The sequence below is a fragment of the Balaenoptera acutorostrata genome, chromosome 9 (assembly GCF_949987535.1).
Source record: "Balaenoptera acutorostrata chromosome 9, mBalAcu1.1, whole genome shotgun sequence".
NCBI classification, from domain to species: Eukaryota; Metazoa; Chordata; class Mammalia; order Artiodactyla; family Balaenopteridae; genus Balaenoptera; species Balaenoptera acutorostrata.
Genome location: NC_080072.1, coordinates 54,356,311 through 54,644,668, shown reverse-complemented (window position 1 = coordinate 54,644,668; position 288,358 = coordinate 54,356,311). Strand labels below are relative to the sequence as shown.

Here is a 288,358-nt window from a genome sequence, read left to right as displayed (position 1 = left end):
ATTCTCAACCACTGCGCCACCAGGGAAGCCCCCAGCACAGTTTTTATAAAGCCTTTTCTTTATCTATTAAATTGCCTTTGCACTTTTGTCAAATATCAATTGACTATAGTTGTGTCTATTTCTGGGCTTTCTATTCTGTTCCATTGGTATATATGTCTGTCCTTTCACCAATACCACACTGTCTTGATTACTATTATTTTACACTTAGTGTTGAAATTACGTAGTGTGAATCCTCCAACTTTGTTATTCTCTTTTAGAATTGTTTTGGCTATTCTAGCTCCTTTGTTTTTTGATATAAATTTTGGAACCAATTTGCTGGGTTTTGACTGGAATTGTGTTGAATCTACATATCAAATTTGGGACATTTGACATTTTAACAATATTAAGTCTTCCAATTCATCAACATGGATATCTCTTCATTTATTTAGCTCTCCTTTGATTTTATTCATCAGTGTTTTGTAGTTTCTAGCCTATGGATCATGCACATATTTTGTTAGATTTATATTTAAGTACATTCTTCTGTTAGTCTGTTAATATTGCGGGCTTTTTTTTTAATAAACACAACACTGTGGCATCGAATTATTTTTTTAATATTTATTTATTTATTTGGTTTTTTTGGCTGCGTCGGGTCTTAGTTGAAGCACGCAGGATCTTTTTTTCTTCATTGCGGTGCGTGGGCTTCTCTCTAGTTGTGGTGCGAGGGCTGAGTAGTTGTGGTGCACAGGTTTAGTTGCTCCATGGCATGTAGGATCTTCCCAGACCAGGGCTCGAACCCGTGTTCCCTGCATTGGCAGGTGGATTCTTAACCACTGTGCCACCAGGAAAGCCCTCTATACAACTTTATAAACAATGATTAAAGGCTTTGCTAGGATATAAAGGAACTTAGGACGAGATAAGAGGATTGATGAAGAGAAGGTCTGGAGAAGAGTTAAGGTGATAGACTTCTCAGAATGGCCAGATTGTGAAGATATTTGTGTCCCATGTGACAATTTACCAAAGGGTATCCATGGTAAAAAAGCTCTCCAAAATCAGCAAGAGTAGGCGAAATCAAGTAGACTAGATGATCCATCCATGGATCTCAGTCAGCTTCATAATGAGAATGAAGGCTACACCACTGGCATAAAGTTCTAGGCCCCTGAGAACTCTTCTCATTATCAGCAAAGCCTAGGAACAAATCCTACCCTCACTCCTCATATATGCTTTAGGAGATGCCAGGGAGTTGATCCCTGAGGGATGGTGGGTCCTCAAGGGAGCACCATCTTGAGGAAAATTACCCCAGGAGGCCTGCCTAAAAGGCAGGAGCTGAGGGTTTAATAGGTCATGGCTCAACCTCTAACAAGTCTTTGCGTGGAGACACCACAGGAAAGACCAGTATGGACCAGGCTTCACAGGTGAGCAGGACTAGGGATGGAGTGCCCAGAGATAGGTAGAGAAAACTGGGGCAGGGAGACAGGGGCAGAGAAGCCAGGGCCTATAAGCTTGGGCCAGGGGTCAGGAGGACTGATTGGGTGTGCATAAGAGGCAGGTGCCCAGAATCCAGGTCGGCTGTGTGTATGTGGGCTGTGGGACCTTGAACCACATATCCTGGCAGGTCCAGGCAAAGGGGTTTACTCACAGGTGGGATTCAAACCATATCCTCATCAAATCATTTCCTCTCACAGGAAAGCAAGGCTGATGACAGCAGTAACCACTGGAAACACTAGCACACTTTGAGCGCTTACCTGTTCCAGGCTCTTGTGTAGTGTTGTCTAAGCATTTTCTCCGCAAGGACTCACAAGAACCCCAGGAGGTCACAGATGAGGGAAATGAGCTCAGAGATGGGAAAGTGACTTGCCCAAGGTCACACAACTGCAGGTAGGAGCTGCAATTGGAATCCAGTCCTTTCTGACTCACAAGTGCACACACTGGACCACTAAGGCCCACGGGACATGATGAAGGTAAAGCCCCTGGCTGGCAGCAGGTTCTGACTAAGTGAGAGAACGCTCGCCCTCTCCTTTTGGGGCATGGACCATGTGACATGTGCTCTGCCAGACACAGAGGGGACACTCAGAAAAGAGTTCATCGGATTGGAAACCCCTCAGAGAACTTTTCCTCCAAACCTCTCCCTACACAGAGGAGGAAACCAAGGCTCAGGGGCCCAAAGTCACAGCAAGCAAGTGGCAGAGCTGGCCCAGGAGCCAGGACTCTTGGTTGCCACACAGGGTTCCTTTAGAGCAGGCTGGCTCCTAACCACCTCTGCGATCACCCCTCACCAGCTGTGGCCTTGAACAAGGGCCTGTCCTTTTCCAACCCTCAGTTTCTCATGCGTTGAAGGGCATAACCCCTCCCTGGCAGGGTTGGATGCTGGGAAGAGATGATGTACATGAAATGCAGCATCAGGTTGGACACTCAGTGATTGGTTTTTCTGTCCTTGCCTGTCCCCACCTGCACTGTAAATGTCTCATAAACAATCCCAACAGGGAGGACCTGCTGGGGCAAGTTCTGTGCCCTGGGAAACAGCACCCATTAGGCCCTAAGCACAGGACTGCCTCACTCAGATGTAGTGTGTAATCCAAAGCAAAACAAGAGCCTTAACCTGTAAAATAAGTGTAAGAAAGTCCAACTAAATTTGAATATTTCCTATGATAGGCTAGTTGAATGATGCTTTGAAAGATCAAATATTAGATTCTTTCATAAAGTACTTTTGGTTCCCCTGATTGGCTGGTGGCCCAGTATGCCTGATGGATGGTCTACTACCACCTGGCAATGAAAAGCCACGTGCCACCCCTCCACCGCAGTCTCAGCATCCCTACCTCCGCCTGCAAAGCAGTGGGACAGAAGAGGCGGGAGAGGGGTAGCAAGGTTGATGGCCTCTTAGGGCCCCTCTGGCTTCACCACTCTGCTTTTCTGCCCCTTAAATCCCCGGCTCTGCCTCACCTGGGACTGGCAGCCATGACCGCGTGTCTGAGAGCAAAACTGTCCAGGGCAGTGCAGAGCAGGTTCACTCTTTTGCTAGGTCCTGGGTTCTGACTTCTGGAACATTATTTCAAAGGAAGATTTGCATTGCCAGATGCCAGTTCTTAGTACTTACCATATAGTGACTCAGATAAAAACCTGAAATATAAATTTGTCTGACGTTATCAGTGGAAAAGCAGAAAACCTTGGTCTTAAAATTTTCTCCCCTGGAAAGCTGAACTTCTGGATTCTCCAGGAAACATGGCATAGAAGAAAGAGTCCTGTGCTGGGAGTCAAAGACCTGAGTTCTGGTGCTGGCTCTGCATCCAGTGCCAGTGGCACCTGGGAAAGCTCCTGCCCTTTCTGTGCTCAGTCTCTGGCCTTCAGGAGGAAAATTGGTTAGACTTGAAAATAAAAAAGTTTTTTCCAGCTTTTACATTGGTGGTTTTATGCATAAGAGGTGTTTTGAGAAGAGAGAGAAGTTAGAGGTGACTGTAGGAAAAGCGTGGGGACACTGCTCGATGGAATCATCAGCATCAACATGGACTTGCCTGGGGGGTTGCTTAGTCCAAGGGACAAGTACAAAGTAGAGGGTGAATCAGTATTTCTCTCAGTTCAAACACTCAGATCTGTGGGTTGAAAACACTACCTCCTGATTTCTCTGGGAGGGGTTCTTTTGCCTTGGAGCAGCTATTACAAGCAAATCTCCAGTTCCTTTCCATCCGAAATGCTTCTCAAGCAATGACCAGGGACTAGGGAAGCCTGCTGGGTAGTGGGCAAGCAAAACAGGACCATCTACTGAGCCGCAGCAGCCTGTAGGGAGGCAAGTTCAGCTGAGTAACATAAATACTGTCTTAGATTCTCTGCTGCTGCCCCATTGTGGGAGAATCCATGATCAGTTCTGACTCCAATCAGGCATGACTCTTCTCTCCAAGAGCATTTTCAAAGTCACTGTCTTCACTGTAACATGACAAACAGCCGCACACCCAGAGACAGGTTAGGGAGTACTCAACTTAGACACTGACAGGCAGAACCACTGCACCATGCAAACAAGGGAGAAGGAGCCATTCCCTGGTTAATAATTATGATAGGAAGACAGCCTCTTGGTGTAAACCTTAGAGAAATCAGCCCTCACTAGCAATGTGGTGACAAAGATGTCACTTTTTAAAAACTTAAAACAAATGCCAAAAAAGAAAGGAGCTTAGGGGCCTGGTTTAAGAGACCTGATATTCCCCAAAGGACCATATGGGACATGGAAAAGGGAACCAGCAGAAGGTCTTCCATAACACTTAACGGAACTGAAATTAGATAATGATGTGATTCTTTGCTTAATGTCTTTCTCTACCACTAAAATTTCAGCTCCATGAAGTTAGAGACCTTCTTTGTTTTGTTCAACTTGTTAAATACCTGGCATATAACACATGGTTTTGTATATTGTAGGTATTTTTTCCATACTTAATTTAAAAAAGGAAAACGGAGTTCTGGGAGAGGATGAAGACAGAGCTCATCATCTCTCTTCTAGCGTTGATTGTAACTAAATGTGGTTACATTATACAGTGATCACTATGTAATCTGCATTCCAGAATCACTGATGGTTCTGGTTTCCAGATGTTCCCACTGCTCACTTCCTGGGCATCCAGCTTAACCCATCATGGCGACTAGAGCCTGTAATGGATCAGAGGACTCATCGACCATCTTCTACCTATGGGCATCCCTTCTCTGCTCAAATACCTCTTCCTTCCTATCTTCTTCATTGTTCTCCTCTTCTACCTGCTCATCCTGCTGGAAAATGCCCTGATCCTGGTGTCTGTGGTGGCAGAGCCCAGCCTCCACAAACCCATGTACTTCTTCCTGATCAACCTCTCAGCCCCGGACATACTTTTCACCACAACCACCATCCCCAGGATGCTGTCCCTATTCTTGCTTGGGGACTACAGTCTCAGCTTCCCTGCCTGCTTCCTGCAGATGTACCTTTTCCACAGCTTCTCCTGCTCTGAAGCCTTCGTCCTGGTGGTCATGGCCTGTGACCGCTAAATGGCTATCTGCTGCCCACTGCACTACCCTGTCCTCATGACCCCACAGACCAATGCTGCACTGGCAGCCAGTGCCTGGCTCACTGCCCTCCTTCTGCCCATACCAGCAGTGGTGCAGACATTACACATGGCTTTTGACAACACTGCTCACATCTACCACTGCTTCTGTGACCACTTGGCTGCGGTCCAGGCCTCCTGCTTTGACACCACACCCCAGACCTTCATGGGCTTCTGCATCGCCATGGTGGTGTCCTTTCTTCCCCTTTTCCTGGTGCTTCTCTGCTATGCCTACATCCTGGCCTCAGTGCTTTGCATCAGCTCCCGGAAAGGACGCTCGAAAGCCTTCTCCACCTGCAGCTCCCACCTCCTGGTTGGCACCTACTACTCATCCATTGCCATAGCCTACGTGGCCTACAGGGCTGACCTACCCCTCGACTTCCACATCATGGGCAACGTGGTGCATGCTATTCTCTCACCTGTCCTCAGCCCTCTCATCTACACGCTGAGGAACAAGGATGTCAAAGCAGCAATCACAAAAACGGCATGTCCCCAGGACACAAAGAAACCTGGGAAAACCTGATTCATAGGTGAACTTTATTTTCTCACCAGCACCAATAACAATAGAGGGAAAGTGGATAATTCAGATAGCCAAATAGTTAGAAAAATAATTCTCAAAATATAGTCCTAGGTATTCTTCCATCATAATAAAATAATGATTGGACTTCTCTGGTGGCGCAGTGGTTAAGAATCAGCCTGCTAATGCAGGGGACGTGGGTTTGAGCCCTGGTCTGGGAAGATCCCACATGCCACGGAGCAACTAAGCCCGTGCAACACAACTACTGAGCCTGAGCTCTAGAGCCCGCGACCCACAACTACTGAGCCCACGCACCTAGAGCCCGTGCTCTGCAACAAAGAGAAGCCACCGCAACGAGAAGCCTGTGCACCGCAATGAAGTGTAGCCCCTGCTCGCTGCAACTAGAGAAAGCCCACGTGCAGCAACGAAGACCCAATGCAGCCAAAAATAAACAAATAAATTAATTAATTTATTAAAAATTTATAAAATGATTTTCTTTCCTTAATTCACACACAAAATGGATTGGAGTTTTCTATTCAATTTTTAAGCTGTGAATCCCAAATTTCACAAGACTGTGAGTACTTCCTACCCATTGTGGTCACATTTCCATTAATTCAAACAATTTTGATTCTCAGAGACTTAAGTATTTGATTAGAAAGAAATTCAGTCTTTCCCTTGTATCTCTTCTTCTAATATTTCTAAATGTCCCCAGGATTGCTGACACACAGATATGAATCAGCTTTGCCCTTTTTGCTGGAGTAGTAACTTAGAAACCCCCTTCAAGGAAAAAGTCCGAAACTGCTACCATCTCAATCATTGTTGCTTGAAAATTCACTGCCACTACCAATATGTCAATACCAGTTATACAGGAAAGTTACCTCTGGTGTCTAGGCCTTCATAGTGTCCTAAAAGTAGAGCATGCCCTTCTTCTAGTGTATGCTTAGGCAAGAAGTGCTCCGTATCAAAACTGTGTGGGCACAAAAACATTACAATTCTTTTAATTCTAAGCCACACCATAGTTTTTCCATCCATGACAATGGGGAGCTAAGTAGAAAAGTTTCCCCTTATTAGTAGTATGCTGTGTCCAAGACCTGCACTCTTTCTCAAAATACAGCCCTAGGTATTCTTCCTGGCCTTAGAAGCCAGCCCAAGCTCTTTATCCCCTTCTCTTATGCCAAATTTCCTCTTGAAGGATGTTTTCACCTACAGCCTCACCTGCTAATTGACACAGTCTCTCTGTATTTTCCAATTTAAAAAAGTAGTTTCAACTTTTGTGCATCAAATGACACTATCAAGAGAGTAAAGAGACAACCCACAATGGGGGAAAATATTTGCAAATTAAGGGATTACTATCCAGAATATATAAAGAACTCCTACCACTCAAAGCAGCAACAACAAAAAAACACAATTTAGAAAATGAGCAAAAGATTTGAATAGACATTTATCTGAAGAAGATATACAAATGGCAAATAAGCCCATGAAAAGATGCTCAACGCTACCAGCCATCAGGCAAATCAAAACCATAATGAGATAGCACTTCTGACCCATTAGGATGGTTATTATCAAAAAATGGAAAATAACAATTGTTAGTGAGGATGTGGAGCAGTTGAAAACCCTGAAAAAATGGTGCAGACACTGTGGAAAACAATATGGTTGTTCCTCAAAAAATTAAGTATAGAATTACCAAATGATCCATCAATTCCACTTCTGGGTATATATCCAAAAGAATTGAAAGCAGAGTCCTAAGAGACATTTGTTCGCCTATGTTCATAGCAGCGTTATTCACAGTAGCCAAAAGATGGAAACAACCCAAATGTCCATTGACAGATGAACGGATAAACATATACATGTAGTGGAATATAATTCAGCCTTAAAAAGGAATGAAATTCTGATTCATGCTACAACATGGATAAACCTTGAAGACATTATACTAAGTGAAGTAAGCCAAACACAAAAGGACAAATATTGTGTGATTCCACTTATATGAGGTACTTGGCAGAGTCAAATCATAGAAATGGAAAGTAAAAAAAAAAAAAAAAAAAAAAGTTACCAGGTGAGGAGGGGAAAGGGAGAGCTATTGTTTTCTGCATATGTAGTTCTGTCTGGGATGATGAAAAAGTTCTGGAAATGTACAGTGGTGATGGTTGCACAACATTGTGAATGGACCGAATGTCACTCTATTGTACATTTTAAAATGGTTTAAAACATAAATTTTATGTTATGTGTATTTTACCACAATAAAAAATATTTTAACAAATAGCTTCAAATCAGGCCATAGGTCACAGGTCCCTGAGCAGCCTAGGGGCTGGCTGCCATTTTGTCAGATGCCCGCCTCTGGACTGATGGATTAACTGTGGCCAGAGGAAGCTGGATGGAGTTCAATCACATGGTTAGACAGGGACACAAGAATTAGTGGAGCAGTTTGCCTTAAAAAGTGGGGTGGGGGGAGGCGGAGTAAAGATGGTGGTGTGGGAAGACGTGGAGTTAGCGTCTCCTAACTAGGGCACCTGCCGGCTGCTGGTGGGGGACTCTGATGCCCAAGGAGATGGAAGGAACCCCAAGGTGAACTGGTAGGATGTAGGGGGACTGAGGGGGGAGGAGAACTGGAGGTCAGACAGGATTGGCACCCCTGAGGCCGGGGAGATCAGGAGAGGCAGGCGGGAGGGCCCCTCCCACTCAAGCCCAGGAAGCTTGCTGGGCTCCCAGGTGAGGTCCCCTGCCCTCTGAGACCACAGGTGGGGGGCACACCTGGGCCCCTTCTGTTCCTTGAGCCTAAGCCCCACCCCCCACAGCCCCCTTTTCCAGCCCAGTGGGTCTTGAGCATTGACCCCACCCACCACCCAAATCTCGCCTTTGCTTAGGCCCTGCCCTCCACAGCCAAAGCCTTCTCCCCCCCACCCTTTTTTTCCCTCCTCCTCTTTTTTACTATTGTGGTACTGATGTACATTTCAGTTGTTGATTCATCTATATTTTTATATTCTTCCTAACATATTTGTTAGTTTCCTAGTCTAATTTTATTTTTTCCTTTTTTCCTTTTTTTTTTTTTTTGCCGCCCCAGGCAGCTTGTGGGATCTTGGTTCACAAGTCCGGGGTTGGGCCAAAGCTCCTGCAGTGGCAGCTCCAAGTCCGAACCACTGGACTAACAGAGAACCACAGACCCCAGGGAATATTCATCGGAGTGAGGTCTCATGGAGTTCCTCATCTCAGCACCAAGATCCAGCTCTACCCAATAGCCTACAAACCCCAGTGTTGGAAGACTCAGGTCTTTCTTGTGTAAAACAGGAACACAATCCCAATCAATATAAAAAAAAGAGACGACAAAAAAATATGTCATACATGAAGGAGCAAGATAAAAACCTAAAAGACTGAATAAATGAAGATGAAATAGGCAATCTACCTGAAAAGGAATTCAGAGTAATGATAGTAAAGATGATCCAGAGTCTTGGAAATAGAATGGAGGCATGGATTGAGAAAATACAAGAAATGTTTAACAAAGATCTAGAAGAAATCAAGAACAAACAAACAGAGATGAACAACACAATAACTGAAATGAAAAATACACTAGAAGGAATCAATAACAGAATAACTGAGGTAGAAGAAGGAATAAATGGGCTGGAAGACAAAATGTTGGAAATAACTGCCAAGGAGCAGAATAAAGAAAAAAGAGTGAAAAGAATTGAAGACAATCTCAGAGACCTCTGGGACAACTCTAAATGCACCAACATTCGAATTATAGGGGTCCCAGAAGAAGAATAGAAAAAGAAAGGGTCTGAGAAAATATTTGAAGAGATTATAGTTAAAAAATTCCCAGGGCTTCCCTGGTGGCGCAGTGGTTGAGAATCTGCCTGCCAATGCAGGGGACACGGGTTCGAGCCCTGGTCTGGGAAAATCCCACATGCCACGGAGCAACTAGGCCCGTGAGCCACAATTACTGAGCCTGCGCGTCTGGAGCCTGTGCTCCGCAACAAGAGAGGCCGCGATAATGAGAGGCCCGCGCACCGCGATGAAGAGTGGACCCCACTTGCCACAACTAGAGAAAGCCCTCACACAGAAACAAAGACCCAACACAGCCATAAATAAAATAAAAAATAAAAAATAAAAATTCCCTAACATGGGAAGGGAAATAGCCACCCAAGTCCAGGAAGCACAGAGAGTCTCATACAGGATAAACCCTAGGAAAAACACACCAAGACACATATTAATCAAACTAACAAAAATTAAATTCAAAGAAAAAAAATTAAAAGCAGCAAGGGAAAAACAAAAAATAACATACAAAGGAATCCCCGTAAGGTTATCAGCTGATTTTTCAGTGGAAACTCTGCAGGCCAGAAGGGAGTGGCAGGGTATACTTAAAGTGTTGAAAGAAAAAAACCTACAACCAAGATTACCCTACCCAGAAAGGATCTCATTCAGATTAGATGGAGAAGGCAAAAGCTTTTCAGACAAGCAAAAGCTAAGAGAATTCAGCATCACCAAACCAGCTTTACAACAAATGCTAAAGAAACTTCTCTAAGTGGGAAACACAAGAGAAGAAAAAGACCCACAAAAACAAACCCCAAACAATTAAGAAAATGGTAATAGGAACATGCATATCGATAATAACCTTGAATATAAATGGATTAAATGCTCCAACCAAAAGACACAGACTGGCTGAATGGATACAAAAACAAGACCCATATATATGCTGTCTACAAGAGATCCACTTCAGACCTAGGGACACATACAGATTGAAAGTGAAGGGATGGAAAAAGATATTCCATGAAAATGGAAATCAAAAGAAAGCTGGAGTAACAATACCTGTATCAGATAAAATAGACTTTAAAATAAAGACTGGTGCAAGAGATAAGGAGGGACTCTACATAATGATCAAGGGATCAATCCAAGAAGAAGATATAACAATTATAAATGTTTATGCACCCAACATAGGAGCACCTCAATATATAAGGCAAATGCTAACAGCCATGAAAGGAGAAATCGACAGTAACACAATAATAATAGGGGACTTTAACACCCCACTTACACCAATGGACAGATCACCCAAACAGAAAATAAATATGGAAACACAAACTTTAAATGACACAATAGACCAGATAGATTTAATTGATATTTATAGAACATTCCACCCAAAAGTGGCAGAATACACTTTCTTCTTAAGTGCACATGGAACATTCTCCAGGATAGATCACATCTTGGGTCACAAATCGAGCCTCAGAAAATTTAATAAAATTGAAATCATATCAAGCATCTTTTCTGACCACAACACTACGAGACTGGAAATCAATTACAGGGAAAAAAACTGTAAAAACCACAACTACATGGAGACTAAACAGTGCGCTACTAAATAACCAAGAGATCACTGAAGAAATCGAAGAAATTTTAAAAATACATAGAAGCAAATGACAGTGAAAACATGACGACCCAAAACCTACGGGATGCAGCAAAAGCAGTTCTAAGAGGGAAGTTTATAGCAATACAATCTCACCTCAAGAAACAAGAAAAATCTCAAATAAACAATCTAACCCTACACTTAAAACAACTAGAGAAAGAAGAACAAAGAAAACCCAAAGTCAGTAGAAGGAAAGAAATCATAAAGATCAGAGCAGAAATAAATGAAATAGAAACAAAGAAAACAATAGCAAAGATCAATAAGACTAAAAGCTGGTTCTTTGAGAAGATAAACAAAATTGATAAACCCTTAGCCAGACTCATCAAGAAAAAAATGGAGAGGACGTAAATCAATAAAATTAGAAACGAAAAAGGAGAAATCACAACTGACACTGAAGAAATACAAAGGATTATAAGAGACTACTACAAACAACTATATGCCAATAAAATGGGCAACCACGAAGAAAAGGACAAATTCTTGGAAAGGTACAATTTTCAAGACTGAACCAGGAAGAATTAGAAAATATAAACAAACCTATCACAAGTAATGAAATTGAAACCGTAGTTAAAAATCTTTCAACAAACAAAAGTCCAGGACCAGATGGCTTCACAGGCAAATTCTATCAAACATTTAGAGAAGAGCTAACACCAATCCTTCTCAAACTCCTCCAAAAAATTGCAGAGGGAGAAACACTGCCAAATTCATTCTATGAAGCCACCATCACCCGATACCAAAACCAGAAAAAGATATCACAAAAAAAGAAAATTATAGACCAATATCACTGATGAACATAGATGCAAAAATCCTGAACAGGGCTTCCCTGGTGGCGCAGTGGTTGAGAATCTGCCTGCTAATGCAGGGGACACGGGTTCGAGCCCTGGTCTGGGAAGATCCCACATGCCACGGAGCAGCTGGGCCCGTGAGCCACAACTACTGAGCCTGCGCGTCTGGAGCCTGTGCCCCGCAACGGGAGGGGCCGCGATAGTGAAAGGCCCGCGCACCGCGATGAAGAGCGGTCCCCGCACCGCGATGAAGAGTGGCCCCCGCTTGCCGTAACCAGAGAAAGCCCTCGCACGAACCGAAGACCCAACACAGCCAAAAATAAATAAATAAATAAATAAAGTAGCTATAAAATTTAAAAAAAAAAAAGGAAAAAAAAAAAATCCTGAACAAAATACTTGCAAACAGAATCCAACAGCACATTAAAAGGATCATACACCATGATCAAGTGGGATTTATCCCAGGGATGCAAGGATTCTTCAATATATGCAAATCAATCAATGTGATACACCACATTAAAAAATTAAGGAATAAAAACCATATGATCTTCTCAACAGATGGAGAAAAAGCTTTTGACAAAATTCAACACCCATTTATGATAAAAACTCTCCAGAAAGTGGGCATAGATGGAACCTACCTCAACATAATAAAGGCCATATATGACAAACCCACAGCAAGCATCATACTCAATGGTGAAAAACTGAAAGCATTTCCATTAAGATCAGGAACAAGACAAAGATGTCCACTCTCACCACTCTTATTCAACATAGTTTTGGAAATCCTAGCCACAGCAGTCAGAGAAGAAAAGGAAATAAAAGGAATACAAATTGGAAAAGAAGAAGTAAAACTGTCACTGTTTGCAGATGACATGATACTATACATAGAGAATCCTAAAGATGCCACTAGAAAACTACTAGAGCTAATCAATGAATTTGGTAAAGTTGCAGGATACAAAATTAATGCACAGAAATCTCTGGCATTCCTATACACCAACAATGAAAAATCTGAAAGAGAAATTAAGGAAACACTCCCATTTACCACTGCAACAAAAAGAATAAAATACCCAGGAATAAACCTGCCTAAGGAGGTGAAAGACTTGTACTCAGAAAACTATAAAATACTGATGAGAGAAGTCAAAGATGACATAAACAGATGGAGAAATATACCATGTTCTTGATTGGAAGAATCAATATTGAGAAAATGACTAAACTACCCAAAGCAATCTACAGATTCAGTGCAAACCCTATCAAACTACCAATGGCATTCTTCACAGAATTAGAACAAAAAATTTTACAATTCGTATGTAAACACAAAAGACCCCAAATAGCCAAAACAGTGTTGAGAAAGAAAAACGGAGTTGGAGGAATCAGGCTCCCTGACTTAAAACTATACCACAAAGCTACAGTAATCAAGACAGTATGGTACTGGCACAAAAACAGAAATATAGATCAGTGGTACAAGATAGAATGACTGGAGATAAACCCACACACATATGGGCACCTAATTTATGACAAAGGAAGCAAGAACATACAATGGAGAAAAGACAGCCTCTTCAATAAGTGGTGCTTGGAAAACTGGACAGCTACATGTAAAAGAATGAAATCAGAACACTACCTAACACCATACACAAAAATAAACTGAAAATGGATTAAAGACCTAAATTAAGACCAGGCACTATAAAACTCTTAGAGGAACAACTTAGGAAAAACAATTTTTGACATAAATCACAGCAACATCTTTTTTGACCCACCTCCTAGAGTAACAGAAATAAAAACAAAAATAAACAAATGGGACTTAATTAAACTTAAAAGCTTTTGCACAACAAAGGAAACCATAAACAAGACAAAAAGACAACCCTCAGAATGGGAGAAAATATTTGCGAATGAAACAACAGACGAAGGATTAATCTCCAAAATATATAAGCAGTTCATGGAGCTCAATATCAAAAAAACAAACAATCCAGTTAAAAAATGGGTGGAAGACCTAAATAGACATTTCACCAAGGAAGACATACAGATGGCCAAGGGGCACATGAAAAGATGCTCAACATCACTAATTATTAGAGAAATGCAAATCAAAACTACAATGAGGTATCACCTCACACTGGTCAGAATGGCCATTATCAAAAAATCCAGAAACAGTAAATGCTGGAAAGGGTGTGGTGAAAAGGGAACTCTCCTGCACTGTTGGTGGGAATGTAAATTGATACAACCACTATGGAAAACAGTATGGAGGTTCCTTAAAAAACTAAAAATGGAACTACCATATGACCCAGCAATCCCACTACTGGGCATATACCCTGAGAAAACCATAATTCAAAAAGAGACATGTACCACAATGTTCATTGCAGCACTATTTACAATAGCCAGGACATGGAAACAACCTAAATGTCCATCGACAGATGAATGGATAAAGAAGATGTGGCACATATATACAATGGAATATTACTCAGCCATAAAAAGAAATGAAATTGAGTTATTTGTAGTGAGGTGGGTGGACCTAGAGTCTGCCATACAGAGTGAAGTAAGTCAGAAAGAGAAAAACAAATACCATATGCTAATGCATATATATGGAATCTAAAAAAAAGGTACTGATGAAACTAGTTGCAGGGCAGGAATAAAGAGATAGACATAGAAAATGGACTTGAGGACATGGGGTGGGAGGGTGAAGCTGGGGCAAAGTGAGAGTAGCATCGACACACATATACTACCAAATGTAAAATTATTGGCTGGTGGGAAGCAGCAGCATAGCACAGGGAGATTGGCTTGGTGCTTTGCGATGACCTAGAGGGGTGGGATAGGGAGAGTGGGAGGGAGGCTCAGGAGGGAGGGGTTATGGGGACATGTGTATGCATATGGCTGATTCGCTTTGTTGTGCAATAGAAACTAACAGTACTGTGAGGCCATTATACTCCAATAAAGATCTATCTAAAAAAAAAGTGGGGTGGGAAAGCAGGCATTTGAAACCTGGTACACTTAGGGAAGTCGTGGCCCTATCTGTGTCAGGTAGTTGTTGTGAAGATTTGAGTGAGACTGGGAAATTTCATCTCAAATATCTGTAGACTGTGTCCACTCCTCTCCATTACACTTCATCCACCCTGGTGCACATGTTACCACCTTCTGTCTCCTGAATGAGCACAACAGTCTCTCCCCTTGTCCCTCTGCCTGTGTGCCCACCCTCCATTTCATAAATGGCCAGAATGGGCTTTCTGACATACAAACCTGGTCACCTTACCACCCTCAATATAACTTAAAGGCTCTCAATGATCTGGCCCTAAATGACTTCTCTGACCTCACATCTCACCATTGCTACCCTCATGGCAATTCTGAACTTTCTTCAGTTTCCCAAACACACCAACTTCTTATTCTCACCAATAACTCACTCTTCTCTCTTCCTGAAGCCCTCTTCCTCTTTGTCCATTTCAGCTGAAATCTTAGTCAGGCTTCTCCTGAAACATCACTTTTTCAGGGGAGCTTGCCCTGGTAACTCACCCTGAAAAGTGAGGTAGATGCCCTTTGTACGTGCCCCCTTAGCACTTTATAATTCCCCCATCATGGAACTTTTTAAATTTTTGAACCTTAGGAGAAAAGAGTTCTGAGCTCATTATATCTATTAGTCTGTGTAGGCTCCTTGCTTGTTTTACCTTCCCCTTTAGCTCCAACCTCCCAATTCCCATTCCATTCCCCTTTCCCACTTAAGCACCCACTCTGATGTGTTTGCTGTATGTCCTTAAGTATAAGCATATCTTTGAAAAGTAGGTAGTGTTGTTGTGTGCATGTATGTACACATTTAATTGACATAAAAAGAGTTATGTTACATGTTTATTTCTTACATTTTATTTATTTATTTATTTACATTTTATCTGTTTATTTCTTATATTTTCACTCAGTTCTGTTTTTTAGATCTGTCTGTGTTGCTATTTATAGATCTAGTTTCATTGGTTCCTACTGATATTCCATAGTATGATTTCATTACATTTCACTTTTCTAGTGGAGGACACCTAATTGCCTCCAACTCTTTGCTATCACTGTTTCTTGATAAATGTCCTTGTGTATGTCCTTGTATGAATCCATGGAGGATTCTCCCTGAAATATAGAACAAGGAGTCAAACAGGTTAGTCATGGGTGTGCATTAACTTTAGCTAAACATAGTCCCTCTTCATTATCTGCAGATTCTGTATTTGTAAATTCGCTTACTCACTAACCCTAAAACCAATACTCATGATACTTTCAGGATCACTCAGGGACACGCCCAGAGCAGCAAAATATCTGAGTCACCATGTGCATGTTCCCAATTGAGGTCTAACAAGGCAACACTCTGCCCTCTTGTTTCAACTCATACTGTGGACAGGTGTCCTTTCCATGGTCTATTTTTGCCATGTTTTTAGCATTTTTGTTAGTTTTTGGTAATTTCCCTGTTTAAATTGGTACCCAAGCATAGAGCTCAAGTGGTGTCTAGGGCTCCTAAGCATGAAAAGTCTCTGATGTGCCTTCTGGAGAAAATACATGTGTTAGATAAGCTTCATTCAGGCATGAGTCACAGTGCTGTTGGCCATGAGTTCAATGTTAATGAATCAACAATATACACTAAATGAGGTTTTTTTAAATTAATTTTTATTGGAGCATAGTTGATTTACAATGTTATATTAGTTTCTGCTGTACAGCAAAGTGAATCAGTTATACATATACATATATCCACTCTTTTTTAGATTCTTTTCCCATATAGGTCATTACAGCGTATTGAGTAGAGTTCCCTGTGCTATACAGTAGGTCCTTATTAGTTATCTATTTTATATATAGTAATGTGTATATGTCAATCAGAAACACCCATAAAACAAGGTTATGTATTTGATCACATTAGTTGACGAAAATGTTATGACCAGAGGCTCACAGAAAATTAATCTTGTACTCCCCCTAGAAGAATGAGTGTATTCACAGGGACTTGATAGAACATAACTACCACAAATAATGAGAACTGACTGTATGTACTTCGTTACTGTTTCCTAGAATGTCTGTGCTTTGTATACCCCCAGCAGTAATGGATTATAGACTATAGTTCCCATCTCCCCACATCCTCACCAAAATTGGTATTACCCAACTTTCTAATTTTTTCCATCTTTATCAGGCTAAAGTGGTAACTCATTGTTTCATTTGCATCTCTCTGATTACTAATGAAGCATCTCTGTAAATACTTGGTAACAACTCACATTTCCCCTTATTGCTTATCGAGAAACTTTGCTCATTTTCTTTGGATTTCCTGTATTATTTCATTGCTTTTAGGACTTCTGTATGTTTGTTCCTTGTCAACTTTAATTTATTTATTTATTTTTGGCTGTGTTGGGTCTTCGTTTCTGTGCGAGGGCTTTCTCTAGTTGCGGCGAGAGGGGGCCACTCTTCATCGCGGTGCGCGGGCCTCTCACTATCGCGGCCTCTCTTGTTGCGGAGCACAGGCTCCAGACGCGCAGGCTCAGTAATTGTGGCTCACGGGCCCAGTTGCTCTGCGGCATGTGGGATCTTCCCAGACCAGGGCTCGAACCCGTGTCCCCTGCATTGGCAGGCGGATTCTCAACCACTGCGCCACCAGGGAAGCCCTGTTCCTTGTCAACTTTAAATATTGCAATTATGTTTTTCAAGTTTGTAATCTGTCCTGCATTGAGCAGAAATTCTTCATTTTGATATACTTAAATCCATCACATTTTCTAACCTTTTGATATGTGGGGTTTTAGCCTTTCCTCATCACTATATCACAACTATTCCCCAACATTTTCTTTCATTAGCTTCCTAGTTTTTTTATACGTATATCTTGAATTCATATGGAGTTCCTCTCTAAGTTGTAAGGTAGGAATTCTGCTTTATTTTTCTTCATATTTGAAGCCATTTTTTCACCAATCTCTCTCTCTCTCTCTCTCTCTCTCTCTTTTTTTTTTTTTGGCTGCACCTGCATGGCATGTGGGATCTTAGTTCCTCAACCAGGGATGGAACCCGAGCTCCGTGCAGTGGAAGCACAGTTTTAACCACTGTACCGCCAGGGAAGTCCCACCAATTGCTTTTTAAAAAACCTGTCCTTCCTCATTGTTTTACAGTGCCATTTTTATCAATATCAAGTTCCCATACACCTTGTCTACTTCTGAGCTATTTATTTTGTTCTATTGTCTACTTGCATACTGGCATGTCAGTACCATATTATTATACTATTATAGCTTTGTAGTATCTCTTTTTACATATCTGATTCAGGAAGCCCCTTCTCACCGTTCATATTTTTTTAAATTGACTTACCTGTTTGTCTTTAGTCTCTCATTTAAATTTTGGAATATGTTTGTAAGCTCCCTCAAAAATGCAGTGATAGTTTTTTAAGACTGCATTAAGCTACTGCTCCCACTTATTTGATATAGCTCCCCATTTATTCAAATCTTCTTTTATGTCTTTATTTCAAATTTTTAATTTTTTCAACAAACATGGTAGTCATTTTTGATAGTATAAACTTCATCATTTGTGTTACTATTGTAAAAAGCATTTAAACTTTTTTTTCTAGTTGTTATGCGAGAAAAAGAAGACCAGTTTCTAGCTAGTATAGAGGTTCCCAATCATAGCCCTTATCACACTGAGTTATAATTACATTGTCGTTACTTGTATGTATTCTCCACTAGACTCCAAGCTATATGAGTATAGGCACTGCCTCTGCCTTTTCCATCTCTACACGCCCAGCACCTCTCATAGGGCCTGGCACACAGTAGTTGCTTAATAAGTAATTCAGCCCTTGGCACGTGGTGTCATTCGACATTAGTTCCCTCCCACACTCTGAACAATCACCACATCAGACTCCATGTTTGTAGATGGATATACTCACGCCCAAAGAGAGAGAAGATGTGTTTCCCATGGACCCAGAGTAAAGTAAAGAAAAAGCTGGAGCCATAGCCCAGGTCTCCTGGCTGAGATCCATTTCATTTCCATTAAGCTGTCTCTGCACCTTAAGTGTCCCTTCTCTTAATCTCACCAGAAGAACAGATGGCAGATTCTTTAGTTGAGTAAAACCAGAGTCAAAGGTCAGTTTTCCTCGAGAGGGTCAAAGGTCCCAGAGGACGATTCCTGGTGGCACAGAATCCCGAGCTGCTCCTCCCCTTGTTCTCCAATCCTCCGTACCTGTGGTTCTCGAACTTCAGTGCGCTTTGATATCACACTGAGGGCTGTTCAAACACAGGTTGCTGGGCCTCCTGCTCAGAATATTTTTATTCAGTTTGTCTTGAGTGGGGCCCAAGAACCTGCATTTCTAACACAAGTGGGCACACAGTAGGCACTCAGTAAGCATTATGTTGTAAATATCATCCTGCAGAACCAACGAGTTGATTACAGTACCCATTATATTGCTCAGCACTGCCCTATAACTTTCTCTTTAATTGCAGTGGGAGAAAAAATGTTTTCTCGAAAGTCCACTATGTTCTCTCCTTTTTCCTTTTTTTTTTTTTCTTCTCTGCCTTCAATTTCATCACTATGTTGCTGGAGTGGACACCAATTACTTTTTGTGTGCCCAGCATCTCTTCCTTTTAGAAACTGCAACTCCCCACTCCATACAATTCTGACGGGATCATCAGCCACACACGGAATCTCCTCCCCCACCTCAAGGGTGGGCACATGACTCTGTCCGACTAGAAAACTCCCATACCCTGAACACAGCAATCCTTCCACACATGAGCAGAGGGACTCTTCAAGCAGTAATGTATACAATGGGAGAAAGAGCATTGTGCACTCTCATCACCTGGGATTATGACAGGTGCTGTAAGGACAGTATAAACTGTAAAGACAGTATAAGTGCTGTGAGTCAAGATTTGCTCCTGGTCAACTTTTCCATGAGGTGGAAAGAGCCAGGGCTGGCTTATCCATGGGCACAGTAGCTGCAGTGCCTAAGGCTCACCATATTTTTAGGAACCCAGGAAAATGTTTTAATTTCTTTTAAAATCAGAAGAAGAAAAGGAATACAATCCAGCCTGGGTTATATTCATCTTCATAACAATGTAATTGTAAAATATAATCTTTTATATTTTCCTGTAGAAGAAGGAACTCAAAAAGCAAAAATACTGAGGATCCATAAAAGTTGTAATGTAGCTTTGGAAAGAACCTGAGAATGAAACCAGCATGGGAAAAATACCTTTGAGAGATGGAGCAAGGAGAGCAAAGTTATCACGTGAATCTCTGGATCGGCTGTGTCAGAAACCTAACTATCCCCTTGGACTCCCCAGTTAAGTGAACAATGGATTCTGCGTTTTACGCAAGCTGGTGACTTGGATGCTTGTTATTCTGTTGGCTTCCCAGAAGCTTTCTATGTTTGTGGAGTTCCCCATCTTCTCCCACTAGCGCTGCCTTTGCTTGCTTTCCCACTTCCCTTGCAAGTAGGGCCCAGGCATGTGACCTAAATTTTCTGGCCCAACAGAGATTTTTGTGAGCTACCTAATATCCTTTAGTAAAATTGTTTGCTGATTAAGCCAGCCACAGTTGGTTTCTGCTATTTGCAAGACTCTACAAGGTACAGCTAGTTTGAGCTGGGCTCTGTCCCTTACAACCAAAAGTGTTCTAATACACAGCAGAGCCCTCTTCTGCCCCTGCCCCTTCCTCAGGGGACAGAGCCAATCATTGGTGGTATCTTCCCAGCAGTCAAAGCTCATTTGTCCCTGGAGAGAGAATGGATCAGACTGAGTTCTAGCCAGGGCAGGACAACAGGGACCAGGAAAGCTATAGAGTGCAGCTTGAAAAGTCAGTGTGATTTCAGGACTCTCTCTTTTCTCCCTGACCCCAGCCTCTTGTTTACCCAGGACCTTCCCTCTGACACCATTTTTAGGAGGTGGGGTGTAAGAAAAAGCAGTTTGTTTGTTACTTTCTCCCACCCACAAACACCACAAATATTCTCCCACGGAGAAGTGTAAGAGAGGTGCCTCTCCCTCTTTCCAATGCCTAAATGGAGAGAGTAGGCAAGTAGGGAAGAAAAAATTTTTATCTATTTGGTGTCCTTGAAGTAGAGAACCCAATGACTGTGACAGAAAGAGTATCCCAAGAAAAACAGCAGGAAAGTTCAATGAAATAAAGAACTAATTCTGCAGCACTAAATGGTGCAGCATATTTCAAGAAAACTTGGTGCAGGAAGATTGATACCTATACATATCTTGATTAAGTTATCAAACACCAAGGATAAAGGAAAACTATTTCGAGCACTTAGGAAGAAAAAAGAATTCTTGTATTTCTCCTCAGCATCATTCAATGTTCCAAATAGAGAAACAATGTCTCTGAAGTCATTCAAGCCTAAAGGCAGCAGGCAAATATTCTGAAACATGAAGGAACTCAGGAAGTATGGCATCTATGTGCTCTTCATTGAAAACCTACTTCATAAAGAAATCCAGACAACCAAGAGATAAGTCAAAATAAAGAATTCTGGAATAGAGAAGCATGATAAAAGGGTAATGGTGAGTACTAAATAATCCACTTAAATACAGAACTAAGACTTAAGAACTCTGGGGATTATAACTGCAGAATAGAAATGAATGTTATAAACCTTGACAAAGTAAAATTACTAACATTTTTGAGAATCCAAAGGAAGTGTGAACAAGTGTACAAAGTTAATACTTTGAAATGAGAGATTAAAAATGACTCCAATCTCTTAATGTTTTTATAACCTTTTAATTTTTTAATCATTGTGTTGTTTTTAAGAATTAGTATCTCTTGAGCTGAATATACATTCAGCTGACCTTCATTGGTTTCTCCAGTTTCACTTCAGTTTCTTTTCCTTCTATTAAATTTAACTAAAATAAAATTTAACTATTTATAAATGTATATATATATATTTTTTCAGATTATTTTCCACTATAGGTTATTGCAAGATATTGAATATGGGGAGAAATAAATTAGGAGTATGGGATTAACAGATACAAACTACTACACATAAAAATAGATAAGCAACAAGGATTTACTATATAGCACAGGGAACTATTTATATTTTTAGTGGGACATGTAATAATAAAAAATAAAAGAAGCTTCATTTCGAAAATAAATAAAGAAGTTCTGTCCCAGCCATCGAACTAGCAAAACTGCTGTCTTCCTTCCACAGTCTCAACCTCAAAGAGCCAAAGAGGAAAAACACCAGGATGCTGAGAAAACTGTACAAAATCTGTGGTGTGACAGGGCCTTTTTAGAAGGCCTTATATTGGAGAGTGGAAGTATTGGTTTGAGCAGGAGGCAACCTTGAAAAGTTGCAGGAGAAAACAAAAGGGGGGCTATTGGAGTTCTGCTTTGCCTTCTCTCTCATCACTGTCTTGGGACAGAAACTGCCTGCCCCCCACACCAGCAGCAAATCAGAACTCCATTCCAAGTGGCCTCAGCAAAATCAGGGCAGTACAGAAGCACTTCTGAGGAACTGAGAAACATAGGTGTGAATAACTGATTTTGGCATTTTCCCAGGCACTGTTCACCTCCAAAACCCCAGAACTAAGTATAGTCTAATTACAGTCTGACCTTAATACTGCTTCTGCCTGTGGGACAAGGGGATGACTTGACCTCCTGAGGACTGTCTTGTTGGGGAGGGAGGGATCGATTGTGGTTTTCTCCAACTGGGGGTTCAGCTGCTCTGCACATCCTGAGCTAATTGGGACTGACAGAGTTTGGGTCTGGCCTTCCTTCATATGCATTGCCTGATAGTGCTAAACCAATACCAACAGGGGAAAATGAATTAGTAGACTAAAATAACAAGGCATTTGAGGTGCACAACCATTTTTAAGGAAAAACAATATACTGGGTTACATATTTCAACAATATCAGAAATATTAAAGAAGAGAGACCAAGAATTATAGTTAGCTTATTAAATATACGTATAAGACACAATAAGACATGTATAACACAAACAAAGAAACAGAAAAGATCCATACAGAAACAAAGATGAAAAGTATAATAGTGGAAATAAAGAATACTATCTATGAAGTTAACAAAAGAATAGATATAACTGAGAAACCATCAGGAAATTGAAGGACTACATTGAAAAAAAGTGCCCAGAATTAAGAAGGAAAGAACAAAGAGGAAGAAATATTTAATATTAGATATTTTTCTAAAACCCACTAAGAGATATGGAGAATTTCAACAAAGAACAGGAAACTAGGGTAAAGAATCAGTTAATAATTCTAAAATTGAAAAATATAATAACTGAAATTAAAATTCAATGGATGAGTTTAACAGAAAATTTGACTGCTGAATGAAAAAATGAGCTGGAACCTATGTCAGAATAAAATATCCAGAATTAGGCATGAGGCAACAAAAGCATGACAAATACAGAAGAGAATATAAGAGATTTATGGAATGAAGAAAGAAGGTCTAACAGGGAGCCCCAGAGGCAATGGGGAGACAAAATGGGGAAGAAGCAATATATGATCTAATGACCAAGAATTTTTCAAAACTGACTGAAGACATCAATCTATATATACTCAAGTAATCTTACAAACCCTAATCAGGATAAACAGGCATATCATAGTAAAGTTGCTAAAAACCAAAGACTGATAAAAATTCTTAAAGCAGCCAGAGAAAAAAGACAAATTTCCTTCAAGGAACAACCTTTATACACTGACAGCAGATTTTTCAACAGAAGCAAAGGAAATAGAAGATAATGTAATAATATTTTTAAAGTGATGTTAGAAAATAATTGTCAACCAAAAATTCTCTACCCAGTAAAAGTATCCTTTAAAAAAGAAAACCAAATAAAGTCATTTTATGACCAAAAAAAGCTGAAAGAATTCATCATCATCAAGTTCACAATAAAGGGTGTTTCAAGCAAAAGGAAACCAAATCCTGATGATAGATGGGCAGAAACAGAGTGAGATTACCCACACACCCACCCACACACACAGTGTTACTTAGCAACAACTAACTCACTCCATGGTCCTTATAATGACCATCTCAAATGCTAGAGATATTAAGCCAGTGCTAATTCAATATTCCATCCCAATTCACTACACCTGTAAGACCTTTGCACAGGAAACTCGAGACATTGTTGAGAGAAACTAAAAAGACCTAAAGAAATAGAGGGATATACCATGCTCATATATTGGAAGACTCAATGCTGTAAAAATGTCAAAATTTCCCAAACTGATGTATATATACAATGAAATTCCAATAAAAATCCAAGCAGAGTTTTGTGCATGTATGTGTGGAAATTAACAAACTGATTCTAAAATTTAAATGTAAATGTAGAGAGCCAAGAATAGAAAAGATAATCTTGAGCAGAAGGTGGAGAGAAGGATGAGAAGGAAGGAGAAAGAAGAAGGAGGTGGAGAAGAAATAGGGAAAAGAAGAAGAATTTGAAGAAGAAAGGGGATTAGAAGGAGGTGGGGAAGAGAAAGGAAGAAGGGGAGGAGAAGTAAGGGTGAAGGATGAGAGGGATTTGAGGAGAGTGAAGAAGATCTGACGTACCAAATAGTGCAGTAGAGAATGGGAGAGTGAGCTGACACTAAGATTTCTGGGTGATGCTGAAGATCCAGTTAAGACGGGTGAGGATTTGGGGTTAAGGAGACTCAAGTCCCCAGCATAACAGAGTTCTCTGAAGAATTCTCCAGACATGTTGTTTCATCTGATGTTCACAACATGCCTGTGTGGAAGAGATTATTCTCCCCATTGTATAAGTGGACCAAGCAGGGGGATGACCAGCCCGTGTCACACTATGAGTTGGTGGTGGATCCCCAACCATAGAGCCTGTGGCAGAGCTGGGTGCCTGGGAAAGGGGGCCAAAATCTGCTCACCTGGGCTTCCTCCGCAGGAGCCTGGGCAGCTGAGCCAGGGTGTGGAGCTCGTTTGTGTGTCTTGAACAAGTCCCTGGCTCCTTCCGGGCCTCAATATCCCTATCTGGACAGATGGAGGGTAGGGTTCTATGGTACAGGTCTATGGTTCTGGAACCCCGTCTTCTGTCCATCCCCTCTCCGCAATGGGAGGGTGGCACAGAGCTCTGCCTGCATTCAAGGCAGTGGAGGGGCCCCCACAGGGAGGGAGATCAGAACACAGGGAGCTCAGGAAGCAGTCAGTGATATATGAGGACAAGGCACTCTGAGAACAAAGCCCTCCCCTAGGCCTTTCTTCTCATATTCCTGAGGTAAACAACCTGCCCCTGGGGCAGGGTCGGGGAAGAAAACAAGACTAGGCTGGGCAGCGGGAGACCAGGGTTCCAGTTAGGCTTTGTCACTGCCTTGCAATGTGTCCCTCACCACCATCTCTGAGCCTCACTCCTCTCCCTGTAAGATGAGGGGCTTGGACAAAGGTGTCTTTAAAGGCCCATCTGAATCTGACCCTTTGGAATGTTAAAAGTTGCTTATAGATTTGGGGATCTCAATGTTCTTCTTTTTTTTTTTTAATATTTATTTATTTATTTATTTATTACCTCTTTATTGGAGTATAATTGCTTGATCTCAGTATTCTTAAAAAGGGGCTGCCTTCAATGGATACTCTGAATTAACTACTCCTCACTGCATTTTCCTTTGAATCAAATTGGTAACACTTATTCATTCAACGAGCATCTATGAAGAAAACACTATAAGCTAGGCACAGGAAATAGAGAGATGAACTAGACAAAATTCCTATCCTCATGGAGTCTACATTCAAGTGAGAACACAGACAACAAGTAAAGAAATAAACAAGATAATTACAGTTTATATAGCACTATTAATGAAATAAACCATCTCCAAAATACATAAATAAATAAACCATCAGGTACATGGATGGCAGACCTAGGTAATAAGTGTGACTTCAAATAGGTCACTTTTCCATCATGGGTCTCATTTCTTTCTCTAGAAGAATAACAATCCCAGGCTGGGGGAGGGGATGAGCACGGGGTGATTTTCTTGCTGCACTGCCATCAAAGTGAGAGAACTGGAGTTCTTTGGGGGGAAACAGTTCATCCGTGATCCAGGTGAGAAGAGCAGACTCACCCTCAGGTCACAGGGGGAAGGGGAGAACAGATGGGGGAAGGGAGAGAGAACCCACAACCAATATCACTGAGTACTTGCTCTGGGTGGTGCACTGTGTCAGGGGATTTAGGTCACTGTTTCAAAGTCTCACAACAAACCAGCCATGTGCGCATCTGTGTCCCCATTTTTTTAGAGGAGGAAACAGGTTTTGAGAGAGATGATGTGACTTTATACAGTGGCAGAAAGAGGATTCAAGATCAGTTTCTCTGACTCCAAATCTGATGTTGATTCAGGTATTAGAAAGATTTTAATGAGATAAAAATAAGTATAATACTGAGACTTTGCATTCTTTGGAAAGGGGAAGGAAGAGATGTGTGAGGGCTGAGAGGTTAGGAGAGTCTTCCTGGAGCAGGTGGGTTGTCAGCTGGGCTTTTGAGTGTAAGTGGGTTTGAGTCAAAGAAGAAGAGAGAAATAGAGAGCACGGGGCATTGGACTGAGACCTGGTCACTGGCTCAAGTGAGAGGTACCTAAGGGTGGCTCAGGAAAGATGAGGCTGGAAGTGTAGGCTGGCCCAATTAAGAGTCCAGGGTGCCTCACTGGGGATTATGGTCTTGGTTTCTGGACATTCAGGAGCTGTAGAAGGTGTGCAAACAGGGGAGGGATATAGTACAGGAGAGTAGAATTGAAGTCACAAGACCTAAGTGGTGTCATGCTTCCCCCACTTATTAGTCTCTTGACCCTAGACAGTTTACTTAATTTCTCTGAAGCTCAAATACTTCACCTATGACATGCCTGACTTAAGAGTTGTGTTCATCATTTTTACCCTCAAGGACCTGGTCCAGGATCCATCATTTAGCAAGTGTTCAATAGATGTCTATTAAATGAATTAAGATTAAAAACTGCCTATCCCAAAGACCTAAACATAAGAGCTAAAAGTATAAAACTCTTAGAACAAAACAGAGGAAAAGCTTCATGACACTGGATTTGCAAATGATTTTTTGGATATGACAACAAAAGCATAGGCAACAAAAGAAAAAAAAGATAAATTTTTATCCTTTTCTTTGTCAAAGGATACTATCAAAAAGAGTAAAAAGGCAACCCACAAAATGGGAGAAAATATTTGCAAAGCATATATCTGATAAGAGATTAACATCCTGAATACATAAAGAATGCCTACAACCCAACAACAACAAAAACCCCGAAACGATCCAATTTAAAAATGGGCAAGGACTTCCCCGGTGGCACAGTGGTTAAGAATCCGCCTGTCAATGCACGGGACACGGGTTCGAGGCCTGGTCCGGGAAGATCCCACATGCCGCGGAGTAACCAAGCCCGTGCGCCACAACTACTGAGCCTGTGCTCTAAAGCCTGCGAGCCACAACTACTGAGCCCATGCACCACAACTACTGAAGCCCGCGCACCTAGAGCCCGTGCTCCGTAACAAGAGAAGCCACCGCAATGAGAAGCCTGTGCACCTCAATGAAGAGTAGCCCCCGCTCTCCGCAACTAGAGAAAAGTCCGCATGCAGCAACGAAGACCCAACACAGCCAAATAAATAAATAAAATTTAAAAACTATATATATTTAAAAAAATAAAAATGGGCCAAAGACTTGAATAGACATCTCTCCAAAGAAGATATACAAATGGCCTAAAGCACATGAAATGATGTTCAACATCACTGTTAGGGAAATGCAAATCAAAACCACAGTGAAATACCACTTCACCCATCAGAATGACTATCATCAAAACAAACTAACAAACAAATAAAAACAAGTGTTGGCAAGGATGTGGGAAAACTGGAACCCTTGTGTTGGATCATGAATGTAAAGGCCTGGCCTAGGGCCTGGCCCCTAGTGAGTGCTCAGTACAGGACAATGCTACAGAGGTGATGGTGATAATGCACTTCATACAGTGCAACACTAAAGTTCTATTCTTAGATGATGAAAACAGTTCTGTGATTATCTTTGCACTTGTACTTTTCCTGTAAGTGAACAGGGTACCCCTGAGGTCTACTCTCCCCTCAGAGGGACCAAGCACAGGACGGATGGGCCTGCCTCAGCCACACACACACATACCTATCTCCCTTCTCCCCACCTCCCAAGCTCCCAGATGCCCTAATTGGCCTCCAGAGGGGAAATAGATCTCATCGAAGGGCCCTAATTAATCCCTAGAAATCTGGGTCCCCACATTCTCCTCTCACTCCACACCAACTCCCCAGTTACTTGTTCCAGACAAGAAAGGAACTTTGCAGACTCCCTGAGGAAAGAGAGGCCTTGTGAGGAGGTCACATGTGTGCTTTGTGCTGACAGTCATAATGAGGCCCAGGAGATCCTGCCTCATCAAAGCAGACCTGGAACTTGGAAAATGAATGCTAAGTACCTTTCCCTGCACCTGTTCTGGCTGGACACCCGCACCCAGCTTTGCCCCAGGCTATAGGCATTTGTGTTCTCACCTGGCTTCCCATGGGCATCTAATTTTGGTGGCTCTGTTCATACAGCTCAGGCTGTCCCACGGTTCTGGAGGCATGGTCTGTGTCACTGCCCTGGCAGGGCGTCACTGCTGGAGGTCCTGCTCTCACAAGAGGTACTTCCATCACACACTTCTGCTCAGCCTTCAAGGCCCAGAGCAAACACTCCTCTGTAAGTCTTAGCCGAATGCCAGAGAGGCCACCTTGCCCTTCCTGGGGCACCCATGGTTTGTGGCTCCTGGCCACAGTCTTAGGATTGTCAGCCCTGGAGCAGAACTGGTCATGTGCATCTCACTCTTCCTGGCCAGACCCCAGATCCACAAGCACGTAGAAGCTGAGGCAGAGGAGTCCTCTGTCTTGGTTCTATTCTGCTGTCATCTTTACTCCAAAGTGGATGCTCTGCACTGCATTCATAGTTATCATTTAACAACAGGTTCTATAGTGAAATAGAAAAAAATACACAAAAATTTCCTTACCGCAGGACTCCTCTGAGCCTTCATTATGTTCATGACCTTTGTGAGTGTCTAAAAGGTTATTGAGATGCAACAGTTCCTAGCCTTTTTTGACTACATATCTTTTTGACTGCCTCCCGAGCATCTTATGGGACCAGTACTCTATAGCATCGCTCTGGAAAATTCTGACCTGGATTACAACTCACATGTACCCAGTCCAATTGGGGGAAAGATCATTTTACAGCTTCATCTTATACCACATGTCCAAATAAACCCTGAGTTAAAGAATGAAATGTGGAAAATGAAACTATAAAAACTAAAGGAGGGCTTCCCTGGTGGTGCAGTGGTTAAGAATCCGCCTGCCAATGCAGGGGATTGGCAGGGACACGGGTTCGAGCCCTGGTCCAGGAGAATCCCACATGCCGCGGAGCAACTAAGCCCGAGCACCACAACTACTGAGCCCACGTGCTACAACTACTGAAGCCTGCGCTCCTAGAGCCTGTGCTCCTCAACAAGAGAAGCCACTGCAATGAGAAGCCCGCGCACCGCAGCAAAGAGTAGCTTCCGCTCACCACAACTAGAGAAAGCCCGTGCACAGAACGAAGACCCAACACAGCCTAAAATAAATAAATTAAATTAAAAAAAAAAAAAAACTAAAGGAAAAGTAGTTCTGGGCTATGGATTCCCCAAGCCTGGCACTGAGCCTAGTTCACAGTGTTCTGTCATTATTTGCAGAATGAACACAGGATGTATGATGTCACTGACAGACAAGCTATGTAGGTACCTCGATTTTGCATCTTGAATAGGCTGCTTCAGCTGTTAGACTGACATGCTTCCATTTTGACCATATTCCTCCTATGAAATTACATCTAGGAAACTAATAACCTGACCCTTGAAAAAGCTCCCTAATGGTGCCAGCTAACGTGACATCACGTTGGGCCTGCATAAAATAGCCTTTCGTCCAAAGTCACTTTCCCATGGCCCTCTTTCTGGACTCTGAGCTCCTGCAGGGCAGGCTGTGCCCATCCCTCTTCAGTGAGCACGAGCCCGACTCAGCAGTCTCTGCAAAACCTCTGGGCAAGTTTCTGGCTCACCATCCCATGTCATGGGTTGGAATGTGGTATGCTGGGCGGGCTCCTGGCTGGGGACCTGGGGCCTTGGATTTTGGTCTCAGGTCTGGTCCTAACATTCTAGGACAACTGGGGAAATCCTACCCCACCCGGAACCTCAGTCAGGTAAAGTTCAGAGACCTGCAAACCCTGACAGAATAGAACCAGCAATGAGGGTGGGAGCTCAGTCAGCAGAAGCCCCTGCCCCTCCCTAAGCCTGTCCTGCTAGGCTCTCTCACCCTGAGGTGCGGGATAGTCCAGATGCCCCTCCTGCCCACACCTCTGGAGCGTTCCGTTTCTTTCACAGTCCTACTCCAGCCCATGTCCCCACCCCAGACAGTGGGTGCAGAAGCCCCGGCTCTGGCTCTGCACTGACTTGCTAGGTGGCCACTGTCCCCTCTGGACCTCAGTTTCTCCATCTGTACAATGGGGGATTATAGGAGATCACCTCTGGGCCCCCTGTGGCTCAGACATTCTCTGGTCATCAGCAGCAGGAGGGAGAACAGGCTGCATCCTTCCCACCTGAAGCTGTGGGGACTCCACGGAACAGGCACCCTTTGGGGCTCAGATCTCCAGAAGCTTCTGAAGGGGCTGGAGCAGGGGCCTAGGCAAAACGCTGACCCCACCCCGTGCTGTCTTCAGGGCTCCGGTGCCTCCAGTGGCCAGTTTGGGAAGCCCAGGCCTCGTGTCAGAGCTGAAGAGAGGGCAGGGGGAGGGCCTGGGAGAACAGCTTGAGCAAAGGCACGGAGGAGGGGAGCAAGGAGGCCAGCCTGCGGGTGCAGACAGCTGGGGGACAGGTGGACAAGGCAGGGCCAGGTCATGCAGGGTCTTCAATGCCAAGCTGAGGAGCTCAACTGAGGGCGAGCTGAGGGAGGGTTTGGCACAGGGAGGGGCAGGCGTGGTCAGATATATGCTTTAGAAGGGTCACTCTGACTGGAGATTAGGGAGCGGGTGGCGGAGGCTGGGAGACCAGCGAAGAGGCTACAGCACTGATCTTGGAAGAAAAGATGGGTACTGAGGTAAAAGCAGTGGCCCTAATGGAGGGGGACAGATGGACTTGGGGGACACTTAGAAGGGGAGCTGCAGATCTTAGCCTCTGACTGGCTCTGGGCTTGGGGCCCTACTTGCCTCCGCGAACAGGGACAGAAATGTTACAGGTAGGGACTCTGACACCTGAAGATGTCAAAGCCCTGCCCAGGTCACACAGCAGGAGAGGGGGGACACACTGGTCCAGAACCCAGGCCCCTGGCTACCAGCCCCGACCCCTCTCCCACAGCAGCACAAACTATAGAGCTGAGACTACACAGTTTCCACGGGCCTCGGACGCCAAGCCCGGGAATGCAGAGCATGAGGGGCCGTAGCAGTTTCTTCATATTTGGCAGCATTTCTGAATTTTCTTTTTGCCTTCCCACAACAGGGAGCCTTCCAGCGCTGATGCTAAAACACATAGCCTGGATGCTTGTGGGCCAACTCAACCCCCTCAGTCTTTTACAATGAGAAAGCACAAAGCTCAGAGAAGGAAAGAGAATCACCTAAAGCCACACAGCAAGTTAGTAGCCCAGATTTTCCCAAATCCCAGAACAGCTCTCCCATACCCTGGTAATAAAACACAGAAGCCCGAAACAATAGGCCTAGAGAAGGAAGGGTCTGACCTAAGATCATCACAAGTGGGTGGCAGAAGCAGGACCTTGGGCCTGGGTCAGACCTCTGGGGCCAGTGCAGTAGCCAACTAGTTGTCTCCCCTTCTGTGGCCTCCCCTCCGTGGCTGCAGCCCTGTGAGGAAGTCTGTGTCCTGACTCCTTCCCTGAGCCATCCTTGTGTCCCATCTGTCTTGCTGGGGCTGGTGCTGGGACATCTCCAGGCTGTCTTCAGTTATGAGCCAATAAATATGAGATGTGCTAGGCGAGGAGAGGCTGCTGGGGCCAGCCTCACCACCACCGCACTCCTGCCAGCCTCTGCGCCAAGGAAGATTGGATTTTGTGTTGTTCATTTGTTATCTCCAGTCCATGTCGGATGGGGAGATACAGGGCGTGGGCAGTGGATGATTTTATCCTTCCCCCACTATCGGGCGCAGCACTGAGACGGGGTATGTGATGTCCTCAGGCAGCCTGCTGCCCTCACGTGGGGAGGTCCCCCACCCCAAGCCACCAGCCCTGGGCTCCTGCTCTCTGCTGGGTCAAAATGACATGCAAAGAAGAAAGAGTCCTGGGTAGGAAGACAAGGGACCTGGGTTCAAGCCTTGGCCCTGCTGCTGATGCACTCTGCGACCTTGGGCAAGTGTCTGAAGACATTGTGTGTCCCTTCTCTATACCAAGCCCTGTTCAGGGAGGCAGGGGCCACAAAGAAACATCAGACCTGCTCCCTGCCGTCAAGGAGCTGGCAGTCAACTCCCAGTAAACAGACATCCATGGAGGGGTGGCAGACACTGGCGATGGTGTGAAGGATGAGGATTTGCCAGGAAGGGAGTGAGGGAAGGGGGAGAAAGGAGACGTTCAGGCAGAGGCAGAGGCGATTGCTTGAATGAAGCATGGCAGAACGCAGTGAGTGACCAACGTGTGCTTAGAAACCCACCAGTATGGCTGGGGCATAGGGTAGAGGGAACCGGGGGAGAAGAGTTTTTCTGTTTTTATAAATTTATATATTTTATTTTATTTATTTTATTTTTGGCTGCGTTGGGTCTTCATTGCTGCACGTGGGCTTTTCTCTGGTTGTGGCGAGCAGGGGCTACTCTTCGTTGTGGTGCGCAGTCTTCTCATTGAGGTGGCTTCTCTTGTTGCGGAGCACAGGCTCTAGGTGCGCGGGCTTCAGTAGTTGTGGCACGCGGGCTCAGTAGTTGTGGTTCATGGGCTCTAGAGCGCAGGCTCAGTAGTTGTGGCGCATGGGCTTAGTTGCTCCACGGCATGTGGGATCTTCCTGGACCAGGTATCGAACCTGTGACCCCTGCATTGGCAGGTGGATTCTTAACCACCACGCCACCAGGGAAGCCCAAGGGAGAAGAGTTTTAAGCAGGTAAGTATCATGATCAGATTTGCATTTTAGAAAAATCTCTCCAACTGTGAAAAGCAGATTTCAGGGGGCTGTGATGAAGTATGAAGGCAGGGAGTTCAGTGAGGAGGCTGATGCAATGGTCCAGGAGAGAGAAGATGATGTCCTAGATTAGAGCAATAACAGTGAATCCAGAAATAATCATCATCATCATTATCATCATTATGATGAATATTACCATTAAGTGTTACCATGGGACAAGCACAGTGCTAGGTATTTACATCATTGTTTCTAATCCTCACAACAACTCTTCAAAGTAGGCTATTATCCCCATTTTGTAGATAAATTAAGGAAATTAAGCCTTGGGTGAATTAAAAGAGTTGCCCAAAGTCACATAGCCAATAAGTGGCAGAGGCAGGATTTCCACCCAGGTCTGTCCAACCCTAAAGCTCACGTTCTTTCTACTATGTTCTACTTCCTGGAAAGGAAGGCACAGCTTCCAGAGAGTCTAAGAGGGCATAGAATCCATCTGACTTTTGTGATTGTTTAGTTGTGGAAAGCAAAGGACAGAGAGGATTCAAGGAAGCTGTGCAGGCTTCTGGCCAGGGAAGCTGCATGAATAGAGGGAGCACGGGAGGAGGAACGGGTTTGGGAGCAGTGGATGGGTTTGGTGGTTGAATCAGAGGTCAGTTGGATATCTGGGTGTGGAGCCAAGCCCTAGCCTGGAGACAGAGATTTGGGAATCATTGACAAACAGGTGGTCGCAGTTGTGTGAGTAGATTAGGTCATTAGAGGGAAATGTATAGCAAATGGAAGATTGAAGTTGCAACTTTGGAGAATTCCAACCCTTAGAGGATGAGAAGCAGGAAGATTTATAGGGAGAGTGGTGCAATGTGACGTCAGCCCAGGAGGAATGGAATTGCTACAGGAAGGTCAAGGAGTAAGTGGTTCCTGATGCTGCTGAGCGGTCAGAAAGGTGAAAGCCAAAAACTGGGTTTAGGGACCAGCAGGCAGCAGGCACTGGGAACCTTGCAAAGTAGTCTTCATGGGCACAGTGTTACCAAATGGTTGGAAGGGCCTATACACACCCTACCCATGGCCCTGGGGGCATTTTTGACCCTGGCATACTGGTGAATCCTACCCACCCTCTCCCAGAAATCCTGAGTTGGGTGAGGAAGGTAGCGGTGTTAGGAAGGGATGTAGAGATGTGAAGGGAAGAAAAAAGAAGACTGAGGGAAGGAGAGAGAAAGGTTGGGAAATGCATAAAGACTGTTAGGGAGGTATGATAACTGAGAAACCCCCAAGAAGAAAAGGACACTTTAGTTTAATGCTGTTTTCTAATAAAATTGTAGTTAGCAAGGAAGAAGCCATAGCCCACTGTGGCTGAATGTTAAATGAGTGAAGAAGAGCAAGAACTATGTGTAGGGGCTTGCCTGGTGGCGCAGTGGTTAAGAATCCGCCTGCCAATGTAGGGGACATGGGTTCGAGCCCTGGTCCAGGAAGATCCCACATGCCACGGAGCAACTAAGCCCATGTGCCACAACTACTGAGCCTGCACTCTAGAGCCCGTGTGCCACAACTATTGAAGCCAGCGTGCCTAGAGCCTATGCTCTGCAACAGGAGAAGCCACCACAGTGAGAAGCCTGTGCACCACAATGAAGAGTAGCCCCTGCTCGCCGCAACTAGAGAAAGCCCACACACAGCAACGAAGACCCAGTGCAGCCAAAAATAAATAAAATAATTTTCCCCAGAGTGGGTGCCAGGTCTACATAAGGCCCAATAATCTCCTTGGAACCTCATGTCTTCCTAGTAAAGTCAGCACCGTCATCCCCAATTTACAGCTGGGGAAACTGAGGCTCAGAGACATTAAGTCCTTCCCAGGACTACATAACCAGTAAGCGACAAAGCTGGGATTTCCCCTCTGGCCTCATGAGTCCAAGTCCAGGCACCTCCTGCTGCTGCAGCTGCCTGTCTTCCCCAGGAATCAGCTTCATTCAGAGAAGAGCTCTCGCCCAGCGCTGCTGTGGAACAGCTGTGGCTCTGGGCCAGTTGCCTCCCTCCCTGGGTCTCAGTTGAGTGGGGAGGGGTCCACTGGATTTCTAAGGTCCGCCCGCCTGCTCTTCCAGTGGGTTACAATCTCCACCGCCCCGGGGCATCATCCAGGCCGCTCCCCCTCCTCCCTAATAATTAATCTCCAGCCAACAGTCCCAGCTGCAGTGCTTTCATCATCCAATTACTGGAGTTGCTGGCACAATAAATCTTGGTCACACAAATGCAGGCAAATCTGCAGCTATTTTCATGGCCATTACTGTGCATAGGACATTGGGACTCAGGTCATTTGCCTTTCTGACGCGGAGAGCTGCCCCCATCCCCCCCTCAGCATCTTTCCTGTCTCTTTCATTTCTCATTGGTAGCTGCCCCACCCCTCCCCTGTCCCCTTTCACTCATCATCCCCCTAAGCACACACTCCTCCTGTCCCCTCTCCTATCAGTAGGCAGTGGGGTCAAGATCAGAAGACTCTGTGTGACCTTGGCCAAGTCAATTCGCCTCTCTGAGCTTCTATTTCTTCACCTGTAAAACCTCATAGGGTTTTGCGAAAATGAAATAACCCAAGTGTGGCACACACCTGACGGGTGGTACATAGGATGTCCGTTGGTGGTCTCTGCTATTTGTTTTAATGGCTACATATTTATTGTGTATTAGGAAAAATATAATTAACATATCAAACTTGTCATCTCCTGAGTATTATTACTTAGGAGACAGTGAAATTAGGTATATACATAAAATGTGCTAAAGAAAAATATTAAGAGTAATACATGGATTTAGCAAAAAATCATGGAGGAGACATGAGACTGAGAGAAGCTTGGAAACCCTGAAATGATAAATATTTGTTCTGCTCTCCACCCCGCCTTCCTGTGGAAGGGAGTGTGGGGAGCTACAGAGCGGGGGAGGACTTGTCCTGCTCTGAAAAGTGACCCGATCTAATCTCAGAGCCATTCATTCGTGTGAGAAACCTTTCCCGATGCCTGTTCTCTGCAGGCCTGTGATGGGTGCTGGGGATACAGCTCAAATGGCAGGTCCCTGCCCCACTGAGGTGCTCCCGGTCTCCCTCACTTCTGAGTGAACCCCTTTCAGGATCTGCCAACGTTGCTGTCATGACCTTTACCTGACAGGATGTCGAGTAGGCCCTCCCCTGAGCCTTGCATTTGTGGAACTGCCTTGCAGGCCCCAAGCTGAGGACCAGAGGCTCTAAGACCACATACACTCTGTCAAGAGAGACATGAAGGAGCGTGTAGGACACATGACAGGACGTAGGAGGCAAAAGGGCAGAAGTCAGCAGCAGCCTTACGAGGAATGCTCTGTTCATGCTGAGAAGTTACTGCCATGACGGAGGTGGAGAGGGTTCCAGAGCTCCTCAGAGAGATGGGCGTGCCTGATCGTGCGCAGAAAGCTGGGGGCAGCTGGGAAGCCCCAGGCCCACCCTGGGGTGGCCCCTGAGCAGCACAGGGACTGGGACGAAGTTTCTGGTAGAGCTGTCCAGTGGCAGGGCTCCCACGGAGGGCGTCCGTCCCAGCCAGCCGTGATGAAAGGAACCCAGAGCGGTATTCCAGGAAGGACTCAGAGGACTCCGTCCCAGTTCTTCTTGGCCATAGGCAGGCATGGAAGGCGATCACAGCAGTTCCCACGCTCCACGCAGGTTACAACAGGGGAGGGATCCGTGGACCGTTCAGATGACCTCCGACCACATAAAGGTGACAGCATCCGTAGAAGGGGCTGCGCCTTGGACCTCTGACAGAGTTAAAGGAAAGCTCAGCTGCCATCTCTGAGTGAGGTCTTGGCAGCAGAGGGGGCGGGGGGGAAAGAACACTGTGCCAAGAAAACCGTGCCCACCGGCTCTCAACTGACGACGGGTCTGCGGTCTCAAACAGAACAGGACTGAAGCAGATTCTTTGCTCATGCACACCCAGAACTTCCTCCTCTGGAAAGCCACCGCCCATCTCAGGGCATCTCAGTTTCTCCTTGGGGGCAACAGAGTTAATAAGTGATGCCTCAGGACAGTTTTGAAAGACTGGCAGAGACTGCTGTCCTGCCACCACCCCCAGGCACGGCTGTTTAAGATTCCAGGTTGTCTGTGGCCAGCAGGGAGTTGGGGGAGATTGCCACCTAGTGGTCAGTGTTGGCAGTGCCATGGAGCTACAGGCAAAATTCTGCTCTGGGAGACCCCACTCTTAGATACAGGCTTGACTTTAACTGTATGACCTTGGGCAAGTCACTGATACCCTCTGTGCCTCACTTTTCTCATCTAAAATATGGGATAATGATGCCAACCTCACAGAGCCATAGTGAGCATTAAACTAAACAACTGTGCTGATGTACCTCTCTTGGGCAGGCCCCTCAGTAAAGGTTTGATACACTTGGATCTTGTCCTAGCCGGACTCAGAGCAAGGGTCAGCCCCAGGAGACAGAAGAGGAGGTGAGTTCCCCATATTTAGATGCAAGGCAGGCATATCCTAGGCCCAGGTCAACCTCTCTCAGTCATGGCAAGGAGGAGAGCCTACCCTTGGCCCCAGCATCCCCCAGAGAAGCCAGGCATGGGCTTCCCAGCCCAGAGCCCTCACGCAGCCATGCTCAGCCCAGCCTCAGACACCCAAACCCAGGGTTTCCCAGGACCACCCTGTACTAATTAGAAGAAGGTGCACCCTCTGGGCAATTGCAGCCTTACATGTACGTGGCTTGGTGAGCTCTGCACTGACCGGATTTCAGGCCCCACTTGCCCCTCGGCAAGGCACTTTTGTATGATACACCGAAAGCAGCAGTGCTGCCCAAACACATCACTAACCTGAGCCCCTGACTCTGAGACCCAGATGTCCCTAGCTGGCAGGATCAGCCTCACCTCCCCAGCAAGTCTAAGTGTGTCTACAGCTGTGGACCCTAGTCAGGCCCCATTTGGCTCAGGGAGGTCTGATGAGGACCTGAGCTCAGTATGAGGCTTCTGCCCTCCGTCTGCAATTCCTGAAGGATTGGGATACTCACTGGCCTGAAAAGCAAACATGGAACCCTACCCCCAAGCCCGATCGCACCCTCCTGAGAGTTGTAAGAAAGTTGTTACTCTCATGTAAAGAGAATCTTCACATAAGGGGTGGAAGGCAAGTGACACATCAGACTTTGGCCTCAAGATTCAGCTTCCCCTTTGGGTCTTTTCTCACTGATTCCTGCAGCCACCACCACGCTGGCCTTTGGGAGCCTCGCTCTCCACTTCCAAGGCTCCAGGTCAAGTGTGCTCACCCAACCATCCTTCAGTACCAACAACCCAGTGGAAGCCAGGCTGCAGTGTTAGATCAGGCTTTAGGAAAGGTTTTTGAGTAACAGCACAAAACGTGGCATGAACCTGGATTGCTGGAATGGCAAAGAAGCTGTTCCTCAGCTCTAGCCTGGGAGCCACTTAATGGCCCCTCCCTGAATCCAGGGTTCACTTTAACCTGGGCTACCAGGGATCATCGTCTGGGTCATTTAGATGCCATGAAGTCTTTTTTTTTTTTTTAATTTATTTATTTGTGGCTGCATTGGGTCTTTGTTGCTGTGCGCAGGCTTGCTCTAGTTGCGGTGAGCAGGGGCTGCTCTTCATTGCGGTGCCCGGGCTTCTCTTGTTGTGGAGCATGGGCTCTAGGTGTGCGGGCTTCAGTAGTTGTGGCCCACGGGCTTCAGTAGTTGTGGCTCATGGGCTCTAGAGCGCAGGCTCAGTAGTTGTGGTGCACGGGTTTAGTTGCTCCGCGGCATGTGGGATCTTCCCGGACCAGGACTCGAACCCGTGTCCCCTGCATTGGCAGGCGGATTCTTAACCACTGTGCTACCAGGGAAGCCCTGCCATGAAGTTTTGACCAAAGGAATGAGGTCAGGAAAGGCAGAAGTGTCCTATCCTGCCTAAGCCCCACCTTTGAGTTCCCAATTTTGGAGAATCTCTACTTCTCCAAATAATTGAAACTGGAATGGCCATTAATTCATTCATTGAACAAGTATTTATTGAGTACCTACTAAGCTAGGGGATGGAATAATATTGTGAACAAATGGGCGTGTCACCTTCCCCTTAAAGCTCGTACCTGTCCATAGGACTTGCCCTTAACGTGAACTCCATGGCCTAGAACCATCATTCAACTTCAGTAACAGGAACTTGAGCTTTTAAGCCAGGCACATAGAGTAGCAGGATGGGTGCTGCTGCTTCCTGACCATTTTCCAATGTCTTGACCCCAAAGAAACCTGGGCCTGGGGCCCCTGAGAGGGAGTTAAAGAGAGGGGCATCGGGAAACAGTAAGGAGGAACTTTGCCTTGTGGCCACAGTGTGACCACCAAAGGCAGAACATGACAATTCCGACCAGACACAGGATCAGATTACTGTCTGACTGATGGGTACTACACGAACATTAGTGCTAGCAGTCTCGGTTCCTCCCACCCCATGGGCCTGGCGAGAGTGTGAGTACGAGGGGGGTGAGTGATAGATGAAGAGGTAAGTACCGTAACATAGTACTACACAGAGTAGTCCATGGACCTCCAGCATCACATTATTTGGGGGCTTGTTAGAAATGCAAATTCTCAGGCCTTACCCCACACCTACCGAATTAGATTCCTGGGGTGGGGCGGGGAGCAGGAAACTATTAAGAAAAACTCTCCAGATGATCCATATGCACACATAAGCTTGAAAAGTACTACTACACACTGTGTGCATGTGATGAGCTAACATAATTACTACAGGGGAAGATCATAATTATGGCAGTTCCCATTTTTTTAATATCTGCTATGTGCCAGGCACTTTTATCTAAGTTTAAATACCTTATCTTACATAACCTTCACAGCAACCCCTTGAGACACTTTTATTATCCTAGTTTTTGCAGGTGAAGAAATTATAGTTAAGATAACTGCCTGAGTCATTTAACCTTTATGAGACTCGGTTTCCTTGCCTGTGGGTAGGAGACAATGTCTTGCCTCCCTGGTTGCTGTGAGGATTAGAGACAATGTATGGAGGTCCACCCACATGGTGTGATGGGCTCAGACCTGGCACTGGTGCAGCCCCAGGGACTGGCCCACAGTGGGGAAAGGCAGAGGCAGTGTTGCTATCTCCAACTTGTGGCTCAGTTGGAGACATGCCCAGAGCGCCTGCAAGCCCTGACCTCACATGGCACTAAGTCAGCTTCACCTGCTATCAAGTTCTGTTTACCCGTCAAGGGAACCTATGCTCTCATTTCTGATTCTATTCCTAGTTGATGACAACAAAATCTATGTTTAGGATGATGCTGGGTCTTGGAAGGCAGCTGCTCTGAAGGTTGAGGGTACTGGAAAGTAATTTCCAGCTAGATCTAGGCTCCCAAGGAGAGAAATTAATGCATTTCTCTTGGATGAAATAGAAGGGGAAGACCTTTGGTTTGAGAGGCCACTGTAGCGACCTTATTACTACAGGGATCATCACAACCAGCCTCTTACTAACTGCTGAATACCCACCATGTTCCAGGGTCTTAAGAGGCACTATCTCTGCTTCACATCAACGTGCAAGGTAAGCATCACCCACAGTTCTGCCTCTTTGCCACATGACAAAAATATAGGTTTGGAATCAGATCTGACTTCATCACCTAAGTTGTGTGACATTGGAATATCTCATGTAATTGTTGAATTAAAGGAGAGAATGTATGTATAACTCAAAACACACAGTAGGCACTTTATAAGTGTTACTCCCCTCACATCTTCTTTCCTGTACTGTGCTATGCCTGACCCTATGGTGGGCACAGGAGAACAGCAATGACTCAGACCAAGTCCCTTCCTACTTGGGGTTGAGATTTCCCTCTTCTGTATACAGACTGGGACATTCCTTAGTAAGGGAGCAAAAGGTCTGGGGCAAAGTCAGAAGGTTGGGCAAAATTATGCGGCCTGTGGTTTGCTAAGGATGTGACAGAGATGAAGCAAGACGGCTGTGCAGCCTTGGAGTGCCCTCCTCAGTGGGCCCTGCCTTCCTCCCCTCCATCTATCACCCTCATTTTCGGCATTCTACTGTCCAGTGTTGCCAATGAAGAACAATGGGTGAAAGGTCATTTATCCCCTATTTACATGAAATTGCACTATTTCCTCAAACGCTTTTGAGGACTCACTAGGTCATCAGATCCACACAACTCCCTGGTGGCAGGGCTAGAAGCATGCTCCTGCTGTAGCTGAATAAATGGGTTCCCAAAGAGGGCCAGTGGCTGACACAAAATCACCCATCAAGTCAGTGTCAACCCAAAGACAAAGACCCTGGACTCCTGACTCCTCCTAGTCCAGTCTTTTCTCCATTCTATCCCAATGTCTCTCCTGGTAATGTACCCTTTTGGTAATACTGTCAATCAAACGTTAGTAGACTACACTGAAAGTTAATTTCTCATGGCTTGTACTTCTGCTCCAGGTAGTGACTAACAGGTTGTAGTAACAACTAATCAAATTTTCTCTGAGTATGGGTATATTCTTTTGGCTGCAAGCTGTATACATCCAGCCCAAACTGGCTTAAGAAATAAAATAATAATCAAACAATGGTTGGGGGTTATAGGTTCCCATAACAGGGAGGACCCTAGTGGATATCATCGGGACCGTTGCAGCCTGGCTCCAATCCTTTCAGGCTTCTGCCGCATCATCCGCCGGCCAAGGAGAAGGTGGCTATCTGTGTTTCCAAGCCTCCAACCTCTCAGTTTAATGCTTCCGGTAGAAAAGAGAGCTTATCTGAAATGGTATTCTTTTTCCTTTGGATCTGCTATTACTAAATCCCTAAGAAGGTAGGGGAAAAAATCTTAAAGATACTAAAACTCTAGAGAGGTTTGAACGTTAGAATTCCCAAAAGGTGTAATAACAATACGTACCAAAGTTAAAACCATGGTATCAGCTTTTTTTTTTTAATTAATTAATTAATTTATTTATTTATTTATTTTTGGCTGTGTTGGGTCTTCGTTTCTGTGCGAGGGCTTTCTTTAGTTGCGGCGAGCAGGGGCCACTCTTCATCGCGGTGCGTGGGCCTCTCACTATCGCGGCCTCTCTTGTTGCAGAGCACAGGCTTCAGACGCGCAGGCTCAGTAGCTGTGGCTCACGGGCCTAGTTGCTCCGCGGCATGTGGGATCTTCCCAGACCAGGGCTCGAACCCGTGTCCCTGCATTAGCAGGCAGATTCTCAACCACTGCGCCACCAGGGAAGCCCCGGCATCAGCTCTTTTGTACTCTGTTTTGGTATAAGGATATGTTTTATACTCATTGGATTTGTGTATGTTTTAGCTATTATTTGGAATGTTCAAAAGGATCAGCTACACTAAATTTGTAACTGGTATTTATGTTTAAGCCAGTTTAATCAAATTTGCCATTGTTTCAATATTCAAGAGGTTTCCAATGTTTTATTGAATATGAATTTAATAAATTGAACACTAAAGTTTATGTAGTAGTGCATATTCCTCTCAAGCTCAGAGGTCCTTCAGACATTAAGCAATCGAAAAGAACACACAAAAATAAAATAGATCACTGGATTTTAAAAAAATGATTATATAAATAATTTTTGTAGAACAATTTTAAGAGGTAAATTAGCAGTTCTCTGAACTTCATTTATTCTTTCATCTTTATATAACTCAGTGTTATGACGAAAGGTAGGCCCATTTGAAAGTTTGTCAGTAGTCAGTTTGTTTTAAGAGGAGCAGACTGACCTACTGATAGAACTTGAGTTATGTGGAAACATTTGTCGAAATTCAGCCAGTGCATTGAGCATTTCAATGGAACAAACAGTCAAGTAAAAATCATGAGTTAAGTTAAAGCTACCACCCCACTTCACTGAGGTAAACATTTGTGGACTCTCCAGCTTCAATTTGAGAACCTCAAGGTTATTTTCAAAATAGAAAAAGATGTGCAGTGACAGCACGGGGCTGGTGTCAGACAGGGGTGATTCTGTGCAGCCCAGTTCCTCCACTTAATAGCTAGCATGTAATATGCAACCAAACCAGTCATGCTAATCTCTGCCCTGCTTCCCTCGGTAGGTAACTATGTTCAAATGACAATGTGTAAAAATGCGAAGGATTATGATTAATAAGATTTTCTGAAAGTAAAAGTTCTTATGAAAAGCAAGAAAGTGCTTCAAAATCCATTTTTTGAAAGAAGCTGGCTACACACTAGACATAAGTATTAGGATGATAATCATCTCAGTTTCTTTAACAAAAGCAACAAAAATCAAAAACAGTAGCCATCAGAATAAAGCTCTTTATTCACCTTCCTTGTTTCAAAGAGTCATGGTAGTTCTTACAGTAGAGAGAGCATTTCTAGCACGTGGTAGCACAGAACCAAGCCACGCTCAAACACGCTGAGCCCCAGCATCTCCCTGGAGGAGTGACAGCTGCAGAAAACCCAGTCAGGGACAGAGGGGAAATGCCAGTGAAATGAGAACCCCAGGTCAAGGCTTGGCTTTAGACTTGGGCTGTGATCCTGGGACATCCAGGCAGGACCAAGCTCAAGCCAGAGAGCAGCTCATTCCCAGGAAGTACTGTGACTGGCCTGGATACAGGCCCCCACAGAGAAGACTCATTTAGGACAAGTGTTCAGCAGGCTGAGAGTGCAAGCCACAGAGGGACACAACATGCTTCTCCCATGGGGAGACTTGCCCTGGCCTCTCAATTAGCTCCAGAAGGCCAAGGGCCTTTGACTTCTTTGTTCATTCAGCGTAACTTTACTGCTGTCTATTCTGTGCCAGGCCCTGTGCCGGCTGCAGAGAACAAAGAGAGGAATCAGACACAGTCCTTACTTTCAGGGAATTCCGAATATGAAAGAAAAATCATAGATTTATAAATAAGTCATTGTGACTCAAGGTAAAAAGGATGCAGAAAGGAGTCAGACAAACTTGGCCCTTGAGGAGTTCACAGCCTAGCAGAGGCCTAGGCTAGGTTGCAACACAGATAATAACACAGGGCAGCCTGTGATAAGGACCAAAGAGAGGCTCAGGCCGTGTGCTCTGGCAGCACAGGGAAGGATGACACAACAGCCACTGGATGACGCATTGGGGAAAATTCACAGCTTATCAGAGAAAACTGAGCAGCCTAATCTGGCCACAGTGGAAGTAATGAATCCTACCGCCTCAGGGAGGGGATTGTGCAGCCTCCGGCTGACCTCTGTGAGTCCCCTGGGCTACCCAACGGGCAGGGTGCAAGGTCTCTTATCTATGGATGCAGCTGCATGATATCCTGTGGATATCTGAGGGGAGACTGGTGACCAGGAGGAACAGGTCCAAATAACAAGGGCCCATGGTAAAGGTTAGGAGCCTAGGAGTGAGTGAACCAGGAGGGCCTCTGGGGTCAAAGGACCACAGCCTACACAGTCCTCTCTTCATGCGCTAGATTAGAGACCTCCAGTCTGCTTTCCTCTTTTCTTCACAGCTGCCATCACCTGCCCTATCTTTTCCATTCTCCGAACCTGACAGTGGCTGAAATGGGCTCAGTTAGGGGACCAGTATCATGGTATAGGTCCCAGGGCCCTGAAGACCTTGGGTAACTGACACTAACAGAGTTGGAGTGCCTACAGCTGTTTCTGTTGGTCACCTGGCACAGAAACAGCTTAAAGTTACAGGGTTGGGTCGGAACTTGTCTGCAGCCTAACCTGTGCGGGCCTCTTTCCCTTCCCACACATTTCGGGGACGAGCTCCAGCCTGTTGTCATTTCTTCTTCACAGCGGCCACCACCTACACCAGCTCTCCAGCCTGGGCTTCATGTCTGCACCCCTTTCTCTCCCTTCCTAAAGGTGTCAGGACTCCTACCTGTTGTTCTTTTCCTCCACAGCTGCCATCACCCCTCTGTTCCTCTCTCTAATCCTCATTCTGGATTACCCCTGTCCCCAATCCTCTTTTCTGGCTATTCCTGAAATATGCACATAGCCCCTGCACCTATTAAGAGTTTCATTGCTAGTCACCAAGGAGAAGCAAACATGAAGCAAAGGGGAAGGAGAAAGGGGAGGGCAATTTAGAGATGGACGGACTTCTTATGAGATCTGGACATCTATGGTCCACACTGGCATGTGACTGAGCTCCCTTCTTTGACTCCCTTCTTGGATGGCCCCAAATAAGTCTTCGTATTCTCATTTTCTCCATCCTTTAACTCTGGTTTTAGAACTTAGCCACCTTCCCTATTCCTGTCTATTTGGGGTATGGTGCCCATGACAGCTTTGCTGAACGAGGTTTCTACTAGTCAGGAGGGGACTGCCCTTTCAGTCCTCTCCCCTCCCCAGTTCCTCCCTGTACCACCGACTCTGCCCACTCCCAAACCCCCATCCCCTCCACTTGCCAACTTGACAGAGGCCTTCTCTGATAGTGGCTTCAATATAAAGAAGTAGAGATGAGTATTCATTATTTTGCCCAACAACTGAAGGTCCTACATGCCAGGCTAAATGTAAACTCCTTTAGTAGGCAATTAGGAGCCACAAATGAGTTTCAACCAGGGAATGGCAATAGAAAGTATCTCACATTATGCCTAGACACTCAATTATAGAAATATTTAGATAAATGTATAAATGAGTGAATGAATGATCATAACTGTGTATTGGGAAGATAACTTTAGCAAATGTATGAGAGGCTAAGGGGATTTTTAAAAGCCCCTCTAAGCCCTTGGCTTAAGCCATACGCTAAAGTAGGTGAAGTTAATCTCTACTTTCATCCTGTAGGACTCTCTACCATCTGACTGGTATAACTGCAACCCCCAGCCTCCTAGGCTGTGTTCCATGACTAAGACTTGCTCTCCAGGGTCATTACTCAGCACGAAATATATTTACCTGATGCCTGTTTAAGGCATTATCCGCCCAAAATAGGGACAAAAAAGATATCTCTCATGATAGAATATCTGTCACAGTAACAGGCTTATGGGGGAAACAATCAAAAGTAAGAGTGACCATCTGCTTTCGTCTGAGAGAACCAGCACTGGCAAAGTGCAGCCCAAATCTGTTAGACAAAGAGGCATCCCTACTTCCTCAACAGTGATTTCAGTAGGTCCGAACAAATACGCCTGATTCAGACCTTTGGGAGACCTTCCTAATGGTGAAGACCTTCTCCATGGGTAAAGGAGTGGCTGGGCCAGGACAACATTCTGAGAAAAACAAACTGAGAAACCCAGCAGCCTGGGCAAGCTCTGGGGCAGATGACTCCAGGCACAATGAAGACACAACTGAGATAATGACATCAGGAGCTACCATCACCCCAAGTTAGAGCCCAACATCTACAAACTACCCTACCAGCTGCATTTATTTTCTTGACTTTTCTCCCTCTTCTAGCCCCATAAACTGTGAACTCCTTGAGGGCAGAGACTGTGGGAAGTTTTGTCCAATGCTTTAAAGTCCTAACCCATGTCCATTTCCCATTAAGAACTATCCTAATAAATGAACTTCAAGTTGATCTTTCATAGGAGTCATGCCATCAGAAACAATAAGTACCATCATCAAGGACCACTGACATTGAGCTTCTCATTTTCTCCCTAGGAGATAATGCTTTCTGGATAAGGGAAGGTTGAGCAGAGCTGCAAAGCTGGAGAAGGTAAGTGACCTCATGATTCTACTATTTTGCCCAATTCCTCTCGAACAGTGAGCCTGTAGAGCTCTGAGCATGATTAGAAGGATGTGTGTGTTTTTGTTATTAAAAACAAAACAATCCACCCACATCTTCCTTTGTGCCATGCCACCTGCTTGTAACCTCATACTTGGATGAGTGGCGAGTCATTTGAAAAGCTGAGTCCTCTGACTTCCATTTTGAGACAAGAGTCCTATATGCAGCCAGGACTTGCTGATCAGGGAGCATGCAGGCACTCTGCCTTTCCTAGGGATGGGAAGAAGAGAAATCACAGACCCAATCCTCTCATTTTACCGATGGAGACCTGAGGCCCAGAGAGTACAGGTGACATGCCCAAGGTTCCAAAGCAAGCCAGTGGAAAAGCCAGGACTACTCTCAACTCACACTTCAGTGCCCTTTCGACTGCAGTAGCTATGGCAAAATTTTCATTTTGCTCTTTGGAGAAGTGAAAAAAGGTAGGGAGCAGAATATTACGTTTTTGGATTCTCTGCAGACTTCAGTAACCTCTGTTATCCTGGCCTCCACTGTCCTGGCTGTGGTTGCCTCCTATGGTAGCCCTTCTATGGAAAGTTGGGTCCTAAGCCAATTAGTTTTGAGTTGGCTCAGAGTTCCTACCAGGGCTGGTGCAGTCCCCTTGCACGTGGCTCAGGATCTCTCGGTCTGTAAACAGGCGGAAGGCAATCTGCTCGCACTCCCGCTTGGTCCCACATTCAAACAAACACCCAAACAAGGCCTCCTTCTCCAGAACAGCCAAATCAGAGTAGCCACAGGGCCCGCAGTGCAAGATCCAGGGGCGGGACCAGCAGGCAGCCTCCAACGGGCTCTGGTTGAGGTAGATGCCTAGGTCGACCCTCCGTTTCTTACTGGTTGGGTGTGAGTACAAGAGCCATGATTCTGACAGGGTTCCAGCTTCTGGCTCCAGCCTCAGTGAGCCGTCCAGCAGATGGCTCTGCTGAATGGTAGGAGCATCTTTGCCAGCAGGGTGCTGGCACCCATCTGGGATCTCCAGGGACCGGAAACTCACCACACTGCCTTGGCAGCCACGAGGGGGCTCACAGAGCTGTTGGCTCAGAGCTGGTTTCTGAAAGCATTCACCATGGTCGGTGCTGAGAGCCTCTGCCCGGCACCTGTTTGGTGTCCGGGCACTGCAATACAGCACAGCGTGGCCAGCCTTCCCAGTTACCTCTGCCACTTCGCACTCCACTGTCACCATGGGCTTAATAAGCCTGCCATGGTGCCATGTGGCTCCTAGGTCATCACTATAGATCATCAGGGAATGAGGCCTGGCTTTATATGGTAGCCGAAAGCAAAAGAACCGGTAAGGGATGTAGTAGGCGTATGCAGGGATGATCAGCCTCCCCGACTGCAGCTGGATGCCATGACCTGGGCCCACAGCAAACGTGGCCCAATGCTCCACCTCTGGGCCAATGACCTCCTCGGTCAGGTCCCTCACCTCGCTCCATGAATAGCCAGCATCCTGACTGCAGATGAAGCAGAGGCGGGTAGCATTCCTGCCTGACACAATCTGTTGACGCTCAGTGACACGGCCCCGCACACAGATGAAGAATAGGTACACACGGCCACTCTTCTGCTCCCACACAGGACAGGGGTTCATGGTCCGATGCCCAGGTAATGTGGCTTCCATCAGTGGCTTCAGGGGTTCCCACTAGACAAAGGGAAGGAAGAAAGAACAGGAGTGAAAGACTAATAGGAGGACATGAGGTTCATTAAAAGCATAATACTGGGGACTTCTCTGATGGTCCAGTGGTTGAGAATCCGCCTTCCAATGCAGGAGACACGGGTTCAATCCCTGGTCGGGGAACTAAGATCCCACATGCCGCATGGCAACTAAGCCCGTGTGCCACAACAAAAGATGCCGCATGGAAAGATCCCGCAACAAAAGATCCTGCATGCCTCAACTAAGACCCGATGCAGCCATAAATAAATAAATAAATATTTTTTAAAAAAGCATGAATACTTCTCAGAGATAAGACATAAATGGTACTGAAATCTATAAAATCACGAAGGCCCAAGTGTTCACTGAATTCTCAAATATTATAGGCTAACTTATCAGCTGCAAAGAGGCAATGCTAGGTATTGTACATGTTATCTTCTCTGTCTGGAACACTCTTCTGCACTTTGTGTACATGCCCAATTCATCGTCCAAAACTCAACTCAAAGTCACCTCCTTTATGAAGCCTTGCATGAGGCTCCCTCCCCCCCCCCCCATTACCAAAGACAATCGGTGGCTTCCTCTCTTTTATTTTTATTTATTTATTTATTTTTGGCTGTGTTGGGTCTTCGTTTCTGTGCGAGGGCTTTCTCTAGTTGCCGGGGGCCACTCTTCATCGCGGTGCGCGGACCTCTCGCTATCGCGGCCTCTCTTGTTGCGGAGCACAGGCTCCAGACGCGCAGGCTCAGTAGTTGTGGCTCACGGGCCCAGCCACTCCGCGGCATGTGGGATCTCCCCAGACCAGGGCTCGAACCCGTGTCCCCTGCATTGGCAGGTGGATTCTCAACCACTGCACCACCAGGGAAGCCCTGTCCCTCCCTGTACACACAGAAGAGTCATAGCACATATTATATACCGTGCAGGCACACCTCGGAGATACTTGAGGTACTTGAGATACTTGAGGCTCAGTTCCAGATCACCGCAATGTCACCATAAAGTGAGTCACACGGATTTTTCTGGTAAATTTATATTTACACTAGGCTGTAGTCTATTAAGTGTGCAATAGCATTATGTCAAAAAAAAATAAACAATGTACATACCTTAATTTAAAAATACTTTATTGCTAAAAAAATGCTAACCACCATTCAGCAAGTTACAATCTTTCTGCTGGTGGAGGGTTTGAAATACCGCAAGAATTACCAATATGTGACACAGAGACTCAAAGTGAGCAAACGCTGTTGGAAAATGGTGCCGACCTGCTTGATGCAAAGTTGCCACAAACCTTCAATTTGTGAAAAACGCATTATCTGTGAAGCACAGTAAAGCGAAGTGCAATAAAATGAGGTATGTCTGTAATTTTTTATGTGACTGGCTCCCTTCCTAGATTATCAGTCTTTTGAAGGTAAAAACCAAATTATTCTGATTTTGTGTTGCCAGTGCCTAGCACAGGACAGGAGCAAAATAAATATTTTTAAAAAGAAAGGACACCTCCCCCCCCAAAAAAAAGAAGAAAAGAAAGAGAAAAGAAAAGAAAGGCCAACACATAGGGAAGTTTTAGGCAAATAAAGGGAAATTTAAGACAAAGATTTTTTTTTTCCTTCCTCTACTACCCCAGGAGGCAATTCATAACGACGTCATTAAAAACTCAAGCATGGAGTCAGAGACACCTAGTTCAAACCCTGCCTTCACCACTCATCATGTGATCTTGGGCAAGTTACTCAATCTCACTTTACCTCCATTTCCTCATCAATTAAATGGAGGATGTAATAACATGCTCACAGAGGGGATGTAAGGATAAAATGAAATAATGCCTAATCAGACATACCACAAAGACCTAATTTCCTTAATATATTTTTAAAACAATATTAGAAATTGGTAAGAAAATTTCCAAAAACCCCAACAGAACTGGGCAAAGAGCAAGATCAGACAACCCAACAGAAAGAGAAAAAAAAAATGAAAATGTGAAGGAAAAGGACTTGCAATTACAACAAACTAGGTAATTTGAACCAAACTTTCTACTGAGAACTAGGATAGATAAAAAAAAATTAAGACAAAAACATCATCTGAAAGCACCAGAAAGGGCTTCCCTGGTGGCGCAGTGGTTGAGAGTCTGCCTGCCAATGCAGGGGACACGGGTTCGAGCCCTGGTCTGGGAAGATCCCACATGCCGCGGAGCAGCTGGGCCCGTGAGCCACAACTGCTGAGCCTGCGTGTCTGGAGCCTGTTCTCCGCAACAACAGAGGCCGCGATAGTGAGAGTCTCACGCACCGCGATGAAGAGTGGCCCCCGCTCGCCGCGACTAGAGAAAGCCCTCGCACAGAAACGAAGACCCAACACAGCAAAAATAAATAAATAAATAAATTTATAAAAAAAAAAAAAAAAAAAAAAAAAAAGCACCAGAAAGCAAACAAGGCCATGAAGAATTATAGGCCAAGAACTGAAAGTTCATTCAGAGCAGCTGACTTGGTATTTTGAGTACCTTTTCCCCTCAGGTATCTCTACTAATTCTCAAAGAGGTAACTGAAAAGCTGAGAAACCAAGCAACTCATTTGACAGCCCTATGGGGCTAGTAGGACAAAAATTAGAGGCCCTGGTAAACCCACCAGGCTTTGAGTTGGAACCTTAAAGGGCTAAGTCCCAGAAGTGCAGGTGAAACTGGATAGACCAGCCCTCACAACCACCACTCTAGAAAACTGGTTGGCATTACCTACAAAAGTAGAATATAAACATACCCTATAATCTAGTAACGCCATTTCTAGATATTAACCCAGCAAAAAGCACGCACATAGTACTGAAAAACACGTGCAGAATATTCAGAGCTGCAGTGTCTATACACATACTCACTAACCTGAATCGCCAACAGCAGTAGAACGGATCAATTCATTGTGTATAGTCATACAATGGAAAATTATGTAACAATGAAAATGAACAAATAAAGCTGTATACAACAATCTGGATAAACCTCAAGAATACTGAACAAAAGAAGCCAAGCATAAAGAATCCATAGATTAAAACCAAGCGAAACTCTAGAGCTATAAATCGGGCTAGTAATTACCTTTGGGGAAGAAGAGAGGGGGCATAAGAGAAGCTTCTAAGGTGCTGGCAATATTCTATTTCTTGAGCTGAGTGTGAGTCCGCAAGTGTTGGCTTTGTCAATTCACAGAGCTGACATTTATGTTTTGTGCACTTGACAATTATGTTGTTTTATGTTTTCTGTATCTGTTATCACTTTACATGAAAAACATTTTTAAGGTAGTATTAAGACTATAAACTTGGACTTCTCTGGTGGCGCAATGGTTAAGAATCCGCCTGCCACCACAATGTAATAACTCTAATAGTTACATAACTGTGGAGTTAGAGTTCACTGAGATTGGTCATGCTGTTTGACTTCACTCATTTATTTATATAAAAAACATATATTGTGCACCTTTAACATAAAAGGCACTGTGAAGGCTTCTCAAGATGTAATATTTAGAATATATTAAAGTTACTCCATCTTTAGTTTCAATGTTATAAATTAACACAGGAAGTACAGTGTTATGATCAGTTGCCTCATATCCTGTCTGGAAAGGGGTTAAAAAAAAAAAAAAAAGAATCCGCCTGCCAACACAGGGGACATGGGTTTGAGCCCTGGGCCAGGAAGATACCACATGTCGCGGAGCAACTAAGCCCGTGTGCCACAACTACTGAGCTTGCATGCCACAACTACTGAAGCCTGCGCGCCTAAAGCCTGTGCTCTACAACAAGAAGCCACCGCAATGAGAAGCCTGCGCACCGCAACAAGAGTAGCCCCCGCTTGTTGCAACTAGAGAAAGCCTGCACGCAGCAACAAAGACCCAATGCAGCCAAAAATAAATTAAATTTTTTTAAAAAATTAAAAAAAAAAAGACTATATACTTGTACTTCGTTTCTGTATGAAGAAGCACTAGAAGGATACATAAGAAACAAGTGACTGCCTATAAGAGGCAGAGGACTGGGAATCGGATGTATATACCTTTTTACACTGTTTTTATTCTTCAGCAATATGAAAGTATTAACCACCCTAAACAAAAAATAAGATTTTAAAAAATTAACTCCTGCATGAATGAGCAAAGCATATTATTAAGCAAAGCTCAGATCACAGAATCTGAGTTATAAGGACCTTGTGCTAACTCACATCCTACAGAAGATTCTCCTCTAAGTCTTGTGGATAAAGGCCATTCAGTCTCTCCTTCAACTGGTCTAGGGACAGGGAACTCACTATCTCTGGGGCAGCCCATTCTATACCAGAGTGCCTTGTACATTGTAAACACTTCAAACATTATGTGCCAAAGTCAACTTAATTATTGGGCAGAAGCCCACCTTCCTCCACGAAGCTCTCCCAGATTGGCTAACTGATCAAGGATTGCTTCCTAAGTCCTCTCAAATGGTTTTCTTCCTCGCTGGAAACTATATGCATGAGAAGTCCACATCGCTGTCTGATCTGATTGCATTTTAAACCAATGGAGGCAGGGTCCTCAGTTCCTTGTGACTCTTGGGTAATCAAAACTCAGAAGGCCACCAGCAGGAAGGGGCGGCCAGGCCTGCCTCGAGAGGGAGAGAAAAGGCACCCACAGAGCTGACTCCAGAGCCTTGAAGACACCACCAGAGAGAGGAGATAAAGAAAGCACTGTGGATGTCAGAGAAGGAAAAGACCGTGTCTGGATATGGGAAATCCAGGGAGAAATCACCTTCTATTCTGCTCATTTTTAACACACCCACTTCAAGTATCAGCTTAGATGCCATGCCCTGCACGACAGCTTCTCTGATCCCAGCTGCATTTGAACTCCTAAGGAAACACCTCACTCTGCATAAACCTGCCTTGTGACAATTTGTGGATTCTGGGTGGGAGTTTTGGACAGTTACATCTGTGCACAGCTTTGTTTTCTCTCTATAATTTGGTTGTGCAAATTCTTCCCAAAGAGGGGTCAGAGTCTATCAATTTTTGCATCCCCCTCCCTTCACAACATCCCCTGACTTAATGCCTGGTACTTGGTAGGTGCTCAATAAATGTTGAAGGGAAGAAAAAAGGAAGGGAAAGAGAAAGGAAGAAAGATGACAGAGGGAGAGAGGAACGGAGGAAAGTGGGAGGAAGGAAGAAGGGATGGAAGGAAGAAGGATCACAGAAGTGCTCTCAGATGGAAACAATAATCTATAAACAATGTATGGAGGCTCTTCTCCACGTTCCTCCAGTACGTGTCTCCTCTCCCTTCCAAGTGCCAACAAGAGGGTCTGGGGAGCAGATTTAATTTTCTATTGTCACCTTGGGGATAGTACCCCTGTGTCCTTAGCACCCTGTGGGAAACCAACACTTCAGGGATAGCACTGAATATGTGATCTGATGAGAAGTAACAGCTGCAAACTCATTTGGATGGTTAAAATTGCTCAGATCAACAACCTTGAGCAGGATCCAGGAAGATATAAGAAATCCATTAACACAGATACTCCCTTTAAGAACAGGAAGAAAGGGCTTCCCTGGTGGCGCAGTGGTTGAGAGTCTGCCTGCCAATGCAGGGGACATGGGTTCGAGCCCTGGTCTGGGAAGATCCCACATGCCGCGGAGCAATTAGGCCCATGAGCCACAACTACTGAGCCTGCGCGTCTGGAGCCTGTGCTCCACAACAAGAGAGGCCGCGACAGTGAGAGGCCTGCGCACCGCGATGAAGAGTGGCCCCCCCACTTGCCACAACTAGAGAAAGCCCTCGCGCAGAAACGAAGACCCAACACAGCCATAAATAAATTAATTAATTAATTTAAAAAAAAAAAAAAAAGAACAGGAAGAAAAAAATTATTGGGCAGTCTAGTCATTGGGAAGTCAGAAGCTCAGCCATCCTTACTAGCTGAGAGGAGAAAATGAAATGGGCCAGATATGTCTAATATAAAGTTGACATGAAGCTGGAAAAAAATGTGAACAAAACATGAAAGCATTAGAAGCCAAATGATCTCAACCAGGTGGAAGCAATGGCACACAAACAAGCTGAGGCTTGACAGAGATAAAACAAGTCTTGGGCTTAAAAATTTAGATGGAGAAACGTGATTAAAGAACAACAAATGTAATGGCCAACAAGCATATGAAAAGATACTGAACACTGCTAATAATTAGAGGAATGCAAATCAAAATCATAATGAAATCAGTTCATATCCATTAGGATGGCTACTATCAAAAACCCCCCACAAAACAAAGTAAGTGTTGGTGAGGATGTGGAGAAATACAAAATGGTACAGTCACTGTGGAAAACAGTATGGAGGTTCCTCAAAAATTTTAAATATCAATAGAATTACCACATGATCACCTTCTAGGTCTATATCCAAAAGAATTGAAAGAACAGTCTTGAAGAGACATTTGCACACCCATGTTCACAATAGCCAAACGGTGGGAGCAACTTAAGTGTCCATCAACCGATGAATGGATAAACAAAATGGATAAAGGAATGAATGGATAAACGAAAGGGATAAATGAAATAATAGATTAACATACAATAAGAAGGAAATCCTGACATAATGCTATGACATGGATGAACCTTGAGGATGTTATACTAAGTAAATAAACCAATCACCAAAAGACAAAATATTGCATGATTCCACTTACATGAAGTATCTAAAGTAATCAAATTCATAGAAACAAAGTACAATAGTAATTTCTAGGGGCTTGGAGAGGGGGAAATGATTTGTTCAATGAGTATAAAGTTACAGTCATGCACTGATGAATAAGTTCTAGAGACCTGTTGCATAACAATGTAATACAGTTAACAATACTGCAATGTACACTTAAAATGGTTAAGATGGAAAGTTTTACATTAGGAGTATTTTACCACAATTAAAACTGTTTTAAGAAGAACAAAAAATGTGGAAAAGTCTTGGAGGTTTTAGTTGACCATCTACTTAACGTTTATGCAGCTACCAAAAAAGTAAATGTCGGACTTCCCTGGTGGCGCAGTGGTTAAGAATCCGCCTGCCAATGCAGGGGACACGGGTTTGAGCCCTGGTCCAGGAAGATCCCACATGCCGCGGAGCAGCTAAGCCCGTGCACCACAACTACTGAGCCTGCGCTCTAGAGCCCGTGAGCCACAACTACTGAAGCCTGTGCGCCTACAGCCTGTGCTCCGCAACAAGAGAAGCCACCGCAATGAGAAGCCCACGCACCACAACGAAGAGTAGCTCCCCCGCTCACCACAACTAGAGAAAGCCGGCGCGCAGCAACAAAGACCCAACACAGCCAAAAATAAATAAATAAATAAATAAATAAATTTATTAAAAAAAAAAAAAGTAAATGTCTCTTTACCTTAGGCTGTATTAAAAGGATACAAGATGGGATAGCCACCTCACTGCTGAACTGGTCAATCTATCCCTAGGGTCCTAAGTTCAATTCTGAGTACCATACTTTGAAAAAAGACACTGACATCCCACACCAGGTCCCAAGGACAGTAATCACAGTTTTCAAGGGACCAGAAACCAAATCAAGACTGTGGTCTAAGAAGCTGCGAAAAGAACTGAAGCTGTTGAACCCAAAAAATAGAAGACTCAGAGGGTGTGAATACCGTTTTCAGATACATCAAAGAGCAGTTCTCCAGAAAAGGGACTTTACCTATATAATGTACAGAAGGCAGAACAAGACCAATGGGTAATTAATAGAGAAGTACAGATCGTCTCATTCAAAAAAAAAAAAAAAGTTAACAGTTGCTACAGGATTAAGTTCCTCATTTGAGGAGTTGTGTAAGTAGACCCTTAATAGAAGATGACTAATGTTGAGTTCCTACTATGTAATTGCTATTATTAATTATATTTTGCAGACAATGAAACAGAGAAGAGTCAGGTATTCAAGTTCACAGCCAATAAATGATAGGTCTTGCCTGACTCCAAAGCCAGGCTCTTAACCACTAAGCTATTAGTAGCTACCAATGGAATACAGATTTCTATATTGGGAAAGAAGTTGGGCTGATAATTCTTCTAACTTTAAGATACTACAATTAAGTAAATGAGAGAATTAATGTGAATAAAATAAAGAGAAGAGAGAATGAGTTAAAGTGGACACATCTGTGAATGTGTGTGACTACTGGGCAGTGAGGTTATGTAACAGGTATGGTCTGATAAAAAACGCTTAACTGCCCAACTGTCTGTGACAGAAAGCAGGGCAACATAACCACAGGCATTGCCTGTCCTGGAGGAAACAAAAGAGCTAGAACTCCAAGTAGGGCTACAGGACACCCGGGATATAAGCAGAGGTTTGACCCTGGGAAGCCACAAGAAAGACTTGTGACAAGGTGTAAGAGCAGGGAATGGAAATTCCCTGAAGTAAAAAACTTCCCTACAGGGAAATGTGAGTAAGTCAACAAAAGCAAAGACAGGAGTTGCTGGCAAGGGCCACCCTCAGCAGAATAGCATTTGCACTGTAACAGCAAAACAAGGCATCCCTATGGACATGAAGTTTTAATGGTGAGGTTTCTGTGAGTAGAAAAGCAGAGCAGGTTAGAGGGATTAAAGTACCTCTTATAAAAAATATATGTATGTGTGTAACTCTCAAATCCATTGTCTCACCTGATCCTCACTTCAGCAATCTCTGAGAGATAAAAGGCAACAATGAGAAAAGTGGGATCTGAAGTAACCCTGTAGTTCATAGGCCCAAGGGCAGCAACCATTCTCTCCCCCATAAAAACACAGTAAACATGTGCTACTTAGGGACAAGGGCACCAAACCCATTTCTGCCTCTTATTAGGTGTGTGCCTAAGGCAAGTCACTTTACTTCCGAGCTCCAGCTTGCTGTTGTAAAACGGGCATCATAATATTTACCTCACATAAAGCATAGGGGAGAGGAAGAGCAGGAATGGGAAGAGGAGCGGGAGTATGGGTGCTGTCATCCTCCCCCGCATCTTCCGGTAGTTGTGGTCTTGAACAAGCTACCTACCTGTTGGAGCACCAGGATCCCTCATCAGCAAAACTGGATTAACAATGCTTACTTCTTTTGATGACTTATGAGGATAAAAGAGAATGTGAATGAAAAAGAAAAGCACACCACATGTTGGCCAAACTGAACAAACCATGGAGGCCTCTAGTCAGAGACTGAGTTTGAAGCCTGCTTTTACTGCTTTATTATAGCTGTGTGACCTTGAGCAAATAGCAACCTCTCTGAGCCTCAGTTTCCTCATCTGTAAAATGTGACTGACTATAGTTCCTACGTCACAGAATGGCTGTGAGATTCAGTGTGCCCCTGGCACACAGTAAGTACTCAGTAACTGACAGCATTGCTGTTACTGCTTTTTTTCCTCCTCAGCTCTGATACAAGGCTTTTCTTGCACTGATGGGAAAAGACACAGACTCTGACATACTCAGAGCAGTGTAGAAACTGAGGCCCAGGCTCAGATCTGGGATAAGCAGTCACCTGTACTGAGTGCCCAGTCCTCAACCCTCGCCTCAGCACCAGGTGGAGAGCATCCTCATCCCTGCTCGAGGAGCGCTTCTCTGCAAAGGCCAGGAAGGTGTGGGTAGGGGGCACATAGAGCAAGGCTGGGATCCGGTAGGTGATCCCTCTCTTGTCCTCCTGCTGGAACAGAGGGCTGTTGAAGGAGCACGATGTCATTTCTTCCATGACCTCTGCAAGGATAGGAGGCAGATAAACGTGTGTCCACATTCAAATGCTGGCTTGTATACAAGTTCTGCTCTATCATTCCACTTCTGGAGATCACTGGGAGGCAAAGATGTATTCAAATGTTTATTTTTTTATACAAAAGTAACATCATGATCTCAACAGTACGAAGCATGCAATAGGCACTCTCATCTAACAAGAAGTCTATCCTCCAGACTCTGTGGGAGGCTCCTATGCAGCCTGTGTCAAGTGTCTCTCCAGAGAGATTCTGTATGTGCTTCTGCCGAGCATTCAGAGGTATTACCAGCCCGGATGGTTTCTAATGTCAATTTCTTGGCGTGGAGTTTTTAGGCCATTCAGGTAATATAAACATAAACCCAAATCCATATGAGGGAATGCCTGTGGTTAAGAATTCTCCAGGCAGGTAGATGGGGATGATGTGTGCAAATTGGTCTCAAGTGATTCTGAAGAAATATTAGACACACACATTTATGTGTGTATGTATGTATGTACGTATGTATGTATGTATACATGAAGAGACAAGGACAGAGATAGAGACAGAGACAGAGAGGAAATGATATAGCAAACGGGGTAAAATGTTAAAAATTGGTAAGTCTGTATGAAAGTTATATGGGAATCTTTGTCCTGTTTTTTTTTAAAATAAATTTATTTATTTATTAAAAAAAAAAAAAAAAAAGAACTCTCCAGGCAAACTTTTCCCTTCTATTGGAGCCTAGAAGAGGCAATCTTCTTTGTCATCTCTGTCAGTAGTAAGATTTCTTTTTCCTACTCCACTTGATCAGAGGATACAGATTTTCAAGGCATCTAGCTTCATGCGGGGATCTCACTTTCAACCAGAGTCAAACCCAGGTGGGCCCACAGTTTCATTCACTGTAACAGCAGGTATATTAAAGCCCAAGCTTCTAGGTAAGTGGGACATGCAAACATCTAGGGCAGCTGAGGTCAGGTAAAGGGGCTAACTTCTCCAGTTTTCAGTTTACTCTTGGTTTTTAGGCCTGGGGATTTCTCTTACTTTCTTGCAAACTCAGCTATAAAAGACTTTGTTATATTTATCCACCATTTTACAGGTATCCACCATTTTACAGGTTAGCTAGCCTGCCATAATGTTGAAAATGGAAATCTCTAGGTACATTTCTCAAAGAAAATCAGGTGTTCAACTTCTCAGAGGCCCAAAAAGGGAATCCAGTCAGACAGACAGAACCAAGCTTAGAATTATTATATTTTCTCTCACCACCTGTCATCCAAGCTCTGTCTTCCAAGTCATTTGTAAAAATAATCAGGCTGTAAGAATGAGGCCCATAAGGCCTTACTCATTTATTTAATAAATATTTCTGAGTGCCCACTCAGAAAGTTAGGCCATAAAGTAGGTGCTGAGGAGACAGAAAGGAATCAGAGGTCCCTGCCCTCAAGAAACCCACATCCAGGTGAGCAAAACAGACATATACATAGACAATTACAATATCATGTAGTAAGTGCTACTTTAGAGGTCAACATGAGAGCATGCAGGAAAACAGAAAAGGGCAACTGTCCAGATGAAGGCAGCAGTGGTGGACTTTCGGAGGGGTAATAGGCCACGGGATCTCCTGTCTCATATCCTATACTCTGGGCCTGGAACATTCAGATAGGCACAGACCTCACTCACTCACCTCCTTCAGCTCTATTCAAACATCATCCAATCAGTGAGGCCTTCCCTGACAACTCCCTTGCCCCTCTCTATCCTCTTTTCCTGCTCTATTCTCCATGCCACTTACCATCACCCGTATATTATACTTATTTAATATACCCCACAGAATAGAAGTTCCATGAAGGGCAGGGATATGTCTGTTTTATTCCCTGATATGCCTCTACACCTAGAACCTTGCCTGGTAATTCATAGGCACTTGACAAATATTCATTGAATGACTGAATGAATGGGTGAGCTGGATCTTAAAGGATGAATAGTGGGTTAGCCAAATGAAGGGTGAAAAGGAGAAGGGCAGAGGGAGTGGATGTGAAAAGCCTAAAGGTCACAGAAAACACAGTGAGCTGTGGGGACTCGCGGTAATCCAGTATGACTACAGTGGAGTGCAAAAGCTGTGAGCAAAGGTGGGACTGAAGGGGTCAGGTGAGTGCAAATCCTGGGAGGCTTTGATACCTTATTAAAGTGTTTATTCCCACAGGTAGGGAGCCACTCAACAGTTTTTGGCAGAGGAATGCCAAGATCAAGTATGCACTTAAGACCTCTCTCTCAGGTAACCTTCTGGGCAATGAACTGAAGGGGAAAGTTGCACTGCTTTGGGCTACAGCCTCATAGTGTCAGTCAAGACAAGCTATGTCATTGACAGCATATGAATGATTTATTTAGCATATGAATTCATTTAGCATAGGAATAATTCATTTCACTTGTTTCTAACCTAAAGCGAGAAGAATCACATCTCACTATCTGAGGGGGTGGGGAGGTGGCCTCCTGAGTCCGGAAGAAAAGCCTCCCCTCATTCCAATTCTGGGCTCTCAGTTGTCTTCCTCACACCGTACTTGAGCACACCTCTCTCTCCCCAATTCAGGCTCTCCTGCCAGAGGGTCAGGCTTTCTTCTAAGTAAAGATCTGTCCCTGGGCCAAGCTGGTGTAATGGTTTAGAACATAAGGTCTGGACCAGGCCAGGACTGCATGAACTTGGGCATGTTATTTAACTTCTCTATGCTTCTGGATCCTCATTTATAAGATTCAGTAGAATGGGTGAAAGAATTAAGTTAAAAAGTTTAAGTGTCTGTTACAGGGCCCATGACACAGTATGAGCTCAATATAGGACAGTTACTATTTTTAGACTGTCAATCACTACATATTCTAGTTTTACTCCTTGAAACCTGTGGATGATGATGATGATAAAGCCAACACAATTACAACCCCCCTTCTTAAAAGTATTTAAATCCCTCGGCACCTCTGGGAGAGGTCACATTTTAAACTCTTATAAGATATATAAGTTAATATCAATACTATTAATCATCAGCCAACACATGATTATTGGTTAACACCAAAACAGGATGTCTCTGGGTGGTAAGAAGAATGAAGCACAGAATAAGCATGGGAATGGGCAGGGAGGACTAGGAAAAAAGAAAAGGAGAGGAAGGGAAGAGAGCACATAAGGAGAAGCACAAGTTCTTACTGCATGACCTTGTGCTAGTCAGTTAATCGCTCTATGTCTTGGATTCCTTGCTTATAAAATGTGGATGACAATAATACCTACCTAAGATGACTGAATGAAGAACCACTCAAAAATGTTTTATAAACTTTAAAGCACTATGTAAGGAAAAGTAATATAAATTCAGATGTCTTCACAATTTCACTTATGGCTTTGCTATCACTATAACAATTAGAGTCCCTATCATTACTTTTTATTAATTATGCTGATCATGTTGATGACAATGGTAACACAGGTGGTGACTCTGGCATTGATACCCAAACTGCTTTGCACAAACCGTAAGCCGGGAGCTAGGGACAGAGATGAATCAGATATAGTTCTGCTCTGGAGTTGTTCATTTTAGCAGAGAACTCAATGTGATTAATTGCCGCTCCATATAATCACCTTTCAATCAAGCCCTCCTTGCTCTCTCACTGGAAGAAAGTATAGTGTAGCATGGACTTTGAAGACTGACTTGGCTTTGACACTAGCAAGTCAAATTTACCTCTGAGCCTCAGTTTCCTCACTTGTAATGGAGATAATACCACCTATTTCTCAAGCTTGAAGAACAGTGTAATTCCACAGACTCCAATTAATCCAGAGCAGCAAGCAGCCTCCAGTGAACCCCGGAAGGAGGCCTCCTTTCTTTATTCACTCCTAACTACTAATACTTAAGGAGCACCCGTCACACGTCAGGCCTTTGAAGATCCTGTGGTCCAAACCCTTCTCATGGTACACATGGGAAAACTCAGGCCCACAGAGGGGAATAAACTCCTCTAAGGCCACTCAATGAGTCAGTAACAAAACCCGGACCAAGGCCCAGGTCTCCTAAGTTTCAGCTCAGGGCTCTCTGCTGCCCACAGACCCTCTTTAGTAAGAAGGGTTTTCCCAGTCTCAGATCCCTTTCATCTCTAAATAAGTTTGGCTTCTGTCGAAGGAAAACAAAAACAGACCTAGCCAAGAATACTTTCTGGCTCTGTCTGAGATCCTAGCCAACTGGGGTGTGTCTGACCCAATATTCCCCGCAGACTGGATTCCCTAAGCCCAGATAGTGCTGCCAAACCTGTCCCCAGAGTCACAGCGCCCCACGTTTTGGGGGGCTCTCCAGTCTCCCAGCCCCACTCACCTGCGCGGGACCCCGGCTCCTCCATCTCTCTTGGTAGGTCTGGGCGCGGGGTCAGCCCTCACGTCTCGGACACTGAAGCCCGGGAGAATGACCAACGCTGGGGAGACAGGAGAGGGACTGCGGACGCGGACACAAACCACGAAAAGTAAAGAAGCAGGCCGACAGAGACCTCGAGAGGCCGGCAGCGGGGCTGACAGACCCAAGACACCGAGAACAGCAGGTAGGAAAGCCGGTCCCGGACGCGCGGAGGCCGCAGCCCGCCGGCGGTTGGGACAGGCCGTTGGCTGCGGCGAGGAGTCGGCCCCGCCCCCTCGGGACGTTGCAGTCAAAGCCCCACCCCTCTCCTTCCGCCGCCCGGTGCCTTCGCGGCCCAGACTGGGATATCCCTCCTCTCTCCGGCACCCAGTCCCGACCCAGCCGTGGCTTAGGATTTGCCCCTTCCTTTCCCACCACCCGACCACCACCCCCTCCAACGGCTGCGCAGCTCCCTGGCTCCGCCCCTCACCCCTCCATTCCGCTCCTCTCTGTCTTTAGTCCCCTTTTCCCACGCTCCCACCTATTGGTTGCCGGTCTGTTGATGGGTATCACGCTTAAAACTTCCCTGGACAGCTTGAGAGTGGAGCGAAGGTTCCGGGCCTCAGAGGGGACTCAACTAAAAGGTCTAGAGATCCAGAGCATTGGGCAACCCACCCTTAAGAAAATAAAAATTATATTTATATGTGTTATTTTATATATGTATGTGTGTGCATGTGTATATATTTTTTGAGAAAATAATAGTATTAGATTACGACCCTCTGAATAAGATAAAAACCCACAAATCCACATTCATGCACAATTGAATAAATATTATAAACAGGGGCGAAAGGAAAGCTCTTCCTATAGTAGAATTCCAATTTATGAAAGTAGTCCGTGCACAGGCTATTCGAACACATTATGGTTTATGTTAAACACCTGCTTTCCTTCTGAGAGTCTGGAATTTTGAAACATGTTGGGAAGAGAGTGCCCGCGTGGCCAATAAAAACTGTGGGTGCTGAGTCTCTAATGGGTTCTCTAGACAAAAACATGGCACACATGCTGCATTTGTGCTGGGGGAAAGTGTGTGCTTAGTGTGATCTCTCATGAGAGGGAGAGAGCATAAGAAAGCCTATACATGGATTCTTTCAGACTCAGCCTGCAGTCCTTTTCTCTTATGATCCAGTGTGTGTCCATACTAAATACATTGCTGTAATCAGTCTTAGCCGTGAGTACAGCTATAGCCTAGTGCTGAAACCGTGTAACTCCAACTGGGACTTGAACCCACCGGCCGGGACTCGAACCCAGCCAAAATCCAGATTGGGACTTGAACCCACGGTCTTTTAACTGAGATCACACACCTGGTCTCAGGACTTAATGAAGCTCAGGTTCTTGATGTCTCATCACAGAAAGAATTCAGTGAGAGACAAAGTCAGAGGTAAGAAGTGGATTTATTTAGAGAGAAACACACTGCACAGACAGAGTGTGGGCCATCTCAGAAGGTGAGAAAGGCACCAGGGTATGGGGTTGTCAGTTTTTATAGAGGTGGGTAATTGCATAGGCTAATGAGTGGGAGGAGTATTCCAGCTATTTGGGAGAAGGGGTGGGGATTTCTAGGAATCAGGCCACTGCCTAATTATTTACCTTTATGGTCAGCCTTGGAACTATCATGGCGCCTGTAGGTGTGTCATTTAGCTTGCTGATGTGTTACAATGAGCATATACTGAGGCTCAAGGTCTAGTGGAAGTTGACTCGTCTGCCACCTTGGACCTATTTGGTTCTAATCAGTTTATGTTGTGTCCTCGGGTTATGTCATTCTTTCAAAGGTTGTGCCCTGCCCCCTTCCCTCCTGTTTCAGTCCTGTGAGTACTTCTAGCAAATCTCTGAATCTAGGGCTGAATCTGAATCTTGGGAACGCTCAACCAAATACAATATATAAAATTTTAAAACATGTAAAATAATAACACTATGTATTGTTAGTGGACACGTGTGAAGAAAATGCAAAGGAATAAGAAACAGCAAATTCAGGATCATAGTCACTTCTGGGAGTGCAGGAAGTAGGGTGTGATTAAGAAAACCCAACGGACTTCAATTGTATCGGTAACATATTTTTTAAAGGTGGCAGTGGGTTCATGGGTGTTCACTTTATTATTCTTTAAACCTTATTATTTGTCTAAAATATTTCATTTTTAAAGATTGCTTCATACAAAGTCCTAGGGTTTTTCACCAGACCTCTCCAAGCACACAATCACCAACTTGGATCACCAAGTCAATTTTAGAAAAATATCTAAAGCTAATGCCAAGTCTCTCTCAGTTCTTCTTTGCTGGTCTCAGTCTAATGCCTGAGGCAGTGAAGTTTAGTAGCAATCTCTAATTTGGAGGTGAAGCGATCTTGACTCCAATCCTGACTTCCCACTTCCTAGCTGAGTAAGCTTGGCAAGTTGTTTTAACTTCTGTGCCTCAGGTTCCTCATCTGTAAAGAGGGCACACTTGGCCCCAACTCCTCATCCATAGCTCAGATCAAATACATTTCATTTCCTGTATAAGGACCTTCCAGGCCTCCATGCTAAACAGTTATTCCTCTTCTGGCCTCCACAGCACTTTGTACAGATGGCTTCTGATGAATTTTCTGAGTTTGCCACTTCATCGGCCACTCTGATTAATCTGATAGAGATGGAACCAAATCTATTCTAATGGTCTCATACAGCATTTAATTAAGGATACTATCCAAGCAACAGGATGAGACCAATCTGCAGAATTGACCTCAACCACAACCAAGGGCCTGTACCCAACCAGCTGGAAAAACAACAACCGAAAAACCAACCATAAGCCATTAAGATCTATCTTGGAAAGCCAGGTGGTATTCTCTAGTTTATGCATTGACCTTAGTACCCTGCCTGAGGCATTAATCCAAGTACAGCAGGTTATATTAGCCATTGCAGACTTTACCTTGGCCCACAAGGAAGTCAAGAACAATTCTATCATTCATAACCACAGTGGCCAGTGAGTTGAAGTTCACCTGAATGCCTTCCAGGGCCGAGGTATATTATTGATGGCTTCAGCTAAAGTCGGGAACGAATTTCATATCAACATTTCTAATAGGATGACTCTCAAGATAGGGATAACCTCCTGCAGAAGTGCATAAATGAGTAGGTCACCCCTCCAGGAAGCTCCCCTGTGTAACCAAGGGTAGCCTCACGTTGGAGCCATCTCCACAGTCATCTGAAGGCTACATGATCTGCTGGTGGTGCTTCCTTGAATGCTTGAAGGTTGATCATGACCCTCCCTATGGTGCAAGACACCATGTTTTCAGGGAGGAAGGCAAGTTAATGCCTGGCTTCCACAAAGGAAGTATAGTCCTGGGGACATATATGATGTCCCTGTTTACAATTGCTGGGGCCTCCCAAGTGGGATCTACATCACTTAGGGGACACAGACTGACAATGTCCCTAATGTAACCTCCTGCCCACCTGGTAGGCCTCAGAGTTCCCAGTTCATTTATTTATTTATTTATTTATTTAATTTTATTTATTTTTGGCTGCATTGGATCTTCAATGCTGCATGTGGGCTTTCTCTAGTTGCGGCGAGCGGGGGCTACTCTTCGTTGTGGTGCGCGGGCTTCTCATTGTGGTGGCTTCTCTTGTTGCGGAGCATGGGCTCTAGGCACGCAGGCTTCAGTAGTTGTGGCTCGCGGGCCCTAGAACACGTGGGCTTCAGCAGTTGTGGCGCACGGGCTCAGTAGTCACAGCTTGCGGGCTCTAGAGCACGGGTTCAGTAGTTGTGGCACACAGGCTTAGTTGCTCCATGGCATGTGGGATCTTCCCAGACCAGGGATCGAACCTGTGTCCCCTGCACTGGCAGGCAGATTCTTAACCACTGCACCACCAGGGAAGTCCCTCCCAGTTCATTTAGAATCATTGAAACCAGTCCTTATTTTTGGAAAGACTGCCTGACAAGTTAGTCCAACCTATCCCATGCATCCACGCCACAAGTCAGGTAGCATCTGTCCATTCCACAGGATGACTGAGCAATAGCTACAAGAATGAGGATGAGGGACACATGTCTAGAGCCTATGACATGTGTTTTTCATGAGACTATAGGAGCTGAAAGTACACCTGATGTTTCTGATAAGACTTCTCAGTAGGTTAAAAGGAATGGTTAAAAGGAAACAAACTGTGGTCAGAGCCATCTTGTGGGGGATAGCAAACCTAGCAGTTAGTTGAGTTTTAAGGAGCTTGCAGTAGTTTGAGATAGTTGTGCTAGGCCATTTTCCTTTGAGAGGAAGGCTCCAGGGTTGACTCTTTTTCCAAATGTTATGATCTAGGACTATGTCAAAGCAACAAGAGAATCCAGGTGGCTGAACCAGAATTAAATGTGAAGACTCTAGGCCTCCTTGTGGCTTAGCTGTCACCCGGGGGATGTAGCAACTAGGCTGGCCTGCAAATGCTATTAGGGCAAAGAAACATCATGCCCAACAATGGTCAGGGCATATACTAAATTTTCAAAATAAACCTGTACAACAATCCCCAACCCTTCTCATTCTGATCATTACTCAGTAAACAGCTGTGATAGTTAATTGTATGAGTCAGCTTGCCTGGGACAGATATTTTGTGTCAACTTAACTGGGATAGTCCCCAGATATTTGGTCAGGCATTATTCTAGGTATGTCTGAGGGTATTTCTGGAAGAGATTCCTATTTGAATCAGTAGACTCAGTAAAGCAGACTGCCCTCCCCGATGTAGGCGGGCCTTATCCAATCTGTTGGAGGCCTGAATAGAACAAAAGTCGGGGTAACGGAGAATTTACTTTCTCTGCCTGATTGCTTTCAAGCTAGGACATCAGTCTTCTTCTGCTTCTGGAATGGAGCTTACACCATTGGTTTTCCTGGTTCTCAGGCCTTTGAATTCATACTGGAACTACACCAGCAGCTCTCCTAGGTCTCCAGCTTACAGACAGAAGATCATGGGACTTCTCAGCCTCCATAATCATGTGAGCCAATTCCTTATAATACATCTCTTTATATATACACAAACATATCCTATTAGTTCTGTTTCTCTGGAGAACCCTAATACAGCAGTAAAGAGGAAGAGATTGATCTGGGGACAGCCACATTCAGGGACCACACCGCCTTACCAAGATGTATTGACCAGAATGAGATGAGAGGTAGAATCAGAAATGTTTTTAGTACATTTTTTGAGTAGGCTGTTCCAACACTCAACAACACTATATGCTTGTGGATGAAAGAGTGGAAGGTCCATCAAATACCTTGACTATTAGCCCACTATTGGGTGACTTTTGCAATAAAAGTTGTACCATTGTCAGACTGCATATAGACAAGAAAAACATAAAGGAGTTTGGTTTCAAGACCAAAAATAGTGTGGTTGGAGTTGGTGGATTGGACTAGAACAACACCATAACCTGAAAAAGTGTCAAGAGTGGTGAGGCACTACTGGTAATCAGCCAGGGGTGGGTGAAGGCCATGCCCTGTGCTAGGTAGCCTCACTCATGGCTAGACAAACAGGAGTCACAAGTGTGGTATGCAGTGGTAGCCTCTGCCTCAGAAGCATAAGCCATTTAACTTTGTGCCAAGGCTGTGATGGTACATTTAATGCCATGTTTGGTGTGATGATGGATCCATTGGCAGCTTGATTGTAGTTGGCCCCCACTGAATAGGCCCCCACATAAATGACCCAGACAGTTCAATTAATAGCTGTAATTCATTTCTATTTTGGGGCCCCAAAGAAGAGTATCTTTGACAGTCTGTAATTTTCCAAGTGACACACCAGAAGACCAGGCCTTTGGCAATAGCCAAGAGTCAGTGAAAATATAACCTGTCTGGTCCCCAGTAATATTGTTTAGGGTTAAGAGTGACAGTTTTCAATTCAGCCCTTTATGCTGATCAAGCCCTTACTGTAGTCAGTCTTCCAGAATTGTCACTGGACACCAACAGCTTTCAACTTAACTGGACCATCAGTGAAATCAGGCCCAGGAATTTGATTGGAGAAATCCCTTTGGATCAAGGACCCCAGTGAGTCAGTAGCTTTACTTCAGGCAGCCAGGTGGGGACTACACTTCCTCCGAGGGAGTAGCTGTCACTTTTTCATGTAAAACTAAGACGGTGAGGCTGGCTGCATCCCAGAACATGCCATTTCCTCTTGACTAGGGGACTGCTGGGCTCCTTTTTTGTGTGTGTGTGTTGGGTCTTCGTTGCTGTGCGTGGGCTTCTCACTGCGGTGGCTTCTCTGTTGCAGAGCACGGGCTCTAGGCGTGTGGGCTTCAGTAGTTGTGGCATGCAGCTCAGTAGTTGTGGCTCGTGGGCTCTAGGGCACAGGCTCAGCAGTTGCAGCGCACGGGCTTAGTTGCTCCGCGGCATGTGGGACTTCCCAGACCAGGGCTCGATCACGTGTTCCCTGCACTGGCAGGCGGATTCTCAACCACTGCGCCACCCAGGAAGCCCCTGGGCTCCTTTTTGTTAGTTGTCAAATCTGAGTTAATATGGCCCAAAATGGGGATGTTAGGCCAGAGTTATGAGGCTTCTATGGGTCAGGTGTTTAGTTTCAGCAGTAGCTCTGTAGTAGCCTAACAGCTGTCCACCTTTTTAAAAGGAGGTACTTGGTGCCTGCAAAGTACACTGCTGTACTGGGAAATGGCCTGAGTACTCCAGCAGTCACCAGGTTTTCAACTAAATCTGTGGCTTTCATCTTTCCTCTTAGAATTCTATATTCTTTTTGTTAGACTACCCAAGAGGAGACAGGGGTCCCTTCTCTCTATGCAGTAGTAGCCCCAGAATGGGAGACTTAAGAGCATTCACAGTTCAATCAAATATCCAATTGCTCTCAATAACACATTGATGTGAAATCCATAAAACATTAGTACATTGAATCCGTTTAGAGGCTCCCTCTACGGGTCGTTTTGATTTTCCCTTCCCATTGCAAACTGCGTCCAAACCTCACCAGTTGAATTCACGTACTTTCCCCCGATCACGGGAACCCAAACCAAGTAGTTTAAAATAGGTATGTTGCAGGTCACAGCCACAGCCACCAAGATACTCTGCTCTCTCCCAGCCAAGAGTGTGGGGACATCACAGGAGTGGGAGAGGCTAACCTACAGGGGGAAGGCTGGGTCCGGGAGAACTTTGCTCCTGACTCCTCCTCCAGGGTCAGTGCTGCCTCTTCCCTTGTGTACCTCTTGGCTCCGATAAGCACCTGCAGCTCAGGGACTGTTATTTTGGGGTTTTTTGCCCCCCTGCACACCACTGTGCATCTGCCTCACAGTCCTTGGCACTTTTGACCATTCCTGTGCCCAGGGCTCCCTGTCCCCATGGGGCGAAGTAGGATGGTGACTTAGATACTTATATTCAACAGAACTAGAAAAGAGGAATCCCTCCCCTCCTCAAAGATCCCCCAGCATACACAGCTTCTTTCCTTAAAGTAGGAGAGGGAGCAAGAGGGATCAGGTCATGTACTACGTTTGCTTCAAGTGGTTACCTGCTTGGACTCCTAATATTTTGGGTCCACTCAAAGCTCTACATCCTTATTGCTGACACCACTTATTTCATCTTTGGAGAAGCTTTTACTCATCAGCCAGCCATACTGCCTTCAGCTGGGGCCACAGGCTTGCTGCCTCACTGTCAAAACATCCTTTCCTCCTCCTGCCCCAGAGAGAATGAGCAACAACCTAAGTACCAGGTGGACAATGTGTTTCAATCCTACCTCTCACTGCTCAGCCTCAAAACATTCATTAACACATAGGACAACTAGGGACCCTTATTCCTCTCCTCGCTCAGCAACGTGTGCTACCAGACCCCAGGTTATCTTCTCATATCCTCACTGGCCCATGACCTTTCTCTTCTGGAAAGCCTTGTCTGTCAGGATTCCATCCTTGTTACCAAACTGTCAAGAGTAGCCTATGAAGGGTCTCAAATCTTATCCTATTTGCAAACTAACAAGTTAACCTATTATTTTTTCATGGATACTGGCAGATGACATGAGACTCCTGGATCAAAGAACTTTATTACTTATAGTGCAGCAAGCAGCAATGCCAGTTCCCCCTACCCCCTCCCCCAACAAAAGTGACGCAGATAGGCCTTGATGCATGCCTACACGTGCAGTGGGTTGTATCATGGGAAAAGAACCCTGAGCTTGGGGGAGTCAACACTTATAGTGAACAGTGGGCAAACTTGCTCCCAGGGAAGAGACACTACCTCCTCTCTCAAGATGGCTCACTATCAACAGAACACTGAGATACAGCCCAGGAAAACAGTGGTCAGGGTCTTGCATTCATACGAAGCAAGAACGTGCAGGGATGCTCAGGGCTCATGGCAGATTGCCTCTCCCAACACTTTCTCATTCTCCAGTGGGTCACCTTTGACAGCATTATAAACCAAATCCAGGGCACTAAGAGCCTGAATACTGATACTGAATACTATTCAATACTAATCAGCAGTTTCCCAGAGGAGTTTGTCAGTCACAGGGAAATCTCCCCCAAAGAGCCAAAGCTCCCTTACAGCAGCCAAGACCTACTGCAAAACATTTTGAGACCTTTACTGTTGTCTCTGAATGGATCTTAGGTTGGCACGATAAACTGCAGGAGGAGGCTGGCTGCCAGACAATCTAACAGCTGCCATCCCTCCTCACCCAAGCAAACCAGCCAAAGTTCTAACAATTCACCTGGTTTCTGTTCACAGAAGCAGGGAACTTCCCTCCTTTCATGCTTGTGTAGGTGTGTGTCTCTGTAACTGCTGTCTGAAAGGAAGAGGAATCTGCTGCCCACCAGGGATGAATACTAGTGTCAGCAGTTATAATGGGGCAAATCCGAAGGTGACTGCCAGATTAGTCAGGAAGTCCTCCTGCTCAGAGGAAAGTGAGCACCAACCAGCACACCTTCTGAGCAACTGTCTTTGAACCTACTTCCCAGTACTAAGAGCCTACAACCACCTCCCTAATCCTCATTAGCAGGCAATAATATATTTAAAACATTATTCTGAGAAGGGGGTCATAGACAACACCAGACTGTCATAAAAGATCCATGGCATAAAAAGAGGTTAATTATCCTCATCAATTATTCTTGAATAATTGTGGATATCAGAGGAGTCACCTGAGCACATATGCTTTCAGGCTGGATTAAGAATATTCTATTTAATAACATTAGGGGCTGTCCGTGGGGACAGGATATTTTACAAAAACTATTGTGGTATTAGCAGTTTCCCCAGATAACTTCATCAGGGAGACAAGGTTTGGGTCAGGGAAGGGGTGTCTAGCCAGGAGTGGTAATATGACAGAGAGCTGGTGAGAGAAAGCTCTAAATTGAGTGGGAACTTGGACCCAGAGAAAAATACAACTTGTGTGTATTCAAAGGACCTTTTGCATTTTCTTCCATTCCATTTGCTTGTTCTGAAGCAAAAAGATTGTTTCTAAAAATATATACAGCACCAACTGTCAAATACACATTAGCAGCTCAAATTTGCAAATAATGAAAAACACAGCTGTCTTTCCCCACTCTCCTCAGCAGTCTTAAATACTTGGAAGACCTAAGTTCTTCCTCGGCAGGTGTGAGGAGTTGAGTCAAGAGGAAAATGTGATGGATGTCAGGGGGAGAGGAAACTAGAAGCTCAGAGAATTACACGGCCTACCCAAGGTATATGGAAACAGAGTATAGAATCCAAGGCTTCAGCTCCCTGTCTAGTGATGTTCTGCAGTCCCCTACTGCGTGGTGCTAAATAGGGCAACATTCCCAAGTCAAAGAGGAAAATGTGATAACTGGGATTTCTTATAAGCTGATTACAGTTTTAGGTACCAGGCTCAGCTGGAATTGTATTTATGTAAGACTAGAGGGACAATATTCCTATAGGTCACAGGATCTGGGCAACTGCCCAGTTCTTCTCTGACCATAATGGGAAAATACTAGAAACGGTGCTGCTCACAACTCTGGAGCCAGACACAACAGGTTCAAATCCCAGCTCTAACATTAGCCATGTGACAAATTATTCAATTTTTGTGCCTCTGTTTCCTCATCTATAAAATGGGGATAATATCAGTACCTACTTTCTTGGGACAGTTGTGAGCACTAGTGAGTTAATACATGTAAAGTACCTGGAACACTACGTGGCACAAAGTAAGTACTGAGTGTCATTACTGTTATCACTGGAAAGCTAGCAGTTCCTCACCTACAGGTTCTCAGGGGCCTCTGACCAGTGAAACAGCCTAGAAACAAAAGGAACCTATAGCAGTAAGACTGTTAACATGTGCTGCTCTGTTCCTTCCATTAAGACTATGACTCCATTTTTTCACATCTTCTTTCCTTTTATTGAAAAAAATTTTAGAAAATGGCAGTTGATAAAGGGCACAAACAAATCAACAGGGATATACTAGTGGAAAACATAGACAAAATAAAACTAAAAATGCCATTGGCTTCTTTAATTGGTTAAGAGCACAAAATGTAACAGGCAGAAAGTCTCTTTTAAACAAATTAAAAAGCTGTGGGTTTTTTTCCTCCAATTCTCCCCAAGTCAGATATATACACACCCACAAAAATGGTGTGTGAAGGAAAACTGTCATACACAAGAAGTTGTATCCTGAATTAAGGGAAACAGCTGTTGAAATGGGAATTAACACAATAAAGTCAGCAACAGGTTAACAATTTAAAAAACTGAGTCTTCAAATGCTGCATGGCACAAAGCTATACTATATAAAGTACTGCTAGGTATGAAGGAGGAAGTCTGTACGGTTTTTAGCAAAAATGCTTTTCCAGAAAAGCAAATCAAAACAATGCAATCAGCAGACCAAAGAGGCTACAGCTAGATATCAGAGCTACAACTTCTCACATCTGAGCTAGAAAATTCTATTTACACAGAATGGACTAAAATTTCAAGACAAAACGGACATTTTTTACATTTCTTACTTTATCCATATTAAGTTCTCTGTTTCTTTCTCCCTCACCCCTCAATTCAGCATGATCCAGCCAAAAGATGGCTGCTTTTAGAAGTGGCTATTTTATTTTTCTTTCTGTGGCAAGACTGTCATGAAGCCTGGATATCTCAGGCTCATATGCATCCATGACCAGGGTCCCGCTGTGGTCAAAAAACTTCGCAATGGACTTGGTGAACTCGGCTTCCCGTTGCTGCTTTGTTCTTCCACTGATGAAGGTCAGCTTCAGAGTGTATTTGTCATCGAACCTAAGCAAAGATAACAAATCAAAAACCAAACACAGACATTCAGCCAGTAACAACAGAGCACCAAGTGTTTTTGAAAAATAGGGCTGAGCTGGCTACCAGTGATATAGGGAACATACAGCATTATCCTTTCCAGAAAAAAAAAAAAATTCCAGGGCACCTTCAGGATAGAAGTTCTGGTTCATAGGCGTTGCCATGTCTTCCCTGATTTAATTACTGTGTGCCTCCTTTACCTTGTCATAGATTGTTAAACCACACGGACCATCTTCTCTTCACTGCTGGCCTTTGCTTCGTTGTTATGCTAGAAGGGTATTCCTAGTAGACACTTTTCTCCAGTCTCACCTGATTAGTGAGACTAATTTGTCTATAGCAAACGTTCCCATTTGTTAAGTTCATACTTGGGCATGAACTTTTCTGGGAAAACCTTCCCAAACTGGGTTAGATGTCTTGCCTTTGTCATCCATGCTCCATCAATTAATAGTCAACCCGAATACTGAGTGCCTATCATCTGCTAGGTCTAATGACAGGCTCCTTTGCTGTCAGTGAAATTACCTATTGAAATGATAATTACGTATTTTTGTTCTTCACTAGTCTCAGGGATTCTTTTTTTTTTTTTTTAATTTTCACGTATCACTTGTGAAATTTATTTTTTAAATTTTTTGGCTGCACCATGCAGCATGTGAGATCTTCCCTGACCAGGGATCAAACCTGTACCCCCTACATCGGAAACACGGAGTCTTAACCACTGGACCAACAGGGAAGTCCCTGTCTCAGAGATTCTTGAGGGCAAGGATTTTGTCTTATTTTCTATTCTTAGCTTAGTTTGTTGGGCAATCAAATTTTTATTGATAAATGAAGAACCCTTGTTTTCACAGATGTTCCCCAATTCCAGGCTGCTCAGTCCTTGTTCCCTGTAATCAATCTAGCTCCAGGTTCTACCCTGATCCCAGGCCAGGGATATCTTTTACTACATGAACTCCAGAGATCCCTTAGCTACCTACACCTTAAGGTATCTTGAAGGCTTTTACTATCTCTACTCATTCAAGAGGGTTTATAACATCAACCCCTGGCAGGCTGACATTTCTCCCCGCAACTCCACCTGTTTCTGTCTCCATTTAATTAGGGCATATTCGGTGGACTGTCAGGCTGGTATTATCTTCAGAGGAAGCAGAGGCTTGAGCTTCTGCTTTTTTCTGCATGTTTAAAACAGGAAAAGCACCATCTACTTTTCAGGATCACTGTTATGGTTATAACAGTGCCTATCATTAACCAGTGCTCAAAAAAATCATAGCTCAATAAATTGTTGTCTAGCCAGTTACTTCCAACCTGGATAGCCAGGAGTAAAGGTCCCTGAATATTTTCGACACCTCAAAAATTTTTCTCAAGCTCTGATCAACTGCTGCTAACTGATATCACAGTAATTTTTGGACTTTCGAGCCCAGTTCCATGGCTCTGATGGCAGGACACGATCTAATGCATTTTTTAAAAGTTACTCATTAATTCAACAAATATTTATTCAGGACCAACCATATATGTCAGGCAGTTTTGGATGCTAAGGATATACATCAGTGAACACAACAGACAAATCTGTCTTTGAGACTTTTATTTTGCTGTGTGAGGGAACCAACAATAAAATAAAAATTATGATATTCTTTTAAATATGGAAAGTGTTCACTAAGCAGATGTTTGAGCAGAGCCTAAAGAGGTAAGAGAACAAGCTATCTGGAAAAAGAATATTCCAGGCAGAGGACACAGTAAATGCAAAGGCCCTGAAGCAAGCACGTGCCCAGAATGTCTGAAGAACAGAAAGGAGGCCAATGCAAACAGAACGGAGAGGGAGAGGATAAAAGCCACAGGAGATGCGGAGTGTGTGTCCATGGGTGTGGGGCTGCAGAGAACAGATAAGCATGGACTTCTAAGCTATGCTTAGGATTTCGGTCTTTCTCTACATGAGAGGATTTTGCGCTGAGGATTGAGTTGATCTGCCTGACGTTTTAAAAGGATCATTCTGCCCACTGTACTGGAAAGAGACTGTGGGCAGGGAGAGCAGCTGCAGAGGTCCATTAGGACATTATTACAGTAACCTAATTGAGAGATGATGGCCGCAGTGGAGACAGTAACTGGTTAGAATGAATATAATTAGAAGGTAGAGCTGACAGAATTTGCTGACAACCTATTCAAAGGATTGAGATAGAGGAGTCAAAATGATTCCAGAGTTCTGGTCTGAGTAACTATAAGGATGGAGCTGCCATCTATTTAGATGGGGAAAAGCAGGTTTAGGTAGGGGATAGCAGAGTTAGGTTTTGGATATGTTAATTTTGAGATGCTTTTTAGGATCCAATGTCAAACAGAAAGCTGGGACATAGCTGGAGTTTGGAGAAGGTCTAGGATGAAAATACAGATTTAGAGATCTTCATCATTATAGATGGTATTTAAAGACCTGAAAGTCTGGATAAGATTACACATAGTAAGTGAATATAGACAGAGAAGAGCTGCTAGGAACGAGCACTAGTGGCATTTCAAATTCAGAGACAGGGGATAATGAAGAATCACAGAGGACTCTAAGGAACAGAGACACTAAGATAAGAAGAAAATCAGAAGATTACAGTATCCTACAAGCCTAGTTTAAAAAAAAAAGTTTAACAAGGAGAGAGTGATCCACTGTTCAAATGCTGCTGACAGGTCAAATACAATGAGGAAAGAGAAGTGAAGATAAGCAAATCCAAGAGATGATGGGAGAAGAAAAAAGGGGAGCAGAGAAATGAGAAGACCATGTGAGGAGAATATGTGAAAAGAAAAACAACTTTTTCAGGTGGGAGAAATTACAACATATTTGTATGCCAGAAAGAATAACCAAGCAGAGAGGGAAACATCAAGTAAATGAGAAGGGATAGAATCTAGTGGACAAATGGAGAGGAGGCTTCAGATAGGAACTGAGAAGGAAGGTAGAGTATGATGAGCACTGTGAGTGGGTTAACGATGGGAGAATTCTGACTGCTGCTATCTTCCCGGAAACAAAAGAAGCTGAGAGTGAAATGGGGGAGGAGGGCAAGAGGTTTGAGGATAGAGAAGAAGGTATGAAAGATCCTCTAGGACAGTGAGAGAGTAACCGCACTACAGAAATGCCACGGAATCTAAGCTAGGTAAGGAGGAAGTGAGACAATGAAGAGAAGAGGACCAGGGAAAAGGTGGCAGGCTCAATGGATTATGGATGCCACTGGGGCTGAAGAACTGTTCGGACAAGAGAACAAGAAGGAGATAAACTAGAAAAATATAAAGCAATGGTCAAAGAGTGGGATACTTAAAAATGAAATTATTGAAGGTAATTAGTTATCAGTAATAGCAAGATCTAGGGTATGTCCAGGGAAATAAGTATTTAAGACATGGCAGAAAACAAGATAATCAGAAGAGAGGAAGTAAAACTAAGAGGCCAGAGTACTGGAATAATCATCTACTTGGATACTGAAATCATCAATCAAGCCTTCTGAAAAAAGCTATGTTAAAGAGAGTGCCAATGAGCCAGGAGCCATCTCTAAGGAAAGAGGAGTGAGCCTGTATTTCACTACAACAAGAAGGAACAGAGGTGGCATATTTCCTTTCCACAGGCACCAACAATATGGCAGTTGGTAAAAGTGAGCAGTGAATGTGAAAAAAATCAGAACCCTCATATACTGCTAGTGGAATTGTAAAATGGTGCAGTTGTTTTGGAAAACAGTCTGGCAGTTCCTCAAGCAATTAAAAAAGAGTTACCATATGATCCAGCAATTCCTCTCCTAGGTATATTATATGAGAATTTGTCCACACAAAAACTTGTACATGCATGTTCATAGCAGCATTATTCTTAAAGGCCAAAAGGTGGAAATGACTCAAAGGTCCCTCAACTAATAAACGGATAAACAAAATGTGGTATATCCATGCAATGGAATATTATTTGGCATAAAAAGGCATGAAATATTGATAAGATGGCTGAACCTTGAAAACATTATGCTAAGTGAAAGAAGCCAGTTACAAAAGATCACATATTACACATGATTCCATTCATATGAAATAAACGGAACAGGGAAATGTATAGAGTAGACTAGTGGTTACTTCAGGTTGGGAGAATGAGGGGATAGGGAGATGATTGTTAAAGGGTACAGAGTTTCTTTTGGAGAGGATAAAAATGTTCTAAAGTTGACTGTGGGGGACTTCCCTAATGGCGCAGTGGTTAAGAATCCACCTGCCAATGCAGGGGACACGGGTTCAAGCCCTGGTCCGGGAAGATCCCACGTGTTGCAGAGCGACTAAGCCTGTGCGCCACAACTACTGAGCCTGTGCTCTAGAGCCCACAAGCCACAACTACTGAGCCCGCGAGCCACAACTACTAAAGCCCGCGCGCCTAGAGCCCGTGTTCTGCAACAAGAGAAGCCACCTCAATGAGAAGCCTGCGCACCGCAATGTAGGGTAGCCCCCGCTCTCTGCAACTAGAAAAAGCCTGCGCACAGCAACGAAGACCCTATGCAGCCATAAATAAATAAATAAATAAATAAATAAATAAAAGTTGACTGTGGTGATGGTTGTAAACATCTTTAAAAACACTAGAAACCACTGAACTACTTTAAATAGGTTAACTATGGTATGGGAACTATATTTCAATAAAGCTGTTTAAAAAATACTTAAGTCAGAATGTAAATAATGAAATCAAGATGTTGCTAGGGTCTAGAATTCTGCAACTCTGCTTTAGGGGCCTGGCACAGGGTGCAGATTTATGACAGCTGAGACCAAAATGGCAGCTATGAGTCCTGCCAGGAGATAAGAACTCAGGTGCAACATCAGAATGAAGGTCTGCTTCTCCTTACAGATATCTCCACAAGTTGGTAATGAGAGGCTGTTTGGCATTGATGCTATACTTACCTTCATATATGTGAGTAACTGTACTTAAAATTTGAGAGCCTACTATGTGCTAGGAACTATACCATGTGTTTTTAGGATAGTGACTGAGAGCATGAGTTCAGATGTGGGCTAAATTCACTTTTGGGCTCTATAACCCTGGAATAATTCATTAAACCCTTCGGGCCTGGGTTCTTATCTTTAAAATGGGTTGTTCTAAGGTTTAAATGAGACAGTGCAGTTGCCACAATACCTAGTATATAGTAAATGCTCAACAGATGCCATCTCTCATAACGCTTGGTATACAGTTGACCCTTGAACACTATGGGGCGGGGGGAGGGTGTTAGAAGGTATTAGGGGTGTTGATGCTCTGCGCAGTTGAATATCCATGTGTAACTCATAGTCACTCCTCCATATAGGTGGTTCCTCTGTATCCACAGTTCCGAATCTGCAGATTCAACCAACTGCAGATTGTGCAGTACTTCAGTATTTACTATTGGGAAAAAAAAGCCCATGTATAAGTGGACCCACGCAGTTCAAACCCCTGTTGTTCAAGAGTCAACTATATATACCAGTTGGCATCCTCACAAAAACCGTATGAGTCATTTTTTACTCTATTAAAGCTCAAATAGTTTACCTGTATACCAAAAGTCACACAGCTAGAAAGAGACAAGCTGGAATTTGAACCCAGTTCTAGATACCTAGAAAGACCTGAGGTGTCAGCTGCACAGTTACACCCATTGCTGACTGAATTGTGCTTCTCTGAGTTGCCCAGTGCATTGTTTCAGAGATTCCTGATTGCACAGACTGCAGTCAGGATCACAGAAGACATAGAAGCTAATAGGGTTCTTCAAAGACAACTGACTTCATACCTTTGGCCTTTACAGTTACATATATAGTTTATAGTTCTGCTCTCTAAGTGGCTCAGTTTATTGGCCACAAGGAAAAAGAGAATCATTCTTTATTCTTCCACCAACGTACTTTCTCCCACAGTTTATCCTCAGAGCACTTCTGTGATAATGGAATCTCAGAAGTGCAATACTAAGGAAAACCTTCTAGTTCACAATCCTTTCTTCATTTTATATGACTAGCACTATGATCTGCAAAGAGTAGGCATACAATAGTCTGTTGATAATGACTAACACGCAGAGAAAACCCAACATCAGGATTTAAGAATCTGTGAGGATAGTCATACCTTTTGAGACTGGATGACAGCTGCCAAATATCATCAGGATCCATCCCTGTGGGATCTTTCCTGTGGGCCACGAGAAAGATGCTCTTCTCCTTATATGAGGTATAAATGGTCAGGATCCCCATCATCACAAAATAGGTTCAGATAAAGTTAAGGGGAAAATACACAAACATACACACAAAAGAGAAATAACACAAACTGACAAGCAAGGGCTACAAAAACTTTCATAATGATAGTCCTAAAGAAGACAGTTTTGTCTTGCTATAAAAACACTGAAAATTTAACTATTTCATTTTCATCCTTATGTTTATGCAAGAGAAGCAAGGCTCTCTCTGGTTAGTTCTGCAAAGAACATCTCAAAAAAGAAGAAAGGAAAAAGGTACAGGGCATAAATCAGCTCTCATCTTTTCTGTTCAAGGACAACATATATAAAGAGATCCTCCAACCTAGTTTGTCAAGACTTGTGCTTATTTCTCCATACAATACAAAACCAATAATCACAGTGGATTTGACCACACTCAACCAATTCCAAGGGTCATTAAAAGAGGAAAACTGACTTCAAATTAGTTTACTGTAAGAGTCTCATGCTCTACCAAATGAGCTAGCTGGGTGACTACCACAATTTAGTTTACTATAAGGACAATTACTTCCTCCATACATGTAGGCTTATTATTATACTCAGTTTCTGACAGTATTAACTATCATACTTGAGTACCTGTGTGCCAGAAACTGGCATAAGAGCTTTGTGTACATGCGTCATTTAAATTTTATGAAAGGGACAGGCAGGAAAGTACAGTACAAAGTGTATGAGCTTTGGAGTAAAGCAGTCCTAGATTTGAACTCTGGCTTTTAACCAATGTAACCTTGACAAATTACTCCTTATCCCAAGGCTTAATATTGTCACCTCTAAAATGGGGATAAAACTGACTTTTTAGAATTGTCATGAGATTTGGTGATGGTATATATATTTTTAGTGTACACCACACAGAAGACATTTATAATGGTACTATTATTATGTATAAAAATGACGTGATTATAAAAATGGCAAGATCTTGTTTTGTTTTAAACAAATATAATCAAACAAATGAAATTCCATCAAGGCCATTCTCTTGGGAGGCCATATAACTATAATAAGGTTGCTGTCATTGTTCAAACATCTTTGGAACTCTTTTGAGAACTGTCTCTAGAACCTATGGCATATTCTTTTGAACTGCCTTAATAGTGAAAAAGTTCATACTGGGATGATTTATCTGATACTGTAAGCAGTCAAGGTGCAAATTCTGTGACTATGATTTGAGATCAATTTGGATAATACCACTCTTGATCAGAACCTGCTTCATTCAATGGCTTTCTAACTGCCTCTGAAGAAAAATCCCCGAAGTGGAATTTTTAGAAATATTTCAGGTAGTGGTAAGATTGTTATGAAAAGTAAACTGCCTACCAAAATGATCTGTTTTCAACAACTAGTACATAGCAGTACATAGCAGACATGCAATAGCACGAGGTGGCTATTTAGAATGAGGTAGTCCTATTTAGAATGAGGTAGTCCTATATATACTAATATGGAAAGACATTCAATATATTTTTTACGTTAAAAAGAAAAGTTCAGTATGTATAGATTGACTTGGGGAGGAAGGAGTGGGGACCACAAGAAAACTATCAACATATTTAACTTTATATTCTAAATATAGTATAAAATCTCTCATTTGATCTTTATAATAATTCTAAGTGTGTACTACTCATATTTATAAGTAAGCAGCATTCAAACAGTCTCCAAAAAGTAATTATCACGAAAACAACTTGAAATTTCAAACCCAGGTTCTCTAGCTGATACACAAGCCACACCTATACCTCATGCTCAGTAACTCCCAGTCTAGCCCCTCAGCTTCAAGGAAACCTGACACAGATCTGAACCTCCAAAATCTGATCCTTTCCTAAAACAGGTATACCTTGGAGACATTGCGGGTTTGGTTCCAAACCACCACAATAAAGGAGTGTCACAATAAACTGAATCACACAAATTTTTTGGTTTCCCAGGGCATATGAAAGTTATGTTTACATATACTGTAGTCTATTAAGTGTGTAGTAACATTATGTCTAAAAAAAACAATGTACACACCTTAATTAAAAAAGACTTTATTGCTAAAAAATGCTAACCATCATCTGAGCCTTCAGCGAGCAGTAATCTTCTTGCTGGTGGAGGGTCTTGCCTCAATGTTCAGATGGCTGCTGACTGAGCAGGGTGGTGGTTGCTGAAGGCTGGGGTGGCCGTGGCAGTTTCTTAAAATAAGACAATGAAGTTTGCTGCATTCATTGACTCTGCCTCTCATGAACGACTTCTCTGTAGCATGCAGTGCTATTTCATAGCATTTCACCCACAGAACTTCTTTCAAAATTAGAATCAATCTTCTCTCAAACCCTGCTGCTTTATCAACTAAGTTAATGTAATATTCTAAATCCTTTGTTGTCATTTCAAAAATCTTCACATCTTCACCAGAAGTAGATTCCAGCTCAAGAAACTACTTTCTTTACTCATCCACAAGAAGCAACTCCTCATCTGTCAAAGTTTGATCATGAGATTGCAACAATTCAGTCACACCTTCAGGCTCCACTTCCAATTCCAGTTCGCTTGCTGTTTCCACATCTGCAGTGTCTTCCTCCACTGAAGTACTGAACCCCTCAAAGTCATCCATGAGGGATGGAATCAACTTCTTCCAAACTCCCGTTAATGTTTGATATTTTGTCTGCTTCCCATGAGTCACAAATGTTCTTAATGGCATCTAGAATTGTGAATCCTTTCCAGAAGGTTTCAATTTACTTTGCCCAGATCCATCAGAGGAATCACTATTTATGGCAGCTACAGCATTACAAAGTGTATTTCTTAAATAATAAAACCTGAAAGTTGAAATTACTCCTTGATCCATGGGCTGCAAAATGGATGTCATGTAGCATGCATGAAAACAACATTAATCTTAGTGTACATGTCCATCAGAGCTCTTGGATGACCAAGTGCATTGTCAATGAGTAGTAATATCTTGAAAGGAATCTTTTTTTCTGAGTAGTAGATCTCAGCAGTGGACTTAAAATATTCAGTAAACTATGTTGTTAAGCAGATGTGCTGTCATCCAGGTGTGCTGTTGCCCAGACTTTGTTGTTCCATTTATAGAGCACAGGCAGAGAAGATACAACATAATTCTTAAGGGCCCTAGGATTTTCAGAATAGTAAATGAGCAAGGACTTCAATTTAAAGTCACCAGCTGCATTAGCCTCTAACAAGTGAGTCAGCCTGCCCTTTGAAGCTTCTCTCTAGCTATGAAAGTCCTAGGTGGCACCTTCTTTCAATATAAATCTGTTTCACCTACACTGAAAATCTGTTGTTTAGTATATATAGGCACCTTCATTAATTATCTTAGTCAGATCTTCTGGGTAACTTGCTGCAGCTTCTACATCAGCACTTGCTGTTTCACCTTGCACTTTTATGTTATGGAGATGGCTTCTTCCCTTAAACCTCATGAGCCACCCCATGTGAGCTTCAAACTTTTCTTCTGCAGCTTCCTCACCTCTCTCAGCCTTCTTGGTATTGAAGAGAGATGGCACCTTATTCTGGATTAGACTTTGGCTTAAGGGAGTCTTGTAGCTGGCTTGATCTTCTATTCAGACCACTAAAACTTTCTCCATATCAGGATTCAGGCTGTTTCATTTTCTTATCATTCATGTGTTCACTGGAGTAGCACTTTCAATTTCCTTCAAGAACTTCTGCTTTGCATTCACAACTTGGGTAACCGGCACAAGAGTCCTAGCTTTTGGCCTATATCGGCTTTCAACACACCTTCCTCACTAAGCTTAATCATTTCTAAGCTTTTGATTTAAAGTGAGAGACATGTAACTCTTCCTTTCACTTAAACTCTTAGAAGCCACCGAAGGGTTATTAATTGGCCTAATTTCAATATTGCTGTGTCTCAGGGAATAGGGAAGGCCCAGAGGAGGGAGAGATGGAGAGATGGCTGGTCTGGAGCAGTGAGAACACACACAACATGTATCAATTAAAATGTTAGTTGTCTTACATGGGTGTGGTTTGTGGTGCCTCGAAAAACAATTACAATAGTAAAATCAATGATCACTGATCACAGATCACCATAACAAATATAAGGATCATGAAAAAGTTTGAAACACTCTGAGAATTACCAAAATGTGACAGAGATACAAAGTGAGCAAATGCTGTTGGAAAAATGGCGCCGACAGACCTGCTCAACACACAGGGTTGCCAAAAACCTTCAATTTGTAAAAAAAAAAAATAATGCACTATCTATGAAGCACAATAAAGCAAAGTGCAATCAAGTGAGGTATACCTATACCCTGGAATGAGTGGCTTGAAGCAACCTGGTCTAATGGGTTAAGTTCTAGGCTAGAAATGAGAAGAGCTGGGTCTCACTATTCCTTTGTGTTTTCCTATTAGGTGCTCACACTTGGATTATAACCTCTACATTAATAACTAAACAGAATCAAAGATAAAATAACTGCACTGAATCTAAAATATCAATGATAATTATGACATAAATTTACAGATGCTCACATTTCATAATGTTAAATCCTAACATGAGCAGGCCCCAAGATGAAAGTTTGCTTTTTGTAAGGAGCAGAGAAGAGTATCAGTAGGGATTTTAAAAAACTGTCAGTTGAAAACAAACCCGAGCTTAAAGGATATGATATAACGCACAAAGCCAAAACAGGTTTGGACTCTGGAAAGGGGTGCATATAATCCCAAATCAAAGCCACTATGGCGAAGAAACAGGAGATGGTACAGATGGTGAGGCGACCGTCAATTAGACCAAAATTCTCCACATACTTGTACTTTTCCAGAAGTACCTAGTGAGAAGAAGAAGGAAGCAAGCTAATAGGAATACCTCCCTCTTTGTATCTGCTTTTATTCTTAATTTCCATGATGAAAGTTATGTTAATCATATAAATGACCAAGTTGTTATCTCCAATCAGAATTTTGCCACTCCGAGCAAAAAAAAGATTCAACCTGTTTACAAAGATCCCAGAGAAAAAGTTCATCAACTTCTCATACATTTTTTTTTTTTAAATCCTCATCTTCTTCCCTAGAATGAAGCTAAACTTTTCTTTTCCCTTTTAAAATACAGAGATGACCCATCATGGCTGAATGTCCTATATTCCCTCAACCCTCTTGCCTCTAGGCTAATTAACCTCAAAAATGATAGATTACCAGCTTTCTGGAATTCAAAAATTAGAGACTCTGAAGAGAAATTTGAGGTAACTAACAATTATATTTTAACACCTGTTCCCCTATATACAGTGCAAGGATTTTAGAAAATGCTTTCTGGTTCAATTCGTAACACTGAAGACTAAAGTCATTCTAAGTCATAGAAGGAAAAAACCCTGCAAGAGATGTGCCGTCAGCTGTCTACATACTAACAGGCTCCCCGCTCCCCACCCCCAAAGGAGGTACCTTTTTGGCAGAATCATCCAAAGAATTTTTCACAGCTGATCCATCCCATTTGTCAATTTTTACAGGCTTATCATCAATCTTCCACTGTAAAACAAACAGATAAGTTGTGCGTTAAGAGATACGGCATCTTACTAAAAGTAAAATGAACTACTTCCTTAAGAGCATTCTCAAGTATATATAACATTTATTCTCTCTTCTGATGTTGGACAGCTAAAAGACAAGACACTTGAAAATGAAGTTGAAGGAGACTAGGTCACTAGAATCAGGTGGTACTTGTATGATGTTGCCAGTCTCCATGCTAGAAAGTCAAATGTACAAGGCCAAAACCAGAACACTTACGTAGGCTGCAGAGACTACAGTGTGAACTCAAATATCCCATCCCCATTTTACTAAAATGTGGGAATAGAAAGGAATTGCACTTGTTCATCCTTTCATTCTGTGACCACAAAACCCAGACAATATACATCCATGAACTTTCGGATGCTAACAAAATGACGAAGGTCTCCTTTAATACATTTTTGTCTGCTAACAACTTTTATATTTTATCAGCATGTCTTAACTGTAGGAAAACAGCAAATCCAGTGTAGTCTGTTGGAAAGAACATTTTGAACTGAGTCCTATCACCAGTTAGGTACATGACTTTGTTCTGACTGAGAACAAGTTCAGAGATGCTGCATACGAGAAATAAAGATGGAACAAACATCTGTAAAACGTGAGAAGATTTTAAAGGACTGTAGAAATACAATTCATCAAACTTAATTTTTTGATTCTATATACTATTACACAAAAAAGAAAAACTATTCTGTGAAGTTTGTTGGGGGAAAAAACATGAACTAAAACAGTCATACCTCAAGTGATTAAAACTCAAGCAAGGCCTTTCCCCTTTGTGTCTCATAAAAACAAGAATTTTCTTTGAGAAAATTACTAGTGGAAGCATGTTGTAATAATGATTCTCATAGCCTGCCAGCCTACAAATCAAACATGACACTTAATTTTAAAAATACAAATTGAACCAAGAAGAAATTCACAGGCTATCTAGCTAAATAGCTCACTTACACTTAGTTTAGTAAATCCCATTTTGACAATAGCAAGCAAAAGAAAGAACTTGTACAGCCAGAATCCATAACAGAATTTGAATTATTTGTGAATCAAAGTCATTAAAATTTTTTGGCTCGTTCCAAAAAAAAGAAAATTATGTTCTCATAGAAACCCAGCCACACATCACTACCTGCAGTGCATCACAGAAAAGAAACTTGCCTCTACAATTCAGAGGATAACTTCTTGGCAATTTGGGGGGATAAAACACAGAAGAAGCCATTACAAAATATGCTAAAATAGTCTCAGCTCTAACTCCACTGGTACCTAGAAGGATCTTCAGTAAGTGGAACAGGAACATTTCCAGTGAATTACATAAACAAGAAAGTTTATAATTGATTTCTGAAGAGATAGGAGCATCATCCATTCTGTGTATATGAAAAACCTTAGCCTATATCAAAGCAAATACCACCTCTGCTGTAGTACAGAGACACATCTGGAAAAAAGGCAGGAGGATGGACATTTTCTATCATTCTCAAAAACTGCCCATCAACTGAAATGTATGATACTGGTCATGTACCCTCTATTGCTATTCAGGGTATTTTAAAAACTATCTTCTCTTCCTCACTCTTCTCTTCCTCAACCCTAAGTGCAAATTACCTTCCTTTTGTAAGGATGTGGTAACTCTGCACACAATTCTTCTTCCCCTCATTCCCTCCTGTGTATTATAGATATGTGTATATTGAGCACAATCAACAATCACAAGTATTGACTTATTTAGTTATTATTTGCACCAACATCATATATATATATATATATATATATATATATACACACACACACACACGGTTTAAAGAGTTCTGTAAGTTATAAAAAAAAACAGCAGTCCTGCTTCCCCTCCCCTTAAGACTCTTTCTATTGTCATTTTCCACTCCCCAGAGACAGGCACTAATTTCAACTCCTTTGGCTGATTTTTTGGGTATCCACATCTCTGGGGGGAAAAAAAAAGTTTATATTATTATTTTCAGTTCTCAGCATTAAGTCTATTGACTTTTCACCATGAAAGATGAGATTTAACCACTTCATCCCCTGCCACTTTCACATTTATTTTTCCAGCTCCTCCCTCACCATCTTTTTAATATAGTTATAGTAGATCAATATTGATTTGGTCTTATACCTTAGTTTTTGCTAGATCATTATTTGGAGTTTACAATATGACCATAAATGCTATTCACAGATGAGTCATGTATATTAGGATTATTTTTTCTTTCCTGCATAGCTTTTTGCTTTTCTTGGAGCTACTATTGTTTTTGTTGCTGTTTTTAATCATACAACGTATTTCTCACCAATATATTCTCAAATTCTTCCTCAATTGTTTAACTCTCCTTTCAATATTTGCAATCATATTCAGCATTCTGTGAATTTCATCTTCCTGGAGAAATCTCTCTTGGAGCCTTCGGGACTGCTTCAATCTGGGTGGATTTCTTTCCAGTCCTGCTGTATTAACTGTCATCCTGGAATCTCCCTTTACTATGACCGGGGGGGTTCCCTTAACCTCCTCTTGGGCTAATTCTCCTTTTCTTAGATACCATGTCTTACTCTTTTCTTGGTTTACTTATTCCAGCCTCTGTCCATCATCTCCACCCTCCTCCCGCCACCCAAATTCATAAGTTGAAATCCTAAACCACAATGTGATGGTATTAGGAGGTGGTGCCTCTGGGAAGTAATTAGGTCATGAGGGTAGAGCCTTTGTGAAAGGGATTAGTGCCCTGATAAAAAGACATGAGAGAACTTGCTTTTACTCTGTTTTAACCATGTGAGGATACAAGAAAGTTGTCTGTAACCAGTTAAGAGGGCTGTCACTAGACCCAACCGTTCTGGCACCCTGATCTCAGACCTCCCACCCTCCAAAACTGTGAGAAATAAATTTTGGTTGTTTAAGCTATCTAGTCTATGGTATTTTTGTTAGAGCAGCCCAAACTGACTAGCATCCTCCTTTTACAGATAACACTAAGGGTTTAAGAAATTTGCCCAAGGTGAAAGCTAGGAAGTGGTAAAGCTGGGACTCAATCAAGTTTTCATAATTTCAAAACCTGTGCTCTTTCATTATTCTACACTGCTTCCCACAAAATATAAGGAAAGGAATTATTAGCCATAAAAACAAAAGGACACAGACCCCTGAAATGACAGCCATACAAAGTATCTTGATTCTTATCTAATAAGTTATAGTTAATAACAAAAAAAATCTTAAAAAGATTTTAATCTTGAATATGCCAATAAAACCTGCAGGATACACAATATTTGGAATTTTCCATTTTCCTCCATTTAAAACCAACTGCTATTTGACTGAAAATATAGTTCAAAAAAAGGCCTATCTTAAAGAAATTACTTCCCTGCCACTATCAACATAAAACACTTTATCAAACCAGCACACTGATGCCAGACCTGGATGACGAACCATACACAAAAATTATGCATTTGATGGCTTTGATAGAACATTACAAAGACTTACTTCAGTTATTCTCCACTGCAAATTTGAATAATAAAAAGATTTTAGTAGCAGTGAAAACAGAAGTAAAGTTATGCAGTGATAAAGATCTCAGTGGATTGGTTCATAAAGTTCCTTAGCTTGACAACTGGGCAGTAAGACTCAAAGGATTCCTCAATTCACACTGAAGAGATGAAGGATTCCAGAAGTGAGCTGTGCCAATGGAAGGACCCTGCTCTGATTTTAAAAGAACTGAACATGGCTCTAAGAAAAATTAATAAACCTTTTTTCTCTCTTCTTTGGTCTCTCTCAGTTTACAAAGTGGATGTAGGCTGCAAAGGGGGAAGGTAGTAGGAGATGAGGCACATGACAGAGGGAGCATATTCTAGATGGCCTTATTTACTAGGCTAGGGGACTTGGGACCTTATTCTGAAACAAGCAGTGGAGAATATTTTAAGCAGGTGAACAACACAATCAAACTTATATTTTTTAAAAAAGTCATTTTTAGTGGCAACCTAGCAGATGGTCTGGAGGGGAGTAAGACTGGAGATAAACACATCAGATGGGGTCTGATTTAGATGCAGGGCCTGAATTAGAGCAGCAGCAAGGGGATGAAAGGGGATTATTTATGAGGTAGAACTGGCAAGACTTAACATCAGACTAGTTATAAGAAACATGAAAGAGAGAAGATAGAGATGACCATTCTACTAGAATTCTGGCTTAGATAACTCTCTGAGCTGCCATATTGTTTTCCAAGAGAAGGAACAGAGGAGGAAAAAGGAGAAATACCCATTTGTATATGATGAGTTTGAGATGTTTAAGCTCTACAGTTACATTGATTTCAGAATTTTCTAAACCAAAATAAGATTATGAAAATTGATGGCAGACTCAGAAGCTGAAATACTTTTTGAGTTGGAAATATGCACCCCTACCTCCCATATGCACTTATTTGGGAAAAGATCAGAAAGCAGTAAGTTTAAAATAAGGAAAAAATGTTCAATTTGGGGAGCAAACGATGTCTGTCTTGAGAATGCTTACTATCATCTAATTTAGATTCCAATTCAGAAATACCAGGATATCTCAAAGAGAGTATTATAGCTCCTGGCAACATACTTAATCTTCAATTTCCATCTATTTTTTATAAAAATGGGCAAGAAATACTGCAAAGAAAATTACTTGCTTAATAGTGGCTTATTATTGGCTACAGTTATCACTGGAGTTAAGTTGGAAGTTAGAAATGACCACACGATAATTATGAGCATGAGTATTAGTGGCAACACCAGAGTAACTGGAGGTAAGTAGACTGGCTCTGGCTACTTAAGTCTAATACACCTAACAGATATCAAAGTGGAGATGACAAGTAAGCATTTAGACATATAAATCTGGGCTCAGAGGAGACGTCCAGGTTGTAAATATAAATGTGGAAGTCATCAACTTAAAGATGGAATTTAAGCCATGACACTGTTTATCTCCTTGGGATGAGTGTACATGGAGAGGGCCAGGGGCTTGCTGATATTTACAAGTCAGAAGAAAAAATAACAACCGTAAAGACAGATAAGTGGAGAAGGAGGAAACCCAGGGCACATGGTGTTCTAGAAGCCACATAAAGATAATATTTCAAGAAAGAAGTGATCGATGAGTCAAATACTCAAGGCCAGGTAATAAGAAAAACCACCACTGAGATTTGACAAGACGGAGGTCAGTACAGAGAAATGGTGCAGGCAACAGCTAAAGAAGGGACTTGGGCTGATAGAGGTTGTTAAAACCTTTGATACCACTGTGTATATAGTGGTAAATAGTTTAAAAAAATAATAGTTTGAAGCTTTAAAGGTTACTCAATAAACCCTGTAAAAATAAAAAGAATGTTTTTAAAATTGAGATCTAATTCACATATAAAACGCACCATTTAAAAACGTACAATTCTGGCCTTCCCTGGTGGCACAGTGGTTAAGAATCTGCCTGCCAATGCAGGGGACACGGGTTTGAGCCCTGGTCTGGGAAGATCCCACATGCCACGGAGCAACTAAGCCCGTGCACCACAACTACTGAGCCCACGCGCCTAGAGCCTGTGTTTTGCAACAAGAGAAGCCACCACAATGAGAAGCCCGCACTGCAACAAAGAGTAGCTCCCGCTCACCGCAACTAGAGAAAGCCCGCGCAGCAACAAAGACCCAACGCAGCCAAAAATAAATAAATTTATTTAAAAAATAAATAAAAATGTACAATTCAGTGGTTTTTATTATAGTCACAAGGTTGTGCAATCATCACCATCTAACTCCAGAACATTTTCATCACCCCCAAAAGAGACCCTATTCCCATAAGCAGTCACTCCAATTACCACCACCCCACCCCCAGCCTTGGCAACCACTAATCTACTTTCTGTTTGCATGGATCTGCCTATTCTGGACATTTCATATCTATGGAATCATATAATATGTGGCCTTTTGTGACTGGCTTTTCTCACTTAGTATAACATCTTCAAGGTTCATCCATGTTGTAACGTGTGTCAATATTTCATTCCTTTTTATGGCCAAATAATGTTCTACTGCATGGATATACCACACTTTTATGGGTTGCTTCCACCCTTTGGCTATTGTGAATAATGCTGCTACGATCATGTGTACAAGTTTTTGTGTAGACACACATTTTCAATTCTCTTGAGTTTATAACTAGGAGTGGGATATACTGAGCCATATGGTAACTCTTCTTAACTTTCATCATTTTACATTTCCATCAGAAATGTAGGAGGATTCCAATATCACTACATCTTCACCAATAATGGTTATTTTTCTTATTTTATTATAGCCATACTACTGGTATCTCATTGTGTTTTTTTTTTAATTTTGAACAACTTACCAGCCATTATTGTAATCTTTTTTTTAATGATAGTATTTTTTTAAATTAATTAATTAATTTATTTATTTTTGGCTGTGTTGGGTCTTCGTTTCTGTGCAAGGGCTTTCTCTAGTTGTGGCAAGCGGGGGCCACTCTTCATCGCAGTGCGCGGGCCTCTCACTATTGCGGCCTCTCTTGTTGCGGAGCATGGGCTCCAGACGCGCAGGCTCAGTAGTTGTGGCTCACGGGCCCAGTTGCTCTGCGGCATGTGGGATCTTCCCAGACCAGGGCTCGAACCCGTGTCCCCTGCATTGGCAGGCGGACTCTCAACCACTGCACCACCAGGGAAGCCCCTCATTGTGGTTTTGATTTGCATTCTCTAATAGCTAATAGTGTTGAGCATCTTTTCATGTGCTTGCTGGCCATCTGTATATCTTCTATGGAGAAATGTCTATTCACATCCTTTATCGTTTTTTTTGCTTTTTTTAAAATCAATGTTGGGGAAGCAATGACAGGTTCTTTTTTTAAAAAAAATTATTTATTTATTTATTTATTTTTGGCTGCACTGGGTCTTCATCACTGCACGTGGGCTTTCTCTAGTTGCAATGAGTGGGTGCTACTCTTTGTTGCAGTGTGCAGGCTTCTAATGGCAGTGGCTTCTCTTGTTGTGGAGCACAGGCTCTAGTAGTGCAGCCTTCAGTAGTTGTGGTGCATGGGCTCAGTAGTCGTGGCTCGTGGGCTCTAGAGCGCAGGCTTGGTAGTTGTGGCACATGGGCCTAGTTGCTCCGCGTCATGTGGGATTTTCCCGGACCAGGGATAGAACCCATGTCCCCTGCGTTGGCAGGTGGACTCTTAAACACTGCACCACCAGGGAAGTCCGACATCCTTTATTCTTTTAAAAACTGGTTTGTCTTTTTATTATCGAGTTGTAAGATTCTTTATATAGTTTAGATACTAGACCCTTACCAGATATGATTTGCAAACATTTTCTCTCATGCTGTGGACTGTCTTTCCACTTTCTTGATAATGTCCTTTGACACGAAAAGGTTTTTAATTTTGATTAAGTCAAAAATGAGTTTTGAGATGCTTTTAAAGTTTAGTTTGCAAAACAGTATTAAAAGCCTGCATCTTGTTTCTTTAAACACAAACACACATATCACAGTACTGCCATAAGACTGTTCACCCTCTTTGTCAGAGCTGGGTTAGGGTACAGGCATACCACCCTGTTCGAGTCTGGCAAGCTAAGATCCCATCGAAGAGAGCAAAAGAGTATATATGACCTGTCTAAGGACACACGTTGGTGGGTGACAAAGCCAAGGCTTCAACCTAGGTCTTCCAACCTCAAAAACAGATGCTCTTTCCACTACTACATTAGCTAGCACATGGTCTGCTCCAGTATGAGAGGCAATGTACTAAGTAAGGTAAGAGTACTGGATTAAGAGCTGGGAAGCCAGGTTCTGGAATTGTAACTAACTTGCTGTGTGCTCTTGGACAAGTTGCTTCATCTTCCCCTCTCCAACTGTGTCCATGTCTATAAAATGAGGAGGCTGAACACATGAACTTCAAGGTCTCCTCATTATAAACATTTTAGAGAAATCACTATTGATTAAGCAGAATAGTTAAAAACCAAACAAGAAAAAAACCCCTTAGTTCTCAACCTGGATGTAACTGTTAAAATGTAGAGGAAATAAATAAATAAACAGCTATGTGTGAAAACATGCAGCTGTCCAGGCCCCAGCCCCAGAGAATCTGATTCAGGTCTGGGATGAGGTCCAGAAATCTGTATTTTTAACTAAAACCCCAAGAGCGTCTGATGTAGACAGTCTTCATATGTTATAAAAAATATTATCTAAGGAAGCTGAAATCCAGAGTAACAAGCTAGTTAGTGGCAGCTATACATGTTTTGCTGAGTGCTTACTATGTGCCAGAAACCACTTTTTAAGGTAAATACTATTATTATCGCCACTTTACAGATGAGGAAACTGAGATACAAAGAGATTTATTAACTTGCCCAAGAACATATATCTGTTAAGTGGCAGAGCAAGGATTCAAAGCCAGCCAGCCAGCCTGGCTCCAGAACCTATGTTCTCAGCTACTAAGGTATAAAAGCTGTACTTTAAGATCAGGTTGACAGTTCAGCCAGGAGACAGAAATCCACGTATGAAGTTAAAAGGGCCTGGATATAACTTCTAGAAAGCATGGTTTAATACCACATGTCAATTTTAATAGCCAAAACAATTTTAATAGTCAAAAGAAATCCAGCCAGGAGACAGAAATCCAACTATGAGGTTAAAAGAATTTGGATATAGTTCTGGAAAGCATGCTTTAATGCCACATGTCAATTTTAATAGCCAAAACAAATAAAGCAAACAATTTTTATAGCCTGCTACGTAGAACAAAATGCTTTGATGTATTTTGGGAAAAATAACTTACTGCAATGATCTAAGTTATTCTGTGATGGAAGCTGGAAGGTTATATTTGCATACCTATCTTTAAGATCAGGAAACTAAAATTGCTTTGTTCTCAAAGTCAGTTTCATAGAAGCAGAAACTCACATCTGCTTAGGGAAAACTACAAGCACATTTGCATCTCTGTTACATTTCTTCATGGCAAGTAAAACCAAAGCTGCAAGAAATAAAATAAAAACCCTCCAAAAAATCAAGACAAATCAAATTAAAGAAACTGTAAGGTAACAGCCTCTCATTCCCACAGAGCAAAAGCTTCTCTATTCATTCAGCTCCTGCTCCACTGAGAGTAACATTTTTTCCCCATTTTCTCTTCCACAGTACCCTCAGTTTTCAGACAAATAGAGGCATCATCCTCTAAGGCAGTTTCTGAAGACTGGGGTGGCGGATCTGAAGTTTTTTCTCTGCTAAATTCAATGCTGCAAGTATTTATTCTGTGTTGATCACTATAGAGAACGTCTCATGGGAAACCGGACAAATTGGTAGAACAATATAAAACAGTATGTCATATTAAGTGACAGCTTAATTCCCATGTGCAATAAATGCCAGAGACTTCGGAGGAAAAACAACTCAATGTAAGGCTGAAATGAAGCTCTCCAAGAAAAAGCACCTAAACAGCTCCTGACTTATTTTCTCTCTCCTCGGCACCTCACTTCTTAGTTAATTCTGCCAAGTGCTCCTTTCTGAGGCGTTTTATCTATCTCTGCTACTCAAGTTAGGGTTCCCCTCACCTTATCATTCTATTTTTATAGCCCTGTACAAAGAACATTCACCAATATTATGACTTAATATTTACAAAAAAGCCTGCAATATGCATGGGCATCCACAATGTACACATAAGGAAATTTAAGTTCAGTGATATCATAACTTATCCAAGACCATGTAGTTTTTAATATGCTGCACTAGAACTCAAACTTGTCTTTCTTTTTATATTAAACCCCATATACTAGTATGGTATGAGGCCTTATTAGAAGACTTCTAATTTCTACCACTCCAAACTATTTGAATAACTTTTCTAAAACCACTTTATATATTAGGCTCAAAAACCTTCAACAGGCTTCCTTCTTACTTCTACTTCAAGCAATCCATGCCCTTCTTCATCTGATTCTACCTACTTGTCATTACAGGTCTCTTAGAGCAGCGGTGCCCAACCTTTTTGGCACCAGCGACCAGTTTTGTGGAAGACGATTCTTCCACAGACTGTGGTGGGTGCACGGGGAAGGTTCAGGCAGTAATGCGACCGATGGGGAGCGACAGATGAAGCCTTGCTCGCTGGCACCCCATTCCTGCCGTGCGGCCCAGTTCCTAACAGGAACTGGGGGTTGGGGACCCCTGTCTTAGAGAACAGTCAGTCAACTCAGTACCTGAGAAACATCAGGCACCGTGTACCTTTGTTCAAGGACATTCTTAACTCGTATGCCGTCTGTCTCTCTCTGTCTCTCTCTCAAAATAAGGTCCCAGTTCCACTCTCAAACATGAGGTCTTTCCCTAGGGCTCTCATCTCCGTCTCAATTAGATCTCAGGGATCAGTCTCTCACTTTAACTTCTGTAAAAAGTACACAAGTGAATACCAAATAGTTTTATGTTTAATATTTTGGGTACCTCATGTCCTATACTCAGCTATACTGAGTACTTTCTGACAGTAGGATTCTCGATTTTTTTCCTCTGCCATCACACCTCTGTATTAGATACTATAGGTTACAGAGATCATTAACGTATATCATCTCATTTGATTCTCCCCAAAACCCTAATATTTCAGGTGAAGAAAGGGAAGCTTGGGCTTCCCTGGTGGCGCAGTGGTTGAGAATCTGCCTGCTAATGCAGGGGACACGGGTTCGAGCCCTGGTTTGGGAAGATCCCACATGCCACGGAGCAGCTGGGCCCGTGAGCCACAATTGCTGAGCCTGCGCGTCTGGAGCCTGTGCCCCGCGACGGGAGGGGCCGCGATAGAGAAAGGCCCGCGCACCGCGATGAAGAGCGGTCCCCGCACCGCGATGAAGAGTGGCCCCCGCTTGCCGCAACTGGAGAAAGCCCTCGCACGAACCGAAGACCCAACACAGCCAAAAATAAATAAATAAATAAATAAATAAATAAATAAGAAAATCCTTAAAAAAAAAAAAAAAAGAAAGGGAAGCTTGGTGAGGTTAACTGACTTGCCAGTCTTCATACAGTTTAAAACTAGCAGATCTACGTCCAAGCCCAAATCTTATGACCCCCAAACACAGGTTCTTCCAAAACACACTGATGCCGTACACTTTTCAGTAATCACTGCCTTAGCAGACTGTCCATGCTTAATGTTTGCTGGTGATGATCCAAGTGGAGCAAAGAGCAAGAGCACTCAATGGGACAGAATGAACATAGGCCGTGAGGTGTTCACCCAGCAGGAAGGCAGGATCTGTGTATGAAAATGACCATCAATTCTCAACACTTTCACATACCTTGGAGCGATTCACCATCCCAACTCCCAGAACATGTTCCTATCTCTTAAAAAGGGTTAAGAGTGTGAGAACCATGTAATTCAAAACCAATGACACCCAAAAAGAGAAGCAAAAAGATCTGGATCCAAACCCCTCGATATGATCATGTATTCATTTCTTAAGCACCTACCATGTGTTAAGCACAAAGAAGTCTGAAAGCTGTTTCCAATTAAAGTAAACAATCCTGACTATTTACTATGTTAAAGACCCCATGCTTAACATTTCTCATCAAACTGGCTTAGGGCCCTACAATGAGAGAACTGGAAGGAACCTTAGGGTAAAGGCTAAGTCCCTCATTTTACAGATGAGGAAACAAAACACAGGGAGAACAAGCACATTTCAAGGTCACACAGCTAATCAGAGGCAGAACCAGTACTAGGACCCAGACCTACACGCAACTGTTTCTCTCAAGATGCTATGCAAAGGGTAAGAAGGGCCAACCCAGGAAAAGAATTTTCCTTTTTTTTCCTTTTCTTTTAAGCCCTTGTTGTTAGGACCACATTAACACAAACAAACAAAAAACAAAACAAAAAAACACAACTGGATGGGTGGAGAGGGAGAAGAGGTAAACCTGAGCAGGCAGCAAGCTCATGAATACGAGTCACCTAGGGCACTTGGTGGCAGGCGTGAGGGGGGAGGGAAGGATGGGGGAGGGTGAAGAAGGAGACAGGAAAAAAAGATAAATCTTAAAGGCTTCCTGTCAGCGCGTAGGGGAAGTCAATACTCGAAGCTCTGTATTCGGGGTACCGAGATAAAACGCCTAGAAACTTCAGTAAGCAAAAGGCCAAGAGCACTCTAGAATCTGTAGCAGCACACAAGTGTGGCGGTCGTGATGGGGAGATTGGAGACTAATGACTTCGAACAGCGGCTTTCATTCAGTCAGGATTCACATTTCCCTATCGGTAAAATGGGCACATTCAACAGTGGCCCCAGCACCACCAAGGAAAAGCGATGGCCGCACTGAAATGTGAGAATAATCGAATATTCCTAAGAAGCTGTAGTGGCCGGCATTAAGGACCAAACACTTCCGAAAAGAAAAGAAGTCCTAAAAAGGAGAGAGCCCGGGTTTGAGGTGTGTAGGGAGCGGACTACAAGCGCCCGTAGGGCTCCCACGGTGGGCCAGACGAGAACTCCCCCTGGGAAGCCGCAGAAGGGGGGCGAGGATAGGAACGGGGGCGAGGATGGGAAAGGGGGCTCGCCGCCTCCCGGGCGTCCCCAGGCCTCGCCTGCCCCCAAGAACCGACTTCTCACCTTGTCCAGCAAGCCGCTGCGGCTACTGCCTGTCCCACAGCTGGAACCACTGCCAGCCCCACTACTGCCTCCGCCACCTCCGGTTCTCCCACCCTGAGCAGCCGCCGCCGCCATCTTTCTTGCTTCTGCGTCTCTCTCCCCTCCTACTTGTCCGAAGCCGATTGGCTGGAGCTGACGGCGTGACGTGCCGCGCGGAGTCAATCGGGATCCGTAGTTGGGGCTGGCTGACGCGAGATTGCCAGCGGAAGTGGCCGCGGGCTTGCCGGAACTTGTAGTAATTAGAAGCTCCAGTCATCAGTTGCCGCCTACTCGGGCAGCCGGCGTGTCGCGGTTACTAAGGGGTGGAGAAGGTAGTGGCAGGCGCCACCGTGGAGCGGCTCCGAGTTCCCCGGGAGGCTCGCAGGCGCGCATCCCGCCAGACCGGGCCGTCACCCCCGCGGACGTCTCGGAGGCGGAAGCGACGCCGGAGGCAGGTGCGGCTGGAAACTGGAAACTTGGTTTACGTGACGGGTTAGAGTCTCCCCCGCCCCAGATGTAGCGTTTGGCAAGGAGGGGGCAGGAGCTCGTCCTTCATCCTTCTCTAGCCCTGTAACTGCACGTACTGGTTCTTTGGTGACTGTCATCTTAGCTGTTAGCGTTGTTTTCGTGTTACAGAGAACTCACATTCGCTGAGTGCCTACTGCCTGCCAGGCGCTGCCTGCCAGGCACTGTCTTAAGTGCATATATATCCATCCTCTCATTTAGTCCCCAAACGGACCAGTCAGATGAGGAAACTAAGGAACTTAACCGAGGCCAGATAGCATGTATCAGAACCTAGTTTAGCAGCCAGATTTTTTAAAAAATAAATTTATTTATTTTATTTATTTATTATTTTTGGCTGCGTTGGGTCTTCGTTGCTGCACACGGTCTTTCTCTAGTTGCGGCGAGCGGGGGCTGCTCTTCGTTGTGGTGCGCGGGCTTCTCATTGCGGTGGCTTCTTTTGTTGCAGAGCACGGGCTCTAGGCGCGCGGGCTTCAGTAGTTGGGGCTCGCGGGCTCTAGAGCGCAGGCTCAGTAGTTGTGGCGCACTGGCCACTGGCTTAATTGCTCCGCGGCATGTGGGATCCTCCCCGACCAGGGCTCGAACCCGTGTCCCCTGCACTGGCAGGCGGATTCTTAACTACTGCGCCGCCAGGGAAGCCCCCAGATGTCTTTTTTTTTTTTTTTTTTTTTTGACATCAAACCAGTGTCATGCTCCCTTTGTTACCACCTGGGGTCCTTGGACTCTTTAATCAATAGAAATTGGTAAGAGGCCAGGTGGGGAATTCAGGCAAGGCTTTATTGGGACTCGTCCTGCAGCAGGAGGGAGCAAAACAAGAAACAGGTGGGGGTGGAGGGGTGGGGGGTGAGGTGGGAGGGGTGCCTTAGGTGGTCTGCCCACCCCCTTGGTGATGCTGTGTGCAGGGGTCATGTGCAGCACCCTGCTTTTGCTCCTAACACCTCAGAAGTGGCAGTTGGCTTTTGGCCTTTTTGTGTCTTACTGTTCATAATTTGCCCCAACTGTGCATGCATGCAGTTACTTTTAGTCCCTTCGAGTTTCTTTGTATTTTGTTGTTCAAGGAGATGTTTGTCCAGGTGCAAGCACTCTAGTAAAGGGTCACAGGTCTCAGCCTATCTCACCTTTGCCACTCTGCCTTTACAGTTTTAGGATGTAATAATATTCCAGATTTTTATTAATTCTTTTTTTTTACACAAATATTTATTGAGCACCAACATTGCTTGGAACTGTACTAAGGGATACTAGGGGATCAGAAAAGACCTGTTCCCTACTTTCATGGAACTCCCACTCTAATGACTTAGAGTTATCACATAATAGGACTTAATACACTATGATCTACTACACTGCTTCATTTTTTTTTAACTCCCCACGAATTCCTCATATAAGTGTCCAGATGATTGAACAAACTGAGTACCTACTATGGAGCGGTCACTGTTCTGGTCACTGGGCACATACCCCTGAATAACAGGCAAAACACCCGTCTTGATAAAGCTACTCACATGACCATAATTATTACTAAAAACTATTAGATGCAGTTTCTTCACCTATGTGAAACAATCCAGTCAGATGCCCCTGTAGCTTTTTATCTTTTTATAACTTATGTTTCAAGACCCAGCTCTAATGTCACCTGCTCTGTGAAACCTTCCCTGATCCTTCTTCCTTCTTTGCAGACAGAATGAAGAACTCCATAGTATTGTGTTCATGGTTCCATTTAGTTCAGTAAGCACTCAATTGAGCCTCTTCAATGGACAAGATCCTGTTTGAGGCGCTGGGGATAAAGATATAGGTAGGACCCAGGCCTGGCCTTAGAGAGGCTCACTGAGGTTAGGGTGTGAGGAGTGGGGAACAGACAGGTAAGCAGGCCATTATAATACAGTGTGGCACGGTGCCTTCATTAAGAGGTAGGCTGAGGTGGTAACACAGATAAGGGTCAGCCTGAGCAGGGGGATATACAGGAAATTTTTCTGTATGCGTCAGGCAAAGAAGAGGGGCAGAAGTGTGGTAGACCAAAGGAATGGAAAAAGCAACTGCATGCAGATGAGAAGCATTATTCTGTGTTTGCGTGTGTGTGTGTGTGTGTGTGTGTTACCTTTCAACTTTGTCTTTGCTGGTTTTATCATGCACATGCATAAGTTTATTTTGTGTAAATGGTCATATAAATGATCCTTTCCTTTCTAATTTGTGATTTTCACTTCCTATTAAGCACTCTAGGCCCACCCCATTGTCATAAAATTATTCTCTTGTTCCACCCCCCTGTCTATGTCTCTGTCTCTATTTCTTTTCTATTTGTTTCTGGGATCTTTAGTCCTGTGGTATTTTTCTAGGCCCCAGGTGAGACACATTTTGGAGCAAAGGGTCACAGTAGGATATAATTAATGAGAAAGTTCAAGAGCTCTAAATGGCAAACTAAGAAGGAGTGCAATATCTATTTTACAGGTGAAGAAAAAAAAAAAAAAGGAAGTCAAGAGGTCTTTCCCAAGATCAGAGATCAAGTAAGTACTATGCAAATCAGAGCCAAGGTCCCCATATTCTGTAAGTTACTGGAGTTTTCTCCAGAAGTCATCTTCTCTAACATTTTCCAGGCAGCTATTTACTCATTCATTCATTCATTCATTCACCCATCTAGCAGATAGGTGTGATTGGTCACAAGAGGGATTTCCTGAAAGACAGATTGACTGGATGACTGTCTTCCCCATCCAACCATCCATCCATCCCTTCATCTTCCCAACACATTTTTAATGTGTTCTAGGCTCTATGCTAGGCTCTGGGATTATATAGGTCACTAGGTATTATAGGCCCCATAGCAGGTGGGAAGTTGGTAAGGGGAGAAAACAATTATAATAAAGTGATAAGTGTTATACTAGGAGAAGTATGGAGTATCGTGGAAGCACATAGAAAGGGCCCCCAACCCTTTTCAGGGTGGTCAGGGATAAGGAAATTCACAGTGCCCTGTGTTGAACCAAAGGAGATGTCAAGATCAACCAAAGGAGATGTCAAGATCACTCATTCATTCCACAGGTACTTATGGAATCTATTATGTGCCAGGTGTTAGGTACTGGGAGTGAAGAGATGAACACCATAGATGCTGTCCTTCTCCTGGAGGCGCTCAAAGTCTAGTTAGGGAGATTAGAAATATGTATAAAAACTCTTGGGCCCTGGGAGTACCATTGTACCCTTCATTTGGCTCACATATGTTTATTGGGTGTTTCCTATGAGCTTTCCAAGAGTGGAAGAGAGACAGTGAATTGGACATGTTTCCAGACTTGGAGGTTGGTTCAGAGACCATTGAAACAGCCCCCTCATGATTGTTAGTAATCTTATGAGGTAGGAAGGGGTCTGGCCATGAAAGACTTACAGAAGAAAAACTCCAGAGTTTAGCTAAAACAGCAGTTATATCCCTCTGGTTGGTTCAGTGAGGACTTTATGGAAGGGATGGCATCTGGACTGGGTCTAGAAAGAAGCTTGTTTTTTCTATTACCTCATTTAATTCTCACAACAATTCTCTGAGGCACAGGTTTTAATCCTCATTTTATATGTGAGAAATCTGAGGCACAAAGAGGTAAAGTGATTTGCAGAAGGTCACTCAGCTTGGTAGTAGAAACTAGTCTCAAATTTAAGTCTCTTGTCTCTTAAAATTGTTGCCGCCTCCTACTGCACCCCTCTACTTTTCATATTTGTCACTTCCAGGAAACATTTTCTCAGGACACCTGATCCCAGCTCTCCACTCTGCTCCTTCTTTGTACTGAATCTCTTCCCAGACCCTCCAACTCAGGGTTCCACACTCTTGCCAGGGTCTCCCTTCCCCTGGCCAGGTTTCCAAACCTCTGCTACCCAAATTGTCTGAAGCTATCCCAAAGCAGATTAGGGAATGACTGGATCCTTTTAAAGAAAAATCTCAATCTCTAGGAGCTTAAGGTTCAAAAAATTTAGATCTTTGATAAGAGATTTTTTGCCTAAAGGAAGTGGCATTTGAGCTGAATCTTAAAGCATGAGATCAGCCAGATGAACACGGTGGAAAGAGCTATTTTAGGCCAAAGGAACACTAAGAACAAAGGCATGGAAGACCGAATGTGTTTGGGGGAATAGAAAATGATTCTGTGAGCCTCTTGGGCGGAATGACTGGAGCTGGAAAGTTAGGACATAGGTCTCCAGAGGCCTTCAAGACCAGGCTCAAGCTTGCTCAGTGGGAATCCAGTCAGAAGACTGTTTCAGTGTTCTAGGTGGGAGACGATGAAAGATTTAATGAAAGCAGTGAGTGTACTTCTGAGCTGGAATTTTCGTGACTCCTGACCAATGGAATCCCATTTCACCAGGCATTATATTTGTCAGACCTCTCTTTCTAAAGCACAGCTTGGGTCATGGCTCTCCCCAACTTAGATATCATCCACGTCTCTCCATTACCTGCAATGTGGAGCCTGGGCTCCTAGCCTGGCACTGAAGGCCTTCAAGAAGCAGGCACCATCCTTCCCATTCAGCCTTATTGTCCAAGACTCCCAAACACACCTCCTTCCCCTTCCTGGGTCAGGTTCTTTCTTTACTGTGCCAGATGTACCCACCACCATGCCCTTAATCCTGTGGCCCTTTCTATTAATGCTTATCCTTCTCTCTATCAGAAAACTCAGTTCATCTCTCAAACCCCATTTATCCAGTTCACATCTCATTATTTGCACATCATCTTGCCTAAAGTATGAGAGCCCTCTTCCCTGAACTCAAAACAAAGAACATAGCTTGTGAACACTTAATATGTACCAGGCACTACCTTTCCAACTTGATCTTCTCCTTTGTCTATTAAGGTAGACATTTTACAGGTGAGGAAACTGAGGCTTAGAGGGGTAGAGAATTTTCCCAGTCAGTGAGTCAGGCAAGAGCCAAGATTCAAACCAGGTCTGAGCCCAAAAGTGATGGTTTTTCTAGTGTTTCACTGAGCTACGGTTGATTTGAACCGAAAAACCCAGGGCCTATCTCCCTTGTTATCTAAAGGGTCGGCCCATTTCTGAAGTAGGACAGTGGGCCTCTAGGGTCTCGGAGCTAGGGTGTGTGTTAGGGGTGGTCCTGGTGGGCTCACAGACTGTGTTGGGGTGAGAGAGCAGCCCTGTCCCTTCTCACTCCTTACTTTCTTGCTTGGCTCTTAGGGACATGGCCTCCTCAGGAGTCTACAAACTGGATGATGGGAAGCCTTATCTGAGCAACTGCTTTCCAGCCAAAAATCTGCTTCGAATGCCAGAGGAAGGTCAGGTGACTTCTCAGATCAGTATGTTTGCCTCACACCCAGCTCCTGCTTCAGAATGTCCCTGACACCCATTTCTTCCTCTTCAACGCCTTCCCTGCTGTTCCCTGCCCCTACACAATCCCTCCCTTCCAATCCATCTCCCCCCAGCAGTCTCAGGGAGCCTTATTTTTTTAAATTTTATTTACTTATTAGAATTCTTTTATTTTTATACAGTTTTTCCAGGTTACTTTCCATTTACAGATATTGGCTGTATTCTCCGTGTTGTACAGTACATCCTTGAGCCTAACTTACACCCAGCAATTGGTACCTCCCACTCTCTCACACCTGTATTGCCCCTTCACCACCCCCCCACCCACTGGTCACCACTAGTTTGTTCTCTGTATCTGTGGCTCTGCTTCTTTTATGTTATATTCACTAGTTTGTTGTATTTTTTAAATTCCACATAGAAGCAATATCATGCAGTATTTATCTTTCTCTGAGTTATTTCACTTAGCATAATGCCCTCCAAGCCCATCCATGTTGTTGCAAATGGCAAAATTTCATTCTTTTTTATGGCTGAGTAGTATTCCATTGTATATATGTACCACAGCTTCTTTATCCATTCCTCTGTTGATGGACACTTGGCTTGCTTCCATGTCTTGGCTGTTGTAAATAATGCTGCTGTGAACATTGGGGTGCATGTATGTTTTCGAATTAGTGACTTTGTTTTTTTCGGATATATACCCAGGAGTGGAATTGCTGGATCATATGGTAGTTCTGTTTTTAGTTTTTCGAGGAACCTCCACAGTGTTTTCCACAGTGGCTGCACCAATTTACATTCCCACCAACAGTGCACAAGGGTTCTCAGGGAACCTTCTAAAGTGCACATCTAACCATAGTGTTCCCTTCTGTTTAGTGACTTCTCACTGCTGGTTCCTTTACCTTCTGCTCTAACCCCCCTTATCCTTTTTTACAACCCTTTTCCTTGATTTATGCCCTGTTCCATAGTGTTTCTAATATTTCCACATAGCTTTTTAACATTCGCCCAGAATGTTCCAGCCCTCATCCCAGTTATCCAAACTCCTCCCATACCGCAAGGCCCAGCCCTTCTCCCACTTCTTCCAGTAAGCCGTGTCCAGCTACTCTATCCCTCAGTGCCCATTCTCTCTTGTCAGCCATCTTCCTTTCTGTGTTTCTTACTTGATGCGTAATTATAGTCTGCCCAGCTCCTAAATAAAATGGCTTAAAGTTGAATCTGCTAAGTAGTTTTTCAAACATTTATCTAGTGAAAGACTCCCCTGGGGCAGGGACTCCTCCTCATGCTGCGCGGAGTCCTGCTGATGGAACACTGCCGAGAAGTGTGGGTTCACTGGATTGGATTTGCTGCTTTGAAAGGGTAGAGCCAGGGAGAAGTACCCCTAGCTTACCCTAGATGAAATGACGTGCTGGTCACTCTGTACATGGAACAGTAGAAAAACCTTCTCCTCCAGCCTGTGCTCCCCACTTCTCTTGAGTGATTTCATTTTTCACACAGAGACCTTCTTTGGCCACCTATCTGTTGAAAACCCTCCCATGGAGCTCTCAGTGTGCACTCATGATTTCACATCCACACCCCCTCACACACACATAGATGGACAGATAGAGAAATAAATATAGCCGTATGTATCTGCATGTGTTAGTGTATGTACCTGTATTTCCTGGGCCACTGAGGGCAATGACACCTCAGTCGCAAAGAGCATGCCTGCCGCCTAGATGTTGATTTCTAAATACCATTCTCCAGTAAACAAAGCCAGGGCTCCTCAGACAAAAACCTGTTTCTAGGGCTGAGGCAAGAAAAATACATATTGAGCCTGGAACATTATGTGGTGCCAGAAAGTAAAGCAGTGCTCAGAAAAATGATGGGGGCAGTTTGAAAGGACGTAGGTGCCAAACTGAAGGAGCGCCCAATGGCCAAAGCTGGAACAATATGAGCAGCAAAATAAATAAAGGTAGAATTGGGTTGTAATCCGTAGAATAAGTAAATAGTCATGATCCCATGCTGATATAATTAAATTGAGAATACATAAATAAGTGGGGGAGAAGGAAGAGTCCTTCCTTACAACAGAATTACAGTTAATAAATGTAGAAGGAATGAAGGAAATAGAAAATCACTTTTTTGGGGGAAAATCACTATTAAAACATCACAATAATAACTTTTACAGGCAAGGAACTTCTATGGATGCTGTATCAGTCAGGGTTCTTCAGAGAAATAGAATCAATAAGATGTGTGTATGTATGTCCGTGTGTGTGCGTGTGTATCTCCTGCAAGTTTTGTTTTCATATACGTATACGTGTATATACATATGGACCAACACACATATATAAATTATATATTTTTAAGGAATTGGTTTATGAAATGTGGAGGCTGGCAAGTCTGAAATCTATAGGACAGGCAAGCTGAAAACTCAGGGAAGAGCTGATGCTGCAGTCTTAAGGCAAAATTTCTTATTTCTTTGGGAAGCCTGTATTTGCTTTTAAGGTCTTTCAAGTGAGTGGGTGAGACCCACACATCATCAAGGATAGTCTCCTTTACTTCAAGTCAACTGGTTGTGGATGTTAGCCACACCTACAATATACCTTCACAGCAACACCTAGGTTAGTGTTTGATTGACTAACTGCTTACCATAGTCTAGCCAAGTTGACACAAAATTAATCATCACAGATGCTAGGATTAGTGGGTCAAAGTATGATGAGAAACAGGATATTTGTATAGTCTTGAGCTATCTTTATTAATTACAAAGGGACTTCTTAGTAACTAAGAAAAACTAAGAGAAACTAAGCCAGTACCACCTTGGCCGAATGATCAAAATAAACATCACCAGTAATGAGACATATTGACATCATGTATGCCCTGACATTTTGTGCTGAGGAGGGCACAGCATCACTTCTTGCCAAACTGCAAGGCCTTAGTCTAATTATGGGAAAACATCAAACAAACTCAAATTGAGGGACATTTGATAAAGCAGTTGACTAGTACTCTTCAAAAGTGTCAAGATCATACAAGAAAAATAGAGACTACAGAACTGTCACAGTTTGGGGGAAACTAAGGAGACGTGACAACTAAATGAAATGTGAGATCTTGGATTGGATCCTGGAACAGGAAGAGAACATTAGTGAGAAAACTGACAAAAATCAAAGAAAGGCTGTACATTCATTACTAATATTATGCCAGTGTTAATTTCTTGGTTTTAACCATTGTATTATGATTATATAAGATGTTAACATTAGGGAACCTGGGTGAAAGCTGTACAGGAACTCTGTATTATTTTTACAGCTTTTCTGGAAGTCTGAAATTATCTCAAAATGAAAATTTACAGGGGAAAAAAACCTTCCCATGAATACTCTTCCTGCTAAAAGCCTACCCCATTAAAACCCAAACTCCTTATACTGGTCCTCAAGACCTTTGAGATCTGACTCTGCTGACCTCTCCAGCCTCATCTCTTTTCCTTCAGGTCTGTCTCCCCACACACTCCAGGCCTTCCTTCCTGGCTCTGTTGGCGGTTTTGGCACCAACTCAGGCTGGAGGCTCTAGGAGTTTGGGCTTTTGGGATAGGACAAAGGTCCATGGCCCAGATGGGGGCAGCCCTGGGAAATGAGTGCCTGGGCTGTCAGGCCCAGGATGGGAATAGGAACTGGCTCACCTCAGACGTAGGATGGGAGCTGCATCCAAGAGGCAGGATTAGCAGCAGTGGTCAGGTGAGCGAAGGCGAGCCCTTGAGGCAGGGGTAGCGGGCTATGCAGGCAGAGAGCCAGTGGTCAGGGGCACCAGGCTGGTTCCCACAGCTCTGTGCTGTTCTTCTGTGCAGTCCCAATCTTTCATACATCTGAGTACTGCTTGTGCTCTCCCCTCTGCCTGTGCTCTTCCATCTTTCATACATCTGAGTACTGCTTGTGCTCTTCCCTCTGCCCAGGCTGCTTGGTTTTTCCATCTCCACCTAGTCAACTTTCAACATACAAGATCTAGCTCATGCCCTATGCTGGTAGCTCCCCGCTCTGGGCTTCACAGCACCCTTTACATTACTGAGCTCCTTCGAATCCTCCGTTGTATTCTTCTCCATAGCCCCAACTCCTGGCACAAAGTAGATGCTCAGAAAAGGTCTGAATGGATGATTGTGGGTGAGAGCTGTGGCTCAGGGTAAGTTCAGCAACACTCACAGTGTGGTAAGCTCTGTGCAGGCCTTGGGAATACTGAGATGAATGAATCAAAGTCTGTGCTCTCATGGAGCTTCCACTCTAGAGGGCAAGACAGACAATAAACAAGCGAACAAATACAATAATTACAGATTACAATGAATAAACTAGTGATGAAGGAGAGAACAGATTCCAGAATGTTGTCATGATTTTTGTTAGGCAGGCTTACTAGTAAACCTCATATTCTTCTTTTTACTTAACATACATTTTCTAGTTCATTCTACAGTGAGCATGTATTATTGGGTCTTTAAAAAATGCCTGAGCTCCTAATGCAACTTTTGCCCGATAATGATAGAATCCAGGGTATGTTCTGGGAAGATGTAGCCCATTGAGTTGGTGTCACACAATGGGCTTTACCTTTACCCAAGAGATGACAAATGGGGCAATAACTAGCTGGCCCAGGAAAAAATGATCAGCTCTGCTGAGGAGAGTCAGGGAAGGCTTCACAGAATAGGAAATACTTGACCTACAATCTTGAAGGAACAATTAGAGTTTGGAGGCAAAAATGTGGAGGAAGGAATTGGGCAAGTCATTCTACACTTTGAGTGTTAGCCTTTTTGTCTGTAAAATGGGGGCAGTAGCATGTCTTCACTGGGTTTGGGGTTGGGGGCCAATTAAATAAGACAGGTATATAGCCGCTCCCCCTCCCCAGCTGCAGCACGGTATCTGGTGCATATTAGGTAATGAGCTAATTTTTGTTTTAGTATTAAAGATAAACATTCTGTAAGTGCACGAGTTGTGGCTTTGGGGGAGTTTGCTCCTTGTCACTGTTCTGATCTTCTCAACAGGCCGAGGACACTGGTTAGTGGCTCGGAAATGTAGCCTCAAGAAGAAGCCCAGGGGTGTGGTTGAAGCACGAGCTGAAGGTCAGGAAAGCCAGAAGGTTTCTTTTGAGGTTGGAGGAAAGAAAGGGTCTCGACAGGAAAACCAGGTGGACACGCCGGGACACGTGCTGGACCAGGCTTTTCTGGTGAGAGTAAATGCATCCTGAAAGGCTGGCAGCACCAGCTGACGACTGTCTTGGTGGGGGGCAAGGACTTTCCCTGCTTCCCTCTGGTACAGTTACCCCCAATCCACCCCAAACTATTAGAGTGATCTTGGCAAATTGAGTATAGCCAGGATGATGAAGGGACCCAGAGCTTTCTTTATATGTAAAGCTTTCTTTACATCCACCTTATGAGATAGGTATTATCATCCCTATTATGTTGTTGCCATTGTGCAGATGAGAAAACTGAGGGCCCAAGAAGTAATTTGCCTTGGCCAAGTTCCCTCAGCTAGTAATTAGGACTCTGGTTTACCCAGGATTAGAACTACTCAGAATTAGAACTCTGGTCTACCGACTGCAAAGGCTGTGCCTTTATATTTTATCAAGTAAAAAGTCTTAATTGAGCCAGAGAGGCAAAGCAGTAGGTCAGGTGGAACAGTAAATTGAAAAATCGTATTCTAGCACCTAGTAGAGTGTAAAGATTCCTGCTCTGCTCTGGGGAGATCTCTCTAGGAGCAGGGGGATTGGGGAGGCCCCACATACCACAACCTTTGTCCTTTGGGTTTAGTGTCTGGCTGAAAGCCAGGGATGCCGACTAGATATACCCAGTGTCTGGGGCAGGCTTTACAAAGGGGACTGGGGTGGCCGTGTTAGAGACCAGCCAGGTAATTTCACATCTGCTCTGTGCAGTGCTTCAGTGGCTTTGCAAAGCCAATATTCACGTGCAGTCCAGTGCTCATAGCTCCCTAAGAAGAACTCCCTGGCAGCCTACTTTGTTCCCAGGCTTTGCTTATGGTTCCCAAGAGATAAGTTTCTGCACAGATCAGATGTTGAAAGAGAGCTTCAAGGAGGCAGCTGGTTACATCTCCCCTCAAGGTGGATAGTATAAGCTTTTTGCAGAGTCCTGTGGAATTTCTTTGATTATTAGGTCCACTTCTCACTGGGAATGAGGAAGACTGAAGCAACAGTACTGAGGAGGGGCAGAAGCACTTCCCATAGGACTCTTCTTTTCCCCTTTGTTTTCAACATATACATCCCCCATTAATTGAGATAGCTCGTTACCCATGTTGCCACTTTGGATAGCAGAAGCATCAAGGATGTTTTTCAGAGTAATGGGGTACCTACCCGCCTATTGGATATGAATGTTTCACTGGCACTTCATATTGACCTACTGCACCAGTCCCCTTATTCCAAGTCCCCAAAACACCTCTTTTCTAGTGTTTAATATATGGTCTCAATGATGGTCTCAATACTATCTACCCAGTCACCAAGCAAGTAACTTGGGGCTATCCTTGACACGTGCCTCTCCCTCACCACCCTCATCCCTGCCATTACCAAGCCCTGGTACTTTCATTAGTTGTCAAATCTGTATTCTTCTCTTCATCTGCCCTGCCACCACCCTAATCTGGGCTACCATCATCTTTTATTGGACTAATTCAGTAACTTCCTAACTATTATAGTTTGAACCAACTAGCATGCTTTTGTTTCACATAAAAAGAAGCCAGAGGCATTGTTATTCTAGGGTAGGTTAATTCATTGGTTTAATGACTTCTTCCAAGTCCCAGGTTCCTCCATCTCTCTGCTCTTATATCCTCGGCACATTAGCTTGTCCTCTTGGGTTGATTGCCTTCATGATCCTGAGATGGCTGCTGAACTCTGGTCATCACATTTAAAGGATAACGTCCAGAGGTAGAAAAAGGATTGTCACTGTCTTATATCGATTTTTAAAGGTAAGAACTTCCCAGAACTGGCCTCCCACCCCTAGCAGCCAGCGTCTCCTTGGCAAAACCTATATCACAAATCCCAACAGTCAATGGTTAGGGGAACATGACCACCATGACTGGATTAGACAAAGTCAAGACTTAGCCTGTGGAGCTGGAGTTGAAGGATATATCCACTCAGAGAAATGTGAATGATATTGGGGTTCTTTAACAAGGAAGAAGTAGAGAAGTGGCTCTAGAGAAGCCAGTTAACAATGTCTAGTACAGTGGTCTCTCACCACCCTTTCCTGTCTTCTCATCCTTTCTGCGTGTGTCAGACATAGCAATTTTTATAAAATTTCTATTAGCCCCCTGCCAAAAAACCTCTGACAGATTTCCATTGACTATAGGATAAAATCCACGCTCCTTTACAGAGCCAACGTGGACACAAATGATCTAATGACTGCCTCCCTAGCCTTACCTTGTTTTTCATCCTCTCAAAAGCACCTTGCTTTCACCTGCCTTGATAATTTTCACGACCCCTGTTACCCACTTTCATGGGACCAGCTCCTACTTAGCACTTAGGTATCAGCTGAAATATTACTTCCTCAAGTGAGTATTTCCTCACTTCCACACTGAGGTTAGGACCTCCTGTTACTGTCTCCCATAGCATCTTGAATTTCTCCTTTAAAATATTTATCACATTTATAAATACTTGCTTGCTCCTTGGCTTCCATGCAGTTTTAAGCTTTCAGAAGGCATGGAATATTTCTGCTTCTTATTCATTGTCTTTTAAATTCCTAGTTCCATGCCTAAACATAAAAGGTACCATAACTAAATGACTAACTGAAAAAAAGAATGGGGTTTGATTAAACAGAAATAGAAACTCCAAAGCTGAGATTTTCTTCTGACTTTTTAATTGTGAAGGGCAACATATAGTAGTCCTAAGAGCATAGTGTTTAGTGATTACAGATTTGGATTCAAATCATAGACCTATCACTTACTGGCTGTGGGACCTTAGGGAAGTCACTTTATCTCTTTTAGCCTTGCTTTTCTCATTTATGAAGAGACATAATCATACTTATGTCAAAGAGTTCAGTTAGGATTAGGAGAAAGTTTGTTGATATATTTAGCACAAAACATGGCCCAAAGTAGTGCTTAGTAAATATTTGGTGAATAAATGAATGAATGAACAAACACACAAATTATGACAAATGTATGAGATTAGTAAAGCCCCAGAAATACAGATTTTTTTAAGAGCCAAGTAGAGGAAGTAGGGCCCAGCAAAGACAGAGAAGGAACAAAGAGGCAGGAATCCTCCTAAGAACCACGTAAAGTCAATGTTTCCATCCCCACCTTACGGGTGGGAAACAGAGGTGGGAGAGCTGAGGTGGCAGCTTGATTCTGAGCAGCTCCGAAGCCGTGCTCTTTCCACTGTGCCAGGCAGCCCTCCTCAACGGGGAGTCATTTGTTGTCTTGGCCAATTACATAAGCTTTGTTGGGGCCTTGATGCTGATTGTCTGCACTGTGTTCTAGCTGAAGCACCACTGTGTAAAGAATCCGTCCGACCTATGCAACATTAACGTGAGCGGCCTGAAGTTCTCCAAGGTAAGGCCAGCCAGCAGAGATGTGATTGGGGTGAGCCAGACCTGAGGTAGCTCCTGGCTGTTTGACCATTGTACTTCCAGAGTCCTTGGGGACTGGGAATCTGGTCATAGGGAGGGGGAGGGTCAGACAGGGACTCACTGGGCGGAAACAACATTCACAGACACAATCTTTTGCTATAAATTTGGTATTGCCATTATCCCACGTGAAGTGAGTTAAAGGAAATAAATAGCCTTATGGAAGTGGTTTGAATGTGCATAGAATTTTACTGGGGTGTGATTCATTGTATGACCCTGAGTTCCCATCAGAAGAGCCTACAGGAGAAATTTCTCTCAGGTTTCAGTGCCAGGAGTGGTAGTGGTTCTCCCAAGATGCTGGTTTGTTCTCAACTCGCAGACTCTGTGACTTACGTAATGAGTCATGTTTCTTTCTTTGCACTGGCTAATAGGTAGCTTGGAGCTAGATTTGTGGCCTACCATTAGCCAGTGTACTGCTGTATACCACATAGGGCATATATTTTCGGTTTGTAGGCTTTCCATGGCATATAAAGAGAGATTGCTTATATAATGCCACATAGCAGTTAAAATGTATCAACATAAATAAATCTAAAAAGATCTATGTGTCTCAACACAAGTAAATCTCAAACACATAGTGTTGAGTGAAGAAGGCAGGTTGCCGAATGATAACTACAGTATGATGGCATTTGATACAAAGTTTTAAAACATGTAAATAACACTGTATAAATGGTTTATGGATACACATACATGTAATACAAGTATAAAACAGGTATGGGAGTGATAATCACCAATTCAGGATAGCTGTTATCTGTGGGAGAGAGGGAGAAGAGTACGACTGGGGATGGATACGTTATGGGGAGTGGTGGTGGTCAACTCTCTGTAGTGTTCTGTTTCTTTAAGGAAATTTGAAGCAAAGACAGCAAAATATTAGGATTTATTAAAGCTGGATAGTGGTTACACGGGCCTTCAGGGTAACATTCAGTATACTTTTCTGAACATTTGAATTATTTCATAAGAGAAAAAAAAAAGCAGAAAAGACCTTCCTGCCTTCAACAAGTATCTGCTCTTGTTCTTACCCCTTGAGGTCTTTGCTCCTTCTGACAGCAGCTCTGGAGCTTCAGCAAGGCCTGCAGGCAGGGAACTAACCTTGTGTTCTTTGAAATGCCTTCTCACAGGCTAAGGAAAAGGACTTCAAGCATTTTAATTCTGTGATTTACATCAATGCCTCAGAAAACCTACTGCCTCTAGGTAAGTTTTCTTCCTGAAAACTACCTTCTGCCTCTTGGCTGTCACAGCCAGTCTCTCGTGTTAGAACTGGCCTGTCAGTCCACCTGTGACTGGCCATGCATCCCTTTTTTTGGAGTGCAGTAGGCTGGGTGAGGGAGAACACACAGACCTGATTCCAGCCCGGAGCTGGCACTGCATACTCAGAACATTCCTCTGTGAGCTCCTGCTTCTCTAACTGTAAATGGAGGTAATGCCCTTCCTTTTTTCCTCCCCAAGGCAGGATACCTTGTAGACTCAGATGAGATAAGTAAAGTCAGCCCTCCATATCTGTGGATTCCACATCCACAGATTCAACCAAATATGGATGGAAAATATTTGAAAAAAAATTCCAGAGAGTTCCAAAAAGCAAAACTTGATTTTGCCATGCACTGGCAACTACTTACGTAGCATATACATTGTATTTACAACTATTTACAGAGCATTTACATTATGTTAGGTAGCATTGGTAACCTAGAGATGATTTAAAGTATACAGGAGGCTGGGCACAGGTTATATGCAAACACTGCATCATTTTATACAGGGGACTTGAGCATCCACGATTTTGGTGTCCATGGTGGATGGTGGTGGAGGTGGGGGTTAGGGTGGGAGCGGTGGACCCAATCCCCTGCAGATACCAAGGGACTGCATGTAAGAAATTGTTAAGTCCTTGAAAGCTCCTGTAGGACTGTAAAGCCTTCTTGTTTATTCAGCAGATCCACAGCGACCCCTGCTGGGTGTCAGGACTATATGACTGCTTGGCTTTTAGAAATCAGTGTGTCCAGTTCCTGTTCTGGTGAGCTCAGTTATAGCAGGGTACGGTCAGTGCAATGATAGAGGGAATCAGAAAATCAACCAGGCCATCAACCGGGCCTAGAGTGTCAGAGGAAACTTCTGAGAAGAAGAGTACATAGGCTGAGACCTAAAACACGAATAGGAATGACTCAGGAATTAGAAGGTGAGAAGGCATTTCAGGCCAACGGAGCAGATGTGGGCTGGCAGTGCCTGATCAGGGGCCCTGAAGAAGCTTTGTATGTGTGCAGGTTATATAGGTAGGGGAGATGGAGACTAGAAAGGTGGGCAAGGACTATATTATCAGGGGCCCTGGGTGACTTGGACTTAATCCTGCAGGCAAAAGAGAGCCTTGGAAGGCTTTGAAATAGAGAGGCTCAGTGGTGGCTGTGAGGAGCGTGGATTATAAGATGGAAGCCAGGAAACCTGGAAGATGGTTTCATTTTTCCAGGAGAGGGGAGGTGAGGCCTCAACCAGGGCTGTGGCAATAAGCGTGGAGGGGATTGAGAGAGTGAGAGAGATTCAAGAGGAGGTAGAATAACCAGACTTGGTAACTAATGGGCATGTAGAGAAAGGGAGGAACCAAGAGGATTTACTGAGACAGACAGCACTACAGGAGAGGCAGGTTTAGGGAGAAGTAAGATGAATTCAGTTTCGAATGCATTGAGGTTGAGGGGTGTTTTTAAAGAAGGATGTGACGAAGTCCCTGCCCTTGAGGAAACAGCATGGTCTGTCAGGAGCATGGGCTTGAAAAACAGGCAGCAGGCATATGAAAAGATGCTCAACCTCACTAGTAAATAAAACAGCATCAAAGTACTATTTTCTGCCTATCAAATATTGACAAAACTGAGAAGGACTGATGACTGCCAGCATTGGTAGGGAAATGGGTACTCTCATAATCAAGTGTAATAAATTGGTGCAACATCTTTGGAAGGTAGTTTGGTGATGTCTCTTAACATAGTCTAGTAGTTCCACTCCCAGGAATTGATTCTACAGAAACACACTTGTACAAGGATGTTCATTGGAAACATCCCGAAAGCACATCTTTCTATTAGGCTCTACAGAACATTCCAACTCACAAAACCGCCATAGGCCACACTTGACACCAGGTTCGCTTAGAAGACTCTGAGTAATTCCACACGGTATGCCAGCGGCACAGCGTCAGCAGTTCCTCTTCAGCGGACTCCTCACTGCAGTTCATGAGCAGTTCACGTAGCTGTTCACGTAGCCATCCATGAGCCATTCTCTGTGGCCCCTAGCTCAGCTCCAAAACAATGAAACTCTCATTGGGTGGATGCAGGAGCCACTCTGGCTTCGACACCTTGTTCCCCATAGGATCAGGTAGCTGTTGTAACACTCCATAGACATGGCTCCCAGAGTTCCTGCAGAGGCCATGTCCAGTTATAGGCATCACCACACACAGCGAAGCCCAAAGTTACGGTGCCCCCTTGAGATAGTTACAGTTCATTTATAGTTTCTCCTAGTCCAGATGTGGTTTACTAACCTGGGGTCATTTTTACCATAGCAATATTGCCTAATAACCCAGTGACCATACCATTTGTTTCATGTTACCAAGGGAAGAAGGCTAGAAAGTTAACCCAAGGTCCAGTTCTCGAGCAGAAGGGGAAGAGTGTTCTTAACCTTTTATCCAGATAGTCTAGCGACTATCACTAGGGGAATGGTTAACTAAAATAAGGTATGTCTATACAACAGAACATAATTCAGACATGATGCAGATCTATATGTTTTGACTTGGAACAATCTTTAAGTCATATTGTTAAGGGAAAAAAGCAAGTCACAGTACAACGTGTGTAGTATGATTCCCTTTTTGTAAAAAGCGTGTGTGTGTGTGTGTCAGTGTCAGTAGACACACGAGAAAAAGTCGGGTATTATACATGAAGCTTTGAATAGTTACCTCTAGGTGTTGAGATTAAAGGGAACTTTTATGTTTCTATGTTTTTTAAAGCTTTTTGATGGGAATGTTTCACTTTTATAACCAGAAATAATAAAGATCATTTTTAAAATGGGCTTTGGAATTAGACTTAGATTCAGTTCTTGGCCCTTCCACTTACCAGCAATTCTATTTCTAGCAAATCACTTAGCCTAGCTAAGCCTTGGTTTCTTCAGCAGTGGAATGGAAGTAGTAATCCCTATTTTTCAGGGTTTTTAGAGATTTAGTGTCCATGTATGTAAAGCTCTTTACACAGTGTCTGGCCTAACGCAGTGGGAACCCAGTAAATGACCACTGTTAATATCTTTCTCTTACGTCCTTCACAAGCTACCGTTTCTCTCTTTCTCCTCCCCCTTAGAGGCATTTCACACATTTCCAGTCTTAAAGGAACTGGAGCTCGCATTTAATGGCATCAAAACAGTCTACGTGAAGTATGGAGACTTTAAGTCCTTGGAAGTAAGTTGGAGGTAGGGAGTTTTTGGTGCCCACCTGTATCCCTGTAAGGAATGGGTGTAAGGAGTCTGCTGATTAAAATTGTTGGGAAGGGGCTCTCTGGGCCTTTATAGCCACCTTGCTTCAGGGTGTTCCTCTGGGGAGGGTGGTGGAGTTGGTGGTGGTGATAAGGGAGTGGGGTTTGTGAAGGTGGTGGCCAGTGGGTGAGAGTATATTATACTTATGGCCACAGGGCATGGTCTTGGAAAATAAATGCCAAAGGTCATGTCCAAAGGAGTCTGTGCAGAGGAGTGGTTTTGAATAGAGTACTATAGGAAGGAGAATTTGAGGGGAGATCTGGATCCAGTGGGGGTTGAGCCATGGAGGTTAAGTGCTAGGCACAGCAAATTGGACCTGCTGAACTGGAGGCGTTATGGACCGATTCCAGAGACCCATCCTGGTATGAGTGAGCCAGATTGGTTCTAATGAGCTCGGATAAGGTTATGGGCCATAGGCCCAGGGATGAGTGGGAAATAAAGTAGAGCTGCTATAAGTTCTATAGCAGACTCTTGACATTTGTACATCCACAGCTGTTTTGTATTCACAAATACAAAAAACTTTGTTTGCACTCTTGGCTTTCTCCTAAATTAAATTTCCCATCGTCACGCATTTTCTATACATGTTCTCATACTTCAAGTTAATCACCTCTTCAACATCCATGAAAACTTTAAGACCATTTTTCGCAGAGAAACATAGCTTTTGTCACCACCCGAGAGTCTGCATACGTGGAGAGTAGAGAACAGTAGAGCTGGCTTGAGGTGTGGGGCGGGCATCTGGCCAGGCTCACTCACTGAGTAATGGGCTCTTCCCCACATGTTGGCTTTCTAGAAGAGCTTCAGAGTCACACCTCAGCAAAATGTCTGCATGTCATGAGCCTTGGGGTTTACCCCAAAGAGCTGGTAATTTAAATTATTTAATCTACAAACATCAAGAGTCGGCCATTCTTCATAAAAACCTCATTTAACCTGGTCTGGCCAGGGAGAGACCTTCCACAACACTGAACTTTTAAGAGTTGATGCCTTTTACATGCCAAAGTTTTAAGAAGTTTTAACCGCTTGGGATGGTGATCTTCCTAAAATGGATTATAAGTCCTTGCATTTTTAAAGCATGCTATACTGAATGTAATGGTACCTTTTCTCTGTGGTTTCCAGCCATATTGAGGATAACAGTGCTTTACTATGATTTCTGACAGGAGTGGCCCTCATGCTTATCCAGGAAGCAAAGCTCTTGAAAGTCCAATAATACAGGGAGAGGGAGAAAGTAAATTTACAGCAACTGATGCAATTTTGTGCTAGGTTAAAAACATTTTATACCAGAGTTTATTATAGACAGTGGGAAACTGGTTCCAGATGCTCTAGAGATACAGGGAGCCACTTCCCTCACCTACAGGCCTGGGAGCTTATTATAAGCTTCCATTAATTTTTTATTTTGCTTTTTTAAAAAGTAGTTATTGAGCTTCTGTATATCATGCATTGTGCCAGGCATCCTACCTTCGTCACCCTTACCATTTCAAACCCCTACTTCAAGTGCCAGTGGGCCACAGGGAGGGGACATGACTACAGGCTCTGACCCCACAGCTGACTTACTGGTTGATCATAGTTGACTTTTGGGAGGCCCTCCTTCATAGTTTGATAGCAACTGATGAAGATTATTTATCCAGCAGACCAGCCCTACCCAAGGGAATTTATTTACATAAGAGAGCAGACCAAAGTCAAGATGCAGAACATAAATGAGAAGAGGAAATCTGGCCAATCGTTTGTTTCCATCTCTCTGTGGTCTGAAAGGGCTCTCTAAGAAAAAGGATAAACCTGTCAAATGTCCTGAATTTGCAGCTCATGGCAGCGAATACTTTGATGTGTAATAAAACTTGATGTGACTCAGCAGATGCAGAATCCAAGTTAGGGATCTTCTGTCCTTGTTTGCCAGAAAGGCTGTCACCCAGAGTAGAACTCTTCAGGAGTCAGTTTAGAAAAACAGCTTTGTCATGATTTGATTCTCTGCATACGGGCCTGAAAAAGAGTCAGCTGGAGCTCTGCCCTGAAAGTCAGGAGACCTCGTTTCTAGTCTTGGTCTGCCACTACTTTGCCATACCTCCTCAGCCAAATAATTTACCTCTCTGGAACTTAAGTTTCCCCCTTTGTAAATTCTGGGCCAGCTGTGAAATTCTGCGACCTGCAGCTCTAAGACTGTTCGTTTCTTTGAGCTGCCCTTACTTCCATAGAAAGCAGATTTGGACCCGACATGAAATAGCCAAAGCAGCCAGAGCAAGGGTCAGCAAACTTTTTTGGTAGGAGGCCAGATGGTGAATATTCTAGACTTTGCGGTCCATACGGTCATAACTAGTCATAACTGTCATAACTAGTCCACTCTGCTGTTGTAGAAGGAAAGCAGTTGTAGATAATATGTAAGCAAAGGGGCAGGGCTGTGTTCCCATAAAACTTTATGATGCTGAAATTTGAATTTTACATAATTTTCATACAATGTTATTCTTTCTGTGTTTTTTTCCTAACCATTTAAAAATGTACAAAGCATTCTTAGCTCACAGGCCGTACAAAAGAGGCAGCAGGCTGGATTTGGCTTACAGGCCTTTGTTGGCCAATTTCTGAGCTAGAACACTGATGGAACAGCTCAGTGTGGTTGGAATGGAGTGAGACACCATAGAGCGTGGCGATAGAGGAGCCTGGCGAGGTAACGGAAGAGAGACTGTAGAGAGCCTTAGAAGGACTTTGAATCTTATCCTATGGATAACAGGGATCCATTGAAGGATTTGGAACTGAGGAGTAACAGGGTCTGAACTGTATTTTAGAAAAACCACTGTGGCGTGGCTGCTGTATAAAGAATGGATTGGAAGGAACAAGTATGAGAGATATTAAGGAGGTAGAATCCATTGCTGACTGTCCACATATGTGTATGAAGGAGACAATGATCCCCATCTTTATCTATGTTTATCCAAGCCAGCTTTCCAGGTCTTCATCCTTGAAGGCTTCTCTCTCTGCCCCTGCCAAGTGGGATCACCCGTTTGTGTGAACTCTCAAAACTTGGAATTTACTGATGGCAGCATGAACTCGGCATTCCTTTGGTGCTGGGCATCTTTCATGGCCTATGCAGTCCTATCAAGCTCTCTGTATACCATGGACACTAGTCATACCCAAACCATTTGCAGTTCTCAGAATAAGCAAGGCTGCCTCCTGGCTTCTATACATGCCACTTGCTGTGCTGTATGTCTTTTTGCCCTTAACAATTTGGTGAATACCGACTAGTCTCTGAGGACAGCTTAAGCATCACCTGCTCCGTGAAGCCCGTCTGGACCCCCTGGTAGAGCTCAAACATCTATCCCAGCAGCATTGCTACTTAACAGACACATATATGTGTCTAGCTGCCCAACTAGGCTGTGAGCTCACACAGGGCAGGGACTGGTTCAAAGTAAGCCTTCAGTATAGGGGCCTTGAATGAAGGGATTGTGATGACCATGACAGCCAACATTAAGCATTTACTGTGCACTAGGCTTCATGCTAAAGGCTTTACCTACATAATTCCTCATAAAAATCCATTATTATTTCTACTTTATAGATAAGGAAGCTCGGTTAAGTATTGATAATTTGCCCAAGATCACACAATTAGCCAGGATTTAAACCCAGGTCTACAGAGCCTGTCAATTAAATACTAAAGTGGAGTACCAAACCCAGTCCTCCTCCAGCAATGACCTGCAGTCATTTGTGTATGTGTGACTGACTGTGTTTCACTGAAGTGGCGGACCAGAAACCTTGTCCCTGCACCAGTGGGATAAGATGCGGAAACTGACCCCATTCAGTAGGCGTCTATGGGTGTGTGTTGGTGGAGGTATTACTGAGTACTGCTTGCCACACAGCAGGCCAATAAATTAAGAGATGAGGTGTTGGGGGAAGGAATAGCGACTTTATTTGGAAAGCCAGCAGACCAAGAAGATGGTGGACTAGTGTCCCAAAGAACCATCTTACCTGAGTTAGAATTCAGGCTTCTTTTATACTAAAAGAGGAGGGAGTAAAGTCTAACATTTCCTGGTTCTGGTCAGCCTCCGGAGGGGATGTGTTAATTTCTTCCTTCCTGCAGTCATTCACAGGTGGGCCTGGTCAGGATGTTTCCCGTGAGATAAAGGTATTTTAGCTTAATGCTCATTACCTGGGAGACGGGGTTCCCAGAGATGGGCCATTACGTATAATTTAAGCTTATAGGCAACATTCCTTTAGTGATTAACTTGTAATAGAGTACAAAGTTTCTTCCCTATTACAGAGGGAGAGGGAAGGGAGCAGACTTGTACATAAGAGCTAAAGTGAGTGTCCAGAGAGGCTCTTCTAGAAGAGGGAGACCAGAGACTGGGGTGATATAATTTATCACAGTTGCCTTTGTCTTTGCAGAGAGAAACTCAGTTTCCTGACTGGTCTCCTAACTCAAGTCAACTATCATGAATCTAGGTGGCTAGTTAGAAGGTGCTTTATGATGAGGTGTCAGTTTGGGTCATTGTCCTCATAAGCCAGTTCATTTCAGCTGGTTTTTTAATGTGCACCTAGTATGTGCCAGGTGCTATGCTAGATTATAAGGATACATCGATACAGTGACAAGGTGCTTCACCTCAGAGAGTTTATAGCCTAGTCCACCACTGTGTGCCAGGACCTGCTCAGCACATCCATGTACCAGTACCCTATTCCTCAGGCTTATATCCAGTTATCACAGTTACCTGGCTGACTGTGAGAAATAACCTCAGAACAGTCTAGATAAAGCACTCAAAGTCAGAGGAGGGAGAGATTCCATCTGGCTGGGGAATTAAGAAAGGTTTTATAAGGAGGCAGCTTTTGAGCTGGCCTTTTAGGGCTTGGATTCAGATACATGGAGAAAGGGCATTCCTGAGTGAAAAGCTCAAGCAAAGATCTCTAGGTGGGGTGCGGCAAGGAATGGGGGGCAGTCACTTTGACCAGTACACGGGGTAAACAAAGGCTTGCAGTGTGGGGGCTGAGGCTGGCAAATAGGTTGGACATAGTAGAATGACTCTAGTAGACCTTGAAAGTTCGTCTTGAGAGTCAGGAGGGTTTTAGCCTGTGGGCGATGGGCCCTCCTGGAAGGTTAAAAAAAAAAAAAAAAAGTAGCCAGCTCCCATCTCCTGTATGAGCATCATTGTCACGAGTAGTGCTTCTGTTTCCCCATCTTATATCTTTGCGCCATAGTTCCTGGACCTTTCCTTCAACAGCCTGACTGCGGAGGCCATCTGTGATCTGGGGATTCTGCCACACCTCCGTGTCCTGCTCCTCACAGGCAATGGGCTCACCTCCCTGCCACCCAATTTGGCTGTCGCAGAGCAGTAAGTTCTACATCCCAGGGTCTGTCCCATGTGTTTCCCTCCTGAGCCTTTGTCTGGGTACATGTGTCCAAAGAAATAGTCCAAAGCAGCTCAAAAGGTCTGTAAGGACAGGCTGTGAGTGCTCAAAGCAGGTAGAATGCCACCTACTGAAGCTCCCAGAAAAGGCACTGGTGGGAACAGAGCCCCAGAGGTTCAGGAGGCCTCAGCTGGGTGTCCCACACTCCTCTGTGCTATTAGGAGAGACGCCGGTGTCTGGAGAGTCACTTTCCCTCCCTCTGATTCGTCACTGGTAAGTTGTGGCTATTGCTCTTGCCAGACTATTCCTCTTCAGGAACCCTCTAAATAAGCTTTGCATATTCCCATTCTGCACATTTGCTGAGCCATGCCTTTTGGCCAGAATGTACTGGTCCTTCCTCGCTTAATAATAGCGATGAGTCTGTCATACAGAGTGAAGTAAGTCAGAAAGAGAAAAACAAATACTGTATGCTAACACATATGTATGGAATCTAAAAAAAAAAAATGGTTCTGAAGAACCTAGGGGCAGGACAAGAATAAAGACACAGACGTAGAGAATGGACTTGAGGACACGGGGAGGGGGAAGGGTAAGCTGGGATGAAGAGAGAGTGGCATGGACATGTATAACAAAATATAAAATACCAAATATAAAATAGATAGCTAGTGGGAAGCAGCCACATAGCACAGGGAGATCAGCTCAGTGCTTTGCGTCCACCTAGAGGGGTGGGGTAGGGAGGGTGAGAGGGAGACGCAAGAGGGAAGAGATATGGGGATGTATGTATATGCATAGCTGATTCACTTTGTTATAAAGCAGAAACTAACACAACATTGTAAAGCAATTATACTCCAGTAAAGATGTAAAAAAAAAAAACAAAAACAAATAAGATATAAGTATATAATGTACAGCACAGAGAAAATAGCCAATATTGTATAATAACTTTATGTGGAGTATAATTTATAAAAATATCAAATCACTGTGTTGTACACCTGAAATTAATACAATATTGTAACTACACTAAAAATTAGTATTAAAAAAATAATAATGATACGTGTGTAATGCTTACTATGTGTCAGACACTATTCTGTCACACTAAACATATACTAACTCATTTAATCCTCACAACCCTATGAGGTAAGTGCCCTATTATTATCCCCATTTTATAGATGAGGAAATTGAGGCACAGATAGGTTACATAACTCAACCAGAGTTACAAAGCTAATAAGTGGCAGAGCCAGAATTTGAACCAAGTCCGTCTGACTCCAGAGACCCTGCTTACAACCATTACATTCTCTTCTTATGTAGATTCTGTACATATTCCGAGGGCTATCTCAGACTGTCCTCTTTTCCCTATGAGAAGCCTTCCCATATTAACCATCTTTAAGTGTACAGTTCAGTGACATTAAGTACATTCACATTGTTGTGCAACCATCACCATCATCGTGCTCCAAAACTCTGTTCATCTTGCAAAAATTCCATCAACTTTGACTGATGGTTATGACCCTTTTAAGAAGAACACCAGAGAAGCAAGAAGAACTACAATCCTGCAGCCTGTGGAACAAAAACCACATTCACAGAAAGATAGACAAGATGAAAAGGCAGAGGGCTATGTACCAGATGAAGGAACAAGATAAAACCCCAGGAAAACAACTAAATGAAGTGGAGATAGGCAACCTTCCAGAAAAAGAATTCAGAATAATGATAGTGAAGATGATCCAGGACCTCAGAAAAAGAATGGAGGCGAAGATCGAGAAGATGCAAGAAATGTTTAAAATAGACCTAGAAGTATTAAAGAACAAACAAACAGAGATGAACAATACAATAAGTGAAATGAAAACTACACTAGAAGGAATCAATAGCAGAATAACTGAGACAGAAGAACAGATAAGTGACCTGGAAAACGAATGGTGGAATTCACTGCTGCAGAACAGAATAAAGAAAAAAGAATGAAAAGAAATGAAGACAGCCTAAGAGACCTCTGGGACAACATTAAATGCAACAACATTCACATTATAGGAATCTCAGAAGGAGAAGAGAGAGAGAAAGAACCAGAGAAAATATTTGAAGAGATTATAGTCGGAAACTTCCCTAACATGGGAAAGGAAATAGCCACCCAAATCCAGGAAGTGCAGCGAGTCCCATACAGGATAAACCCAAGGAGAAACACACCGAGACACATAGTAATCAAAGTGGCAAAAATTAAAGACAAAGAAAAATTATTGAAAGCAGCAAGGGAAAAATGACAAATAACATACAAGGAAACTCCCATAAGGTTAACAGCTGATTTCTCAGCAGAAACTCTACAAGCCAGAAGGGAGTGGCATGATATACTTAAAGTGATGAAAGGCAAGAACCTACAATCAAGATTACTCTACCCGGCAAGAATCTCATTCAGATTCCATGGAGAAATCAAAAGCTTTACAGACAAGCAAAAGCTAAGAGAATTCAGCACCACCAAACCAGCTCTACAACAAATGCTAAAGGAACTTCTCTAAGTGGGAAACACAAGACAAGAAAAGGACCTACAAAAACAAACCCAAAACAATTAAGAAAATGGTCATAAGAACATACATATCGATAATTACCTTAAACGTGGATGGATTAAATGCTCCAACCAAAAGACACAGGCTTGCTGAATGGATACAAAAACAAGACCCATATACATGCTGTCTAAAAGAGACCCACTTCAGACCTAGGGCCACATACAGACTGAAAGTGAGGGGATGGAAAAAGATATTCCATGCAAATGGAAATCAAAAGAAAGCTGGAGTAGCAATACTCATATCAGATAAAATAGACTTTAAAATAAAGAATGTTTCAAGAGACAAGGAAGGACACTACATAATGATCAAGGGATCAATCCAAGAAGAAGATATAACAATTATAAATATATATGCACCCAACATAGGAGCAGCTCAATACGTACGGCAACTGCTAACAGCTATAAAAGGAAATTGACAGTAACACAATAATAGTGGGGGACTTTAACACCTCACTTAACACCAATGGACAGATCATCCAAAATGAAAATAAATAAGGAAACAGAAGCTTTAAATGACACAATAGACCAGATAGATTTAATTGATATTTCTGGACATTTCATCCAAAAACAGCAGATTACACTTTCTTCTCAAGTGCGCATGGAACATTCTCCAGGATAGATCACATCTTGGGTCACAAATCAAGCCTCAGTAAATTTAAGAAAATTGACATCATATCAAACATCTTTTCTGACCACAACAATATGAGATTAGAAATGAATTACAGGGAAAAAACCATAAAAAACACAAACACATGGAGGCTAAACAATATGTTACTAAATAACCAGAGATCACTGAAGAAATCAAAGAGTAAATCAAGAAATACCTAGAGACAAATGACAATGAAAACACGACGATCCAAAACCTATGGGATGTGGCAAAAGCAGTTCTAAGAGGGAAGTTTATAGCTATACAATCCTACCTCAAGAAACAAGAAAAATCTCAAATAAACAATCTAACCTTACACCTAAAGGAACTAGAGAAAGAAGAACAAACAAAACCCAAAGTTAGCAGAAGGAAAGAAATCATAAAGATCAGAGCAGAAATAAATGCAATAGAAACAAAGAAAACAATAGCAAAGATCAATAAAACTGAAAGCTGGTTCTTTGAGAAGATAAACAAAATTGATAAACCATTAGCCAGACTCATCAAGAAAAAGAGGGAGAGGAGTCAAATCAATAAAATTAGAAATGAAAGAGGAGAAGTTACAACAGACAGTGCAGAAATACAAAGCATCCTAAGAGACTACTACAAGCAACTCTGCCAACAAAATGGACAATCTGGAAGAAATGGACAAATTCTTAGAAAGGTATAACCTTCCAAGACTGAATCAGGAAGAAGTAGAAAATATGAACAGACCAGTCACAAGTAATGAAATTGAAACTGTGATTAAAAATCTTCCAACAAACAGTCCAGGACCGGATGGCTTCACAGGTGAATTCTATCAAACATTTAGAGAAGAGCTAACACCCATCCTTCTCAAACTCTTCCAAGAAATTGCAGAGGAAGGAACACTCCCAAACTCATTCTGTGAGGCCACGATCACCCTGATACCAAAACCAGACAAAGAGACTACAAAAGAAGAAAACTACAGACCAATATCACTGATGAATATAGATGCAGAAATCCTCAACAAAATACTAGCAAACAGAATCCAACAACACATTAAAAGGATCATACACCATGATCAAGTGGGATTTATCCCAGGGATGCAAGGATTCTTCAATATACACAAATCAATCAATGTGATGAACCATATTAACAAATTGAAGAATAAAAACCATGTGATCATCTCAATAGATGCAGAAAAAGCTTTTGATAAAATTCAACACCGATTTATGATAAAAACTCTCCAGAAAGTGGGCATAGAGGGAACCTACCTCAACATAATAAAGGCCATATATGACAAACCCACAGCAAACATCATTCCCAATGGTGAAAAGCTGAAAGCATTTCCTCTAAGATCAGGAACAAGACAAGGATGTCCACTCTCACCACTATTATTCAACATAGTTTTGGAAGTCCTAGCCATGGCAATCAGAAGAAAAAGAAAAGGAATACAAATTGGAAAAGAAGAAGTAAAACTGTCACTATTTGTAGATGACATGATACTATACATAGAGAATCCTAAAGATGCCACCAGAAAACTACTAGAGCTAATCAATGAATTTGGTAAAGTTGCAGGATACAAAATTAATGCACAGAAATCTCTTGCATTCCTATACACTAATGATGAAAAATCTGAAAGAGAAATTAAGGAAACACTGCCATTTACCATTGCAACAAAAAGAATAAAATACCTAGGAATAAACCTACCTAGGGAGACAAAAGACCTGTGTGCAGAAAACTATAAGACACTGATGAAAGAAATTAAAGATGATAAAAAAAAAAAAGAAGAACACCAGATAATTCCCTGGATTCCAAACATATTCCTTTTTGCCCTCAAGGTATAGCAGCAGTCATACCTGTTGTTGGTAATATCAGTCACCTAGCCAATATAATAAACCCGTGTTTTCCTGCCTGTTGATTCAGTGGAATGAGGAGCCCAAGTGGCCACTAGTAAACTTAACTTCCCGTTAAGTGGAACTATTCTTGTGTCCCCTGTAAAAGTGTTCCTCCCTAGGAAACTAAGACCTCTAACTCAAGAGCTCAAAGCTGCAGGAATTACAAGCTGCAAGTGGATTGTTGTGTATAATTATAAGAGGAGCTGCTTTCATTTTCATTCATTCATTCCTAGGCCCTTATGCTCTGGTTGTGAGAAAAACAGCATCAGTCTTGGTTGCTAGTTTGTGTGACACTCCATTCTGTAAGTCCACACCCCAGCGTCACAGTGGGTAGTCTGCTAGCTAGTGCAATAAATAAGTTGTCAAAAGACTATCTTGCCATTCTATTAGGTCAGCTACTTCTGCGTGATGGAGTACATGGTAAAAAATTAAACTCCATGTCTGTGAGCCCATTGTTGTACTTCTTTGCCATGAAATGTGTTCCATGGTTAGAAGCAATGTTATGTGCGCTACCAGAATAATGAATAAGACATTCTCGAAGTCCACAGATCGTGATGCTGGCAGAACATTGTGGTCAGGGATGGAAAATCCATATCTCAAATACATATTTATTTCAGTAAGAGAAAAATCACTGCTCCTTTTATGAAGGCAGGTGTGCACTGTAGTCATCCTGCTACTGGGTGACTGGCTAATCCTCCCAGAAATGGTGCCATGTTAGGGTTTCAGCATTGGCCTCTGCAGGTGCTCGGCAGGGGTGGTAGGCAGATATGCTTTGTTGAGGGGCAGTGTGTAGCCTCCTTCCCTGCTGCCAAGGCCATTTTGCAAGCACCAGGGTATCCAGCTGACATTCATGGAATGGGTCATCTCATCCACCTGATCACTGAGAGTCTCCTCTGCAGTGGAAGTCTTTGGGAGCATTCACATGGGATAGAAATAGTCCTTACACATCCCGTTCATCCTGAGAGGTCTGTTCACATGATTTCCCCTCAGACCTCCCTGTCAGCAGTTTTACATTATTTCATCCAAACTTTGACTCTTCAGCTAAACCACTGACCATGAATCAGCATAGACCTGTACTTCTGGCTATCTCGCCAACCAAGGAAAATGAGCAATCAGATATGTTGTTCTAGGTTTTACATATTGGGAGGATTTCCCCTCCCCTGTCTTTCAGAGCCACCTTTGTATGGACTTATAATCCTGCAACAGTCTGGTTTTGGTTAGTATCAGCATATCATGCAAAATCATTTGTTAACCTAGCTGCAGATTTTTCTCCTACACCCAATGGTCATAGGACATTTGTTATGGGTTGATGGAGAAGTAACAGTACAGCAGGAGTAGGTATCACAGGAATCTAAGCAATATTAGTTCATGCAACTTTTCCAGATTTGCTTGAGCCTGATCTCCAATGTTGCTTTCATTTGATGAGGGAGTTCTGCACATTCAGTTCATGTTGAACAGCTCAGGAGGCATGGTCACCTTGGTGTCCCATGGTCAGGTGTTCAGTCTCTACCAACATGCAGTAGTAAGCCAGAAACTGTTTTTCACAAGGAAAATAGTTGTCTGCAGAATAGAGCATAACTTTGCTCAAAAATGTTTTTGTAATTGGTGCCTTTAAAAGGTTCTATTCATAGAATGAGCAACTATTAATTTATCATCCAAACCAAGACATAGTTGAGAGGGAAAAGTACCACTATTAATTATTTTGGGATAACAAGTGAAAACTCAGACTGTCCTTGAAAACCAGGGTGTATGGTAACCCTATCTATGCAGCCTTAGACATTTAGAGCACAGCTGGACCTACCGAGTAATAACACCCAATGCCCTTGGCCAAAGACATAATGCCCAAAGAGCAGCTTGCATGGCAGTTGGACTTGTTGCAGAGCCTTGCCTTTCTCTGGATCCCACACAAAAGTGGCAGCCTCAGTAAATGGATCAGAATAGCACAAATGTTTTATGTGTAGCTGCCCAAATCAAAAAAGGCCAACAAAGCTTTGTGCTTTTTTCTTAGTAGCAGGTGGTAAAAGGTGTCTTTCACATTGGAGGTATATTCAAACATGCTCCAGATACCTAGACATCAAGAAAATTAATCAGGGTGTCAGTTCCTTGAATTTTTACAAGGTTTACCTCCATCCTGTGGCACACTCCATACTGAGGCATCTGAGGTATTTGAATTTCCTGCCCATCAGCTCCAATCCACATGGTGTTCTGTGGAATACCAAAACAATCAAGATCCCTGTGCAATAGATTATAATAGGGCTAAAGAGTTGATGTAGCCCCCAGAGAAGAGGACAAAGATATACTGCTGTCCCTGTCAGGTGAAAGCATACGGCTTCTGGTAGTTCTTGTTCATTGATAAAGAGAAAGAAACATCTGGCACGTCCTTAGCTGTATCACAAGTGCTAGGGGATGTGCTACAGTAAGAAGAGTCTACATATGGAACAGCAGCTGAAATTGGAATCACCACTTGATTGAGTTGATAGTAATCTACAGTAATTACTCAAGACCCATCTTCTGCACAAGCCAAATAAGTTAAACAGGGATGTCATAGGACTCATTATCCTTCTACCTTTCTAGTCTTTAGTGTTTGCAGTAATCTCTGCAATTACCTCAGGGTTGTGGAATTATTTTTGGTTTACTGTTTTGGAAGCAAAATTCCTAGGGCTTCAATTTGGTCCCTCCTATTATAATAGCCGTCGCTTTGTTGGTCAGTAAAAAAAGTGTGGTTATTCTGTCAGTTGCTTAGTATGTCTATTTATACATTCAGGAACTAGGGATATAACCACACAGTAGGTTTGTGACTTCACTGGGTCCATTCACAGGCTAAATTTCCATTCTCCCATCAGATCTTCACAATCCCCCACTTTGCATGGTGGGCCACCCATGCCTTTCATATCCCCAGACATTAACACCAATTTGCAGATATTTTCTAGTAACTAGTAATCCTTGAAAGCAGTGTTCATTAGAACTTTCTGTAATGTTGGAAATGTTCTATATCTGCATTGTCCAGTATGGTAGCAACTAGTCATATTGAGCACTTGAAATGTGGTTAGTGTGACTGAGGAGCTGAATATTTCATTTTATTAAGTTTAATTAGTTTTAATTTAAATGTAAATAGTCAGGAACTGAATGAGAGACCATGACTCTCCCTTTGGGCAACTCAAATCACTTTTTTTTTCTCACCGGATCTAGAGTTTTTGGTTATATAGATCACCAATAATTCCAAATCATCTTAATTCATTTACAGAAATTGAAGTTGTTTGAAGCTAGTCTTCAATCCCTGCAAGGAACACACTGTTTCTAGTTCACACTTCCTCCTAGGATTTAGTCCTCCACTGCCCTAACTTAAAACAGGGGCAGTTGATTAGGGCTCCCTTTCTGTAGCACACCCTGGACTCCGATTTTTGGCCTCCTGGGCTAACAAGGGTGTCAGAATCTCTGCTCAGCTTCTTAGCCTCTCACCCACTTCTGTAGTTAGCAGGGAGCCGTAGGGGAAGAGTGGCCCCAAAAGGCACATGAATCCCTTTGGGTTTCCTCCTTCTAAATCTTGGTCCCCCAACTTTTCACAGCTTGTTAGTTCCCAGATGTCTTAAAGAAGATTATTTTTAATGTATATATTTTGTCTGGATTTTATAGTTTATACTTAGGGGAGAGTTGCCTCATGTTATTTAGTCTGCAGGACCCAAAGCCTTTCCATTTATTTTGGCCAGGTGCCTAGGTGCCTGGTATGGAACCATTTTAAACTAAACTTAACTAGTTGGATATTTTATGAAGCACTCTGACAATCCAAATTTGGGCTAGAGTTTTCAAGAGGACCAGCCTGCCCTCGCCCCTCCCCTTCTCTGTTCACTCCAAGGTAGTTTTCCCCTGGTTGTGGGATGAGGGGAATGGGTTTAGTTCTGGTTCACTCCGTCCTGAGGGTACCTCTCTTTAGGATCCCAGATTCACGTGGGGGGTCTCCAGTTACATGCCTGCCTTCTCTTTGTATAAGATAGCAAATATCCTTAAGGCAAAAGTGGCTTCTTGTGCTCAGTTTCTGTCTCTGGAGTTTTAGATTGTGGCGCACTACTTCCTTACTGTCTTTGCATCTCTTACATGGTTTTATTTATTTATTTAAAAAATTTTTATTGGAGTATAGTTGATTTACAATGTTGTGTTAGTTTCAGGTGTACAGCAAAGTGAATCAGTTATACGTATACACGTATCCACTCTTTTTTAGATTCTTTTCCCATATAGGTCATTACAGAGTATTGAGTAGAGTTCCCTGTGCTATACAGTAGTAGGGCCTTATTAGTTATCTATTTTATATATAGTAGTGTGTATATGTCAAGCCCAATCTCCCAATTTATCCCTCCCCCCTCCTTTCCCCCTTGGTAACCATAAGTTTGTTTTCTCCATCTGTGACTCTGTTTCTGTTTTGTAAATAAGTTTATTTGTACTCTTTTTTTAGATTCCACATATAAGTGATATCATATGATATTTGTCTTTCTCTGACGTACTTCACTCAGTATGGTAACCTCTAGGTCCATCCATGTTGCTGCAAGTGGCATTATTTCGTTCTTTTATATGGCTGAGTAATATTCCATTGTATATATGTACCACATCTTCTTTATCCATTCATCTGTCGATGGATATTTAGGTTGCTTCCATGTCCTGGCTGTTATAAATAGTGCTGCAATGAACATTGGGGTGCATGTATCTTTCCAAAGTATGGTTTTTCTCTGGATATATGCCCAGGAGCAGGATTACTGGATCATATGGTAGCTCTAAATGATGGGTCTTTTTTCTTTTTATACTTTATTCATCATTCTAGTTGTTTTCAAGTGGAAAGTCTTATTACATAAAGTAAGGCAAGTCTCCACCATTCTGCACTTCCTAGTTCTTTACATATAAGAAAAGGAGAATAAATGTACTCCTGCTTACTCCTGCTTACATCAGGAGAGTAAATGTACTCCTGCTTACAACTGAAATAATTATGCTTTGAAAGCGATGAGACTCCAGACAACTGCTATGGTCATTTCCTCCCTGCACATCTGTCCACACTCAGTATGCTCTATGGATTCCCCTTTTCTGCCAATCTCTTAAATCTTGGTGGTCCCCCATTGTCCACTCTCAACCCACTGTTTTTCTTAATCTTTACAGTCTTTCTTAGTGGTCTCATCCCTTCCCAAGTCTTAGTTATTTCTCTACTTCACTTCTGTCTTCTGAGCTGTACGCCCATGTATCCTGCTTATCATACCAAACTCATCAGACACATGCCCATGCCAACATCTCCTCCTCCTGCATCCCTGTCCTCAGTGGTGGGCACTGCTCTTCATCTGCTGTGCAGTTGTGCAGGCTAGAAACACGGTCAGCAGCCTGAATTCTTTCCTTCCTCACCTTGCACATCCATTCAGTCGCCAGATTCTGTGAATTGTACTTCCTAAATTTTTCTTAAACTTGCCCTTTTCTGTTATCCTCCTGTTTGGTTTCAGTCTCCAGTTTCTCACCTCCCAGTCCATCCTCCTCACCATCAGCCAGAGCGATGTTTCTAAAATGCACATCTGATTCTATCACCGCCCTGCTTAAAGTCCTTCAGCAGCTTCCCAACGTTCTAAACTCCATTAACATTGATTACAAGGCTTTTCACGACTTCACTCTGCCTACTTCTCCATCCTCTGTTCTCCTTCCTTTTTTCCATTTCACAACATACCTCATCTATTCTGAACTATTTATATCTCCATTTCCGGGTAGATCACAGTCTGTCTGGGTGAGTTTGGGGAATCATATTGGACCTACTCCATCTTTAGACTGCTCTCTTACTTGTTTTGACTGACAGCTGATACTTTGCCTCTCCCATTAGGCCTATTCCCTTTCCCCCTTGGACCTCAAGAGTCAGCTCTCAGGCTTGACCAGCACAGAGCAGAGGGGCATTGTGACCTCCTTCTTTCTCAGCACTATATGCCTAATAATGCCACTTGAAGAGCACTAGCTTTTAGCGGCCACATCATAAGTCCTTTCTTACACAAGCAAGCTGTTAAGCCATGTCTCCCTCATCCTGTGCTTGCGTGGTGGGTTTTCTGTATCTCATCACAGACGCTGAACTGAATTTGAGCAAACATTAGTGTTTGCTAAATTTCGTCTGGTGTGCTGTAGTCCTTGGTCTAGTCTGTTGAACAATAATTTTAGCCTAATCCAAAGTCTTACAATGTAAAGTAAAAGAAATCCTCCTCCATCATATAGATAGAGGGAGGAACTGACTGGGCCCAGAGATGCTTGGCACCAACTAGAAATCACACAGCAAGCAAAGCAGCAGCACCACCAGAACCAGAGCCCAGGGCTCCTGATCCCCACTCCCATGCTTTCTCTAATATGGGGCACGAGTTCCCATTCCTGAATGGGAATCCAACCACTGGGGCATACTTCTACCTGCTAAAAAATTCCATTAAAACCATCAGATTTTAAATCGTATCAATTCCTTTTGCCAAGAGAAGGTATAATAAAAATAGCACTACTCTAAACAGCTGGAAACCTCGGTTTCTCCATTACTGACAGACTCCTGCCACTTCAAAAAGCTCTTCTCCCAAAACTGCCACGGGAAGGGCTCACTGGGGAAGTCTGATGCTTTCCTGTGAAGCTTTGCATCTTGTCTTCCTCACCTACCTATTGATGGCCCCCCTATTTTAAGACATCTATTTTAGAGACAGAATGAAACTTCTCTATGTTATAATTAGAGTTGAACTTTTAAAAGGTTTTGTTATGGGGCTTAAGAGGAATTTTTTGAAGGCTTATTTCTTAGCTGTTTCATATTCCACTGGAGCAAAATAAAGATTGGCCAGTTATTTATAAATCAACAGAGCTTCTGGGCACCGTCCTGTAATTGCTTTCAGGTAGATTAAAACGTCAGTGTATGAAAGTTGGTCCTTTCAGGAAGAGGCAAAGAGTCATCCATGACCCTGAAAAGTACCATGAACTAAAGGCTTCTTTCCTTCTCTGTTGAGTTTCTCTGGTCTTTGGACTTCAAGCCTCTTCCCCCACACCTTGCCAGGGCTCTTTTGGAAACCATATCTGACCTGTGCCTTTTTTTTAGTCAGAACTATCATGTTTATAATCTACAGAAATCCATCAATATTAGAGTAACAGAAAAGGAGGAATTTACTATAAGAACAACGGGGCATCTAACAGCCATGCCTTAGGGACGTACTGAATGTAGGTCCTGAGCATTGTGGAACAGCCCAGAAGTTCTGTCTCTCAGCTTTCACATATGCTCGTCCCTGTGACTCGCTCCATTTGTCTTTACGGGTGAGCACCTGTCTCTCTCTGGGCCCCGTGATGGGCCACACGTGACCGGCCAGAGCTCCTAAAACTATTACAGCTCCAGCCACAAAGCAATGATTTTTCTCCTGTTCCTCTCCCTCTCTCGCAGTTCTTAAGAACATGGCAAATTCCCTCTCCATTCTTTTTTTTTTTTTTGGCCACACCATGCAGCTTAAGGGATTTTAGTTTCCCAGCCAGAGATCAAACCCGGGCCCTCAGCAGTGAGAGCATGGAGTCTTAACCCTTAACCGCTGGGCTGCCAGGGAATTCCCTCCCTCTCCATTCTTCATGGTTTCGCTTAAACACTGCCTTCCCTGGGTCCTCCCCACTGGGGTGGGTGACTCCCATCACGCGTCATGCCTGCCTCTGCCGGAGCATTTGTCTCACTGTGTGCTGTGCATCCATCTCCTCCACGAGACTCTAATAAGCACCTTGAGAGGGAGATGTGTTCTTTTTCTCTTTGTATTCCCAGTCCCTGGCTCCACAAATACGTGTTGAAGAAATTCATGAGTGTGAATGAATGAATGAATGAATGAATGACTACACGGTGGGATATATGCTGTCTCTAAATTCATCTTTGAAATATTCCTGCCTTTAGGTGTACTCTTACAATCCTTCTGGACTTTTGAACTCATTGCCTACCTTTGTCAAGTTCTCTCCAGCCCAGCCAACAGCTACCCTTCCATTTCCCCACCCTTTAATCCACAGAGAGCTTGAAGATGTGATGTGAGAGGCGGGTGCTGCAGTGGAGAGGGCCTGGGGTTTGGAGTCTCGTTTGAGCTGTACCACTTTCTGGCTGTGAGATTTTGGGCAAGTGACGCTGAGTTTGAATTTCTTCATCTGAACAGGAGATGGATAACACCAGTCCTTCTCAGTGCTATTCTAAGATGACATGTATAAAACAGCTAACAATTCCAGGAATGCAGTAGGCTCGGAAGAAAGGCTGCTTTCCTGTCCTCTTATTGTAGGCACGTCTGTGATTTACATATGTGTATGTGTGTTTTGTGACTGGATATCCCTATGTGTTTGTTTTCGTGTATACAGAGGATGGAGTTGGAGGGAGGAATGAAAACACGATGTGAGTCATCTGCCTTTCGTGTGCTTAAAAGTAAATACCTAGGCCTCATCCACCTGGGGACACAAATGAGGTCACATCATTGATGGTAGTACCACCATCAATGATGCCACCACTTCCTGCCCCACCTGTGTGATTCAGGACTTCGGCCTGTTAAATCCCACTCTCAAGTGTTTCTGGGAATCCTCAGAGAGTTTGAATTTAAGAAAAGACTTCCCAATTCCATACTGATGTGTGCACTTTACAAAGTCACTTTAGAGGAGAGCCTCACTGCGGCTAGGGATGGTGCCCTTCATCCATCCTACCTTACCCCACTTAATCTCTGCCAAGGGCATTGTCTCCTGGTACTTCCATGGTTACCACTTCTTGGGGTGACACAGCATACTTGGGAGTCTGCCCTGACCCAAAATTGTGTAGTGTTGTTCCTACAGAATGCTTCCCCTAACTCTGTCACCCTGGTGTTTTCCGTGAACATTACTAGTGCCCCTCCATCCTGCTGCAAACTGGTCTCACTGAGTCCATCAGTGAATATGTGCAACCTTTCTCCATACAAAAGATTGTATGTGTGAGTGGGGTTTGGGAAAGGGGGTCAGTTGAAGAGGGAATTACACCTTTTGGTCCCTCACTGCGGAGACCACTCTTGGGCACTAGAGAAGTTCCCAAGCTGGTTAGGCCTCTTGATTGATTTCCTATCCTCCATTTCTTCCTGGGAATGGTAGCGCTTGTCCCCTGCCCTTGTTCATTACCCAAGGTCTTTGCACCCACAGGGAGGCATATGTAACATCGCTGACCAGCAAGAGGTACATCCTGAGGTTCCCGGCGCTAGAGACCCTGATGCTGGATGACAACAAACTCTCCAACCCCAATTGCTTTGCCAGCCTGGCCGGGCTCAGCAGGTAAAGCTACAAGCCTCTCTCTGCAGGGCCCTCTATAACCCCCAGCCTTGCTCACACCTTGAGTGCTGCTCTGGAAGCCAAAATGCCTGGATTTAAATCCCAGCTCCATCACATATCTCTGCTGTGTGGCCATGGGTAAGTCATCTCCCCTCTGAGCTTTAGCTCAAGCCAAAAAAGTGAGGCATCAGTAAAGATATTTCTGATCATGTGACTGGATTAGAAGCAGTAAAGAGAAAGGAGGGTAGGAGGAGATATGGGATCCTGACCCTAAGAGAGGAGCCAAAAAAAAAAAAGAATCAGAATCAGAAAGGTAAGTTAAACTCTGAGCTCTACCTGTAGTTGGCCCTCTGTATCTGGGTTTTGCATCCACAGATTCAACCAACGTAGAACCCACAGATATGGAGGGCTGACTATATTTGGTTAAAGTAATGAAATGCTGGCATTTAAATGGTTAAGTTTTAGATCCCTGGAAAATTTACTTTGGATTCAAATACCATTTACTGAACACTACTTTGTGGCACCGTTTACATATTGTCTCATTTAATCTTCACAAGACCCTTGAAAGGTTAATAAATACTATCCCCATTTTAGAGATAGGGACATTGAGGCCCAGAGAGGGTAAGTCACTGGCTCAAGGTCACGCAAGAGGAGTAACTGTCGAAGCCTGATTCCATGTTCTTTCCCTAAAGTTGCTTGGTAAATGTCCCTGAGGTATCATTACTGCTGTGATTCTATGTTCACTTTCCTTAATTGAAGACTGAAGAAGTTGAGCCTGGACCAAAACAAGATTTTCCGGATCCCGTACCTACAGCAGGTTCAGCTCCGAGATGGGTCTGGAGACTGGGTTGGAGGCAGGGGGAGTCCCAGGAAAGAGCCCCAATCCATGCTGCAGCCCAAGTCATGGATATTTGAGGCCTCGGATGACCAACCGGATTATACTGTACTGCCCATGAAAAAGGATGTTGACCGGACAGGTTAGTGATACTACTTGTTGCAGATGCTAGCCCCATGGTGTGAATAAGCTTCCAAGAGTTTATTCTGAGAGTCTGTGGCTCCCTGGGGAGCTGCTGCTTTTCAACTGCTGGGCCAGGGGAGATCGCGGTCCTACATGAACTATTTCTATGACTTCCTAACTGGTTCTGTCAGTCAAGATGCTTTTACAACCCAGTTACAAGTGGATTTTTTCCTTTTTATCTCAAATAACGAGAAACTGAGAAGCAAGGCTTTCCAGAGATGGTTAATTCTGGGGTGCATTGATATCCTCAAGGGGCTCAAGCTCTTTCCATCCTCTCTCCATCCTTGGCCTGCTTGCTTGTCCTTCTTGCTTGTTCTTTTAAGCTGGTTCCCATTGAGTTCTCAATGTTGCTACCACAGTCCCAAGAATCACATCCAGATGGCAACATTTGGAGGCAGAAAATGAAAGAAATGTTACCTTTATTATAAACCAAAATCCCTTTAATGCATGAGTGTATTTGTGGATTACATATTCTGCTCCACTGATCTAATTCTCTATTACTGTGCCAATACCACACTGTTTTTCCATAAAATTTATTTTAAATTGAGGAATAATTTACATAGAGTAAAATACAGAAATCTTGTGGGGAGCTTGAGTTTTTACATATATATACTCTTTTAACTATCACCCATATTACAATATAGAACATTTTCAGCATCCCATGTGGTACCTTCCCAATCAGTATCTCCTCTAAGAATAACCACTGTTCTGACTTCTGTCACCACAGATGAGTTTTGCCTGATTTGAAATTCATGTATCACTCAACGTTAAATCTGTGGGATTCATTCATGTTGTTGCCTGTGTCAGTGGTTCACTCTTTTTTTTTTCTCTTTTTTATTCCATTTATACCACAATTTATTTACACTTTTTACTGTTGATAGACATTTTGATTATTTCTATTTGGGAGCTATTATGGATAAAGCTGCTGTGAACATTTTTTTACACATCTTTTGGTGGACATAAGCACTTGCTTCTGTTGGGTATATACCCAGGAGTGGAATTGCTGAGCTGCAGAGTGTAAAAGTTTGTTTAGCATTAGTGGATACTGCCAAATACTTTTCCAATGGGGTTGTAGCAATTTTCAATCCCATATTAATGTAAGAGATTTCCAGTTATTCCATATCCTCACAAATACTTGGTACCATCAGTCTTTTTCATTTTACTGGTTTTGGTAGATAGGTAGTGATATCTCATTGTGGTTTCGATTTGCATTTATCAAGTGACTAATGATGTTGAGTACCTTTTTATATGTTTATTGGTCACTTTGATATGCTCTTTTGGAAGTGCTTATTCGCCTCTTGCCTGTATTTAAATTGGGTTGTGTATCCTTTTTGTTGTTGTTGTTGTTGATTTGAGTCCTTTATATATCCTGGATACAAGTTCTGGTAGATCCATACATCACAAAAATCTTTTCTCAGTCTGTGGCTTGCTTTTTCATATTACTGGTGAATTTTGGTGAACAGAAGTTCTTAATTTTAATGAAATCCAATTCATCAATCTTTATATATAGTTAGTGCTTTCTATTTCCTGATCAAGACTTTTTTGCGTGTCTCAAGCCATGAAGATATTTTTCTATATTTCCTTCTAGAAGCTTGATTATTTTAGTTTTTACATTTGGTCTATGATCTATCTAGAATTAATTTTTGTATATAGTGTGAGGTAGAGTCAAAGTTAACTCATTTATATGGATATCTGATTGACCCAGCACCATTTGTTGAAAAGACTATATCATTTTCCCCACTGAGTTGTTGGGGAGGCATTGTGGTAAGGCGGGTGACAGTGTATGTATCTAAATGACTGTAGCTTTGTAACAAGTTCCGACAACTGATGGTGAAATTCTACAGCTGTGATGTTATTCTTCAAAATTGCTACAGGTATTTTGTAAGACCTTTGCATACAAACAGTATGCAAATTCTATGCAAATTTTAGAATCAGCTTATCAACTTCCAAACAAAATCCTGCTGGGATTTTGATTGGAATTTCATTGAACCTACAGACCAATTTGGAGAGAATTGCCTCATTAAAATAATATATCCTACCATTTTTTAGATCTTTTAAAATTCTTCTCAACAATGCTTTGTAGGCTTCAATGGCAAGGTTATGCATATCTTTCATTAGATTTATTCCTAGGTATTTGGTCTTCTTTATGCTATCATCAATGGTATTTCTTTTTTATATTTCATTTCCAATATTGAACATGTATCCAGTAACCTTTCTAAATTCACTTATCACTTTTAGTCATTTGCAGGTTCTTTCGGATTATCTATGTTCATGATCATGACGTTTACAGATAATGACCATTTCATTTATTCTCTACCAATCTTATGCCTCTTATGCCTTTTTATTTCTTTATTTCACTGGCTAAGACTTTAGTACGATGTTGAGAGAAGTGGTGATAGTGAACATCCTTGTGTTGTTCCCAACCTCAGGGGGAAACTGTTCAGTATTTCAAAATTATGAGTTAGCTGTAGATATTTTTGTAAATGCCTTTTATCAGATTAAAGAAATTTCTTTGTTTTCCTAGTTTGCTGACAGTTTTTATTATGCATAGGTATTGAATTTTGTCAAATGCTTTTTCTGCATCTATTGAGACAATCATGTGATTTTTCTTTAATCTATTAATATGGTTCATCACATTGATTTTTTTTAAGTTCAGTTGGTATCTGTCACCATACCTAGTTACAAAAAAAGTTTTTTCATGTAGTGAGAACTTTCAAGATCCACTCTCCTAGCTACTTTCAAATGCACAATACAGTATTGTTAACTCTAGACATCGTGCTATATTCATTACATTCCCATATATAACTGGGAATTTGTACCTTTTCACCCCCTTCACCCATTTCGCCCACCCCCAACCCCCTGCCTCAGGCAGCCACCAGTCTGTTCTTTATATCCATGAGCTCAATTTTTTTGTTTTGGTTTGGGTTGGTTTTTGTGTTTTTTTTTAGATTCCACATTTAAGGGAGATAATATGGTATTTATCTTTTTCTGTCTGGCTTATTTCACTTTACATAATGCCTTCAGGGCCTAACCATGTTGTTACAAATGGCAAGGTATCATTCTTTTTTACGGCTGAATAATTTACTTATGTGTGTGTGTGTACATATATACAAAATCACATTTTCCTTATCCATTCATCCATCGATGGACATTTAGGTTGTTTCCATGTCTTGGCTATTGTAAATGATGCTGCAGTGAACATAAGGGTGCATTTTATTTTCTTTGGGTAGGTACCAGGAAGTGGAACTTCTGGATCATATTGTAGTTCTGTTTTCAGTTTTTTTGATGAACCTCCATACTGTTTTCCATAATAGCTGCACCAATTTACATTCCCACCAACAGTGCACAACAGTTCCCTTTTCTCCACATCCTCGCCAACACTTGTTATTTCTTTTCTTTTTGATAGCAGCCATTCTAACAGGTGTGAGGTAATATCTCATTGTGGTTTTGATTTGCTTCTCCTTGATGATTAGTGATGTTGAGCATATTTTCATGTACCTGTCGGCCATTTGCATGTCTTCTTTGGAAAGATGTCTATTCATATCGTCTTAATTGTTTGTTTTTTTGCTATTGAGTTTTCTGAGTTTTTTAAAAACATATTTTTGGATAGTAACCCCTTGTCCAGATATAGAATTTAAAAATATGTTCTCCCATTCAGTAGGTTGTCTTTTCATTTTGTTGATGGTTCCCTTTGCTGTGCAAAAGCTTTTTAGTTTGATATAATCCCACCTGTTTATTTTATACCAATTTTTGAATGTTGAACCAGCCTTGCATTCTCAGGATAAACCCCACTTGGTCATGATTTAACTTGCTGATTGATATTTTGTCAAGGATTTTAAAATCTATGTTCAGGAGATATGTGGGTATATTATTTTCTTTTGTTATAATGTTCTTGTCAGGATTTACAATCAAAGTTATGTTTGCCTCATAAAATGCGTTTGGAGAAATATTCACTGTTTTTCTGTTGCTTGGGAAAGTTTGTATAAGATTGAGATTATATCTTCCTTAAATTTTGGAAGAATTCACCATGAAGCCATCTGAGCTTGGGCTTTCCTTTGTGGGAAGAGGTTGGAATTATTGAAATTCAGAAGCTTGGAAGAGAAGCCCTTTAGAGCTTGGCTGCTGGTGTCTCTGAGCTCAGAGGGGCCTCATGGAGCTGAGACCCCAAATCTCTGCAAGGAGGAGACTGACTGGCTGGTGCTGGTATCCCTGAAGCTGGTTTATAAAGGTTGGAAAACTGCAAACTGGATTCAGCTGCTGCTGGGGAGAGACTTGCTGAAGCTGAGATGAAGTGACATTACTCCAGCGACATTCATATCACAAGCAGTTGGGAAACCCATGGGAAGCAGACTGGTGGAAGCAAGCCTCTTCTTCCTCTTCCAGCTTTGCAGTCTCCCTCTAGCCCCAACCCCTATTGTCAGAGTCTAACAGGAAAGCAGCTGGCAAAGCAGAAAAATGGTTTTCAGAACCCCAGCTCCAACATCCCAAAGCAGAATAGAGCAGGGTGGGTTTGGAAGTAAAAAATAATAGCTTAATAATTGGCACAATTATGTTATTCAGATTTTCCCCAAGATTATTTTTGTGTCTACTTGGTTTGCTAACTTTGGAAACAGGTATATTAAAGTCTCTTACCACTATTTTGGGTTTGTCAGTATCTCCTATGTTTCTGGCGCTTTTTATTATTAAATTGGTTCAGTCCCATTATGAGGATCATGACTATTACCTAGTACATTGTATCTTTTAATCACTGTAAAATACTCCACCTTATCTTAATACTTTTGGCCTCAGCCTGGGCCTCCATTTTGTTTGATATGAACACTTATTTTGGAATATCTCAGAAACAATATAACCCTCCTATTTTCCCCAATATGGGTCTTTTTCTTTTAATAGAAGAATTTAACTCACTCACATTGTGATTATTGATGTTTTGATTTATTTCTATCATCAGTAGTGTATATTTTCTTTTTTTAAATGTTTAATATATAATCTTTTTTTCCCTTTTTTAAATTAAAATATAGTTGATTTACAATATTATATTAGTTTCAGGTGTACATCAGAATGATTCGGTTATACATATATATGTATATATCTATATTCTTTTTTCCCGATTATTTTCCATTTTAGTTTATTACAAGATAGTGAAAATAGTTTCCTGTGTTATACAGTAAATCCTTGTTGTTTATCTACTTTATATATAGTGGTATGCATCTGTTAATCCCATACTCCCAATTATGCCTCTCCCTTCTTCCCCTTTGGTAACCATGAGTTTGTTTTCTATATCTTTGTGTCTGTTTCTGCTTTGTAAATAAGTTCATTTGTACTATTTTTTAGGTTCCACATATGAGTGATATCATATATTTGTCTTTCTCTGTCTAACTTCCTTCACTTAGTATAATCTGTAGGTCCATGCGTGTTGCTGCAAATGTCATTATTTCATTCTTTTATATGGCTGAGTAGTATTCTGTTTGTGTGTATCACATCTTCTTTATCCATTCATCTGTTTATGGACACTTAGGTTGCTTCCATGTCATGGCTATTGTAAATAGTGCTGCTGTGAACACTGAGGGTGCATGTTTCACTTTGAATTAGAGTTTTCATCTTTTCTGGATATATGCCCAAGAGTGGGATTGCTGGATCATATGGTAACTCCATTTTTAGTTTTTTAAGGAACCTCCATACTGTTTTCCATAGTGGCTGCACCAATTTACATTCCCACCAACAGTGTACAAGGGTTCCCTTTTCTCCACACCTGCTCCAGCATTTATTATTTGTAGACTTTTAGATGATGGCCATTCTGATTGGTGTGAGGTGATACCTCATTGTAGTTTTGATTTGCATTTCTCTAATAATTAGTGATGTTGAACATCTTTTCATGTGCCTGTTGGCCACCTGTATGTCCTCTGCTTTTTCATTTTTCTTGTATATCTCAGACTCTATGAATTTAGGAGAAACAGTTATCTACTGTGGTCTTCAAGGGCTGTTTTCATGTGGGAGCATACCTGTGTAGCCTGCTTGTGTCCAGTATTTTTGGTACGAGGGCTGTGTTTAGTATGGATGCCTGCCACGTCTTTCCTAAAGGTCTGCTGGCCTTTGTCCCCTTGATAGAGGGGGTGCGTTTGGTGTTGTGGTGACCAGAGCCTGCACTGGATATTAGGCGGGGCCTCCTCTGTGCTCTTTGGTTGTCTCAGCCCTGTTGGGGGCAGGGTCTGCTCCCCAGCTGTTCGAGTAGAAGCCCCCAGATCCGGTTCTAAGCTGTGGTGTGAGGTAAGCAGGACTGGAGTGCTCCTACTGGGAAAAGAGCCACTGAGTGTTCTTCCCTAGGAGCTGTCTGCCAGAACGTGTGATTCTATGATGCCACCAGCCACCCGGTGTGAGTGCCCACAGAGATCACTGTTGCTGGCATTGTCCTGGGTGGTCGCCTCTGCTTAGGAGCTCCGGTATTCAGCTCAGAGGTTCCTTAGGCATGCATGTGCTCTCACAAAGCCGCTGGCGCATAAACCTGCAGGAGCTGTGTCCCCTAAGCCCACAGATAGTCAGCTCAGATAGCCTTCAGGCCTGTGTGTGCAGTCCTGGCCCCCAAATCCGCCAGTGAGAACCCACCAGAGCTGCATCCCGGGCACCAGCAGTGGGATTGCTGGTAATCAGCTCAGACATCCCTCAGGCGTGCATCTGCCCGTGGGCCCACCAAGTGCACAGAACCTGCGGCGACCAGAGCCACACCTGCTGTGAGCACGCTGACAATAAGGCTGCTGTGGTGGACCCATGCCCCTCCTTTCCCGTGTTGACAGTGGGGCTCCTCTGCTGGACTCACGCTCTGTCCTGCATGTGCCCCCAGTTGCGGGCTGGGCCACGCTCCAGGTGCTTCGGGCTGTCTCCGCACAGCCAAACCTAGCCCTTTCCCGGGGTCTGTTCTCTGAAGCCCAAGTTTCAGCACCCAATACGCACACACCAGCAGGCGCGTGTCTCGGGCTGGGAAATGCAGCAGCGTGGCCAGGACCACCTGTGCTGGTCAGTCTCTACACTGTGGGGCTGCAGGCCAGCTCCCACAGTCTCCTCTCAGGCCTCTGAATCTCCTTGTCTGTCCTGGCGGACCTCCCAACTGGTGAAGGAGGTTCCCAGGGTAAAGGAAGCTTTCCTCTTTCACAGCTCCCTCCCAAGCGTGCAGGTCCCATCCCAATTCCTCTTCTCCCTTTTCCCTTCCTCCTACCTGGTTACATGGGGATCTTTCTTGCAGCTTTGGTTGTATGAGATCTTCTGCCAGCTTTTAGTAGGTATTCTGTGAGAACTGTTGGGGGAGGAGGTGAGTTCCACGTCCCTCTGCTGCACCATCTTGATTTCCTTCTCCATATGTTTTCTATTTACCATGTTCTTTTCCTTCTTTTGTGCCTCCTGTGAGCACTGAATGAGTTTTCTTTTAATTCTACTTTTTCTCTAGTTGTTTAAAGTTATACATCTCATTTCCATTTCAATAGTTACCCTAGACCTTTTAATCCACATATTTAAACTCACCTTTGTCTATCAATACCTAGAATCAACCAAATTCAAGTGTTATTCTTTAATAAGAAAAAAATCTTAATATGTGTTTACCTACTCCACCCTACCCCATCACTTCCCATAAAGTAATAAACACTAATAATGATTTGAGTGGTTTTAATTTTTTTTAATTATGCATCAACAATTACACTGAGAGATTGAACTTTCAGTTTTACTTACTTCTGTACTCACCACGGCTGCTCAGATCTCAGATCTTCCTCCTTCTTACATTCCCTGTTGTGTGTCTGTGTATAATTTAGGAGCAGAGAGTTGATTTAATAATAAAACTCAGGTTATTAGCACTTTAACCATTAGTCTTTATAAAACTCCTCTTGCCCTATTTTATTTTTTCTCCTTCATTCTTAATCCCTACCCTCATTTCCCATTTTCATGTAAGTATCTGTTTTTTTTGCTGGGTATATTTTCCTGGATATATGGATGTATCTTGTAAAGTATATATTATTTTGTGTGTAATGTGTTTTTAGTTTATATAATGGTAATATGCTGTTGAGCTCATTCTGTTACTTAAGTTTTTTCACTCAGCACTGTTTTTTTTTTAAAACATCTTTATTGAAGTATAATTGCTTCACAATGGTGTATTAGTTTCTGCTTTATAACAAAGTGAATCAGCTACACATATACACACGTTCCCATATCTCCTCCCTCCCGCATCTCCCTCCCTCCCACCCTCCCCATCCCACCCCCCCAGGTGGTCACAAAGCACCGAGCTGATCTCCCTGTGCTATGTGGCTGCTTCCCACTAGCTATCTATTTTACATTTGGTAGTGTATATATGTCCATGACACTCTCTCACCCTGTCACATCTCACCCCTCCCCCTCCCCATATCCTCAAGTCCATTCTTTAGTAGGTCTGTGTCTTTATTCCCATCTTGCCACTAGGTTCTTCATGACCTTTTTTTTTTTCCTTAGATTCCATATATATGTGTTAGCATACTGTATTTGTTTTTCTCTTTCTGACTTACTTCACTCTGTATGACAGACTCTAACTCCATCCACCTCATTACAAACACCTCCATTTCATTTGTTTTTATGGCTGAGTAATATTCCATTGTATATATGTGCCACATCTTCTTTATCCATTCATCCAATGATGGACACTTAGGTTGCTTCCATGTCCTGGCTATTGTAAATAGAGCTGCAATGAACATTTTTGTACATGACTCTTTTTGAATTATGGTTTTCTCAGGGTATATGCCCAGTAGTGGGATTGCTGGGTCGTATGGTAGTTCTATTTTTAGTTTTTTAAGGAACCTCCGTACTGTTCTCCATAGTGGCTGTATCAATTTACAATCCCACCAACAGTGCAAGAGGGTTCCCTTTTCTCCACACCCTCTCCAGCATTTATTGTTTCTAGATTTTTTGATGATGGCCATTCTGACCGGTGTGAGATGATATCTCATTGTAGTTTTGATTTGCATTTCTCTAATGATTAATGATGTTGAGCATTCTTTCATGTGTCTGTTGGCCATCTGTATATCTTCTTTGGAGAAATGTCTATTTAGGTCTTCTGCCCATTTTTGGATTGGGTTGTTTGTTTTTTTGTTATTGAGCTGCATGAGCTGCTTGTAAATCTTGGAGATTAATCCTTTGTCAGTTGCTTCATTTGCAAATATTTTCTCCCATTCTGAGGGTTGTCTTTTGGTCTTGTTTATGGTTTCCTTTGCTGTGCAAAAGCTTTTAAGTTTCATTAGGTCCCATTTGTTTATTTGTGTTTTTATTTCCATTTCTCTAGGAGGTGGGTCAAAAAGGATCTTGCTGTGATTTATGTCATAGAGTGTTCTGCCTATGTTTTCCTCTAAGAGTTTGATAGTGTCTGGCTTTACACTTAGGTCTTTAATCCGTTTTGAGTTTATTTTTGTGTATGGTGTCAGGGAGTGTTCTAATTTCATACTTTTACATGTACCTGTCCAATTTTCCCAGCACCACTTATTGAAGAGGCTGTCTTTTCTCCACTGTATATGCTTGCCTCCTCTATCAAAGATAAGGTGACCATAGGTGCGTGGGTTTATCTCTGGGCTTTCTATCCTGTTCCATTGATCTATATTTCTGTTTTTGTGCCAGTAGCAAACTGTCTTGATTACTGTAGCTTTGTAATATAGTCTGAAGTCAGGGAGCCTGATTCCTCCAGCTCCATTTTTCGTTCTCAAGATTGCTTTGGCTATTCGGGTCTTTTGTGTCTCCATACAAATTGTGAAATTTTTTGTTCTAGTTCTGTGAAAAATGCCAGTGGTAGTTTGATAGGGATCGCATTGAATCTGTAGATTGCTTTGGGTAGTAGAGTCATTTTCACAATGTTGATTCTTCCAATCCAAGAACATGGTATATCTCTCCATCTATTTGTATCATCTTTAATTTCTTTCATCAGTGTCCTATAATTTTCTGCATACAGGTCTTTTGTCTCCTTAGGTAGGTTTATTCCTAGATATTTTATTCTTTTTGTTGCAATGGTAAATGGGAGGGTTTTCTTAATTTCACTTTCAGATTTTTCATCATTAGTATATAGGAATGCAAGAGATTTCTGTGCATTAATTTTGTATCCTGCTACTTTACCAAATTCACTGATTAGCTCTAGTAGTTTTCTGGTGGCAGTTTTAGGATTCTCTATGTATAGTATCATGTCATCTGCAAACAGTGACAGCTTTACTTCTTCTTTTCCAATTTGTATTCCTTTTATTTCTTTTTCTTCTCTGATTGCTGTGGCTAACACTTCCAAAACTATGTTGAATAATAGTGGTGAGAGTGGGCAACCTTGTCTTGTTCCTGATTTTAGTGGAAATGGTTTCAGTTTTTCACCATTGAGGACAATGTTGGCTGTGGGTTTGTCATATATGGCCTTTATTATGTTGAGGAAAGTTCCCTCTGTGCCTACTTTCTGCAGGGCTTTTATCATAAATGGGTGTTGAATTTTGTCGAAAGCTTTCTCTGCATCTATTGAGATGATCATATGGTTTTTCTCCTTCAATTTGTTAATATGGTGTATCACGTTGATTGATTTGCGTATATTGAAGAATCCTTGCATTCCTGGGATAAACCCCACTTGATCATGGTGTATGATCCTTTTAATGTGCTGTTGGATTCTGTTTGCTAGTATTTTGTTGAGGATTTTTACATCTATGTTCATGAGTGATATTGGCCTGTAGTTTTCTTTCTTTGTGACATCTTTGTCTGGTTTTGGTATCAGGGTGATGGTGGCCTTGTAGAATGAGTTGGGGAGTGTTCCTCCCTCTGAAATATTTTGGAAGAGTTTGAGAAGGATAGATGTTAGTTCTTCTCTAAATGTTTGACAGAATTCGCCTGTGAAGCCATCTGGTCCTGGGCTTTTGTTTGTTGGAAGATTTTTAATCACAGTTTCAATTTCAGTGCTTGTGATTGGTCTGTTCATATTTTCTATTTCTTCCTAGTTCAGTCTCGGTAGGTTGTGCATTTCTAAGAATCTGTCCATTTCTTCCAGGTTGTCCATTTTATTGGCATAGAGTTGCTTGTAATCTCTCATGATCGTTTGTATTTCTGCAGTGTCAGTGGTTACTTCTCCTTTTTCATTTCTAATTCTATTGATTTGAGTCTTCTCCCTTTTTCTCTTGATGAGTCTGGCTAATGGTTTATCAATTTTGTTTATCTTCTCAAAGAACCAGCTTTTAGTTTTATTGATCTTCGTTATTGTCTCCTTCATTTCTTTTTCATTTATTTCTGATCTGATCTTTATGATTTCTTTCCTTCTGCTAGCTTTGGGGATTTTTTGTTCTTCTTTCTCTAATTGCTTTAGGTGCAAGGTTAGGTTGTTTATTCGAGATGTTTCCTGTTTCTTGAGGTAGGCTTGTATTGCTATAAACTTCCCTCTTAGCACTGCTTTTGCTGCATCCCATAGGTTTTGGGTCGTCGTGTCTCCATTGTCATTTGTTTCTAGGTATTTTTTGATTTCCCCTTTGATTTCCTCAGTGATCACTTCGTTATTAAGTAGTGTATTGTGTAGCCTCCATGTGTTTGTATTTTTTATAGATTTTTTTCCTATAATTGATATCTAGTCTCATAGCGTTGTGGTCGGAAAAGATACTTGATACGATTTCAGTTTTCTTAAGTTTACCAAGGCTTGATTTGTGACCCAAGATATGATCTATCCTGGAGAATGTTCCATGAGCACTTGAGAAAAATGTGTATTCTGTTGTTTTTGGATGGAATGTCCTATAAATATCAATTAAGTCCATCTTGTTTAATGTATCATTTAAAGCTTGTGTTTCCTTATTTATTTTCATTTTGGATGATCTGTCCATTGGTGAAAGTGGGGTGTTAAAGTCCCCTACTATGATTGTGTTACTGTCGATTTCCCCTTTTATGGCTGTTAGTATTTGCCTTATGTATTGAGGTGCTCCAATGTTGGGTGCATAGATATTTACAATTGTTATACCTTCCTCTTGGATTGATCCCTTGATCATTATATAGTGTCCTTCTTTGTCTCTTGTAATAGTCTTTATTTTAAAGTCTATTTTTTCTGATATGAGAATTGCTACTCCAGCTTTCTTTTGATTTCCATTTGCATGGAATATCTTTTTCCATCCCCTCCCTTTCAGTCTGTATGTGTCTCTAGATCTGAAGTGGGTCTCTTGTAGACAGCATATATATGGGTCTTGCTTTTGTATCCATTCAGCCAGTCTGTGTCTTTTGGTGGGAGCATTTAATCCATTTACATTTAAGGTAATTATCGATATGTATGTTCCTATTCCCATTTTCTTAAGTATTTTGTGTTTGTTATTGTAGGTGTTTTCCTTCTCTTGTGTTTCTTGCCTAGAGAAGTTCCTTTAGGATTTGTTGTAAAGCTGGTTTGGTGGTGCTGAACTCTCTCAGCTTTTGCTTGTCTGTAAAGGTTTTAATTTCTCCATCAAATCTGAATGAGATCCTTGCTGGGTAGAGTAACCTTGGTTGTAGGTTTTTCTCCTTCATGACTTTAAGTATATCCTGCCACTCCCTTCTGGCTTGCAGAGTTTCTGCTGAAAGATCAGCTGTTAACCTTATGGGGATTCCCTTGTGTGTTATTTGTTGTTTTTCCCTTGCTGCTTTTAATATGTTTTCTTTATATTTAATTTTTGATAGTTTGATTAATATGTGTCTTGGTGTGTTTCTCCTTGGATTTATCCTGTATGGGACTCTCTGTGCTTCCAGGACTTGATTAACTATTTCCTTTCCCATATTAGGGAAGTTTTCAACTATAATCTCTTCAAATATTTTCTCAGTCCCTTTCTTTTTCTCTTCTTCTTCTGGGACCCCTATAATTCGAATGTTGGTGCGTTTAATATTGTCCCAGAGGTCTCTGAGACTGTCCTCAGTTCTTTTCATTCTTTTTTCTTTATTTTGTTCCGCAGCAGTGAATTCCACCATTCTGTCTTCCAGGTCACTTATCCGTTCTTCTGCCTCAGTTATTCTGCTATTGATCCCGTCTAGAGTATTTTTAATTTCATTTATTGTGTTTTTCAGCTTTGCTTGGTTCCTCTTTAGTTCTTCTACATCCTTGTTAAATGTTTCTTGCATTTTGTCTATTCTATTTCCAAGATTTTGGATCATCTTTACTATCATTATTATGAATTCTTTTTCAGGTAGACTGCCTATTTCCTCTTCATTTGTTAGGTCTGGTGTGTTTTGACCCTGCTCCTTCACCTGCTGTGTGGTTTTTTGTCTTCTCATTTTGCTTATCTTACTGTGTTTGGGGTCTCCTTTTCACAGGTTGCAGGTTCGTAGTTCCCGTTGTTTTTGGTATCTGTCCCCAGTGGCTAAGGTTGGTTCAGTGGGTTGTGTAGGCTTCCTGGTGGAGGGGACTAGTGCCTGTGTTCTGGTGGATGAGGTTGGATCTTGTCTTTCTGGTGGGCACGTCCACGTCTGGTGGTGTGTTTTGGGGTGTCTGTGGCCTTATTATGATTTTAGGCAGCCTCTCTGCTAATGGATGGGGCTGTGTTCCTGTCTTGCTAGTTGTTTGGCATAGGGTGTCCAGCACTGTAGCTTGCTGGTCGTTGAGTGAAGCTGGGTCTTGATGTTGAGATGGAGATCTCAGAGATTTTCGCCATTTGGTATTACGTGGAGCTGGGAGGTCTCTTGTGGACCAGTGTCCTGAATTTGGCTCTCCCACCTCAGAGGCACAGCCCTGATGCCTGGCTGGAGCACCAAGAGCCTTTCATCCACACGGCTCAGGATAAAAAGGAGAAAAAAATAGAAAAAAAAAAGAAAGAGGATAAAATAAAATAAAATAAAGCTATTATCATAAAAAATAAGAAAAAAAATTATTAAGAATAAATGTATTCAGAAAAATTTTTTTTTAATTTTTAAAAATAGATTTATTAATTTTTTATAGTAAAAAATAAGAAAAAATTATTAAGAAAAAAATTTATTAAGAAAAAAAATTTTTAATTTTTTAAAATAAAAAATATGAAAAAACTTATTAAAAATTTTTTTTAATTTCTAAAAATAGAAAATAAGGAAAAAATTATTAAGAAAACATTTATTAGGAAAAAAAAATTTTTTTAAGTAAAAAAAAAAACAAAAAACAAAAAAAAACATGGACGGACCTAACTCTAGGACTAATGGTGAAAGCAAAGCTATACAGACAAAATCTCACCCAGAAGCATACACATATACACTCACAAAAAAAGGAAAAGGGGAAAAATTAATATCTCCTGCTCCCAGAGTCCTCCTCCTCAATTTGGGATGATTCGTTGTCTATTCAGGTGTTCAACAGATGCAGGCACATCAGGTTGTTTGTGGGGCTTTAATCCGCTGCTCCTGAGGCTGCTGGGAGAGATTTCCCCTTCTCTTCTCTTTCGTACAGGTCCTGGGGTTCAGCTTTGGATTTGGACCCGCCTCTGCATGTAGGTCGCCTGAGGGCGTCTGTTCCCCGCCCAGACAGAACGGGGTTAAAGGAGCAGCTGCTTCAGGGGCTCTGGCTCACTCAGGACGGGAGGAGGGAGGGGCACGGATGCGGGACAAGCCTGCGGCGGCAGAGGCCAGCGTGACGTTGCAGCAGCCTGAGGTGCGCCGTGCGTTCTCCTGGCGAAGTTGTCCCTGGATCACGGGACCCTGGCAGTGGTGAGCTGCACAGGCTCCTGGGAGGGGCAGTGTGGAGAGTGACCTGTGCTCGCACACAGGCTTCTTGGTGGCGGCAGCAGCAGCCCTAGCGTCTCCTGCCCGTCTCTGGGGTCCGCGCTGATAACCGCGGCTCGCGCCCGTCTCTGGGGTCCGCGCTGTTAGCCGCGGCTTGCGCCCGCCTCTGGGGTCCGCGCTGATCGCCGCGGCTCGTGCCCGTCTCTGGAGTTCGTTTAGGCGGCGCTCTGAATCCCCTCTCCTTGCACTCCGCGAAACAAAGAGTCAAGAAAAAGTCTCTTGCCTCTTCGGCAGCTGCAGACTTTTTCCCGGACTCCCTCCCGGCTAGCACCGAAGCCCGAGCCTCAGCTCCCAGCCCCCGCCCGCCCCAGCGGCTGAGCAGACAAGCCTCTCAGGCTGGTGAGCGCTGCTCGGCGCCGAGCCTCCGTGCAGGAATCTCTCCGTTTTTCCCTCTGCGCCCCTGTTGCTGTGGGATCCGTGCTGATAGACGCGGCTTGTGCCCGTCTGTGGAGCTCGTTTAGGCGGCGCTCTGAATCCCCTCTCCTTGCGCGCCGCGAAACAAAGAGGCAAGAAAAATTCTCTTGCCTCTTCGGCAGCTGCAGACTTTTTCCCGGACTCCCTCCCGGCTAGCACCGAAGCCCGAGCCTCAGCTCCCAGCCCCCGCCCGCCCCGGCAGCTGAGCAGACAAGCCTCTCGGGCTGGTGAGTGCTACTCAGCACCGATCCTCCGTGCGGGAATCTCTCTGCTTTGCCCTCCGCACGCCTGTGGCTGCGCTCTCCTCCGTGACTCCGAAGCTTCTCCCCTCGGCCACCCGCAGTCTCTGCCCACGAAGGGGCTTCCTAGTGTGTGGAAACCTTTCCTCCTTCACAGCTCCCTCCCACTGTTGCAGGTCCCGTCCCTATTCTTTTGTCTCTGTTATTTCTTTTTTCTTTTGCCCTACCCAAGTACGTGGGGAGTTTCTTGCCTTTTGGGAGGTCTGACGTCTTCTGCCAGCGTTCAGTGGGTGTTCTGTAGGAGCAGTTCCACGTGTAGAATTATTTCTACTGTATCTGTGGGAAGGAAGGTGATCTCCGCGTCTTACTCTTCTGCCATCTTGCCCCTCCTCCTCAGCACTGTTTTTAAGATTGTTCTTATTGCTGTATGCCCATCCAGTTTTTTCCTTTTATCTAATGCATAATATTCCACACTATGCTCTAACCACACTTTAATTCATCTATTCCCTTGCTAATGGACACCTAGGTCACCTACCTTGTGTATGTTTCTTGCATATACCTCTGTGCCAGAGTTTTTCTGGAATATTTACCTAGGAGTGGTTTTGTTGGATCACAGAAATATGCATATGTAGTTTAAAGAAGTGCCACCTGATTGTTCTTCAAAATGGTGGCTCTAGTGTACACTCACACCAGTAGTACATCAGGGTTCCTGTTTCCTTACAACCTTGCCTGCACTTGATATTCCCCAACTTTTTAATTGTTCTAAGTTCTGTTATTTTGTAGGTATAAAGTGATATTTCATTGTTTTACTTTCAATTTTTCTAAATATTTGTGATGTTAAGTATTTCTTCATTTACTTAGCCATTTGGTTTTCAACTTTTATGAATTGCTATTTCATCTCCCTTGATAATTTTAATATTTTCAATTTCTTCTTTTATTCTGTCATCACCTGTCTGTTTACTTCATCTGTAATGGTAGAGATGACATTTTGAAGAGAAGTTCTTAATTTTGATTTAACTAAATGTATTAGTTTGGTAAGACTGCTGTAACAGAATACCATAGGCTGTTTGTTTTAAACAACAGATATTTATTTTCTCACGGTTCTGGAGGCTGGAAGTCCAAGATCAAGGTGTTGTCAGATTTGGTTTCTTTTGAGGGCTTTCTTCTTGGCTTATAGAAGGCTACCTTCTAGCTGTATCCTCATTTGGTCATCCCTCTGTCTGAATTGTCTATGTCCTAATCGCCTCTTCTTACAAGGAGACCTTTCATATTGAATTAGGGCTATCCTAATGACCTTATTAACCTTAATTACCTCCTTAAAGGCACTGTTTCCAAATACAGTCACATTCTGTGGTACTAGGGGTTAGGACTTCAACATATGAATTGGGGTGGGGGGGAACGACACAGTTCAGTCCATCACACCAAATCTATACAATTTTATCTTATGGTTTATGCCTTTGGGTTCTTGTTTGAGAAGTATCTCCCTTTCTCATAGTCACAAAGATAGTTTCCTATTCTGTATTGCTTTTCATTTTGCTGTTTGAATGATTCTTTCAAAGAGGGTTTACATAGAGTAGATTTTTCTCAGCCCATAAAATATCCAAAATTACCTTTATTTTGTTATCATACTTGAATGCTAGTTTGCTGAATAGAGAACTCTAGCCTTAAAATAATTTTTACTGAAAACTTTGAAGATATTACTCCATTGCCTTCTAAATCCATTGCTGCCAATGAGAAGTCTGACACCAATCTGATTCCCATCCCTTTGTAGGAAACCTATTTTTGCTTCCTGGAATCTCTTAAGATTTCCCTTTTTTCCTTTGGAAATTTGACTAAGATGCATCTGGGTGTGCAGTTCTTTTTTGTTTATCCTGTTAGATACTTTGTATTCTTTCCAAGATGGTTTCCGTCATCTTGGAAAAATTTTCTTTCTTACCCCTTTCCATTCTCCATTTTATGAATTAGCTCTTCAAATGGGTCTTTTCTTCTGTACAACACATTTATTAAATCTTTTATTTGATTATTATACTTTAAAATTACAAAATTATTAATAGTTTCTCTTCCATAATGACTGATTTTGTTCTAGAATGAAATAGCCTTTTGAATTCCTTAGAGGACACCAATTATTCTATTTAAAGTTTTTATTCTTTTGGTTAAATTTTGTTTTTTTCAGATGCTAGTTCTTCTTTTATATTTCATAACTTTCTTTCATATTGTTAATTTTCCTCAGACATTAGGAAGTGCTTGATTGTGTATCTTTCTCTTGAACAGTCTCCAGTCTGAAATTTAGAATACATGTTCTGGTTTCTGGAGTTGCTTCCTGTAATTTTGGGGAGGGCCAGGACATGAGTTTGGATAGAGTGCACCTCAGTTCATCTTTCTATATATGGGGGCTCTCTATCTGCCCAGAAGATCACTGCTTAGCACCTACACTTGTGACCACGGCCCATCTTTCAGCTAACTCCTACTTTGTTCCTTGCACAAACCTTTCCCAAATTCCTTTCAGACCCTTGTCATAGGAGTTGTTTATGCCATGTGATGTTCCACCCATACTATTGCTTATTTCATTTTAATGTAACCTTCTCAGCATAATATCATTAACATGTGGAAGGGATCCCATTAGTCAGGGCAAAGGTGAGCGAGCGGTCCCTGCACAGGATCCAGTCCCAGCAGAAGCTTTGCTTTATTAGGTTGAACTGAGCTCTTTATTGGCTCATCTTAGTCTGATGATCCCAAGAATGAAATCACTCTGCAGCCTCCTCCTTAGTTACTTATCTCTCCTGAATTCACTGTCTTAACACACTCTATTTGTACTAATATAACAAATAGTATTTTCAAATCCTCTGATAGACTATCTTTTATATACATTTTTCTCTTCTAAGACAGTTGGTTTGCCTTCTGACCAATACTGACTGCCCAATAGTTCTGAGGCTCAAAAGAGCGTGCATGTTGCAAAGTCAGGAAGAAGGTCATTGTGGCTGAAATATAGTGAGTGAGGGGCAGGGTAGCATGAGATAAGATTAGAGAAGTAGGCAGGGGCCAGATCAGGCAGGACCTCAAAAGCCTGGCCAAGGAGTTTGAATTTTTTTCTAAGCGCAAAGGGCTTATTACCTGAAACATGTCACAGCTGTTCCTCTTCCCAGTTAGCACTGAACCTCAGGACCAATGAGTACTCCCTCTAGGATGTACCCTGCTGCATACAATGGGTGGTAGACCCAGACCCTGGCCTCTCCGGGGGTCAGTTAGTGCTCTCACCAACCTTCATTCTGTTTCTCTTTTATTTCAGAGGTTGTGTTCTCATCTCATCCTGGATTTTCAACCTCAGAGGTAGGAACTGCCTACTTTATATTTGCATCCTTGAGTCAGAACATTAATTTTAATAAACAAAAGTAGGTTAATGGAGCCATGAGAGGCATTTACATATGTAACACTGAGGAGGCCCATTCACTGAACCGACCATGTTCCAGGCACTATGCTGGCCTCTGGAGATGCAGCAGCGGACTCAACAGACAGGTCCCAGCCCTCACACTGCCCACAGACTAGCTTCCACTGTTCTCAGATGCTGTTCAGTAGTAATGGTTGCTGCCTCAAGTGATCAAGCTGGCATTGAAGTGAGGCTGCCACCAGGATGAAGCCCAATAGCTCCCTAACAAGAGCCCCCGCCCCAAAGCTAGAGTGAAAAAGAAAAACAAAAATAAAACCCAAAGGTAGAGTGATCCTGGCCAAACACACCACCATCCGGGGTCTAATCCTTGGTGTCACAGGCCTAGACACTTGATTTTTGTCAGCACAGAAAATTGTCTTTTCTCTCAGGGTAGATGCTCACTAAGCAAGCTCACGAAGACTGACACGGTAACTGAAAATTTATTTATTTATTCATTTATTCATTCATTCATTCATTTATAGTAAGAAGTACCACTATACAGTTAGCCAACCTGCATCCTTGGGACGCAACTCAGTATACCTCCTCCCCACACATACAACTGGGTGAGAAATTATATCAATTGCTATATTATTGCCACTTAACAAACCAACACAATTGTTGACTTCAAACAATAGCAATTTATTATTTCTCACAATTATTTGGGTTGGTTAGGTGGTTCTATTGGTGTTTAGCCAGGGCACATGCCTGCAGCTGGCTGGTTAGCTGGGAGCTGGACTCATGGACAGCTGGCACGGCTTGGCATCCTTTGTTGTCTTTTCATCCTGGACTTCTTTACAGCCTGGTGGCATCAGGGTTCCAAGAGAGCAAGGCTCTGAAATTCAAACAATGGCATTTTCTGTTGATCAAAGCGAGTCATAAGGCCAGTATACTCCTGCAGTACAAGTCTGATGCTAGTCACCTGGAATTAGCATGTGTCCCACAAGTTAAGGGCACAGCCCCCAATAAGACTGCCCTCACTTTAGACACTAGCTGCAAGTTTGGGGGCCCCCAGGCTACTTGACCTACTGGCAATAAATTCTAAAGTTCCAGTGATCCCCTCAGGTTCAATAATTTGCTAGAACCACTCATAGAACTCAGGAGAGCACTATACTTACAATCACAGTTTGACTATAAAGGATACAAATCAGGACGAGCCAAATAAAAAGGCACATAATGAGGGCTGGGAGGGTTCGAAACGCAGAGCCTCTTTGCCCTCTTACTGTGGAATGAGAGTGTGTCACCCTCCCAGCACATCTGATGTGTTCACCAACCAGGAAGCTCACTTGAGCCTCAGTGTCCAGAGCTTTCATTGGCGTTTCATTACATAGCCACAATTGATCGAACCATTGGCCACATGATTGAACTCAGTTTCTAGCCCCTCTCCCTTCCCCAGAGGTCAGGCTGGCTCAACTCCAATCCTCTGATCACGTGGTTGTCTTTATAGTATGACCAGCCGCCATCCTAAGTCATCTCATTAGCGTGAACTCAGGTATGATCCAAGGGTCATGCATAACAAAGACATTCCTATCACTCAGGAGATTCCAGGGGTTTTAGAAGGTCAGTGCCAAGAACCCAGGACAAAGACCAGACATATTCTTTATTATACAGCAGCCAGTCTAGTTTCAAGGGATTAGAGATACAGACTCCACATCTGAACGGGAGGAGCAGCAAGGTCACACAAGGGCATGCATAAGGGATAGAGGGGCTTGTGGCCACAGAATTAGGTTGCTTAGTGCTCAGATCCCAACTGTGTGGCATCTGAGAATGTAGAGAGTGAGTTGAATGGCTGAAACTTTTAGCGGCCTCTCTATCAATGTCAGATACATCCCCCTCTAAGACAGGGCCCTTTCTGTCCCCAGCAGAGCCAGTCATGCCCTCAGATCAGGACATTCCTGCCACTGGACAGGGCTAGATAACCCCCAAGCCTGTCTGGCTTTTTCTTCTCTGTGCTCCAGTCTGACTTGCCCCCTTTGGCTCACACAGCCTCGCTCCAGGTAGGGAATTGCACAGTTGAGGAGATACCTTACCAGACTGCCACCACATTCCACTCAGCCTCTTGGAGATTGCATTCAGATTTTCTTGAGAGGAGAGTTCCCAAGCACCATCACTGGTTTCTGTTTTACTGTCACTCATGACTCATCCGTCTCACTTGTGGCTGTACAAGTTGGACCCCAGGAGGGGACAAAAATACTTGGCCAATAGTAGGTGCTCCAGGGACTTCCCCAGTGGTCCAGTGGTTAAGACTCTGCCTTCCAGTGCAGGAGGTGTGGGTTCAATCCCTGGTCGGGGAACTAAGATCCCACATGCCGTGGGGTGCAGCCAAAAACTTAAAAATAAATAAATAAATAAATAAATAAATAAAAAGGGATTGCTGTAAAAAAAAAAAAAAAAAAAAGTAGGTGCTCCACAAATGGTCATTGAACGAGCAAAGGAAATTTAAGTGACTTGCTCGAGACTACACAGCAATTAATGGAGCTTCGATGAATCTAGTTCATCTGAACCCAGTCGTTAGCCCAGCATCTGCCCTGTGATGTCCTTTGGCTCCATCTAACTCAAGGAATCAGTGAGTGAACTGAGTTTGGCATGGTTAATCCAGCGACTTCCATTTTCTACTTGATCAAACATGTTGACCCTAAGGCAGGCTGAGTTGTGCTGAGAGACCATGACGCTGCAAGTGAGCTAGATGCACTGGCCACACCCAGGCCCCACAGCCTGCCTGAAATCGTCCAGGACTTAGCTGTTGTTTTATCTCAGAACGAAGAGCCTCCACTGTAGGATGTGGACTAGCCCGTCAGAGCAGGTGTTCAAGGCTCAGGTCACTCCTGCTCCGTCTCCTCACTAGGAAAAGTCCCCTTAACAATGCAAGCCCTGCCCTTTCACCTTCTGGAGAAACTTTAACCCAACTGTATAGAGGGGCAAGTTCAGGATAAGCCGCTGTAGGGCAGAAAGTGGGAGGTGAGAGCAAAGAGCCTCAGCAGCGGTACACTGCTGTATTGTACGTTGGCTTCGGAGAACTTGAAACTGGAACTTTGGGTGCCAGAGAACTAGCTCACCATGTGACATAGGAAGCTTGGAGCCAGAACTCTGGGCCCTTGGTGACATCCCCCCTTATGACCCTGGATGTCTCTTTTGACCCAGCCTCTCTAGAGTGGTCACTCTTTCCACCACACTCCCTAGGAAGGGTCTGTTGGCCCACTTCTTATCACCAGGGCACTTTGACTTCGACGTTCTTTTCCTTCTAAGACAACCAAGGTGTGTGCACTTCCTCCCATATTCGAGACTCTTCCCGTGAAGTCACTGAAGGCGAGGAACCAGACGCTGGCCCTGCCCTTCCCAGAGCTGAGGTACCTTAGCCTGGCCTACAACAAGGTGACTCTCTGCTTCTCTACCTCTTTCCTCAGGGGCACAGACGGGAGGGTGGGGTGTGAGCTGCTCTGGCCTGAAAGCCAACCCTCCCGTTCCCTGCATCAACAGTATGCAGGCTCAGGAACTCTCAGGGTGGGGGGAAGCAGAGGGCATGCAGGCCAAGGCAGGAGTCCATCCATTCAGTCACAGATATTGATTTAGCACTTAACATGTGCCAGGCTCTGTGCTAAGCACTGGGGATACAGCTGTGCAAAGAAAGATTCAGCCTCTGAATCTGAAGACTGATACTGGACAAATAATCACAATATAAGACTGCTCAGTGTTACGAAGACATTCACAGTGCTATGAAGTATGTGACAGGGCAGGGGGTCTCACCTAATATTGGGGATCAGGGAAGGTTCTCCACAGAGTGGTGTTTAAGCTGAGATGGGAATCAGTGAGTTTAATGAGGTGAAGAGTGAGGGTAGAGTGAAGTCAGAAATGTTCTAGCCCAAGGGAACAGCAGATGTAAAGTCCATGGGACAGATTTAACATGTGTTTCCTTAACATGTTTTATGTTAACATATTTTTCCAACAGCCATGTCCTATAAACCTTCCAGTAAACCCCACTAATTGAGCCCTACTCAGGTGTGAAATGCAGGCAACTTTTAAGGTACTCTGCTTACATTCCTTCTGAGGCAAGTGATTAGTACAGCCAAACTTCCTGAGTGTTTTCTTCTAAGAGTTATAATTTTAGCTGTAACATTTAGGTCTTTGATCCATTTTGAGTTAATCTTTATATATGGTGTGAGATAGGGGTCCGGCTTCATTCTTTTGTATGTGGATCCATGCAGTTTTCTCAACACCATTTATTTATTTTTTTAAATAAATTTATTTATATTTGGCTGCATTGGATCTTCGTTGCTGTGCGCGGGCTTTCTCTAGTGGCAGCGAGCGGGGGCTACTCTGTTGTGGCGCGCGGGCTTCTCATTGCAGTGGCTTCTCTTGTTGCAGAGCACGGGCTCTAGGCGCATGGGCTTCAGTAGTTGTGGCTCGCAGGCTCTAGAGCGCAGGCTCAGTAGTTGTGGCGCACGGGGTTAGTTGCTCCACAGCATGTGGGATCTTCCCAGACCAGGGCTCCAACCCGTGTCCCTTGCATTGACAGGCAGATTCTTAACCACTGCACCACCAGAGAAGTCCTTCAACACCATTTATTGAAAAGACTGTTCTTTCCCCATTGAGTGGTCTGCTCACCCTTGTTGAAAATCAGTGGATCATAGATGTATTATGGGTCCTCCTTTCATTCTTGAAACTGGTAATTTGTGTCTTTTATTTAATTGATCCAAAATAGTTAGCAGTTATCCCTTTTATTGACTTTTTTTAGAAAAACCACTAAGCTAGGTGCTGGTTTCTTTGGATTTCTCTATAGTCTGTTTTCCATTTCATTGATTTCTGCTCATAACTTTATTTCTGTCCTACGCACAATGAGCTTAATTGGCTCTTCTTTTTCTAGATTCATAAATAGTATAATATTAGATCATTGATTTAGACCTTTCTTCTTTTTAATATAAGCATGTACAGCTATAAATATCTTCTTTAAGCACTGTTGGACCTGTGTCCTATAAATTGTGTTTTGATTTTCATTCAATTAAAATATTTTTATTTTTTTGTGATTTCTTCTTTGACCCTTGGGTTGTTTAGAAGTGAGTTGTTTTATTTCCAAATACATGGGGATCTTCTAGATAACTTATATTTGTTGAGTTCTAATTTAATTCTGTTGTGGTCAGATAACATAATCTGTAAGATTTTATTCTTCTGAAATTTATTTGAACTTATTTTATGGTCCACCCTATATTCTAGCTTGGTGAACGTTCTGTATGCACTTAGGAAAAAAATGTATATTCTGCGGTTTTGGGGGATAGTGTTCTATAAATATCAACTAAGTTAAGGTGGTTGGTGGTGTCACTCAGATCTTTTATGTACTATTGTTTTATTTGTTCTGTTAACTATTGAGAGCAGTATGCTAAAATCTCCAGCCATGATTGTGGATTTGTTTATTTCTCCCTTTAGTTCTGTCAGTTTTTGCTGCATGTATTTTGAAGCTCTACTCTCGGGTACATATTCCTTTAGAATTTTTATATCTATTTGATGTGTTTATCCTTTTGTTATTATGACTTGTCTTCCTTTGCCTCTAATAATACTCCTTGTTTTAATGTCTATTTTGTCTGATTTTAGTATAGATGCACAGCTCTCTTATGCTTACTGTTTGCATGGTGTATCGTTCTTTCCTTTTACTCTCAACCTATTTATAGCTTTGTATTTAAAGTGTATCTCACTGAGACAGCATATAGTTGGTTCTTGCTGGGATGCTGCAGCATTTTCTCAGCATTCCTGCTGTATCCTCATCTTGCAGCCTTTTCTGTGTTCCTACACCTCAGAGGGTTTATCTCCACACTCTTGTTCCTCCCCCAGCAGTGACTGCTTTTTTTTTTTTTTTTTTTTAAAGGAATTCCTTTTATTTTTATTATTTATTTATTTATTTAGTTTTTTTGGCTGTGTTGGGTCTTCGTTTCTGTGCTAGGGCTTTCTCTAGTTGCGGCAAGCGGGGGCCACTCTTCATCGCGGTGCGCGGGCCTCTCACTATCGCGGCCTTTCGTTGCGGAGCACAGGCTCCAGACGCGCAGGCTCAGTAATTGTGGCTCACGGGCCTAGTTGCTCCGGGGCATGTGGGATCTTCCCAGACCAGGGCTCGAACGCGTGTCCTCTGCTTTGGCAGGCAGATTCTCAACCACTGCGCCACCAGGGAAGCCCAGTGACTGCTTTTGCTTGTTACTTAGTGCTTGCTAGTCTGGTGGTAGGGTGCCAGTGGGAGGGCCCAACCCCTGTCTTAAGTAGGCCCTGGGTTCCTGTGTCTCAAGGATGGACCCTTCTCAGTGGTCCTACCCCTGTCCCAGCAGTAGGCGACTTCTAATGTAATGGGCCAGGTTGAATTCCTCCCCTACCCCAGGAGTAGCAGGTTTTAATTTTTTCCCTCCCCAGATGCAGGGCCCTGGGCCCAACAGGGTTTGCTGACCTTCCTCAGCAACTTAAGGCTTTTGTTCACTAGGGAGTAGGGTTGGCAGGGCTTCCTGCCTTTCCTACAATGGCAGCGGCTCTCCTCCTCCAGGCCTACACCCCAAGGAAGGCTTTCTCCAGTCTCCCTCACTGTGTCCAGTCTTTTGCCTACAAGTGGGCGTGAATTCCCCTTGTGTCTGCAGCTCTCAGGAGTTCTATTCTCCTACTGTAGCCCACACTTGGCCTTTAGCAATTCATTAAAAATTTTAGCTGACTTCTTCTTAAATACTTAAATGGCACTCATCATCTCTTCCTCCCACGTTCTGCCACAGGTGAGCCAGGGTCTGTGTCCCATCCCTCCTTGGAGGTGCCCTACTTTCCTTATATTTCAGGCCACTTGATTGCCCTGAGACCTTAGCTCTCTGTTGGACTCAAGAAAAGTTGTGCAGGTGTGTAGGTTATTCAGTTTTTATATTGTTGTTGGGAGGCGAGCAGCAGTCTTTCCTTTTTTCTACATTTCACTTGAGTTTTTAAACATTTTTCCCCTTACATATATCTTTTTGTCTGTGATCAGTTGTCTACTGCCAGAATGTAGGTTCTTTTGAGAGCTGTGACTTTGTTTTGTTTACAACTATTTCATCATCTTTTCAAATAGCACCTGATACATGTTAGGTGCTCAGTATGTTTGTGAGATGAATGAGTGATGTTCTGATCATGTCAAGGAGTACTCAGGCAACCTGTGTTGAAATTAATATTCAATTTATTAAAGTTAAAAATTTTAAAACCAGTTATGCCTTCAAAAAGAACTTATATACATCTAGAATATTCACTTAGAAATCTAGTAATTTTTGTGCCAAAAGTAAAATAATCACTTTCACTCCACCTTTAACTAATATTTACTTACTTCGTAAGTTTGACTGTTAAGTTATAGTCACCCTAACCCAATGAAAAATTGGGCAGAAATTTCAAGGTGTCATTGGAATCTGAATTTATTTCCAGGGGCATTAAACTCACCTTATGAGGAACAGGCTAACCTGATGGTCAAATTCTGCTTAAAATAATCAGCCAGAATCCTAAGCCCGTATCTTTCAGCTGGGACTTAATTTCACAGAAAATATGACACACGTGCCCTGAATATCTTTTCAACTTTCCACCAGTTTTTTTTTTAATATAAATTTCTTTATTTATATTTTTGGCTGCATTGGGTCTTCCTTGCTGCCTGCGGTAGTTGCGGCGAGTGGGGGCTACTCTTTGTTGCGGTGCATGGGCTTCTCATTGCGGTGGCTTCTTCTCTTGTTGTGGAGCACGGGCTCTAGGCGTGTGGGTTTCAGTAGTTGTGGCACGTGGGCTCAGTAGTTTTGGCTCACGGGCTCTAGAGCGCAGGCTCAGTAGTTGTGGCGCACAGGCTTAGTTGCTCCACGGCATGTGGGATCTTCCCAGACCAGGGCTCGAACCTGTGTCCCCTGCGTTGGCAGGCGGATTCTTAACCACTTCACCATGAGGGAAGTCCCTCCACCAGTTTTAATTGTAACTTGCTTCAGCTTTTTAGCTACCTGATTTGGATGGATGTAATTTTGCATCCTGACAAAATTAAATTCTCCATCCCCCATTTTGTGGTGACTGCTTCTTGACTACTTGATTTGCACAAAAGCGACTCTGCACCCTCTTTAACCATCATTATATAGTCATTTATCAACACATATTAGGTTTCTTCGTAGATTCATCTTCCTTCCCTCTTTTTCTACAGTCTAGATAAGAAGTCAGCAAAACTTTTTCTGTAAAAGAGCCAGATAGTAAATGTATTACTCTGTCACAACTAGTCAACTCTGCCCTTGTAGCACAAAAGGCAATACATAAGTGAATGAGCATGGCAGTGTTCTAATGAAACCGTATTAAACAGATAGGGACCTATATTTTGGCCCACAGGCTTTATCTGCTGACCCTGGTTTTTGTATATTCTTTGGCTAAGAGTGATTCTTACATTTTTAAATGGTTGAAAAAATCAAAAGAAGAATAATACTTCATGACCCATGAAAATTATGTGAAATTCAAATTTCAGAGTCCATAAATAAAGTTTTGTTGGAAGAGTCACCACACTTATTTACTTATGAATTGTCTATGGCTGTTTTTGTGCTACAACAGCAAAGTTGAGTAGTTGCAACAGAGACCGTATGGCCTGCAAAGCCTAAAACATTCATTATCTGGCCTTTGACAGAAAAGGTTTGCTGACCCCTGGTCTAGATGATCAAATGTCAAAGTCCTTCAAGGCCTACTTTGAGTCCCTTTTCTCCTCTTACTCTGTGTTTTCTCCCGAGGCTGGCTTCACATACCCATTGCCCATGACCAATGCCTCACAAACTTATAACTCCTTTGTACCCGAGACCAGTGTATCTACTGTCTACTTGAATTTCTACTTGGAGGTCTAAAAGGCACCTCCAAAAACACATATCCAAAGTGAATTAATGATCTTATCAATTCAAAAATGGATGTTCTTCCATGATTCCATATCGTGGTCAATAGCTGAGTTACTTGAGCTATTGACTCTGTTCAGGTACTTGAGCCAAAACCTGGTTGTCGTCTTTGATACTTCTCTCTCCTGTACATCCCTCCTCCCCACCCGTATCTAATCCAAGTCTTGTCAAATTTAAGTCTCCATATTTCTTTTTTTTATGGAATTATAGTTGATTTACAATATTGTGTTAGTTTCAGGTGTATAGCATAGTGATTCAATATTTTTGCAGATTATATTCCATTACAGGTTATTACAAGACTGAGTATAATTCCCTGTGCTATACAGTATATCCTTGTTGCTTATCTATTTTATATATAATAGTTTATATTTCTTAATCCCATACCCCTAATTTGTCCTTCCCTGCTTCACTCTCTCCTTTGGTAACCACAAGTTTGTTTTCTGTATCTGTGAGTCTGTTTCTGTTTTGTATATACATTCATTTATATTATTTTTTAGATTCCAATATAAGTGATATCATACAGCATTTGCCTTTCTCTGTCTAACTTATTTCACTAAACATAATATTTTCTAGGTCTATCCATGTTGCTGCAAATGGCATTATTTCATTTTCTTTATAGCTGAGTAATACCGTCAGTTTACATTCCCACCAATAGTGTACGAGGGTTCCCTTTTCTCCACATCTTCTCCAACATTTGTTATTGGTAGACTTTTTTTTTTTATATTTGTAAAAATTTATTTATTTATTTACTTTTGGCTGTGTTGGGTCTTCGTTGATGCATGCAGGCTTTCTCTAGTTGCAGCGAGCAGGGGCTACTGTTCGTTGTGGTGCGTGGGCTTCTTATTGTGGTGGCTTCTCTTGTTGCAGAGCATGGGCTCTAGGCATGCGGGCTTCAGTAGTTGTGGCTCACTGGCTATAGAGTGCAGGCTTAGTAGTTGTGGCGCACGGGCTTAGTTGCTCCGCAGCATGTGGGGTCTTCCCAGACCAGGCTCGAACCTATGTCCCCTGCATTGGCGGGCAAATTCTTAACCACTGTGCCACCAGGGAAGTCCCATGGTAGACTTTTTGATGATAGCCATTCTGAAAGATGTAAGGTGATATCTCATTGTGGTTTTGATTTGCATTACTCTATTAGCGATGTTGAGCATATTTCATGTGACTGTTGGCCATCTGTATGTCTTTGGAAAAATGTCTATTCAAATCTTCTGCCCACTTTTCAATTGTATTATTTGGGTTTTCTTGATAATGAGTTGTATGAGCTGTTTGTATGTTTTAGATATTAACCCCTTGTTAGTTGCATCATTTGCAAATATTTTCCCCCATTCCACAGATTGCCTTTTTGTTTTGTCAGTGGTTTCCTTTGCTATGCAGAAGCTTTTAAGTTTAATTAGGTCCCATCTGTTTATTTTTGCTCCTATTTCTTTTGCCTTAGGAAAGTGATGCAAGAAAATATTGCTATAATGTATGTCAAAGAGTGTTCTATGTTCTCTTCTAGGACTTTTATGATTTCAGGTCTTACATTTAGGTGATTAAACCATTTTGAGTTTATTTTTGTATATGGTGTAAGAGAATGTTCTTTTTTTTTTTTTTGGCCGTGCTGCACAGCTTGTGGGATCTTAGTTCCCCAACCAGGGATTGAACATGGGCTCTTGGCAGTGAAAGCATGGAGTCCTAAACACTGGACTGCCAGGGAGTTCCCAAGAGAATGTTCTAATATATATATATTTTTTTACATGTAGCTGTCCAGTTTTCCCAGCACCACTTACTGAGGAGACTGTCTTTTTTCCATTTATATTCTTGCCTCCTTTGTCGTAGATTAATTGACCGTAGGTGTGTGGCTTTATTTCTTAGCTTTTTATTCTGTTCCATTGATGTATGTGTCTGTTTTTGTGTAAACACCATGCTGTTTTTGATTACTATAGCTTTATAGTATAGTTTGAAGTCTGGGAGGGTTATACCTCCAGCTTTGTTCTTTTTCCTCGGGACTGCTTTGGCAATTCTGGGTCTTTTGTGATTCCATATAAATTTTAGTATTATTTCTTCTAGTTCTCTGAAAAAAGTAATGGGTATTTTGATAGGGATTGCATTAAATGTGTAGATTGCTTTGGGTAGTATGGCCATTTTAACAATATTAAAATCTTCCTATCCTCCAGCATGGGATATCTTTCCATTTCATTGAATCATCTTTAATTTCCTTCATCGATGTTTTACAGTTTTCCAAATACAGGCTTTCACTTCCTTGGATAAGTTTATTCCTAGGTATTTTTCGGATGCAATTTAAAAAAATTTTTTAATTGAAATATAGTTGCTGTACAATATTATATAAGTTACAGGTGTACCATAGTGATTCATAGTTTTTAAAGGTTGTACTCCATTTATAATTACTATAAAGTAATGTCTATATTCCCTGTGTTGTACAATATATCCTTGTAACTTACTTTATACCTAATAGTTTGTACATCTTTCTTCTCTACACCTATATTGCCCCTTGCCCCTTCCCTTTCCCCACTGGTCACCACTAGTTTGTTTTCTATATCTGTAAGTCTGCTTCTTTCTTATTATATTCACTAGTTTCCTGTATTTTTTAGATTCCACAACTAAGTGATATCATACAGCATTTGTCTTTCTCTGACTTATTTCACTTAAAATAATACCCTCCAAGTCCATCCGTGTTGCTGGAAATGGCAAGATTTCATTCTTTTTTATGGCTGAGTATTAGTCCATTGTGTGTGTGTGTGTGTGTGTGTGTGTATACCACGTCTTCTTTATCCATTCATCTGTTGATGGTCACTTAGGTTGCTTCCATATCTTGCCAGTTGTAAACAATGCTGCTGTGAACACTGGGATGCATGTACCTTTTCAAATTAGTGCTTTTGTTTTTTTCAGATATTTACCCAGGAGTAGAATTGCTTGGTCAATGGTAGTTCTATTTTAAGTTTCTTGACAAACCTCCATACTGTTTTCCACAATGGCTGTACAGTTTACATTCCCACCAACAGTGCATGAGGGTTGTCTTTTCTCCACATCCTCTCCAACAATTGTTATATTTGTGTTCTTTTTGATGATAGCCATTCTGAGAGGTGTGAGGTGATATCTCATTGTGGTTTTGATTTGCATTTCCCTAATGATTAGCAGTGTTCAGCATCTTTTCATGGGCCTGTTGGCCATATGCATTTGCTCTTTAGAAAAATGTCTTCAGTTCTTCTGCCCATTTTTTAATCAGGTTGTTTGGTTTTTTTGATGTTGAGTTGTATGAGCTATTTATATATATATTGGATATTAATCCCTTATTGGTCATATCATTTTCTCCTACTCAGGAGGTTGTCTTTTCCTTTTTTCAGTGGCTTCTATTGCTGTGCAAAAACTTTTAGGTTTAATTAGGTTCCATTTGTTTATTTTTGCATTTATTTCCTTTGGTTTAGGAAACAGATCCAAAAAAATATTGCTATGATTTATGTCAAAGACTGTTCTGCCTTTGTTTTCCTCTAAAAGTATTATAGTATCCAGTCTTACATTTAGGTCTTTAATCCATTTTGACTTTATTTTTGTATATGGTGTTCGAGAATGTTTTAACTTCATTCTTTTACACTTAGCTGTCCAGTTTTCCCAGTACCACTTATTTGAAGAGATTATCGTTTCTCCATTGTATATTCTTGCCTCCTTTGTCATAGATTAATTGATTATAAGTGCATGGTTTTTTCCTGGGCTCTCTCTACTGTTGCATTGATGTCTCTTTTTATGCCAGTACCATAATGTTTTGATTACTGTAGCTTTGTAATATAGTCTGAAGTCAGGGAGCATGATTCCTACAGATCTGTTATTCTTTATCAAGACTGTTTTGACTATTTGGGTTCTTTTGTGTTTCAATACAAATTTTAATATAGTTTGTTCTGGTTCTTTGAAAAATGCCATTCATATTTTTTTTTTAATTTTAATATCCTTATTGGAGTTTAATTGCTTTACAATGTTCTGTTAGTTTCTGCTGTACAACACAGTGAATCAGCTATATGTATACATATATCCCCATATCCCCTCCCTCTTGAGTCTCCCTCCCACCCTCCCTATCCCACCCCTCTAGGTCATCAGAAAGCATCAAGCTGATCTCCCTGTGCTATGCAGCAGCTTCCCACTAGCCATCCATTTTACATTTGGTAGTGTATATATGTCAGTGCTACTCTCTCACTTCGTCCCAGCTTCCCCTTCCCCCCATGTCCATTGATATTTTGATAGGGATTGCATTGAATCTGTAGATTGCCTTTGGTAGTATGGTCATTTTAACAATATTGATTCTTCCAATCCAAGAACACAGTGTATCTTTCCGTCTGTTTTGTCATCTTCTTTTTCTTTCATCAGTGTCTTATACTTTTCCGAATACAATTCTTTTGCCTCCTTAGGTAGGTTTATTCCTAGATATTTTATTCTTTTTGATGTGATGGTAAATGGGATTGTTTCCTTAATTTTTCTTTATGATAGTTCATTGTTAATGTGTAGGAATGGAACAGATTTCTGTATATTGATTTTATATCCTGCAACTTTACTGAATTCAGTGATGAGCGTTAGTAGTTTTCTGGTGGTGTCTTTAGGATTTTCTATATGTACTATTGCATCAACTGCAGATGGTGACAGTTTTACTTCTTCCTTTCCAATTTGGATTCCCTTTATTTCTTTTTCAGCTCTGACTATCGTAGCTAGGACTTCCAAAACTATGTTGAATAAAAGTGGCTAGAGTGGACATCCTTGTCTTGTTCCTGATCTTAGAAGAAATGCTTTCAGCTTTTCACTGTTGAGTATGATGTTAGCTGTGGGTTTGTCATATATGGCCTTTATTATGTTGAGGTACATTCCCACTATGCCCACTTTCTGGAGAGTTTTTATCATAAATGGGTGTTGAATTTTGTCAAAAGCTTTTGCTGCATCTATTGAGATGGTCATATGGTTTTTATTCTTCAATCTGTTGATGTGGTGTATCACACTGTTTGATTTGCATATATTGAAGAATCCTTGCATCCCTGGGATAAATCCCACTTGATCATGGTGTATGATCCTTTTAATGTATTGTTGGATTTGGATTGCTAGGATTTTGTTGAGGATTTTTGCATCTCTGTTCATCAGTGATATTGGCCTGTAATTTTCTTTTTTTGTCATATCTTTGTGTGGTTTTGGTATCAGGGTGATGATGGACTCACAGAATGAGTTTGGGAGTGTTCCTTCCTCTGCAATTTTTTGGAATAGTTTCATAAGGATTGGTGTTAACTATTCTCTAAATGTTTGATAGAATTTGCCTGTGAAGCCATCTGGTCCTGGACTTTTGTTTGTTGGGCTTTTTAAAATCACAGTTTTAATTTCAGTACTGGTAATTGATCTGTTCATATTTTCTATTTCTTACTGGTTCACTCTTGGAAGATTGTACCTTTCTAGGAATTTGTCCATTTCTTCTAGGTTGTCCATTTTATTGTCATGTAGTTGATTATAGTAGTCTCTTATGATCCTTTGTATTTCTGTGGTGTCAGTTTTAACTTCTTTTTCACTTCTGATTTTATTGATTTGAGCCCTCTCCCTTCTTTCCTTGATGAGTCTGGCTAAAGGTTTATTAATTTTGTTTTTCTTTTCAAAGAACCAACTTTTAGTTTCATTGATCTTTTCTATTGTTTTCTTCATTTCTATTTCATTTATTTCTGCTCTGATCTTTATGATTTCTTTCCTTCTACTAACTTTGGGTTTTGTTTGTTCTTCTTTCTCTAGTTGCTTTAGGTGTAAGTTGGGGTTGTTTGAGATTTTTTCTTATTTCCTGAGGTAACACTGTATTGCCATAAACTTTCCTAAGTGCTTTTGCTGAGTCCCATAGGTTTTGGATTGTCGTGTTTTTGTTTTCATTTGTCTCTAGGTATATTTTTAATTTCATCTTTGATTTCTGCAGTGATCCATTGGTTGTTTAGTAGCATACTATTTATCCTCCAAGTGTTTGTGTTTTTTTAGTTTTTTTTTTCTTGTAGTTGATTTCTAATCTCAGCGTTGTGGTCAGAAAAGATGCTTGATAAGATTTCAGTTTTCTTAAATTTACCATGGCTTGCTTTGTGGCCCAGCATGTGAACTGTCTTGGAGAATGTTCCATGTGCACTTGAGAAGAATGTGTATTCTGCTGCTTTCAGATGGAATATGCCATAAATATCAATTAAGTCAATGTGATCTAATGTGTTATTTAAGGCTTGTGTTTCCTTATTGATTTTCTATCTGGATGATCTGTCCATTGATGTAAGTGGGGTGTTAAAGTCCCCCACTATTGTGTTACTATCGATTTCTCCTTTTATGGCTATTAGCATTTACCTTATACATTGGTGTGCTCCTATGTTGCATGCATATATATTTACAATTGTTATATATTCTTGGATTGATCCCTTGATCATTATGTAGTTTCCTTGTCTCTTGTAACAGTCTTTATTTTAAAGACTGGTTTTTCTTTCGTAATTTTCTTATTTCCACTTTTGGCCTTTTCTTTTTTGCCTAGTGAAGTTCCTTTCAGCTTTGTTGTAAAGCTGGTTTTGTGGTGCTGAATTCTTTTAGCTTTTCCTTGTGTGTAAAGCTTTTGATTTCTCCATCAAATCTGAAGCACTGCCTTGCAGGGTATTCTTGGTTGTAGATTATTCCCTTTCATCACTCTAAATATATCATGCCACTTCCTTCTGGCCTGCAGAGTTTCTGATGAAAAATCAGCTGATAGCCTTATGGGAGTTTCCTTGCTGCTTCTTGTATTCTTTGTTTATCTTTAATTTTTGTCATTTTAGTTACAATGTGTCTTGATGTATTCCTCTTTTGAGTTAATCCTGTATGGGACTCTCTGTGCTTCCTGCACTTAGATGTCTGTTTCCTTTCCCAGTGAGGCAAGTTTTCAGCTATTATGTCTTCAGTTATGTTCTCAGCCCCTTTCTCGCTTCTCTTTCTGAGACCCCTATAGTGCAAATATTTGTGCACTTGATGTGGTCCCAGAGGTCTCTAACTGTTCTCATTTCTTTTCTTTGTCTTTTTTTCTGTTCAGTGGCAGTGATTTACACTACTCTGTCTTCCAGCTCACTGATCTGTTCCTCTGTGTTATATAGTCTACTATTGATTCCTCATAGTATTTTCATTTCAGTTATTGCATTCTTCATCTTTGTTCTTTATATTTTCTAATTCTTTGTTTAAAAACTTCTAACTTCTCTCTCTGTGCATCCATTCTTTGTCCAAGTTCTTTGATCATCCTTATGATCATTACCCTGAACTCTTTCTCAGGTAGATTGCCTATCTCCACTTAGTTTTTCTTCTGAGGTTTTAGCTTGTTCCTTCATCTGGAACATGTTCCTATTTCACCTCATTTTGCCTAAGTTGCTGTTTTTATTTTTATGGATTTGGCAAGTTGGTTCTGTTTCCCGACTTTGGAGAAGTGTCCTTTTGTAGGAGATGTCCTGTGTGTCCCAGCAGTACGCTACCCTCTCATCACCAGAGCTATGTATGCTGTGTGGATCTTTTGTGGCAGGCTGACTGTGTGCCCAGTCTGAGCATGTGGGTGGTCTACTAGACTTGATTGGCCCCTGGTCCTGTTGGTTGCCAGACCCTGCCTTGTGTGGAGGCTGCCTGTCGCTGGTTCGTAGGACCCAGTCATGAGGTGGCTGACTGCAGAATCTTGGGGCACCCTGGGTCCAGCTTACTGGTGGGCAGAATCAGGGTCCAGGAGGCCTCAGTCTATTGTGTGTCCACTGGTGGGTGAAGGAAGGTTCTGGGGCTAGTGCTGGACTACTGGTGGGCAGAGCTGTTTCCTGGGGTCTGGTTGCAGGGTGCAAAGGTCCTAGAGGTGGTGTCAGATTGCTGGTGGGTGGGCCGATTCCTAACACAGTTGGTTGTGGGGTCTGGGGTATCCTGAAGTGCATGTCGGCCTGCTAGTGGGCGGGCTAGGGCCCAGCCATTCCCAGGGCAGGATATGGCCTACTAGTGAGTGGGCTGGTTCCGCAGGCTGTGGTTTTCTTGTGGCTGGTGTCTGCCTGCTGGTGGGTGAAGCTGGGCCTGACGCTAGACCAGGTTCTCTGGTGGGCAGGGCCAGGGCCCAGCAGGTCCCAGGGCAGGGTCTGACTTGCTATTGGGCAGGCCATGTCTGCAGACTGGGGGGCTGCGGTTTTCTTATGGCTGCTCTCTGCCCACTGGTGGGTAAAAATGGGCCCGAGGCTAGAGCAGAATCCGTGGAGGGTGGGGCTGGGTCCAAGGGATTATGGGGCTGGGGCCTGTCCACTGGTGCCTGGAGCTGGTTCCTGGGGCCTCAGGTCTAGTGCCTGCACTCTGGTGTATGGGGCCAGGTCCTGGGCCCTCTGGTGTGCAGGGCCATGTCCAGGTGTGGCTATGGGCTCAGGGGTTCTTAAGGCAGCCTGTCTGCTCATGAGTAGGGCTGTGTCCTTTCCCAGTTAGTTGCCTGGCCTGAGGCCTCCCAGTACTGATGTCTACAGACTGTTGAACCAGGGCAGCACTGCATCCTGGGACTAATAAGCTAGAGGGAGGATTCTAAAATGGCGCTTGCCAGCACCAGTGTCCATGTGGCAGAATGAGCTCCCCAGATGGCTGCCACCAGTGTGTATGTCCCCATGGTGAGCTCCAGTTGCATCCTGCTTCTCCAGGAGACTCCAAGATCAGCAGATGGGTCTAATCCAGGCTCGTACCAAATTACTGCTTCTGCCCTGGGTCCCAGAGTGTGAGATTTTTATGTGCTTTACGAGTGGTCTCTATTTCCCCCAGCCCTCTGGGACTCTCTAAAGTAAGCCCTGCTGGCCCTCAAAGCCAGATGCTCTGGAGGCTTATCTTCCCAGTGCAGGACCCCTGGTCTGGGGAGCTCAGTGTGGGGCTTGGACCTCTCACTTCTTTGGGAGAACCTCTGCAATTGTCATTATTCTCCTGTTCGTGGGTTGCCCACCCAGGGGTATGGGACTTGACTATATTGTAACTCCACCCCTCCTACCCATCTCATTGTGGTTCCTTCTTTATATCCTTAGGCATAGAAGACCTTTTCCGTTAGCTTCTGGTCCTTTTCATCAATGGTTGTTCCGTAAATAGTTGTGATTTTGGTGTGCCTGTGAGAGGGGGTGAGCTTAGGGTCTTTCTACTCTACCATCTTGGCCAATCCCCGGTCTTGAATGATGTTTTTATGTGGGAGCATCCATATGTAGACTGGGTGTACCCAGTGACTTTGGGGTGACGGCTGGATCTGATGTGGATGGCAGCCACGTCTTTCCTCAGGGTGTGCTGGCCACTAAGATGAGGGTGTGGCTGGTGTTGGATTAGCTAAAGCCTCCAGCAGAGTGTGAGGCAGGACTTCCTCTCTGCTCAGTGGCCACCGTCACTCTGTCGGGGGTGGGGCCTGCTGCCTAGTTGCTGGAGCAGAAGCCCTGAGGGTCCAGCTTGAGCTGGCTCCGTTCCCTTTAAGTGTGTGTGTTTCCTTTCTCCCCACACTGGGGCCTTGCCCTGGAGGAGGGGAGTGCTGAAGAAAGAGGGGCTTGTGTGCTCATAGAGGTCCGGTGCTCCGCCTGTGTAGGCGTCTGCAGCTCCACGCAGCTGCAGCCCAAGGTCACATCTTTTCCCCGTTATGGTTGGCCCAGATCCAGTGCAAGGTTGTGGCACAGAGTGAGCAGGGCTGGAGCCTTCCCTAGGCTGGGACTGGGGATCACGGTGTTTTGGTTCAGGAATTGAAGCTCTGCGCAGCTGTGGGAAGTTGGGCTGCTTCTGTAGTGCTATTTGAGTAAGTGCAACAGTGGCTGCCACCGCCCACCTAGACCACACCCCAGGCCCCCAAGCCACCTCTGCATCCCTAGATGGAGTCTTTTCCCGGACCTGACTGCCCTAGATCCCGTGCCAGGCTGTGGCACGGAAGAGCGGGACTGGGGTGTTCTCTCGGCTCACACTGGGGAGTGCGGTGCGGCGGCAGCTGCTAGGCAGACCTCTCTCCACCCTGTCTGGGGGTGAGCCTGCACCCGTGCACTCCTCACAAGTGGAGTCTAGGCTTCTTCAGCCTTTCTATCTGTCCGGCATTTCTCCAGACAGCCAAGGGGCTTGTCTCCTCCCTGCAGGACCCCTCGTCCCCTCCGGGGACACCCTGTCTGTGGCTCGACCCGCTCACTCTCCACCCATGCAATCTCCCTTTTCCTGTTAGTCCCCTCCCTGGGGCACAGGTCCTGACCAAGTGCTTTTCTTCTCTCCTACCTGATTACATGGGAATCTTTCTTGCAGCCTTGGTGGTTTAGGAGTTCTTCTGCCAGTTTCCAGTTAGTTTTCCATGAGAACTGTTCTGCATGTAGATGTGATTTTGATGTGTTTGTGGGGTCAGGTGAGCTCCACATCCTCTTACTCTACCATCTGGATCCCCCTCCTGAAGCACTAGCCTAGGTCCTCATATTTCTAAAAATTCATCTCATGGCTTCTCATCTTTGGTCTGGCCCATACTTGCATCCCCAGCCTCATTCTGCACCAGCCACCCTTTCCCTCTGCTTTTAGTCACACTAGCCTTCTTTAAATCCTTCCAACAGGCATTCCTCCTCTTTGCTGTGAGACCTTTCACACATTCTTCTCTTTGTACGGAACATTTCCTCTCTGCATTAGAGTAAGTTTAATACCAGCTGCTGCGACAAACTTAAAAATGTCAATGACTGAACACAAAAGTTTATTTCTTGCTTTTACAAAATCTATTGTGGATATTCCTGGTTGGTAGGTGGCCTTCCACATGATCCGTCAGAGAGCCAGGTCCCTTCTGGCTATGGCTCTGTCATCCCATGGGACCTTAAGAGTACTTTATTGGATCCTGTGCAACTGGTGGATAGATGGTTGAGTGAGGGGAGGGTGGTGAGAGACGTAGAGGATCCTACAGGAGGTTTTGAATGGGCTGTACCTGGAAACAGCATTTATCACTTCCACCCAGGTGCACTGGCTAGAACTGAGTCATATGCCCACATCTAGCTGCCTAGGAGGCAGGAAGAAACAGTCTAGCTGTGTGCCCAGAAAGTAGAGGGAATGGCTTTGGTTAATCCAGAGATTTCTTTGACACATACTACATCCCCCGCTGCATTCACTGATTACCTCCTGCCCGTCCTTCAGATCTCAGGGATGCCTTCTCTTACCTCTGTGACTAGGTCAAATCACCCTAGTCCTTCATGCGCCTCTCTTTTGTGGCAGTAATCACTGTTATAAATTCATGCTCCTTTGTGTTACTGTTTCTTCTGTGCTTGTTTCCCACTAGGTACTGTTCCTCGAGGATAGGAATTGTATCTCTTTTGCTCAGTCCCAACCCAGTGCTTGGTACATGTAGTCATTCAGTGAATATTTGTTGACTGAAGGAACCAAAATGAAAGAAAATGAATAGGTAATTGCCCCGTGGGCATCTACTGCTACCCAGCGTGGCTCCGGAGGAAGTCAGACTCAAATCCCATCCCACTCCCAGCCCTTAGTGCTACCTGTGGGTCCCAAATCTGACTCAACACCTTTCAGTGTGTCTAGGCATCTGAAAGGCCACTGCCCAGCTCCTGGCCCCTCTGATACTATTTCATTGCTAATAGACACCCTGCCCAAGGTTGTCCCCAGATGTTCCAGCCACTCTTCTCAACAAGGATTGTGTATTTTTGCCCTTCAGAGGCTGGCCTCATAGGGGTAGGGTGGCGTCGGGGCCCCAGACAGCCACGAGGTCTCCCTTACCCCACTGGCTCTGCTTATCCCTTAGATGCGTGTGTCCCCCTGACCTCCTGTCCCCTATCCCTCCCCAGAACAGGCTTTAGTGAAAGAGACTATCAGTGCTGTTGACAGGCTGACCGGGTGTGTAGAGGTTGCACTGAGGAAGGTGAAGTGTCAGACAAAACGTATCCTGAAGTCAAAGTCCACGCCTTGCCAAATTTCCAGCCTCCTTGGGAGACAAGTGCTAAATGTATTTGTTCTTATTATTTTGTCACCAGCATCCTTAATATTTGGTATAAGCTACCTATCCAGTGTGGAGAAGGGAAAAAAATTCTTACCTTTCAAATGTGTAACAGTGATGTGATGGTGGAATTTTGAACAGGAGGGGCAAAGGTATTCTGAGTGTGAACAGGTGAAACTGCAGGATAAGACACTGCCCAGCAGTAAGTCCTGTCCCTAGCAGCCTCACTCCTCCAGCCCCACCCTCGCCCCAGACCTAGCAAGCATGCAGCCCTGCATTGTGGGGCCTTGAAGCACTTGGGCAGAGGTGAGGGCGGTGTCGATCTGATGCTCTCCCACATTCCTTACAGATTGCAAAGGAAGATGCCATTCTGCCGGTAGCTCTCTTCCCATCTCTCTGCGAGCTCATCTTTCATAACAACCCTCTGGTGGCCCATACACAAGGTATGGTACCCACAAACCTGCCCCCTGAACCCAGTCTCCAAGAAGCAATGTGGGCATCCTCATCCCTACCTCAGTGCCGAGCCCTGCTCTGCTCTGCATCGTGGGTGGACAAGGTTCATAGTGCATTGGGGGCTGTAGAAAGCAACAGAGACCTCTGAGCACATGCTCTGCACTAACTCACCCTGACGGCAAACCTGTGAAGCGGGCATTTTTGTCCCCGTGCACAGTAGATGAAACTGAGGATCAGAGAGGGTCACAATCTACCCAACGTCACACAGCAACAAAGAGGCAGCGCTGGGAATGGAGTGCAGAATTATCTAGATCCTGCATGGGCTCTATAACAACACTTTACTCTGTGGAACAGGTCTGTTGTGACCTCACTACCCATTTCCCAGTTGGGGAGGAGTGGGAGGCCGAACTGCTGAGCCCTCCCCACCCAGAGCATGCTGAATGCAGTAGATGCTCTGTCAGTACTGGAACCCACTGTCAAAGATGCAGCAGCTGGAGGCATTTTAGAATCCTGGGCCCTGGAGTGACACTAGGGTATTCTAATCTCTACTCTACACTGTCTTCATTGCCTTGGGCAAATTCCTTAACCTCTCTGTGCCTCAGTTTCCTCACCTGTCAAATGGGCATAATATAGGTACCTACCTCCTAGAGCTGGTGCGAGAATTAAGTAAGTTTATACATGTACATGAACAGTGCCTGGCACACAGAAGCCCCCAGTAAATGTTAGCTAATAGTAATCTTATTTTCCCACCATGGCTCCAGGGGTCCCTCCACTGCTAAAAAGCTTCCTCCAGGAGCGGCTGGGAATCCACTTAATCCGAAGGAAGATGGTAAAGGCTAAGCATCACATTTTGATGCCTCGGAAGGACTCTCGGAAGGTAAGGCTTCAAAGGCAGGACCCCCCAAGCCCAGGGGGAGTGGAGCCTATTTTAATGCCTGCAGACCAACCTGGCAGCAGAGCTGCTCCCTCCCACAATATCTGGGGTCCCTCCGTTAGGTTTGTAGCAGCAGTTTTGTCTTCTCCTTCCCTCGCTCTCTTACATACAGATATACCCAGGAGAGACAAGACAGCCAGCCAGAGACCCAAAAGTCAGAGTAGGGAGGAGCCTGGGAGGGCATTGAGTCTGACCCCCTAACTTTACAGAGAAACTGAGGTCCAGAGAAGACGCTGTGGAGAGAAATCAGTCAGAAGACCCAGGTGTGAGTCTGGCTGCATCATTTTTCTAGCTGCCTGAACTGGGGCAAGATTTCCACTCTCTGAGCTTCAGCTTCTCAACTCTAAAACCTCTCAGAGCTGCTGAGAGGACTGGATGAAGCAACAGATATAAAAATACTTTATAAACTCCCAAAACCCCTACGAATGCAGGTTACAGTCACCTATGGGAATCGTGAATGGCTGCTCCAGGCCTAGAATACACATCTCCTGCCTGAATCTTGGGAAGCGTTTCCTACCGTTGACAGCAGTCTGCTCCCTCAGTACCTCCCCCAGCTAGTGGTCTTAGGTTTGCCTTCTGGGATGCTGTATAGTAAGTCAAATCCCTCTTTCATCCGAAGGATTTCAGAAATTTCTGTGAAATGCTGCTCCCTCCTGAACTTTAGTCTTCCTACAGCCAAAAGCTAGACTGGGCATTGCTGATCCCGAAAGTTAATTACAGTTATTCCCTGCCCACCCCCCCAGTCTGCTTCTGTACAGCCAAGCCCTTGTCTTGAGCCCTCAGAAGACCAGAGCAGCATGTAAAACCAGAAATAGAAATTCAGAGGGTTTCCATCATCTTTCCCCTTGTCTGTTGCCTCCCCTAAGGATCCTGCTACTTCCCTTCCCATCAGCCAGCTGGGAAGGGCACAGTCAGTGAGCCGGATGCTAAGTACGTAATCCCCTCTCCCACGTATGGAACACCCATGCTGAGACCTTGCACACGTGCTACCCTGTAACCCTCACCACAGACAAGGAAACAGGCTCAGAGAGATGAAATAACTTATTTGTTAAAAGGTAGTGTTGGGGTCCAGGGGCACCGCTACAGTTCCAACTAGTAGAGGATAAACACCAAGTATCAGTGGCCAAATGAGAAGCACATCAATGCTTTGTGAATCCAGGCAAACACCATCTAACCTCCAATGCAGGCTAGACTGGAGAGTGTTGTGTGGCCTGCAGGCAGGTTGGAGATGCCTACATGTCCCCTGTGTGCTCCCAGAGATGGGCTGTATGTACAGCCTTTTACTCACTCAGTTACACGGACCAAGGTTGCTGGCCCTCCCTCATACTAGGCATGGACAAGACAGGGGGGAAATGGAGAACCTGCCAGAGCAGGCCTGGACCCACCCAACGTGTAACCAAAACGCTGTATGAGGCCTCTATGTGTGAGAACACAAAGGGAAGATCAAACGGCCTGCCCTTGATGCTCAGCAGTCCAGCCCATCTGGGACACAGGGTCCAATGACTCTCAACCTCTGACCAATCAGATTATCCAGTCTTCCCTCAGGAAAGTGGTAGTGGGATAGAGAGTGTCCCCAGCACTCCTCCAGCACAGACCTGTGAGAGGGAGGAATAAATGTGGCCCCTTCTCCACCATACGGCAAATGACGGCACTTGGTGTTTTGGACACTGAGGCATGAGTTCTGAAAAAAGACTCTGGGTCCCTCAGGCTTCAAGTCTAAACACTGAGATTTTACATATTTCAAAAAGGAAATATTTTCTTAGAATCCTATTTTATAAAATCCTATTAATCCTATTATATAAAAGTCATCCGTCACACTCCCTAGTTTGTTAGGTACATTTGTGCGCACCATCTCATTTGGGAGAACTCTGCGAGACAGGCAGGCAGGGACTATTCTCCCATTTTGTAAGCTCAAACGATAGACTGTGCTTGAGATCTTTCTACTGCACTGCATGCCTGTCAGAGTACAGATATAAGTGGACCAAATACCTTTGACAAAGAATAAAAACAATTCACTGTATAACTAGGGAGGGGAAGCAGAACTAAGCCCAGCTGAGGGAGACTGGGCCCATGGCTCTCTCCTGGCAGATGAGGGAGAGGAGGAGGAGGCGGGAAGGATGACAGGCTTTTGCTAACTAAGGAAGCTGAGCAGTTCAGTGGGAAAGAAGTTATTGCCTTGGGTCTAACCCCTGAAAGAGATTTGCCTTATATAGGGGTCTTTATATAAGGTGCAGGGACTAGCACCCTGAAAGGGGCCTGGTGCTGCTGCCTTCCAGAGAACGGGGGACCACCTCCCCCAGGCCCCCCTAGGAGTCCCCGAGGGGAGTCAAGGGCACGGTGGGACACCTTGATCAGAGGAATGAGGCTGCTGCAGGCCAGAGTGATATGGTCAGTCATCTAGAATGAGGCCTGGAGCCTCTGCCACTGAACAACTCTGTGACCTTGGACAAGTCATTTTACCTCTCTGAGCCCCAGTTTCCTTATTTATAAAATGAGGACACTTATTCACTGGGTAGTTTGAGGTGTAAATAAAACTACATGCCATGTACGGGGTACATTGTAGATGCCCAATAAGTGTGGTTTTGCCCCCTCCCTCCCCCTATGAGACCTCACCCAGTGCTTTGACCACTATACCAGTTAGCCTTAGGCTGGTGATATCCAGGAGGAGAGATTCTGATTAGGAAGCAAGCCAATTCAGCCCTTCTCCCATGACAGGTGAAAACCCAAGTCCCAAAGGTGCCAAAGCAGCCTCTGATTCTCCATCACCCACCCATGACCACAATCAAGTCTTCCTCAAAGGAGATGCTGGAAACAGAGGCAGAGTTGACTAAAGAGCTGCCCGCCACCAAGACCATTTCTGTGGAGCGAGAGATGCCCATCGAGGGCCCGGATGGCCTTCCCCTCTCCCACCGGGCCTTCGTGCCACTGCCTCCCATCTGCTCCAACTCCACTGTGCATAGTGAGGACACATCCCGCCAGAGTGACGCTGCTGGCCGCCTCAGCCCAGACCACCCGTCAGATGAGGACACCAAGAGCACAGAGTCCATCTTCTTGACCCAGGTGCCTGGACCCACCTGCCCCTGCCCACTCGTTCCCAGCTCCCATGGGTTCCTGTCCAACCCTTAGACGGCTGGACTGCTGTAGGCAGCTGGAACTAAGCACAAGGCAGTTCTGGAAACCAGAAAGCAGCAGCCTTGGCTGAGCCTGCAAGCCCCTTCTGGGAGTTCCACTGATCCAGGGCTACTGGTAGGGACACCCATGGGGATAAGTCATGGTCCTGTAGCACAGACAACATCTGGGATTTGGCTGGGGCGTTGGTCAGACCAGTTTCTTGGAAGGATTTGCTGCTGCCTCTGCCTATGTGCATAAGGTCACCTCACTTCTGATGTTGCATCTGAATCCTGGGAGCACAGATGGATGAGACATGGGTCCTGCCCTCAAGATGTCCTCAGTCTAATAGGGGAGATGGACAGGAACTATGCATGCAGTCAGTGCTGAGACTGAGGAAAACTCAGGGGCTGGGAGCCTGGAGGAAGGAGGGATGCCTTTGTCCTAGACCAGGAGGGCTTCCTAGAAGCAGTTCAAATGAGCTGAGCTTTGCAGGCTGAGTAGGAGTTAACAAGGTGAAGAGCTGGGTAGCAAGGACATTCTGGGCAGAGTGAACAGAGTGAAGCAGGGTACAGAGGAAGGAAATTAAAATGGTACGTACAGAACCATGAATGATTCATTGTAAATACAGTAGAAAGGTGACATGTAGGAAAAGGGAAGTTTAGGCTGGAGGAGTTGGTAGGGCCCCCTTGAACTTTATTATTGTAACATTATTATCCTCCCTGATCTTCCTGCCTCCAGTCTTGCCCCTCCAATCTGCCAGATCTTTCCAAGATGTACATCCACCCATAAATTATCTAATTCTCTATCCATTCATCTCGTACTTGTTCCACACATGACTTATAGTGACATACAAATTCGTACAATATAAAAGTATCTTTATGAACTAAATCAGAACCTTCTTGGAACAAAACAGAGTATAAACAAACAAGTATTAAAAAATAATTGAGATAGTTGGATAAAAGGAAGATATGCACAGGAAAGGAAATAATAAGTGCAAGGCCAATTCTGTCACTCAAATGTGCACATCATGCACTGCCACTCTCATAATAGAGGTCTATTGCCAAAATGCAGTTCGAGCTTCCTAGTGGCCTAAGCAATACAGTCAATTATGAGTCACCATGATTGAAAAAAACAATCCCCCAATTGCCCAGGCTATAACCTCCAATACAATGTTGTCTTTTTCCTCCTGATCTTAGCAGACAAACGTTCAGTCTTTCATCATTAATTATGATTAACCGTGGGTTTTTCATAAATACCCTTTATCAGGTCAAGGAAATTTCTTTCTATTCGTAGCTTGTTGAGTATTTTCTATCATGAAGGGGTGTTAGATTTTGCCAAGTGCTTTTTCTGTGTCTCTTGCAATCATGTGGTTTTTGTCCTTTATCTGTTGATATGGTATATTACATTAATTGATTTCCAGATGTTAAATCAACCCTGCATACCTGGGATAAATCCCACTTTGACATGGCATATAATCCTTTTTATATGTTGCCGGTTCAGTTTGCTAGTATTTGGTGGGTATTTCTGTGTTTATATTCATAGGGATATTGGTCTGTAGTTTTCCTTTCTTGTGATGTCTTTCCCTAGTTTGGGTTTCAGGGTAATACTGACTTCAGAGAATGAGTGTTCCCTCTTCCTCTATTTTTTTTTTTTGGAAGAGTTTATGAAGGGTTGGTGTTAATTCTTTAAATGTTTGGTAGAATTCACTACTGAAGCCATCTGATCCTTGGCTTTTCTTTGTGGGAAGTTTTTAAATTACTAATTTGATATCTTTACTTGTTATAGGTCTACCCAGATTTTCTATTTCTTCTTTAGTCAGCCATAAGTTTTAATTAAGGGTATAACTACATTCCTACTGGTTTCATAAAGATGCTTCTTATAACACCATCACAGTAAGGCTAAAAAAGTGAATTCAGACAATGTTCACTGACCCCTTTTAAAACTCTTCCATGGCTTGCCATTACAGTGAGGATAAAGAAAATACAAACAAAAACAAAATAAACACCCTCAGCTTGGCATTTAAAGGTCCTTACCGAGCTGGGCCCTGCTTATTGCTCCAGCTGCCTATCTCTTTACGGTACCCTCCAACCACAGCAATATTTTACTCCCCACAAATGCACTTTGCTGTGTCTTAACTATGCATGTTTGCCCATGCTCTTCCCTGCCTGCAACAGTCCTCCTTTCTCATCACTTGCCATCTACCTGGGGATGGCTCTCCTGGTTCTTCAAGACTTCGCTCAGGCTAAGGCAACAACCCCTCCAGTGAGCTTCCTGGCCCCCCAGGCTGTTTAGGGCTTCCTGTGGGCTCACCCTGAACCCTTGTGCTCTCTCCTGTGACAGCATTTATCACAGTGTATGGTAACTATTTTTATGTCTGCTTCCTCTCACCCCAGTCTGGGTTCTTGCCCATAACAGGATCCAGCATGGGGACCCACACAGAGCTCAGAAGTGTTAAGGGAATGCATTTTCTTTTTCTTCTGGGGCACAGGTCAGTGGGCTGTCTTCCTCCATCTTCCAGAGGGATGATACAGAGATAAAGGAGAAAGACCAAAGACCACCACCCACAGCACCCAGAGAGGTGAAGAGGACTCAGAAGAAGCTCCCATCTGCCTCCTTCCCCAGAAAGTACCACGGCTCTGAGGAGCTGCTGACAGCCAAGCCTGATCCAGCCTTCACTGAGCCGAAAGGTACGTGAGGAGAATGGCTCCAGGCAAGGGGCTCTCTCCATGGCCCAGAGCAAGTCAGGGCAAAGCCAAGGCGGGTGCCAAGCCTCTTTTCCGGGCCAGGGTGTCATCTTCTGTCTGAATGTCTGTCAAAGGGCCCCTGAGGGTGTTCTGGTTTGGAGCCCTACTTGTCAGGACCCCTGGCCTGGACCTTCATTGGCTTTTGGGGAACCACAGCTGTTCAGAGATTGCAGCCAGTCTGGACCCAACTGCTTTGGTTGGAAAAGTCTCTCCAGGAAGGGTGTGACGAACAAACACCCAGACTGGTCAGATTCCCAAGGTCCTCCCCAGCCCAGTTAATATCCAAAGCGAACACCCAAAATCCTCCCTGTGTGGTTTGAGACAAGGGAGGCAGTGCCTTCTCCGGCCCCTTATTTCAGACTCTGCTGTATTAACAGTATCTGCAGTGGTGCTCAGCTGTGCTCTGTTGGGTGTCATTCTCTGCAGTGTAACCCCCTGAGGTTAATGGGTTCCTTGGGGTTACTCCCTTTCCCCACTCCTATGCTATTTTTCCATCAGGATCTGTGCACATAGGAAACAAGTATTCACTGAACAAATGATGGAACTTCTGGCACCACAACAGATCAGGGCAGGATATAGGAACAGTGTTTTCTTCTTGGAGCCCCTCATCTTTTTACCCAGGGCTGCTATGAAATGGGGAATGAAGAAATTGGGGGAGGCATCCAGGAGGAGGGGGATGCGCCTTGACCTTGTCTTTTTGCCCTAGGAATCCAGAAGAATGCACAGGCCTTGCAGCACATGTTGAAACATCCGCTCGTGTACCGCTCCTGCAAGCCCAGGCTGGACACTCTTCAGAAACACTATGTTCCCAAGGAGAAACGGGTAAACTTCCACCTCACTGTGTATGTGAACTGCCCCTCAGGACCCCACGGGTACAGAGGTGGCTGTCCCCTTGGGACCTTCAAAGAGCCATGCTTTTCCCTAGTGCCCCCAAGTTCTCCCCTGCCTGTCACTGTGACTGTATGAGGAGGTGAGGCCATGAAAGTCTGAGGAGAAGACTGGGATAACACTGTGCTCTCCTACCTCCCGCCAGACCCAGAGGATCCCTATTCCACCCCCCCGGAAGACTCGAGCCCAGCTGCTGGATGACGTCCTCATTCGCATGCGGGACCCCTGGAACATGACTGAGGCACCACTAGGTACGGCTCTGACCCCCCGTCCTCAGCTGCCAGGATCCAAGATCTAGCAGTTTACTCACCTGCTGGTATAGGCAAAGGGCTTGTGTTGGAGCAGGAAGGGCCCTTAGAGAGCATCTGCCCCAGACCTTCCTGTGTGCAGATGGAGAAACTGAGGCCTGAGTGAGGCAGAGAGTTGCCTAAAGTCACACAGCATGTTACCAATGGCTTGAGACAGAATCAGAAGGGGATACCTCTGGCTTCCTAGTGCCCAAACGGGAGAGACCATTTTCAGGCCCTCACATCCTCTTCCCACCCCTCCCACTTTCTGGGGGGTTCTGGACCCAGTCCCCACCGCTTTGGGCTAGGTGGGACCCAGGGTGACCTTGGTGGCCCTCGCGGCTTTTCTCCCTGCAGGAGCTGTCCTGTGCCAGCGGCCAGAGCAGCGGCTGGTGAACCAGAAGCAGTACCTGGAGGCCAAAAGGCTGCTGAAGGAGTTTCGTGCGCGGTACCGGCGGCTGGTGCGCTGCTCACTGCGGTTGGTGTTCGGGGCCACGGCACCACCCCAGGTCCGCCCGGCACTGAGCGAGGGCCAGCCTAAGAAGTTCGGCCGCTTCCTCGAGTTCATGGATGAGTTCTGCCAGGAGCCCACGGCCAGTGACTCGAAAGGCTAGGGCTGCGCACGGGGCCACGTGCGCCGCCCCGCCTGTGCCCCACACCCTCCGCAAGGGCTCCGTGCCCTTGACTGCTCCTTGGGACGGGTGCGGGCCTCCGGGCTCTGCTCAGCCTCACTCGCTGGCCGCCGAGAGTGGGGAGCTCGTCAGGACCTCCTCTCCCTGGGCCGGGCAGGAACCGGCACGTGGCCCAACAGCAATAAAGAGTGGGTGCATAAAGCAAGGTAGGCCTCATGCCTTTTCGGAGCCTAGGCCAGGTTGTTGCACTGGGGAAAGAAACCCCAGCTGATGCGCATCCCTAGAGTCCTGTGGGAAACCTGCCTGAGTCACACAGAGTGATAACACTGTGTTACCCCACAGAGCTGGGATAAGCACTAGGACGGAAAACAGGGTTGATGAAACAGAGAAACAGCACAGAATCTAAAGCTCAGAGACGTTAACTAACTTGCCCACAGCCACTAGTGAGTGAGTGAGTGTGTGTGTGTGCGCGCGTGCACGTTGGGAGCAGGGTGGGTACAAAACTGAGGCCTCTAGGCCCCCAAAAGCCTCTAGGCTTTCTCTGTTGGGCAGCTTTTTCCACTGTGAGGGCAAATGTGGGGAGAGGGAAGAGAGGATTGGGAATTTCCTTATTAGATGGCCATGACCACAAAGTTGGGACAAGTTGAGGGGAGGGCTTACATGGAGTTTCCCAAGGTTTTCTAATCCAGGACATAAGCTGAAGTCCCATATGCAAATACAGTGGGATGTGGCTCTAAAACAGACCCTGGGACTGTGCAAGGTCAACCTGGACTCAGGTTAAGTAAGCTAGTTCTGGCCAAAGCAGCCTATGGGGTTGCCCCATTCTCATGAATGCACAGTAGTCAGCACCTACTATAGAGGAGGATCAGGAGAAGGCCACTGGGGCTGATTCCAGAGATGTGCATTTGGGTGTGGGTGCTGGGTGTGACCTAGTCACCTGGGCAATGATTTCTCCTAAGACTGCTTTCCTGGAGGTGCCTACTATTCAGACCTGGGGAGCAGGCCTGCAGTTCCCAGGGTCCAGGAAGCAGTGGCATAAGGATTAAGGACCCACAGCAAGGCACAAACTCCCACAACCTAAGGTGCAATTAAGGCGATTATAGAAATACAGTCTTGTAGCCACAGGTCTGTGGTGCAGTATCTGCTGTATTTCAAGTGCGAGACTATTAGGACACAAGTGTTCGCATATTATCATCACACTCAACCAACCACAGTCACATACATGTGGCCAGTTACATATTTACACCAAGCTGTGGTCATACCAGACACATATTCAAGTTCAGACAGTCACATACACAATCACATACAGTCCCATACACATATCAAGTTACAAAGTCAGTTACGTCTCACTCATTCGCACAGGCACCTGGACAGATTCAGGTAATAAACACAGTGCTACCCTCAGCGGCACTCATGTGCTGGGGCATGTTGCTGACTTACCACGTTGGATCTCCTAGGCCCAAAATCATCCTTCCGCTAATGTTAGGAAGGAGAATCCACCCCAACATTCACACTGTAAACCTCGCTAGGTTTAAGTTCGGGAGATTTGGAATGCTCCCTTCAGCCAGAAACACTATCAAACCATGAGCTCTCAGGCCTGAAAGGCTCCTGGGAACATCCTATCCCAGCCTCAAGGCATGAAGCCTCTTGCAATCTCCCCAACAGATCATTCAGCTCCTGCTTACACATCTAGTGACAGGGCGCTCATTCCCTACAAAGGCTGTCCCTTCCTTTGTTGGGAAAACTATTGGATGGCTCTAGCCATTGGACTAAGCATCTGCCTAAGTCCCTCAGTAGTCCTAGCTCTGCTTTTGGGCCCAGAGTATATCTGCTCTCTCTGCCAGGCTGGCCCTTTACCGATACGAGACTATCCTGAAGAGGCTATACCTATCTAGGCCAGACGCTCTTAACTTTCTCAGTTATTCCACATGAGATACCATCTGAATAAATTGGTTCTCCCATCATTCTGAATGCCGAAGCAAGACATTCCAACACAGGGCATCTCCCAGAGCAAAGATAGCACCAAAACTCAAACACACATAGTCTAAGCGCAGCTCAGATTTGCCTGAGATTGCTCTCCAGAGATACGACTGACTAGAAACAGAACATTCATGAGTTTGCTTTACTGTATTCTCAACTTGGGCCTCTCCTCAACCTGGCAAGCCTACACTGAAGAATGCACTTTGGTATTGTTTAAACAGCACATCATCCCATTTGATCCCTTAGCAGAAGCATCCCTGACAGGGCACACCTGTTCTGAGTCCTCTGTCTTTGTCAAAAAGCTCCTTGTGATGAGCTGGAGAGGAGGCAGCCAGCAATGGCAGTGCCAAGGGTCTGGGCCCCTTCTGCAATCTAATGCAGACAACAGGTTGAATGAAACCAAAATCCAAACCATTTTCTACTTCTAGGTTGGAGGGGATAAGGCCCTAAGGACAGCTGTTTATACAAAGAACTAAGAGTAAATAGTACATCAGTCACACACAGACAAAAAAATCCATTAGTTGGCATTTAAGATAATCATTTTTCCTTTACATAGTTACCCATTCTCATTAGGACTCAAAGGTTCTGCTGGAGGTTAAGGGTTGAACCCACTGAGGGAAAGCCCTGCTCCTACTGGTGGCACAGCTTGGAGAGGGGGCAGGGCCAACAAGGGAGAATCTGCTGCCGCCGTCTGGAGCCAGTCCCCAAAGCTGCTCCTGAGCTCTCATGGCTTGATCTTTGAGGAGTACATTCCCTGTTTCTACCCCTTATTAAATGAGAGGAAAGGAAGAAGAACAAGCCTGGCCTTACCCTGGCTTTGTCCAACTAGTTCTTGACTTAAGACACCAGAAAACGTAGAAAGAGAGCCTGCCCCCACTTTGAGGTTGCCTCCCACAATTACTGAAACAAGGCATTAAGGAAGCATTTTCTCACAAAGCAAAATGTGTAAATATTTCTCTTAGGAAAAAAAATACTGATAATACATAGAACAATGTGCACATTCAGTCTTGGTACTTTTCCTTCATCCAATTTAACCAATTTCTAAACTGGTGACTTCTGTATATATTCACTGTGGATAACGTGCAAAGATGCATTTCTGGATCATCTTTAGAGGAAAGTCTATTCAGCATCCTCTTTTCCTAGAATCCCACCCCCACCCCTCAAAAAAAAAAAAAAAAAAGACCTGCTTTCTCATTGAGTCACAAGAATTTATAAACAGCTATACTCACTTCTAAAAGCCAAGTCAAAGGAACCAATCTGGGTTGATAAGGAAAAGGCTGGCTGAGAAAAATTAAGTCCCTAAGGAGTTCTTGATTTTCAAAGAAAAGTGAAGGGTTGGTTGGGTTCTAATCCTTGGTAGTTTAAATGACGGCTATTCCAATCAAAATATATCACTTCCCAAGATTTCACATTCACATTACTCTCACTATGGGGGTTTTCCCTGCCTGGGTGTGTATTCAGGGGATCTGGGTACATTTTAATTCTAACTGTAAAAAGCAGGAAGAAAAAACTTAAAACAATCATTCGGGTGTCCCCCTCATTAGCAGATTGTGTGTGTGTAACTTAGAGGACTATTCATTCAGACCCTAGACAACTACAGTACACATATGACACAGGGCACTGAACCTCAAGTTCCTCATTTCTTAAAAAAAAGAAGAAGGGCATCAGGGGGTATAGTTTGACTTGGATAATTTCCATGCCCATTCCAGCTACCTAACATTTTATGATTATGATCCAGCCTTCATTTTTCTTCCCTTCCTCACCTGCTCGCCTTCCATCTCAATGGAAAGGCACGCAGGAAAAAGGAAAGGAATCCCAAGTTGCTGCCAGCTCTGGTGAGAGGTCTGGTTGGGGAAGAGGTTAGTAGGTTACTAAGTTGAGAGTGAGCCTCCTCTGACCATGTCAGTGACCCACAACCTTCCTCATTTCTTGGGGCTTTACGCTAAAAGCAGCTCCTAAAGAGATGCTATTGTCCTATAATCACTGGAGGAGAAAAATCATTCTCCACTGGTAAAATTACTTAAGAAATGGAGAGCAGTATTGCAATCAAATTCACAAATACTGATGGGGGTATCTAAAATGTTCAAGGGTGCTGGACAGTACCTTGAATGGGCCATCCAAGATCATCACTATGGTCTTTCATGAAACCATTAACGAGCTCTCCAGCCACACATGCATTCAAATACATTCCAGTAGACACTGAGCTCATCAAGAGCAGGGCTGTCCTTTCCATCTTTATAGCCATGACTTTGCACAGGGTTGGCACAAGTTCGAAGCTCAGGAAGTATCTGTCAAATGGAACAAAAAGGACAAACGGCACAGCCTTCGGTCATCAGCTTCACCAGTCAAGCACAATGGCAGCTTTCCATCTTAGTTTGTCTGTTTGTAAGAACATAGCAATTAATTAAGCAGCTTTAATCTCTTAAGGGCATTTTTCCTTAAGAGAAGATGAACAAAAAACACAGAAAGCATTCATCACCAGTGCTTCCTCCAGGCAAAAATTTAAAGATTAAGTTTAAAAAAATAAATGAAGCCACTTAAAAAAGGTTTTCCTGGAAAGCTTCAGCCAAGAAGAAGAAGCCTTCTAAAAAGAGGCAATTACATGAAAGGGGCCAGGGGCTAGATACATAATCCCCAGATTTGACATTAACCCAACAGGCCCAGATGACTTCTTTCAGCAGATACAATCAACGGATCATGAACATGTTCCCGAAGTATCTTTCCCACTTGATAAAAAAAAGGGCTGAGAGCCCCCTTCTTAGGGCATTACATTTCTTGGATTTCCCATCAGAATGACCTCTATCCTCCAACCTCTCATAACTTCCCCTTTAATAAGAAAAAACACAGAAAGCATATACACAAGGAACAGAGTTAGGAGAACATGGGAAATTTCTATGGTGAATCAGATTCCAGTGATTTGTGAGAAATGTTTGTTTTCTGAGATACCGTATCTTTCATTCTAGCTCACAAACCCTCCCCATCATTGTTTTCCTTTGTCTTTTTCTCCAAAGAATTCACGTCAACAACTCCATTTGTGACCAACTTCACAATCAAGCAACAGGAGAGGGAAATTTTCCAGAAAGAAGTGTTCAGGTTTTAGTTGTTAAGTATGGGAAGCATCTTAAAATACAGATAATACCTTAGTGGTTTTACCCTCCTCCAAAGCCAAGCAGATGAAAGATTAAGCCTCCTCCCTCCTTAACCTAAACTGCTTTGTCTATATTTGAAGGACTGCTGTTCAGCTGGAAGTTTGGAAACAACAACTGTCAATACCATTCAAGGTTCCACAGTAGGTGGTCAATAAGCTGGATCCAGCTTTTGGAATATTTGCCTAACAAGAAATTTTCACTCTGCACCTGATGCTAAAACTTGTTGCTACTGCTAAGCAATTTCTTAAAATGAAAGTATTATTTGGGGGAAATATTTAAAATATATATCTTTTCTATTAAAAATATTTATCTTTTTTCCAAAACCAAAAATCAGTTCCAACTGAAGTGTTTTTCAAATGATTGAAGATATAGAAAAAGGTGACAAGTGGAAAAATAAGTGTCTTTGCTACTACCAATGAGACTAGCCTTCCAATAACATTTACTAAGATCGAAAAGGAACTCCATGAAATGGCAGTTAACTGATGTCTTCTCTGAGGGCATTTAGTAAGTCACCCTCCCTGTCCTCTACAAACCAGTGCCAGCTCTTCTATCTTGGGCACCAATATGCCCTCCAGCAGCCTTTGGAGGGCGTATGTTGCTGGTAGGACCTAAAACTGAAGTGGTATGAATATAAAGTACTGATGTATATTTTCTAAACAAACATCTGCACGTGTGCACGCACAAACACACAGAACACAGAATACATACATTCAGGTAAGTGACACTCCCCACCAAAGCAGTCACTGAGGAGGTTCCACAAATCTCAGTGATTACCAAAATACTTAAGACATCTCTGGAACGCCTCTTTGGGAACTGTTTATGAGCTGCCCAAGAAAACGGCTCTGACTGCTTTACAGATGCACCTCATTTCTGACTCCAAACCCTCTAGGTAACCTACCTTCTCTTCCAGAAGCTTCAAATAGCTTCTGACTAGTTTCAAACTAAAATTCTCTTTCCTATAACCCCAAAGGTTAAAGATTTGCCGAGAAGAAGGGAGGCAAATCTCCTGAGAAGAAGCAAAAGTAGGTGATATAGTAAATCCTTTGTGATCTTGATAAGTGAGTCGCTGTTCTGGATCTTAGCTTCTGCCTTAGTAAGAGGAGGAAGTTGGAATAGATGACCATTAACGTCCTTTGCAGTTCGAACATTAGATGTCTAGATGTCTCTAGACTTTGAGGACAGTTCCAGAGATGTTTTCACCAATGGCAACATCATTGGAAAAACTATGCAGCATCCTGCTGAGGCCACCTGAGGGGAACAACATACATTGGGATATATAAGATCTGAAAGGTTTGTTAAAATGCCAGTCACATGACTTTATAGTAACAGCTCGTACATGCACAGGGAATGCCAGGCCACCTGAGATTCCCTAAAATCGTATCTTAATCCCTACTCTCAATGAGCCCAGATGGGCAGAAGCACCAAGCACCACCAGAGATGCAAAAGACACATGGTGTCAGCTGCTAAGGAAAATAAACCCCAAAGGTCCATGGGACTGAATTTACCAGCTGCATCCAGCTAGATTCCTTGTTTCCACAGTAGGGAGTTTCAGTATTGTTCTTGCCTGACTTCTGGGCAAATTTTTTGGATTTTAGATCAACACTGCAGATAACTCTTGGCCATATGGAGAGTAACAATGAAGTCCAATCGTAGTTTATCTAGCAGAGTGGAACCCCGGGAAAACAGAAGGCTGTACACTGTAGGGATGGGGATAATTGCACAGTATATGTTTACACTTCCAGTCAATCTCAATTATCTGCATGTGGATTTTGCACAATCAACATTCAAAGCCCAGCTAGCTTTCTCTAGGCTCTCCTGGTACGTCCTTGGATCGCTGTCCATTATGGCAACCTCTTAAGTGTGGAAAATCCATGGGATTTGTTGTTGGGAGACCCAGCAGTCAGTCTGGGCTATGCCCTTAGTAGTTGAGAGAACCTGAACATCTGCACTGCAGTTTCATCATCTAAAAATGGGACTAATACCACTTACATGTTAGGTCTCCTGAAAAGACCAAATTAAACAATGACTATGAATGTGGTCTGTCAACTATATAGCATTAATCAAATGTTATTTTTTAAACAAGGAATGTAAATTAACTTTTGTAGAAGCATAGAAACTGATTTAATTAGGAATATTTACTTGTGGCAAGGGTAAGAAGGGGGAACATAATCTTTTTGGATCTGCCAAAGAACTACACTGTTCCACTTCTTTGAAAAAAGATGGAACTAATTTTTATCTGCACGGCTGATATAAAACAACACCTGTTGAAAGAAGTCAGGAGGTCTATCAGTTTGAGAAGGTATCCCCTTTTCCTCTACCATTTCTAACCCTGGCCATTGTGCTCCTGAATCTCATTCCAAGCAGGTGCTGCCAGCTTTGGCCCAGACGCCCTAAGGGGTGGGTCACTTAGAGGGTGAGGAGCGCTTCTGGCCTGGGTCACGGGGAGGCAGAGATGCAGCTCCCTTGGATATATATACTACGAAGGCCCGAGACCTCTCAGAATCATGCTAGACAGTGTTTTGCCATTAAAAGAAACCCTAAGTGAGAACACTCATTTCTCCGGGGTGAATGATCAAGCCCAAAGACCTCTGAAAAATAGGCAACACTGTTCAGCGGGTGCTACTTGGCCCCAGCCATGCTACTGGACCGCAAGAGGTACTGATCCACGCTTCCTTTCCGCCGACTCACAGTCCGCCTCTCACTGTCAAACATGCGCTGCAAGTGCAGAGCGAGCTGCCGGTCCTCTTCCTCTTGCTGCAATTTCTGCTCCATCTCTCGCAGTACTGGGTCTGCTGGGGCCAGACCCACCTCACCACTGCCTTGTCGCAGTTTCTTAAGGGAGCCATTTTGTTCCAAGTGCTTGGTCTTACAGCGTCTTTTCCTGCCCCGACGCAAGGGAGGAAGTGGCTCCTCACCTAGGCTGTCTGCCAGAACACCGTTAGGCAGATCAAAGTGATTCACCGTCTTCAGCTGTTTCTTTGTTTTGAGGACCCCGCCCAACACACTGTTTTTAGGTAGCACTGAATTAACTGCTGAGATTCTCATAGTTGTTGTTATACAGGTTTTATCTAACTTGGCATCTGGGGATGACCCTGACCCTTCAAACTGCTCTCTCTCCAAAGAAGTCCCACTGGCTCCCACTCTGAGTTCTGAAGAACAGCAGGTTTCTAATGGGATCTCAGTGCTCCTTTTACTGTCACCGCCCTGTTCTTCTTTTGTCTGGCTAACAGAGGGGAAATAATCAAGGTCAGTGGGGGTAGGTCCTGTATACTCAGAGAGTACTTGCCCACTGGACAGTCTTGTATTTAAAGCCAGAAGTGGCTTCTCCTTGCTAGAATGGGTAACTTCAGTGACGAGTAAGTCTTCCCCTGTTTCTGGAGCCAGGGAGGTGAGGGTGGCTTTCGAAAGGGTCTTTTTGATCTGCCGCTCCTGAAAGATCTGTTCCCACTTTTTGAGGATCCGTGGACTGGCCTCATAAGAAGTCTGCTTCTGCAGGCTTCTGTTTAGGTTGCGGGGTGTTGATTTGATGATGAGGGGACTCAGTACACGGCCATCAGGGAGCCTCTTGGGAGGAGTACACGGTGAGCAGACAATGGGCTTGAAATGGTTTAGTTCTTCGGAGATGCTGTCGTTGCTCTCAGGGCTGATGGAGCGCTCTGGCTTATGCAAGGAAGCCAAGGATGAGAGGGAGCTGAAGGGCAGACGCTTTTCAATGGTTAAGTCAGGGGCCGAGAGGCAGCGGTTGTTTTGGGTGGACAAGAGGACGCCAATGATGGGGTTGGAGGCTGGGGTCATGGTTGTGACCTGAAAGAGATTTAAAAGATTACAGATACATACATATATACACATATTTTTTTTTCTTCATAATGCCTGCTTGATAGTAGAGGGATAGGGAGGAAAAGGGTAAGAAAAGGGATAAAGGGTCATATGAGCCTAAGAACTGTAGAAAATCCCTAACCTAGAATGCACCCACCATTTGCAGAAATTCCTACATACTTGAAACAATTAATGAAATTGAAAATTCTGGGGAAAAAAAACTCATCCAGAACTTTTAAGAAGGTTCTTCTAGTGGCCCTCATTCCACCCATCTGGCTACTAATTCAAACTCTCTTCCTTCACATCTATTTTATAAAATTCTCCAACATAATCAGTATGCCTAGGACCCATTCTGCCTCTTCTCATCTGGAACAGTTTCTCCTGTGGCCGTGTGCAGGACGGGACTAGAGAGTCCCAGAAGCCTGTGTCTGAGGTCTACCTTGGCTTTGCTGGTTGGGGCTGCTCTCAGTCTGCCCTTCACTCTGTCCTGACCAGTGTCACTGCAGCTCTGACTCCTTTCCATCTTGGAATTTAGGTTCCTAAAAGAGAATAAATAAAAGACAAATAGTCAAAAGTAGCCCATGATTGCTAAGGAAAAAGAATGACAATCTCTTCTGTGCTTTCAAAGCCACGCAGCTACAATAGAAAATGAATTAATTTATTAACAAAATGCATTCTAAGAACAAATCCTGTCCAAAGAGAGAGGGAATTCTCCAGAGAGGACATCTAGTTTAAGCCTTTGTTTCCAAACTCAGATCCTGCCTAAGTAACGCAAGACCAATGGCTATTTCACTCACGCTTAGAGAAATGTAGGGACACCTCACCTTCCTTAATAGGGTGGATACAGTATTAAATCACCTTTACAAACAATACATTTTTTTCCTTTGATTAGGCCCAAACCTCTCCTCAAGCAATCTAAATCAGCCATGAAACAAATATTTAAGAACTTATAAAATGCATAGCAATGCACTAGATTCCTATGCAAGGAGTAAAAATTAAATATAGTCTCTCCCTTAATCCATTACATTTGAGCTTCCAAAGGCCTACATCCTTTGGAATTAAGAGGTTTCAAGAACACATGACTTTTCTTTTTTTGTCTTATGCATGCATTACATTATGACTTTACAATGCAAACCAAAAACCAAATTACCTATATTATAACATTAATCTTACTGTGTAAGAATTATGTACAGATGACTGTCACCTGCCCCAGAGACTGTAAGTAGGGATTCTTGACTATCTTATTACTCACCTTTGTTTTCTACTCTCCAACTCTTGCCTAATACATGTCTGGTGAGACTAATGCTTTTACAAATGTTTGCAAGAGATATTTTACCTGTGATACAACTCTGCTCTGTAAGCATTTAACATACACTTACTATATGCCAGTCACTGATGAGCACTATCTGGGCACTGGAAATACAGAAAAGAATGAGGTACAGTCTAGGTCTTCAAGGAATCAGAGTCCAGTGAAGCAGACAAATAATTCAATACAATACAGTGAAATGGTACAACAAAAAAATTATGCCTAAGAATGGCATAAAAGAGAGAGTTATTAATTACCTGGGATGGAGTGAGAGCAGGGTTGCAAAAGCCTTCCTATGGCATATATATTTTGAAGGATAAATAAGAATTTGCCAGAAGGCAAGATGGCCACATGGCCACATAGATGATCCCAAACAGAAATTATTTCCTTGAGTGATTCTATTTAGCTCTGGAATGGAATAATCATATCTACTCTTTTGAGCAAAAGATTTAAAATTTTACTATGCCAGATTAGTTCAGGGAAAACTTATAAAGGAGGTAATAAGGTACATTCCCAGAGTTCCTCTCCTCTCCCTACATCTCTAGTAAAGGCCTAGCCTACCTATTCCAGCATTTCTGTTATTCCTCCCATTCAAACCCCTCTCATCCTGTGTCTCATAGCCACATCACCTTGCTAGATGGCTCCAATCTGATGAACTAATCTATGCTATGGTATTAATAGGAGAAAATGATGGCCAACCTGTATCACATGTTTGCATTTTACCAAGAAAATTCAACACTGAACCAAGAAATAAAAATAATGTGAGAGTTGTACCATCTGGTGGGAGGTATATTTTGGAGCAAGTAGGAAACTTCAACATTACCCTATAAAGGCAGCTGCTTACAAGTCAGCTTGGTTTGTATTTTACCTAGAATAATACTGAAATTCATTTGCATTCCCAGAACGCACACAAACTGTCAGTGGTGCAAGTTACCCAAAAGTAAACTGTACAGTATGTTAAAATGCTGGGATGAATAACATTTACTTTGGGTCAAGAGGAATGGATATAGAGCTGAAAGAGACAGCATTAACTATGTCAAATATGTGACTTGTTTTGCATGATTCCATTGGAGAAACAAGTACAAACTTAAAGGAAAAGATTTCCTGATCAACATAAGAAAGAACTTTATAACTTTCAATAGTAAGAGCAGTTCAATGATATCTGCCTTGGGAAGTACTAAGCTCCATGTCATTAGAGGTGTTCAAACTGAGGCTGGATCTATACTTTAAGGTCCAAACATTCCAAAATTTAAAATTAGCTTAATATATATACTTTTTAAAAAACAGGCTATGCATCCATTTTGTCAGCAATAACAGTCAAATTTAAAGACACTGGCGACATGCCCAAGTTATCTGATGTACAAATGACAACTACTTGTTGCTGGGGAGAACTTCTTAACATACCCTCTAAACTCTGTTTTGGTGAGAGAAAAGGCCCAGGGAAGAAACTCACACTTGCAGCACTCAAGCACACAACAAGGACACCTAAATAGTTTCTGACAATCTAAAATCTTTTTGGTAAACCTCAGTATGGCTGAAACCGTCATTATCTCTTCCATTCATTTGATCAGCAGACTTTACTGAGCACCAACTCTGTGCAAAGCACTTGAGACAGGTTGATGAAAAGATAATTTTGACCCACAGAAGCATCCAGTCACTGAAGTTCACCACAACATACCACAAAAGGGCTATAAGAGAGCAGTAATTATACAACTAAACTCTTCAAGTGTTTTCTTTTAAAAGTTTCATAGTTTTTATCTCTTACATTTAGGTATCTAAACCAGTTTGACTTAATTTTTGTACATGGTGTGAAGTTGGAGTCCAACTTCATTCTTTAGCATGTGGATATCCAGTAGTCTCAGCACCATATGTGAAGAGACTCTTCTTCCCTCCACTGAATGGTCTTGGCACCATTACTGACAATCAACTGACCACAGATGTATGGGTTTATTTCTGGACTCTCAATTCTATTCCACTGATTGATATATCTTCCCTTATTTCAGAACCATACTATTGATTTCTGTAGCTTTGCGGTAAGTTTTGAAATCAGGAAGTGTGAGTCCTCCACCCTTGTTCTTTTTCAGGATTGTTTTAGCTATTTGGGATCCTTTGCAATTCCATATGTGAATTTCAGGGTCAGCTTATTCATTTCTGTGAAAAAAGAGATTGGAATTTAAATAGGTATTGTAATGAATGTGTAAAAAACAAATTGGGAAGTACTGCCATATTAACAATATTAAGTCTTCTAATCCATGAGCACAGAAAATCTTTTCATTTCTTAAAGTCTTCTTTAATTTCTTTCAATGTTTTGTAGTTTTTAGTGTACATGTCTTGCACCTCCTTGGTTAAATTTATTCATAACTATTCTGGGTTTTTGTTTTTGTTTTTTTTGTTTTTTGAATTTTTGTATTTTAATTAATTTATTTTTTATACAGCAGATTCTTATTAGTTATCTATTTTATACACATCAGTGTATACATGTCAATCCCAATTGCCCAATTCATCACACCACCACCCCCACCCCGCCGCTGCTTTCCCCCCTTGGTGTCCGTATGTTTGTTCTCTACATCTGTGTCTCAATTTCTGCCCTGCAAACTGGTTCATCTGTACCATTTTTCTAGGTTCCACATATATGTGTTAATATACAATATTTGTTTTTCTCTTTCTGGCTTACTTCACTCTGTATGACAGTCTCTAGATCCATCCACGTCTCTACAAATGACCCAATTTCGTTCCTTTTTATGGCTGAGTAATATTCCACTGTATATATGTACCACATCTTCTTTATCCATTCGTCTGTCGATGGCATTTAGGTTGATTCCTAATTTAGGTTGATGGGTTTTTGTTTTTTTGATGCTACTGTAAATGAAATTACCTCCCTAATTACAGTTTCACATTGTTCACTGCTAGTATACAAAAATGCAACTGATTTTTGTGTGGTGATCTTGTATCCTGCAACTTTGCTAAATTTGTTTATTAGCTCTAATAGTTTTTTCATGAATTCCTTAGGATCTTCTATGAATAATACCATATCATCTGTGAATAGAGATGTGAAAGGAAGAATACTTCTTCCTTTGCAATCTGGATGCTTTTTCTTTTCTCCCATTTTTACTGAGATATGTTTGACATATAACATTGTGTAAGTTTAAGGTGTACAATGTGTTGAGATTTGATACACATATATTGTGAAATGATTCCATGGTAAGGATAGTTAACACCTCCATCACCTCACATAATTACCATTTATTTTTTGTGGTGAGAACATTTAAGATCTACTCTCTTAGCAACTTTCAAATACATAATACAGTATTGTTGACTATAATCACCATGTTGTACATTAGATGCCCAGAACTTACTCATCTTACAACTGGAAGTTTGTACCCTGTGACCAACATCTCCCCATTTCCCCCACCCTCTGGCAACCACCATTATACTCTCTGTTTTTATGAGTTTGGCTTTTTAAGATTCCATTTATAAGTGACATACAATATCTGTCTTTCTCTCTGACTTACTTCACTTAGCACAATGCCCTCAAGGTCCATCCATGTTGTTGAAAATGGCAGGATTTTCTTCTTTCTCATGGCTGAATTATATATAAACACACACACACACACACACACACACACCCATATCTATCTCACATTTTCTTTATCAATTCATCCACGTATGGACACTTAAAGATTGTTTCCATATCTTGGCTATTGTGAATAATGCTGCAATGAACGTGGGAGTGCAGATATCTCTTTGAGATCCTGATTTCATTTCTTTGGATACATACCCAGAAGTGGGATTGCTGGATCATATGGTAGTTCTATTTTCAATTTTTTGAGGACCCTCCATACTGTTTTCCACAGTGGCTGCACCAGTTTACATTCCTACTAACAGTACACAACGGTTCCTTCCCTTTCTCTACATCTTTGCCAACACTCATCATCTCATATTCTTGAGGACAGCCATTCTAACAGGTGTGAGGTGATATCTCATTGTGGTTTTGATTTACATTTCACTGATAATTAGTGATGCTGAGCAACTTTCCATGTAACTGTTGGCCATCTGTATGTCTTCTTTGGAAAACGTTCAGTTCCTCTGCCAATTTTTAACTGGATTGCTTGGAATGTTTGCTTTTGAATTGTATGAGTTCCTTATATATTTTGGATATTAACCCCTTATCAAATAGAAAATTTGCAAATATTTCCTCCCATTCCATAGGTTGCCTTTTCATTTTGTTGATTTTCTTTTGCTGTGCAGAAGCTTTTTAGTCTTATGTAGTCCCACTTACTTATTTTTGCTTTTATTGCTTAGTGTCATCTCCAAAATACTGTTGTGAGACCAATGTCAAAGAGCTTTCCCCTTATGTTTTTTTTTTTCCTCATTTTTATTTTTGGCTGTGTTGGGTCTTCATTGCTATGCGCGGGCTTTCTCTAGTTGTGGTGAGCGGGGGCTACTCTTTGTTGGGGTGCGCGGGCTTCTCATTGCGGTGGCTTCTCTTGTTGCGGAGCACGGGCTCTAGGAGCGCGGGCTTCAGTAGTTGCAGCATGCGGGCCCAGCAGTTGTGGCTCGCAGGCTCTAGAGCGCAGGCTCAGTAGTTGTGGCGCATGGGCTTAGTTGCTCCACAGCATGTGGGATCTTCCCGGACCAGGGCTCAAACCCGTGTCCCCTGCATTGGCAGGCGGATTCTTAACCACTGCGCCACCAGGGAAGTCCCATCATCTTACATTCTATTAATGTGGTGTATCACATTTACTGATTTACCTATGTTGCAACCCAAGGATAATACCACTTGGTCATGGTGTATGAGCCTTTCAATGTGCTGTTGAATTCAGTTTGCTAATATTCTATTTGGAATATTTGCATCTATATTAATCAGGGATATTGACCTCTAGTTTTCTTTTCTTGTGGTGTCCTTATTTGGCTTTGGTATCAGGGTAATGCTGGATTCATAAAGTGAGTTTAGGAGTGTTCTCTCCCCTACAATTTTTTGGAAGAGTTAGAGAAGGACCAGCATTAAATCTTCTTTAAATGTTTGGTAGAATTCACCAGGGAAACCATCTGGTCTTGGGCTTTTCTTTGTTGGAAGGTATTTTATTACCGATTCAATTTCATTACTAATTTCAATTTCATTACTCAATACTCAATTTCATTACTCTGTTCAGATCTTCTATTTCTTCATGAGTCAATCTTGGTTGGTTGTATGTTTCTAGGAATTTATCCATTTCTTTTAGGTTATCCAATTTGTTGGCATATAATTGTTCACAGTAGTCTCTTGGGATTCTTTGTACTTCTGTGGTATCACCTGTGATGTCTCCTCTTGCATTTCTGATTTTATTTTTTTGAGCCTTTTTCCTTAGTTAGCCCAGCTAAAAATTTGGTAATTTTATCTTTTAAAAAAATCAGCTCTCAGTCTCATTGATCTTTTCTATTTTTTTTCTGGTTTCCATTTATTTCTGCTCTGGACTTTGTTATTTCCTTCCTTCTGCAACCTTGGCCTTAATTTGCTCTTCTTTTTCTAGTTCCTTGAGGTATAAAGTTAGGTTGTTTACTTGAGATCTTTCTTTTTTCTTAACATAGGTGTTTATCACTATATATTATGCTTCCCTCTCAGAACTGCTTTTGCTGCATCCCATGAGTTTGGTATGTTGTGTTTCCATTTTTGCTTCTTTCAAGATATTTTTTATTTCCCTTTTGATTTCTTCTTCGACTAACTGGTTGACTAATTGCTGATTAATGCCCCTATATTTGTGAATTTTCCAGTTTTCCTCCTGTTTTTCATTTCTAGTTTCACACCATTCTGCTCAGAAAAGATACTTTGTATGATTTCAATCTTCTTAAATTTGCTGACTTGTTTTGTGACTTGTAAGATTTATCCTAGAGAATGTTCCATAGGCACTTGAGAAGAATGTGTATTCTGCTGCTGTTGGATGGAATGTTCTGTATATGTCTGTTTGGTCCATTTGGTCTAAAATATAGTTCAGTTCCAACATTTCCTTACTGATTTCCTGTCTGGATGATCTATCCATTGTTGATTTAAGTAAGCTGCTGGAGTCCTCTACTAATATTGTATTGTTGTCTATTTCTCCCTTCAGATCTGTTAGTATTTGCTTAATATATTTAGGTGCTCCAATTCTGGGTGCATATATATTTACAACTGTTTTATCTTCTTGATAAATTGACCTCTTTTTCATTATATAATGCCCTTCTTTGTCTGTTGTTACCATTTTTGGCTTAAAGTCCATTTTCTCTGATATAAAATGAACTACTCCCACTCTTTTTTCCCACTTCAGTTTTCATTTGTATGGAATGTCTTTTCCCACCCTTTCACTTTGAGCCTATGTGTATCAGTAAAGTTGAAGTGAGTCACTAGTAGGCAGCATATAGTTGAGTCTTGTTTTTTTTATTCATCCAGCCACTCTATGACCTTTTTTTTTATTAGTCGTCAATTTTATACACATCAGTGAATACATGTCAATCCCAACAGCCCAATTCATCACACAGACAACCCCCCACCGCTTTCCCCCCTTGGTGTCCATACGTTTGTTCTCTACATCTGTGTCTCAATTTCTGCCCTGCAAACCAGTTCATCTGTACCATTTTTCTAGGTTCCACATATATGCGTCAATATACGATATTTGTTTTTCTTTCTAACTTACTTCACTCTGTATGACAGTCTCTAGATCCATCCATGTCTCTACAAATGACCCAATTTCGTTCCTTTTTATGGCTGAGTAATATTCCATTGTATATATGTACCACATCTTCTTTATCCATTCGTCTGTTGATGGGCATTTAGGTTACTTCCATGACCTGGCTATTGTAAATAGTGCTGCAATGAACACTGGGGTGCATGTGTCTTTTTGAATTAATAGTTTTCTCTGGGTATATGCCCAGTAGTGGGATTGCTGGGTCATACGGTAATTCTATTTTTAGTTTTTTAAGGAACCTCCATACTGTTCTCCATAGTGGCTGTATCAATTTACATTCCCACCAACAATGCAAGACGGTTCCCTTTTCTTCACACCCTCTCCAGCATTTGTTGTTTGTACATTTTCTGATGATGCCCATTCAAACTGGTGTGAGGTGATACCTCATTGTACTTTTGATTTGCATTTCTCTAATAATTAGTGATGTTGAGCAGCTTTTTATGTGCTTCTTGTCCATCTGTATGTCTTCTTTGGAGAAATGTCTACTTAGGTCTTCTGCCCATTTTTGGATTGGGTTGCTTGTTTTTGTAATATTGAGCTGCATGAGCTGTTTATATATATTGGAGATTAATCCTTTGTCCGTTGATTCGTTTGCAAATATTTTCTCCCATTCTGAGGGTTGTCTTTTCGTCTTGTTTACAGTTTCCTTTGCTGTGCAAAAGCTTTGAAGTTTCATTAGGTCCCATTTGTTTATTTTTGGTTTCATTTCCATTACTCCAGGAGGTGGATCAAAAAAGATCTTGCTGTGATGTATATGTCAAAGAGTGTTCTTCCTATGTTTTCCTCTAAGAGTTTTATAGTGTCCGGTCTTACATTTAGGTCTCGAATCCATTTTGAGTTTATTTTTGTGTGTGGTGTTAGGGAATGTTCTAATTTCATTCTTTTACATGTAGCTGTCCAGTTTTCCCAGCACCACTTATTGAAGAGACTGCCTTTCCTGCATTGTATATCCTTGCCTCCTTTGTCATAGATTAGTTGACCATAGGTACGTGGGTTTATCTCTGGGCTTTCTATCTTGTTCCATTGATCTATATTTCTGTTTTTGTGCCAGTACCATATTGTCTTGATTACTGTAGTTTTGAAGTATACTCGGAAGTCAGGGAGCCTAATTCCTCCAGCTCCGTTTTTTTCCCTCAAGACTACTTTGGCTATTCGGGGTCTTTTGTGTTTCCATACAAATTTTAAGATTTTTTGTTCTAGTTCCGTAAAAAATGCCACTGGTAATTTGATAGGAATTGCACTGAATCTGTAGATTGCTTTGGGTAGTACAGTCATTTTCACAATATTGATTCTTCCAACCCAAGAACATGGTATATCTCTCCACCTGTTGGTATCATCTTTAATTTCTTTCATCAGTGTCTTATAGTTTTCTGCATACAGATCTTTTGTCTCCCTAGGTAGGTTTATTCCTAGGTATTTTATTCTTTTTGTTGCAGTGGTAAATGGGAGTGTTTCCTTAATTTCTCTTTCAGATTTTTCATCATTCATGTATAGGAATGCAAGAGATTTCTGTGCATTAATTGTGTATCCTGCTACTTTACCAAATTCACTGATTAGCTCTAGTAGTTTTCTGGTGGCATCTTTAGGATTCTCTATGTATAGTATCATGTCATCTGCAAACAGTGACAGTTTTACTTCTTCTTTTCCAATTTGGATTCCTTTTATTTCTTTTTCTTCTCTGATTGCCGTGGTTAGGACTTCCCAAACTATGTTGAATAACAGTGGTGAGAGTGGACATCCTTGTCTTGTTCCTGATCTTAGAGCAAATGCTTTCAGTTTTTCACCATTGAGAATGATGTTTGCTGTGGGTTTGTCATATATGGTCTTTATTATGTTGAGGTAGGTTCCCTCTATGCCCACTTTCTGGAGAGTTTTTATCATAAATCGGTGTTGAATTTTATCAAAAGCTTTTTCTGCATCTATTGAGATGATCATATGGTTTTTCTTCTTCAATTTGTTAATATGGTGTATCACACTGATTGATTTACGTATATTGAAGAATCCTTGCATCCCTGGGATAAATCCCACTTGATCATGGTGTATGATCCTTTTAATGTGTTGTTGGATTCTGTTTGCTAGTATTTTGTTGAGGATTTTTGCATCTATATTCATCAGTGATATTGGTCTGTAGTTTTCTTTTTTTGTAGTCTCTTTGTCTGGTTTTGGTATCAGGGTGATGGTGGCCTCATAGAATGAGTTTGGGAGTGTTCCTTCCTCCACAATTTTTTGGAAGAGTTTGAGAAGGATGGGTGTTAGCTATTCTCTAAATGTTTGATAGAATTCACCTGTCAAGCCATCTGGTCCTGGACTTTTCTTTGTTGACAGATTTTTAATCACAGCTTCAATTTCATTACTTGTGACTGGTCTGTTCATATTTCCTATTTCTTCCTGGTTCAGTCTTGGAAGGTTATACCTTTCTAAGAATTTGTCCATTTCTGCCAGGTTGTCCATTTTATTGGCATAGAGTTGCTTGTAGTAGTCTCTTAGGATGCTTTGTATTTCTGCAGTGTCTGTTGTAACTTCTCCCTTTTCATTTCTAATTTTATTGATTTGAGTCCTCTCCCTCTTTTTCTTGATGAATCTGGCTAATGGTTTATCAATTTTGTTTATTTTCTCAAAGAACCAGCTTTTAGTTGTATTGATCCTTGCTATTGTTTTTTTGTTTCTATTTCATTTATTTCTGCTCTGATCTTTATGATTTCTTTCCTTCTGCTAACTTTGGGTTTTGTTTGTTCTTCTATCTCTAGTTCCTTTAGGTGTAAGGTTAGATTGTATATTTGAGATTTTTCTTGTTTCTTGAGCCTATACAAGTAGGCTTGTATAGCTATAAACTTCCCTCTTAGAACTGCTTTTGCTGCATCCCATAGGTTTTGGATCGTCGTGTTTTCATTGTCATTTGTCTCTAAGTATTTTTTGATTTCCTCTTTGATTTCTTCATTGATCTCTTGGTTATTTAGTAACGTACTGTTTAGCCTCCATGTGTTTCTGTTTTTTACGTTTTTTTCCCTGTAATTCATTTCTAATCTCATAGCTTGTGGTCAGAAAAGATACTTGATATGATTTCAATTTTCTTAAATTTACTGTGGCTTGATTTGTGACCCAAGATGTGATCTATCCTGCAGAATGTTCCGTGTGTACTTGAGAAGGAAGTGTAATCTGCTGTTTTGGGATGGAATGTCCTATAAATATCAATTAAATCTATCTGGTCTATTGTGTCATTTAAAGCTTCTGTTTCCTTATTTATTTTCATTTTGGATGATCTGTCCATTGGTGTAAGTGAGGTGTTAAAGTACCCCACTATTATTGTGTTACTGTCGATTTCCTCTTTTAGAGCTGTTAGCAGTTACCTTATGTATTGAGGTGCTCCTATGTTGGGTGCATATATATTTATAATTGTTATATCTTCTTGGATTGATCCCTTGATCATTATGTAGTGTCCTCCCTGTTCTCTTGTAACATTCTTTATTTTAAAGTCTATTTTATCTGATATGAGTATTGCTACTCCAGCTTTCTTTTGATTTCCATTTGCATGGAATATCTTTTTCCATCCCCTCACTTTCAGTCCGTATGTGTCCCTAGGTCTGAAGTGGGTCTCTTGTAGACAGCATATATATGGGTCTTGTTTTTGTATCCATTCAGCAAGCCTGTGTCTTTTGGTTGGAACATTTAATCCATTCACGTTTAAGGTAATTATCGATATGTATGTTCCTATGACCATTTTGTTAATTGTTTTGGGTTTGTTTTTGTAGGTCCTTTTCTTCTCTTGTGTTTCCCACTTAGAGAAGTTCCTTTAGCATTTGTTGCAGAGCTGATTTTGTGGTGCTGAATTCTCTTAGCTTTTGCTTGTCTGTGAAGCTTTTGATTTCTCCATGGAATCTGAATGAGATCCTTGCTGGGTAATCTTGGTTGTAGGTTCTTCCCTTTCATCACTTTAAGTATATCATGCCACTCCCTCTGGCTTCTAGAGTTTCTGCTGAGATATCAGCTGTTAACCTTATGTGAGTTCCCTTGTATGTTATTTGTCGTTTTTCCCTTGCTGCTTTCAATAATTTTTCTTTGTCTTTAATTTTTGCCAGTTTGATTACTATGTGTCTCAGCATGTTTCTCCTTGGGTTTATCCTGTATGGGACTCTCTGTGCTTCCTGGACTTGGGTGGCTATTTCCTTTCCCATGTTAGGGAAGTTTTTGACTATAATCTCTTCAAATATTTTCTCGGGTCCTTTCTCTCTTCTGTCTTCATTTCTTTTCATTCTTTTTTCTTTATTCTGTTCTACAGCAGTGAATTCCACCATTCTGTCTTCCAGGTCACTTATCCGTTCTTCTGCCTCAGTTATTCTGCTATTGATTCCTTCTAGTGTAGTTTTCATTTCAGTTATTGTATTGTTCATCTCTGTTTGTTTGTTCTTTAATTCTTCTAGGTCTTTTTTAAACATTTCTTGCATCTTCTCGATCTTTGCCTCCATTCTTTTTCCAAGATCCTGGATCATCTTGACTATCATTATTCTGAGTTCTTTTCCTGGAAGGTTGCCTATCTCCACTTCATTTAGTTTTTTTTTCTGGAGTTTTACCTTGTTCCTTCATCTGGTACATAGCCCTCTGCCTTTTCATCTTGTCTATTTTTCTGTGAATGTGGTTTTTGTTCCACAGGCTGCAAGATTGTAGTTCTTCTTGCTTCTGCTGTCTGCCCTCTGGTGGATGAGGCTATCTAAGAGGCTTGTGCAAGTCCACTCTATGACTTTTGATTGGAGAATTTAATCCATTTACATTTAGAGTGATTATTGATAGGTAAGGATTTACTAATGTCATCTTAGTCATTGTTTTCTAGCTGTTTTGTAGTTCTCTTGTTCCTTTATCCCTCTCTTGTGGCCTTCCTTTGTGAATTGATGATTTTCTATAGAGGTATGCTTTGGTTCCCTTTTTATTTTATGTGAATCCACTGTAGGTTTTTGCTTTGTGGCTATCATGAGGTTTACATAAAACATCTTATAGATATAAGAGTCTATTTTACGCTTGATAACAACTTAACTTCAATCACATACAAAACTTTACCCTTTTACTCTCCTCCATTTTGTTTCTAATGTCACAAAACATCCATTTTGTTTCTAATGTCACAAAACATTTCAATGTCACAAAACACTTGATGTCTTTTTATATTGTGTATTCATTAACAAATTAGTTTAGCTATAGTTATTTTTAATACTCTTGTCCTTTTAACATTTATACTAGAGTTAAGTGGTTAACATATCACCATGTTAACATTATTAAAGTATTCTTAATTTGACTATATAGTTACCTTTACCAGAGTGTTGTATATTTTCATATGTTTTCATGTTACTAATTAGTATAATTTTGTTTCAGCCTGAAGAACTCCTTTCAGCATTTCTTGTAAGGCAGGTCTAGTGGTGGTGAACTCCCTCAGCTTTTGTGTGTCTGGGAAAGTCTTTACCTCTCCTTCATATATGAAGTGCAACTTTACTAGACAGAGTATTTTGGTTGGCAGTTTTTTTTTTCCTTTCAGTGCTCTGAATATATCATCCTACTCTTCTGGACTGTATCGTTTCTGTTGAGAATTCTACTGATAGCCTTATGTGAGTTCCCTTGTAAGTTATAATCCTTTTCTCTTGCTGCTTTTAAGATGCTCACTTTGTCTTTTATATTTGACAGTTTTATCATAATGTGTCTGTTGAGCCATACCCTGTAGGCCTGCAAGCCCTGTACTTGCCCAGCCTCAAGACAGAAGAAAGAGCCCAGAGTCAGCAACAGAGACATCAATAGTTTAAGGGGATTAAACAGGGATCTCACATGTCTGAAGCAAGGTCCTGGAGTGACACCCCACTGGGTGCAGCAGACAGTGGGCAAGACATGGCAGTGGTCTTCACTACGAGGGGGAGAGGAAGGTTACCAGTTATAGGGGGAATTGATGTCAGGTTGGCTCATCAGTTACCAGGGAAACGAGCAGAGGAGCATGCCCCTTACTGCCCCTTTGATAAGCTATCATGGTGGAGATGTTCTGATCTAAAGATTAGAACAATCACTAGATGGGGAGGGGGGAGGGGTACAAGTATATAGGCATTTACTGATTAGGCTCTATGATTAAGAGGGAAGGTCGGTTATGTGAGTAGGGTGTAGGTGAAGCAGGGACTGGTTGAGCAGGGGATGTACAGAGAGCAAGAGAACAGCCATCTTGGGTGGCCTGATAATACAGTGTCTTGGACAGAATGGCTTTAAGTTGAGTTTGTTTGGTGACCTATGAGCTTCACAAACTTAGATATCCAAATCTCTCCCCAGATTTGGGAAGTTCTCAGCTCTTATTAATTAATTAATTTAGTTTTACATCTTTATTGGAGTATAATTGCTTTACAGTGTTGTGTTAGTTTCTACTGTACAACAAGGTGAATCGGCTATACGTATACATATATCCCCATATCTTGTAGCTCATTGAGCTTCCTTAAAACAGCTAATTTGAAGTCTTTGTTGGATAAATCACAGATCTCCATGTTTTTTGGGATCCAATACTGGAAGACTGTTGTGATCTTTTGATGTTGTCATGTTTCCTGGATTTTTCATGTTCCTTGACGTTTTGCATTGCTGTCCTCACATTTGAAGTAGCAGTCACCTCCTCTGAACTTTACTAACTGCCTTCAGGAGAGAAAAACCTTCCAACAGCTCTGGTAGGGATGCTGGGATTTTCTCAGATCTTCTATGGATACATCAGCTCCTTGCTTTCTCCCTCTGTGGCAAAATTCTCAAGTTTGTACGCCTTCTCTTGATCCTCCAACACACCAGGCCGAAAGCTGACAGCCTCCATTTTGTTTTCCCAAGGGTGGCAATAAAGCTCATTTGTGGTCTCTCCCTTGCCCACGGATTCTAGCTGGCTTTCTACACATGCTTACTGGCCATCTGCCAAAACCCGCTCACTGCCACTGGGAGCATGCACAAGGAACTGGCCACAGGGTGGAAGCATGTGTGAATGAGGCATGTGGAGCGATGGGAGTGCCCATGGGCCAGTTGGGAGGATCCACAGGTGAGGCTTCCCCAGTGACTTGTGGGTGGAGCCTGTAATGTAGTTAGTAAGATCCTCATCCCTTTAATGCCCTCTGAGAGTCCTATCTGCTGCTTTCCCAGACTCTTCCTTCCCCTAGGTCATGCAGATCATGATTCAATACTCTGGTTGAGGCAGGAGAGAAATGGGCTTCTTATACAGTTGGAGAAGCCAGGTGTTCACTCACATGCTCTTACTTTCTCCCATAGGGGCAATCACCAGCCAGGAAAATCTCTCTTGAACCTGAGTTCTGCTGCCTTGGGGTAGGGGTGATGCAGGTTAAGTCAAAGTGTTTCTCTTACCCTCTCTAATGCATCAAAGCTTGTATTTTTTTTTCCTCCAATGGTGTGCTGGAATATAGATTCATAAAGGATATTGGTCTGTAGTTTTCTTTTCTTGTGATGTCTGCATATGGCTTTGGTATCAGGGTAATACTGGCTTCAAAGAATGAATGAGTCGGGAAGTGTTCACTCCTCTTCTAATTTTTGAAAGAGTCTGAGAAACATTCATGTTGATTCTTTTTTAAATGCTTGGTAGTAACACCAGTGAAGCCATCTGGTCCTGGGCTTTTCTTTGCCAGATGTTTTTTGATTACTGGTTCAACCTTTTCACTTGTTATAGGTCTATTCAGATTTTCAATTTCTTCTTGAATCAGTTAGGTATTTTGTTTCTAGCTAGGTATACAGTATTATTCAAGTCTTCTATATCCTTTGTTTATCTTTCATCTGTATAGTCTACCCATCATTGAAAGTGGGTGTTAAAGTCTCCAACTATTAATATTAAAATGTCTATTATTTCCTTTAATTCTGTCAGTTTTTACTTCACATATTTTATGGACCCATAATTAGGTGTACATGTGTTTACAGTTGTTATATCTTCTTGCGGATTGACCCTTTTATAATTATACAATGCCTCTCTTTGTCTCTTGTAATAATTTTTGTCCTGAAGTTTACGTTGTCTGATATTGTATAGCTATTCTAGCTCTCTTTTGGTCACTGTTTACATTTCACTTTCAACCTACCTCTGTCTCTGGATCTAAAGTGAGTCTCATCATATATTTGGACTATACTGTTTTAAAATCCATTCTGCCAATCTCTGCCTTTTAATTGGAGAGTTTAATTCATTTACATTTAAAGTAATTACTGATAAGGAAGGACTTCTGCAATTTTTCTATTTATTTTCTATATGTCTTATACCTTTTTTGTTCCACAATGTCTCCATTAATGCCTTCTTTTGTGTTAGATATCTCCTACTGTACCATTTTGATTTCCTTCTTATTTCTTTAACTATGTATGTTTTAGTTATTTTCTTAGTGGTTGCCCTGGGGAATTACAATTAACATCTTAATTGAAAACAATATATTTCAAATTAATACCAACTCAAGGGGCTTCCCTGGTGGCGCAGTGGTTGAGAATCTGCCTGCTAATGCAGGGGACACGGGTTCGAGCCCTGGTCTGGGAAGATCCCACATGCCACGGAGCAACTGGGCCCGTGAGCCACAATTGCTGAGCCTGCGCGTCTGGAGCCTGTGCCCCGCAAAGGGAGGGGCCGCGATAGAGAAATGCCCGCGCACCGCGATGAAGAGCGGTCCCCGCACCGCGATGAAGAGTGGCCCCCGCTTGCCGCAACTGGAGAAAGCCCTCGCACGAACCGAAGACCCAATACAGACAAAAATAATAAACAAATAAATAAATAAATAAATAAATAAAAAAGAAAATCCTTTAAAAAAAAAAAAATACCAACTCAATTTCAATAGCATACATAAACTTCGTTCCTATATAACTATATTCCCCCAATGTTGTTATTGTCACATGAAGAGTCACAAAAATCATGAATGTGAAAATATCGTGTAAACCATCAACATAATATATAGATATTATTATTGTAGTATTTGGTCAGGTTAAGACATTTCAATGCTGGCTGAGAATCATCAGCAGTAAACTTGATAATGTTCCTAAGATTTAAGAGCTCAAACAATACCTTTGCTAAAAAATAGAGGAAGTAACTACTCCTCCCACCTTTGTGCACATCCATTTCTATATTCCCAAACCCTCACACAGTGCCTGGCACACAGTGGATATATCCAATAAATCTCTTGTAAGTGAATAAAAATATATACAGAAATGCCTATGACATCCTTAAGGAAAGGAAAGAAAACTTCATCATTTTTTAGGAATCTATTATCTGTCAGGCATTGTGTGTTTTAAATATACTGTATCTCATTTAATCCATATAGAAACCCTATAGATCAGCATCCTCAATTTACAGACAAAGAACTGAAGGAAGTGATTTTTCCAGGTCACACAGCTGAAGCCGAAGTTTAAACCTGTATCTCCAAGACTCTAAGGCCTGTGCTCTTTCTACCACAGCATACTGATCTTACATTCTACTCTACTCTGCCACAGAATAGCCCCAGCACGTCTAGAGAAGTTCTCTCTTCCAAACACATAATGAAGTCATAAACAAGAGACAGCAGCATTGTCTGAAAGGCAACTAGCTTAAAATTTCCACTGCCAAGGGACCAGATGGTTTCTGGGATTTCTAGTTAAGCTAAAAATACCCACAACCACAATGCATCTGACTTACAAGCAAAGAAAAGGAGGAGCAGCCAGTATAAACATGCAGCTGGAAAGCTAGAAGATTTAATGCTTATAAAACACTGCTTAAAGGGTTTTCAAATGGTATTACATGATATAAAACATTAGATAGCTCATGTTATTAATTGCTCACTCATCACTCTCTCTGTCTCTCACATACCCATACCACATTAGTTTTTTAATCAAACTCTCAGGGGTCTGGCAGAGCTGAGTTCCACCAAGAAGCTGAAGGTCTGAGAGGATCCTCCTCCCAGCCCCTAGCCTGGGTGTGTGAGGCCTCCCACCCCGACACACGTACTTGAATAAAAGCAGCAGCTTCCTTAGGCCTAGCTGTAGCTGCCATGCACCCAGAAATGGGTAAGATTTTGTTACGATCCTTCCGCTGTATATTTATTGTTGGGTTATCTGCCTTGTGTATACTAGCATTCTTTCTTTCTTTTTTTTTAACTAACTAACTAACTAACTAACTTTATTTATTTATTTATTTATTTATTTATTTATTTATTTATTTATTTATTTATGGCTGCATCGGGTCTTCGTTGCGGTGCACGGGCTTCTCATTGCGGTGCCTTCTCTTGTTGCGGAGCACAGGCTCTAGGCGGGCGGGCTTCGGTAGTTGTGGCACATGGGCTCCAGTACTTGTGGCTCACGGGCTCTAGAGCACAGGCTCAGTAGTTGTGGCGCACAGGCTTAGTTGCTCCGCGGCATGTGGGATCTTCCCGGACCAGGGCTCGAACCCGTGTCCGCTGCATTGGCCGGCGGATTCTTAACCACTGCGCCACCAGGGAAGTCCCTCTTTCTTTTTTTAAAGTGTAAAATTTAATGGTTTTTAGTATATTCACAGAGTTATTTAACCATCACCACGATTTTAAAACATTTTCATCACCTCATAAAGAAACCTCATACCCTTTAGCTATTACTCCTAAACCCCGCCTTCTCCTCCAGCCCTAAGAACCACTGATCTAATTTCTGTCTCTACATGTTTGCCTATTCTGGACATGCACTAGTATTTGTTTGCTGATGGATAGGAACATTGTTTCCACAGCTGTATTTCAAAAGGCCTAGAGTAATGCAAAAGGATTTAAGTCCCCTCAAACAACAGGATAACTGGACAGCTTCTTACCCACCTCTGTACAACCTTGTGTTTTTTTAGAACAAGACAGGGTATAAATTCTTTAAACAAACACAAGGAAGGAAGCTTTCTGTTGTAAAGGTAGATCATTTCAAGACAAAGAGCTAAGCACAGAGCCTTCTGTCACAGGGTTCTGACAATGGTTTGCTAGAAAGAGCACAGGTTTGCAGTCAAGAGAGACCTGAGTTCCAATTCCATCTCTGTCACTCTACTCAGGTGAGAAGTTCTGGGGCGAGTTACTTAACCTCTTTGAACTGCATTTTCCTTAGCTGAAAAATGAGAATGTTATAAATCTTATAGGATTAATGTAAGAACTAAAGGAAACGAGGTCTGTAAAGTACTGAACATGGCAGGAAGCCCTGGGAAAAAGCTAGTTCCCTGATGCTACCCTTCACCATCCTGCCAGACCCCTCTGAAAACCACCAGTATATTCCTATTTTAGTATGGCAGAGAGATTACTGACACCTCTAAAACCTGCTCCTTAAATTCCACATCACTTCTGCTTAAGCTATCTTCCTTTTCCATCTGTACTCCATACTCTTAACAAGATTTGTCCTTTTAACCAGCTCATCCACTTGATTCGTTTCTATTCTTTTATCCCTCCCCCAACAAACACACACACACACATACACATGCACACACACGCACACACACGACCTGCCCCAGGCCATCATCAAGCCTTGTGATTTCTTTTAAATCACTACCTCATTTTTCTCTCATAGTCTCCTATCCCTCATGGTTAATGTTTGGACTATTCCCCACACATAACTTGCTAAGTCTAATCCTGAGATTTTTACAGAACTCACTAACTGCCCTTACCCTTTCCTTTTCATGCCCTGGTCACATTTCCACCACCTTTTAAAACCCTGCTCTAAGCCACTTCTAGACACTTCAGTTTTAGAGGTGAAAAGAAATCATTAAGAAATCATTCAGGGAAATCCCCTGCCCAGCAATAGGTAGGGCATAACAACTTGCATTTTACATAAATGATACAGAAGGAGGTCAACTGATTTTACTCAAGCTCACACCACTACTTCCCTAAAACTCCCTAGACTGGTTTCTCCACCCTCACCTCTCTGGTTTGCCTCCTTTCATCAATTCTAAAGCTAGTCCTCCAGGGCTTCCCTGGTGGTGCAGTGGTTAAGAATCCGCCTGCCAATGCAGGAGACACAGGTTCAAGCCCTGGTCCAGTAAGATCCCACATGCCGCGGAGCAACTAAGCCTGCGCGTCACAACTACTGAGCCTGCGCTCTAGAGCCCACGAGCCACAATTACTGAAGCCCGCGTGCATAGAGCCCACACTCCGCAACAGGAGAAGCCACCGCGATGAGAAGTCCGTGCACCACAAGGAAGAGTAGCCCCCACTCGCTGCAACCAGAGAAAGCCCGTGCACAGCAACGAGGACCCAACACAGCCAAAAATAAAATAAATTAATTAAAAAATAATAAAGCTAGTCCTCCAGTATCACATCATTTATGTGTCTGGTATCTGTCCGCTGAAAGCATCTATATTTTCATTCGTTCATTTTAAAAAAGAGGAACAAGTCTGCATATTTTAATTCACTCCAACACTGGCTGGGCATGCAGTTAATATGACTGAGTCTGCAGTCAGTCTCTGTCTCTATCTCTCCTTACACACACACCTTAGAGGAAGCACAGACACTTCAGGTCTCTTTTGCTGTACCCCACTCTGAACCACAGACTCAGGCTTAAAGTATTTGGACATTAGAAAACAAAATAATGTAGTTAATTTCTACTTAATTAAGGCTTAATTATTACTCAGTGTAACACAGATTTTTCTTTTACAGAATCTATAAAAAGGATCCTCATAAGCTACTGCTAATGTATTAAAGAGCTAAAGGCAACTTTATAGTATAAAAGCTTTATCAATGTGGTCATTAGACTCCCCCTAAATCCCATATTAATCCTATGGAATCTAGTCTAAACAACAGCCACCAGCCAATCTGTTTCCTCCACAGCTCCCAGAGTCCTCCCTCCTAGAGACTGCAAGTTTGACAATTCTGACAAAGCCCCCTTTAACCTACCCAAGGGCACAAGACCTATCTCATTAAACATTCCACAAGTATTTATTGAGCCTCTACTATGTGCCAGGCACTGTACTAAGTACTGTGAATACAATGGTAAACAAGATTTTTGTCCCTGCTTGCAAAGGATTTAAAGCCTAGTGGGAAAATGGGCAGAGGCAGCATAGGGATCTATAAGAAAGTCATGGGGGACAGAAGGGTATAGTGGAAAGAGCCAAGAAATCTCAGTTCTAACTCATCGTCCTACTACTCTAGCAGTCTAAGATTTGGCAAGCCATGGTCTCTCCCTGAGCTTTAGTCTTCTCACCCATAAAACAAAGGAATTAGATAAAACAATATTTAAGATCCTTTTCAGTTCTAAGAGTTCTAAAAGAAGATAACAACAAAATAGCAGCAGCTATACTCACTGAAGGCTTATCATATGCCGGTAATCTCACCATTTACTTAAGATACAGTTTTGTACAGAACGGCAGTACTGGCATTACTGCATCACTTTCTTTTTTTCATTTTTTAAACTGGAAGGAGGATAGATGGTTTGATTATATTTCTTTTTATGGTTATACCCTATTCCCAAGAAGAATTTTAAGTGACTTACAGTAAAAATACATAAAGAATGAGCGTTAATAAAGACCACATTAAGTAATAAATATGAGAAGAGTATACCAAAAATTATTTTTTTAAATTACATGCCATGTTGGAAGGCCATGATGACTGAACTGAAAACTCTGTCTTAATTCTAAACTTCCTGACAGCCAAAGCAAAGAGGAAAACACAACTGAACGTGTAGCTCTTAGAAAAGACACTAGCTCAACAGAGAAAGTTTTTCCAGACTGAGCTTTTAGAATAACTTGCAACCACGTTTTTTGTTTGATTCTTCTAGTGGTGAAGAGGGCATGAGGAATGAAGGGAAATAAATTTAAACAAATAAACAAACCAGTTTTTCAGATATTTAAAATAAAAGCCTAAATTTATAATTATATATCTTATGGTTCAAGTTAATTCTTTTCAATTCACATATATTTTATAATTAACTTAGAAATGACCTTGGGTTAACTATTACTCTATGTGCCTATTTGGAAGAAGTTTCATTTTAAAAGGGCTATAGAACTTTATTAATAGTGCTGCAAAACATTCTTTGCTTTGAATGTTTCAAATGAAAATAGACTGAGCTACTGGCAAGACTCGGCCAGAATCTATTGATGGATTCCTTCCAAAATAACCATCCTATCAGGACTACTCACTCTTAACTCCATGCTTTTGGGCTTAAGAAAGAAAAGTTTATAAAGTAGGTAAGTAAAATAAATGCAGATTAATTTGATTTAAATACAGATGGAAAAAACTTTAAAGCTTTTACAGATGAACTCTCTTTAGGAAACAAACTTGCAGAGAAAAACCTATTCTTCTGTTATTGCTTAACAGACAGAAAAAAGTGCATTTGAAATATCCCAAAACTGTTAACAGTGCTACTTCTTTTTTTCTTGTGGTAAAATATATATAACATGAAAGTTACCATTTTAACCATTTTAAGTTTACAGGCACATCGCTATGCAACCATCACCACACTAATTCTCTTGTTAATATATCCATATGCCTCATCTCATTGTCAGCACTAACAACTTCATATTGTTTTCCTAAATATCATTTAGAATTGAAACTTAATATTTGCTTAACTAAGAAGTAAAACATGTTGACTAAATAAGAGATGCAATTCACAGTATTACCATAATAGATTTTCCAACCTAAAGTTTCCATGACATCAGCAAACTATTTCCTACAAAGATAACCCTACCAACCAAATCCAATTAATTTTTTTAAAAAACTGTACTAATAACTGAACTCAGCCCACAACCTTGGATATTTGGAAAAAATAAATGCTGAAATCCATAAATGTATAATACTGATTGCAACATTTCTTAACAATAACATGTTAAGTAAATATTTTCCTATAAATTAATCCCATTGTGACTCAACGATACATACTAAGGGCAAGGATGGGCCAAGGAGCAGGAAAAGAAGATATACTACACATATTCCAGAGCCACACATAATCAAAAGCACACCCCTCTGTATAGACTTTACATTTTGCCCTTTAGAGAAGAATTTTCTAAGTTCCTTGGTAGGCATTTCTAAGTAACAACATATTAACCTTCTACCCCTTTAAATGAATGAATTACAGGGGTAGAGACTGGAATTGGTAATAAGTAGTTCACCTATCCAGTGTCCACTCCAATTAATTGGGGCAATTTGGCCTTGGCATAATATTTGGGTTTTAATAAAATTTTCCTTTTTCCCAAGTAATTTCAAATGAAGAGATATTAATTAACTAATCACAGACTGCATAAAGCAACATTTATTTGTTTCAGGGGATATTTATTGTGACTTGATTGGAATTAATATGATCTTTTTCTCTTTTCAGTAGATCCCTCTAATAATCATTAAGATACACCCACTATAAATGGGGAAAAATCCACATACACATTCAGAAGCTGACGATTCTTAGTCAAGCAATCTTGAATTTTTTAACTTTACAGGGCATCTATAGTTCAAGCTCATATGCAAAGAGCAAGAGTTTCATCATCACCATAAACGGTTAAGTACACTGGCTTACATCTTACATATTGGGTTCTCATTTCATCAGTCAAGCTACAGTGGCTACAATCCAGTGGCCATTCAACAAATGTCAAATGAGTGAATAAACAGTTTAGGAAAGGGCCTTCCTGAAAGGAGTTACCATCACCCAGAGAAGGGGAGGCATTTAAGAGAAGGAGAGGTTTAGTGAATTTTACTCACAGAAATAAGAGGAAATACTCAATATTCTGTAATAACCTATATGGGAAAAGAATCTGAAAAAGAATGAATATATGTATATGTATAACTGAATCACTTTGCTGTACACCTGAAACTAACACAACATTGTAAATCAACTATACTCCAATAAAATTTAAAGAAAAAAAAGAAAGAACAGGAAAATCAGAACATATACCAAAAGGATTCAGATATAAAAACAACAGGGATCACAATAGTATGAACTTTATAACATTCTTAAACTTGGTAGATTTTTTTTGGTCATATTTACTAGTGAATAGCAATAAAAAGCCTTAAGATATAAAGGGTCCAGGTATATGTCCATAGGAACAGCAAGAGAGATACACTTCATAGTGCTGTGGGAAGGAGGAGAAGAACCCTAGAAATAAGGGTGAGCAATGCCAGCTTTAAATCAAAAAAGACAACAAAATGGGGTAAAGACTGTGTCTTTTTATATTAAAAGAGAGGGCATGGCACGTAGTACCTACTGTCTGTTGAATAAATGATTCCTTCTAGCCTTCCTCCCTTCTTTCATTTCTTCTTCCCTTTCTTTCCCTCCTGCTATCTATCTACCTACCTACCTACCTATCTATCCATCCATCTATCCATCCTTCTTTCCTTCCTTCCACCAAGCCCTTCATTATTCTTCCATCACCCAACATTCATCCAATTCCTCCTTCCTTTCCTCCCCAGGGCCTGCAAAGTCTAAAGGAACAAGAAATGCCTTGACAAAGGTCTTGAAAACTTTTTAGTTTGCCCTCTTGAAACCTATCAATATATATTTTAGTTCCAGGCATTGTAAATAAATCAACTCTGGCCTCAAGTTCCTATTAAGAGAAAAAAGTCCACAAAGAAAATCCATGGATATTGTCTTCAATATCAATGGTTGTTGAAGAAGGCTTTGTTGTTTCCTCCCAGAAAAGAAAGTTCAACTCTGCAGCAGAGCAATTAGTACAATCTTATCCTGAGGATACCCGAAATGGGTAAAATTTACTTTTCTTTAAAATTTCAGGTCAGCCCTTTATTCCTAACCCATATTTGAAAACCAGTTCCCCCATTTTCCCTCACTCCCACCTCCCCCAAAGTAGCTACAATGAACACTTTAAAGCTCCCCCAGTCCCTTTTGTCTCATATCCCAAAATGAAAGAACCCTGACTGAATTCAGTATCAGTCTCTTACCCTGCCAGGAAAGATAAGGAGTAGGAGTTGTTCTTGGAAACAAATGCCGAGCGGTGTGTCTGTATCATCTTGCCTCGAGAAGGTTCTTCATTCTCTGAATCTGAGAGACGTGCAGGACACTGGCAGGAGACAAGGGAGACAACACTGTCCATTTGGGGTTCCCACGGAATCTCCCAAAGCTATTGTTCAAATCTCTCTTTCTATTACATGTTCTCTCTGAGTTCCAATCTATGTTTCCAACTGCCTCTTGGGATCCCAATCTGTATATCCCAAATGCAGCTCAAACTTAATATATCCAAAATCAAACTCAATATTTCTCTTCTCTAAGTCCCCCTACCAACCCAGTTAGAAGCTTCAATGTCACCCATGACTCTTTCCTTTCCTTTCTTCAAAGTCATTAATAACATTGTATAGAGGTTTTGAGTACCCCAACACATCCAAATATTTTATTTCATCTACTCTTTAACCTACCCCACTAAGAAGGGATTATTACCTTTTACAGATGGCAAACTGAGGCTCAGAGTAGTTAATTCGCCTAGGATTGTAGAGTTAATAAGGAGTTAACGTTGGCACTGTGATCCAGAGCATCTGTCTCCAAACTGCCTCCACGTTATTTCCACTTTGCTCCATTCTACTCCTCGAATGTCTTTCAGATCTAACTCTTCTCATGTATACTCATTGTCACTGCCTTTCCTTAGATTCTCATCATCTTCTGCCTTGACCACTGCAATAATCTACTTATGGGTCTTGCTCTCTCCAGCCTTTCTTCCCTCCAATCCCCTCCATGTTATCAAACACACAGACAGAATCCCATCACTCCCCTGCTTAACCGTTGGTGACTTCAGGATAAAGTCTAAATACCTCAGCATGACCCAATAACCTTCAGAAACTAGATCCAATCTTCTTCCAAGTTTTTCTCCCACCAGTTCCCACACAGGGAACTCCTTGAGCTCTACTGTAATCATACTACTTTCTACTCTCCACATGTACCATCATAGTCTTTCAAAACTCCTATTCTTTTGTACATGCTATTAGTCCCTTTGCCTAAGATTCTCCTTCCACATTCTCTGCCTAAAATACTCACTGGCCTTTCAGAGGCATCTTAAATGTCACTTTCGCTTCCAAATACCCTTAGATCAGCTTTTTCCATCTTGCTGACACTCATTCATTTACCTTCATTTTATTTTAGAGTCTCTTTTTGAGTCTTTAAATTTACATTCAAAGTTTCTTTTACGTGTGTCTTTTGCATACACATATGAGGATTTGCTCATGATTCAATATGAGTGTCTTCTTTCTAGGGGGAGCAACTAATCACACTGAACCGTAGCTTCTTATTTAGGAGTCTGATTTCTGCTGTAGACAACAGACTCTTTGAGAGCAAGTGACCACCTTTTCTTTAAAACTTCTGATACCATTATATAGTAGGTAAACAAAAAACGTCTAATGATTAACCAGTTTTCTAACGATTAAATGACTATCAAAGTTAGAGTTGTAGACAGAGGCATGCAAGGCATCTTATGGCTCAGAGTACCCTGTATTCCTTAAATGCTTTGTTATTCTCTAGGTTGATAGGCACATTCATACAACAGGCTATGTTTCCAACAGCCTTTGAGAAACAGTTGAAGGATTACAATTTACAGAGAAGCTTTTCAATTTTGTAGGGTATCTATCACTCCTTAAAGAACCCTGTTGTACAAACTATTCACTGGAGAAACTTTAATGGCACTAACCCATTACCAAATTTATTGGAAAGAAAGAAAAAGTTTTGACATCAACAGACTCAACAGGGGATAAATAATGGCAATTTTTTTTAGGTCTTTCTGCATAATCAATTCGGTACCAAATAAAAGAATGTTCAAATTCCAGCTCTATTACTTAGCTATCACTGTCACTATAGGTTAGTTGCTTTACCTTTTTGAGCCTCAGTTTCTCATCTATAAAATTAAAAATGATCTGTCTACTACATATATTGTGATAAACCATTAAAAACACATAGTGCATTAGCTCACAAGTAGTAAGTGCTCAACAAAAGACAGATTTTATTTATATCAATTTTAATACTATTAATCTTTTAAGAAAAAACTCTGGTATTATAGTAGGTATATGCCAGGTCCCTTTTAATTGTTGAAAATAAATTTACATTATTATAAATAAATAATTATATAAACAGAAGGTACCCTGACCCCCAATCCCTCTATATTTCTACCCTCACAAAACCTAGAGCCATAAGATAGGAAAATATTTACCTCTCATCTTTAACTTTGGATAAAAACAAGCCTATAGGACAATCGATTCCTAAAATGGAAATCTCTAAAATGATATTTTTTTAAATGTTGTGCCTAAAAAAAATTAAAAGAATGATAATACCCAGGGTTGGCAAGGGTGTGAGGAAATCAGTTTAGCACATGTCTACTATTGTTTAATACAAACTTTAAAGTTCAAAGTTTAATACAAACTTTCTGGAGGTCAACTGAATAATAAGTACCAAAAAGTCTTAAAAAGTACATTCCCTTTAATCTGATCATTCTACTTCTAGTAATTTATAAGGAACTAATGAGACATGTGGATTTCATCACAGCAGTGGTTTAAGACAGCAAAATATCAACAGATTAATTAAACAAATTAATTGGATAAATTCTACAGTAAAGAATAACTAGCAGACCACTAAATAATGATATGGGATTCTTTATTTACATGGAAAGACATCCAAGACTTATAATTTATTAAAGAAGGTTATAAAACAGTATGTATACTGGGTTACATTTTCTGAAAAGAAAAACAATATATTTTATACACACACACACACACACACACACACAAACACACTTAGAAAAGAAGTCTGGAAGGATATTCACCAAAATGTTTATAGGAGTTATCTCTAGGTTATGGGATGACAAGCAGTTTTTCACTTTCAACTTTATAACCTTTGGTATGACTATAATTGTTACACCAAATTGTTTTCCAACAATTTGCACTATTGTCGGTATTAACTGCACCATAACAAATCATAATAAATTAAACATCATGCCTATTTTATTTTCTTTCTGAACAAATAACTGTTTCTAGAATAAGCACTTTTCTTCCTCTGTTTGGATTCAACTTGATAAACACGTATCAAACACTTGTGATGTGCAAGGTACTATGGGAGATTTAAAAAACGGTAAGACACATTTCCTATACTTAACAAACTTACAAATTAAGTAGAGAAACACAAACACACAAATAACCATAATGTAAGGAAGAATGAAATAAGTCCTATAAAAGTTACAAAGTGAGGAGAGGAAAGTTGAAGAGAATGGATGATGGGAGTGGAGAAAAAAGTGAGGAATCCCTATAGGTTCCAGGAAGGTGACAGCTTTTGAACTGGACATGGAAAGATAAATAGCCTTTCAACAGGTAAGGTCAGTGGCATTTCAATGAGATGAAATGCAAGAGCAAGGATTCTCAGGAGGGAAAGCATAGATTATACATTTGGGGGAAAGCAAACAGCTCTGTTCCCTGGAGTTCTCGGATGTAAGCAAAAATGGAAAGATAAGCTAGAATAATACTAAGGACCTGAATGTTGGGGTGAAGAGTTCTCATTTAATTCCACAGGAAATGGGGAGCCACTGAGGTTTTTGGAGCAGGAGGGTGAAATGATCAGTCCAGCTCTAATCATAATAGTCTCTCTATAAAATATAATCCTTCAGCTGGCTTTCCACTGAGACCACTTGAGCTTCTTTTCAGTCCCAATATGAATGTATCCTTGGCCAAACTAAATGAAATTATTTGTTCAACACCAAAATTTCTTAAGACATATTTAAAGTAAAATTGTAAAAGTCCTCAAAAATATAAAATATAAAAGCAAACAGAAAAAAGGTAAAATCACAAAAATCTAAAACTTAAAGTGTTCATAGATCTGATTTTATTCAATGTACAGGAAATTTTGCAAAACTGGCCATTGCCAATCAGGATTTGTACTTCCTGATTCCTTTTAAGATTAAATTTTAGGTTGATGTAATGAATTTCTACTTCAAAGATTATAGTGGCAAAAGAAAAAATAATTAGAGCAATTTCCCATCCTTGCTATGAATTAATACTAGAGATCATTTCCTGGAGGAAACCTAGATCTGGCAAGGCCGAAAACAATAGGTTCTTTCTATCAAAGGACCATAGTAAAGAGTAAGCTCTCTTTGTCAAAATTGGTTTGTCCTAAAAAGAAATGCCTTTCTGGGCTGTTTTCCCTGAGGACACTAATGGACAGTCCTGTTGGGGTGAAGAGGCAGAGTTTGCGGTCTTTAGAGACTACAGACAACAGTTGGGGCTATTAGTCAGAAGACATACTATATGCACAAGACTATCATATATTTTATTCTTGCCTTCCTAGATAAACTGTATTCTCTCCAAAAGCAGTCTTTTTCCTTTTGTAGTTCCCAATGAACAGAGCATTGAGAGTACATAAGCATTTCATATTTGTTAAACTGAATCTTTTAGAAGGTTGGAATGCAAATGGTTGCTTTTAACAATAATTAAATAGTAACAATTATTATTATTATAACTGGGTTAAAAAACCCCACATATACATTGACAGTCAGCAAATACTATCAATCCAAGAAAGCTTAAGTAATCTCAAATTTTGAAGTTCAGGAAAAATGCCTTTGCAAAGAGTAAACCTAAAGCACAGAGAAATTAAGTAACCTGGCCAAAGTTGTACAATCTGTAACAATGCTGGAACCTGTTTGACAGGCAGACTTCAGGTCTAGAGATTTTTTTCCCCTCTATTCTGGTATGTTGTCTGTCTTTATATATGGTAAAGCTTTATTAAATCCACCTAATTAAAAATATAGCCTGAAATACTAACGAGCCTGAATCACAAAACATTTTAATAGATATGACTCTAAAGGTATGCTAAGTACATATAGCAAGTAATAGAAGATGTCTAATCCAATATGAATTACTAAATTAAAAAAAACAAGTATAATCATCCATTTGAGCCGTAATCAGTGGATCCTCCAAAAGTGCTTTCTTGTATTAGTTAAATATACCATTTACAATATTTTCCAGTAATTTGCTTGGTAAATAAGTAACGAAAAAAAATTCAGGAAAGATTTGGCCCAATTAGAAGTATAATTAGGTTAAGTTTAAACTAAGTAATCTAATATTGAGGACCTACTTTGTAAATAGAACTGTGCTGTTTGAGGCATTATAAAGAGTAAAGGGAAGTAAAATACAAACTATAAGGAAATCTAGTTGAGGATATAACACATACAGAACTCAGATGTCAAATAACAACTCATAAATCAAAATGACAATATATGTATAAAACTTACCACAAGTAGTATACTATACTAGGTTCTTCCTCTCACTCACCTTTTTCCCCCACTGTTCCCCCTTAATCTTTCCACACAAGTCTCATTGTCCCATTCACAAATCATTTTCTCCAGCTCTCCATCTGAACGCTAAGTTCTTCACTACTCTTAAGCTGCACAGTCAATGACTGTTACTGTTCACCAACAAAGGTTTTTCAGATCCACATCACCTGGGCCAACTGCTGATTTTGAGGCAGGTGTCCATCAAAAAGGTGATCTACTTACGCGCTCTAGATTTGTCTTCAGTACTAATGGCTCATCTCTTTTTTTCTGTTCATCCACTTTCCTTTTTCCCATTTCTGTATCCTCTGGTAACAGCCTGTGGATTTGATCTTCAAAGGTTTTCTCCTCTTGTAACTTTTCTTCTCTCAGCTAAAAATACAAATCACACCAAGACAGTACTTTTAGGCAACTATAGACTTAAAAACATCTTTTACGCAGTAGTCTATTAGAACAAACAGGAAAGTTTTGAGACTATTTTCTTATTTGATATAAAGCCCTCTTAATTTTTAAGTCTACTTTTACTTGAATCTTGCCAAACATTCCCTTCATGGCTTAAGATTTAACTGCTCTGCATTCTTGAGCTATATGAAATCACAAAGGCTAAGATAATACACATAATCAAAAAATAAGGTTTATTCACTTAGCCAAAAAAGGCGGAACCTAAAAACTTTCCTTACTCTCATAAACCAGATATAACTGCACTGGACCAGGAGAACAGCAAAGATGTAGGCCACAGAGGGCCAGAGAAGTTGGTCTAGGCAAGACAGGTCTTTGGGCCTACTGGAAACAGAAAAAATGGCTTATCACAGTTCCAACGTTCTACAATTTATGTGGATCTTGTGATCCACAGGATAGGTCAAGATACATGGTGTACAAAGAAAGTTAAGGCAGACTAATATGCTCCTCATTTGGGGGAGGTAGCACGGCATTATGAAAATAAGATGGGTTTTGGCATTTAAAACCTGGGTTCTAGTGGTTCTGTCACTTATTAGCAGCTATATGATCTTGGGCAAATGAACCACCATATGCTCACCTACAAAATAGGACAATGCTACTTACTTTGCAGATATTGCTGTAAGAAATAAATGAGATAATAATATAAAGTATTTACTGTAGTATCTTGCTATATACTTACAGTATATCAAGAGTTCCCTTTCCTAACCTCCCTTTATTCTCTTTTCATTGCCTGGGATTTTAATAAAATTTAAATGACAATGTATATGAAAACAATTCTATGCTATTAATATTTTTAATCATACTTATAAAATAAAATTAAAGAACAAATAAATATTTTTCATTGGCTGTCACCTGGGTTAAAAAACAAAAACAACAATAACAATGAACAACAATAAAGATTTAGTCTTATCTTTCCAATTTCTATAGGTATGATTCCAGTAAGCCTGAACTAGTCTTTAACATGCTGAGTCTAATTCAAGAGGTTATGAATATGCAAAGAACACCATAAACAATGTTACATCAGGAGGAGAACACAAGAGGAAGAAAGCTAATCCATAGCTAGGTAGAAAGCAAACCTGAAGTCTATGCTAACTGCCCACATGAAAGATCAATGCCTTTTAATGATCTTAGATCAATGCCTTTTAATGATCTTAGATGACCACAGGCTACAAAGGGGCATTTCACTTTTAGAGGATAGAAAGGCGGAGTGGCACACACAAAAAACAGGTTTTAGCATCACATTATCATTTACTGAACTCTATGTGTCAGATGCAGAGTTAAAGCACTGTTAAATTATCTCATTATCTCTACTTTAAAAATTAAAAAACAAAACTAAGGTTTAAAAAAAAATATGGCAAATTCACAGAGCCATAGCCTTGGAGCTGAAATTCAAATCTATGTTTACCTCGGTTGTTCTCAACCAAGGCTGATTTTGCCTCTCAGGATACATCTGGCAATGTCTGGAGACACTTTTGGCTGTCACAACTGAGGGGATAAGGTGTGTGGTGCTACTGGCATCTAGTGGGTAGAGGCCAGGAACTGCTACTAAACATCCGAAATGCATAGGATAGCCCCCAACAATATATACATACACAGACGTTGCTATTTTTAAAAAATTAAATATTAAATTTCCTGTTTTACGTATTTTAGTGTTATTTTCTTTTGTGCTTAATTGTGTCTACATACTATGTTCTCTGGCTTTTCTAGTGTTTTAGAATGCATCCTTTGCCTCCTAATAATGTTTATGGCTGCTCTCAATGTTTCTGACAATGAACTTGTGTGTTGTTGGCAAAACAACCTTCTCATTGCCGTGTTGAGTCTCTGCTAACACAGCATCACCTTAAAGCTAAAAATTTACAAAATTGAAAAACCCATATACACATTTAAATCTTCACATGAATCATGTTGGTGTTTACTCTATATTGGGTTCTGCAGATGCTTTTTTTTGTCCCTTTTGATGGTTACTTATAAGGACTTGAGAACTTGGTATCTAGGAAAGAGTTTTTATACTCAGCGAAAATGACTGAGAGTGCCAGAAAATAGCATATAAACTTGAATAAGAAGTATCAATAGCTGCTGTTTTATTGAACTCTTCCATGTTTCAGGCATTAAGTTTATAGAGCTTACCTTATCATTATCATTTTATAGACACAAAAATTGACATTCAGTGGTTATTTCCTGAAGTCAGTGTTTGAATATCGAAGAGCTTAGATTTTAAAGCAAACCACTGGCTTCAAATACCACGATTTCTCAACCTCAGCACTACTGACATTTTGGGCTAGATAATTCTTTGTTATGGGGAGCAGGTCAGAGTCTGAGTAGAAGGCTTATTCATGAATACTTTATTGGGGAGCAGGAGTTAAGGATGGAGTAGTATAACAAGGAGAGACAGCGAGCCAATAAAAGTGGTTGGCTTGACAGTTGGCTACAGAAGACAATATGAGAAACTGTATGCAATGCAGCTCAAGACTATCAATCAGAAGTGAGAAAGGGGGAAGCATATATATATATATATATATATATATATATATATATACATGTATATAAATAGACTCCCACATCCTGCTGACCAAAGTTTGCTCCACTGGATGTTAAATACCCCTGACACTGGCTTGTACAACTCAAGTAAGTTCTCATGGTAGGGACTGCAGCAGCAACCACAGAGAAGCCCTAGAGCTAAAAGCAAGAGGCAAGCAGTAGGAGCCAAAACAAAAGAGATCTCAGCTTGTACCAAGTGAAGCCGCCCACCACTGCAAGTGGAATGCTTATTACTGCCCCCATTTTTTTTTTTTAATTTATTGGCCACACCCAGCAGCTCACGGGATCTTACTTCCCTGACCAAGGATGCAACCCATGCCCCCTGCAGTGGAAGCGGGGAGTCCTAACCACTGGACTGCCAGGGAAGTCCCTGCCTCCATTTTTAGATGCTAATTATTAAAGAAAAACTATTGACTTCTGTACGGTAATCTCATTCTCAGCCACACTATCAAGAGTACAATGTAATTTTTTTCCTCAAAATATCTTTACTTTGTCATCATTAATTTTTAAAAATAAACTTTTTTTTTTGGCCAGGACACGTGGCATGCGGGATCTTTGTTCCCTGACCAGAGATCGAACCCCTGCAGTGGAAGCGCAGAGTCTTAACCACTGGACCGCCAGTGAATTCCCAAAAATAAACTTTTAAAAATCAAAGCATTATACATAATGTACAAATCATAAATGACAAATTATACAAAATAAGCACATCCATGTAACTACCACCCAGATCAAGAAACAATATATTACCAGTACCCCTTGTGCCTATTCCTCACCCCAAAGTAACTATGATCCCAGTTTCCCACACCAAAAAGAATCATTTCACCTATTTCTGAAATTTATATAAGTGGAATCTTATATATGTATTGAATCTGTCTTGCTTCAGTCAACATGCCATTTGTGAGATTCATCCATGTAGTTGCATGTAGTAGGTTGTTCTTTCTCATTGTTTTATAGTATTCCATTGTTTGACTACAAAACAACTTAACAATTCTATTGTTAATGGATATTTGTGTAGTTATTAATTTATAGCTATTTACAAATAAACTGCTATGAACATTCTTGAATATGTATCCTGATACACATACTGTTCTGTGGGGTATATTCTAAAAGAGAAGCTGTTTAGTCATAACGCACGGGTACACTGCCATAGTTTCCCCAAATTGGTTGTACAAATTATACTCCCACCCCAACCTGCAATGTAGCAGAATGACAGTTGCTCTCAACCTTGTTAACACTCAGTATTGTCTATTTTAGCCATTTCAGTTCATATATATTGATACCGTATTATGACTTCAATTTGCATTTCTCTGATGACTAAAGATCTAGAGCAGTTTTTCATGTCTTTATTGACTATTTGGAAATTCTCTTTTATGATGTGCCTATTCACATTGTTGCCCTTTCTCCTTTAAAATATTTGGGATTTTCCCTAGTAATTTGTAGGAGTTATTTATATTTTTTGAATATGAGGCAATTTTCAAGAAAAAAAATATACCTACAAGATACATACATACACCCATACACACACACACACACACTTTTTTTCCCCTCTCACGGTAGCTTGCCTTTTTCACTCTCTTGTTAGTGCCTTTTAAAGACAAGATGCTCCAGGTTTTAATAGTTTAATTTAACATTAGTGTTTTTTATATCCCATTTCAGAAATTCTCTCGTGGTATCTTTAAGGAGCTTATTATTTGACCTTTCACATTTAGATCTACAATCCACTTTGAACTGATTTTTAAAAAATCAACTATGTTAAGGCATAATCTACATATGATAAAATGATCACATGGAATGCACAGCTCAATGAATTTTGACAAATGTATATATCCATGTAACTGTATCCCTAATCAAGATATAGAACATTTTTTACCACCCAAAAAAGTCCCTTCAAACCCACTAGTGGGAATTCTTTGGCGGTCCAGTGGCTAGGACTCCGTGCTTTCACTGCCGAGGGCCCAGGTTCGATTCCTGGTCAGGAAACTAAGATCCCACAAGCCTTGCAGCACAGACAAAAACAAAAACAAAGACAAACGACAAAAAAAACCCCACTAGTAATCAATCTCCCATGCTACTCAGCCCTAAGCAACCCTTAACCTTATAACTATGACTACAGATTAGTTTTACCTGTTATAAAATCATACAGGGGCTTCCCTGGTGGCGCAGTGGTTGAGAATCTGCCTGCCAATGCAGGGAACACGGGTTCGAGCCCTGGTCTGGGAGGATCCCACATGCCGCGGAGCAACTAGGCCCGTCAGCCACAACTACTGAGCCTGCGCAACTGGAGCCTGTGCTCCGCAACGAGAGGCCGCAATAGTGAGAGGCCCGCGCACCGCGATGAAGAGTGGTCCCCGCTTGCCACAACTAGAGAAAGCCCTCGCACAGAAACGAAGACCCAACACAGCCAAAAATAAATAAATAAATAAAATTTAAAAAATTAAAAAAATTAAAAAAATAAAATAAAATCATACAGCATATATTCCTTTATATCAGGATTCATTCACAGCATATTTTTGATATTCATCCATATTACTAAGTTTATTATATTATATTCCTTTTATGGATGAGTTATATTCCATTGTATGAATATACCACAATTTGTTTATCCATTCAAGTATTGTACATTTGGGTTGTATTCAGTTTGGGGCTGTTATAAAGCTGTTATGAACATTCATGTCTTTTTGTGAACAGATGTTTTTATTTTGCTTGTCTAAACAGCTACAAGTGGAATTGCTGGGTCAAGTAGTAAGTATATGTTTAAATTTATAAACTGCCAAAATGTTTCCCGTGGAGGTTATACCATTTTACACAGTCAGCCCTCCACATCCGTGGGTTCCACCATCAGTGGATTTAACCAACCACAGATGAAAAATCAAAAATCAATCTGTCTTTGGCGGAACCCATGTACACCAAGCCCACAGATACCAAAGGCCAACTGTACTCTGCGATTTTATATAAGGGACTTGAGCATCCATGGATCTTGGTATCCACGGAGTTTCTGGAACCATTCCCCGACAAATACCGAGGGAGGATTATATTCCCACTAACAATGCATGAGAGTTCCAGCTTATTTACATTCTCATACTCATTTGGACACGTGGAATTCTTAGCCTTTTAATTTTAGCTATTCCAGAGGATGTAGGGGATATCCTATATGTGATTTTAATGAGTATTTCCCTGCTGGTTAATTATGTTGAGCATCTTTTCATATGTTTAGTAGCATGTCTTCTTTTGTGAAGTGTCTATTTTCAATAAAACCTTTTATCCTATTTTTTTTTTTTTTAATAGCTACTTTATTTATTTATTTATTTATTTTTGGCTGTGTTGGGTCTTCGGTTCGTGCGAGGGCTTTCTCTAGTTGCGGCAAGTGGGGGCCACTCTTCATCGCGGCGCGGGGACCGCTCTTCATCGCGGTGCGCGGGCCTTTCACTATCGCGGCCCCTCCCGTTGCGGGGCACAGGCTCCAGACGCGCAGGCTCAGTAGTTGTGGCTCACGGGCCCAGCTGCTCCGTGGCATGTGGGATCTTCCCAGACCAGGGCTCGAACCCGTGTCCCCTGCATTAGCAGGCAGATTCTCAACCACTGCGCCACCAGGGAAGCCCTTATCCTATTTTTTTAACCTTATTATTAGGTGCATGAGGTTTTTTTTTTATAAATTCTGGATAAAAGTCCGCTGTTAGATACACATTTTGAGAATATCTTCTCCCAGTCTTTGCTTTGCCTATTTCTTTTTTTTTTTTTTTTAATTTTGCATATTGTAGCCAAACTGATCTTTCTTTTTTTTAAACTTTTTTTTTAAAATTTATTTATTTATTTTTATTTTTGACTGTGTTGGGTCTTCGTTTCTGTGCGAGGGCTTTCTCTAGTTGCGGCAAGTGGGGGCCACTCTTCATCACGGTGCGCGGGCCTCTCACTATCGCAGCCTCTCTTGTTGCGGAGCACAGGCTCCAGACGCGCAGGCTCAGTAACTGTGGCTCACGGGCCCAGTTGCTCCGCGGCATGTGAGATCTTCCCAGACCAGGGCTCGAACCCGTGTCCCCTGCATTGGCAGGCAGACTCTCAACCACTGTGCCACCAGGGAAGCCCCTGCTTTGCCTATTTCTTAAATGAGTGGAGGTTTTTAACTTTAATAAAATTCAAAATCATTTTTTTCTTCTGTGATTAGGATTTTTTGGGTTCTTGTCTAGTAAATCTTTGCCTACCCCAAGGTCAATAATTTTTTCTTCTGTTTTCTTCTGCATAGTTTTAGCTTTTACATTTAGTCTATGATGCATTTTGAATTAATGTTTGTATATGGTATAAAGGAGAGATCAAGATTGACTTTTACTTATTCATAGGATATTCAGTTTGTTCCAGCACCATTGTTGAAAAGACTGTTCTTTTGCCACTGAATTACTTTTGTGCCTTTGTGAACATCAACTGACTATATATGAGTGGGTCTATTCCAGGACTATACTCTATTCCATTGATTATGTCTTTTCCTTATGTCGACACCATAGTGTCTTGATGACTATCATTTTAAAATCTGCAAGTAAAGTCCTCCAATAATAACAGTCATTATTCACAGACAACATGATCCTCCATGTAGAAAATCCACTAGAATCTACAAAAAAGCTACTAAAACTACTAAATGAGTTTAGCACAGTTGTAGGATAAAATATCAAAATATAAAAACCAACACTATTTTTATATACTTGCAAGAATTATAATACTTACAGTAATATCCAAAAATGTGAAATACTTAAGATAAATCTGACAAAATATCTGGAAAGTGAAAACCACAAAACACTGCCAAGAGAAACTAAAGAAGACCTAAATAAATAGAAGAATACCATGTTGACGGATATGAAGACTCAATTATTGAGATGTCAGTTCTCCCCAAATTGATCTATAGACTCAATGCAATCCCAATCTTTGTGACTTTGGGCTGGGAAAAGAATTCCTGGATATAACACCAAAAGCAAAATCCACAAAGGAAAAAAAATGTATAAGCTGTATTTTTTTTTTAATAAATATATTTATTTATTTATTTATTTTTGGCTGCTTTGGTTCTTTGTTGCTGTGTGCGGCTTTCTCTAGTTGCAGCAAGCGGGGGCTACTTTCGTTGTGGTGAGTGGGCTTCTCATTGCAGTGGATTCTCTTGTTGCAGAGCATGGGCTCTAGGCGCACGGGCTTCAGGAGTTGTGGCACGTGGGCTCTAGAGCGCAGGCTCAGTAGTTGTGGCCCACGGGCTTAACTGCTCTGCGGCATGTGGGATCTTCCCAGACCAGGCCTCGAACCCGTGTCCCCTACATTGACAGGCGGATTCTTAACCACTGCACCACCAGGGAAGCCCTAAACTGTATTTTTTGAAAGTTAAAAACTTCTACCCATCAAAAAGGCTCTAAGAAAATGAAAAGACTGACACACACTGGGAGAAAAATATTTGCAAAGCATATACCTGTTAAGACTTGTATCTGAAGATCTTTCAAAATTCAACAGCAAGAAAATACAAATAAACACATGAAAAGATGCTCAACATCACTGGTCATCAGGGAAATACAAATTAAAACCACAATGAGATACCACTACACACCAATTAGAATTGATAAAATTAAAAAGACTGACCACAGCAAACGTTGACAAAGATTGAGAGAAACCAGAACTTTCATACTCTACTGGTAGGAATTAAAATGGTAAAACCACTTTGGAAAAGTTTGGCAGTTTCTTAAAAAAGGACACACACCTACCATATGATCCAGCCATCTCATACCTAAGTATTTACCTAAGAGAAAAAAAATTGTATTCTATACAAAGACTTGCATGTGAATGTTCACAGTAGCTTTATTTGTAATAGCCAAGAACTGGAAACAACCCAAATGTCTATTAACAGGCAAATAGATAAACAAATTGTGACATATCTATACAATGAAATAGTACTCTGCAATAAAAAAGAATAAACTATTTATACATGTAATAAGTGAATGAATCTCAAAATAATTATGCTGAGTGAAAAAGCTGAATAGAAAAGCATAAACAACTTATGCCAAAAAGAACAAACAGGTTAATTGGACTTCATCAAAATTAAAAACTTTTGTGCAAAGGACACTATCAAAAAAGTGAAAAGACAACCTATAGAGTGGGAGAAAATATTTGCAAATCATGTATCTGATAAGGATTTAATATTCAGAATACATAAAAAACTCTTACAACTCAACAACCGAAAGACAAACAACCCAATTCAAAACTAAGCAAAAGGGCTTAGCAATCCCAATCAGAATGCCAGCAAGTTTTTTTGTAGAAACTGGCAAGTCAATACTAAAATTCAGATGGATATACAGAGAACCAAGAAGCCAAAATAACTTTGAAAAAGAACAAAATTGTAGGATTAATACTAATGGATTTCAAGACTTATTATAAAGCTACAATAATCAAAACAGCATGGTATTGGTGTGAAAATAAACAAACAGATCAATGGTACAGATATAATACAGAGTTTTGAAATAAACCCATAAATATATGGGTAACTAATTTTTGACAAAGGTGCAAAAGGAGAAAGGATAGTCTTTTCAACAAATGGTGCCAGAATAACTGGGAAATCCATATGCACACCATATATAAAAATTAACTCAAAATGGATCACAGACCTACATGTAAAGTCTAAAACTCTAAAATGTCTGGAAGAAAACATAGGAGAAAATCTTAGCTTTGAGAAGATGTTGCAACCAAGCAAAGCAAAGTTGCTATAAAGATAAAACAATAAAGAGCTCTTGAAAAGTGAAAAGATGACTGTCAAAATTAAAAGTTAATTAAAAGGTTGATTGGGGCTTCCCTGGTGGTGCAGTGGTTGAGAATCTGCCTGCCAATGCAGGGGACACAGGTTCGAGCCCTGGTCTGGGAAGATCCCACATGCCGCGGAGCAACTAGGCCCATGAGCCACAACCACTGAGCCTGCGCGTCTGGAGCTTGTGCTCCAGAACAAGAGAGGCCGCGATAGTGAGAGGCCCGCGCACCGTGATGAAGAGCGGTTCCCGCTCGCCACAACTAGAGAAAGCCCTCGCACAGAAACGAAGATCCAACACAGCCAAAAATAAATAAAAATAAATAAATAAAAATTTTAAAAAAACAAAAAACTAAGCAAAAGACTTGAATAGACATTTCCAAAGAAGAGATATAAAATGGTCAATAAGCACATGAAAAAAGGCTCAACATCATTATTCATTAGGGAAATGCAAATCAAAACCTAATGAGATACCCACTAGAATGATTATTTTTTTTTAAATCAGAAAGTAACAAGTGCTAACAAGAACATGGAGTAATTGGAGCCCTCATACATTGCTAGTAGGAATGTAAAATGGTACAGCTGCTGTAGAAAACAGTATGATGATTTCTCAAAAAATTTAACATTCAGTTATTCCCATGACCCGGCAATTCCACTCCTAATTATATACCCAAAATAAAACCAGGAGTCAAACAGATACTTGTATTCCAATGTTTATTGCAGCATTATTCACAAGAGCCAAAAAGTGGGAAGGAGATGAAAGGATCAACAAAATGTGATATATGCATACAATGGGATATCCAGCCAAAAAAAGGAATGTAGTACTAAAACATGTTACAATGTGAATGAACCTTGAAAACATTATGCTGAGTGAAATAAGCCAGGTCACAAAAGGACAAATATGATATGATTCCACTTACATATCTAGAATAGGCAAATTTGTAGAAAGAAGGTTAGAGGTTACTAGGGCCTGGGGTGATGGTAGAATGGGGAGATATTAATGGGTACACAGTTTCTGTTTGGAGTGATCAAAATATTTCGGAAAAAGAAAGCAGTGATGATTGCACAATACTGTGAATGTACTTAAGGCCGCTGAATTGTACACTTAAAGCGGTTAAAATGGAAAATTTTATGCCATATATATTTTACAGTACAACCTGTTATATAAGTATCATGAAGTTCCAGCTAGCTTTCTATCCTTTTAGATACTACAATAAACAATCTGTATGACAGATTTACTCAAGGCAATATCCTAGTAGAAGGCTTCAACTAATCTTCTGATTAGAATCAGGTAGTTGAATGTCTAACAGCTAAACAAACACAGGGGCAAACAGAATTCCTAGCCATAGGGCAAGGCGCCGTCAAAGGAATAGACTGTTGAGCTCACTAGATTCTTAAATCCTGTTCATGCAAGGGTGGAGATGCCTATAGAATATTTGTAGCTAATCCATACGTCTTGAATAATACTCATTTCACCACGAAAAATTATTTATCTTCATAATTGTAGAATCTGAGTGATGGGTATACAGGGGTTTTATTGTTCATTTTCTTGTTCTTTTTTTATATTTGTTTAAATATTACACAAGTTAAAAATTTAGAAATCATTTATAACATCCATTATGCAAGTTAAAAAACCTCAGATGCTGGGTGATTATAGAAATAATTGAAGGGCTTATAGGAGGCTATGCAGAGAAAGTTCTGATTATAGTCTCTCAAACGCTAAGTAACTACTCCAGAGTATGTATTCCCTATTAGTACTTCAATGTTAACTAGCCATCCTTAGAGTTTAAAGTAAAACACATATACACCACACTGTTTCAAATGAAATATTTTAAAATACATTTCATAATATCCAGAACATACTTCTTTCTATCATGGATTTTTAACACAAATTGCTTGTGTCCAATTGCTTGTTTTCAAATTTCCCTTCCCTCAGACACTATGAGCTTCTTTCAACCTGGAACCATGCTATTCATCCTTGATTTTCCCCCCTCCCACTTTAGTTCTGGACATAGGACCTGTATTCAATAAGTTTAATTCCACAAATATTTACAGAGCACTAGAGTCTATGTGTTAGGCATTGCTTTTAGTGCTGAGGATACAGCCCTGATCAAAAATGACAAAGTTGTTTGCATGGTGCTTATATTCTGTAAGAATGTGATTGAAATGAAAGATGTGATTGGACTAATCAATTTTTAAAAGGTCTTCCAACAAATATTCTCTACAATACAAACCATACCTATTTTGGTGACTCTACCAGTCCCCATGCTTTGGAGAGCTTCTCTCAATTCCACAACAAAGGTAACCAACCCGACAGTGCTATGAACACAGGGCTGGTGGGAAGAGTGCTGCTCAATGGCATTTTTTTTTAAATTTGGATTTAATTGTTCTCATTAAATCTACATGCTTATCAAAATTCCCTCCATCCCCAACCAAAGATAATGTTCCATATAGCTGTCCCAGGCTGGAGAAGAATTTATTACTAACCTAACACAGTCACACACAGAATGTGGCCTTGCAGTGACGGCGCAGATGACAGCAAGAGTTCTCCTCTAAATGGACTGATAATGATAGGATTTTCTCTCTAAAATATATCAGAGCTCTCAAAGGTTAAAATACACAAATCTTCACCACCCCAGCCTCTTTGCCTGTATAGGAAACCATCAAGTTGTGAGAGCATTTATCACACATCAGGCCTCACAGGTGTTCGACAGGAATCACTAATGCTTGTTCCACGTGATGTCTTCAGTTAACCTGAAGCCTTTGGTTTATTTTGTGGAGCAAACCATTCATCTCTTTTAACTTCTGCCATTGCATCAGCCAATAATTTGCTTCCGTCTGGATCCATCTTCGAGCGTTCTCAAAATGCTTCATCCCCCACAAAGCAAATTTCATGTCCATCAGGGTCAGTCAGAATGATCACTTGCACTGTTGCTTTCCCTGGAGTGTCCAGACTCACGAGGAGAGTCAGAATCTTCTGGTTCTCCCTTTTTATCAAGTCTTCTAAGTCTGACAACTCTTTCTGGGGGCAAGAAAAGGCAATTCATCCAAAAGCTGCTGCATGATCAACTGCCCCCTGGATGCCCTGTAGCTCCAGCTTACACTGGTTATCAGCATAGCCCAGCAAAACTCTCTGCTTCTTTTCATCTTTTTCATAAATTTTCATTCCCAGCAGATTAGACCAGTAGTTCAAGGACTTCTGAAGATCAGAAACTGCTAGAGTTACTTTTAATACAGGATCTGACTGAGGTGGACTGCGGTTCTGCAAATAGAACTTATATCCTCTGGGGGCTTTGGTTTCAAAAACACCTACTGCAACTTCATTGAGTGGCCACTCCAGCTTCCTGGCTTTGCAGACAGCCTGGCTAGAAGCAAGCGTGGTACCCATGAAGTCATTGCCAAGCTACAGTCTCCGATGCCATAACTGTTAAGTCAGTTCTGCAACAAAATGATCATCCTCAGGTCCAAATTCTATCACTGATTTACTCCATTTCCCATCATAAGGCCTTCATTCCCAGGACATCACAATAGAAACATACCATCTGGAAGCGGTTTCCCACTTGGAACACGAAGTGCAGAGCCCTGAGAGTCGCCATGAACACCTACACTACCCACCCCTCACGCGTACAGCGCCGCACTACCCACAGATGACACCAGCACTGTAATCCCAATGGCACTTTAAAGATTAGAGGCTCATGCATCCATAATTTTCTCATTTTCATATCTAAATTGGTAAAATGGTCCACCATCCTATGATAGTAGACTACAGAAATAATTTGTGAGAGTTGTAGGACCTTCTAGCTTCATGGTGTTTCCTTAATCTTTCCCCTAACACACAACTAACAGATTTTTCCTATAAAATATGATTATATATAAAAACATATAGTAAATTATATGAGTTATACATATATAACTCATTTCTTACATTTTCTAGTTATCTCTGGGCCAAAGGTTCTCAAATTGGGACCCCAGACCCTTAAGAGGATTCACAAAGGTAGTGATGGAAATCTGTAATTTTCAATATATTTTTAACAATCTAACAAATCATATACTTATAGTCCATAAGGTTCTACCCACTAAATACCTCAATAAATAGGTTGAATACATTTTTGTTGCTTATCTAGGGCTTATTCTTTAATAGAAGACATTAACAATATTTTAAATTGTTAAGGGGGTTATGAAAAGAGTATATATTATAAGCTGATAAAGTTGGGGACCACTGCTTCAGAAACACTGCTCCAGACCATGATGAACTTGTTAGATATTCAAATTAATGTCAGAACATTTCAATTTACTTTGGTATCTATAGTGATCAATGCTTTGCATCTTCCATCTGGTTCCTAGGCTCTCATTTGATACTAACAGTTGCCACTTATACAGGGTCTAATTGGTGACTATTGCTGATGCTACCCACAAAAAGAAAGTGTTTGGGGTAAGTAAGGACTACTTGACGCTTCCATCTCACAGAATCAAGAAATCATAGCAAATCTTGCATACAAGGCAAAAGCCATGACTTCTACTTGAACAATCACATAAATTGCACCAAAGCAACTATTTGCTCTTATGATTCTTACCTAATTTTAACAAAATCACACTGATGACACTATGCTCTCTTCACTTTAAATTCTTAAACACCTTTCAATTTAAATGTTATGTTTAGAATAAAGTATATTTAAATATTTATGCCAATATAACATTTTACAAATTTTCTCCTTTATGTAATAAAGTGTTTTAAATTACTTCAATGTAGGTTTTAAATTATTACATGTGCTCTACAGAAATGCATATAAAATTAATTTTAAGTGTTAAAGTTTATACATAAATGGAACCAGCAGATACTAAGTCATATGTTTAGTTGCCAAGCTAAAAGGCTAAAGGAAGGGGCGTGCACTCACAAGAAGTATAAAGTAAGAGCTCTAAGTCATTGATTATGAAAAGGCAAAGACAGGTCTTCACTGTCCAAAGTTAAAGAAAACTGGGAATCGTTTATGGTTCATACCACTAACTTTCCAGCCTCCAACCATGACTTTTTGACAGTCAGCCACTTCTCACTCAAATGAACAAATTAAAAAATGGCAATAATGGAGGGGGGTTACTTTGTGCTAGATTTTTTTAAATTCCAAATTTTAAAGAATAATAATAATTCTTATATATGGATTACTATGTGCCAGGCACTATTTCACAATAACCCTATAAGCTAGGTACTATGGGGTCCATTTTACAGACCAGGAAACTAAGAAGTGGAGAGATGAACTAACTTGCCCAAATTCACATGGAGAGTCAGGATTTGAACTTAGACAGATGGCTCTTTAGCACTTTAATAAACTGCCTCTCAGCTAAGGGCAAAATAGCCACATCATTTGTATTGTGATTTACTGAGCACCTGCAATTTTTTTAAAAGTTTGAGATAAACAAACAAAAAGTTGATTCTCAGATGTAAACAGCAAAAGGAGGTTTTAAACTCTCATTTGAATCCAGAAAAATAAAACCAAGCTTGTAATTTTACTCAAAGCAGATTACCAGTGAATTTTTACACAGATTTGGATAGAGATGGGAAATTTAAAAATTATCTTGTGGAATCGTTTTTAAATATCATATTTTTAAAAGTGATTTCTGATTCTTGAATGGTTTGGCTTTAAGTAAAATATTGGCACGCATGTAATATATCACAATGATATTTTCTGTTATTTTATATCGCCATTAAAAATGTTGGCATGGATCGAAATACACTGATATGGAAAGCTTCATATGATATGTTAAATAAAACGGTCAGTAAAAATGGCATGTAAAGTGTGATCCTAAATCTATTTTGTAAAAAGTCTTAAGCTTAAGTTTATGATAAACATTTTTCCTTCCAGTTTTATTGACATACAATTGACACTGTATCTCAATTGACAGCACTGTACAAGTTCAAAGTGTAGCATAATGATTTGACTTACATACTTCATGAAATGATGACCACAGTAAGTGTAGAGAACATCCATCATCTCATACAGATACAACATTAAAGAAGAAAAATTTTTTTCCTTGTGATGAGAACTCAGGATTTACTCTTAACTTTCTTCTTTTTTTAAAAAAATTAATTAATTTATTTATTTTGGGGGGCATTGGGTCTTCGTTGCTGCATGCGGGCTTTTTCTAGTTGCAGTGAGTAGGGGCTACTCTTTGTTGCACAGTCTTCCCATTGTCATGGCTTCTCCTGTGTGGAGCACGGGCTCTAGGCACGTGGTCTTCAGTAGTTGTGGCTCGTGGGCTCTAGAGCACAGGCTCAGTAGTTGTGGCACATGGACTTAGTTGCTCCGTGGCATGTGGGATCTTCCTGGACCAGGGCTCAAACCCGTGTCCCCTGCATTAGCAGGCAGATTCTTAATCACTGCGCGACCAGGGAAGTCCCTCTCTTAACTTTCATATACAGCAGTGTTAATTATATTTATCATGTTGTACCTTATCTCCTTGGTACTTATTTATCTTATAACTTGGAACTTTATACCTTTTGACTGTCATCATCCAATTCCCTTTCCCACCACCTCCTGCCTCTGGTAACCACAAATCTGATCTCTTTTTCTGTAAGTTTGCTTGTTTGTTCTTGAAGTACAACTGACCTACAACACTATGTTAGGTCCTGTTACACAACATAGTGATTCAATACTTCTGTACTCAAAAGGATCACCATGATAAATCTAGTTATGATCTGTCACAATACAATGATATTACATAGTAATTGACTATATTTCCCCACACTGTACATTTCATACTCATGACTCATTTGTTCTGCAACTGTAAGTCTGTACCTCTTAAGCTCCCTCACCTATTTCTTTCCTCCCCTCTCCCCTCTGGCAATCACCTGTTTGTTCTCTGTATCTATAACTGTTTCTGTTTTGTTATGTCTGTTCATTTGTTTTGTTTTTTAGATTCCACATATGAGTGAAATCATACAGTATTGGTCTCTGTCTGACTTATTCACTAAGTGTAATGGGGGTGGGGCATGTTTGGCAGAGGATGTACTACCCCCATTGTAGTCCCACTTCAGCTTGTTTCTTCACAATGTTTCCAAGTGTTTGGGGGACCCTACCCCTTTGCCCCCTTTCCCACCTCCCTTTGTGCTCTGGAGGCCCAGAGGAATTGGTAGCTGCGATTTGTGTTATTTCCTTCTCTGAATATAACAGTCAGAACAAAAAAAATAATATCCAAAGATATTTTGGTACTAACAGCATGATCTACAGCAAGAAAGATAAGATTTGGCTCCAATGCATGAGATTCCAAGGAGACAGACAGCCAAGACAGTGTAAAGAAGAATAAGAAAAAAGACTTGATAAATATTATCAAGGGCATGAAAAGTTGAAAGCACAGTAAATGTACAAACAACAAAGCTGCCCAACAGAAGACAACTTAAAAGTGTGGAGGCTACAACTAGCAGACTTCAAAAAGCTCCAGAAGATGCCCCCAAAAGAGAAGTGAGTCCCTGAGTCCTGAGTTGGTGGTGGCTGCATCTGCTGTTGCAGACTCTCCCTTTTGACAAGCAGACGACCAAGTCAGAGCTGCTCCAGCAGCACAAGGAAGACTCAAGGGCACAGAAAGAGGGCGAAAGACCTAAAATTAGTTTCAGTAACATCACATCAGCTACGAAAGTTGCCAGATCTGCCTGCCCCAGCTAGAGTTAGTACAAGACTAGTGAATCAGATGCAGTTTGATGAAGGAGCTGATGATGATGTTGGTCAGGAACTTCAACCTGATCTTAAGACCACTGAGCTTAGAACAAGTTTTAGGAAAAATATATTCAAAGGCAAGAGGCTTAATATTTTTGGGCTTAAGGCAGTTACTAAAGAGGCACCTGACACACAGAGACAGCACCTTCACTTTGGATTGTGGAATTTGCGAAGCAGTTAGCGCAGTCAATGAACAGTCCTTTCAGAACGATTCCGAAGAGATGAGCCAATGGACAAAAGAGGAGAACCTGTGGGAGTCCCAATTAACAATGAAGCAGGTTTTGATGATAAGGGTTCAGAATTTCATGAACATATATTTCTGGATAAATACCTGGAGGATTTTCCAAAACAAGGATCAACTCGCCACTTCACGGAGCTGGTGACCTGGCCTTTCCAAAAACCCATATCTGAGTGTTAAGCAGAAGGTCGAACACGTAGAGTGGTTTAGAAATTATTTTAACGAAAAACAGGACGTTCTAAAAGAGAGTGGCATACAGTTCAACTGGAAATTTTTATTTCAAGCTATTGGAGATTGGTATTATAACCAAATAAAATAATTTGACTAGAAAAAAATATGATAAACATTTAAATACGGTTATTAGGTGGCAGAATTACTGGTAATTTTCCCTTTCTCCTTTAAATCTTATAATTTTTTTTTCTTTTTACAATTCACAGAATTTTATAATTCTGCTTACTTTTATAAATAAGAAAAAATAAAGCTGTTTAAATTTACTATAAGCTTCACTAATCAGATACTTGAAAAAAATGTTTTATTTTGTACTAGGGACAGAAGAGTTGTGCCTGTTTCTAGAAAATTCTTTCATTTGGCTTTCAAGTAGCACTGAAATGATTTTATTTAAACTAGTCTCTAAACCATATAAAATATTATACTAATGTAGTAACCTTATAACTATTGATCGTCTCCTCTCATAAATGAAAGAGACAAGGAAAAACAGGGCATTACAGATATAACATGAATAACCTGCAATTCTAATTAAATTTGATCATGCTTTGAATTTCCCAAATGTGTTGTTTTCTTTGAAAAGCATATAACTTGATAAGTTGTTTCTCCTTGTCTGGGTAGTTGTAAATAGCAAAAAACAACCACGTTAACATTTTCAGATTTTGAACATCCTATAAACTAAACAGTTGTTCCCTCGTGCAGTCAAAATTAAAACATTCTTTTGAGAGTTTTTCCTTCTTAGTACCATACAGCTTACCTGCTCTTAAAGATGTACTATGAGATTCTGTATTTATTTCTTATTCTAGAAAGATGCACATCAGCACATACCCAAGTATGCATTTCCTCAAAGATTACATATTAACATTTCAGAGGAAGAAGAATAGAAAATAATGTAGTAAAAAGAACTCTAGAAATCTTAAAATACATCTAGTTCTATCATGAACCAGCTGTATATCCTTACACAAGTCATTTCTCTTAAAAGAAGGGGCTTTGAAACTGGATGATCAACAATTCAATCTGTATGTAATAAATATATAAGTGCAAGATATTATATTAGAAGTGGTGGAGAGTTAAAGAGACTAAACAAACAGATCCATCTTGAAAGATTTTACAGTCTAATAGGAGAAAAATTTTTTAAATAAGCAAACAACCTGCTGCTTCCATGGTACAACAGAACATATTTTAATAAATACAAGCTTCCTTTAAAATAAGTAAATTAAAAAAATAAGGGAAAGGCCAGCTCAAAATTCAGCTCATGATGCACTGTACAGCCAAACAGATTTAAGTGAAATGTTCGAGCTTTAATAAAGTACATTATATTTTACAGTTTATGGCAGAAAAATAATAAAAGGAACTTTAAAGATATATTATTTCAAAGATAATTAGGCCCTAAAAGTTTACTTACCTTTAAAAAACTCCTTCAGAAAAGTTAATGTCTGCCTTATAGAGTCATTACTCACTTCAGTAACCCATTGACCATATCTGATTACTCTGTGCTCTGGCTAAGGACTAGAACTGCATGCTTACTACTTGAATAATTCAGCCAGCAATGGGGAGAAAATACTCCTCAAAAACGAACCAGTGGTGAGGGAGAAAAAAGAAAATGGATAGGTCAGGAAACCAATTCAGAGAAAGCCTAAACCACTCATGTGATCCGCAGAATTATCAAAAGTAGTTCATCTTTCCCACTACAGAAACAAGGGAGATAAGCAGTCTAGAAGCAAAGGCTGGTTTTTTTTCCCCTAACTTTAACCTTTCAGAGTCTAATGATTCAAAGAAGACAAACAAGGGCATGCTGGATTATATGTTTCCAAAATCTAATATAAAGCAACTATTATTTAACCATGTGGTCAAAGTTAAGCACCTAACGAACTGTATAAGCAGAAGGAATAATGGTGTAAATAATAAGCTTAATGCAACCAATATATAGAATTTATAGGGATGAATCAATTATTTCAAAACACAAAATGACTAACAGTCAATCTTATATAGATTAGAACCATAAAGAGATCAATATTGAAATAATTTCTCCATAAAACTTATTTTTTCATTTCAACATATATTTACTGCAGACAAGAATATAACAAGATGGGCGATTGGGATTGACATGTATACACTGATGTTTATAAAACTGATGACTAATAAGGACCTGCTGTATAAAAAAATAAATAAAATTAAATTAAAAAAAAGAGAATATAATAAGAATATAAATATTCAAGAATGAATACAACAAAATTCTTTCCCCAATCAATGTAACAAGATGGAGGACTGAGCACATGCTAATTTTCTCCTTCTACTTAAAACACCATAAAATGTCAGAAAACTTCTTTTTAATAGAATACATCTATAAAAGCACAGAAAAAATAGCATGCCATTAGCAATCAAGATCACAAATATCCAAAAGATGGAACTAGTTTTCACACCTAAAGGTTATAAGAAAGCAGTTCATAGAAAACCTGTAAATGGCCAGTAAGCACAAGATGCTCCTTCTCTCTAGTAACCAGGGCAATGTAAATTAAAACAATGAGATATTTTATTCAGCAGATAGCAAAATATTAAAAATAATGATAAAGGCTTAGCAAGGATTTAAAGAAAAGGGACTCTCTTTTACTGTTGGTGAGAGAGTTAAGTTGAAAAAAGTCTTTTGAATATCCACCAAAATACAAAATGTATATACAATCTGACCTGCACTTTCACTTCCAGGAATCTAACTTAAAGGCAGTATTTGCTCAGATATGTTCATGTATGTTTAGTGCAACATCTCTTCAAAACTGGGGGAAATGGAAAACAATTTAAATGATCGATGGTTAAATGAATTATGCCTCACCCACACTATGAAATACCATTCAGTATGAAAAAAGTACCTATATGAAAGCACCTGCTGCCCCTCCACAAAAAAAACACATATTGTTAGAGGAAAAAAAAAAAACTGGCTACAGAATAGATCATATTATTCCTCAAAATTCCTAGCTTCTTTGAAGTATTTACCATCAGACTGTAATACCCACAACCCCTCTTTGAGGTAGTTACCTGTCAACTCCCCTTATTCACAGAAAACCTTAGCACTTAAGTTTCTGCCCAGCTACTCCAGTGATATTCCTGAAGATTTCAGTATCAGTATATTCTCTCAGTTTCTTCACTTCCTTCTAGATAAATCTTTTCTTCCATCCTACTTCAGTTACCTCCTCCCATAATCATACCCTAAACTCTGTCATGTTCAATAACTAAACCACCTCCCAGTCTCACATTTAACCCTCTCACATTTAGACCACGACTTCTAGGTTTCCAACTTCACTTATATGCTAGTCACCCTACTTTTATAATTCTTTAGCACCATCAAAACTTCCAGTCCACTGACTCTACCACTCTCATTGTCCATCATGTCCTCAATTCCTTCCTCAAACAACCTCCTTAAAATAACCATGGTCCAAAACTACAACAACTTCCTTGTATACACCTTCAAGTCCACTGCATCATTCCCTCTGTCATACTTTTGGTAAAATCCTAACCCTCGTTAAACCCAACCCATTGCTTACTCCAAAATTATTCTAATTGGTCTTATTTCCATTCTTGTCCCATGAGGCAGAGACAGCTAGCTGCCTACCCAGTATTCATTCTTTCATTTCTTACTAAAACAACCCTAGGGATTTCCCTGGTGGTGCAGCGGTTAAGAATCTGCCTACCAATGCAGGGGACACGGGTTCGATCGCTGGTCCAGGAAGATCCCACATGCCACGGAGCAACTAAGCCCGTGCACCACAACTACTGAGCCTGCGCTCTAGGGCCCGTGAGCCACAACTGCTGAGCCTGCATGCCACAACTGCTGAAGCCCACGTGCCTAGAGCCCATGCTCCACAACAAGAGAAGCCACCGCAATGAAAAGTTTGTGCACCGCAACGAAGAGTAGCCCACATGTGCCGCAACTAGAGAAAGCCCATGCAGCAACAAAGACCCAACGCAGCCAAAAATAACAATAAATAAACAAATTTATAAAAATAAATAAATAAAAGAACCCTAATTTTACTTAGGAAGTTAATGTACCCAGCTAAAACACTATGCTTCCCAGCTTTCCTGGCAGCTAGAGGGAGTCTGTGACACTAAACTACAAAATACAGGTGAAGTCACTGGGTGCGGCTTTGGAGAAGGCTCTTTAAAAGACCCAATTCAGCTGACATATGCCCTTCCGCCTTACCTTCTGTCTAGATGGGATTCTACAGAAGGATCAACGATGGTTGATCCACATCACAAGGAGACAGGCACACTTGAAGATGTCTAAACAGAAAAACAAAAGGAGCCTGAACCCCTGATGTCCTAGAGCTGCCATAATCAGCCCTGGACAGCTTACCTCCAGCTTTTTGTTACTGGAGAAAAGTAAAACTCCTAATTTATTTGAGTCACTATTTTGCGGTCTCTACTATTCACAGTAAATCCAATTCCTCATTCTTAGACCCATTACAGTTTATTCCCCACACAACAACCAGAGACCTTTTAAAAGTATAATTCAGATCATGTTACTGGCTTCCTTTAATGTTTATAAAACATTAAATTTCTACATGTAGAATGATTATCTCCCAAGGTATCCTTCTCTCTCCCAAGGTAAGGACCCTAAAATAAATTTAGGGTCCTTACCAAGCAACTAGGCCTTCTTTGATCTGGCCCTCTATCTCTCCCAACTCACATCTTACCAAATCCCCATACCACCCTTCCACCCTTCCACAACTTGTACACTCAGTTAGAGCCACAGTGTTCCTTAAACAATCCAAACTTGTTTCCGTCGCAGGGCCTTTGCATTTGCTGTTCTCTTTGCTGGGAATGCTCTTTCCTCATGAAGTTTACTTGGCTTGCTCCCTCATCTCTTTCAGGTAGCAACTCAAATGTTGCCTTCTCTGAGACTTTCCCTGATCACTGTATCGAAAACAGTCTTTTTGTGTCTCAAGTTTCCCTTCCACTCCCCTCTAACTCTCCTTACCCTGCTTTATTAATATATATTAAATTTTTTTTGCTTATTTACTATACATCTTCCCCACTGGAATGAAATCTCCCTGAGGTCAAGAACCTTGGGTGTCTTCTTCAGCATCATATTCCTAGTACCTGGCACACAGTAAGGACATAATAAATATATGATGAATAAATGAATATACATCATGATCTTATTTATACTAAAAAAGACTAAAACATATGTGTGTGTGTATGTGTGTAAATATATAAAGGATCTAGGATATGCACTAAACTGTTGACACTAGTTATCTCTGGGGAAGAAAGTAGAAAATAAGAAAAAGGAGAACTTTCACATTTTGCTCTGCATATTTCTGCATAAAAAAGACAAAATTAACTACAACACATGGCAGGAAGAAAATATTAAACATATTTAGAAATATAAACCTATTTATAGAATCATAAAATTTAGAAACATAGTAACCTCAGTAAGCATAACACTACACCATGGGTAGAGGGATCTATGATTAATAAGCAAACATCTTTTAAAAGAACTAGAATTAGGGTAATAAAATTTCCTGTTAACTTTTTATAGCCCTTATAAAGGTTTTTACTGTCATTTAAACAAAATAATAAAGTATACTAAATAAAAAGTGTATTACACATCAAATTAGTAATGATGAGTTGTATAGAATTAATTTCCATCGCTTGCTCAGTAGAAACTTTTAAACATCACCCTCCCCCAGGGATTCATCTAGATAATTATATATTTGTTTTGTTTCAGAAAATATGCATTCTAAGAGACATCTTGTTTATCAAGTTCTCCATCCAAATGTCTAGTGCCTTAATTTTTTTTACTTTATTGAGGCATATTTTTACATATTATATAATTCATCCATTTCAAGTATATAATTCGATGATTTTTAGTACATTTACCAGGTTGTGGAACACACCATAAATCAGTTTTAGAAATCTTCATCGTTGTAATAAAATCACTCATGACCATTTACTGTTAATCCCCATTCTCACCCCTTCTCAATCAACCATTAATCTACTGTCTGTCTCTATACTTCTGTCTATTCCTAGACATTTTCTATAAATGGAAACATACAATATGTGGTCTCTTTTATCTGGTTTCTTTCACTGAGCATCTTTTTGAGGCTCATCCATCTGGTAGCATGTATCAGTGGTTCATTCCTTCTTATTGCTGAATAGTATTCCATTATATGGGTATGCCATATTAGTGCCTTTTGATTTTATGACTTGGGATTTCCATTTTCCAGGTTATACAATGAGTGTAGGATAAACCTGGGTACTTGGAGTATGGGTGGGGGGAAACCTATTTAACGTTTATTTAACACAAATGACACAGGTGAGTGTTTTTCAAACCCAATCCAGTTTATGCAGAATGAGATTGTCCTAGCTTCACTCAACAGCATTATGCTATCAGTCACTTTTAAAGCCATTTTCCTGTCCTTCCTTCTTAACAGGAATGAAAGAACAGTTCCCCAAGGTATCCTTCTCTCTCCCAAGGCTTATAAAAAATCTCTACACTCACTATGCCTTCTGCTTTACCTCCTTTTTCTACCTCCAAGTCCCTGTTTTCTCATTATCTTCAAGCTGACAGCTTCAAAATTTCCATATTCTCCAAGTTTCTGAAAAGTTATATTAAAACTAAATATCTGCATATTCTGGAATTTTATTTAAGAGAAATTTGTGGTTCTTTTGATGTAGCCCCTGAGAATAATTTGTTTCTATGTGGAAAAAAGCTTTGTAACTGATTTAAAACGAAAAACAAAAAAACTCACAACACCGATACAAAAGGAGCATGAGGACCCAAGTCAACATTTGACACTCTCATTTAAAAGAAAAGATCAGAGAATATACAGTAATTAAGCACAGCTTTTTATCTTTTCTTTTTAACATGACCTTATTAAATACTGATTTTTTTTCATTCAGTCTAAAATGCCACCATAATGTTATTGTCTTGCCTCTGTTTTATGATGATGTCTGATTCAGATTAAGTAGATTATTTGCCTTTATAAAACATTAAATTTCTACATGTAGAATGATTATCTAATCATTTATGAACTTGGGTAAGGGATGGTGGTTCAGGGAGAGGGCTGGGGAAGGATGATTCAAATCTTATAACATACTTCTTATTACCAGTCTTTCTGAAGTCTTAATTTTCCAAGTGATTCCCAGACTATTAGCTTGAGAACATCAAAAATAAGATGATGTGGACACAGCTAAAAGCTTTCCCAATGGTAAACGTTCTCTAACTAGAAAATTATTCCACTACCCTTACCAGTCTAAGTTACAGTTCTTCTGGAGTACTTAAGAGAGTGAAAGCAGTAAAAGATAATACCAGCTACATGTAATTAGAAGAACCTTGCAAGATCAAGAAAAATAAGACAAACTATTATTATTAAAGCTTAAATGTTAGCTTTTCTCTAACACTTAAATGCCAAGAACACCTCTCTTGGTGGCGTTATTGCAGCAGGTGTGTGATAGGCCGCGTGAGCTACATTTTCATCTTTGAAAGGACAGCTTAAAAGGGGTTCTGAGTTAAGGTTTACTCTACTTCCATTATAGCTACAGAATCTAACTAGACCAGTGTAAGGTAGGGTACAGAAAGACAGGCTCTGCATTATAAATTTTAAAAATCCCTAGTAAATCAAAACTCCCACTAAGCATTCTTTAATGTCATCATTTCAGTTAACTTTAAGAAAATGAATGGCATAATGATATGTATACTGTTATACTGTACCTTTCTCAGGCTTTCATATTCCTCACGAAGTTCCCCAGGCTTGCTTAATTTGATCGGTGCTCTGAATATAAACTCTGGAGGAAAGGGAAAAGAAAACACTTTTTAACAAAACTTTCTAGGAAGAAACCAAGATCTTGTCCTACTGCTGCCCCCACATAAACCACATAAAAATTGTGGTCATCTTCCACAATTTGAATACTCATTCATTTATTTAACGAATACTTATTAAAGGGTATAAACCAGGCACAGTTCTAAGCACTGGGGAGAAGCACTGAACAAATAAAGTCCTTACTATCATGGAGCTTACAATATTGTGGGGGGAAAGAGACAATAAACAAACAAGTGTGTGTATATAATACAACTGGTGGTACTAAGGGCTATGGAGGAAAATAAACACAGGTTGGAAGATTACTTTATCAATATATAGAATGGTCTGAAGGGTCTCCCTGATAAAGTAACATGTTAAAAGACCTCAAGGAAAACTATATTTAAAGCTCCTAGTTCAACGTTACCAAGTAACATTTTAAATAAGCTTAAGTTTTACTCATAATACTTTGTTACTAATGTTTCTTTCTACTTCTTTTTCAACATTGCCAACAGACTATTTTCCTGTATACAACTTATAAATATTTTCAGTACATAACCGATTTTTTATCCTCAAAGCCTTCAGTGGTTTTGATCAGCTTACAGAATAAAGTCAAAACTCTTCAACATGTCACTCAAGGCTTTCCAGAGACTGATCACAACTTTATCTTTCTAAAGCACTGTGTCTCTCATCTCTTGACTATCTGGTTACAATATATATATGCCATATACTTCTAACCCTTTTATGCTGTTTCTCAGCTGAAATTCTCTTTTCTCCCCTTCTCTATATCCAGGCCCACAGGAGGCACACAATACACACTGGTTATATAAACAATAAAAATCCAACTTAAGAACAGGAATAAAAGATAAGTCCTAAATGCTATCAAGAAGGAAGGAGAAAATACGCACTTCTCTCTCCTTAAATGTACACAACACTTCGATATACCCCTATGTATATTTAGCGACTTAAACACAGTATTTATTTGAAGACTTACTAATAACTCTATGTCCCATTCAGGTTGATAATATTTGTTGTAGAAAAGTGGGCTCCTCAAAAAGTTGACTTTTGTCCTTTTTCAGTTGTCTCAACTACCTTAAAAAGACTCATATACACAAGATAAATGTGGAAGATTCTTAGACAGAAACACTGGACGTAATACAGATGCAGAAAACAGTAACTTAAAGCTCTACCAAGCTGCAGAGAATTATTAGAACCGGGGCTTGGGAGGCAAACACTACATCACCTTCACCCACTTAAACAAAAAGTCCTGATGACTATTTTAATCATATCTCTTAAGTACATTTCTAATTATAGGCAAATAGTATCTAAAACCAGATGCTTTAAAAGAGGAGGGGAAGAAGGAAGAGAAAAGCAAAACCCTTAAGGCAAAAAAATACTTTTAATCCATTTATGGAGAACCTATTACCTGAACGATACTTTATATTTTCTCAGTTAACCTTCACAGAAACTTTATAAGGTAGGTATTATACCCATTTTACAATAAGGAAAATGAGAGGCTAGTGACTTGCCCAAGGCCACACAACTAGCACATGGCAAAATTAAGAGAAAAAGAATTAACAGGTATAAAGAGGGAAATTACATAATGATGAAAAAGGCAACCCATCAAGAAGCTATAATAATTATGCACTTGTATGAACCTACAGCAGAGCAAAAAAAAGATTATAAGAGAAATTAATAAATCCAAAATTATAGTAAAAAATTGTAACACACCACAATTAAAAACAGGTAGATCAGGAGGATCAAGAGGTAATAAAAATAAAGAAAAATTGAACAATAAAATTAACAAACTTGATTATCTATATTTATGAACTCAATGAACAAAATATATATTCCTTAAAGCAAACAAGGGACAATTAAAAATACACTAGGACTCAAAGAAGTTGCAAAAAATTTCAAAGTATTCATATTATACAGACTTTGCTCTTGGATCTTAGCTGCCATTTTCCAAGCCAAGTTCTGTAGCTACCTGGCTGATTACTTTGGATTACTCAGTATTCTTTCCCAATAAATTCCTTATCTGCCTAAATTTGGCAGAGTACATTTCTGTTGATTAAAACTAACAACCACTGGCTGATTCTATTTTTCACATGGTACTATGAGATGACTAATAAACAAAACTCTACTAAAACTGGTTAAGAAAAAAAAGGAAAGAGACGACAAATTAATACTAAGAATAAAACTGAGGACCAAATTAGAAATATCAAGGCGAGTTTAAATCTTCAGCAACTATCAAAACAATGTTATAATGAGTGATCTTGCACATACATCATTTTGCATGTCTGCAAGTATATCCATAGATTAAAGTGCTGGAATCAGAACTGCTGAGTCAAAGAATATGTGCTTCTGTAATTCTGACAGACAATACCAAATCACCCTTCATAAAGCCTGTACAGATTTATAATCCCACCAGTGATGCATGAGAGCGCCATTTCCTCACACCTTTCCCGGCACAATGAGGGTTGAAATTTTTTAGCTTTGCCAATCTAATTGGTGAAATTCTGTATCTTATGCACTGAATGAGTGAAACTGAATACTTTTCACATGTTTGAGTAATTTGCATTTCCTTTGATGTGAAAAGTATATACATTTCCTTTACTCCTGTTGGAGTTAACTTTTTCTTCTTGATTTGTTAAAGCTCTGTCTAGGTAAGGAAAATTACCCTTATGTCACATGAATAGCAATACTTTTCCTAGTTTATCATCTGTCTTGACTTTGCTTATAGTGGTGATTTTTGTGTAGTTATATTAATCAAACTTCTCCTTTATGGCTTCTGCATTTTGTATCATATTTGGAAAGACCTTCCTCAGGCCAAGATACAATAACAAATTCTACCACAGTTTCTTCTGGTACCAAGTATAAGATTCTTCTCATATCTACTTTTAAAAATTCTAAATCTGTATATTTATTTGGAAGCAACATAAGGAGCATAATGTTATTCAGTCTTTTACTAAGTCTACGATCCAACACAAGGGACCAAAAATATTTTAATGATACACTAGTAAAAATGATTATAATTTTTACTTACTGTTAGAGAATTTGCTTTCTCTAAAATAGTTCTTGCTGACATTTAGAAGAAAATGTCCAAAGAGGTTAACATCTTCATTATATAGTGTAAATAATACAAAATTAAAAGCCTGATCCCCAAAACTTAGAAGCTTCCAGAGTCTTGGATAAGTCAGTCTCAACTTCCTCTTCTGTAAAACCAGAATAATACCTATTATGACAGGCCATTATGAGGATCAAATGAATATAATGAGAGTGAAAATACTTTGTAAACTATTTTCAGCCAGTAGAGTGGCATGCAGTAGAATCTGATAACTATAAAATTGTCTCTGGTGTTGGTGAGATAAAGAAATGGTAGTTTGGTTTGATTTATTTGCAAGTACAACTTACAAGAAACAAAGATAATGACCCAACTGCTTTGATACATATATTATACGAAAAGTTAAATTCACTTTGGGATACTTAAGAAATCTCAAAGTTCATAATATAAGGCCAAGGAGGAACTCGGCACACTGACTGAAATATTACTATGCCTTGACTCATTTGAGAGTGAAAGGTAATGGCAGGGGTTGGGGTGGAGTACTAATTTATATTCACCAAAATTAGTACTGATATAGATTAGCTTACTCTTGGATTAAGATTAATGATGTTTAATGCTTTAAAAATACAAAATGCGAAATAGTCACTTTTTGCAACTTCTTCCCCCAACAGGATTGTGCTACATTAACTGGCATCATGCCCAAAAGCTCAAAAAATTACATAGTCAACAAAGTAACTCTTGAATACAAAAACAGTTAAGCATAACAGGTCATGAATTGGTCCGATATGACATTAATTTAAATATTTAAGCCTATTTCCTATTTCAGTAACGCCCTCTAGAAATGTCAACAAGGCAAAAAAAAAATTCTTTTTTTTTCCCTACTGGCTTGCAAAAAGAGCATATTAGGTTCTGATACCTGCTCTGTCAATTAAGTGAGAATATTTAGATATATCAAAGCTTCTCTTTGCCTTGGTCTCACCTATCAAATGGAAATTAAAATACTGGCCAAACCTACCTCATAGGAATGCAGAAGACCACAATTAATAGTAGTAGTAGTAATCAGTGAAGAATCCCTATAATAAATAAAAACAGCTAACATTTAATAAGAGCACACTATATGCTAAATGTTGCACACATACACACACAGAGAATGCAGAAAAGACTTAACAATAGCAGGCCTAACTTAAGATAGGCCTAACCGATCTTAAGGCCTGCTTACAGGGTTGGCCCTTGGCTGGTGCCTAGGAACTTGGATTTCAGGAGAGTTCCCACCCTCTCTGATTAGGTACAGGTTCATTGTACCTAAACTGTTTGCAGTACAATGTAGTTATGCTGAATACCTTCTTTCCTGATGGGATTCTGGAATTGTGGTATATGCTAGGCAGACAGTCCTTACATGATCAGCCCCTAATAAACACTCTGGGCACTAAGTCTCCGAGAAGCTTCCCTGGCTGGCACCATTTAACACATACTGTCACAACTTGTTGCTGGGGGAAGTAAGCATGTCCTATGAGACTCAACTGAGAGAGGACTCTAGAAGCTCATGCCTGGTTTCCCCTGGACTTTGTCCCATGTACCTTTTCCCTTTGCTGATTTTAATCCGTATCCTTTCACTGTAATGGATCACAGCCATGAGTAGGACTATATGCTGAGTCCTGTGAGCACTCTCAGTGAATCATCGAACCTGTGGTGGGGGGCCGGGGGGCGGGGTGTCTTGGAGCCCTCCTGAGACACACATACACACATATCATGGACTAAAATCTCTTTAGATCTCAGTTTCTACTAGAGAAATGAAGTCAACACACTAGATAACTTCTAAAGTTAATGATTCAACACAGGCATTCCTTGTTTTATTGCACTTCACTTTCTTGCACTTCACAGATACTGTGGTTTTTACAAATTGAAGGTTTATGGCAACCCTGTGTTGTCAGATGATAATTAGCATTTTTTAGTAATAAAGTATTTTTAAATTAAGGTGGGTATATTGTTTTTTAAACCATGATGCTATTGCACACTTAACAGACTACAGTATAGTATAAACCTAACTTTTATGTGCACCGGGAAACCAAAAAATTCATGTGACTCGCTTTATTGCAGTATTCACTTTATTACAGTGGTCTGAAACCAAACTCTCAATATCTCCAAGGTATGCCTGTAATAATATTTTTATTTCATTTTCATTTACTACTCAACAGGTTTCTCTAAATTCTGAAATACTCTATTAAAGTTTAATATAATAGGTAAAAATGATATTAGGATTTTAAACTTATATAACAGTAGCTATAACATGAAAATAATTTCTTTGAAGCCTTATGAAATATGGTTTCAATCCACCTGGAAAAAGGTCAGAAAAATGAAAATCTCCCCTTTTAAATCAAAGTCTTTTACAGTGTCTCTTAAAGCTTACTGGAGAACATGTATACACTCAACATTATTAATTATACTAAGATATTTATCAGTCATGATTAACCTTTCAGGTTCCCTGACTTTTAGTACAGAAAGAACACTCATTTATAATAAAATAGTTCCTGTCTGCTGATGCGGGACTTGACTTTTCTTAATATTCTCTTTACTTCCCTCTGCCTTCCTAGAGTCATATGTCAGCTCCCTCCACTCCAAAAGTTGAAATTGTGATTGAAACTCCTGCAATACTATCATAAAATCAGAGCAACAGGAGAAAACCTAGATGACTTGGTATGGTGATGCCTTTTTAGACATAATATCAAAGACATGATTCATAAAATAAGTAATTGATAAGCTAGACTTCATTAAAATTAAAAATTTCTGCTCTGCAAAAGACAATGTCAAGAGAGTGAGAACAAAAGTCACAGACTGGAAGAAAACATTTGTAACAGATGTATTTGATATAAGACTGTTATCCAAAATAAACAAAGAACTATCAAAACTTAATCAGAAAACAACCTGATTTTTTTTTTAATGGGCAAGAGACCTTAACAGACACCTCACCAAAGAAAATATATGGCAAAGAAGAAGACACAGCAAATAAACAAATGAAAAAAACGCCCAACATCGTATGTCATTAGGGAATTACAAATTAAAACGAGATGGCACTACACCCCTAATTAGAAGGGCTAACATCCAAAACACTGACAACACCAAATGCTGGTGAGGATGTGGAGCAACAAAAATTCTCATACGCTGCTGGTGGGAATGCAAAATGGTAGAGACACTTTGGAAGGCAATCTGGCAATTTCTTACAAAACTAAACATAGTTTTACCATACAATCCAGTAATTGCACTCCTTGATATTTACCGAAACGAGTTAAAAACTTACATCCACAAAAAAACCTGTAAATAAATGTTTATAGCAGCTTTGGCCATAACTGCCAAAACTTGGAAGCAAACAAGACATCCTTCAGAAGATAAATGGATAAATAAACTGAGGTACATACAGTGAAATTAATTAAAGAAACCTCAGCTAAAATTAGAGTAGGGACAGGCCTGTAGGGGGAGCGGTCATGCCCCCCCATGCATCCGTCAGTTACTCCAAATAGGAAGAGCTATACATCTACACCTATGACAGGAAGGTGTTGCTTACTTTACTATCCAGCAGGAAGAAGAAAACTTCTCTCCACCCCAAAACAGCTCCACCAATCAGATATGCAGCAGCTCAACTGATGAGAAGCCTCCATACTTTGGACTCCCAGCTTCCTCCAATGGACTCTTTGGTTATTACAGCCCTTCCCAACTCCCCTCTTTTCCCTATAAAAGCAAATTCCGCTTCCTTGTTCTCTGGATTTGTCTCTGGTCTGCCATAGTTTGCATATCCCAAACTGCAATTCCTCTGGCTATTCCCAAATAAACTCATTTTTGCTGGTAAAATAACTGGCTATTATATTATGAAAGTTGATAATCCAGACAATGGAATATTATTCAGTGCTAAAAAGAAATGAGTTTTCAACACTGATGAAAAAAGTCGGAGATAACACAAACAGCTGGAACGATATACCAGGTTCTTGGATTGGAAGAATCAATATTGTCAAAATGAATATACTACTCAAGGCAATCTACAGATCCAATGCAATCCCTATCAAGTTACCAATGGCATTTTTTCACAGAACTAGAACAAAAAATTCTATAATTTATATGGAAACACAAAAGACCCCAAATAGCCAAAGCAATCCTGAAAAAGAAAAATGGAGCTGGAGGAATCAGACTCCTCAACTTCAGACTATACTACAAAGCTACAGTAACGGAAACAGTATAGTACTGGCACAAAAACAGAAATATACATCAATGGAACAGGATAGAAAGTCGAGAAACAAACTCACATACCCATGGTCGACTAACCTATGACAAAGGAGGCAAGAATATACAATGGAGAGAAGACAGTCTTTTCAATAAGTCTGGGAAAACGGGACAGCTACATGTAAAACAATGAAATTGGAACACTAACACCACATACAAAAATGAACTCCAAATGGATTAAAGACCTAAATTCAAGGGCAGACACTACAAAACTCTTAGAGGAAAACATAGGCAGAACACTCTTTGACATAAATTGCAGCAATATCTTTTTTGATACACCTCCTACAGTAATGAAAATAAAAACAAAAATAAACAAATGGGACCTAATTAAACTTCCTCTGCACAGCAAAAGGAACTATAAACAAAACAAAAAGACAACCCTCAGAATGGGAGAAAATATTTCCAAACAAAGCAACTGACAAGGGATTAATATCCAAAATATACAAACAGCTCATGCAGCTCTATGTCAAAAACAAACAACCCAATCAAAAAACAGGCAGAAGATCTAAATAGACAATTCTCCAGAAAAGATATACAGATGGCCAAAAAGCACATGAAAAGATGCTAATTACCAGAGAAATGCAAATCAAAACTACAATGAAGTATCCCCTCACACTAGTCAGAATAGCCATCATCAAAAAGTCTATAAACAATAAATGCTGGAGACGGTGTGGAGAAAAAGGAAACTCTCTTATACTGTTGGTGGGAATGTAAATTGGTACAACCATTATGTAGAACAATATAGAGGTTCCTTAAAAAACTAAAAACAGAACTACCATATGATCCAGCAATGCCACTCCTGGGCATATATCTGGAGAAAACTCTAATTAGAAAAGATATATGCACCCCAATGTTCATAGCAGCACTATTTACAATAGCCAAGACATGGGAGCAACCTAAATGTCCATCAACAGATGAATGGATAAAGAAGATGTGGTACTTATATACAATGGAATATTACTCAGCCGTAAAAAAGAATGAAATAATCGCATTTGGAGCAATATGGATGGACCTAGAGATTATCATACTAAGTGAAGTAAGTCAGACAGAGACAAATATCACAGGATATCGCTTATATGTGGAATCTAAAAAAATGGTACAAATGAACTTATTTACAAAGCACAAATAGTCACAGATGTAGAAAACAAACATGGTTACTTGGGGGAAGGAGAGAGGAGAGATAAATTGGGAGACTGGGACTGACATATGCACACTACTATATATAAAACAGATAACTAATAAGGACCTACTGTATAGCACAGGAAACTCTACTCAATACTCTGTAATGACCTATATGGGAAAGAATCTAAAAAAAGAGTGGATATATATATATATTCATATAACTGATTCACTTTGCTGTACACCTGAAACTAACACAACATTGTAAATCAACTATACTCCAATAAAAATTTTAAAAAATAAATAAAATGTATTATGATTGGAAAAAAAAAGAAAAAAAAAAGAGCTTTCAAAGCTATGAAAAGACATGGAGGAACCTTTAACGCATATTACTAAATGAGAGAAGCCAATCTGAAAATGCTACATACTGTATGTCTCCAACTATATGACATTCTGGAAAAGATAAAACTTTAGAGACAACAAAAAGATCAGAAGCTCCAAGGATGGAGAAGGTAGGGATGAGTAAGCAGAGCAGAGGATTCTTAGGGCAGTGAAAAGACTCTTTCTAATATTATAATGATGGACAAATTTCATTATACATTTGTCCAAACCCACAGAATGTACAACACCAAGAGTCAAATCTACCATTCTGGTGAGTGACAGTGATAATGGGGGAGGCTATGAATGTGTGGGGGCAGGGATCATATGGGGTATCTCTGTACCGTCCTCTCAATTTTGTTGTAAAACTAAAACTGCCCTAAGAAATAAATTCTTGGGCTGGGGGGGGGGGGGCGGTGGCGTGGGGGGGAGCACAGCAACAGCACGTCAAAAGCAGCAGAAAAGGCAACATCACTCTCCTTAGTCCAGAGGAATTAGTCCCCAAACCCACCAATCCCTCCACCAGAATCTATAGGGATTTTCAAGTGTTTCAGTAGCACAGAAAACAACCATTCACCCTTCCTTCATCTCACAGAAAAGAAATACTAGAAACTATTCCAGGTGTCACTGAGCTGCTGAGTATTTTAGTATTTATAAATTTATCCAGTGGTGGAAGTACTTTCTTAATGCCTGTCCTCTGACAACTACAGTTGATCCTTGAACAACATAGGTTTGAACTGCGTAGGTCCACTTATATGCAGATTTTTTTTCAATAAATACATACTATGGTACCATATGATCTGCGGTTGAATCTGAGGTTGGTTGAATCCACTTATCCACATAAGGTTATACACAGATTTTCAACTGTGCAGGGGGGTCAGTGCCGCTAATCCCCACGTTGTTCAAGGGTCAACTGCACCATGTTTAAAAGAGAAACTCTCTAAGGATATTATACCCTAAGAATGACAAACACACATGGCCAATGACCAAAGCTGAGTACTACATTCAGTCTAATGTGAACTGTAGGAGCAGCTATACTTCCCTGATGGTCCTTCCTGAAAAAGATTTTCTCTAGGGTGGGGTGACTGGTTATTAATAAAGGCAAACAAACAAAACAAACTATAAGACTAGCATTTTGCTAACTGCACCAAACCCTCAGGAATAAAGTATCATTGTCAAAGAATCCACACTCAATACAAAATTAGAAAAAGAACCTCACTGAACTATATTGGGAAGACGCTACCCCAATAACTCTCAAATGCAAAGGTAAACATCCCTTGGTACCTGGCTATGCTTGAGTTTTTACCCCTGTACGTTCAATTTCTTATTAGTGCAGCAGAATGAAAAAGAACTTTGGACTTAAGAGTCCCAAGATCTTGATCCTAATTTGAATACTCCCACTTACTAGTTATTTGTCCTTGGGCAAATAAAAAAATCTCTTTGCTAATTTCCATCTCTATCTCCATGACCAGTATCATTCTGATGACTGGCAGTTATATAGAACTTTCATTATGCCAGGCCCATTTCTAAGCACTCTATATTTTAACTCATCTAATCTTCATAATGACAATGGGGAGATGCTATTATCCCCACTTTACAGAGGAAGAAACTGAAGCACAGAGCATACAACTTGCCCAAGGCTACACTGCTGTAAATGAAAGAGCTATGATTTAAACTCAGGCAATCTGGCTCCAGAATCGGTCTCCTTACCCACTGTTCTTTATTACCTCTTTAATATTAAAAAAAAAAAAAAAGAAAGAAAGAAAAAGAAGCTGAACAACCCTATATGACAATGGGAAAAGGACATGAACAGGCAGTTTACAGAAACATAAATTCAGATGACTTGTACACAAATTAAAATATGTTCAATTTCGCTCATTTCAAGATATTAAAACTTCTGAAACAAAACACTTTTATATATCAGATTGGCAAATATCAAAAAAATTTGATAAAGACAAGAGTTAGCAAGGGTATTCGTTATCTTAATGATGTATCATACATGTGTACAAAGATGTACAGACAAGAATATTCACTGCAGATCAATCACAATACTAAAGACTGGAAACAACCTAAATGTCCTTCTATTTTAGAATGACTGAATAAATTATAAGTGACTGGGATACAATGGATCCTTTCCTATACTGTCTGTTTTTATTCCTGGTCTGGCTTCTTGGTTTACCACATAATTTTTGTTAGAATGCCATTCATTGTGTTATGAAAAACTATAAAGGCTGTGGATGATATAACACTCCTACAGAAGATTCACCATCTTCTCTGACAGGCAATTAGACTAAGGGTAGATCACCTCACAATCCATTCAGGACATGAGCTTATTCAAGGTTGGCTGCAGGCTTTGTAAAGCTTGAAAAGTTTGATCTACCCTAGTTTGTAGCCCTCCAAGGATCCAACTGAGAGTTAAGGGTATCTTCCAAGCCTGCCTTCCTTGGAAGGTCCTCAACTTTTCTCTCCTCAACACTGAAGAACTGCTAAAAGAGTGCTCTGCTTTTCATTAGGCTTCTGGGAAGCTTCTTAACCTTTTACCCTACACAGTTAAAGAATCTGCAAATGCCTCAAGAGAAAAAAAAGCAGGTGGAGAGGCTGGGGCAGGGGGGAGTGGGGGCGGGGAGATGCACCTCCCTTCTCTCTGGGATCTTGGCCTCTCAAGTTTTGGCTGCCTTGGCAGCCCTGAACTATAATTTTTGTATCCCTAGCCCCATGAAGAAAGCTCTGCTGGCTTTTTTGCCTCTTAATAGCTATACTCTCCCTTTGCCAAGAATCCACAAATGTCTGAAGTCCTGGCTGCCTTGGCAATTTACCAATGCCTTCATATAGATTTTTTTTTAAATCAGGCTTTTCTAGTTAATCTCAGCAGGAGTTTTGGTCCGCTACAGTCTGCTCCATCATAGCCAGAAGCAAAATCTACATTCTTCATAAGCAGTGGAGAAGATGAGATTTTCGTCATGAAACCACAAACCATTAATAAAGAGGGAACAAGCAGTGAGGAAGAAGACAAAAGGAGAAAATATTCTTTTAAGAAAGTCAAGAAACAAATCTAATAAAGGTAGAAAACGTGTGGTCCAAGTACTAAAGAAACTTACAATCTTACTAGGGAACGAAAAACATACGCGAGTGAATGTCAAAGAGTTATAAAACTAAACACCTGACTGCAGCTCAGAACAGAATGAGGTAGAGGTACACACAGCAAAAGAAGACAATGAATCAAAGTACATCTTCTACAACAAAACCTATGTAAGTGCAAAGATACACAGGAAACAAGAGGCCATTATCCATACTAATCTCAAGGTTACCTGCTTATACTACCCACCAAACTTCTGAACTATCTTCAAATGGAATATTCGAAAGGAGAAACTTTAATGTTAAATTAGGCATACCATTTAGAAGTAGGAAGGTGGAAACATGGGGAGTGAACCACAAATACGTTCTAAAACCAAACTAAAGTGCTTTCCATTTTATCTACTATTTTCTTGGTTTACTCCTTCTAACTCTCCAAGAGTGCAGATGACAGCCAAGTACCAACTGTCTTAAACTAACGCAATTGCTCCTGTACCTACTTGCCCAAGACATTAACAATTTACAGTAGGCAATATAAAGAGCGTTTACCTGGAAAGAAGAGGAAGTGCACAGAGAAAAAGTTAAAAGTTAAGAAAATATTCATATCAAATTTTAAAGCTGCTTACCTAAGTACCATAATTAGCACCACAGATTACTGCTATAGTAACTCAAACTGTGTTTTAAAACTATCCTTGGCAAAGAACTAATTAAATCAAGATGTCACAACTCACATACCAAGAACTTAAAACATGTTTGTAAATTTCGACCTAATAATTTCTAGGAATCTTAGAAAATAATCTAAAATACAGAAAAACTTTTACATAAAAAGATTTTCATTGAAACATTGTTCATAATTGCAAAACAAAAACTGAGAATAACCTAAATGTCCAATATTGAGGGAATGATTAGGCTAATTACGGACAGTCCATACAATGTACTATTATCCTGGCATCAAAATTATATAGAAAGATTTTTTTAATAATATGCAATATTGGGTTTCCCTGGTGGTGCAAGGGTTAAGAATCCGCCTACCAATGCAGGGGACACGGGTTCGAGCCCTGGTCCGGGAAGATCCCACATGCCACGGAGCAACTAAGCCCATGCGCCACAACTACTGAGCCTGTGCTCTAGAGCCCGCGAGCCACAACTACTGAGCCCGTGAGCCACAACTACTGAAGCCCACACATCTAGAGCCTGTGCTCTGCAACAAGAGAAGCCACCACAATGAGAAGCCTGCACACTGCAACAAAGAGTAGCCCCTGCTCACCGCAACTAGAGAAAGCCCGCGCACAGCAACAAAGACCCAACACAGCCAAAAATAAATAAAATAAAATAAATTATTAAAAATGCAATATTGCTTTAATTAGATAGGAAACCATTTATGTTAAATGAGAGATGCAGACGCCAGACTGAATATGCCTTATAATTTCAAACGTGAACATTAAATATAGAAATGGAAATAACAAATGGAAAAAGAAATAACAATATAATTGTAGAAGTCACAAAGGGAGAAGAAAATATTAATGATAACATATCAAGTTATCATACATAAGTGTGTAAGAATAATGAAAACCGTTATCAGAGATCAGGAAGTTAAAGAGGGAAGTGAGCAGTGAGGAAGAGGGAGGTGCTGTGGGAAGAGAAAATACACCAAAAAAAGGCATGAGACCCTTTCCCCAAAGCACTTATTAACATAGCTTATTAGCTAAGACAAAGTCGTAAAAAGTTGTAAGAAGAGATTTAAATAATTACAGAGACTATGACAAATGCAAAGTCACAAAATGAACAATTGCCAAATGCATCTTACAAGCAAATGTTCCAACAGACATCTGTAGGAGCAAGAGAACAACGGCTGGGAAGGAAAGTCAAGGCTTTAGGAAGGTTGGATGAAGCTGAGTCTAACTGGTAAAACTTAGATTAAGTTAAAAGACGGAAGGGTACTTTCCTGGTGGTCCAGTGGTTAAGACTCCGCACGCCCAACGCAGGGAGCCCGGGTTCGAAGCATGCCACAACAAAGAGCCTGCACGCCACAACACAGATCCCTGTGCCACAACTAAGACCCGGTGCAAGTGGTTAAGAATCCACCTGCCAATGCAGGGGACACGGGTTTGAGCCCTGGTCTGGGAAGATCCCACATGCTGCGAAGCAACTAAGCCCGTGCGCCACAACTACTGAGCCTGCGCTCTAGAGCCCGCGAGCCACAGCTACTGAAGCCTGTGCACCTAGATCCCGTGCTCCTCAAGAAGAGAAACCACCGCAATGAGAAGCCCGCGCACCACAACAAAGAGTAGCTCCCGCTCGCCACCCGCACGCAGAAACGAAGATCCAACGCAGCCAAAAATTTAAAAATATAAATAAATAAATTTGTAAAAAAAAGACCCAGCGCAGCCAGATAAATTTTTAAGTCTTTAAAAAAAAAAAAAGATGAAGAGCAATCCATGTGAACAACAAAGCATGACCAAAGTGTGATAACACTACTGAACTGCACGCTTAAAAGGTTAAGACGGTAAGTTTCAAGTTATGTGTTTTTTACCCCAATTTTAATTTTTTTTAAGTGTGAAGGCTGGATAGTAAATAAATACATTCTGCTAGAGCAGAAAGTTTATGTAGGAGAGTTGTATAGGCCAGAAAGGGTAGGTTGGGGCCAAATTATAGAGAACCTTCAACATTAGGCTAGGGAATCTAAACTCATCCTGTCATCAACAAGGATACTACCATATTTAATCTTATTAATATTAATAAAACTATTAATAAACAATAAAACTTCAGTTATCCAGCATGCTTGGGGAATAAGATGTTCCTTAATTTTATGTGGTAACAGTGCCAAATTTGGGCAGGATCTTCCCCATACACAGTTACAGCACTTCACCATCCACACGTGTTTGCCGGATAACGTTCAAAAGTACAAAGATCCCAGGCTGTGGAGACCAATCAGACTCCATCACTTATCAGTGTGACACTGGGCACACTACAACTTCTCTAGCCTTCAGTTTCCCCACTTCCCAAATAAATTGTTATGAATGATTAAATGACATGATTTAAAGTAATGTCTTGTACAATGCTGGATATATAATTGATATTCATTAAGTGTTAGATACATCCTTATAAGGAAAAATTCTACTTAATCTTTTCAGGGATAGAAATTTCTCAGAATTGTAGGAAAGTATAAGGGATTCAATGAAAAAAAATGGCATCAGAGATTTTTTTCTCTATATATAAGTGGGACAACTAGATAGTGCTTATTAACTGCTAATAAAAATTAATGATAAATATTCAAATTCCAAGTTGCATCTTGCTTCCTTAGCTTAAAAAATTAACCTGATTTGTACCTCGATCTGGAAAGAATAATGAGTCTTAAGCAGGCTAAGTCTGTGTAGACTTACGGCCAGATAGTAAATATTTTCAGCTTTGCAGACCAAAAGACAGCTGCTCAATTCTGCCATTGTAGCATGAAAGCAGCCATAGACAATATGAATAAGTATGGCTGTGTTCCAATAAAAATTTACAAAAATAAGCAGTAGGCTGGATCTGGCCTGCTGAATGTAATTTCCTAACCCCTGGTGCTATAGATTGAATGTTTGTGTCCCCTACACAATTTATACGTTGAAACCTAATCCCCAATGTGATGGTATTTGGTGGTGGGGTCTTGGAAAGGTGATTAGGTCATGAGGGCAAAGCTCTCATGAATGGGATTATGGCGCTTATAAAAGAGACCCCAGATTCACTTTGTCATAAAGCAGAAACTAACACACCATTGTAAAGCAATTATACTCCAATAAAGATGTTAAAAAAAATAATAAAAGAGAGACCCCAGAGAGCTCCCTTGCCCCTTCCACCAAGTGAGGACACAGCAAGAAGACTGCCATCCATTAACCAGGAGGCAGGCCGTCACGAGACACTGAATCTACCGGTCTTGATCTTTGACTTGTCACCCTCTAGGACTGTGACAAATAAATTTCTGTTGTTTTTAAGCCACCCAGTCCATGGTATTCTGTTATCACAACCCAAATTGACTAAGACATCTAGATTAGAAAAAGACAAAGTAAGAGAGTAGAGATCAATAGAATTTGCAAAAGCAGGTATTAACCAAGAGTAGAGTCAAAGTGTAAGGTTCCTTGTTGAATCCAGAAATGGCCCAAACAACAGGCACAGCAAGGCAGCACACACTGGATCAGCACAGTCCAAGCATAAGGCACACAATAAGGGAGGTCGCAAAAGCAAATGTAGGTACAGGAATGCTGCAGAGATGAAGGCCGTGCAGACCTAGGCAGACCAAGACCATGTGGGTGTCCCCATCTCTATATCCACCACCACCCTGGACAAAAGCCTTTGGACTTAATTTCTGCTCTTTTTGAGGTGAAGAATCATCCACAATAGTCCACAAGGTGGAATGGTACCAAAATTAGAAAGAGTGTAGGATTTCGAACCATACCAACCTGCATTCAAATCTACTACCCACTGGCTTTGTATCTACCAGTATTTATCCTTGCTAAGCCTGTTTCTTCATCCATAAAATGGGAGTAATACCTACCTTAACAGGGATGTTTACCTCATCTAATCCTCCAGTACCCTCTTGGTACAGATTCTGTGCACATTAAAATGGTAGCCTAACTGGCGGGTCTCTTAAGACTCTTTGCCTTTCTATCTTCAACACTGCTTCCCTAGTTCTTTATAAAGCAGAGACCTGACCCTATCATCCTCCTGCTTAATAACTTTCATTGGCTTCCCTCTGCCTCCAAGATTAATAAACAAGACTCAGTCTACCACCCCATATTTTCTCATATTCCCTCAATACTCTCCCCTCCCCAGCCTTCACACAGTATCACTATTCCTAGATATGCCAGACCCTGTCTCTTTACATATGCCACTTCCTCTTCCCACAATGTTTTTTCTCTTTTTCACTATATGATAATTAGTTCAAAGCCCTGTTTATTGCCCTCTCCTTTGCAAAGCATTTCTCACTTAACCCAGGGAGAATTACATTAGCCTTCTGCAGGTCCTCACAACATTCTGCACTTACCTCAATTGTAGCAGGATTTATTACCTGTGTTATAATTACTTGTTTCTGCCTCTGATTCCCCAAACTAGGAGATTTTCTTGAACCCATGGGGATGATCTCTAGGTATGTGTCTCAGTATAAAACAGTGGCTTAAGATTTTTTTTGTTGAATGTACCAATGAGAAAGTGCTTTAAAATCAGCACCATTTTGTACTAAGATCTTTTAAAGAATTTGCTGTCTGAAGGAAGATCAATTTGTAAAGCTTTTCTTTATAATGAAACCAAAAGTAAACTTTAGTAAAGTCCAAGTCAACACCAAATTAACAGGGTCCAATCTTTTGAGGTTTTATCATAATAGTTTTACAGAACCAAACACTAGACAAAACATAAGAGAAATGGCAAAACAGAAGTAAAGGGAAAATAGGTCCACTGCTATTTAGAAAAATAAAAACCAAAACTGGATATAAGTTGTCTTCAGGCTTAAAAATTTAATTGTACACACATGTAATGAGGAAGACTAGCTCAGTTCTGTTCTGAGAACTGAGTTCCTCATCCTGAATCTGTAGTTCTATTGCCTACAGGATAAGCAAGGCCAATGCAATCTTTGGCAGCATTAATAAGAATTTAGCATCCAGATGGAGAGACGGTAAACCTCACTACATTTTGCACTGGTCAGGCATTATTTAAAGCATGAGGGTCAATTCTGAGTGGCATATTTAAAGATGAACAGAAGGGTAAAGGAATCATGATATATAATCAAAAATCTTTTTTAAAGGATTTTTTTAGGACTCTTTTTCCTTTATTAAACATTTACTGAGTATCTAAAACATTCTAGGTACCATATTAAGTGCTGAATACACAAAGACATAGTCCCTGACCTCAAAGAGGTCAGTGTAATGCCAGAGACAGACACACAAACAAGGAACTGAAATCCAGTGACATGACGAATACACACACTCACGTGGTGGCACAAAGGAAGGCAATCAACTCCTATTTGAGAAAAAAATTCACAGAGCACTTGTTTCACCTGAGTATAATCTGACAGAAGGATAAGAGGGAAGACTATTCCAGACAGAATAATCATAGGTGACAAAAGGTCAGAAAGGTTTCAAAAAGCATACTATATTACAAGAACTGTAAGTAGTGTAGCATGACCAGAAATTTGGGAAAGGGAGAAAGAGGACCAAAGAGATGAATTTGAGAAGTTTAGCCTAAAAATTTAGATAGAAAAAATCATGGTCTTTAAATATTTGAATATTGAAACTAGGGAAGAATATTTTGATTCACTAGAAACTTAACTTTCAAACAATTAACATTGTCCAAAACTAGACAGCAATGAGTACAGAGTCACCAGAATGGGAGAAATATCCCTGTTCATGTATAAGCTCAATCTTCCCTTGGTATTCTGGATCTCATCCCTAGCTACTAACGATACTGAGAATCATTCCAGGTGTTTTATTGGCCTTTCAGTTTCCCTCTTCTGTGAAATGTCTATTCAAATCCCCTCACCATTTTTCTAATGAGGTGTCTGTCATAGTGATTTGTAGTTCTTCATATATTTTGTACACTAATATTTTGTTAATTATTACATTGGAAGTATTTTCTCACATTCTGTGGTTCATCTCCCTACTTTATCTTTTATCATACAGAAGTTTTGATTTTAATGTGACCAAATTATCAATCTTTTCCTTTACTCTGTATTTTTTGTTTAAAGAATTCTTCCTATCTCATTTTCACAGATACTCCTAGTATTTTCTAAGTTTTATAGTTTGACCTTTAATCGATCTGGTATTAACTTTCTGTGTATGGTGTGAGGTAAAGATCTATTTTTCCTTGTTTTCTGTAAGGTTAGCTAACTATCCACAACTGAAAATATTTTTGTCCCATTGATTTGTAATGCCACCTGTCATCTACCAAATTCAAATATATGAGGACATGTTACTGGACCCTTAATTACTTTTTAAACTATTTAACCTTGCTTCAGTGTTCTTGGCCACTAATCATTCGTATTGACAAGTTCCACTAAAAAAAATTAAAATTAAAAAAAAATTCCCTTCTATTCCAAGTGTTCTAGCTTTTAAAATAATAAATGAATGGTAAATTCTGTCAAATGCTCTTTTGAGCATCTACTGAGATGATCATATGGTTTTACTCTTTATTAATATGGTGAATTACATTAGATTCTTAATGTTAAACTGAACTCTCATTCCCAAAATAAATACTACTTGATTGTGATTAAAAAAAAAAAAATACACTACTAGACTAATGCAGATTTCACTTGGGACTTTTAAAATCTACATTCATTGGCCTATATTTTTCCTTTCTTATACTGTCTTTGTGGGATTTTGATATCATGTTGTAAAAGCCCCCCAAAATGAGTCTAGAAACATTTTTTATTCCCTGGAATGGTCTGCACAAGGATTATCCATCCTTCAATATTTGGGTAACCTGTAAAACCATCCGTGCCTTGTGTTCCTTTAATGGACAGAATTTTTTTTCCTGCTTTTTACTATGAAAATGACTCACATATTTATTAGAGACACCAGTACAATGAACCCCAACATATCCATCACCCAGCTTCAACAGTCAACCCATTGTCAATCTTATTTCATCTATTTCCCAAATCTTTACTTGTTCCCTCTCCCCTTGAATAAATTGTTTTGAAGAAATCCCAGACACCATATCATCTTACCTATGAACATTTTAGCATCTCTCTTAAAAGTAAGGACTCTTTAAAATATGTAACCAGAAAAAAGATTTCACACTAAAAATTTAATAATCTTTAATACCAACAAATATCCAGTCAGTATTCAAATTCCTATCAAATATTTTTATACAGTTTTTCAAATCAGAATCCAAATTAGTCCATACGCTTAAATTGGTTTTGTCTTTTAATCTGCAGGCTTCCCTTCTATGTATTGCTTTCCTCCCCTTCTTCTTCACATATTTGTGGGGAAAAAAATGGGCCATCTGTCCTGTAGTTCCCCACATTCTGGATTTTGCTCACTGCATCCACATATTACTTAGTAGGTAGATTTTACTACTCAATTTCTTTTTCAGTTACATTTCTATTAATATTTTCTACTTATTCTTGACTCAGCTGCAATAGGTTGCATTTTTTAGGAAACCGACTATTTTACACAATCTTCCAAATTCACGTGCATAAAGTTTTCCATATTCAATATGTATGGGTTTTTAGAAATCCTTAGCATAGCTATAGTCATATTCCCTGTTTCATTCCTAACATTGTTCATGCTTTCTTACGTTTCTTTTTCATTGACCAATTTTGCCTGAGATTTGTCTATAACATAGAGCCTATATTAATATCTTCAATGAGTTAGATTTTGGTTTTATTAATCCTCTTCACTGTTTTCTACTCCATTAATTTCTATTCTTATCTTTATTCTTTCCTAACTTCTACTTCCTCTGGGTTTAATCTGCTGTTACTTTCCTAGCTTCTTCAGTTGGCCACTTAATAATTTTCAGCCTTTCTTCTATTCAAAAACCGTACAGATTCTAGGACATAAATTTTTTCATATTAGTATTGCTGAAATTGGGATGTTTCTTACAATCAGTCTTACAATCACCGTCAGTCGGGCAAGCAGTGATGGTGCAACTGTCATTGCTTATATATGTATGAACATAAACAATTAAAGAATAAGCTTGCAAAAGTAGTAGTTACTTGGCAGTTATCCCTGGTGGCATGACTAGACAACTGTAACTTCTCAATGTTAGTCAATAAACCTATTACAGACCATCTGACAAAGAACTATGAGTCTCATCTGAAAACCTTTTGTTGATACCTGCTGGCCAGTTCAAGAAAACATCAGTATCAAAATTTGATGGGTGCCAGCAATTTGAAAGAAAATGCTGGAGATAGCTGCGGAGCACTCTTTTAAGAAATGTTCTATCACCAATGCTCTCAATAACATAGTGAGCAATACTATGTAGAAAAACACAAACCTCTGTGATTCCATCAGAAAGTGATTTAGAAGAATCAAACTCTGCATATGAAGTCACAGGAATATTCTACTAATTTGTTACTTCACTTCCTTTTATAAATATATGCATGAGTGATAAGCTAAATCTATATCTAAGTAAACATGTAAGAGTTCTTTCAGTAAGCATAAAGTTTCAAAGTCTAAGTGATAGGAAAGCACTGTATTTGAAAAGTAATAGTCCATCTCACAAATGATGACATCTTAAGATTCAATGAAATATGATATAGGCACTTAAATTTTCCTCTTAGGAAATTAAGGAAACACTCCCATTTATCACTGCAACAAAAAGAATAAAATACCTAGAAATAAACCTGCCTAAGGAGGCAAAAGACCTGTATGCAGAAAACTATAAGACACTGATGAAAGAAATAAAAGATGATACAAACAGATGGAGAGATATATCATGTTCTTGGATTGGAAGAATCAACAGTGTGAAAATGACTATACTACCCAAAGCAATCTACAGATTCAATGCAATCCCCATTAAATTACCAATGGCATTTTTCACAGAATAAGAACAAAAAATTTTACAATTTGTATGGAAACCCAAAAGACCCCAAATAGCCAAAGCAATCTTGAGAAAGAAAAATGGAGCTGAAGGAATCAGGCTCCCGGACTTCAGACTATACTACAAAGCTATAGTAATCAAGACAGTATGGTACTGGCACAAAAACAGAAATATTGATCAACGGAACAGGATAGAAAGCCCAGAGATAAAGCCATTCACATATGGTCACCTTATCTTTGACAGAGGAGGCAAGAATATACAATGGAGAAAAGACAGTCTCTTCAATAAGTGGTGCTGGGAAAACTGGACAGCTACATGTAAAAGAATGAAATTAGAACACACCCTAACATCATACACAAAAATAAACTCAAAATGGATTAAAGACCTAAATGTAAGGCCAGACACTATCAAACTCTTAGAGGAAAACATAGGCAGAACACTCTATGACATAAATCACAGCAAGATCCTTTTTCATCCACCTCCTAGAGTAATGGAAATAAAAACAAAAATAAACAAATGGGACCTCATGAAACTTAAAAGCTTTTGCACAGCAAATGAAACCATAAACAAGACAAAAAGACAACCCTCAGAATGGGAGAAAATATTTGCAAATGAAGCAACTGACAAAGGATTAATCTCCAAAATTTACAAGCAGCTCATTCAGCTCAATAACACAAAAACAAACAACCCAATCCAAAAATGGGCAGAAGACCTAAATAGACATTTCTCCAAAGAAGACATACAGATTGCCAACAAACACATGAAAAGATGCTCAACATCACTAATCATTAGAGAAATGCAAATCAAAACCACAATGAGGTATCACCTCACACCAATCAGAATGGCCATCATCAAAAAATCTAGAAACAGTAAATGCTGGAGAGGGTATGGAGAAAAGGGAACCCTCCTGCACTGTTCGTGGGAATGTAAATTGATACAGCCACTATGGAGAACAGTATGGAGGTTCCTTAAAAAACTAAAAATAGAACTACCATACGACCCAGCAATCCCACTACTGGGCATATACCCTGAGAAAACCATAATTCAAAAAGTATCATGTACCACAATGTTCATCGCAGCACTATTTACAATAGCCAGGACATGGAAGCAACCTAAATGTCCATTGACAGACGAATGGATAAAGAAGATGTGGCACATATATACAATGGAATATTACTCAGCCATAAAAAGGAACAAAATTGAGTTATTTGTAATGAGGTGGATGGACCTAGAGGCTATCATACAGAGTGAAGTAAGTCAGAAAGAGAAAAACAAATACCGTATGCTAACACATACATATGGAATCTAAAAAAATGGTACTGATGAACCTAGTGGCAGGGCAGGAATAATGACACAGACGTAGAGAACGGACTTGAGGACACAGGAGGGGAAGGGGAAGCTGGACGAAGTGAGAGAGTAGCACTGACATATATACACTACCAAATGTAAAATAGATAGCTAGTGGGAAGCAGCCTCATAGCAAAGGGAGATCTGCTCAGTGTTTAGTGACCACCTAGAGGGGTGGGATAGGGAGGTTGGGAGGGAGACACAAGAGGGAGGGGATATGGGGATATATGTATACATATAGCTGATTCACTTCGTTGTACAGCAGAAACTAACACAACATTGTAAAGCAATTATACTCCAATAAAGATGAAAAAAATTTTTCCTCTTAGTACTGCTTTGCTGTATTTCACAGATTTTGACATATAGTGTTTCCATTGTTATTTAATTCTAAATATTTTCCAGTTTCCATGATTTTGTTCTTCATCCATTTATTTTTAGTTTATTTTTGCTTTTACTTTTTAAATTTCCAAACATGGATAGGAGGTGAGGGGAATCAGTTATATTTGTTATTAATTTCTAATTTTATTGTATTGGGGTCAGAAAACATGGTTTATATATCAAGCTTTGGTATTTGTTGAAAATTTCTTTGTGCCTAATTACATAAATTACATAAAGTTACATAAATATTTCACATTTAATTAAAAAGAATGTATATTCTCTAATTTGGGAAGTGTATGGTTCTATATACACATAGTAGATCAAGTTATACATTGCATTTCTTTTCTTTTAGTGATTATCCTTCAATTTTTAACATGCATCTGACTGAAAGATGCATATTACCCCTATAGGAGTGATCTCTCTAGAATGCAAAGATGTACCCCTCTTTCAAACTCTTCCGTGGATCCCCCCTTCTTAGCATGGCATTCAAAGTCCACTATTATCCAGTAACTGCTTATTTCTGCAATTCTGCCTCCTTCCACTCTCCCACATGTACTCTATGCTCCAACTACCCGTATTTGCAATCCCTAGAACTCTCCTTTTGTTTCATACTCTTATGCTTTTAAAAGTACTTATTTCCCTCAGTTTCATCCTGCCTTCATCTGCCTACTGAATACTCATGGTCAAGTGTCTGCCTTTCCAGGAAGCCACTCCTGACCCATCCAAGCTGGCTTCTCTTTTTTTGTGAAAAGAGCTAACATTCGTTGAGCTCTTTATACGCTAATAACTCATTCAGTCTTAACAACAACCTTATGATTTTGCTACCACTACTATCCCCATTTTCAAAATGAGGAAACTAAGGTACAGAGAAGTTAAGCAATGTGCCCAAAGACAAACAGCTATAAATGGCAGACCTGGAATTTGAACACAGATAGTCTGTCTCCAGATCCTGCTCCATTAACTTGCTTGATTAATATATACCATATTGCGTTCTACAATTATATCTTGCGTTACAGTTATTGCATTTATTACCCCACATTCCAGTTACACGTTTATATAGCAATCTTCTCAACTACACTGACCTTAAGAGACAGAATTATGCTTTATTTCTATTTGCACCCCCAGTGCCTAGCACACAGAAGGCCCTCAACTCAGATGGTTACTAAATTAATGAATAACTAAAGGAAACATCCCCATAGTCACTGCATTAGTCCAGCCTGTCTTCACCTCTTGTCTGAACTACTAAAACAGTCCCCTAACTAGACTCCCTTCCTCCAGTTTCTATTCCCATCTTTCCTCCACACTCCAACCAATACTGTCTTTCTAAAGCACATTATGACAGTGTCATTCCATTACTTAAATATTTTTAAGGGCTCCACACTGTCTATAGGATAAAGTCCCAAATTCCTTCAGCATGACATACCATGACCTTCATGATCAAACTTCTGTAGTCTCTTCTCTCCTCCTTCCCCACTCCAGCCCCACATTCCATCTATATTTAACTTCCTGGCAGTCTCTGAATATGCCAAATGCCTTCATGCCTTTGTGCGTGCAGGTTCTTTTGCCGAGAATGGCCATCTCCTCTTCCCTCACCTGGTGAACTCCTATTCTTTTTCCAACACACAGCGCAAATGCCTTCCTCAAGTTTCCTCAAAAGACTGTCAGTTATCCCACTGTTCTATTCTTCTTGGCATTATGCATTTACCTCACTTACCACTTTGTATTATTATTTGATAAGGTGTGTTTCCCCAACAAGACTGTGGAATCTTAAAGGACAGGAACCACGTCTTACTCATCTTTTTTATTGTATTCTCTTACACAAGTGTGTACCCTAAATGCTCACTGAATTAGTGGAATGAAATCTGACAAACATATCCTACATCCTACACTAAAGCAAACTCAGATTCAAATGAATTCAAGGCAGTCAAGTCTTCTAAGATTAAATGGAAGTTAGACAGGGAGTAGAAACATGAATGAAAAACAAATATCACCTAAATTCCTGCTGCTCAATCCCGAATTCTACAGAATGGAGCTATTCTGTCAACGGTAATTAAGGCTTAGTTTATGAGGTAATCTCATCCTGAGTTTTAAAAAACACAAGGCAAATATTTCCACATTAGTAAAACACATAAGGACACTCAAATTCTGGAATATGTGTTACTAGGATAAAAAGTTGAGTCATTTTACACATTTTAAGACAAATCCCTTCAGACAAGGGAAATTCCTGTCCTTTTACACTACAATCACATGATTTCATTATTCATTAGTCTTACATGCAATTTAGGTTTGCACACATAGCAAACATTGTCTGCCAGCTGAGTAATAAACCAGAACTACTTGTTTTTCACAGAAAGAAGAAATTTTTTTTAATGGATAAATGCCAACCCTAAGTGAACAGGGAGGTTGGGGTGGGATAAAGGGAAGGAATAAATGGGGCACTATTCAATTTTTTTGAATTATTCAATTTTTGAAATGCACTTTTAACATTACAAATAGAAAAAAAATTAAACTGCCAATTTGAAAGATTCATCAGCCTTTGTCTAGCTTTTCTCTTGAATTATTACCCATGGTAAAAGGAAAAAGAACTGTCCTAAAAAGGTCTTGGTTTCAAGTTCAAAGGCAGCATAATTTAGAATGATCATCCTTGATTTCAAATCAAAAGACTAAATGAATTCTTAAAGTTAATTATTATCAATGAGGCTTGGGACTTCCCTGGTGGCACAGTGGTTAAGAATCCGCCTGCCAGTGTAGGGGGACACGGGTTCAAGCCCTGGTCCGGGAAGATCCCACATGTGGAGCACCTAAGCCCCTGCGCCATAACTACTGAAGCCAGCGCGCCTAGAGCCTGTGCTCAACAACAAGAGAAGCCACCGAAATGAGAAGCCCACGCACCGCAATGAAGAGTAGCCCCCGCTCGCTGCAACTAGAGAAAACCCGCGCGCAGCAACGAAGACCCAACTCAGCCAAAAATAAGTTAATTAATTAATTAATTTAAAAAGAGTATTATCAATGAGGCTTAAGTGTTCTTATATTTGTAAATCTACCTATGTATCTCTGTATGGTAAATCTTCTTTTTTAAAAATCAATGGACCAGGACTGTTTCTAAATGTAGAATATAAGCTCTAAGAGGGAGGGATCTTTGACTATTTCATTCACTGATGTCACCCAAGGATCTAGAACAGTGTCTGGCACAGAGTAGGCACTCATTACATACTTGCTGAATATTGCTCAATATGGTCCAAATACTTAATATGTCAATACACACAATGAGCTGCAGATCCTCAAAGAACATACAGTTGAAGTCTAGGTTCATCTTGAAATGATCACCGACTTAGCCTTCAACACACACTGCTGCACAAATTAACTGATACTGTATCCAGAAGCAAACTGACAGTGTATGTAAGAATAAAATAAAACACTTAATACAGAAGTTATTAAGGTTCTGAACTTTAAATCTTGCCAAGAAGCTGACAAAAAACAAAAATATCACCAGCACAACCAAAATTTTCAACACACACAAACTCTTCCACTTTTTTCAGAAAAAATTCCAAAATTCAATTTGATTCAATTCCAAAAGAGCCATGGGACTTCATTTAAAAAAAAAAAAAAAAAGTAAGAATTTCACTTAAATACCAGTGAATTTACTACAAAATTTTATTTCCTGTTTTATAAAGCAGGTCTGCCCTTTCTTTTATCAATTGACCTAATTATGCCAAAAGAATACTGCTAAGCAATATACTTCTGTATTTACCTAAAATTGCTAATTTTGTTGCTGTTTCCCACTCATAAAAGTGTGATGTAATTATTACGAAACTGGTATTTTTACTCTGTCTATTACAAACCATCATGAACATTTAACTGTGAATTAGGTTATGTTTTAGCCCTTATTTAAGGGTTAGCCTTTCAGCCCTTGTTATCTGCTACTAACCCACAACGACCTGGTCACTCTCTTCTCTGTTCTGGGCCTCAGTTCTCTCTTCTGTAGAACGAGGGAACTGGGTTAAAACAAAAGTTCTTAACCTTTTTTTTTGCAACCCTTGGAGAATCTAGTGAAAGCTACAGGTGAACTATTCATAAAAATGTACATATACATTGTAAAACAATTTTATAAACAATAATTCATAATGGTAAAAGACTGGAAACAACCTAAATATGCACCAATAGATGATTAAGTAAATTATGTTACATCCATTCAATGAAATTCCTTGTAACTATAAGTACAATGAAGAAACCTTCTATGTACTGATATGAAAAGATATCCATCATGTATTGTTATATGAAAAAAAGCACTAGTGCATATAATATATAACCCTTTATGTAAAAAGATCAAAAAATAAAATAAATATATTTGAATTTCCATGTATAAGCATAACGAAACTGTGGAAGAATCAACATCAATCTTTGGTGAAAATGGGAAATGAAGAAAGGAGTAGGAGGAACCTTTTCATTGTATACTTTCTTATATTTTTGTTTGAATTATGTGAATTGCCTATTAAACTTTTAAATTAAAAAATATTGCATATAAACTCAAGAGGTCTAGACAACTTGCTAAAGCTAGAAGATTATTCCCAAACCCTGTTCAGCAATACTCTTCTATAATGTTTTGACTTAACAAGCATGTAATTATATACACTCAATGATCCAACAATAAGAACATTTAAGGAAAAATATTTTTCATGATGGTCCTCATACAAACATATAAAGTAATTGGTGGATATTCAGTGACTCAACAGAGCCTAATTTGAAATCTCACTTTATATTGTTTTTCTTAATCACTGATACACAAATTTCTTCAAGGAAAAAGTTTGCACAAATCATCAATTCATACACCCTCTCATGGTTCAAATCTCAGACCTGATATTCCACAAGGGAGTACAGGCTTCGGAAATAGAAATTTCTATCCTACGGGACCATATCAATAGTACTAGTATGGAGACCAGAGAAATACTGTCTTAATTTTTTTTACCATAATCTCAGAATTTGAAGCAAATTAAATAGCATAGATGATGTTTGGGGAGGTCTTCATCCCTTTTCTGAGCAGGAATCAGGTGGAACTGGGTTTTCATCCTTGGGCAACTTACTTAACCTCTCTTGGCCTCAGTTCCATCTATAAAATGGAAATAAAAGTACCTATCTCATAAGGATGCTATGAAGCTTAAAAGGAATAATAAGGAACACAGAAAGTAAAACAGAAATAAAAATAAGGTACCCTAGGACAGTGGCAGGTGTCTGACTGCTTGAATCAAAACAGACTGCATTCTGGAACCTGTAGTTTCTAGTGATTGCACTTTCATACACAAGCAATGTCTCCTTTTCCCTACTGAAAATAGCACATGGCAGAATTCCCAACACAAAAGGTGCAAATATCTGTTCTTTCCTAATTATGTTTCTTGAAAAATCTCTTCCTAGGTAAGCTTTTATCAAAGAACTCTAGCTGTTGTGTTGACTGGGTGTGTCTCAAAGAGTCCCAAGTTATAACACAGTTTTGTTTTGTGTTTTCAACAGGGCACTTTCTATGTCAAGCTCAGCACCAAAGAGTGGCAGGCTGCTGGGGGGTGGGGACGGGGACGGGGGGAAGGCAAAGAAGTTGAAGACAACAGTCCTTCAACGGACTCCTAATTGCCAGGAAAACCTACACTGCCATCGAGACAGACGCAGCCTCCGCCAACCAATCTCCGCTTCCAAAACTTTTAAACCCCATCCATCTTTTTTTGTAGAGCACTGCTGGGGCTTATTATTAGTTATTATAGATATAAATAGCCGTCATTTATTACGTCTTCTCTACGTGCCAGGCTCTTGCGTTTTTCAAGATTTTGTGAAAACTGCACATATGAGCTCAGACGCTCCAGTCTGAAAAGCTCCCTTCGCATCCTCAAAATCAATCTAATCTGCCCCTCAAACTCCGTATATGCCACACCTCTCACTGACCCATTCAGGCCAAGGGATCACATCTTTACAAGCAATTCAACCCCAAGCTCTTCACCCAACACTAAATCAAGCACTTCTCGGATCCTCCACTGCCCCTACAAAGTTCAGTACCCTCCTCCACTCACCAATTCCAACCTGGCCCTAACTTGTTCCAAGAAATGCTATGGCTCCCTCCAAACTTCTGACGCCAAATCCATCGTGCCCGTACTTCATCCCGAAGTTCAAAATTCAGAAACACATCTGCACCTGGGCAGAGCCCGGTTCCAACCCTACGAGAACTCTCGACACCCGCTCGAGCAGGGCCAGGGCCTGGGACCCTCCACCCCCTAACCAGGCCAGGCCGGGGCGCGACGGCCTCGCTCCGGACCCCAAGGGGAGGAGAGGAAGCTCCACCTGGCTCCGCGGGCGCGGCGCGCGTCTCCTGCTCGGGCCTGGGCCCCGCGGCGGCCGCGCCCCCGTCACGACGCGGGCGGCAGCGCTCGGGTGGGCCGCGACGGGCGCGCTCGCCCAGCACCTCCGCGTCGGGCTGCCAGTTGTCGCGGGCCCGACGGCGGGCCCAGCCCGGACCGCGGACGCGGCAGCGCGGGCAACCCGGGCCCGCCGCGTCGGCGGCGCGTTGGGCGCAGCCTCGGCACAGCGAGTGGCCGCACGGCAGGGCCGCCGCTTCCCCCAGGGTCTCCAGGCACCCAGCGCAGTCCGACTCCTCCGACCGCGGCGGTGGCGGCGGCTGCAGCAACGGCGGCGGCAATACCAGCAGCGCGGGGCCAGAGGCCGGGCCCGGGGTCCCAGTCTTGGCTGCCGCCATCTCGTCACAGCGGCCCCGCCGACCCCGCCGATTCAGAGCTGCCGCTGCCGCCGCGGAAGAGGCCCGAGTACTCGGACCTGCCGCCGCCATCTTGTTTCCCGTTTGTAGGGAGAGTCCGTTGCGAGGGAGAAGAGTAGAGGGCGGGGCAGTGAGCGGCGGGCACCGCTATATACATATTCATGAGGGGCGGGACTCCAGAAGAGGGTCTCTCGAGACCTGGTTGGCATGAGGTGAAACCTCATTAATATTTATTAGTTATCCTTTATATGTCTGGTCTTCGGCCTTGCCTTCTAGTCTTTGCGATTTCCTCTTATTGAGCCAAATTAAGTTGAGGACTGAGGGGATTTATTTGGAAACTGAAAGATATTAAACTTTGTGAAGTAATTACACTTATTTATCCTGCAATACCCTGATAACTGAGGCTAATGTGATTGGGGAGTATGTGAATTACTCAGAACCCTGCCTCTGCTTCATAGCTTGTTGTGACTGAGACCAGTCCTACCCTGACCAGCAACTAACTGCCAAAAATAGCAGCTTCTTGTCAGTCCACATCTCAGTATACTCTCTCTCCAGATTCCTTCCTGAAACTTCCCTCCCTTGGCTGGCAAAGCCACACTTTCCTTGGTTTTTTTCCCCCCTCTCAGCTCGTTCTCAGACTCCTTTCTTGAGCCCTCCCCCTTGTTTCGGGCTTAAATGTGGGTATTCCTCTAGGCTCAGGCCTCAGTCCTCTACTCCTTTCCGTGTATTGCCCCCCCAGCCCATACCCCACCTCACATGTTCTTCCAGCTGAAACTCTCGAATTGATATCTGCAGTCCAGACATCCTGAGTCCAGCCCTGCATAGTCAACTGCCTGATGGAAGCATCATCTTGGATGTCTGCATCCCTCATGTACCAAACTAAAGTCACTGTCTTCCACCCTCCTTTCGAAACAGCTCTTCTTATTTCCCTCATACCAGTAAAGGTACTATTATCCCAGTTCCTCAAGCTCCAAACCTGGTAATCTTTACTTCTCCCTCATCTCCCACATCTGTCAGTTTCTTAGTTCTGTCAATTCTCCCACCAAAATGACCATTTTCCTACCTATCCTCTCTTCTTCATCCCATTCCCACTGCCCAATTCAGGTCTCATCATCTCTCACCTAGATTATTGCAGAAGCTTCTACAAATTGCCTCCCTGCCCACAGACTCTCTTCCTCCAATCCATCCTCCATAGTTCTTAGAGTTACTTCCTAAAGGACAGCTCTGACCACACCATTCCTGCTTGACTTAGTCACTGAGTGAGGTGCTCAGACTTTGGTGCCAGTCCCCTTTCTGGATGCAGAGGGTACAAGAGAAACAACGGCTTCCCTCTGACAGAGAGAAGGTTCTGCTACAGCAATTCTCCCACCCTTGGCTTTTTTTGCACTAAAGTAGATTTGGAGCAGGAAGGCATTCAGCAAATGGCATTTCCTCTTGGGAATCTTTATAAGAAAGCACAAGTTTTGTATGGAGAGCAAAAAAAAAGTAACATAATATAATGGAAGGCATCAGAGGCCCTGGGTTTCCATGAGATTGCCTGGAAACAGTGCCTGAGCTGATAGTAAACCAGTCCAAGGCAGAGTGATTGGTGGAAGTCAGCAGAGCAAAGAAAGAAGTGGATTCCCAAAATGAGAACGAGATGGCTAAAGGACAGTGAAGAATTGAAGAAGGGTCAATGAGTAATTGAAACAAGGGCTTGTGTGCACAGAGGCCCAGACAGTCAGAATCCTGACAAACTCAGAAGTATGGCTTCATCGAGGCTGTCCTTCCAAAGGTCCTCTTCATTTCACTTCCCACTTGAGGTTCTTGAGGATGCTTTGCCCAGATTCTGACAAGGAAGGCCTGTGGTCCAGAGATCAAGCCAATTACTCTTAGAAACGCGGCCCTTGGTATGGGCTGTTCACTCTTGACAGTTTGGGGCTCTCAATCTGAAGTCTACTTTCTATTGGAGAAGCTGAACCATAGCAGTGTAGCATGCTTTCTTGAATACAAATAAAGACAGGAAATTTCTTTTTGCAGAGGGAAAAAGCAAGAGTTCTGAGTAATACTAGACCAAAAGCCAGGAAATCTAGGATTGGTCATGACCACTTTCTCCATTTCATCAATTTGGATAATTTCAAACAGATAAATTCTCTCTGGACCTTAGTCACCTCATCTTTAAAACAAGTGTACTGGAATTCAGCAGTTCTCAACCTGGGATACACTTCAGAAAGACACACACATGTGCACACACGAACACACACATATATACACATATGCCAACGTCCCTTTTCAGATCTACTGAACCCAAAAACTGAGGATGGGATGCCAGCATGTAAATTTTTATAATGCCATAGTAATTCTAATGAATACTCCTAGATAAGACCACTACAATAAATAAATTCAAAGGTCCTTCCTAGCTCTAACATTCTAGAAGTTTGACTCCCAATTTCCAGTCTCTTCTCTCCTCTATGCTGTTGCCAAAGTAATCTTACTAAAGCAGTATCTGTGACAGAAGGCAAGGCAAATCTAAGAAATTTTGGAGAGTTATTCACTATGTGGGAAAATGAGGGCGATGAGGATGGTTTTAAAGTGTCAAGCCTGGGAAGCCTGAGATTATGATCTCAAATCACAACTAACAAAAGAGAGTAACTGGGAAGGAAAAACAGTCTGAAAGATGAGGGCATGGTAGACATTTTGCTTTATTTAGTTACCATCAGCATCCAAAACTTCCTCCTGTTTGGGGGAATGACCCATTCTGTGCAGTTTTGCTGAGACTAGGGAAGCTGAACCAGGGAGAGAGCCTTCTCCCTGCCCCGGGGCAGCCAGAACATGAAATATGACCTAGGCTCGGCCACGTGGCCACTCCTCTCTGAACTTTGAATCTTCAGGGGATGACACAAAGGCATATTGACAAGTTTAGAATTATTCACAGGAACGGAGACAGTAGGTGTCCAACCATAGTGGGTCCCTTGGGGGTTGGGGTAGAGGGAGGAGTGTCCCTACCGTGGTGATGGTGGCCATGCCAGATTGTTCCTGAGGCATGAACTTGGCCATAGTGCCTGCTGCCTGGCCTTCCTAGGTTACAACCCATTTTCCACAATCCAGCTTGCCAGCCTTCCTGTCAACTCTCTATATCCTTTGAGTAAATGTCTTTTTTTTTCCTTAAATTACTCACAATTTCTGTTGTTTGCAGCAAAGTACTCTGACTGAGACGCTGGTTTGTTGTTTTTAAAATGTCACCTGAAAGGACTTCCCTGGTGGTGCAGTGGTTGAGAATCCACCTGCCAGTGCAGGGGACATGGGTTTGATCCCTGATCCGGGAAGATCCCACATGCCGCGGAGCAGCTAAGCCCGAGCGCCACAACTACTGAGCCTGTGCTCTAGAGCCCGCGAGCCACAACTATGGAGCCCATGTGCCACAACTACTGAAGCCCGCAGGCTCTAGCGCCCGCGTGCCTCAACTCCTGAGCCCACGTGCTGCAACTACTGAAGCCCGTGCGCCTAGAGCCCATGCTCCGCAACAAGAGAAGCCACTGCAATGAGAAGCCTGTGCACCACAACGAAGAGTAGCCCCTGCTCGCCACAACTAGAGAAAGACTGCGCGCAGCAACGAAGACCCAATATGAAACCATCTGAGAAGCTTAGTCAGACAGCCTAGAGTAGAAGAAGCCCAAGTTGCATGTGTTGCTTTTTCCCGAAGCCCCCACCTGTACCACAGCCCACCCAGGGAAGAAGGACTTACAGGCTTGCTCGAACGCAGTCACTGAGGATGCCCACTGGAACAGGTCGTGGTGCAGCCACACCTACAGTGCTTCCTCTCCAGCTGTCTTTTCTCTGCCACTCCTGCCATACTTTCTGACGATTGCATCACTGCCAAAATTCCCTGCCATCCTCCTCATAGTGTGTCCCTAACTAGCACTCCATGGTCCATACCACCGCCATCACTTTAGCTCTCCTCATCCACATCACTGCAGACCTACCCTCTTCCCTCCAGCTGGAGGCTCCAGCTACTTCCTGCTGGACTGAAAGACTCAAATGTGAAGCAAAGCTACTTGGCTTCATTCCAGGTGGAGACAGGCTGTTCCTCCCTGTGGGCCCCCAAACCCCTTTTTGCCAGCCCAGTCACTGAGTCCCTCCTGAGGCCTCAAACATCTAGGAAGGAGAAGGCTCAGTCCCTCAGACCTCACCAGCCCCACCCCTCCTTTGCCCTGCTCATCTCTGCTGGTGGCCTCTTCTTCCTGTACTCTTCCTCCCTCAAGCCAGATTTCCCCTTGTGATTTGGCCCCCTTCTCTTTTGCTTTAAAGGTTCTTGCTACATTCTTACTGTCTGTCACTCATCTTCAGTTCCTTCCCTTTTGTTTCAGGGGAAGAAGTAGTTCTTTTTGCAAAGCTCATCCTTCTACCTGTCATCTTTCCAGCCTCCTCCAGATTCTTTCTAAATGCTCTACATATACAAATAAGACTTGGTTCCTGCCCCCCTCAAGGTCACAGCCTAACAGAGAGGCAAAACTATACATAAATAATTATCACAGAAAAAAAAGAGACAATTATAACAGAATTACAAGCTCTAAAGCTGAGACACGTACAAGGTGCTATGGAAGCAGAGAGCAAAGTTGGTGGGGAGGGGGCAGTAGGAAAAGTTTCCCAGAGGAGGAGACATGTGAGCTCCGTTTTGGACGATGAGGAAGAGTTCACTAGGTAGACACAGGAAAGGCATTCCAGGCAGAGGGAAAACAAGAGCAGAAGCACAAACGTATGAAAGTTCAGGATCTGTGTGGAACTAATGAGCAATTTGATGTGGCTAGAACACTGGGTTGGACATGAGGCTAGAAAATTGGAGAAGAAAAGGAACTAGAATTTATTGAGCAACTAGCACGTGCTAGGCACATGCCCAGCAGTAATCCATCTATCTCATTTAAACCTAAAGTAACCCTGTGAGCTGAGTATATTATTATCTCCATATTACAGAGAAATAAATTCAGGCTGTTGGGGGACCATTGAAAAGTTTAATATTTGGACCAAGGGAGTGTTAGGTATAGATTTGTATTTTATAAGGATACATCTCGATCTTATAATTACCAGTGAGGAATAAAAATAATCTAAGCAGACTTCATCCCACCTCCATGGAGTTGAGATGTCATTGGAGAAAGTATAGTGCACTTAACATTCATATATTCAACAAGTATCTAGAGAGTACCTACTATGTGGTAGGATAATATAGGTGCTGAGAATTCAGCAGTGAACAAGGCAGGCAAGGTGTGGATGCTGGGCCAGCTTTGGTGGGACCAGCTTTAGGTACAGTATTTGGCACATTCTAGATGCTGCGGAATGAATGAATGTTATACCCTTAGTTATGTCTTTAGTGTTTAGCAAGGTTCAAAGAGTAGTGCATTGCCAGAAAAGAAAAAAATCTGTTTAACCAACAAGCACGTTGGTGGAGAAAAATAATTCTTTAATTTCTTTAAACTTCCCCCTCTAGATACCTATAAATCCACCTAAAATCCACAGCTGGTTTCACTCTCTCTCTTTCGCTCTCTGCACCTCCCTCCCATCCCCTTGGTCTTGCTTCCTCTCTTCCCTGCCCTCAGGCTCTGGCCCAAGATTCCAAGCAAAGAATTCCTTCTTTTATTTGGTTGTTCTTCTCTTAAGGGAATAGAGGTGGCTCTAAGAAATCCTTTAGGTTCAACATATAGAGAATAAGGAAATAAATGGCCCTTCTTAACTCCACTTCAGAGTGAGACACCTAAAAGGCAAAACTTTGGGGTCCATTGGGAGCCCACATAGGTCAAACTTCTGGGACACAGAACAGGTGGAGCACGGTGGAGAGAATATCTGGAGAGGCAAACAGAAAATATACAGCACATTTTCCATCTAGTCCTGCCTTCTTCTATTTTCTGTCTTGCAGCCAGAATGAATGATTTTTCTAAAGTATGAATCTGGGGGGCATGGAGGTGGAGGCGGAATTAGATGAAGGTGATCAAAAAGTATAAACTTCTAGTTATAAGATAAATAAGTACTAGGGATGCAATGTACTACTTGATTAATGTAATTAACACTGTTGTATGTTACATATGAAAGTTGTTAAACCCTAAGAGTTCTCACCACAGAAAAAAATTTCTTTTTTTAAAATTTTGTATCTATATGAGATAAGGGATGTTCCCTGAACTTATTGTGGTAATCATTTCACGTTGTATGTAAGTCAAATCACTATGCTGCACACCTGAAACTTATACAGTGTTGTATATGAATTCAATCTCAATAAAACTGGAAGAAAAATATAAAGCATGAATCTAAAAAAGAATGATAGTAAAAGACAAACTTTTCTCTGCTATTATTGATTACCTTTTACAGTATAATAACATGTCTTATTCTAGTCTGTCTGTTTTTCTCATCTCATCAGAGAAATCCTTCTGCTACCTTCACTTTTTCTGGACCGAGTGCCCCAGAAGGAGGGGCTCATGGCCCTACTCCAGGAAAAGAGTGGAAAGGAGCAAAAACCCTCATTTTGTCATAAATAAATGGGTGGATAGTAATACTGACCAGAATGAAAAATCTGCCTCTGCTTTCTTCTGGATGTTCAATTGCTCTCCTGTAAAATATGTATCAGAAAGCCCAAGGGGGAGGGGTAGAGTTGGAGGACACTGGGGTTCAGAACTACAACTTCAAATTCACCTGTCCTTAGACTCGAATTTGGCCAAGAGGGACAATGGATTATGTACTCATAACACTGTCCAATTCTTCTGAACCCAAACTAGCTGGAGACAAGAGGCGGTGCTCTAAGGATCGGTTTCTTTCCATGTGAAATAAGAACAAAGAGAGAATGGAGGAGTACAATTCCTCAATTATTCTGAAAATAGAAAAAAAAATTTGCCTCAGAGAGAGTACTGTGATGGGAGCAGAATAAAAAGTCAGGGGGGCTACAAAAGAGCCTCTAAAGATTGACTTCCACTGGTTTGAATAGAAACAGATATGAGATGGATTTAGCTGGAGGCTGAGAACAGAGAGCATGATCTCCCAAGTTCCTTCGTCCTGAAGGAGGATAGGATTCTATACCAATCCACCAGTGACCAGCTGATTGGTTCTCTTCTAGAATGGTCATTGTTCCACAGTTCTTTGTTTACTAGGCTCTGGGCTCTGCTATCTCCATCCGGGAGAAAAGCCGGGTCTCCCGGGATTGTGATGTCGCTGAGCGACCACCAGGGGGCAAACCAAGACTACTGAGCTCTCCCTGCCATCTCTTACACCCAGTTTCCATGGAGCCAAACTCGGAATGTCAAAGCTGGAATCCGCTTTAGAAATCATCCAAGGCTTCTGATCAAACATCTTTCTTTACAGGGAAGAAAGGCCTAAAGAAAAGAAATCATTTGTCAAGGCCACATAGTGAATTAATGGTAAAGTCGGAACCAGAAACTAAGTCTACTGGCTATTCCAGTTCTATACGTGTTCTACCACACCAAGCTTTCTCCTGTCTCATATTTAATTCTAGAATACACTGGTTTTTAATAACATCCTTTCCATAAAAAGGACTTGTCTCTCTAATTAGATTGTAAATCCTTGGGGTCAGGGACCATGTTTTGCCCAACATTGTACATCTTCTCTGTCAGAACCTAGCAGATGCCCCTGTAGGCAGCCTATGCCCAATACCAGATGCAGAATTTCAACAGATATTGTGAAACTGCTATGTGGTAGGCCCAGCAATGGTTCCTGAGAACACAGAGATGAAAATATATTGTCCCTGTCCACAAGGAGCTCACTATCTAGAGGAGAAGGCAGATATGTCAACAAATGACTATAATTCAGGAGATGAGTTTTTAACAGTGGTGTAGACAAAGTGAAGCACAAGAAGAGGAAGTGACTAACTACCTGGATGGGATACAAAATTGGGTCCTAAGGAAGAATGAGCACTCATCAAAGACAGGGAATGGGAATTCTAAATAGAAGGAATAGTAGAATAAGCCAACACACAGAGACGTGAAGATATGGTGTGTCAGGTGAAAACGATTGGTTTTGAGTAACTGGAGCTTAGTATATATAAGAAGCTGGACTGGGGATGGAGTAGCAAATAAGACTAGGAACGAAGTTTGAGGTCAGCTGTAAAGTTGATGTCTATTCATTCACTTATTCATTCTACAGACAGTAAGTACCCCCATGTGCCATGCAGCACTGTTGTAGGTTGTGAGATGATAATAAAAGTGAGAGCAGTAATAATAATGATGAAAATGCAAGCGTGGTTGAATTCCGAGGATTTGGAGTCTTGAGTTTAGGGTCCATTCCTCACAGGAATCAGATAATCCAGGTAAGTATTCTATCCTCCATTTATTTTCATTTATTAAAAAAATATTCAGTAAGCCCCTTCTATGTGCTAGGCACTGTTCTACCAACTAGGAATAAAACAGAGATCAAGAATTAGGGTCGGGGCTTCCCTGGTGGCACAGTGGTTAAGATTCCGCCTGCCAATGCAGGAGACACGGGTTCCAGCCCTGGTCCGGGAAGGTCCTACATGCCGCGGAGCAAGTAAGCCCGTGCGCTACAACTACTGAGCCTGCGCTCTAGAGCCTGTGAGCCACAACTACTGAG

General features: G+C 41.5%; 4 protein-coding genes and 3 pseudogenes across 31 annotated transcripts; 3 read left to right on the top strand and 4 right to left on the bottom strand.

Annotated features, from left to right (window-relative positions):
- Positions 1-4,585: 4,585 nt before the first annotated feature.
- Positions 4,586-5,547, top strand: LOC102998679 (olfactory receptor 2AT4-like; annotated as a pseudogene).
- A 37,318-nt stretch (positions 5,548-42,865) lies between these two features.
- On the bottom strand, positions 42,866-62,233 carry NEU3 (neuraminidase 3). Of its 4 annotated transcripts, none has more exons than XM_057553324.1 (3): positions 61,792-62,233; positions 56,809-57,585; positions 42,866-47,882 (listed from the first exon to the last, which is right to left on the bottom strand). In XM_057553324.1, exon 3 carries the CDS (start codon positions 47,859-47,861, stop codon positions 46,803-46,805), a length of 1,059 nt encoding a protein of 352 aa, XP_057409307.1. In that variant the 5' UTR covers positions 47,862-47,882; positions 56,809-57,585; positions 61,792-62,233; the 3' UTR covers positions 42,866-46,802. The 4 variants fall into 4 exon arrangements, with proteins under 4 accessions (XP_057409307.1, XP_057409306.1, XP_007173802.2 ...); XM_057553323.1 differs by having other exon boundaries at positions 57,283-57,585; positions 61,792-62,230; XM_007173740.2 differs by having other exon boundaries at positions 57,283-57,494; positions 61,792-62,230.
- Positions 62,234-72,191: 9,958 nt separating this feature from the next.
- SPCS2 (signal peptidase complex subunit 2) lies at positions 72,192-97,205 on the bottom strand. Its single transcript, XM_057553461.1, has 5 exons — positions 97,056-97,205; positions 84,505-84,588; positions 83,741-83,900; positions 79,038-79,173; positions 72,192-72,976 (listed from the first exon to the last, which is right to left on the bottom strand). Exons 1-5 carry the CDS (start codon positions 97,167-97,169, stop codon positions 72,790-72,792), a joined length of 681 nt encoding a protein of 226 aa, XP_057409444.1. The 5' UTR covers positions 97,170-97,205; the 3' UTR covers positions 72,192-72,789.
- A 120-nt stretch (positions 97,206-97,325) lies between these two features.
- On the top strand, positions 97,326-185,811 carry XRRA1 (X-ray radiation resistance associated 1). 24 transcript variants are annotated; one of them, XM_007173737.3, is made up of 19 exons: positions 97,459-97,528; positions 100,029-100,084; positions 102,725-102,822; positions 107,820-108,001; positions 111,253-111,324; positions 112,514-112,586; positions 115,703-115,800; positions 121,035-121,168; positions 135,361-135,489; positions 136,246-136,463; positions 155,138-155,178; positions 158,519-158,644; positions 176,406-176,499; positions 177,271-177,386; positions 180,159-180,503; positions 183,043-183,241; positions 184,005-184,120; positions 184,332-184,437; positions 184,831-185,806. In XM_007173737.3, the coding sequence occupies exons 3-19, from the start codon at positions 102,729-102,731 to the stop codon at positions 185,085-185,087; spliced, it is 2,400 nt and encodes a 799-aa protein (XP_007173799.1). In that variant the 5' UTR covers positions 97,459-97,528; positions 100,029-100,084; positions 102,725-102,728; the 3' UTR covers positions 185,088-185,806. The 24 variants fall into 24 exon arrangements, with proteins under 24 accessions (XP_057409024.1, XP_057409034.1, XP_007173799.1 ...); XM_057553038.1 differs by lacking the exon at positions 180,159-180,503 and having other exon boundaries at positions 184,831-185,811; XM_057553034.1 differs by lacking the exon at positions 158,519-158,644.
- A 57-nt stretch (positions 185,812-185,868) lies between these two features.
- Positions 185,869-279,894, bottom strand: RNF169 (ring finger protein 169). Of its 2 annotated transcripts, XR_009009274.1 has the most exons (7): positions 279,370-279,894; positions 249,830-249,903; positions 224,427-224,573; positions 218,854-218,972; positions 194,490-194,589; positions 191,133-194,038; positions 185,869-189,373 (listed from the first exon to the last, which is right to left on the bottom strand). XR_009009274.1 is itself a non-coding variant. In XM_057553059.1 (6 exons), exons 1-6 carry the CDS (start codon positions 279,869-279,871, stop codon positions 192,854-192,856), a joined length of 2,127 nt encoding a protein of 708 aa, XP_057409042.1. In that variant the 5' UTR covers positions 279,872-279,894; the 3' UTR covers positions 189,898-192,853. The 2 variants fall into 2 exon arrangements, 1 of the variants encoding a protein (XP_057409042.1); XM_057553059.1 differs by lacking the exon at positions 185,869-189,373 and having other exon boundaries at positions 189,898-194,038.
- On the bottom strand, positions 234,689-237,551 carry LOC103019369 (glyoxalase domain-containing protein 4-like; annotated as a pseudogene).
- On the top strand, positions 240,713-242,218 carry LOC103019096 (28S ribosomal protein S31, mitochondrial-like; annotated as a pseudogene).
- Positions 279,895-288,358: the final 8,464 nt, after the last annotated feature.

Excerpts from the sequence above, each read along its gene's own strand:
- NEU3 (XM_057553323.1), bottom strand. The coding sequence starts at position 57,531 with ATGTGGACACACGTTTATCTGCCTCCTATCCTTGCAGAGGTCATGGAA. Across the intron at positions 47,883-57,282 it reads GGACTGGGCACTCAGTACAG|TGGGAACCCCTGAAGCCACT; the intron begins GTGACTGCTTAT and ends CCCTTTGTCTAG.
- SPCS2 (XM_057553461.1), bottom strand. The coding sequence starts at position 97,169 with ATGGCGGCGGCGGCTGCTCAGGGTGGGAGAACCGGAGGTGGCGGAGGC. Across the intron at positions 79,174-83,740 it reads TTTGGCTTTGTGCGTTATAT|CCTATTTTGTGATGATGGGG; the intron begins CATATCCTTTAA and ends ACTTTATCTGAA. Across the intron at positions 72,977-79,037 it reads CTGTCATCCAGTCTCAAAAG|GTTCGATGACAAATACACTC; the intron begins GTATGACTATCC and ends ATCTTTGCTTAG.
- XRRA1 (XM_007173737.3), top strand. The coding sequence starts at position 102,729 with ATGGCCTCCTCAGGAGTCTACAAACTGGATGATGGGAAGCCTTATCTG. Across the intron at positions 135,490-136,245 it reads AGCCTGGCCGGGCTCAGCAG|ACTGAAGAAGTTGAGCCTGG; the intron begins GTAAAGCTACAA and ends CCTTAATTGAAG. Across the intron at positions 183,242-184,004 it reads AGCCTTCACTGAGCCGAAAG|GAATCCAGAAGAATGCACAG; the intron begins GTACGTGAGGAG and ends TTTTTGCCCTAG.
- RNF169 (XM_057553059.1), bottom strand. The coding sequence starts at position 279,871 with ATGGCGGCGGCAGGTCCGAGTACTCGGGCCTCTTCCGCGGCGGCAGCG. Across the intron at positions 249,904-279,369 it reads CGCCGCGCCCGCGGAGCCAG|AGTTTATATTCAGAGCACCG; the intron begins GTGGAGCTTCCT and ends CCTTTCCTCCAG. Across the intron at positions 194,039-194,489 it reads CCCCAACCAGCAAAGCCAAG|GTCACAACCATGACCCCAGC; the intron begins GTAGACCTCAGA and ends AATCTCTTTCAG.